The 266,295-nt window shown below is 42.7% G+C and overlaps 2 protein-coding genes and 1 long non-coding RNA gene across 4 annotated transcripts; 1 reads left to right on the top strand and 2 right to left on the bottom strand.

The window, feature by feature from the left end:
* Window positions 1-27,425: 27,425 nt before the first annotated feature.
* On the bottom strand, window positions 27,426-174,344 carry LOC127045541 (uncharacterized). The gene is made up of 4 exons (XR_007772761.1): window positions 174,224-174,344; window positions 164,416-164,707; window positions 158,862-158,920; window positions 27,426-27,597 (listed from the first exon to the last, which is right to left on the bottom strand). It is a non-coding gene; the product is annotated as an uncharacterized LOC127045541 (long non-coding RNA).
* On the top strand, window positions 78,886-126,745 carry ADTRP (androgen dependent TFPI regulating protein). Its single transcript, XM_050941663.1, has 6 exons — window positions 78,886-79,092; window positions 89,283-89,417; window positions 90,910-91,011; window positions 106,264-106,379; window positions 112,825-112,976; window positions 124,391-126,745. The coding sequence occupies exons 1-6, from the start codon at window positions 78,940-78,942 to the stop codon at window positions 124,432-124,434; spliced, it is 702 nt and encodes a 233-aa protein (XP_050797620.1). The 5' UTR covers window positions 78,886-78,939; the 3' UTR covers window positions 124,435-126,745.
* A 36,158-nt stretch (window positions 174,345-210,502) lies between the features above and the next one.
* On the bottom strand, window positions 210,503-236,533 carry TMEM170B (transmembrane protein 170B). Of its 2 annotated transcripts, XM_050941670.1 has the most exons (3): window positions 235,822-236,533; window positions 219,369-219,539; window positions 210,503-212,468 (listed from the first exon to the last, which is right to left on the bottom strand). In XM_050941670.1, exons 1-3 carry the CDS (start codon window positions 235,916-235,918, stop codon window positions 212,338-212,340), a joined length of 399 nt encoding a protein of 132 aa, XP_050797627.1. In that variant the 5' UTR covers window positions 235,919-236,533; the 3' UTR covers window positions 210,503-212,337. The 2 variants fall into 2 exon arrangements, 1 of the variants encoding a protein (XP_050797627.1); XR_007772759.1 differs by lacking the exon at window positions 219,369-219,539 and having other exon boundaries at window positions 212,371-212,468; window positions 235,822-235,920.
* Window positions 236,534-266,295: the final 29,762 nt, after the last annotated feature.

Genomic DNA, 266,295 nt, shown 5'->3' with positions numbered 1-266,295 from the left:
GGGACTGGTGGGTGGCTGAACACAATGCAATGGCCTGTGATCTATCCAGAGAGTTGTCTGATGAGCTGCTTCACAGGCTTAGTTTAGGAGCTCTGCATGGGAACTGGAAAAGCAGCTCAAATTTTTCAGTGAGTGCAAACCAAAGGGCCGGACAGATTTTATAACAGCAACAGCAAACAGGAGGCAGCAAACTGGAAATTCCTGCTGGAATGCAAGAAGGGAGAAAGCATATGAAGTCAAGACCCTGAAAAAATAAAGAGCCAGTTTTTCTCAGCTATGCAAGTCTAGGTCTGGAGTAACCCCAGTGAAGTCAATGGCGTTACTCCAGAACTACACTAGTGGAAGTGTGAACAGAATCCGTTCCAACAGGGGGTTTAGAAGGATCAAGGGAGAGAAATGTGTAGGCAGGAGTAAGAAGCATGCTCTACTTATCTCGCTTGCGTGGGAGCACAGGAATAAAAACAAACAAAATCCATTTTAAAACATAATAAAGCTTAGTTACCTTTTTACACATCTGGGGCTGAGGGTCACGCTGGGCTGTTTATAGCTACTGCAGACCTGGAAAATAGGTCATTAGATTACTACTCATAGGCAGAGTTCAGCAATGCCTTAAGGTGTGCGTATGCCTACAAGGTTCAAATATTTTATGTGGGGTTTGGGGGGAATTCTTGGTGCCCCATACATTTAATTTGCCTCAAGCACAGACCAGTAACATGCCTGATGTTCTTAACTCTCCTGGTAATGACTTTTACTAGATTAAATCATATCTACCTTGTGCTGCAGTAGGAGTCCCTGTGGAGATTAACCTTGGCCTTGACTGAGAGGCAGTGGTGAAGAGCAGCAAACTTCTTGCACTTTGAGGAGTAGGCCCTTAATGCTATGGTAATGCAGTAGTGCGTGTGGCTACCAAGATCCTGGAGAAGTTATCTGCTCTGTATTTCAATGGCAATTGCCAAGTGGAGAAGTTATATATGCCAGGGGTCCTCACCTCATCATTACCAGGTGTACTGTAGCAATGCCAAGAGGCCCTAACCAACTGGAGCTCTGTTGTGCACACACACATATCTCTGCCCCGACAAGCTTATAGACAAGACAGAATAAATCATGCAGAGGAGGGGGGGAAGAGGTGAAGTGATTTGCCCATGGTCACAAAGCAAGTCAGGGAAATAAAATCCAGGTCTCTTAAATTCCACTGAAGCCTCTGTGTGTGGGTTACATTAACTGGCATCCTTTTACACCTTCTGTTGGCTTCTTGCCAGGTGAATCACGCCTCCTCCAACTTCCTTCAATAGTAGTAGACTGGATCTAAGGGAGGGCAATGGAGCCTTGAGTGTCCAACTTGCACTGCCCTACATACTGAACCCAAACCTGCACAAGCATAAAATTGAAGTCAATAGAGTTGCTTCAGATTTACACCATTCTAAATGATATCAGAATCTGGTAGTCTAAGGAGGTCTAGAGGGAGTTTACCTTGACAGGACATTGAGGGACTGGAATAAACTACTATTTAACGTAGGGCACCACTCTAGACTCCTCTTAAACTTTCTTCAATTTGCTTAGGGCAGATCTACACTTCAGACTTCTGCCAGGACAGCCACAGGAGTCCGGGGTGTGAAGAGGCTTAGTTCCTGTTTGATGCATTTATTATGATGAGCAACATAGCACAAATAAAGCAGCTTCTTCTTCTAGTATAGAAGTTTCCTGTGTTGTTTTCCCTCAGCCCTTGTCATGGTGGGTGAGTTTTATCACTGTTTCATATTGGCAACAGTGAGACGAAAGACACATAAAACATGTCCTATCATTCAGTGTGTGTGATGCTCTGTCTGGAGGATGGGTTTTATGACTGGTTACATGTTGCTATATAGATTAGGGCCCTTATTAGATTCTGACTGGCTCATACAAAGGGGAAAGTTCCTTGTGTGCCCCTACCCTTTGAGCACTATCATAAAGGCCAGGAAGAACTGCAGTCCCTGTGCTACTTCTTTTCTACACTCCTGGGAGTATACGGCAACCCCACAGCGCACTGAGATGTTGGGGACATGTCTCCCCCCCAACCCACATACATATTCAGCTGACAGCTGAATAAACTGCACCTCATAATTGGGTGTAACCAGTGGGGAGGGAACACCCTTTGAACAACTAGAAGTACTGGGAAGCTGATTGCCTTGCACTGTTCTCTCGGGGCTGTGCTTACGAGGCACATGTGAAGAACACATTATTAATGTAATTGGGTGAGTAAACTTTAAAGAGGATTTCAAAAGTAGTAGATCTTCCATTAAAAGTGTGGATGATGCTTTTGTTTTTGTCTCTTTTCCTTGCCAAACAGGTTCCAGGGGTGTATTTCCTAGTATTTTTATATAAGGTTGCATATTGTGTTAAATAACTGATCAGATTTCTTTAAAGGGGAGCCCTGAAGGGCTTTTGTAATGCTAAGGAAAAAGGAAAGCAGAACCAATTTTTTTTCCAATTGGAGAAGGCCAATGCAAAACACCTGGGAAATGATATAATTTCAAGCTAGAAGGAGAATATTATAAACATTGGCAAGGGGAAGAGAAATAATTTAAAAAATGCAGCTGACAGTATCATTTTAACCTTCTGAATATTTAATTTTTTTTAATACCCTAGTGGTGTTAAAATTCTCATACTGTACTGGCAGATTTAAAATGATCAGCTTGGTCACATTCATTACTGGACTTCACCGACTTTGTCTGCCCAGAAGAAAGAGGTATGGTGAGCTGCTTGTATTTCTGAGAGAGAAAATCTGGCAAGAAGGATCATGATTCACCATTGTCCTGCACCTAGCGACACCATATCAGAATGGTAGGTTTTTATACTCACTTTGCACTGGAGTCAAAGGTGCCAGGCGATGGCAAATTTGGCCCATTATTTAGACCTTATGTAAAATTGTTGGTTTTTTATCATTGATCATTTTATCTTCCATCTGCTTTAGGACCCAATCCCATAAACAGTACTACATGTATCTATCACAAATATTCCTATTGACTTCAATAAGAATATTCATAGTAGTCCATGTAGATTCAGGAGGCTCACAAGCATTTCTGGCAAAGCTGGCAGAGTTTATAGGATCCGCCATATTCAGAAGCTCTGGCTGAAGGAGTTTATAATCTGTTCTGGTGAAACTCTCCAAGTCAGCTAGCACTCTATTATTTTTCTTTAATTTTCTTTTAACTCTGGGGGAAAGGAGGGAGGCTTTCTAAAAAACAAAACAAAACCCAAAACCCAGGCTTCCTCCCCAACATAAATTAAATAAACTGCACTGTTCCGCTCACAAAAAGTAGGAAATGCAAATATAGTATATAGAAATAGGGCGGTAGCCCTTTAAATAGTTTTTGCAATCTCTATCAGCACTCCCCATGTTCTGTGTTTTTGAAACTGTCAGCACCCATTCAAAAGTTAAGGTTTCATCTTCAGCTGGGCTGCACACATGTCCATTTATATCTCTGGTGTTTCACTGCACAGTATGTTTGATGTATTTTTCATTTAGGGCCAGATTTTCAAAAGATCTTAACATGCAACAGCTCCAATTTAGGAACCTAACTAAGTGGCTGGCCTTTCAAAAGCATTCAGCAGCCAGCAGCTTTGCTCCCTGGTCACTATATTTAAGTGTCCAAAGGAGAGCTGATCACTTTGCTCTCGTGAGGAGCATTTTTGATGATCTGCCCTTTTTTCTGCTCTAGTTATCAAATTAGTGGTACACTGAATTAGAATTATAATAAAACTTGGTTTACCCAAATCAGCAAATTTATTTACATCTGAAAGAGCCCCCAAATTTCAGATTAAAACCTAATGGTATGCACAGTACAAGTCATTATAACGAGGCATTTGGATAATCTTGGCACATATAAATCAGATCTTCACTGTATTAAAGAAAGTTAGCGATGTGTAACACAGTTTGTTTACAAATCCAGGGATAATTTCAGATTTTCTTACAATTAGTCAAAACACCAAAAAGTAATATGTATTTACTACCAGATTTTATTTTTTTTTAAGTATGTAATCTACTTAATTTGTGTATCGGACTAGGCATATTCATGTAACTTTCAAACGCAATACAGTGGAGTGTTTGCAGCATAGCAGCTGCAGTTCATCATATTATAGTAAGCAGCAAGAGTGATGCTGTTGCATAAACATTCATTAAATCTAGAAATACACATTGTGGATGTAATGTTGACTAAACTCCCAGGGAAGTATATCATTTATATTCAAAACCTAGCTCCATAATAAATACCCAGCTTCAAATCTTTGGAGACACTAGCTCTCAACAGATATTTAAAAATGTACATTTATGGAGTAAACAGAATAGCTAATGGATTCCAGCAGCATATCAGATTTGTTACAATTATGGAAGTTTTTGTAATCAGATATTTATGCTTATAGTTATTATGCAATACTGAACATTTTCTAACTTGTGAAAAAAACAAAAGTTCACTCAGAATTTATATGATAAGTGGACTGTTTGATCTGACAGGGGTGACCAAGTTTTCCACGGATTATTTGCTATGATAAGATGAAGAGATGCATTCCCAGACCAAGAGGAAAAATGCAAAGGCACATTCATTTCAGTTTTAAAAAATCAGATACATCTCTTGATCTGGCTGCATATTTTATATTCTTTCACTCTTGTAAATGGCCATAATTATTTCAGTGAGATTGGTTTGCAGGTGCTAGGGTTCAGTACTGCAAAATACTGACACACATTTCCACTACAGTAAGAGGGGTTTGAGTTACTTGATTACTCCTGGGGATGTTGGTAACACATATGAGGAGCAGTCCTGAACTTAGCATCAGAAGAAACTCCAGTTAAAAGTCAAATAATAGATTTACCTCAGAAAGGAGTGCAGGATCAGGTCCCTGGATTGTTTTCTTTGGGCCTGGCTTTTCAATGCTAGAACATTTATAATATTAGTCCAAGATCCTAACACACAATATGAATCTGTACAGAATATTTCAACACAAATGGCTACAGAAAAAAATCAGTGGTGTAACCATGTTAGAATTTCTGTTAGAGAAAGCATCATTTTGAACAAGTTAGGGTTACTGTGATGTGGCTGATGATAAACCTACAAAAGCAGGGAAATGAAAATTTAAGCCACCTAACAGCCCATAACCTCTTCTTATCCACTCACAAGCACACACCTGACCATTATTATAGCTGCCATCCACCACAGACCATGCATCACAACCTTATCTCTGTGGTTTTTTTTGGCCCTTTTGCATACACTCCTTTACCAAATTCTTGTTCCTAACAATAGTAGTTGTGGATATTTTGTATAGTAATTGTTTTGGAAAAGCGTATGTTGGGAAAGGGGTATGTGCAGAAGGATGGCTAAAAAGGGTTTGGAAGGCTGGCCTCTTGTGAGAAGATCTTACCAAAGGCCTCTCGGAAGCCTAAATAAAATACATAAGTTGGTTCTTCTTTAGTCATTTTATTGACACATTCAAAGCATTATATATATATAGTTATTCGTGAGTTATGATTTTCCTTTGCAGAAGCCCTGGTGATTAGGCCCTACCGTATCATGATCTTCTAGGTTTTATAATTCTATGTCAACTATAATTTCAACCAATTTACCAAGTACACAAGAAAGACTTCCTGGGCTGCAGTTCCCTGGCTCACTCATAGAACCTTTTTATAATATAGATCAGTGATCCCCAACCTTTTTCGTCTGGCAGGTGCCAGACGACGAGCCACTGAGGACAGTGGCTGGCAGACAAGCATCCGCCGAAATGCCGCCAAGAAGGAGCATAATCAAGAGGCATCGCCGCTGAAATGCCGCCGAGAAGCAGCAGCATCCAGAGGTGTCGCCGCCAAAAATCAGAGGCATTTCGGCGGCGACACCTCTGGATGACTTTGCTTCTCGGCAGCATTTCGCTGGATGCTCGTCTAGCGGCCAGTACGTGGGTGCATATAGATGCCCCAACGGGCGTCATGGCACTCGCGGGCACCATGTTGGACACCACTGATATAGATACAACATTTTATAACAAGATCTAATACCTAGAAATTGAAGCTAGACAAATTCAGACTGGAAATAAGGTTCAAACATTTAAACAATGAGGTAATTAACCATGGGAACAACTTACCAAAGGTTGGGATGGATTCTCCATCTGGCAATTTTTAAGTCAAGATTAGATGCTGTTCTAAAAGGTATGCTCTAATTCAAACAGGAATTAATTCAGGGAAGTCCTACAGCTTGTGTTATATAGGAGGTCAGATGAGATGATCAAAGTGGTCCCTTCTGGCCTTGGAATCTATGAATTTATTATCCTCCAGTCCTCTAGTATAATAGGTATTTTAATGTGAGACTCCATATTTTTGCAAGCAGCTCAGCCACTTACTTCATTCTTAAGTTCCTTCAGAACTCTTGGGCCTGGTGACCTGGTGCTTTTTAGTTTATCATCAGTTTGTTCCTCTTTTTTGGCACCACAGACAAGAGTCAAGTCTAGGATAGATATAACAGGAAAGTCCTTATTTTCCTTAATTGCTCCTTTTAACTCCTAGAGATCCAGAAGACTCATCAATTCTTTAGCAGGCTTCTTGCTTCTGATATACTGAAATAATTTGTTTTTTAAATATCTTTACTCATTTTCCCTCCAAATTCCATTTTAGCCCTCCTAATGTCCTTGTTACATATTGCCAGCTATAGTTTATGCTTCTTTTTATAGGCTTTACTAGAGTAGATTTTTGGTTTCTGCAGGATCTTTGGATAGAATAACTTCTTGACCCTTGCCATATAGCCATATTAGTTTATTTCTTGCTTTCCTGCTTCCTTTTGTATTCAGCGGTACACATGACTTTTGAGGCTCTGCATTGTTTCGTTAAGTACCATCCAGGTCACATCTAGGAATTTATCTTTTCTTTACTTTTGACTTCAGTACCATTTTGATTAACTTCCTCCTTTTTTATATAAATTTTCCTTTCTAAAAAGTAGTATCACTGGGCTAGTATTTGGCAAATTACCTCCTCCAAGGATGTTGAACTTAATTACATTGTGGACAAAGTAGTTTCAAATGCTGCCCTCAGTTATGCTGATAAAACCTAAGTGCATCAGTGTAAGTGGGAACAGAATTCATCCCCAACTCTCCCCGCCTCCTTTTTTTTTAAGATACCTGAGAATTTTAGATCAGATCCTCCTATTTTCCAAAGAGCCGGTTGATGCATTCAACTGAACTGTGGGCCTTCAGCTTTTACCTTCTATTGCAAAACCTACATAGAGAATGTTAAGCAGCTTCCAATCTAGTATTTGCAATGGAAATAAGTGTATGTTGAAAGTAACCCTGCTGTTTGAAACAGTCAGTCCGTCCATAGAGGGTAGTTTCCAACACAGCCACTTTATTTTTTCCAATTAGTTTCTTCTCCTTTTAGTGCCAAGTTAGGTGTTTAAATAATAACTTACACAAGAAAGTACTTGGCCACCCCAGAGCACTGATGAGCCAAAAGGCCAAGTATGGCAATGAAGCTGAATAACCCAACCTCAGAAGCTAGTTTCACTTTCACAAATGGAAGTTTTTCCAATAAAAGATATTACCTCATCCATCTTATCTCTTTAACAACCTTTTTCTATGTCCTGTAGAAGCTCCATGGTTATCTCTGTGACCAACTTCCTACTAGACGCTCCATTTTCGACTCCTTTCTTTAGCCTACCCAAGAAAAACACATCTTCTGGAAAATGCTTAGTCTCATGCAGATTTTTTCTTTTCCTGGAACGTCTATGCAAATTTGGCAAAGATACAGGGTAGTGAAAATCTATTAGCAACTTTGGCAGTCCTAGGTCTGATTCTTCTTCCACTTGCAACAGTGTAAATCAAGAGTTAGTCAACTGGAGACAGTGGAATTACACTTCTCTAAAACTAGTGTTAGTGAAAGAAGAAACAGATATAGGCTGTATGTAAGTGAATAAGGGCCTGATTTGCCTGTCACACTAGGGTTGCCAATCCCCCAGGATTGTCCTGGAGTCTCCAGCAAATAAAGATTAATCTTTAATTAAAGATTATGCCATGTAATGAAATCTCCAAGAATTCATCCAACCAAAGTTGGCAACCCTATGTCACACTGAGGCACATCAAGAGTAGCTCCATTTAAATCAATAGAATGGCACCAGAGTAAGCAGATGAAGAATTGAGCCCAACATTATAGATAGTCTTTAAAGGACTAGATTTTTAATCAGTAAATGTTGGTAAATTTCAATTTCAGTGCATATGTAGTCAGATGAGGCCCTGAAACATAAACCCTTGTATCAGAGGCCCGGTATGAGGCCTAGGGCCTGAATTAAAGTAACAGTCAAGACCTTGTTAACATAAAGCAAAGTTAAGCTGTGAGCAAGAGGCAGGCCTTGATCAGACTGTGGCAAGGAGAGGGCTGATGTTACAAAAACACACATACCTAAATGGTACTGGACACCAGAGATATAAACATATGCCAGGATGGTACCAGAACACTCCGATACTAGCACGTTCCAAACAGATAACAAAGAACATGAAGACCCATCCTAAAGACAGGGGCAAAAGGGTAAGATGATGGATTGGGTTGTTTTGATTGAACCAACATGTACAAGGTGATAAGTGGCACCTTACTGCGTAGAAGGGTTGTACCTCAATACATCAGGAGTGAGGTGTAACTTGTTTGTACCTGTGTATAAGAATGCACTGCCGAGGGGTTGTCTTTGTCTGGCCTAGTGGCGGGATTTACCACTGCCTCTTAACTGAGCCAGTCCATTGTCAGGAAGCACATATGTAGACTTCTGATCCAGGGAGCTAGAGACTGTGTTTCATTTGGCAATAAAGCTGGCCAGGTGCCTTCGTACCTTACTGGAGTCTGTGGCCCTTGGGGTTTCTCTCAGGGTCTGCTGTGCCAGTCATCTGGGCAGAGCCGGAGCAGCACGCAGAGGGAACATACGCACGCAGCCGACTGTTATCAACGTTGGATGGAGCAGAACACCACACTGGTGACACTTGGTGACATTCTGTGACACACAGACACACAGACTGACGGAACAATATTTCCATTGATAATAATCAGAATTAACAGGGAGGCAAAGTAAGAAAAATGCTGCTTGAGAATGAGTGTTTGATTTATGGATTTTTACTCTGTATATTTTGACGTGATGTTGAGCCCCCTCATAATCTTGTGCAACTGTGAAAATGTAAATCAATAAAAAATTTTTAAAAATGCTTAAAAATGAACTGATATAATCCATCAAAATTATAAAAATATAAAAATCAAATTCTGCCGAGCCTGATCCTTGTGTAATTATTTGCATCTGAACAGAGTGAATGCAAGATGTTACAAAACGTGCAAGGCAGTAGAGAATTAAGCACAATGAGGGGCTCTGGGTAGCCAAAATAAGGGTAACTGAGGTACATGGAAATACTTGATAAGATTTTTCTGGGAAGCTTTAATGGATAATAAGTTTGTCTTGCTATCTATTTTGATCAAATTTTGTGACTATTAAACTCAGTAGGTAGCCCAAATGCCCCATCTCTTGTAAGCATGTTTTTCAAGCAAGAGTCCTTGCACATTTTCTAAGTGGCTTTTAATGATTATGCTCCCTACAACTCCAAATTTTCTTCACTTTTAAATGCTATATTCCTATTTGTATATGAGTACTAAAATGTCATCTTTCCAATCACGTATGCTCTCCTGTCCCCAAAACACTTTTAATACTATTAAATTTATTTTCTAGATACTGCTGTAACAATTTTTCTTCCTGTTGGAACAGATTAATGGGGTATTATGGAATTTTTCAGTAGTCTGAAGGGTCTTTTAACATATTAACCTTTATTCTTGCTATTAGCTACTAGTAAATGTGTAGTTTATTGCAAATTCTTAAGACTAAATTACCCTCTACAACGTTCCCCAGTGTTATCTGGATCGGTGATCTGCTAGGTAACTCCAATCCTTGACTCTGGGAGCCAGCCTTTCCCTGCTCCATTGTGAGAAACCCCACTCCAGGGCTGTTCACGCACGGTCTCTGGCATGGTAGCTGCTCCCAGCTACTTACAACCAAATGACACTAGCCAATATCTCCGGTCCCAGACATAACCCTAGGAACCTCCGTCTTGTAGTGTCCAGTTATGCCCATTGGATGCTGCAAGCTTATATGAGTTTGTCAATTTAACAAAGAAATTGATGTGTACCAGGTTTATTATCCCAAGGGGAGTCTCTGACACGCCTCAAAGCAAACTCACTGCTTCAGGTAGAATAAACAAACGCATTTATTAACTATGAAAAATAGATTTAAGTGATTATAAGTCAAAGCATAACAAGTCAGATTTGGTCAAATGAAATAAAAGCAAAATGCATTCTAAGCTGATCTTAATACTTTCAATGCTCTTACAAACGTAGATATTTCTCACCACAGGCTGGCTGGTTGCCCTTCAGCCAGGCTCTCCCTTTTGATCAGAGCTTCAGTCCCTTGGCGGTGATGTCTGTAAGTGGAGGTGGAAGAGAGAGGAAAGTTGCACAAGAGAGAGCATGGAAAACATCTCTTCCTTTTATCATGTCCTTTCTTCCTTCTTGGCTTTGGCTTTGGCCCCCTTCCTTCAGAGTCAGGTGAGTATTACCTCATTGCAGTGTGATGAGGTGTTAACTGCCCCTCTGCTCTTGGAGCGTTTTTGCCTGGGCTTGCTTTAAGCCATGAGGACACGTTCTCAGCCTCATAACTACATACATGATATTACAACCTATAGCATTACTATAACAACGATTACTATAACATTACTATAACAACAATGCTCAGTTCATCACGAGCCTTCCAAAGACACTCGACATGACAGACTTTGCATTAGATACCATACAACCATATGATAAAGATGAACATGGGGGTGCTGGGTGTTCCCCCAAGGTACAGAATGCCACACTCTCCTTCCAGGTAGATCCTGCTTAGAGGAAAAGGAGCTCTGCACGTTTGGATTTGTGAACTTTTCAACTGATCATTTCATCAGTGGTGAAGGAACTTGCTGAGATCTATTAGGAGATAGGGCTAATTGTACATGTCCTGTGTCTCTGCACTGACTCCTGGTTCTACCCTTTCACCTGTTTGACAGTATATCACCAACAGGATCTGTGGTTCCATGCTGTCCCCAATTGCTGTTTCATCCTAAGCTCCTCATCTCGCTCTGGGAGTTTCAATGGAGTGGTGGGGGAAACCAATGTAAGCTAATTGTAGGAGTGGGAGCATTAACTCATGCCAGGAATTCACTCAATCTTGTCCTGATCTTGGGGCTAGTTCTCACAACTTAGAGCAGCCTCTATCTTGCACCAAACTACTTATGGCCTCATGGGACAGTTTTGCCAGACCCTTAATATGGACAGCCTGCAGTATTTGAGATCTGGCTTTATTTTGATGTTGCACATATATAGGAAGCAAGCGCAGCCAAACTAAAATAACAATTACACAATGATATGCTGCAATACTTGCCAATAAACAACCCCAGATGGATTAAAGGAAAATGAATGCAAATAAACCTGTCTAAGCACAATAATATACATACTGATTTTAACACACTGAGGATACACTAAAAATATTTAATTGTAAATAGGGAGAGGCAGCAATTTTTAAACCACAGCATGTAAAAGGAGGAATTGTATTGCATGCAGTGGCTTTTCTGCACCCACTCGTAAATTGCATGGACACCATTTCTCGCACCACATCTCCATTTCTAAATGTATTAGAACAACAAGGCTTCAACAAAGAGTGAATAAACCTATAATTAATATCCTATGAAAGAATTAAATTTACCTACAGCATTCTTGCTCTCAACATTATTTCTCAGCATAATTTTTCCTTCTGCTTACTTTTCTGTCTACATTTCTATCTTCAGTATACTTTATTGCTTTTCTGCTTCAACTCATTTTTGAACATGACATGAAATAAATACTCTTTCAATATGTGTGGGTAGTAATTATTTTACTTATCAGATCAAGAATACATAAGCTATTACAGCCAATGAATATCATCTCTGTGTGAAACATTACATTTGTATCTCAAAAGAATTGCCTATTTTTTCTCTTTTCTTTTTCAGAGTTTATTGTGGTACTTTATCTTCTTCGCATTGCTTATCTTTTTCTGCTATCATCTCTGGAAAATTTCAGAAGATAATTACAGGAAAACCTATACGGTAGGTACTGGTTTCCATCCCTCTCTCTCTCTCTCTCACACATACTCTCACACCATAGAAAACAAACATCATACCACCTATATAACTATCTATGTTTTAGAATGATATATAGTAATTTAAGAGAATGGAAGATATACTTTTAGGCTTTCACTTTCAAGCATTTCTTTTAGGGGGCATGGATTAGTATATGGAAGATAAATGACTAAAGTACACAAAGATAAAGCAAAATCAGCCACTGAAGTTGGTAATAATAGTTGATTTTTCTGTAGGGCTTGAATTTGCATGGTACTGAGCATTAGGGTCCTGATCCAGCAAAGCATTTAAACATGTGCTTAACTTTAAACTTGTGAGTAGTCCCACTGAAGTCACTGGGATTAAGTCGACCTCAATTATGCAACTCCAGCTATGTGAATAATGTAGCTGGAGCAGATGTCGCTTAGGTCCATTTATTGCAGTGTCTACACCACACTGGGTTGATGGGAGAAACTCTCCCGTTGACTTACCTTATGCTTCTCATTCTGGTGGAGTACTGGAGTGGATGGGAGAGCAATCTGCAGTCAATTTAGTGGGCCTTCACTAGACCTGCTAAATTGTTCCCCCCCCCCCCGTGGATCTATTGCTGCAGCATTGATCCCTGGTAATTGTAGACATACTCATTGACTCTAAGTATTGACACTTGCCTCAGTAAGGAAAACTACAGCTTCATGTGACCTCAGATCTAGTGAGTGACATACTCCATTGTTGTATCAAGCAGGCAAGGTACTAACAAGCTTCAACAGGACTTTATTTACAGTGGAAACCCCTTTACCAAGCTGCTGCTGCACACTCTGTAACTCTCACTCAGCCTCCTGAACTCTTCCCCCTTCCTTCCTGTTTCCTGTCCTTTCAGACTACCAACATTCAGTGCTCCCAGTTCTAATAATTACAAGCGCATCTAAACACCACATCTATATCCTCTATTCTTCCCAGAAGCACAGAGCAAATCTTCTTTCCAATAATGATATGGAATGTGGAAGCTGCCAAGTTTCTCAAGTACCTAATTTCTATATATGCTCCTCCCTGCTCCCCTGAAAATCAGTGACAACCTGTCATCCCAGCAAATCTATGAATGAGCAATGTACCTATAGTAATTCCATTTTGCATTGTGAATTAATTAAATCTCACTAGCTGAGTATAGGCTGAGTAAGGTTTATGTTCTGGAATGAAAAATTTACCTGAAAGAGTTTAATAATTTAAAAAACGAATAGCTACAATTTGCTGAAGAAAATGTGTATGGTTACATTTTTCAGTGTTGGAGTGCCACAGAAATTAAAGTGGATTTTCAATCTGATTAATTATTTCAGAATGATTCCAGTTGACTAATTATCTACAATGAAGTTCTGTCAATACAATTTCTAGCTATTGTCATTTCATATCAACTATAAATTATACAATATAATGGGTTCAGGTGCACACAAACTCAAAGTCATATGAAATACTCATATGATAATTTATATGAAACAATAGCATTGAGATGGTGAAAACAAAAGAACTACGTAAAGATAACAGCGAGGATCTTTTACGTTGCTGCACAGAAATAAAGGATGAATGATTTTGCATATTCATCTGAGAAGTACATCCTAGATGGGCACTATCTGTTTATGGCACGAGCAATGTCAGTGAAGCTATGACAATTTCCATCAGCTAAGAATTTTGTCCAGAAAATCTAAACTAAGCACAAATTTTCTTAGACTGTGTGTGGCAGGAGATTATCAAATGGGTTGCTGTTAAAAGAGCTCAAGCAAACCCTGCAGACTGAATTCATCAAAACCTTTTCTGAAACCGGGAAAGAATATTTTTTAAAAATTGTTGGATGAGCACCAAACTGGTACATGAAGAAGCGAATTTAAGTTCAGCAATGACCAGGTGAAAAGACATAGTACCAGCAATAAACCATAGATAAATAAACCATGGGTTGGGATTAGTAGAGAGAAAACCAAAGGAATCTTGAACCAGAAAATATGCCACAGTTTACATACATATCATAGGGCCCCCTTCTGGAAAGCAGACAGTTGACCGTAGTTGCATTTTTCAAGGGGATAATGACCTAAAACAGTCTACTAGACTGCTTATAGGAAATGTAAACAAAGAACAACAAAGAAAAGGGAGCTATCACTTTAATCCCATTGAACAACTATCAGATTGATTTAAATTGTGACAGAAAAGAAGCCCATGGGAGCTGCAGACACTCAGCACTTTTGAAAAATAACTACTTATTTAGGTGCCCAATATAAATGCCTAATTTTATGCACCCAGGTTTGAACATTTAGGGTTAAGTGATCTACTCAAATTCTCACAGGGAATGAATTCTGGGAATAAAACAGAGGTCCAATCCATTGCCCTGTCTGCTGGATCACACTGCCTTTCTTATACTTCAGAGAAAAGCAGTTATTGCTGTAAAAACGAGAAAAGAAAATGATGTCATACATTGACTGATAAGGGCCCCAGTTCAGCAAGACATATAAGGATGTGCATAACTTTCAGCTTGTAAATCACACTGATTTCATTGGGATGATGCATCTGCCCAAATTAGGCATGTGTTTAAGTGCACTGGCTGAAGAAGGGCCTATTTTGGGACAATATAAATATATGTCTGCTTATCAGTTGATTTAATTTCTGAGAGTTAAGTCTTTTATAACAATTTAATTTGGTGTTGTATTTAAGGAACTACAAACAAACACTGGAGGAGGGAAAAGAGTCTTGGGCTAATAAATTCATTCATTATTATTTTATTTTTTCCTATTCTTGCTTCCTCAACCTTCTTTCTTGTAAAGAGATCCAATCATGTTATTGAACATGACTTTGATAAACCATTTCTGTTATACAGTGGTACAGCTTCTAATCCAATACTAGCTGTAGTAAGACAGAACCAAGGATGGGGAGCTCTTAGGGTGCAGTCAGTGATGTTTGTGTCATCCCTTCTGGCATCAATTTTGCATTGGGGGTGTGACATTATTGACAAATATAGTACAAAGGTTGTCGTGTGAGCAGTCTATAAAGGAGGTTATAATTTGCTGGTTACAATTATGCTGTCTGTAACCTCGTTATAGACACCTCACACGACAACCTTTGTACAATATTTGCTGCAAATATATTACAGTGATTGCAACAATGATCTATACGGTTCCAGTTCATGTCAATAACGTCACACCACCAATGCAAAATTGATGCCGGAAGGGATGACACAAACACCAATAACGTCACAGCTGTATTTAAGAAACTATAAACAAACATTGGAGGAGGGGAAAGAGTCTTGGGCTAATAAATTCACTCATCATTATTTTATTTTTTCCTATTCTTGCTTCCTCAACCTTCTTTCTTGTCTAAGGGTATATCTATATTGCATAAAGGTGTGCTTTTAAACTCAGGATAGCTAACAGAGCTTAAAATAGCAGTGATGACATGGTCATTCTTCCTTTAACTCAAGTTAGCACCTTGAATTCAACCCCAGGCTATCCCACAGACTTTAACTTGAGCTGCTAATCTGAGTTAAAAGTACAGTTTCTGTTTCTTTACTGTTATTTAAATGCAGGTTAGCTAAGCAGTGAAGACACAACAACTATACTTTTAACTCAGGTTTGCAGCTCAAGCTAAAGCCTATAGGGTAGCCTGGGGTTGAACTCAAGGTGCCAGCCTGAATTTAAAAGCACAGTTACCATGTCATCACTACTATTTTAACCTGGGTTAGCTACCCTGAGTTAAAAAACACACTTTAAACAGAAATTAAAAGGTACAGTGACTAGAGTGAAATCCCTGCAAGCTGCATGGACACTTTTCAAAGAAACCATAATTGAGGCCCAATTTAAATGTATACCCCAAATTAAAAAACACAGTAAAAGAACTAAAAAAGAGCCACTGTGGCTTAACAACCATGTAAAAGAAGCAGTGAGAGATAAAAAGGCATATTTTAAAAAGTGGAAGTCAAATCTTAGTGAGGTAAATAGAAAGGAGCATAAATTAAGTGTAAAAATGTAATAAGAAAAGCCAAAAAGGAGTTTGAAGAACAGCTAGCCAAAACTCAAAAGGTAATAACAAAATGTTTTTTAAGAACATCAGAAGCAGGAAGGCTGCTAAACAATCAGTGGGGCCCCTGGATGATCGAGATACAAAAGGAGCACTTAAAGACAACAAAGTCATTGCAGAGAAACTAAATGAATTCTTTGCTTCAGTCTTCATTGCTGAAGATGTTAGGGAGATTCCAAAACCTGAGACATCCTTTGTAGGTGACAAATTTGAGGAACTGTCACAGATTGAAGTGACACTAAAGGAGGTTTTGGAATTAATTGATAAACTTAACAGTAACAAGTCACCAGGACCAGATGGCATTCACCCAAGAGTTCTGAAAGAACTCACATGTGAAATTGCGGAACTATTAACTATGATTTGTAACCTGTCCTTTAAATCAGCTTCTTTACCCAATGTCTGGAAGATAGCTAATGTAATGCCAATATTTAAAAAGGGCTGTAGAGGTGATCCTGGCAATTATAGACCGGTAAGGCTAACGTCAGTACCAGGCAAATTAGTTGAAACAATAATAAAGAATAAAATTGTCAGACACATAGAAGAACATCATTTTTTGGGCAAAAGTCAACATGGTTTCTGTAAAGGGAAATCATGTCTTACTAAACTATTAGAGTTCTTTGAAGGGGCCAACAAACATGTGGATAAGGGGGATCCAGTAGACATAGTGTACTTAGATTTCCAGAAAGCCTTTGACAAGTTCCCTCACCAAAGGCTCTTAAATTAAGTTGTCATGGGATAAGAGGGAAGATCCTGTCATGGATTGAGAACTGGTTAAAAGACAGGAACAAAGGGTAGAATAAATGGTAAATTTTCAGAATGGAGAGTAGTAACTAGTGGTGTTCCCCAAGGGTCAGTCCTAGGATGAATCCTATTCAACTTATTCATAAATGATCTGGAGAAAGGGGTAAAGAGTGAGGTGGCAAAATTTGCAGATACTAAACTGCTCAAAATAGTTAAGACCAAAGCAGACTGTGATGAACTTCAAAAAGATCTCACAAAACGAAGTGATTGGGCAACAAAATGGCAAACGAAATTTAATGTGGATAAATGTAAAGTAATGCACATTGGAAAAAATAACCCCAACTATACATACTATATGATGGGGGCTAATTTAGCTACAACTAATCAGGAAAGAGATATTGGAGTTATCATGGATAGTTCTCTGAAGACATCCACGCAGTGTGCAGCGACAGTCAAAAAAGCAAACAGGATGTTAGGAATCATTAAAAAAGGGAAGAGAATAAGACAGAGAATATCTTATTGCCCTTATATAAATCCCTGGTACACCCACATCTTGAATATTGCATACAGATGTGGTCTCCTCATCTCAAAAATGATATACTGGCATTAGAAACGGTTCAGAGAAGGGCAACTAAAATGATTAGGGGTTTGGAGAGGGTCCCATATGAGATTAAAGAGGCTAGGACTCTTCAGCTTGAAAAAGAAGAGACTAAGAGGGGATATGATAGAGGTATATAAAATCATGAGTGATGTGGAGAAAGTGAATAAGGAAAAGTTATTTACTTGTTCCTATAATATAAGAACTAGGGGCCAACAAATGAAATTAATGGGCAGCAGGTTTAAAACAAATAAAAGAAAGTTCTTCACACAACGCAGTCAACCTGTGGAACGCCTTGCCTGGGAAGGCTGCGAGGGCTAGGACTATAACAGGGTTTAAAAAAGAAAACTAGATAAATTCATGGAGGTTAAGTCCATTAATGGCTATTAAAGATCACAATCTAGTCTGAATTTTTTATAATATACAGTGAAAGTTACAAACCACTTCCCTTTGCTGATGCTAAGCAAAGGGGAGTGGTGGCAATTTAGGCCTGAAACAGAAGTGGACACTCAGCATCAGAGACTCCAGAATTGTTGTTGACCTGGAGAGAGTTGCATAGGTTCACCTGACTAGCTGTAGCCTGTTACAATTTGCTGACCCAAAGGACACCCCACCCTGCAATTTAGATTGCCAGCACCAGGCCTAGAACAAAGATTTGTGTATCTCCTTGATCCCTAGCCAATGGGGGAAGTGCTTTGCAAAATATTAAAAACTCTACTGTTGATCTACAATTAAGGCAGAAAAATAAATTTTGTTCACACTGATCCCCACAGCAGTTACTGTAGATAGGCCTTGCCACAACAGACTGCTGCTGGAGATGCGAGTCTCCCAGAGCCACTCTGGCTCACACATTTTGGGACTGTCCTAGAAGGATACAATTCTTTTGGCTAGAAATAGGTTGGAGGATTAATGTGATAATGGATATACCTCCTTAAAAATTACTTTCCAGAACTGTGTTTCGGGATATAGCCATCACCCTGGAGCTTGTCACCCAGAGGTACGTGTACCCCTGGGGGTACTCATCAGTCTTGCAGGGGGTACATCAACTCATCTAGATATTTCCCTAGTTTTACAATAGGCTACATGAAGAGCACTAGCAAAGTCAGTATGACTAAAATTTCATACAGACAATGACTGGTTTATACTGCTCTATATACTATACACTGAAATGTAAGTACAATTTTATATTCAAATTGATTCATAATTTTATGGTAAAAATAATAAAGGAAGCAATATTTCAGTAATAGGGTGCTGTGACACTTTTGTATTTTTATGTCTGACTTTGTAAGCAAGTAGTTTTTAAGTGAGGTGAAACTTGGGGGTACGTATAGGGTTGCCAACTTTCTATTTGCACAAAACTGAACACTCTTGCCCCGCCCCTCATCTGAGGCCCCACCCCCTGCTCACTCCATTCCCCCCCGCCCCCGTGTGGTGCTCTGCTCTGTTCAGTGTTGATACCAGTCGGCTGTGTGCTTGTGTTCCCTCTGTGTACTGTCCCAGCTCTGCAGATCGCTGGCACAGCAGACCCTGAGAGAACCCCCAGTGACCACAGACTCTAATGAAGTACAAAGGCACCCAGCCAGGTTTATTGTCAAATGAAGCACAGTAATAGTTTTCCGCAGACTCTACAGGACATTCTATGAATATGTGCGCCCTGACAATGGATCGACTCAGTCAGTGGCGGGACTCTCCACTGCCCCCTAGGCCAGACAAAGACGTCCATTCAGGGATGCATTCTTATATACAGGTACAAACAGGTTTCGCATCATTGAATGCACTGAGGTACAACCCCTTTATGCACGACGGTGTTGCCTTTCTCATGGTGCAGATTGGTTCGAACAAATAAGTCTATCCATCATACTGTCTATCCATTGTATTGTCCTTTCATATTTTCTATCCATTGCATTGTTCTTTCATATTGTCTTTAGACTGGGTCTGCCTGTTCCTTGTCATCTGTGCATACGTTCTTCTTATTAGTACTTACATGTGTATACGCTCTTGCCAACTTCTGTGAGCCGGACCTGCCTCTGGCTCAGCCTAACTTTGCTTTATGTTAGCAATGTCTTGACCATTACTTCAGTTCAGGCCTCAGACCGGGCATCTGATACCAAGGGTTTATGTTTCATGGACTCATCTTATTACACCCCCCTCCCTCCATTGCTTGCGATCCCCACCCTCACTCACTCACTTTCATCAGGCTGTCTCAGGGGGTTGGGGTGCAGTAGAGGTGAGGGCTGCGGCTGTGGGGTGGGTGCTGGGGTGGGGCCAGAAATGAGTTCAAGGTGCAACAGGGGGCTGTGGGAGGGGGTGAGGGGACCAGCTGGGGATGCGGGCTCTGTGGTGGGGCTGGGGGTGAGGGGTTTTGGGTTGTAGGAGGGGACTCTGGGTTAGGAGGTGGAGCTGAGGGGTGTGAAGTATGGGAGGGGGCTCCGGGCTGAGGCAGGGGGGTTGGAGTGTGGGAGGGGGTACGGGCTCTGGTCTGGGATGCAGGTTCTGGGGTGGGGCCAGAAATGAGGGGTTCAGGGTGTGGGCTGGGGCTCTGGGCTGGGGCAAGAGGTTGGGGTATGTGGGGAGGTGAGCGCTCTGGCTGGGGGCGCAGGCTCTGGTGTAGGGCTGGGGATGAGGGATCTGCGGTACAGGAGAGGGATCTGGGCTGGGTCTGAGAGGTTCAGAATGCAGGAGGGGGATCAGGACTCCAGCAGAGGGTTGGGGTGCGACAGGGGGTGAGGACTCTGGATGGGGGTGCAGGCTCAAGGATGGGGCTGGGGATGAGGGGTTGGAGTGCAAGAATATGCTCTGGGATCAAGGGATTTGGATGGTGGGAGGGGGATCAGGGCTGGGGCCAGGGGCTGGGGCATGGGAGTGCATCAGGGATGCAGGCTCTGGGTGGCACTTACCTCTGTGAGCTCCCCTGTCTGCAGGTGCTGCCCTTGCCCCTCCAATTGGCCGTGGTTCCCAGCCAATCGGAGCTCGTGCTTGGGGCAGGGGCAGTGTCTGGAGTCCCATGGCTGCCCCTACGCCTAGGAGCCAGAGTGGGGGACATACTGCTGCTTCCAGCAGACGTGTGGAGCCACAGCAGGCAGGGAGCCTGCCTTAGCTCCACTGTGCAGCCAACCGGATTTTTAACGACCTGGTAAGCGGTGCTGACTGGAATCACCAGAGCATTCCGGTCAAAAAATGGACACCTGACAACCTTAGGTACACAAGGCAAATTAGACTCCTGAAAGGGAGTACAATAATCTGGAAAGGCTAACAACTACCCTAACTCATGGCAAGCTTGGGTTTCTAGAGCAGTGCTGGTAGCCAAATGGCTCATATTGCTTAGATGGAAGAACAATGTGCCTCAACAATGTTGGCTCAACAACATGGCTGACCTGGCAGCTAAAGAGTGGGTAACATTTTGAAGATGGACCACAGACAAATGTGAAAAGATTTTGGTTAACTTTTTAGATATCTGATTGATTACTAGTAGACGGAAACCGAGATGACATTCTTCTTTCCCTTCCCTTTGCTGTTCTTTTACTTTTTTGGACACACACACATACACACACACACAGAGTAATGGATGGTCAAACATTTCTGATTTTTTTTTTAATGTCTGTTTTAAACTTTACTGAACATAGTTCTCATGAATGGCACTGGAACAGCAGCCCAGAATTTTCTTTATTTCTGCAGAGAATAAATGTAGCATATACAGTAGCACTGTAACTTTTTCACGCTGTCTTGCCCACAGGCAGTTCTTCAGGCACCAGCTTTGTAGGTAAAATGGTAGCTCATTCTCCAGTGTGATCAAGGGCTTGTCTACAAAGGAAAATTTACTGGCAGATCTATACTGGTATAATTATAATGCTATATTTATGGCATGCGGACGCTTTTATTCGGGAATAAGAGTGTCCACACTGAGTTATATCATTATAACTATAGCAGTATAATTGTACCACTATAGTTCTACCAGTACATTTGTCCATGCAGGTAAGACCTAAGACTGATATAGCATCCACCGAAATAATGGAAAGACTCCCATTGACTTATATAGGCATTGGATCCAGGGTGCCAAATGTGTGGATGGTTTCTGTGACATGGATACACATCCAGTAAGAACTAGACTGAGACCATTATAGTTATTTCATATAGATCATTAATCTGTAGTTAGATGGGAACTATTTAACAATAATGACTTGAGCTAGATTTAAACTGGCAACCAACCATTATTAGGGCTAATATGTTCCATTACATTCATATATATTTATTTTAAAAAAAATTTCCTTATACATGGGCTTGCAACTTAACCCAAGATCAAACCTCCCCTTAACTTTGAAGGGTTCAGAATCTGAATCCAGATCTGAACATCACACCTGATCCCTATTGCTATAATGGGCTGACCCATATATCTCAAACATCCCAAAAGTCTTGGGATAGTCAAGATCTGAAATCTGGGTCCCAGATGTATCTCTAAATGTCATAATTGTTCTAGTACTAACCATAATACATTTTAATACAAATTATTATATTACAGTGCACCCAATCCAGTTTAGCATCTCATTGTACCTAACACATTAAAAGGCTGTCCCCTGTCCCCACGAAATTTAGTACGACACTTGCAAGGGAATTTATATTGCCAACAAAGAAACCCTAGCTCAGGTGAGAATCTGCCTAAATATTAGTATTAGCATACTGAAGAGAGACAAATAATCAAGCATTTTGGAATGCAATTTGTGTAACTGATTCAGTACAAAAAAAGCATCTGACCCTGCAAGCTGCTGAGAACCCCCAGTTCCCATGCTGTCTATAGAGATAGAGGGCACTCAGTACCTTGCAGCATCAGGCCTGAAAGCTGGACTATATTTTGAGATTGTTGGTTTTAATGTCAACCAAACCTGTAAGAAAAATGCATGTGTTTTGTGCAAATAGGCATTGGCACATACAAGTCAGCTCCTAAATATTTTGCACTTGACATTAAGATTTAATTATGCTGCAATTTGCAATTATCTTTCTTTCTGGCTGCTCTAAATCCTTGTTCTGCCTTACAGTTCTCCTTGGCTTCAGTGTTCTATTATTAGGGGTGGACTTACCAGTGCTGTAAATCAGCTCAGACAGGACAGGCTGTGGTATTCTTGTTATGCTTGCCCTTTGCCTGACCAGGGACCAGGAGAAGTTATATACATATAGTACCTAGAAAAGCTGGTTACAAATGGTAGAAGATAAGATATCACCTGTAGAGCACTATTTATGGTGCATGCACCATGATAAAATGGATCCCTGTGGAGACAAAAGCAATCATATTTTGAGCTACTGTATCATTATCCATTGCAAGATATTGGAGTAAATACTTGTTAAATTCTATTTGCTTATCTACATTGCTAAATTTATTTGATTTTTACAGCAGGATAGTTATAATTGCTTTCCTTTTTCTCCCTTTAACTTTGTACCATATTGAGCATTGCTCATTAATTTTCTTATACAAACAGACAGAGCAATTGTGGAAGCCCCTTTTCCTTGAAAAGGTTATGTGACTGTCCATGTTTATAAATACCTAGATTTATTTATGTGTCTGTAGACTGCAATAGAAAGCAGTGATTTTAGCACCAGGGGGGATGGGGAACAGTGAAATTTCATTAACTTTCTGTTGGAGATAAAGGAAGTTACATTCCATGATTTATTTAATCAGCTTTTATAAAACAAAAAGCATTCTGCTACATTGGCAGTAAGTCGCATAGTGATTCAGGGGAAAGCAGCATGACTTTCATTTCCAGTATATCAGCACTGGGCTGGTCGAACCCTTGAAAAAAATTCGCTGAATAAATTATTCAGCAAAAACAGGAATATTTGCTGAATAATGTATGAACCAGAAAGCACATTTTACCTCCCCTCGACAATATTCATAGATATTTAGCAGACCAGAAACATCCTAGTGAACAGAATGAATTTTCAAAAGAAGAAGACTTAGAGTGGCGACAGCTAAACTGAGCACAAATGTTATCGAGTGGTAACTCTCTTGGGAATTTATTTAGCCATCACTGCTGTAAATTAAGGGGGGAAAGCATGTTTATACAAACCCTCATAATATTTGTATATCTACAACTGAAAGATAAAACAGTGGAATTCCAAATATTAGTAAATGGGAGGTTTGCTATTGATTTCAATGTGGACTGGCTCAGGCCCGTTCTGCTGCGTAGCTGTTCTAACTATGCACATATTACAGACTGATTTTTTCAGTATACATGCACATACATACATGCACACAGAATGGGTGTACCTAGCATTCTCTGTGACAATACTTATCCCATTATGAACACTGTCCAATGTCCCTTGCTCAATATGTGGTCTAAACAAAAGAAATGGAATAAGCGCCAAGTCATTCCAAATGTGTGCAGCAGGTGGCATTCCTTGAATAGTTTCAGTTGTGCTGTGCATGCGCCTCTAGATGAGCCCATCCCAGGGACTCTCATCTTTTTACTGTGATAACATATTCCTGCAGACGGCGTATGCGAGTTTAGGGACTGTGCTTAGACAAAGTTGGTTACTGTCATTCTTTAAATACATCTCATCCTTTACTGCCTGGTATTCTGGTGCTTTTACAGTTCTGAATAATATTAATAACTTATTATTTATATGTAGAGGATAATTTACTGCTGGTAGAAGCCAAATGTGTCTCACGTTTTCCTGGTTCTGCAATTGTGGGTACACAGGAAAAACCCCAACAGCTATTTCTTCATCTCAAGCCACGTTCAGTTTTCCATCTCCTCTCACCCCTACTGGAGTGGCTGAGCTGTTCTGTACATTTCTTTTGTCTGTCTTTTGAACTGCGCTCAACCTGTGCTCAGCTACTGCTACATCCTCCCCTCCTGAGCTGCAGTCCACCTCCAGCATGTGCTCCTCCATTTCTCCTATCAGGCTGGCTTCTGATTGGGGGAGAAATCAGTCACATGGAGTTTGAGTATTTTCTTGGTGTAACTGTTATGTACACCAGTTCTGCATCAGAGAGGGTCACAAATGACACCCAGTAAATTCCCTCTTGTGGAGATCTCAGCACAAACACTAATGTGTGGTTTCCAAGAAGCAACTCTGCTCCAAGAATTGACTATAATTAGGAATATAAGGAAGACAGCAAATTCCCTTCCTGGTTGCAACAGCACCCCTCCCCCCCGAAGAAACTGTATTACAAAACTAACAACACAGCATTTCTTCAAAGACTGAGCTGAGCCAGCACACTAAGGAAAAGCGTTTGTAAGACTATGCGTAGCAGCACTATCTGGTGATTCCTGCTTCTGTAGCAGATGATGGGAGGACAGCTAATGTGACACCAATTTTTAAATAAGGTTCCAGAGGCGATCACAGAAATTACAGACCAATAAGTCTAACTTCAATACCAGGCAAATTGGCTGAAACTATAGTAACAATCAGAATTATCAGACACAGAGACTAACAAAATATGCTGGGGAAGAGTCAACACAACTTTTGTAAAGGAAAACATACATCACCAATCTATTAGAATTCTTTGAGGGATGTCAATAAACATGTGGACAAGGGTGATCCAGTTGAGACAGTGTACTTGGACATTCAGAAAGCTTTTGACAAGGTCCTTCACCAAAGGCTCTTAAGCAAAGTATACAGCCATGGGATCAGAGGAAAGGTTCTCTCATGGAGCAGTAACTGGTTAAAAGACAGGAAACAAAGGGTAGAACTAAATGGTTAGTTTTCAGAATGGGGAGAGGTAAATAGTGGTGTCCCCAAGGGATCTGTACTGGCTCCAGTGCTATTCAACGTATTAATAAATTATCTGGATAAAGGGGGTAAACAGCGAGGTGGCAAAATTTTCAGATGATACAGAATCACTCAAGATAGATAATTCCAAAGCAGACTGTGATCCAAAGGGATCTCACAAAACTGGGTGATGGAGCAACAAAATGGCAGATGAAATTCAACTTTGATAATGCAAAGTAATGCACACTGGAAAACATAATCCCAACTACATATACACAAAATGATGGATTTAAATTAGCTGTTACCACTCAGGAAAGAAATCTTGGAGTCATTGTGGATATTTCTCTGAGAACATCTGCTCAATGTGCAGTAGCAGTCAAAAAAGCTAAGAAAGTTAGGAACCATTAAGAAAGGGATAGATAATAAGACAGAAAATATCATAATACCACTATATAAATCAACAGTTTGTCCACACCATTAATACTGGGTACAGTTCTGGTCACTCCATCTCAAAAAGATATATTAGAAATGGAAATGGTACAGAGGAGGGCAACAAAAATTAAGATGGAACAGCAGCAAAGAGTCCTGTGGCACCTTATAGACTAAGATGTATTGGAGCATGGGCTTTCGTGGGTGAATACCTACATCCGATGAAGTGGGTATTCACCCATGAAAGCTCATGCTCCAATATGTCTGTTAGTCTATAAGGTGCCACAGGATTCTTTGCTGCTTTTACAGATCCAGACTAACATGGCTACCCCTCCGATACTTGACACCAGGTAAGAGGGAATAGATTCAAAAGACTAGGACTTCTCAGCTTGGAAGAAAGCCAATATGGTAGTGAAAGGATATGATAGAGATCTATAAAATCATCATTGGTGTAGAGAGAGTGAATAAGGAAGTGTTATTTACTCCTTCATGTAACAAGAACCAGGGGTCACTCAATGAAATTAATAGGCAGTAGGTTTAAAACAAAAGGAAGTACTTCTTCACATATTGCAGAGTCAACCTGTGGAACTCATTACCAGTGGATGTTATGAAGGCCAAAACTATAATGGGGTTCAAAAAAGAATCAGATAAGTTCATGGAAGACAGGTCCATCAATGGCTATTAGCCAAGATGATCAGGGATGCAACCCAATGCTCTGGCATCCAGAGCCTCGGACTGTCAGAAACTGGGAATGGGCAACGGGGGGATGGATCACTTGATGATTGTCTCTTCTGTTCATTCCCTTTGAAGCCCCTAGTATTGGCTACTGTCAGAAGATTAGATACTCAGCTAGATAGATCATTGGTCTGACCCAGTATGGTCATTCTTATGTAATAATTATCTCTTGTCTTGCTTCAAGATAGTGGCATCTAACTTTTTCAGCCTGAGGGCTAAACTGGCTTTTTAAAAATAATATGTCTAAGGGCCACAATCAATACATTGGGGCAGATTCTCTGTCCTGTTCCACTCCCTTTCCACAATGTATATGGCATAAAAGGAATAGAAACCACCCACAACCCTCCCCCACCCTGCTGTGAGTTCCTAGCATGGGGAGAGCCCCTAAAGGGCATAGAGCAGGCATAGTCAGTGCCTATACCTCCTCTTTCCAGCCTCCAAGGAGGGGGAGTGGCTGGAGATCACTGTGCTCTTCTATCCCCAGCTAACAAATGGTTCCTTGGAGGCCACAGCTAACTGTTGCAAGTTAGAGAAGCCGTGAGGCTGCTATAACCTGCATCTAGGCTGGGACAGAAAATTAAGGAGTCATATATGGTGGTTGTTTCTCAACTTCTCTTTTTCACCTCTGCCCCTGGCTACCCTGTGAGTGTGCGTAGGGGCCTCCTTTTCTTTTTTAAATGTATATTTTATTTCCCTCCCTCCTCCAAAAAATAAGAGGAAAACAGAAAAAAAAGACAACACAAGCACTAGTGAACAAAGGAATGGGAAGGGAGGGAAAGGAAAGGAAGAAGGAGACAGGCAGGGGAAAGGAGAGTGACATATGGGTTTCCATTTACTAGAATTTCCTCCTGGCTCAGGAAAATCCAGCTAAAATCTTACCCTCCTCCCCTTTGGGCTTCCACTGATTGACTAGGAAACAGGCAACGTCAGATCAGTAAGCAGGGATGATTTACAAGGGAGGAGTTTTGGGGAACATGTCACATAACACGTTGAGTCTTTACCCATGTTGCTCTTCCTTTGGTGAGTTTCACCTTATTCCCTTGCATCCTCCTCCCACTGTTCATCTGGGAGCTTTCTGTCGCCTCTGAAATGAGCTTTCTCCGTTCTGTCTGTGGTTGCCTTTTTTCCCCTTCTTCTTTGTCTGAAATGTGGGCACAGCAACTAACTTTGTCATACTCCTGAGTTCCCTGGAGAAGACAGTAAAATTTCATCATGTATTAGTGATGACATACTACTAGTACATCCTACTTACTGAGAACCAAACTAGGCAAAAAGGCAGCTCACAGACATGTTAACCTGCTAACTTGCTTCAGAACAAATATTCAACAAATGCAACAGGCAGGCTTTTATGCCAGGTTTATGAGACATTTCCAGCACTCTGACCTAATCTCTGTCAGTATCTACTCTGGGATACTTGTTATCCAGCATGACCTCAGCACCTTTCCTGGCATCTCCCTAGAGTTAGCTCAACATCACAACACCCATCAGAAGACTCCAAACTGGTGCTGTTACCATGTGGTGCTTCCCCACCACTTCCCCAGTGTTTAACATTCTGCACGGTTGTGTGAGACAATCTAATGTGATTGCATTATATTGTGACAAGGCACCAAGTTAGACTGGAATAGATTTCCCAAAGGCCCTTGTATCATTCATCTGCAGAGCTGTTCTACAGTAATCAGTCACTCTATATCATTATGTGTCACACTACATCACAGAATGTTAAACACTGAGGCCATGTCTACATCTAAAATTTTGCAGCGCTGGTTGTTACAGCTGTATTAGTACAGCTGTATAGGGCCAGCGCTGCAGAGTGGCCACACTTACAGCAACCAGCGCTGCAAGTGGTGTTAGATGTGGCCACACTGCAGCGCTGTTGGGCGGCTTCAAGGGAGGTTCGGGGAACGCGAGAGCAAACCGCGGCGAAGCTGGTCTCCTTTCCCGGTTTGCACTCTCGTTCCCCGAACCCCCGAACAAGCAGGTCTCCTTCCCTGCGGTTTGCAGGGTGGTTCGGGGAACGCGAGAGCAAACCCGGGAAAGGAGACCAGCTTCGCCGCGGTTTGCTCTCGCGTTCCCCGAACAAGCAGGTCTCCTTCCCTGAGGTTTGCTGGGTGGTTCCGGGAACGCGAGAGCAAACCGGGAAAGGAGACCAGCTTCGCCGCGGTTTGCTCTCGCGTTCCCCGAACCCCGAGCAAGCAGGTCTCCTTCCCTGAGGTTTGCTGGGTGGTTCCGGGAACGCGAGAGCAAACCGCAGCGAAGCTGGTCTCCTTCCCCGGTTTGCTCTCGCGTTCCCCGAACCCCGAGCAAGCAGGTCTCCTTCCCTGAGGTTTGCTGGGTGGTTCCGGGAACGCGAGAGCAAACCCGGGAAAGGAGACCAGCTTCGCCGCGGTTTGCTCTCGCGTTCCCGGAACCACCCAGCAAACCTCAGGGAAGGAGACCTGCTTGCTCGGGGTTCGGGGAACGCGAGAGCAAACCGCGGCGAAGCTGGTCTCCTTTCCCGGTTTGCTCTCGCGTTCCCGGAACCACCCAGCAAACCTCAGGGAAGGAGACCTGCTTGCTCGGGGTTCGGGGAACGCGAGAGCAAGCCGGGGAAGGAGACCAGCTTGATTACCAGAGGCTTCCTCAGGTATGCTGGGATACCTGCTTATTCCACGGAGGTCAAGAAAAGCGCTGGTAAGCGTCTATACTTGATTACCAGCGCTGGATCACCAGCGCTGGATCCTCTACACCCGAGACAAAACGGGAGTACGGCCAGCGCTGCAAACAGGGAGTTGCAGCGCTGGTGGTGCCCTGCAGATGTGTACACCTCCTAAGTTGCAGCGCTGTAACTCCCTCACCAGCGCTGCAACTTTCTGATGTAGACAAGCCCTGAGACAGGGATGGGAAAGCATTTCAGTGTGGGTGTTTGTGTTTTGAGGACACTCCCATTGCTGCTCTCTGTTTAGAGAAGTAACCAATACACACATTCCCCTCAATTCACACTGAAGTTAATGGGAGTTGGGAGCACTCAGAACAACTTTTAAAAGCAGGGCCCAAAGAGGTAAATCCAAGTAGTTAATAGGAGATGATGTTATTCACTCAGGGCCACTTTCTGTGCTGCACCTCATGAGAGACATAGCACAAAAGATACAGCAAGGGGGCAAATGTGGCCATAAGCTTCCATGGTGCTGCCAAATGCTGGGCCACTCTGGGAGCCAGTGGAGCCCACAGCATAAATTAGAGCAGCTCTGGACTCTATTCTGAATTTGCTGCAACTTTCTTCCCGCACTGCTGGAATTGTTTAAGTGCAGAGTGGTCTGGCCCTTCCTCTGCCATCTCTGACACACACCTGTTCTGGGGTAACTACCCTGAGGCATATTCCATCTACATGCTGCGTGGACTAGCACAAGGGGCTGGAATCCAGCCCTCAATCTCCACAAGCTAGTTATCACAGAAGTTCATTAGCCTATTTGCTGGTTTTTCAGTATGGTTGAGGATATGTCTACACTACGGGATTATTCCGATTTTACAGAAACCGTTTTTTTTAAAACAGATTGTATAAAGTCGAGTGCACGGGGCCACACTAAGCACATTAATTCATCGGTGTGCTTCCATGTACCGAGGCTAGCGTCAATTTCTGGAGCGTTGCACTGTGGGTAGTTATCCTGTAGCTATCCAATAGTTCCCGCAGTCTCCCCCGCCCATTGGAATTCTGGGTTGAGATCCCAATGCATGATGGTGCAAAAACAGCGTCGCGGGTGATTCTGGGTAAATGTCGTCACTCAATCCTTCCTCTGTGAAAGCAACGGCAGACAATCATTTTGCGCCCTTTTTCCCTGGATTGCCCTGGCAGATGTCATAGCATGGCAACCATGGAGTCTGTTTTGCCTTTTGTCACTGTCACCGTATGTGTACTGGATGCTGCTGACAGAGACTGTACTGCAGTGCTACACAGCAGCATTCATTTGCCTTTGCAAGGTAGCAGAGATTGTTACCATCCCTATTGCACCGTCTGCCATTGTAAACTGGCAATGAGATGATGGTTATCAGTCATTTTGCACCGTTTGCAATTGGAAATTGGCGATGATAGTTATCAATCCTTTTGTACTGTCTGCTGCTGTCATGGGTGCTCCTGGCTGGCCTCGCTGAGGTCGGACAGGGGCGCATGGACAAAAATGGGAATGACTCCCCAGGTCATTTCCTTCTTTATGTTTTGTCTAAAAATAGAGTCAGTCCTGCCTAGAATATGGGGCAAGTGTACTAGAGAGCCAGAGAGCACAGCTGCTATGGGTCAGAACCCCAGAGATCCTGCAGAAATGATGAGCTGCATGCCGTTCTAGGGGGTGCCCCTGCAACAACCCCACCCATTGCTTCCCTCCTCCCCCAACCCTCCTGGGCTACAGTTGCAATGTCCCCCCATTTGTGTGATGAAGTAATAAAGAATGCAGGAATAAGAAACACTGACTTTTTAGTGAGATAAAATGAGGGAGAGGTAGCCTCCAGCTCCTATGATAGCCCAGGCAGGACATTAAACGGTCGGGGGGAGAGAAGCGCAGCCTCCCGCTGCTATGATAGTCCAGGGAGAACAGAATCTTTTCTTTAGACATGAAAGGGGTTGGGGGGCTGATGGAGCTCAGCCTCCAGCTGCTATGATGAGGATGGTTACCAAGCCTTTTGTACCATCTGCCGGGAATAACCAGGAGTCATTCCCATTTTTACCCAGGTGCCCCCGGCCGACCTCACCGAGGCCAGCCAGGAGCACTCACAGGATGATGAGGAAGGTTTTCCATCATTTTGCACCATCTGCCATCAGGAAAGGAAGGGGAGGGGATGCTGCTGTTCAATGCCGCAGCACTGCATCTACCAGCAGCATGCAGTAGACATACTGTGACATTGAAAAAAGGCGAGAAACTATTTTTTTCCCTCTCCTTTCATGGGGAGGGAAGAGGGGGTAAATTGACGAGATATACCCTGAACCAAACCGGACAATGTTTTTGGCCCTTCACGCATTGGGAGCTCAGCCAAGAATGCAAATGCTTTTCTGAGACTGTGGGGACTGTGGGATAGCTGGAGTCCTCAGTCCCCCCTCCCTCCCTCCATGAGCGTCCATTTGATTCTTTGGCTTTCCGTTACGCTTGTCACAGCACTGCGCTGAGTCCCTGCTGTGGCCTCTGTCTATCACAGCCTGGAGATTTTTTCAAATGCTTTGGCATTTCATCTTCTGTAACGGAGCTCTGATAGAACAGATTTCTCTCCCCATACAGCGATCAGATCCAGTATCTCCTGTATGGTCCATGCTGGAGCTCTTTTTGGATTTGGGACTGCATCGCAACCCGTGCTAATCAGAGCTCCATGCTGGGCAAACAAGAAATGAAATTCAAAAGTTCACGGGGCTTTTCCTGTCAACCTGGCCAGTGCATCTGAGTTCAGATTGCTTTCCAGAGCAGTCACAATGGTGCACTGTGGGATACTGCCCAGAGGCCAATATCGTTGAATTGTGGCCACACTAACCCTAATCCGACACGGCAATACCGATTTCAGCGCTACTCCCCTCGTCGGGGAGGAGTACAGAAATCGGTTTAAAGAGCCCTTTATATAAAGGGCTTTGTTGTGTGGACGGGTGCAGGGTTAATTTGGTTTAACGCTGCTAAATTTGGTTTAAACATGTAGTGTATACCAGGCCTGAGATACTAGGGTTTGTGTTGTGTCAACAGCATTTGTTAGACCTCTAAGGAAATTAAGGCTTTGCAACAATCACGAAATAGAAAGTCTTTTGCCTTTTAATTAGTATTCCTATCAAACTTTGAATTCAAAGCAAACTAATCACAGAGAGGCAAAAGCAAGGTATGTAAAGTGGATTTCTGCATGACTGGACAAGCCTTCTTAGGGTGCAATTGGCAAGGTCTGTATGCATTAATAAAACAGCAAATATTTGAAACATTTGGGAAAAGTTAATCAGCAAAAATACAGGATTTTAAAAAAATACCCAGCTCTCTAATTTGCTTATAGTTACTCATTTAAGGCCAACTTTGGTCCCACTGAACTCAGAGAGATTTTGCCACTAACTTTAGGAAGATTAGGATTTGGTCCTATATTCATATTTCTGCTCCCTCCACTGACTACTAAAAGTTTGATTCCTATATTCAGTGCTTTGAGGACCTTGAGGGGCAGTTAGAGTCACTCTCAATGGATATGAGCTGTGATTTTTTTCTGATCTACACACAGGCAAAAAATAATAATAGTTAAAAATGAACATTTCAAGAGATGCATTTCTGCAAAAGTAATTTTGCTATGGATACATCTTCCTGAGTAAATGCATCTCATCTTATTTCAGGTCACAGACTTCCTTATAGCCCTCTCATTTAAAAAAATGGTCTCTGCCAAACTCATACGTTATACACATCTGCATGCAGAAATCTGCACTCTTCTTCAATTCAGCACTTTCCTTTTCTTAGCAAGTCAATTCAGGAGTAAGCTCTCAGAGCGCTTTGCCTGATGTTGAAACCTCGTGTGTTTTAATTTGTATGTACTGAAGATTATTTTTATTTGTCTTTTCAGGCCCATTCATTGTTATTATTAAAAGAAAAATCTTAAGCATAAAAAAGTGTTTAGCAGTGGAGAAAGGGGTGGACAGCTATTGTTTTTAGTTCCTAAATGCCAACACTGGACTAGTTTCACAGACTTCACTGCTCAAGAGTATAAGCCTACTCTCCATGTGCATGGTTAGCTGTCAGTAAGACAGTAAGATACGGCATTAATACATATTACATCGTAGGGTGAGTACCCGGTATATTCCCCTTTGAGGCCTAGAGCCTACACTGTGGCTCAGGAGCACACAGCACAGCTCAGAAGGGGGCAGGTAAAGGCGATCTCTGCTTTTCTCCAATTCTGAGGTGGAAGCGTGCCAGAAGAGTCCCCCTGCATAACTTTGAACAGCAAAAAGGTTCTTTTTAAGAAATCTCCGGAAGACTTTGGGAGCATTCACTAAAGAAGACCTGCTGAATGCACAATGGGTACAAGAGAAGGCCTATAACAAGGGGGCCCGGCTGCAAGTATTCAAACCAGATAACCAGTCTCAGAGTCCAAATTATTGGCCTGATGGCAGGGATCCTTTGAGGAAGTCAGGAAGGTGGGCCCCAATCAGCTGCTATGAGATCAGGCATGGGGGGAAGAAAGAAAAAGATCCAGCTCTATCATCTCAATCTATTAAAGCATGGAAAGACCAGGAGGGGGCTCCTCATCACCCCAAATCCTTTTTTATGCTTAAGATTTTTTCTTTGGACTCAGAATTAGGACCCCAGGTGCCCATAGCAGAAATTGCTGGGCCCATGTAGATGGGATAAGGTCTGCAGACTGAACACAAGACCCAGGAACTTTTTGATTAATTTCCTATCATATTCTCACTCCTACCAGGGCAGACCTATCTAACATTCCACTATATTGAAACAGCCACAGGACCACATGTCAGGGAAACTCTGCGGCTGCTCCCTTGTAAAATGTGGGATACTGTATGGGATGAACCCTGAGTCCTGTTCGTCCTGGAGTGGTTGAAGAAATCACATAGTCGAGGGAGCCATTGTACTAGTGCCAAAGCAGGACAGCATGACTCACTTCTGCACTGATTTCCAAAAGATCAACGCAACATCAAAATCCAATGCCTACCTGATGCTGAGAGTGAACTATTAAAATGGTCGGGAGCTGCCAGATATATATCCACTTAAGACCTCACAAAAGGTTACTGGCAAATATTGTTGATGCCAGACTCCTAAGGGAGGACAATCTTTTCCATGCCCTTCAGTTGTATCAATTCAGGAGCATGCCTTCTGGTTTCCATGGGACAATGGAGACTTTCCAGAGGCTAATGGACTGGATACATCAACTGCGTGGGCAGTATTCAGCCACCTACCTGGATGACATCATTATCTACAGCTCCAGGCCCTCACAGATGCCTGCCTAACACTTAATCTGGAGAAATATAAAATAAGGAACTGCAAAGTCACGTATTTGGGCTACATCAGAGGCCACTAGTCAATAAGATACAAGCACTGACAGACTGTCCAGCTCCCATGACGAAGAAACAAGTCTGGCACTTCTTGGGTCTGGCAAGATATTATCAGTGCTTCATGCCAGGATTTGCCACCATCACAGCCCCAGCTCACCTCTCAGCCTCATAAATTGTGGACACCTAAGGAAGTTCCAGTGGTCAGAGGCTTGTGATAAAACCTTCAAGACATTGCAGGCGTCTTTATGTAGTCCTTTTGAATTTGGATTTGGCAAAAAAGATGCCTTAGATGTGGGAGTAGGGATGGTCCTTTCACAGGAGATTGACAGAGAAGAACACCCACTACACTTTGTATAAGCTGGAAGCCATTTCCTCAAGAAAAAATATACTCCATTATAGAGAAGGATGCACTGGCAGTAAAGTGAGCCATGGACGCACTACACTAGTATTGTTGGAAAAATCCCTTTTTTTTGGTCAGAGACCACAGTCCACTCAAGTGGCTGCATATGCTAAAAGGCACTAACCCATGGAAAATGTACTGGTACCTGTCATTGTAGTCTTATAGTTGCCAGGTGTTTCACTAGGCCTGCAGGGAACACCAGAACACTGGTTTATTTACATCAGAAACTGGCACTCCCAATCCTAATGGATACACCCCTGTGCCAGCCCTGAGGGAGATGGTAGGTGATGGGGTATATAAACCCCACAGTAGCATGGAAGGGGGCAAGAAGCTGCTTTGGGTTGGAGTGATTCCACCCCTCTGCACCTGCAAATCATGCCAGCACTGGAGGAGGAATTCAAAGGAGAGAACTCCACTCAGGTGGGGACAACCCTGGGGAGGAAATAGGCTGTTGAACTCATCACCAGATTCTCTGGCCTCACAGAAGGAGACTGTGGATCCCCTGATCTAAAAAGGGGGAAGAGACAGACTTGCGTTGGAGACCTAATGAACTCAGAAGTGGACTGTGATACTTCCAGAGCCCTCTGAGGTAAGAGAGGCCCATATCCTGACAGGAGCTGCCTACAGGGTCACCTCACCTTTTTTTTTCCCTTCATACCTCTATTTCATTTGCTGATTGTGGGCTGTTTTGATATTTTACCTGGGATCCCAAGAGGGCAAGAAACAGCCAAGAGGCCTTGGCTGGATGGATTGAGCGCCAACCCACGAGAAAGACACCCCTCCTCCCCACAGTGCCTGCTGGGATGAGGGTAATTGGATTCCCCTTAAACGGGCACCCTACCATGGTCAGATTTGTGATAATAATGAACTCCAGAAGATGTAAGATAATAAATGCTGGACATATTTGAAATAATAAATGTAAATCTGCTGCTGTAAACATGCTTCTCAAATATAGTATTGATCTTAGCTTTACATTATTTAACAGAGCCACCTTCATCTCTATGAATATCTTTGTTAAGTGTTGTTGGTACTACAGAAGGTCCAAATGTTATTGAGATAAGTATTCTCCCATCCTTGACAGCAGAGAACCTATTTGCACGGTGATGACTCAGCCAGCGACTCCAGCTGGCATTTCAGAAGTGCTCACTACTCTTATAATTGCTGAGCACCCTTCTTGATAAATGTAATCTTCAAATGTTAAACCATTAACTCTGCGTTAACTCATGTGTCAGACCTAAAACCTGTTGAATGGTTTTAGGTTAAACACAAGAAAATAATCTAGATTATTTGGGGGCTTTTCAAAAGTGAATGGCAGATGCTGGAAGAGTCTGAAAAACCAGAATGTTTCCAGAAAGCCATTTGGATTTGTTTTGCTTTGTTTTATTCCGACTCGTGTTTGCTGTAGTTTGGATGGAGTTTTTAGTGCATTGGGTTTCCTGTAAAAGGAATCCTTCTTTCTTCTCACACCTTGTTCATTTATCCTTACATTTTCAAACAAAATACTAACCCTTAGCTTTGGTAAGAGTATTGTTTGGTCTTTTCAAGTGCATAATTTCATCTTCCATAGTCAAAGAGTTTGTAGGCAAGATGTTACACAAGTCTTGGCCTTTTAGTTGCAACATTAATGCCCTCATACCTTTGATGGTATTTTATATACAGTAAATTGGTCTTCTGTGGACACAGCAAGGTGCATAGCAGAGCAAGACCTCTAAACCCTTTGAGGGAAGGGCCTTTCAACTTCTTTCCTCTAAAAATATGCAGCAGTAAAGCTATTGCTGTCATACCTCAAAGGTCGCTCTTCTTTTTTTTATGTCAATAGAAGAAGTCTAAACCCTGAAAAGTTTTTTCCAAATGGTTTCTTAGCCACCACTTCTTGGGATGCTGCACCATTATTATATTTGATGAAACATACCAAAATATTGCTATAGAAACATGAACATTCAGGTTTTCCCTTACACTACCTAATGTTTAGATTTTGTTTCTAGGTGGCAGTGTGTACCCATCTTGTTAAAAATGGTGTTTGCATTAAAAATAGAGCAGAAATATTCTTCATCTCCTGTTGTAACAACTCCTATTTCTAATCCAAGGACAGCACTTTAACTCCCATCAGGGCTCTATAGGGGCCACTAGGAGACTCACTATTATTATATGCATTGCAGTAAAGCCTAGAGGTCCAAACAGAGATTGAGGCCCTGCTATGTTAGGCACTGAGGCAGGGCCGGTGCAAAGATGTTTCGCACACTAGGCGAAACTTCCACCTTGCGCTCTCTCCCCACCCTCCACGGCAGCTCCCCCCCTTCACCCTGAGACCTCTCCTTGCGGCAGCTCCCCACCCTCCACCCTCCACCCTGAGCCCCCCCGCCCCATCTCACCCCTGCTCCGCGCACAAGCACAAGCACCCCGAGGATGCTGTGGCCGCTTCACTTCTCCCCGCCTCCCAGACTTGCGGCGCCAATCAGCTTAGGCGCCGCAAGCCCGGGAGGTGGGAGAAGTGAAGCGGCCACGGCGTGCTCGGGGAGGAGGCGGGGCATGGGTGAGCTGGGGCGGGGAGTTTCCCTGCGTGCTGCCCCCCCCTTACTTGCGGCAGGTGGCCGTCCCTGCCCCACCTCCCTCCACCTTAATGCTGGTGGCAACCGGGGCGGCCAAAGATCCAGCTGCCATGGTTGCTGACGAAGAAAATGGTGCCCCCCAAATGCTAGTGCCCATGGCCACTGCCTAGGTTGCCTAAATGGTTGCACTGGCCCTGCACTGAGGAAATATATAGTATGAGAGTCAGTCCCTGTCCCCGGGAGCTTAGGTCTGGAGTCACAAAAGGAGTTAGGCACCTAAGTTCCTTTTGTAGGCACCTAAGTCCCACTTTCAGGACCACCACAATGCACAAAACCACTGCTGAACCCTATAGGCACTTAAACTCACTTGGTGCCTAAGATTTGCAATCCAAGTTCCCTAGGCACCTATGTTTCTGCCTCTGAGCATGCATACTGCTGCCTCCCTCTAGGCACCTAGCTCCCATCTAACGCAACTCCTGAACCAGGGATGATAGACAGGCACTCAGCAGCCTGGGACTATGTCTATACTATAAGCTAGGGCTGAGAGTCCACAGCTTACACACACATTTGCGCTAGCTCAATCAGAGCTAGCTCGAGTAGAAATCCCAGTGTAGCCATGTAGCGGTGAGTAGAAATCCCAGTGTAGCATGGGCAGCAGCAACAGAGGCACAACTGAGCTGAGCTGAGTATGTACTTATCATTTGTAGGATGATTTGTACTGAGCACGGCTCTGCTATTTGTCTGCTGCTGCTACTTGTGCTACCACAGCTACACTGCTATTCATATTCACACTAGCTCTCACAGGGCTAGTGCAAATATATGGTTGTAAGCAGGGTCTGAATGAATGCTTCCCTGACAGCTAACTGGGAGGGGAAAGACTTTTATGAGTATGTTTATGTAAATACAGTTTGCTTCTGCTCTGTTTACATATTCATCATTTACAGCTGTGTCAAAGGAGCAACTTTGGCTGGTGTTGGATATAAATGACCTTAATACTGAATGCAGAGGTAGTAAAATATGATTACCAATGTTGTAATTGTTGTAGGAATACAGGAAAGCAGGACTGTGCTTAACCTGTCCCAAATGAGGGGGGACACCCTCAGTTGAAAGAATGTCGTTAAGCAGGGGCTTGAATGTCAGAGCCCTGTGAAAGTAAGCTGGGGGGGGGGGAAGAGATGGGAGTCAAACTGAGTCCTGTCCTGTCCTGTCCTGTCCTGTCCTGTCCTGTCGGCTGGGTCAGGTGGCTGCATACTGTGCCCTCCCCTATTCTCTGTAGACTGGCTTAACCTGTTCTTCTCCACTATTCAAAGAATAGAGCGAAATAAGCTTTATTAGGAGCCTTTTTTTGTTATTTTAATTGCTCAATCAGAACTGAAACCAGTTGTGGTAGGACTGTGTTTCTGCCCTGCCTGCAAAAGAGCTGAAAATCACAGAGACGCTGATGTGCAGAGATCACAGCAGAGAGGCAGAAAGTGACTGACAGCTAGCAGGGTGGCGGTGAAGGGGCATCAGGGTGGCAGTGAAGAGTCTTGATGAGTGGTCAGCAGGGTAACGGCAGAGAGGTGTGATGAGCCCAGCAGGGCGGCGGCAGAGAGGCATTATGAGAGACCAGCGGAGCGGTGGCTGTGGAGGGGCGCAGCAAGAGCAGTGAGCAGGTGGCCAGTGAGCGGCCAGTGGAGTGAGTAAGATGCCTCTTTACCCCCCACTCACCTGGGATGTAGGAGATGCAGGGTCCAAGTCTCCTTGCTCCAATATCTCTATTTATTCACAGTGGAACAGCTTCAGCAGGAAAGACTGTGGGAGCCCCACATCAGAACAGCCCATGGCCAAATGATTAGAGCATTCACCTGAGAGGTGGCAGAGCCCTGTTCTCCCCCTCAGGAAACTTTAAACCAGGGGTCTCCCCTATTCCAGGTGAATACCCTAATCACTGGGCTAAAGAGTTACGAGGGAGGTCCTTGTCCTTTTCCTCTCCTCAGCTTCTTACTAAAATGGCACAGGTGCCTAACTCCAGAAGAGGGTTCAAAGGTGATAACTGCTGGCAGAAATAGGTGTCTCCTTGCAGCCTGAACCTAGGTGCCTATCTCTGAGTGGGTGTGGGGCTTAGTACACACCCCTCTGGTCAGTATCTCCCATTAGCTACTTTAGGTGGCTTCCTGCCTAGCACTCTGGCTTCTGTGAATTGCAGTCTAAGGGTACCCCACAATTAGACATCTGCGGCTGGCCCATGCCAGCTGACTCGGGCTCGTGGGTCTCAGGCTAAGGGGCTGTTCAATTGCTGTGTAGGCATTTGGGCTTGGGCTGTAGCTCGAGCTCCGGGACCCTTCCACCTCACAGGGTCCTGCAGCCTGAGCCCAAACATCTACACCACAATTAAATAGCTCCTTAGCCCCGTGAGCCTGGGTCAGCTGGCACGGGCCAGCTGCGGGTTTTTAAATCACAGTGTAGACATACCCTCAAGGTGCCTGTCTCTCTCCATTCACAGTATAGGGAGCATAGGACCTAACTCAGGGCTTGTGAATTGCAGTAATTTTATAGGCATCTAACTCTGTTTGTGCAGTCAGGTCTCACAGTCTAAATGGATTCAGGGTGGGAGGGAAGGCAGAAGCTCAGGCTGGCAGAGATACTTGTTCAAGATTACCCAGCAGATCTGTGGCAGAACTGGGAAAAGAACCCCGGTTTTATTCCTCTCACATCAGTGCCCGATGTGCTAGACCTCACCCTGATACTAAAATGCTTCAAAGCCCAAGCTCCAGTCAGAGCCTCAACTTCAAGCTCTGTCTGTGCAGCTGTTTGGAGATTGCTAATGCGAGTCCTGCTAGCCAGAGTCCGTGGACCCCTTTGAGGCTCGCTGCTAGAGGCTGTATAGGCATACCCTAAGTGGGAAGCCACTGTGTGACAGGTAGGTTTCACCAACTGTGCAGGGATCTTTCAGTGCCACAGCACCAAGTCAGACAAAGGAACAGAATGATATATATCTGACATCCATGCATGTGACACAGCACAGTGCTAGCTTAGAGGAAGGGCTCCAAGACAGAACCAGGTAAACACTTAAAAAACAAACAGACAGACAAAACCTGAAAAACTTCATATTTTTAAACAAATTTGCTTTCCATGTTTATTCTAGAAAAGGAATGTACTAGCAGAACTGGTAGGTACCCTGTCCAGACAACCCAGGGAGTGCTCTATTGCCAGTGACTTGGCTCTAGAATGACTTGGCAATAGAGATTCAGGTCTACGGGCCAGATTTATTGTTGCCCGGCATTACAATGCTTGTTGAGAAATGGATCCAACCTTCTGCAATAGTTTATTCCCTTTTTTGTCTAAATTTTGAAATCTTTTGAACAGTTCCGTAGCGGGTCAAATATGGGATATAATCTTTGTCAAATATTTGGTTCATTCCCTGCCCCTCCCCAGCCTCATCAAAATTTGAAATTTGGACCCAAATAAAATCACTGAATTTTTGAATTTCAAAATATATTGACCAGTTCAACCCTGCACTTATGCAGCCATTTACAGCAGTGCAACATGATTGCAAAGTGGGTGACAAGATGATATGGAGAACCCTATTCCTCATATATCACATGGTACTCAGAAAGATTGATGGGCTTCATCTGAAAAGCTCAAAGACATCTGAGTTGCAGCAAGGGCTGGGAAGCAAACACAAACTAATTTTGCAACTGATCAGTGGCAAGTAGCTAAACTGCCTACATCATATTCCAGCCCATGAGCTACATGCCAAGCAAGGCCATCTCTCTGAATTAAGTGGCCTGATTGTTTATGTTGTCTGGATTTTTCACCCTCAAAGGGTTGTGAGCTGATAGCCTTCCCTGGATACTCGTGGTCCATCAATGTCTAGCATGGTGGTGTTAGAGAGTCCAATTCTCAATAATGTAGCCTGGCACCAATGCACACATAAAAGAGACTGGAAGATTATGATGAGGTATGCAGACCTAAATACTGTTTTGCAAGTCATTTACTGCTAATTCATTTAGGACCAAAGCCTCTGGCCAAATAGGGACAGAGGAAGACCCTGAACATAGTGGATCTGGTATTATTTTGCTGTGCATAATAAGAGAAGATACGGAGACATCTTGAAATTATATTCTACAAATGCTCTATGTGCCAGAGGGAGCATTTGGGAGCAGCCTGGGAGCACCAGAGCATTGCCAGTGGATTCATGGTTACGTAGATCCACCAGTTAATCTCCTCTCCCGTTCATAGCAGACATACAGCTGTGCAGCCATGCTGTGGGCTGGCTTCATTCCTTTTCTGTGTAGTATAGGTTCTCATTCACCTGCCCACCACGGAGCCTCTCTGCAAAAGCTTATTTACTTGGGCTGTGAGTCAAGGAGAAGATTTGGCCCTGATTGCGGGTTTTGAATTCTCCAAACAAGGCAGCTGCATCCTTCCCCATTCTCTACCAGTTCTGCCCGCTGCACGCCATCAGCGCTCAAAGCAGGGAGGAGGAGTGGAGTAGACATCTGAGAGCAAGGAGAAGGGAGGAATAGGAGGCACTTACATGTGTAGCAGCAACAGTTGAAAAGACTCTGGAGCGGAGATGTTGGATTGCTGCTGACTACTGTGGACTGCTCACACACATTGTAGGGACCCCAAACACCATGTGGATGGGATTTCTGCCCTGGTAGATGCCTTCTTATTTTGCCTAGATGAGGATTAAAATCCCCATTGTTTTAGATAGCACCCAGATATGCACAGTAGACCACCTGGCTCCATCGGCTCTGTAATCATCTACCACATAAATAAGATGTGCAGTGAGAGCCATATTATATTTAACCAAAAGACAATTATGGCTTCTAAAGGTTTATTGCTGTTTACTGTACACACTAACGTACATTTATAAAAGCTTAAATTCAGTGCATGTTTTCTGAGATCAACTATGTTTTAAACTGATAGACTGCATCTGCTCTAATGTGCTGTTACTGTTTATCTCACAAATGCTAATCTAATATACTGACATGAAAAGTTTTTAAAATCTCTCTCTTTTCCATGACTGTACCATAAAACAAGTTAATTTGCATTAAAAATAAATATAAAAACACTGCTGAAAAGGTAACTTGCCCTGCAAAAAGGAAAGACACTCTCAAGACTACTGCTCAGTGTACAACATGGCCAAGGTTTTCAAAAGGACTAATGATTTTGGGTGTTTCCAGTTTTTGGATGCTTAATTTAAGACACCTTAAAGGGTCCAGCAATTTCTGAAAATCTTTAAGCTTTCTCAAGTTGGACACCTAAAAGCGGAGGTACCCAAAAATCTCTCTTCTTCTTATGAGGCATCTCCACTACTGGAGGCTTGCCACCATGGTAGACCTTTCATTACAGTCTTCTATTAATCCAGGATACCACATTGTCCATCCAAGATCTTTTTCTGTCTCATGTTCTTCTGCTATCAACTTTCCCTTTCAGTGGCTGTAAACATGCATTGCCTGCTGAACCCTTTAAAACGTGCCCTGCAAATTGAATCTCTCTTTTCATCAGATCTCTGACTAGCATTTGCTGAATTCTAGTAATCTCCAAGACTTTTTTGTCGGTTACTCAGTTGAGTCATGAATTTTTCAGAATTCTTCAACATCACCATAATTCAAAGAATTGTAGTTTCTTTTCAGAGATTGTTTGAATGTCCATGTTTCTCTGCAATGAACTTACATTTGGTCTATGTTAAATTAAGAGTTGGAATTCAGTCTGCAGATTTATGTCCCTTTTCATCAGATGTTTATTCTTTCAGAATGTTTCTTTTGCTCTTGCTATTTTGGTGCTGGAATTCTGTATCCAATCATCATCTTCTGTAATGATACTTCTGAAGTAGCAATAATTGCTCATTTACTGTATTGCTGTATCATTCGCTGGAACCTTGCATGTTTTCCCAGGATCCTTGCATACCACCATAGTTTTGATCTGGGCCACATTCAAGTCTAGACCATATCCTTTGGCATATTCATATATAATCTCCATTAACTTCATTAGACCTTCTTTTGAATCAGTTAGCAGTACTGTGACATCTGCATGGTGAATATTGTTCACCCATTTTCCCATTCATCTTAATACTTTCTTCTGTTTCTTCAATTAATTTAATGAAAAACACTTGCTATAAATGTTGAAAAAAGTCAGTGACATTATACAATTTTGTCTCATTCGTCTCTTGATCTCTATTGATTTTCATTTTCATCTGCCATTACAAGAGCCTTCTGATTCCAGTATAATTGTTTTGTTACTTGGTGTTCATATCCATCAATCCCTACAGCTCTTAATATGTTGAGTAATTTGTACCTGCAGATTCCTTTAAATGCTTTTTGGAAATCAATAAAACACAAACACACTGTTTTCCTCAGTTCAACTGATCTTTCTAGTATGAACTTAAAGTTCATAATGGCATTTATCATGCCCTTTCCATATTTGAAGCTATATTGTTTGTTTATTTTCTTATCAAACACTTTATTTGTATTCAGTCTTGAACAACTTTCAAAAGTATCATAGAGGCATGCAATATTAGGCTGATTGTTCTGAAGTCTTTATGGATGATAGATTAGTTTGATATTCAGTTTAATCAATACCAAAGAAGTTATAGAAAGTCAAAAGCTATCTACAATGGAAACTTGAAGCTCTGAGGAATCATGAGATGCAAAATCACTATTAAGAAGATGTGTTGTGGATCATTAGTGAAAAGCAACATCTGAAAGCAGCTGTCAAAGAAACTGCAGATAAACATGTAGGGAAGAAGTTAACAGCTTTGAAATCATTGTTCTGATAGATGAAAGGAGAAAAGTTAAAGCCCAAAGATTGACAACAGAAAAAGAGGAATACAGAAGACTAAATACAATTATAAGAATAAATGCAGATTAGTAAAGTCTAAATGACTGAATGAGAAATGCAAAGAAATTGAACAACTGGATACACAGAACAAAGTGAGATATATCAAAAGATAAGACCCTTCAATTAAAAAAGAAGGTGACCAATATGACCCTTATGGACAATATTGAACACACCCTAAAGACAAGAATGAAAGATGGAGAGAATATATCAAGGAACTATATGGTGATGATAGGCCTGAAAAAATTCAACTAGAGATTAATCTAGTAAACCTGCCTGTGATGGGGTGGACTAGACCCACAGGCTACCTTCTGGAAACCTCAGGGTTCTGCCACACCCATCCCAGGAAAAGAGCAGTGGAGAGGCCCTCCAAATGACCTGGAATGGTTGTGAGGAAGCAACCAATCAGAGAGGCTGCTGAAATGGCCAATCAGGGGCCAGTAGGGTCATATAAAAGGAGCTGCAGAAAACAGAGCAGCAGTTAGTTGCTGCTTGGCCCTGGAGAAGAAAAGACTGTGTGCCTGGCTGGAAGAGCAGCAGGACCAAAAACAGTCTGCTGGCAATGACTGGCCTTCCAGGCCTCTATTTTTGTTTGTCTCATCTTACAGTTAAGTATCAGAGGGGTAGCCGTGTTAGTCTGGATCTGTAAAAGCAGCAAAGAGTCCTGTGGCACCTTGTAGACTAACAGACGTATTGGAGCATAAGCTTTCATGGGTGAATACCCCCTTTTGCCACCCATGAAAGCTTATGCTCCAATATGTCTGTTAGTTTATAAGGTGCCACAGGACTCTTTGTCACATCTTACAGTTGTATCTTGGCATATTGTAAGTTCTATAATGCAAGGACTAGGTTTTTTGCTTTAAAAGTGTGTTTAGTGCTGTGACCCAGGAACAGCTTGATCGAGCTGGAAGAGAGCACAGGAGGTGCATAGCATTTCACAGGAATCCCCTGGATCAGATGAATGCCTATTAAGTTGCCAAAAGGTGGCATGTGAGGTCTCTACCAAAAACCAAGAGCCCACTGGTCATAACCATTTCAAAATACATGTAGAGATAATGTTTAAGGAATTATGTGTCTGTACTGAAAATAATGCTCTTAAGGTATGTGAATTAAGACATATCACCAGAAGGTGATAAACATGCTCCTGTCAAATAGGAGGGAAGAGACACTTCTTTCTCTCTCCAGCTGGTTACATGTGTGTTCTGAATTGTCTGCTTCACAATGGAGGCCTGAGTTCAATGCTAATCAAAAGATTGTGACGTTGACAGGAAAGAGGCATATAAGGGGAAAAACAACCAACGGGAGGCATCCTGTTTATAGATAAAGATACTGGATTGGGAGGAGGAACTTGAGGCACAGAGAGAGACTCCCAAGATCTTTTCCATTGAGGAAGCAAGCTGACAGCATGACTCATCTCATGAACAGCAGATCACAGCCAAGTCTGGCTGTAAAATGCTTGGAGGACTTTAGGGGAGCATTGCTCTATAAGATATGAAAGTATTCTGGGGTGGCAGGTTTGTAGAAATTTTGGTGGTGCCCAAACTCGGTCCCCCCCAACTCTGCCCCCCACCTGCCCAGGGCTCTGGGAGGGAGTTTGGATGAGGGAGGGGTGCAGAGGGATGGGATGCAGGGATGAGGGCTGTGAGGTGTGGCTGCAGATGAGGGGTTTGGAGTGTGGGAGGGGCTCAGGGCAAAAGTAGGGGTGTAGGGTGTGAGGGCTCTGTCTGGGGCTGGCAATAGGGGGCCTGGGGTGTGGGAGGGGCTCAGGGTGAGAGTAGGAGTGTTGGGGGTGAGGGCTTTGGTTGGGACTGGGGATAAGGTGTTTGGGGTGCTGGAGGGGCTCAGGGTTTGGACAGATAGTTGAGGATGCGGTGAGGGGGTGAAAGCTCTGGCTAGGGTGTGGGCTCTGGGGTGGGGCAGGGCTGGGGATGAGTTTGGGGTGTAGGCAGGCTGCTCCGGGACGGGGGCCAGAGAGGAGGACTCCCCCCAGCTGTTCCCTGCCGGCAGCAGCAAGCTCTGGGGGAGGAGCCCCCCTTTCCTGTCCCCCCCAGCAGCACACTCACCCCCACCACTATCACTGCATATGCTTCTAGGGCCTCTCTCAGGTCCAGGAATCTCCCCCACCTTCCCCGTGGTGGGTGCTGGGGGGTGCAGCGTGCGCCTCCTCCCCTGCTGTTGCTCCTGACTGTAGCCTCACTGGGGCTGAGGGAGGCGCCTGCCTCCTTGCCCAGCATGGGGCAGGAGCAGTGACTGTGGGCTGGGGGGTGGAGGTGAAGGGGCTGTGCTGCTGGAGGGTCCTGCCGGAAAAGGGAAGGGTCTGAGGGGGAAGGGCCGGCTCAGAGTCAGTCTGCCCTGGCAGTGAGATGGGGGGGCGGGCACTAGAAGCCTGCGGGAGCAGTTGCTTCAGGGAGGCAACATGGAGCTGCCTTGAAGAGGCAGTGTGTCAGTGCCTCTCTGCTCTGGAGCCCGAGAAAGGAGAGCCGGGGGGTGGGGGCAGCAAGTCGGGGCCTGTGGACACTCGGGGAAGGCATGGGGGGGCTGCAGATGGGGCCGGGTCTACCCCCTGGCCCTAAATATTGGTGGAGCTGGGCCCCTAGACTCTGAATATTGCTGGTGCCCGAGCACCAGGTGGGTATGGAACTCGCCGCCTATGAAAGTATCTAGTTAAGTAAGTCTGTGTTCCAGAGTGCGAGTTATGATTTTATTTTATATGTCACCACATGTTCCCAATATTTCTACTTGCAATGCTATCATTTGAAACTCTACTCTTTGCTAAATCAACTTTTGCTCGCTTTTGCTATAAACAGATTTAAGTGCTATGTGTTAAGCAGAGCTGTGACTGGTGTAAGGTGTAACTGGTTTGCTGGGGGGGTACCATTCCTTTGGGACCAGCAAATCTGTCAATTCTGTGAATGTCCAGTAGATCAGGGGCTGGACACTCAAGGCAGACACTCCTAGGTTGGAGTGTGCCTATCATTAACCTACAGAGGGACAGTGGAGCCTGAGTAGGCTAAGAGAGGAATTCTTGTGGCTGGGGGGTGGGGGAGAGGGGGCAAACGGTTTAGGGAGCTGATCCATGGCAGGCACAGACAAGGCTCCCTCATTTTAAGAGAAGGAGGTAGCGAGGTGCCTCAGAACCCAGGGTGCCTCTGGCAAGTATCACAACTACTTCCAACAATGAGGCCCTGATCCCTCCTGCTGTACTGCTACAGATAAACTAGTGTGCAGATGCTTAGACAGTAAGGGCTTCTCCACACATGAAAATTGTTTTGGACTATTCATATCTGCATTAAGTGATCCAGAACAACTGTTGTGTGAGCAGTAGGTCCACACTACCTTGTTATCCTGGGCTAAGCTACTTCCCTTTGGGACCAATGTGTCTACACAGCACTGCACTGTTTAGAAATAAGCACTCAGCATTACGTGCAGATATTGCCATGGTGCAATGCTCCTCCACTAGGCTCTGCATTCTGGGATCTTTCTTGCTGCATATTGTGGGATAGCTGCCAGAAGGCACTGAAATTCTGAGACTGAGGAGACTCATGGTGGCAGAAATTCAAGGATGTCATTTTCCTAGAAATCTGTGCAGAGCTGGGCCCAGAGCTGCAACAGCAGCTGGACAACCCACATGAGGGCTCCCCTCGGCATGGAGAAGTGCATGGTCAATGCCACCTGGAAGCTCGCTGCCCCTGAGTGCTGCTGGTTAGTAGCTAATGGGTTTGGTTTTGGTAGATCAACCACTGAAGCTGTTGTCACGGAGGTGTGCGCTGCTATCAAGAAGGTGCTCTTCTCTTTCTGTCTGGGTTGTAAGGCATGGCAACGAACAGGAGGTTATTGATGGATTTACATGGTTGGGATTCCTGAATTGCGTTGGGGCCACTGCCTCATGTGCCTTTTTTTGGCCCTCCACACCTGGCATCAAAGTTCATCAATGGAGAGGTATTTCTCTAGGGTTCTTCAGTGCCTATTGATCACCCTGGAAGGCTCCCCATTACTAATGTGTATTGGTCTGGAGAGGTCCATCCATTGTTTCTCAACTTTACACATGCAGTCACTTGTCACTATCGTTTGTGTTGCAAATATTGGGGTAAGTTTAATGTACACAAAGTTCTCCAAAAATTACACACACAAAATGATTTCACAAACACAAATGGAGGCTACATAAAAGTAACTTTAAAAAAAAAAATCAGCCATCCAAACTCTTCCAAAATTCACAGGTGTTCTGAGCCTGTGTTTTGGTTCAGACTCATCTCTAGTTTAAACTGATTTTTCATGGTGCAGTTTAAAACTAGAAAAGTGTGGGGAAGGGGAACAAGTGCATATGCCAAACTTACTACTGAATTGCTGAACTAAGATCCCTGGCAATACTGAGACAAAAAAAAGACATTTTATTTCAAGCTGTAGCAGACATGATTCTCTATGCATCCAATAGGAGATTCAGAATTGCAGCTCTCCCTCTCCATTAGTCATTATACCACATCCCTCCCCATTGTCATGCATCATGCTCCTCTGTTGAGAAAATGAGGATGCCATTGGACTCCTATCTGCTCTTAACTGACAGCTTGGAGACATTTTTGTATGAGGTAATTGACTGTTATATTGAGCTACAGAAGAGTTTGGGGATTAAAAATATGTGCAGCTTTACATTTATATAACAATACTTTAAAAACCTGTGAGAACAAAGAACACTCTGCATTTAGCAGGGATCCAACTTTCATTCTGGCTTCAAAAGGCTCATTCAACTAGGCCTTGGAATACAGTGCAATTTCTCTCCTAAATAAAGTGCCTGCCCTGTACATGCTCCAGCAGGTCATCAGTATTATAACATCTCTCAGGTCTCCAGTAGTTCATTTTAGAAGCACAAATACAAAGAACAGCTGATACCAGCAAGTACTTACTAATCACCTACTTCAACCTCTGCTCATCGCAGACCTATGGGGACCGACATCACATCCTGCTTTTTAACCCAAAGAACAAAATGTGCAGTACAAGGGCCAGAAGAACATACTGACGCCCTGGACTGACACCTGTGTTTGAGACTAAGCTGATTCCCTATTCTCCTGGTACTTGTTTGGGAAGAGGGGGCAAGGGAGGAGACAACAATGTTTGAGGGAACGAGGCTAGTTCTATTTTATTTTTCTTTTGTGCTCCAGCTGGTGCTTCAGAAGGAAATGAAAGAGACTATGCTTCAGAAAACACTGCATTATTTCTTTCTGGACATTTCAATACAGTTTAGCCATGCTGCTTGATGTATAGTCAACCTTTCCCCGCTAATACTCTGATTATGTGAAATTCCAGCCATAGATAATGCGGCATTTCTGTCAGGGGAAAAAACGCTACTGTATTATGGTCCAAAACAGAAAGGTGGATCCACAACCCACCTTTTATTATCCTGGCACATTTAGTCATTAAGGGTCTGCCATCATTTCCTTTATAGATGCCCATTTTTCACAAGTATCTCTGGCCGCGCTATTAAATTGGTTTCTAGCAGGCATTCAAGACTTCACCATGGGAACAAATATTTTGTTCACAAGTTTTCTGTTAAACCAGTGGGGCTGATGTAAAGGTACTGGTGTAAATAATAAAGATTCCTGGTTAAATAATCTTTTAGTTTGGGCTCTCAAAACTCCAGAATCAACTTTGCTTTTTAAAACTGAATGGTGACCATTGCTCCATAATAAGGATCAGAGATTTTAGGAATGCTGGGGAAAACTTCTATGACCCTCATTATATAACTTATAAACATGTATGGCCCTTGTTACCACAGGATCTGAGCACCTCCCAGACTTTAATGGATTCATCTTCACAACACCCCCCTGCGAGGCTGTAATCAGGATGCTACAGATGGGAAGCTGGGGTACAGAGAGACTGACTTGCTCAAGGTCACAAAGGAAGTCCAGGGTGGAGAAACCCAGCTCTCCCAAGTCCTAAGCTGGTGCCCGAACCACTGGACCAGACTTCCTCTCCAGTATAAAGACAACTCCAGAGTTCACTTTAGAAGCATTGTTTTCCTGTGTAAGTGCAAGAAGGAGTTTCATTTACTTTAAGTGTGTGTCTACACTCAAGTCTGGATTAACCTTTTGTGGGCCCCGGTGCCCAGACTGTGACCCCAGCTCCTGGACCACAGCCCCGCCCCCTCTCTGCCCACACTCTGCCACAAGGCCGCACCCGCTGCTCACATGGGGGGGAGCAGAGAGGAGCAAACAGGGTGAGGGGGTGGAGAGGAGCAAATGGTGGGTGGGGCCTTGAAGGGAGGACCCACATATTGTTTGGGTGAGGCCTTCTCGAGGGGAGGAGGCCGAGTGGGGACGGTGCCTTGGGCTGGAGAATGGGGCCATGGTCCAGGCGCCAGGGCCCCTTCTGAGTGTGGGCACCATTGTAAACCCAGTACTATCCACACTTATGGTGGCATGTAGAATACAGACACTGCATGCCTGGCTAACACAGGTATCAAGAACAGTGTAGATGGGGAGGCATGGGTTAGGCAAATAGAATGGAGTGCTCTGCACAACTGATCCCTAGCATATGCACCCTGCACAGTTCTCTACACGCCTAAGCAGTGTCTCCCATGTCAACATTTCTATTCAGTGATTTCCCTACACCCTCCCTGAATTTCCCCAACATCCCCCCAAGTTTTGTGAGCTAATTACATACCAATTTAGTGACTGGAAATCTGAATTTAAACTGAAACATTAATACACACTTTAAAAGCTTATAGAGTGTATGATAAAACATGTGTATATGAAAAAGTATAATAGATTTGAAAAGTATGAACATAGACTAGCTTCCTTGCTTCCTTATACAGCTGTTGTTTTTTATGATGTCAGTGCATTCATTTCGGTGATGTTGGCTAACCTAATAATTTCAAATGATGATTTGTAAGCAAAGTCTAAATGAGCTCTCCCTGACAGCTAGTGATGAGCTGGGGGTGTGGGGAAAGGCTTCAGGGCCAGATTATATTTACATTCAAACCTAATCTACCTACGTATCCAGAAAACAGAGCTGTGTTGTCCAAGTGATAGATTTTGGCTGGGGTTGGGTTACAAACCACTTGAATGTGGGGGGAATGGGGGATGAAATGTTGTTCTTATTGTATGAGTAAGAGGCAGTAGAACTATACTTAGCCTGTGATGATTTGAAGGCATCAAGAGAGAGGGTGGGGACCTGTCCCTCTCCACTGTTTAAAGACAGGGCTGATTAGGCTCCATAGAAAGTCTTTTGTTCTGTTAAGTGACCACTGCAGCTGAAACCACTGACAATCAGGTCTAAGTGCTTAGTCCTGTTGTGGGGACAGTGTTCCTGTGGGTACAGTGTTTTTGTGTAAGAGACAGCCCAGACTGCACTAGCAGCGAGCGAGGTTCCCGCACTGAGAGCTCAGCTGAAATCACTGAGAGCTGGTGGAACCTCAAGAGACAAAGGGTATGTCTACATCTACAATTTTGCAGCGCTGGTTGTTACAGCTGTATTAGTACAGCTGTATAGGGCCAGCGCTGCAGAGTGGCCACACTTACAGCAACCAGCGCTGCAAGTGGTGTTAGATGTGGCCACACTGCAGCGCTGTTGGGCGGCTTCAAGGGGGGTTCGGGGAACGCGAGAGCAAACCGGGGAAGGAGACCAGCTTCCCCGCGGTTTGCTCTCGCGTTCCCCGAACCCCCCTGCAAACCGCAGGGAAGGAGACCTGCTTGCACGGGGGTTCGGGGAACGCGAGAGCAAACCGAGGAAGGAGACCAGCTTCCCCGCGGTTTGCTCTCGCGTTCCCTGAACCCCCCTGCAAACCGCAGGGAAGGAGACCTGCTTGCACGGGGGTTCGGGGAACACGAGAGCAAACCAGGGAAGGAGACCAGCTTCCCCGCGGTTTGCTCTCGCGTTCCCCGAACCCCCCTGCAAACCGCAGGGAAGGAGACCTGCTTGCTCGGGGGTTCGGGGAACGCGAGAGCAAACCGGGGAAGGAGACCTGCTTGATTACCAGAGAGGCTTCCTCAGGTATGCTGGGATACCTGCTTATTCCACGGAGGTCAAGAAAAGCGCTGGTAAGTGTCTACACTTGATTACCAGCGCTGGATCCTCTACACCCGAGACAAAACGGGAGTACGGCCAGCGCTGCAAACAGGGAGTTGCAGCGCTGGTGATGACCTGCAGATGTGTACACCTCCTAAGTTGCAGCGCTGTAACCCCCTCACCAGCGCTGCAACTTTGTGATGTAGACAAGCCCAAACTCACAGAGGTCGCAGTGGTAGGTGGCAGCAGAAGGTGACTGCGCAGGGCTATTGGCAACAGAGTGGTGGAGTGAATGGTGCCACAATGAACAGACGTGGCCAGAGCGAACAGTGAGCAGCTGGAGGAACAAGCAAGGTGCCTTCTTGTCCTCCACCTGGCAGGTGTACTCACATGAAAGCACCTCTGAACTCTGAGTCTCCACTGACCAAGGACAACACCGGTGAGTGGGGTGCGGTGGAGGGAAAAGTGAGGGGCTTGTTAAATAAACATTTGTTTGTTGGACTATATTTTAGTCACTTTGCTCCAGATTGCTAGATTTGTGACTGGGAATGGAAACTTAAATAAATGTTTCCTAGTAGGCCAAGATTTTTTTAAATGTATTATTTGCCAAGGTTGTTATCTCACATTGTTGTTATATTGGGAGGTCATTATGTTGGGGAGTTTCTGTACTAAACATTTTTATTATTATTAATTTTTACATAAGAATGGTCATACTGGGTCAGACCAATGGTCCATATAGCCCAGTACCCAGTTTTACAACAGTTGTCAAGGCGAAGTGCTTCAAAGGGAATGAACAGAACAGGTAATCATCAAGTGACCATCCCCTGTTGCCCATTCCCAGCTTCTGGCAAACAGGCTAGGGACACTCAGAGCATGGTATTGCATCCCTCCCATCCTGGCTAATAGCCACAGATGGACCTGTTCTCCAGGAATTTATCTAGTTCTTTTTATAATCCTGTTAAAGTTTTGGTCTTCACAGCATCCCCTGGCAAAGAGTTCCGTGGGTTGACTTTATATTGTGTGAAGAAGTACTTCCTTTTGTTTTTTTAAAACCTGCTGCCTATTAATTTCATTGGGTGACTGCTAGTTCTTGTGTTATGTGAAGGATTAAATAAAATTTCCTCATTCACTTTCTTTGCACCAGTCAAGATTTTGTAGACTTCTATCATATCCCCATTAGTCATCTCTTTTCTAAGCTGAAAATTCCCAGTCATTTTAATCTCTCCTCTTGTTTCATATCCCTGATCATTTTAGTTTCCCATCTCTGTACCTTTTCCAATTCCAATATATATATTTTTAGGATGGGGGACCAGATCTGCACACACTATTCAAGGTGTGCATGTACCATGGATTTATATAGAGGAAATATGATATTTTCTGTCTTATCGATCCCTTTCTTAATGATTCCCAACATTGTTTGCTTTTGTGACTGCTGCTGCACATTGAGCGGATGTTTTCAGAGAACTATCCACAATGACTCCAAGATCTTTCATGAGTGTTAACAGCTAATTCAGATGCCATCATTTTGTATGTATAGTTGAGATTGTTTTCAAATGTGCATTACTTTGCATTTATCAACATTAAATTTCATCTGCCATTTTTGTTGCTCAGTCATCCAGTTTTATGAGATCCCTTTGTAATTCTTCGCAGTCTGCCTGGGACTTAACTATCTTGAATAGTTTTGTATCATCTGCAAATTTTGCCACCTCACTCTTTACCCATTTTTCCAGATCATTTATGAATATGTTGAACAGTAATAGTCCCAGTACGACTCCTCAAGGATACCACTATTTCTGTTTCTCCATTCTGACAACTGATAATTTATTCCTACCCTTTGTTTCCCATCTTTTAACCAGTTACTGATCCATGAGAGGACTTTCCTCTTACTCCATGATGGCTTACTTTTCAAAAGTCAATTTAAATTAAATACTTTTTTAAAAAATGTATATTTTTTTAGAAATCTAGACCTGTTATGTGTTTGGTGTAACTTGCATTATTCTTATGTTAAATTTGCATTATCCTAACAAAATATTTACTTTATTCATATCTCTTTTATTTATCTCATTGGTCCTGACACCACCCCCCCCCCCCCCGTAAATGCGAATACCTCCCCTAATTTCAATTCCTGGGGAAACCACTGTTTCTATTTTTAGCAGTGTAGTGTGCCACTGACTGCCTGCTGCTGGAGCCTTTCCCCACCACACTGAAAGTCTCCAGCAGCAGGAAAAGGCTCTGGCATGTGCCAGAGTCTTTCACTGCCCCTTGTAGCTACACACTGCAGTGAGTGTGGATGCAGCCTGCCTTTCACTAGTCTGTGGCATGTAGTTACACATACGCTACATGCTGCCGCAAGTGTAGGCAAGGTTTAAATCAGTCTTCTTCAACTCTCACCTAAGTCACTAGAAAGAATCCCATTGACTTTTATGGGAGCTGGATAGGTCCCACGATGTGTAAAGAATGAACAACTCCTGTAATCCTTAACCTGGTAAAACTCATATTGATTTCTGTGGAGTTTTGCCCAAGAAAAGACTGCAAGATCCAAGTAACATGTGAGTGGAATGACATTAATGTTAGCAGGATCACAGAAATAATAGAAGAAAAAGACCTGTTAGACTCCTGGGCCCATCTCATGGTCTTTGTGGGATATAGCAAAGAAGAGATCAGATGTTTCACACTCTCAAGACAGCAATACCTCATGGTCAGCTCTATTAAAAAGAGCAGCAAATCCCTCTGTCACTGTCAGTACTGACAGTTATCACTTGGACAGGGTCTTCTTTTGCACATGCACCAGAGGCACTTGCCTGCTTTGTTGGGGCTTGAAATTGGATTGAACATTATGGGGCAGAGAGAATCCCTTTATTCTCAGATATTCCTGAATTGTTCAGCCACCTTCTTGATCACTTATCTGAAAAAAGGAGGATTACGAGTCTGAGTAATAGTTGGAGAAGTCATCATGGTCACTTCCAAAGCAGTGGTTAAAACTGAGCATTATTTTAAGCCAGGTTAGGACTCTACTCCATCAAGAGGAGAAATGACAATACATCACAACCAACAGCATAGTGCTTCACCATTCCTCTTCATAAACAATGAGGTAGGGTCCTGCCCACAGGTCATGGGCCTAAATCTTCACAAAATTCCATGTACATTATGGGGCATTGTGAAACCACTGTAGGCACCCTCTTGTTCTTACCCCGTGGCCTTGCTGCAAGGGTGACTGGCTCTAATTCAACAGAAGAACACAGAAATTGTCAAACTGGATCAGACACAATGTCCATCTAGTCCTATATCCTGTCTCTGACAGCAGACACAATGCTAGCGGGGGCTTGTGAGGGCTATAGCAACAACCTGAATTGAGGCAGTTAAGTCCTTGATCCAGCACCCATTCACTCACTGAAGAAAATGGAAAGACCCTCATTGACTTCAATGAGCTGGGGAGCAGGACCCTAGTTTGCAGCATCCGTAATGTACATACACGGGCTTTTTTAAAAAGCATACTGCAATGGGCTTCCTCTCCCTTTAGGCCCAGGTTGCAGGCAGGTATGGTGTAAGAGAGAGGCTGGGGGAATGGGAAATTGAAACCAAATGTTCTTGTTTTGGGTCGGAGCCGCCTGTCATCAGCTCTATTGGCACAGCTGTGTCAGGGCTTTGACAGCATTAAAGTGTGTGGAATTTTTAGATAATGTGGTCTTCCCTCATTCCTTGGGATACTCGTGATGTTACACTATGTATTATTTGATTAAAGGGACGATGTATATTTTAAATCATATGCTTTAAACAAGCTCATACTCATGTTAAAGATTGGAGGTTCTGTTAGTGCAAGTGAAAGAATTGTTTAATTCATTTGGCTTGTCCCATTCATGCTCTTTGTTTACTCTGTGCATCTCTTTCAGCTTGACAGTAAAGCCAATTCCACTTTTGTTTATAGTCAGTTTCAATGTAGGGCTCTACTCGCAACACCAGAGGGGAATGTGTTTTGAAGCACTTGTTTACATTTGAATTTAAAACAAGTTGTGGAAACAGTTTGTTTTCAGTTTTCATTTCATAATTTGTTACAACAATTCATAACAAAATACAAACTGTTAAGGAAGAAAATTAGAAAAACTTGTATCAGCAATCACAACAGTCTGGCCGTGAGGGACACTGCTGGGAGAAGTAGGTCCAAGCTTCTCTTTGTAGAAACATTTCTATGGGGTTTAGATTTTATGAAAGTTTGCTTTTAAACACAAATTTGGGGTCACGGTTAACTTGGTAGAGTCCCCTGAAATGCATGTTTTGGCACATGTACTGTGTATATTGTTATTGCTACACGATGTATTAGATTGTTGCATAAGGACATAGTATCTGCAAGATATGAATATCAGGCATTTTCACAAATGTGTGCCAAAATATGCATTTCTCATGTACCCATGCAGTTAATACAGCAAGTAATACAAGTCCATAGTAAGTATAATACACTAACATTTGTTTACTTAATCCTCTAATTAAGGTGCTTTTAAAAAGTTTTCAGATTAGTGACACAATCACATCAATATATGTCTTCAGGATCAAATTCCTCTAAGATGCCAAGATTCACATGAGGTTCATTTAGGAGCAGCAATTTGTATGAGGTCTTCAAAGATGAAGTCATATTTATTAACTAATATTTTCTACAAGGAAGATGACTATACTGAAAAAGTTAGCCTACCAGCCACTGCCTCTGGTGGCAGGATATAAAACCCTCCCTCATCCCCCAGACACCCGCCCCCAATCCAGCTCAGCACTGAATTGCACAGCTGGGCACTGGGGTCAGTAACTTTAGAGCATTCAGCCATATATGGACTTGTCTAAACTCTAGGTTCCTCTGTATGATTCGCCTTGATCATCTAACACATTAAAATACAACTTGTCCTGGCTGGTTTAACTCATGTTAACTAACACATTTTGGATATGCACTTTTTATCCTTAAGGTTGTCTAAATGAACACTTACTACCTAGCATACCAACTCTTTATATGGACTCTGCAGCTGTGCACTAACCTATTAATTAATTAGAGGCTGAAGACTACATTTCTGACTATCAAAACTAGAAGTGGGTGAATAATTAACAATTTATTCAATCATATTTGTCCCTTTCTCTGTTTGCAAAGTGTCCATCCACCGATCACAACCTTCTCAGAAGTGTTGTTTCAAATAATTCATCAAATAATTTCTGTGCATAATTCTTGGTCTTAGATTGAGCGCGAGCAGTTTGCTGCAAGTATTTAATAATCAAAATCCAAGATGTGCTGGTTAGTTTTGATTGAACACAAACATCACATGGTATCTTTCTGTTCCCTCATTGGATGAATAACTCAAGTTTCTGGTGAAAATACTTGTTTATTATGAATTCAAGTTTTGTTGTTTGTGATTATTCTCTAACATTTGCTTGATGTTTTCTGATTCCATGACTCATGTGCCAGTAGACTCATTGGCAGAAAGCAAACGCAAGAAGCAGGTGGAACAGTTCAACAAATTAATATCAAAATTGGAATTTACTTTCATCAAATATTATTTTGCATCATTTGCTTAGCTCTGATTTCTCTGCTGGCACAACCAATTAAAGCTGATCTGTAGTGGACAAGCTGCTGCAATTGGTGATGGAAATGTTTTGCCATTATTTTTTGCCTCTGGCTATGTCTTTGTTGCCTGGAATCCTATCACACTGGGCATATGAATCCATAGCTTGTGTTTTATTTTATTTGTAAGATGTCTTGGAAACTGCCTTGTTTTTTCTGGCTAATGCAAGTGCCTTTGGGCTGCACTGTGACATAAGTGCAGCCAATGTGGTGCACATAGGGGAAGGACTCAAGGAGAAGATTCTTTTGTGCTGGACAGCAAGGATGCTTGGATGACTTTTTGTGTGTTTGTTTGTTTCCTCTTAATTTTATATGGCCTTTTCAGCCTTGGGGCATCATTGTCTTCTAAATCCCCTAACATGTCTAATCTGTGTAAAAGAGTACTCTGGAAAAATCAGATACTAGATTGCAAACAATGCTGTAAATCTTCTATTACAATATGCTTTATGAGCACCTTTTGCCATAATAATATAATAAAGAGTTGATGTATAAGCACGTAGGGGGAAATGTCCCAAAAAGAAGACTAAAGATAACATGCAATAATTAAAGCTGATTAAAAATTAAAATAAAAGAGAACTATTTTCTGTCAGAATATACAGTTCTGTCAAAACTGAAACACGTTGTGAAATCATGTAGATTTTGCTGAAGTTTCGTGTAGGAAAAAACAAAAAAAATTGGAACAAATTTTGACTTCTCATTTTGAAACAACTTTTTCTTTCAAATTCTTTTGATTTTGTATCATAATAAAATATACAATTGTAAAAGATCAACATTGAAATGTTCAGATTGAGCCAAAAGATTCTCCCCATCCCCTGAGTTTTCTTTTGTGAAGAATTTCTAAATTTTGGGGTTTCACTCCAAATCTGAACAAAAACAATTCTGAAACTCTGAAATCTTTCACAAAACAGAATTTCCAATCTCTGCACAGCTGTTCAGGGTACTGTGGGATCAAAGCTCTCTCCTTTTGCCTGGCAGGTGAAACTCTGAGGCTCCCTTGTGTCACAAAGGGAGGGTGGAAGCCCAGGCTCACCTTTCTAGGCCATGTGGTCTCTCCATGAGCAATCTTAGACTAAAGGTTTTCAAGGTGTAAAACTCAGAGGCCTGGGGTGAGAAGAGGAACACTGAGACCGCAGTCAGAGGCAAAAGACAGCTGTTTCTGGGGACGGGGCAGAGGTGCCTTACCTGAGGTTTCTGCAAGGAGGGAGTTTCCTATTTGTTGTATGTTTCCGGAAACAGGAGTCATGTACATTTTGTAAATGAACAAATTACACTAAGGAAATATGTGACTCCACATCACCAATTTCTGCTCCACAAGGGGAAACTAACCTGGAAGGACCTGGATTGTGCTACTGCGCAGCAAAGGGGCAACAATAGTATATACACATAAATATCCTGCCACACACACAGGTAGTAGAGGCACAGGGCCAGAGGAAGCCTCCTATTACAAAGGAAAAGAACCATGTTTGTTTCAAGACGACAAGGAGCTAAACTTCAAGCTGGATATAAATTGGCACAGTTGTAGGCTCCTATACCAGAAATGAATTTGGCCAAGGTGTGTAGCTTTGGTGGAATCACAGCTTCAGCGAAAGCCCTCTATTCCAAATGGGAATAAAGTATACAAATGTAAGGAAAACAGTGTAGAAATGCACTCTCAGGAAAAAGGAACAACTGATATAGCTGGTGGGATCAATTCCATGCTCAGGCTTGCCAATGAATTTCTGTACACAATGCTGCTGCAATATGGGTCTGTAAGCATGCACCAAATGAAGTATTGTTTAAATACCACCTTGGGCAGCCCGGAGAGTACCTCGGGTATGATATGATGACTAAATAAATACTGCATTTTAGCAGAATGAGTCACCAAATCAGTGGATTTTTCTAAAGACAAGGCTGTGCTGATTGCGCTGGATTCTTCTCCCACGCTGATGTAACTCCATGGCTTCATTGGAGTTACTCATTATTTAGACCAGTGTGGGCAAGGCCAGGATCAAGTCTATATGATCTCCTGCAGTATGTATTTTCTAAATAACTGGGTGCACTCAGAGAAGTCTCTTGCATTTATGTAAAAAGCAGGGTGCTGGGTAAGGTATTAGTCTGTCTGCTTTTTGCATACACCAGAGAGTTGTGTGGCAATCGCCTTTCTGCACAGAAATCCTTTGTCTCTTGATAACGTGTAGAGGTTGAATCCTGTGGGTACCCAGCTAGCAGAGGGGAGTCTCATTTTTTCCCTCCTCCTCCTCTCTCTCTCCTCCCAGGACATCTCCCCTCCTCACATCTGTTTTTTCCCCATTCGGCTGCAGCAAGCCCCCTTCTGAAGCTGCATTCACAGGAACAGAGGAGACGATTGGAATGACAGTTACACATTGTTTGTGTTGGTAAAGAATTCTGTTTAATATCACTTAAGCACAAAGCATAATAGGCTGAATTCTGCTCAGTGATGCCAATGAAAACCTGGAGTATCTCCACCTGTGTAACTGCACAAGTATTATGGAGCAGGCTTTGGACCACCTAGCTGAAATCACTCTTGAATTGTGGGTGCAGTTACTGATCTGATTGTACCAAGTACACTCCTTCAGTGGACAGGCCCAAACATTTACCCTCTATTTCATACATATTTTCATTCATACTGCCCTCCTCATCCCTGACTAAATCTGCCTGTTCCGGTGTCACAGGGTTCGCTCACCACTCTGGCGCCTCCTGCTGGTTGTCTTGGGAATTATTACTGTTCTCCAGGGTGCCCTCCTCTGGTGGTGCCTCGCCGCCATCAATTTTTGTTCCAGGACCCATGCCACTGCCCTCTGACAGTGCCACACTCTGTGTTTTCCCCCCTTCTGGGGGACTGCAATTACTGTCCAGCCACTTCCCTCAGTGGCAACTGCAGTCCATTGTCCCAGGGTTGCTTCCCATGTGACTCCATCACCTTCTTCTGCTCTTACCCCAGGGCCTTAACCTGCAGGCCCTACCAGCCACCCAGGAACGATCTCTAGCTCCCTGGTCCCTGCTTGCAACACAATTGCATCTGGTGTTGGCGCTCCTTCCTCCTGCTAGGAGCCTGGTCTTCTCCCCTCGAGCTCCAGTCAGCTACTGAACTCTGCTTTGCCCTGCACCCCTTCTTATATGAGCCTGCCAGGCCATGACTGGCTGCTCCTCTCAGCCCCTTTCTAATTGGCTGCCTCTGACGCAGCCTCCCTAGGGCTGCTTTTAACTCCTTTTCTACCAATGAGGGGCAGCCACGCCATCACCGCCCCACCCCCAAGGGGAGCTAACACAGAGTCTTCATTGAAATCACCCATCACAATGACCCAACAACAGTAGGGGCAAACCCAAAGTATGAAGTTTTTACATGGTCCTCCACACCTCAAGGAGGCAGCACAGCCCTATGGACAAGGCACTGGATTGGGACACAGGAGACCTGGATTTCTTTACCAGATCTGCCACTGACTTGCTCAATAGCCCAGGGCAAGTTACGCCCTCTCTCTGTGCCTGTTTCCCCTCCCACCTTTTTGTCTATCTATTTAGACTGTAAGTCCTTTGGGGCAGGGTCCATCTTTGGGCAGTACCTAGTACAATGGGGCCCTGATCATACATGGGGCATCTAGGCACTACTGTAAGGCAAATAATAAATAAAGGTCATGAGTTTGTGAGCATGATGCTCGCTCCCCACTTGGGCTCTGCTCTGTTCTCGAAACCAGGCAGGATATTTAAATACGAGGCTCCTACTCCCATATATTACTTGACAAGGCAGCAGAGTCCTTGAATATTACCAACCCTGACTATTCACAAGGAACAAAGCAGGCAAGAAGAGCCAGAGGGCCCACATCACATGACCGTGCACACTCATTCACCAAAACACAGCTGGTAGGTTTAACTTTAGTCCAGCTTTGACAAGGTCCCTTTAAATTTTACTGGCTTTTGTCAGTTTGCATTACAGAGCTAACATTGTTTAAATGCAGCATATTATTTTTGGCCTGTGAATCACAGAACTCACTCCAAGTTCTCATCATGTAACCCACTATAAGGGCTACAGCACGTTACTGCATCTATTTTGATGGCAGGGGATTGTTGTTAGAGAACTATTCACCAAGAATGGGGATTTGCTTCACAGATTTGAAAATCAGGAGTATGCTATCAAATAGCCCCTCAGGGCTATAAACCACACAACTTCCATTGACTAATGGAGCTTGTGCTGCTAAATAATATCTTACACGCTTTTCATCAGGAGGATCACAAAGCTCTTTACTGACTTACAACCGTATACAAAATAAACAAACTTCAATTCATCCACTACAATATAATATAATTCAGCAGAGCCAGTGCTGAGGAACATGCAAACAGTGAGGTCACACTTGGGAACTTCCCTTCTCCCCTTTGTTGGGAGCAGCCCTTTGGGAGCCAACGCCCTGGGAGCTGTAGCAATCAAGCATTTATTTATTTTGATAGAAGTTGTTAGGGATGGGAGCAGGGGGAATGTAGTGAGGGAGGAATGAGCAGCAAGAGGCTCATAGGTGCATAGAAGGGACTGAAAACAAACCAGGGCCCCTCTAGGCAATTCCTGCATGTCCTTTGAAAGTATATTAAGACTAGTACTTAAATGCTACCATCTTTGAGGTTGGATGCAACAGCTGTTTTATACCACCCACAATAACACCACTCAACACAGTTTAGGAGAATTAGGGAGGAGGAACACCATATCCAACTGAATTTACTGTAGCTATGCAGAATGTAATAATTACCCAACTTGGAATTTAGCCAGAACATAGGGGTTAACACCCTTACTCTTGCAAAATGTATCATGGATATCTTTAACCACCAGAATTAGTCAGGTCTTGATTTTGCGTGTCAGCCAAAAGACCCCAGACTATGTAATCCTTTGAAAATGTATCTCTTAGTTTTGTTTCTAAGAGAACCACTGTTCAATCACATCATATCCAACAGATTTACAGCATGAGTTGCAGTTGTAATAACAGACTCATTGTCTTCTGCAGGCATCACCCACTTTAGATAGCTGGGAGGAGAAAAAGAAACTGAGAAGGATACAGCTGGGTGAAACTGAGTTCTAACATTTTAACAGCCACATTATCCCAGTTGTTGTTGGCTTTTTTCAAATTATGCACATTCAAGAATGTCTATTTTAGAGCCTTTGGAAACTCCAAATAATGACGTGTGTTAAAATGCAAAGAATGCAAATGTGGTTATTTATTATTTGGTCCGTGGCTTCTCCTCAACTCTAAAGAAAAATAAAATTGTGCGTAGCTTGTATTTCCCAGGTTGAAATAAAATGACACATTTGGTATTTTACACTGGGGGATTCCAATGTGGTTTTCCCCTCAATAAGGAGGACCAATGTTGTGATATGATAGTGTTTTAGGACCCAGCTGGGGCTTTGCATCAAACCCTGAGCAAAGGGCTGTGCATCATTGGGTTGTCCCAGAAGCAGGGAAGAACCAAATGCTGACCTCACCCTTGTGGGGTATGTGACATGCTAAGAAAGGGTGGATGCACATATCCCCCACACAGCAGGTGCAGATTTAACATTCACCAATTGCTTTACTTCAGTATTTCTCAATCAAAGTGGGTTGCAATGCTATTTCCATGACAGGGGGACCAGAAAAAGGGGAAAATGAGAATCAAGGTATGTCTGTACGTGGAACTGGTGGTATAATTTTCCACTCAAGGAGATATACCCATGCTAGCTCTGATCGAGAAAGCATGCTAAAAATAGAATGTAGTTATGGTGGTCCCAGCAGCAGGAGGGGCTAACTGACCCAAGTCCCTGTCTGATGAGATTCTAAGCATGTACTCAGGACAGCTAGCACCTCCCACCACTTGCACAGCCCTGGCTACATTAGTTTTACTAAGCTAGCTCCTTAAGAGACTCCTCCAGCTGGAAACCACACCCTCCAGCTCCAAGTGCTGACATAGCCAAAAAGGAATAGGAAACAAGAAGATTGGAGAAACAAGTAGTTGCATAAAAGCCACTCAAGGATTGATAGCTTGTTAAAAAAAAAATCAATCCCAAGTGAAAGAAAATTGGTTCATTTTTTAGAATCTAAGATTTCTTTTTTTTCCTAAGAAAAATGAAAAGTTGTTTCTACCCTCTTCTGGTTGCAAAGATCACTTTCCAAATGTAACAGCTACTGTAATTTGGTTTACTGAATATACAACATTGTGGAATGTGCAATTAATGAACTATTGCAACCGAATGTATAAATCCTACTTACTTTCAATGTCTTTTTAAATGTAAAATTGTCATTTGAGCCTACTGCATGCAAATGCTATCTTTGGCCATGTACAGTTCAATAATCTTTAAAAAATTAATAAAGTATATATTTGCAGTGCTCCTTTTGGTTTACATGCCACAAAAAAATTCTGGAATTTGAGTGTTACAAGAAAACTAGTGGTTTGGGGGATTAGGAATGAGAAAGTTTAAGCAATTTAACAGAAAGAAGAATGGTAATTGTGGTTAAGGCACTAACCTGATGCTCAAGATTTCTGGGTTCAAATCCCACCACTGTCACAAGCTACTTGTGGGACTTTTGGCAAGTTATTTAATTTCTCTTTTGCTGAATTCCCCATATAAAATGAAAATAGTACTGCCTTCTCTATAATGGTGTTGAGGAGAAAAACATTGGAGATGCTCATGTACTACACTAGCAGGATGCCTCCCAAGACAGTTGTATCCTCTTAGTGTACTTGGAACAGATAGCCAGAGTCGCTTTCATTTTATTCAGTTTCTGATGGTACTTTGCCCATTGCACATGTGCCCCTCTGCAACCTTTTGCAAAAATGTCATCAAAACATCCTTGGGGATTTGTGGATAAGTTGCTCCATTTTTTAAACAAAAGAAATGAATACTAAATAAACTAAATAAACTGGTCACTCATCTGAAAGGTGTCTTCCAGAGAAAAAATATTGGAATTGTGACCTTTTGACGATATATAAAGAAAGCCTACAAAAAAAATTGAGGAGGGAAAATATTTTCTGCTTGTTCCCCCCCAAGAAATTCAGGTCTTGCCTAGCCTAGAAGATTCTGTAGAAAGAGGAGAACAGCTAGATTATGGCATCAAGAGCCGCAAGGAAGTGAAACCTGATTTACTGAGAGGGGAAGTGATTTGTATGCAGACTGTTAACAACAAAGTGCTTCAAATGCCTACTTAACTTAAAATAACTGAAAAACAAGTAGAAAATAGACATTTTTGTTAGGATTCACTACCCTCCTACCACTTCAATTAAAGCTCACAATTCACATTTCTGAGGGACCCAACAAGTCTCCTAGATTAAAGTAAGGAAGAGCACACTTTACATACTTGATTTCAGAGAGCAAGCAGAAACCAACCTTTATTGAGGCAGGGGAAATCACAACTTTTTAGGCCATTACCATTCATAATAAAGCAGCAATAAAGGTACAAAATCCATTTTTCCCCTTTGAAGCTACAGCTGAATTACAAATATAACTGCATCGGGCATATTTTTTCCTCCCACAAACCACTGTCAGCTTCAGAGGCTGACGCTGCTTTTTGATCTTCCACAAAAGTTAGATGAAAACTCTGCATCTGAGATGGTCAGAAGGAAACGACCAGATGCCCCATTACAAAGAATGTACTATGCACTGACGGAAACTGATCTTGTGAAGTTAGTCTAGTTCCTTAGAGCACATAGTTCCTGTGCAAATTACAAACTACAAAAAGCAAATCTACAAAAGTAGCAATTAAGCTCCAAATAAATGACCGATATCAGGTTCCTGTTGATCAAATGCAAAGTTTAAAAAAACCCAAATGGATGTGTGTTCACTAAGCATATCTTTGAAAAAGATGTTAAAAAACCAGGACGGAGGGCGGGAAATGGAATCTTTTTCTTGAAAGAAAGCAAGGGCTGTGATCTGGACTCCACTACAGCTGCTTTATGACAGCTTAGCTGCAGTCATGTGGCTGCACAAAGCTGGCTTAACCGGCCCTGTGGAATAGCCACAGCATACTGCAATTGCAGGTGTGACATACAGCTGGCTAACTGGCAATACCTCACTCCCATCCAGTCCCTGAAACAAGGGTGTGCGAGGAGAGGGATGAGATATGGCAGGGGGAGGAGTGTGTGGCTAGAGCTCTCTGCATTCCAGTTATTCCGGGTCTGTGGCGCAGTCCATAGAGAGTTGTTCTACACTACTGCACATTAGATCAGCCCTTGGGTCTGCTCTAACACATGCCAGGAACAGGGCACCAAATTCCACAGGCGCAACAGAGGCTTAAAGCCACATTTGCTTCCCCAACATTACCCCAAAGCCACCATGGTTGCCTCTCCTGAGCTGCATAATTCTGAATTAGAACTGAAGTCTGTACAGAGAAGAACTTCTAGCATAAATAATCATTCTGTACCTACTGTGACTGGAGTTGTAGCTCAACAGAGGAATATAAAGGAACAGAGAAAAGAACTATAGCTGCTTCGGAGGACCAACTAGCAGAGAGCAATTTACAGGGAGCTCGGTGTTTTCCACCTGGAGAAAGAAGTCTGTATTTTTAATTATCACATTTAATTAATACCAAGATTAATACCTAGATGAGAAGAAACTTTTGGCTCACCAAGGTGATTTTCAGCTGCTTTTGTATGAATCAAACAGAAACCAAAACCAAAACTTCCAATAGCTGATCAGAGTGACTTTTTTGTTTTGTTTTTTTTTGACAGGGCTGGGGCATGGGGAGTGCCTATGGACACTGTAAGTATGTTTATGTGTCTACATAAACAGCTAAATAGTTGACCGTCCTGTGTGCTGGAAATGTACTGTAGCTAATTACGCGGTGTTTCTCCCACACCCGTTCCTACTCCTTCAGATAAATGCCTAGTCACAGAAGAAGCATCCTATGAGCCAAATGTGACTTCCTTCATTTTCCATACTGAGGCACAGTCCAGGGAGACCATAATTCTCAGCATAAAGTTGATCTGATCAAAATGAAGCATCACATGCCAGCACATTTAGACATATTTTAAAAAATGGAGAAAGGAAATTAAGAGTGATCTGGGTTCCCCAGATATGGACACAGAGACCCCTTGCAAAGAGTCCCCAGTTTTTGGAAACAACTCTTACCTCAGACCTGACAAACTCACTACACCAAACATGTCTTACAGGTTATTTATCCATAAAGAGTAACATGTAAGATATCTATAGAAAGTTTGTAACTTGTCAAGACTCAATCTTTGTGATTATATATGTACAGGTATATATAACGTATTATATATGTACAGGTATATATAACGTATTTCTATTTTATGTATGCTAAACCCCATCCTGTTTAGCCAGTGAAGCAATGAAAAGCTCAATTGTTTAACCTTGCTCAATCCCAAGACTTTCAATGGAAAACCATCAGAGGCAAATGCAAACAATGGGAACCACTTGAAGGTAAAAAAAAAGAAAGAAGAAAGAAAAAAAGAACTTTGCAACAAGACAGGGGCTATGAATAGAAACAAAAAGCTATTTCAGTATAACACAGAGGAAGGAGAGACCCTCTGGATCCTTTCACTGAGGAGACATCTGGAGGAGCCAGGTTTTCTTGTGAAAAATTGGATCCTGGTTCCTGTGAAGCCAGCCAGCTGTGCAACAGACTGAACTTTTGGGGTGGGCTGGACAAACATACCTTATTACATAGGAAAGGTAACCATTAAGAAGTATAGACACAAGTTTGCATTTTATGATTTTGCTTTGTATTGTAACCATTTGTTTCCACCACTCTCTCTTGTTCCTACTTAACTCTCCATTCTTTTGTAATAAAACTTCTCTTTCTTTTTTTAATTTAAAGTGCTGTGTGGTTTAAGGCAAAACTAGTAAACTGGGGCACACTAATCCTTTGGGGGCAGAGGATCTGGCATTTCTGTGAGTAGCCAGTGTCAAGGGCTGGATATCACAGGGGAACGATTCAAAGGGCCTCAGGGACTGGGGTACATCTCTTGTTAACCCATAAGGTAAAGACAGGGCTCGCATAACCCAGGGGAGCACATTTGAGTGGCTGACAGGCTGATGGAGTTAGGAAGCTGATACCCAGCCAGGCACAGGCAAGACACCTCATGCTGGAGGCAAGGGGTAACAAGATGACTAATAGTTCTGGGTGCCCCAAGAACCATCAGCCGCTCATCAGAAGAATGACTTGCCAGGGGTAAGTTGAACTCTATTTTTCAAAAAAGTGGTCTGTAACCCTAAGGCTCCAGACATAGTCATGTATTCCCCCACAGACATGTATGAAGACAGATATATAAAAATAGAAACCACAAATAAAACGATAACCACCAATGAAATCCGCGGTTCCTGTTGAAAGCAAACAAAACACTTTTTTACTCTAAATCAAAACCCCACAGACCCATCTTTAAAGTCATTTCTCTGCATAGCATCGTACCTTCAGAAAATTGTGCAGACTTATTTTTGAACTTCAGTAACTGGGAAACAGCTTTTCAAATAACAATAATGATACAAACTCGGTACGTATGTTGTCTTTGAAGAGGAACGCACATTTGTTAGGTTGGAAAAACAGTGACCAAAAGTAAAGTGATTCTATTTAAAAAGTGATGTTAAAAGATTATACAGTTCCACAGGAGCGATTCCTCATTCACTGTAGACAGTCATTGTGCTGTTAAGTTAGCCACACTTAAATGTACGTGAGCTTCCCTAGATGTGCACTTTACAAGCTGAGCTAAAAACACTCTGTGCAAGGTGTACTGAGTGTGTGCAGAGTCACATTTTCAACAGATCTCAACTTGGCCAAGTCAAAATGAATGTTCATAGTGACGCTCAAAAGCACTTGGCATCAGTGAGGACTATTTCCAACCAAAATTTTCTCTTTTTATCCCTATGTGGTTTGGTGTTATAGCTATTCAAATTAAGGCCACAAAATACTGTTATAAGGTGAAAAGTGTATTTTGTCTCCCTGCTTGTATTCATAAACAACAGAACTCTTTTTCCTGAAAGTTTTTTAAAAAGTTACTTTTGGGCAGGGACTGAGCCTGGAAATTTTCAGCCTTACAGGAGAAAATTTGGGGAAATTATAAGTGAGAATGGAAATGTTAATGCAACCTTAACTATAGCATTTGCTGCCACTTTTACTATAATAAGTGGTGCAAATGAAAATAGTATTGTGTACACATTAAATACACAGTTTTCCTTATCCAGGTGCATGTTTGGTGTGGTTACCCCAGTCACTCCAATTAAAATAAATATAGATGGGCCCAACTTTCCACTGTCTTGCACCTGGTGTCATCACAGTTACCTGTTTGAGAAGAGCATAAAATTCTACCCCCTTCTATAATGTTTTACGCCCATTTTGCAGAGGTGCTTATGACTCCACAAAGGTTGAGGCAATGAGGGATCAAGCCCATCTCATTTATTTCCAAGATCATACATTTAACGAGATGCAAGTGGGATTTTTAATTATGTTTATTGTCTGAAATTTAGCAGTGCATTACCTACAGTTACAGGGCTAATTCGATGCTTATGTACACCTGTGTAAGTCAAGGATCATTCCACCAAAGTCAATGGAGTTACATTACGGTAAAACTGGTGTAAGTGAGAGGAGTGTTGGGCCAAAGTGTAATTCCAATGTAGGATCATAGGATCAGCTACTTTATCTTTTCTTCTTGCATGTGTGCTAGGTTGAACTCACAGGATTAATTTACCACCCAGTGTGCAGCTTTGCAGAGAGAAGGGATCAAAGACTAACTCACCAAAATAAACTTGTCCCTAACTACCCAGAGCCCAACTTCCTTTCTGGAAAGCCCAGGGTGCTGGAACTCTTCCCTTTAAATCAGAACTGTTCTGCCAGAGGTGCTGCCATTACAGAGTCCATGGAACATTTTGTTATAGTGGGAGTGTCAGCACTGGCGTCCTAGCAAAATTTTAGTTTGGGTTATTAATTTCTCTTCACTCTACCAGCTTGGGAGCACTGTACCATTTCTACTGACCAGGCCTATATGCCAATGTATTTCTCTGACTGATTGCCAGTGCCAAAAGGAGTTACATGAGTGGTCAACTACTCCCTTGCAGCAGGGTGTCATTTGCTATGGGTAAGAGGGCAGTTGCTGCCCCCCTCAACCCACCCTCCCCACACACATAGGTTTGCCCTGACACTGAGACTTTTCATAGGTCTATATGCTCTATTTTGCCTTCCACTTTTTGCTCCTCTACTTCATACCATACTTTGCAGGATATAATACAATCACATATAATGCTCTATATGCTGGCACAACTTTGCCCCCCATCCCTCACATTTTTCTGAAATGATGCCCTGCTTTGCAGTCTATCATAGCAAAGGGACCAATACCCAACATATAGGTCAGCAATGCGTATGCTAAAGCCACTACCATGAACTACAAATAGAAACCTAAAAGATTTTGGCTTATTCACAAACCTGGTGGAGGCTGTTCCCTTCCAAAGCTCACCGAAGTCAATGGAAGTCTTTTGACTGACTTCAGAGGAATGGATCAGACCCTAGGCCTCCCATAACAAGCTGTCTGAATCTTGGTTTCTCCACCACAAAAACAGAGATAACAATACTCTCCTTCGTAAAGCATTTTGAGATCTTTCATGAAAAATCTTACTGTATAAGTGCTAAGTATTACTGTTAAATAAAAGAAATAAGATCTATGAAAACAAGTAAGCAATGCCATCCCAGAAGCTTGTGGTAATTTCAAGCTTGCTGCCAAGTACAGGCAGTAAACAGTGGGATAAGCTGATAGCAAGGAGCTTAAGTGGAAGTTTTGCTATGGCTGTTTTCATCAGAAATCAGGCATGCAGGAGAGAGTTCAACATGTTTGAAATAGCAGAATATTGACTGGATTGCAATGAACCTGCTTCCTCCTTTGATGATTAATTCAGGGAATAAAAATCTATATGAACAGTACATTTTCTGCTAAGAAGCTAAAGCATGTGACCAAAAAAGCTCAGAATCCTTGAATGCTGAACAGTATTTAGAGTGTGTGAAACATCACGTTTGTTAGAAAAGGAACAGAAACTCTTTGTGGTTATAGCCTAATTCCAACATTAAATATTTCACAAATATAGCTCATTATATGGCCAGCAATTATACAAAGTGTTGCAGATGCCTGAATGTGTTTTTTCTTAGACATTGAAATGGATTATAAAGAAGCAATCACTTCTTGAATGGAATCGTGCAGAACATTTTTCATATAGTAACACTAATTAAATTAACCCTCATGCCAGTTTTGTTAATAAATGGATGTAAAAATAATTATCTCTGTGTTTTTCCTCCCCAAACTTGTGGCATATTAGGATGACTTTACCTGTTAGCAAAAACGTAAGTTTCATTTCATAGTGACAGAATAACAAAAGCTAAAAGAATAAAATATGGGACTCTGAATTGAAGTGTGACTCATATCTGTTTAATTAGAAGAATTCAGAATTGGAAAGGGAAGTGTATAGACAGGGAAAGTCACATGAAGGGTATGTGTAGTGGGTTATCTTAAATTCTTGCATTTAAAATGTCTTTTCATGTTATGTCAAACACATGGGTAGGTGCCCTTCTTATATGTTTACCAATTTAAATAAAGATTGGGAGGAAAACACAAAGAGGTAATTTACTTTTCATTACTTCTTTTCTCCTGTTGTTTAAAGCCCACTGTTAGACCAACACAGGTCTGGACCACATCAGCTTTGTAAACGAAGCAAGTCGAGAATGGTCAGTATTTAAAGGGTAATCCTATGGTGCTGCAGAAAGTGGCAGTGATAATTCAATAGATGGGCCCTTCATTCTGAGTAAGCACTGAACCAGTACCTCAAACAAGGAGGAAGGATGGTGCAGTGGCTAGGGTGCTAGCCTAGGCATCAGGAGACTGAAGATGAGTTTCCTGTTCCATTGCAGATTTTCAGTGTGACCCTGGGCAAGTTGTTTAGTCTCTCCGGGCCTTTGTTTCCTATCTGTAAAATGGGGATAATAACACTTCTCTACTTCACAGGGGTGATGTGAGGATAAATCCATTAAAATTGCGAGATGCTCAGAATCTGTGGTAATGGAGGCCATATAAGATACATAGAACATGGGGCTTTGCTTCCGATCTCACTCACCCACTTGTAACTCCATCAACCTGTGAGGAGTCAATCCTGGTCTACATCAGTACAAGTGAAAGGAGAATCAGGCATTGTGCTGTTAGAGATACCAGGCCTGATTCTCTAATGCTTTGTACCCTGTGCAGTCATTTATATGCGCACAAAGTGGGTGAAAAATGCCACCAAATCAGAACTCACCACTCCCTTATACTGGCAGTAGCATATTACATTCACTTTGCACAGGTGTAAATGGCTACACAAGCTGAAAGGCAGTGGAGAATTAGGCCCAGGGTCTTTCTGAATAAGAGGAAAAAACCTGAGGTCTTGTCTTTTTGTACTCATTAAGCGATGACCTAGCTGGATTCCAGTTTGAGTGATCCAATTTTGTTACTTAAAATTCTCTCTGAGAGCAGAGGTTCTCAACCAGAGGTATATGTACTCCTGGGGGCACGCAGAGGACTTCCAGGGGGTACCTTGACTCATCTAGAGATTTGCCTAATTCTACAACAGGCTGTATAAAAAGCACTAGCGAAGTCAGTACAAACTAAAATTGCATACATCTTGTTTATACTGCTCTATATACTATGCACTGAAATGTAAGTAGAATATTTATATTCCAATTGATTTATTTTATAATTATATGGTAAAGATGAGAAAGTCAGCAATTTTTCAGTCATAGTGTGCTGTGACCCTTTTGTATTTTTATGTCTGATTTTGTAAGCAAGTAGTTTTTAAGGGAGGTGTAACTTGGGGTAGATAAGACAAATCCAACTCCTGAAAAGGGTACAGTGGTCTGGAAAGTTTGAGAGCCACTGCACTAGTTTAGTGGTTCTCAAACTTTTGTACTGGTGACGTCTTTCACACGGAAAGCCTCTGAGTGTGACCTCCCTAACATATTAAAAAACACTTTTTAAATATATTTAACATCATTATAAATGCTGGAGGCGAAGTGGGGTTTGGGGTGGAGGCTGACAGGTCATGACCCCCCATGTAATAACCTCACAGCCCCCTGAGAAGTCCTGACCCCCAGTTTGAGAACCCCTGGTTTAGTTGGATAGAGTGGCATTCTTCATTCCTGTCATAAACTTTTGTATAGTGTGGCTGTGAACCATTAAACAGTTGCTGTATTCCATCCTAGAGATGGCCGCGTTTCCAACAGCAGTATTGTAACTCTTGTATAGTTTGTAAAGCACTTTGAGATGAAAGGTGCTATCTAAATGCAAGATATTTATAGTATTTACTTTTTTAGTCTGTTTTTTATTTTAATGAACACCTGAACTGCAGTCACATATCATACAACAGTCTCCTCTCCTCCTGAAGGAGAGAGAGAGGCAGGGTCCTATAACACAGCTTTTAGTTCACCTAACAGGATCAGTGAGCAGAAACCAACCTAAAAGTGGCACCTTCTTGACTTGAGATATTTAGCATATCTTGGGGCTGTATTTCCTTAGATTCCACTTGCTTAGACTGTAAGCTCTCTAGGGAAGGGGCTCTCTTTTTGTTCTCTGTTTGTACAGAGCCTAACATAATGGAGTCCTAGTCCATGACTAGGGTTACTAGACACTATGGTAATACAAATAATAAATAATAAGCAAATAATAATAATGCCCAGTGGTCCATGGAATGCTTCACACTGAACACTGGATCTCACTTTCACTCTCTTCATAGAGTTCTGCAGAACCCACCAAATGGTCACATGTTGATTTTCCATCTCAGATAGAAAGAAAGATAAAACAAATTGACAGCAATAGACCATTTGGGCCTGACCCTGTAAGATGCCCAAGAACTACTTCACCTTCAGTTTCCATCAACTTCAACTGGATTTAAGGGCATTCAGCAATATATAGAAATACACCTTCTGTTTATAGGTATCACTGAGTTCTCTTTCCCCCATGAAGATTTCTGATGCCCTGGACCTGTACAAAGTGGATGGGAAATGCCACTATTCTCATTTATTAGTAGCCTTTTGCACCTACTTTGCACTCATGAAAATGACCCCACACAGTGTAGGGCACTGAATATGACAGCCTATGCTCTCTCTCCCCCCCAGCTCCCATCTGAACTAAAAGCCAACTAGACTGAAAGATACGTATTTTGCTCTTTGTATGTGGGAAAACAAAACAGATGGTCTATGGGACAGGTGTCCACACTACAAAACTGTCACAACTTACAACATCCTCTCTGGAAGTCTCAGCCATACTAGCCAAAAATCTTCTGAGAGGGAAAAATAAAAATAAAAGTACCTTGTATATTTGCATAGATTTACATTCATTTGCATAAATCCAGGTGCAAATAATTACAAGCAAATGCCATCCTACTTTAAAGTTATGCTGTAAGGAACCCCTACTTGGAAAGATGCATTTTACAGAACCTGGAGTGTCTGACAGATGTTATACGTTGTAGCCATCCAATGTATAAATAAAAAAGAAAAGACCTATCATGCCATATTTCCATTCTTGTTCCTACTCTCATTTGTCGTGACAAGTTCTAGGAAGACAGAGGAGGAGGAGATGTTCCTGCAAGCTTCATTACCAGTGAGCCTCCACAATGTCAAACGCAAATGCAAAAAGCCAGGCCATTTAAAACAATTTTCCATTGGAGTTCTTCGAAGAACATATAATGATGTCTTTAGGAGCCAAAGCAATGGATTATCTTTTTTTTCCTCCAACAAAAGATTTTTTATCTCTGACCTCAGGCAATCCCAAGGAGGTCTCCTAATACATTCCAAACTGAAATAAGAGGCAATGAGAAATCTGAGATGTGTGACCGCTACAGGTTGGGGACTGACTGGTAAGCAGCAGTTCTGCAGAAAAGGACCTGGGGATTACAGTGGACGAGAAGCTGGATATGAATCAGCAGTGTGCCCTTGTTGCCAAGAAGGCCAAAGGCATATCGGGCTGTATTAGCAGGATCACTGCCAGCGGACCAAGGGAAGTGATTAATCCCCTCTATTTGGCACTGGTGAGGCCATACCTGGAGTATTGTGTCCAGTTTTGGTCCCCTCACTACAGAACAGATGTGGACAAATTGAAGATAGTCCAGCGGAGAGCAACAAAAATTATTAGGAGGCTGGGGCACGTGACTTATGAGGAGAAGCTGAGGGAACTGGGTTTTTTTGGTCTGCAGAAGAGAGGAGTCAGGGGGGATTTGATAGCAGACTTCAACTACCTGAAGGGGGGTTCCAAAGAGGATAGAGCTCGGCTGTTCTCAGTGGTGGCAGATGACAGAACAAGAATCAATGGTCTCAAGTTGCAGTGGGGGAGGTCTAGGTTGGATATTAGGAAACACTATTTCATTAGGAGGGTGGTGAAGCACTGGAATGGGTTACCTACGGAGGTGGTGGCAACTCCATCTTTAGAGGTTTTTAAGGCCCAGCTTGACAAAGTGCTGACTGGGATGATTTAGTTGTTGGTGATCCTGCTTTGAGCAGGGGGTTGGACTAGATGACCTCCTAAGGTCTCTTCCAACCGTGATATTCTATGTTTCTATGATTTAAAAGAGAGAGAAATTCACTTTGAATTATGTCTGTGGAACTTGGATGTGGATAATCTAAATTAGGAGACAAGTCAAGGAAACAGAAAATGACTTTCAAGCGCTTCAGTGTTAGGGCTATTTCCTGACATGCATGTGAATTGCTTTCTGATTTTATATGAAATCATTCCACCCTGAGTCTTGAGCCCTGCATCAGACAGAAGAGCAGATTGCTCAAGTATCGATGTAGACCACTACAAATGCCAAAAAAGAAGAGTAGCCTTAACATAGTCTGCTCAGCAGAGAGTCAACCATGTCCTGGAGGGACTGTCTCTACAGGACAGACGGTAGTTCAGGCTTCTCTGTTATGACTGCCAGTTGTGATGGCGGTGGTGTAGATTAACGCAGATCACCAACTCAATACCTAGATTATCGTAAAGCATTCGTATGATTATTACTGCAGACTTGGAGCATCAGTGGTGCTGCCGCACCCCTGGGCTTGAAGTAGTAATAACAAACACCAAATACATGGTTTCTATTGCCAGCACCCCCACTATGAAAATTGTTCCAGCACCCCTGTGGAGCATGATCCAAAGCTTGTGTATATAGGTGTTACATTGGACTGTACCTTGATTTTCAAGGAACCTCACTGCAAATAAAGATCAGAAACAACCTGATCAGCAAATTAACTGTGTCTATCTGTGGAGCCAATGAACAGACACTAAGAAACTCTGGGCTTGGCCTGTGTTAATCTGTAGCAGAGTATTACTTACTGGCATGGCTCAGCTCTACAGCAGCAGACAGCTGTATGAAACTATGCATTTAATAACAGGAATCATGGCACCAACCTGCGTGGCCTGGCTGCTGATCCTATCCAACATTGTCTCTCCTGACATCAGGTGACAAGTCATCTTGCAGAATCTGCTCCTTAAAGGTGCAAGGCATGCCACATCTATTCTAGTTTAAAGATGTGTTTAATCCACCATGCCAGCACAAGGTGCCCTGTTTAGACAATTCCCCTAAGGAACCTCAATATCACCCCCAGGTGGAATATTAGATGGCAAGAACAAGCTTCAAACACAGCCAGTGCCTATCTCGTGGTGACAGATCCACCAGTCCAGCCCCTTGGTTTTGACCTTCCATGCCATCTCTGAGTAAAGCTCTCATGGAGTCCCTGGGCGATGCTCTGGAACTGCTCCCCACAAAGCCAGTCAGGACTTTGGGGAGCCTCCTCTCCCTCGGAGCAGACTTGTTCATGGCAAGAAGCTCACATGTCTTCACCTCCTGGGTTTCTCCTTGGAGCATTCAGCATCCTCTGCCCCTTTGTGCGCTTCCCACAGCGAGCCCGCCCCAGCTCAGACGTGACTCTCAGCCAGCCAGTAAAACAGAGGTTTATTCCATGACAGGAACAGGGTCTAAAACAGAGCTTGTAGGTACAGCAAACAGGACCCCTTGGCCGGGTCCATTCTGGGGGGCAGTGAGCCAGACCCCCACTTCTGCACTTCACTCCTCGTCCCCAGCCAGCTCCAGACTCACAACCCCCTCCAGCCCCTCCTCCTCTGCTCAGCTCCTTTCCCGGGCCAGGAGGTCACCTGATCCCTTTGTCTCCAACATCTTCAGTTGACACCTTTGCAGAGGAGGGGCCCAGGCCATCAGTTGCTAGGAGACAGAGTGTCAGGCATTGAGGTGCACTGGCCCTTTGCTCTGCAGCAATCACACACCCTTATTCCACCACCTAGATACTTAAGAACTGCAGAGGGGACACTGAGGCACAAACACAGTATTCAGAGAAAACATTAAGAACATTCCCAGTTTGTCACAAAAGCTCAATTGCTTCAAACATGGAGGGATAAGAGATGCTGCTAATGACTATAAGTGGGGTCTCTGTGATTCCTCTTTGCCGCTGTGGCCAGTTAGAAGATTCAGGCCACATACTTGCAGGCTGCACTTATCGGCAAGAGCTGCCTGGTTCCCTCATGGACTTGCATAACCTTCCCTAGGCTATTGAATGGTTAAGACACTTAGGCTGTCATGCTTGACTTGATTGGCTGTGTAGCTGCAGTCGCTATAAAATATTCTCTCTCTCTATATATATATAATACTGCAGTGTCATATCGGGGAAGAACCATTATCTGGAGGTTAATGTGATTAAGCAAACAAGCAGGTAAGTAGCAGCTCAATAAAGAAACTACGTAGCTTAAGAACATAAGAACATAAGAACGGCCGTAGCGTGTCAGACCAAAGGTCCATATAGCCCAGTATCTGTCTACCGACAGTGGCCAATACCAGGTGCCCCAGAGGGAGTGAACCTAACAGGTAATAATCAAGTGATCTCTCTCCTGCCATCTATCTCCATCCTCTGACGAACAGAGGCTAGGGACACCATTCTTTACCCATCCTGGCTAATAGCCATTTATGGACTTAGCCACCATGAATTTATCCAGTTCCCTTTTAAACGCTGTTATAGTCCTAGCCTTCACAACCTCCCCAGGTAAAGAGTTCCACAAGTTGACTGTGCGCTGCATGAAGAAGAAACTCCCTTTTATTTGTTTTAAACCTGCTGCCTATTAATTTAATTTGGTGACCCCTAGTTCTTGTATTATGGGAATAAGTAAATAACTTTTCCTTATCCACTTTCTCCACATCACTCATGATTTTATATACCTCTATCATATCCCCTCTTAGTCTCCTCTTTTCCAAGCTGAAGAGTCCTAGACTCTTTAATCTTTTTCCTCGTATGGGACCCTCTCCAAACCCCTAATCATTTTAGTTGCCCTTTTCTGAACCTTTTCTAGTGCTAGATATCTTTTTTGAGGTGAGGAGACCACATCTGTACACAGTATTCGAGATGTGGGAGTACCATGGATTTATATAAGGGCAATAATATATTCTCAGTCTTATTCTCTATCCCCTTTTAATGATTCCTAACATCCTGTTTGCTTTTTTGACCCCAGACTGTTGCCCCTTCTCTCTATCCCCTCCTAGACATTTAAAGTGACTTGAATTTTGTCAGACCAGCTGTGCACATTTGTAAATACTTAAGTAACATGGATTGACAGAATAACCTACTTCAGGCAAACTTTCTACAAAGAATGTCAAAGATGATTTTCAAAACTTATGAAACCAAAGAACCCTAACATTAGTGTATTAACCCCTTAGATACTCCCTCTTTTACAACACTAACAAATGTATTCAGTTCCCCTTGGAAAGCCCTTTATTCTTTCCATCTTTTTTCTTTGTTGAAACAAAAGTGACAAAAGTCTCCCCAAATTGATCCAGGCTCATGGCAACACCAATATCTCACCAGAAGGAAAAATAGGGTTTTTTTCTTACTTGTCCAAAAAGAATGTGAAACTCAGCTATGCAAAACCAGCGACAACCTCCTCCCCTGGTGCAAAAACACCAAAACTTATGTAACTCTGCAACTAATCTTCAGTAATCTTGAGTGAGGCATTTAAATCCAGGGAATAAGCCTATTTTTTTTCCAAGCTTATCAATAGAACAAAAAAGAGAAGAAAAAAGAAGCAAAGTCCAGCCAGTGTTGTAATATTTGTTTTATGTGAGCAGTGTCCTTTCTTCGGACAGCAAACTCTCCTGCAGTGCAATTTCCTACCCAGGGCTACTGAACATTAAAAGAAAAGCTGCTTTAGGGCTTGAATAGCACTCACAGCAGAACCATGGCAATTGCTACACTGGCTCTGTACCATTCCCTTGTTTTTGTCTGGTACATTTTTGTAACCTATTCAATCTCACTTGTAAGAGCAGAAGACCGGCCGTCTGAAGTGTTCCTTTATGGTAGGCAGTGGAAATATTTGACAGTTCTCAATCTGGTAAGCATGTAGTATACAGTGGTACCAATCTGTCTATTTGTCTGTCTACCATCTGTGCCTTAAAACATATGCAGCTGGTGTATTTGCTGCTGGTATACTGCTTTCTTTTATGGTTTATACCCCAAAGCAAACTAAATAGGTATCCACATTTGTGTTGTTTATGTATAAAGAATATTTGGCAGCAAATTGCAATACTTTCAAATTCTATATATACTGTAGCTAGTTGCCTCATTGTTAAGAGATGAGTTAATCTTGAGAAGGAAAGAAATGTAGAATGTGTACAGGAAGGATGTACAGCTTTAAAGCATGTTATCTAATCCTAGGAATAGAATAGTTACCAATTAGTATTAGTATATATATATTCAGCACTGAGTAGCATGAATGCAGTGAGAATTATAGTTCTTTGAATATGATTTTAGCTGTTACAAAATAGACAAACAGTAAAACAAAATATGGTGAGGTAATAGCCAATCATTGCATGTACTTAATTAAAAAAATTGTTGGGGGGAGGGACATTGTAAGTCACAATGGGCAAAAAGAAATGTAGAAATATGTGCAATATTATCTCATGCATTTCAAAAAGTGTGATCAGTGACTTGCTGTGTTTCTTAGAATTACGCTGTGATATACTGACAATAATATATTTCTGCATCACACACACATTAGTACTAATATCACACCATTACTAACCAAATGAAAACATGTAACACATGCTGTCCATGGGACAAAACTTGGTCTGAGTAACTAGCCCAAGTAGCTGGGCTGTGCAAAGGGGATTTCTATGGGTAGAGGTAGGGGCTTGTGGACAGAATTCCTACTGAGCTGTTGTTGTGGCAATGGAGCCCTTCAGAGACACTAGTTAGCCTTGAGGCTCCCTAGCCCTTGAATTCCCCTTGTGACCCAGTCAGCAGTGTATGGATTTATATAGCAGAGGAACCTCCAGCCCTGCCCGTGCCCGTCCTTATCCCTAGCGGGCCACTGGATGATGCCACACTGGGAGTTACCACACAATAGAGGGCACAGTGGCACTCATTACAGCACTTTGTGAGTCTAAGCCTTACAGGGTAGGGATTGGCTCTTCTGTGTCTGTGTAGCATATACCGTAGTAGTCAATATAAATATTTCCTGCTGTGGCTACTAACAACCAGCAATGCGAGCCACCCCATGGGCCCCCGACGACCTGTCTGAGCTTCCTCAAATCACAATTGTCCTGTCTTAGGCTGGGCCCTCCACACCCACAGAGTAAGGGGCAGGATTTGGGACTATACCTTTGGGCATTCTTATGCTGTATTTTTAAAAACCGTTAATGAAAACCAATGACAAAATGGGAAACACTAGGGAGTAATCTAAGTAGTATATAAATTCCTCTCCTTGGGAGATACCTGTCAACATCCTAACCACTGAGGGCCAAAACATGAGCCTGTTGTTGTGCTGCTGCAGAGCCCGCCAACATCGCTGGCCCTTGGAATGGATTTGTGCCACCCAAACAGTAAAGAAAACCTGAGGCAAAATGGTCCCCCTCAGGCAGATCCACAATCAGCCCTCCCCATGGCCCTGCTGCAAGGCCGCCCAGAAGGAGGGGTCAAGTCGGGCAATTTGCCCCAGGCCCTGGGCCCTGCAGGGGCCCCCACAAGAACATAATATTCTATAGTTTTGCAATTTTTTTTTTATGGAAGGGGCCTCTGAAATTGCTTTGCCCCAGGCCCCCTGAATCTTCTCTGCTCTGCTGTCCACAATTCTGGGTCACCAGGGGAGTGACGTTGGGTGAAGCTACTCTTTTCCCAGTGTCTCGCTATGAGCATGGGGTGACAGAACATAACTGTGCTGCTTTTCCTCCCCATCCTTTCAGAAGCAGAGTTGACTATTCCAAAATGGAGCAGTCAGCAACAGAGGTGCCCACTGGGCTGAAGACACCACCCTCCAGTCACAGAGGAAAGGTGGTGAGATTCAGACAGGGACAGGAAGTGGTGGAGGAAGCAGAAGTTCCTCTATGGTACAAAATCCCTCTTTCTCCAGAGACTTTTTCTGAGAAAGTGGGGAGGGTGTTACAGCAAGTACCTGATCCCCCATTCCTTCCCTCACCTGCACAAGCTGCTCTGTGGAGTCTGCTAATATGTCTGCGTAGTAGTAACTTCCAGGCTGCCTATGTGTGGCAGAAAAAGAGAGGGGAGAGGAAGGGGTTAGGATACCAGAGGCCTAGTGGAGGGGATGAGGAGCTAATGCTTGAGCTCGCTACCCCTTTTGAGGTAGAGCAGTTGCTTCATGACTCAGGCCACGTCTACATCTAAAATTTTGCAGCGCTGGTTGTTACAGCTGTATTAGTACAGCTGTACAGGGCCAGCGCTGCAGAGTGGCCACACTTACAGCAACCAGCGCTGCAAGTGGTGTTAGATGTGGCCACACTGCAGCGCTGTTGGGCGGCTTCAAGGGCTTTCGGGGAACGCGAGAGCAAACCGGGAAAGGAGACCAGCTTCGCCGCGGTTTGCTCTCACGTTCCCCGAACCACCCTGCAAACCGCAGGGAAGAAGACCTGCTTGCTCGGGGTTCGGGGAACGCGAGAGCAAACCGGGGAAGGAGACCAGCTTCGCCGCGGTTTGCTCTCGCGTTCCCCGAACCACCCTGCAAACCGCAGGGAAGAAGACCTGCTTGCTCGGGGTTCGGGGAACGCGAGAGCAAACCGGGGAAGGAGACAAGCTTCGCCGCGGTTTGCTCTCGCGTTCTCCGAACCACCCTGCAAACCGCAGGGAAGAAGACCTGCTTGCTCGGGGTTCGGGGAACGCGAGAGCAAGCCGGGGAAGGAGACCAGCTTCGCTGCGGTTTGCTCTCGCGTTCCCCGAACCACCCTGCAAACCGCAGGGAAGAAGACCTGCTTGCTCGGGGTTCGGGGAACGCGAGAGCAAGCCGGGGAAGGAGACCAGCTTGATTACCAGAGGCTTCCTCAGGTATGCTGGGATACATGCTTATTCCACGGAGGTCAAGAAAAGCGCTGGTAAGTGTCTATACTTGATTACCAGCGCTGGATCACCAGCGCTGGATCCTCTACACCCGAGACAAAACAGGAGTACGGCCAGCGCTGCAAACAGGGAGTTGCAGCGCTGGTGGTGCCCTGCAGATGTGTACACCTCCTAAGTTGCAGCGCTGTAACTCCCTCACCAGCGCTGCAACTTTCTGATGTAGACAAGCCCTCAGTTGCTTCATGTCCCATACTGAGGTGGCCTAACCTTACAATCAGAAAGACCACAACAGAGTTCCCCTTTAGGGAACAAAGGGCCTCCCTGTGTCCCTTAGGATGTAGCTCCAAATGTGTTGTGGAGATTTTTCCAAAATACACCACAAAGAGTCAACATGCATAGCCATGTATACATTACAGTTGTGTGGTTGAGCCCCTGAAAATGATGCACACATTGCAATTTCCTTTTGGCAGTCGAACCTGCCACTTGGTCTTTCTCTAATTCTGTTTGTTTTCATGTCAATACATAGATCACTCCTTGTTTTCACATCATTGTCAATTAGATCAAAGATAAGATCCCAGCTTCCTCTACTTGGCTACTTCCCCTAGTCTCTCCCTCGAGTCTATCTTTCACACTACCAAGTGCTCCTGTGTCATGCAGAGGAGAAGCCCACATATGCAACCACTTCACTGGGTGGAAACAGGCTGCAGCCAACACCGTGGGGCTGGCTGGGCCATGGTCAAAGGGCAGGAGAACATGGGGAGCAGAAAAACAGCACTTTAAAATTTCCTGCTCAGATGAGGCCTGCTTTGAGTATGTGCACCAGCAAATAATAACGAGGAGACTGTTCAAAATTGTGAAGCCTTTGGAAACAGAACTGTGATGCTTCAGGGGATACTGGATGTGTCTCTTAGAAGTAAAGCTAGCTGAAAAATTTTAGCTGAAAAATTTCAGACCAAACAGTTTTCTGTCAGAAAATGCTGATTTGATGGAACCAAAACATTGTGAGGGAACGTGTTGATTCCTCTGGAAGTTTAGACTGAACCCAAGCAGGCAGGCAGACAGGCCAGTGGGCCAACCTGGTTTCCTGCCTGTGTCCTACCTCCTCTTCCCACAGTCAGCCTGCCAGCAGGTTAGTTCACCAGGCTGCCTGGGATCACTAGTAGTCCATCTGGTGGGGTTTTGAGGCTCCAGGTTGCCCAGGTTCCTAGTTGCCAGCTTGGAAAGATATCACCTTTCCTTTCAGGCCTTCCAAAGTGGATTTTTTTTTTTGAAAATTTCCATTCCAATCTCTGACTTTTTGTTCTGATTTAGAATGAAAAAAATTTTAGAAATGCAAAGTTGCCCATGCCATAGAAATTCCAGGCCCTGCACAGCTCTGCTTGGAAGCACACACTTGCTTTCATGTATACTCCTCTTTTAGCAATTTCTCCACATTCGCACCTGCTGTGTGAGCCTCCCAAGAGCCAGACTCCAGCTCTCATATGCCACTTCAACTCCACCTACCCCACTTTCATTATTTGTTGCAATCAGAGCCTCCAAAATGAGATAATGTAGGGTGGTGTTGCACAAGAGAAAAATAAAAGTGCTAGGAGTGTTAAGTATCAAAGGTTTTCATTGGTCAGTTCCTGAAAAGACAGAAGGGACTATCGGACAGATAAGAACAGTTTTACATCTATTTTGCATAACATGAAACATGCTTATATTGTAAGATCTCTGGGGCAGAGATTGTTTTTTACTTCTGTGTTTGTACAGTGCCTAGCTAGCACAATGGATCCTGGTCCATGACTAGGGTTCTTTTGTTGCTACATCGATACAAATAATAATGCAGCATCCAGAATAAGTTATTACCCCAAATCTTTCCATCTATCACATAAAATGGTTTATTGTATATACACAAGTAGAATAGTGCATAAAGAACATCCTCGGACATCTGAAAACAGACATTTGCATCCACACTCCCTCTCCAAATTTTGTTCATTACACTTGAATCTCTCATTATTAAAATGGTTTTGATTGTACTAAAGGTACTGTTTCCTATTTGTTTTCAAATAGATCCAATATTTATTGCACATAATTTTCTATAATTTTATTGTGTGAATATATATGAATGTAGTAAAATTTGATTTCCACATCTAGCAGCCCACATGGAATATCAGATTTATACCCCATTAAACAAAATGCTGTGGGCTGTGTTTATGACTACCAATTTGGGAATTAGATACATTCACGTAACCGGATGCTGTCTTTGAAAATGAATCACGGGAATAAATAAATGGAAATACTTGCTTTGATCAAATTAGATGAGATTTGAGTTTTGCCACTGATGCCTCTTAGTTCAACTGATCTGTCTGGCCAAATTAAATAGGCACAGTTAATAAAACATGTCGTGTCTATCTGTAAGCATTTCTAAAGCTCTTATCACTGTGGCACTAAAAATGGTTTATAGGAAACAGAGAGGTTTGTCCTGAAGGGCCAGTCAATTCCCCATCCTTTTCTGCGGGTTAATCATTGGCTTCTCCCTTTCAGAATGTTTCTGTTCTTATTTCTCTTCCTGTTCTGGAGGGAAAACTTTGGGGAATCCTTTTGAACTACATCTGGCAGATTTATATACTGAGAGCAGCTGCAGTTGCAAGTGCCAACATTGCTGCTTGGAAAGTCATAGGGACACCTGAAATAATTTCATCCTTTTGTATATTTTCTATTATACTTACATAATTGCAAAATGTGGATTCATGTCCAAGTATGAATTTTCTTGAGTTTGTGAGAGTTCTGATCTGGTGTTCAAGTCCCTCTGTGTTCGATTGTGCTGTGATATATTATGGGAGCACTTGTCTTGACTCCATAATTACGGCTGTGTTCAGTTTTCCATTTTTAAAGTGGGGTTTAAATTCTCTTGTTACACCTGAAAACATAGGCTGAGTATAAGCCAAATGAAACCAATTAACAGCAGGAACCTATGGAGGCACACAGCAGCAGAGCGCCTTTCAGTGTTTACAGCAGGAGTAGGCAACCTATGGCACGTGTGCCGAAGGTGGCACGCAAGCTCATTTTCAGTGGCACTCACTGCCAAGGTCCTGGCCACCGGTCCGGGGGCTCTGCATTTTAATTTAATTTTAAATGAAGCTTCTTAAACATTTTTAAAACCTTGTTTACTTTACATACAACAATAGTTAAGTTATATATTATGGATTTATAGAAAGAGACCTTCTACAAATGTTAAAATGTATTACTGGCATGCAAAACCTTAAATTGGAGTGAATAAATGAAGACTCGGCACACTACTTCTGAAAGGTTGCCGACTCTTGGTTTACAGGATATCTGGGGATATGTCTACACTGCAACTAAAAACCCATGGCTTGCCCAGGCCAGCTGATGGGGGCTTACAGGGCTTGGGCTAAGGGGCTGTTTAACTGCAATGTAAACATTTGGGCTCAGGCTGAAGTTTGGGCTTTAGGATCCTGTGAGGTGGTAGGCTCCCAGAGTTCAGGTTGCAGCCTGAGCCCAAATGTCTACATTGCAGTTAAACAGCCCCTTAGCCCAAGCCCTATGAGCCCCCGTCAGCTGGCACAGGCCAGCCACCAGTGTTTAGTTGCAGTGTAGACATACCCTGTGGTACCAGGGCTTCACTCTTGCATTCTTCTAAAAGTATGTCTATGCTTCCAGCTGGAGGCATAATTTCCAGCTTGAGATATACCTGTGCTATCTATGATCAATCTAGAGCACTAAAAATAGAAGTGTAGCCACAGCAGCGTGAGTGGCGGCATAGGCTAGCCGTCCCAAGTACATACCTAATCTCTTGGCCTGGATCATAGACGGAGTGGCTAGCCCTTCCACTGCTCATTTCATTGAGGCTACACTTCTATTTTTAGTGTACTCGTTTGACCAGAGCTAGCACAGGTATCTCTCCTCGAGCCAGAAATTTTGCCCCAGGTTCAAAATGTAGATGTACCCTTAAGGGGTGAAATTCACCCTGTGCACTAATTAGTCCCACTTACACTCTCCAAGTAAGGCTTAAGAGGACTGAAGTGTTCATAAGCCTCAGGCAGGCCTTCTGCACAGAAGTGAGTTTCACCTAAAGTGAGTCGTAGTACCACAATTCCTTTCCTGACACAATAGTTAACTTTCCAAAGTCTATAGTCGCTCTTGCAACTTGTAATTTGAGTGTGCACACTAATTGTTAGCACTTCTCTATTTCTGTTAAACCATGTCTGATATGGAATGTTATTTCAGTTAGGTGGTTAATTTACTTAAACTGTTAATTTCCTAATTTTTTACCCTTTTTTTTTTCAAGTATAGTTATAGCAATGTTGGGCTAAGATGTCCTTTCAGTTATACCAATGGCAATCCACTGAATTCAGTGCAGTTACTTTGGATTTCTATTACTGTAGATGAGGGTAGAATATTGGGTTTCTTAAAGGTATGCTCCTGAGATTAAATTCCAGGATTTTTTTTTTTTAAATAGGGGCCTATGGATACAGGTGTGTGAGCGTGCAAGTGCTCACACACAGCTACCTAAGTAAAGAAAAATGAATGGAAAGTTTTCAGTCTGGAAGATACTATTGACCTATTCTGTAAGCTACAGAAAGAATGCTAGACTGAGAACTTAGATGCTTTGGGACCATCTGTTTCTTTTCCATCCAAATGTTTGTTTTAATTGATTTTAAGGGGGGAAATGAAGTTTATTTCTGGCTCATGATTAATGTAGGGCTCACCATAAAAGCAATAATCAGACCCTTGTACTCTGGGAACTATGCCTCTCTCAAATAGGGAAAGCCTATGAGATGCTTTATTAACGATTAGTTACCATGCATCACCAGATTTTCACTGTTATCATGTCACACAGGTCATTTCATTGCCATTTGTCATGCTGTTTAAAGCATAGGGAGAAAGTATTGAACTGAACATTGTAGCTTGCTCTACAGCCTGCAGTAATTATAGCCAATGGCATACAAGAAAAACAGCAATTCTTAAGCACCCATCTCCCATGAGTGTGCCTCAAGGAATGGGGCCCCAGGGACTGATCCGGCAAAGCACTTAAACATGTGCTTAACTTTAAGTATATGAGGAGTCCCGCTGAAGTTGAGCATGTGCTTAAGCGCTTTGCTGCTTTGGGTCCAGCACCTTGCAAGATCAAGCCCTTAGAGTCCAAAAGTCTACCCACAGTTAGAGAGGCCAGTCTTGGTAAGGAAGATCTCAAAGTCAATGGTGAAAGACACACACATATATTTAAAGGGCTGTTTTTGTGTCACAAACTGGAATGAGCTTGAACTGTAAGTATTTGTGGTTCTGGCAGGGTTATTTTTAATGACAGTTGCATTATTCAGTCCATAAGCCTCCTGTCCAATTTGGGAGGAAGAATGGCGTTGGGGGTGAGCCACAGCACTATTTTTCAAGTGACCTGCATTCAACTCCCACCTCTGCCTCATATTTCCTGTGAAACCCTGGGAAAGTCACTTAGCCTTTCTGGGCTTCAGTTTCCCTATCTTTTGTTTAAAGCTAATTACCTACCTCCTAGAGGTTTTGTGAGCCTTAAGTCATTAATATTTAAATATACCTTGTCGCCCTAAGGGGAACTACACTATGACAGCACAAAGTATTGTGTTTTGAAATTTATTTTTTTTTGGTGAGCAGAGGGAGCCCATCCTGCTTCCCATCCTCTATTCTGCATCTAAAACTTTCTGATCAAGTGCTGTGCCAGTGCTGTCCCCTCCCAAGCCCAACCTCTCCAGGATCCTGAAGAAGTAATCAGTCCAGCCTTAGATATCACACAAACTCAAAATAAAAATCTGAATCAGGGTGAGATCATGGCAAAAGAGACGTCATTCGGAATGCTTAATAGTATCTTTCCATCTCAGCAGTGCCAGCATTTGCAATAGACTGAGTTTCCCAGCATAAGAATGAGAGAATCTAGCTTTAAAAATACCACCAGTAATCAAGAAAATTGAGCTCAGGTTCAAAGTTGAGCATAGATTAGCAGTCAAAGAGCAGCAAGTTCTTAATAGGCTTTATCTTTACTTCTTCCCACATTTAGTGCATTACAGTCCATTGTGTAGCACTAGCAGAGGTGGTTGAAGAATGAGAAACATCGTTTTCAAATACAATTATTTGATGATCAGTGGAAGAGAATACAGATAATACATTATTTGCATAATATCATCAGACCATCTATGAAGTTAGCTAACTAAAAAAGAGCCAGAATTAATTGGTTACATTATTTCCAAAAAACATAATTCAACCAGCGCTCTCAATTCTAGTGCAATGACGTCTTATTTCCAGTTACCAAGGCCCAGGTCCTCAAAGGTATTGAGGTGGCTAACTCCTGCCTAAAGTATTTTTGAGGATCTGAATGTGAAATCCTGCTCTTGCATCAGGACCCAGTACAGGACAAATCTTTTTCTAGTGGCTTCTCTGTCTAACACAGCCCTTTTAGGGTGTTTTGTATTGGGTAATTGGTACAGTATGGGCATGAGCTCTAACGCATCACCACCAGCCAGAAGGCACCATCTTGGCAGGGCCAGCTCCAGGTTTTCTGCCGCCCCAACCACTGGGGAAAAAAAAAAAGCCAATCGGCGGCACTTGGCCGGCAGCTCAGTCGCGCCACTCCATTCGCGGTGGGTCCTTCACTCCCTCTCTTCCTCTTCGGCGGCAGTTTGGCAGCAGCTCAAAGAGGAAGAGAGGGAGTGGGGGACCCGCCCCCGAGTTCCCGCCAAAGACCTGGATGTGCTGCCCCAGTAGGGGACGGAGTGCCACCCCTTTGAATTCACTGCCCCAAGCACCTGCTTCCTTAGCTGGTGCCTGGAGCCAGCCCTGCATCTTGGCTAACCTGTGAGAACACTTATAGTGTTTGCTTTGTTGGAAACATTAGAACTCTGAATAGCCACAGATTTGTCCCCTCCCGTTACTATTTTGTTGCCTTGAGGTTAACAATTAACATATTAATTGCAAAAAGACCTATCTTACAACACATCCTGCCACTTCCAGTCTGAATAAAGCTCACTCTTCACACCACACTGTTCTGCTAGCTCCATTAAGAGAGGTACTGTTAAAGTAATCTCCTGAACTACTTTATTTAATCACTTTCAGTTAATAAGGAAAACTGAGCCAAAAGCTATTTCCCTGGTGCTGACTTGTAGTTCACCAACAAAACAGCTCCCTAAAGAGCAAGTATTGAGTTCATGCAGGAACATGCTAATCAAAGGTGGATGAAGATTCCCTCATTATCTGTAATTAATTTAGGTTTTGCAGGCTGTTTTCTATGGGATCTCCTTCCTGGCTGATGTGTTGAGACTAATTAAGAAACTACCAAGTGTTAAGTACATAATTTCCTGCAGAGACCTTCTCTTCAGTGTCCTGGCTTTCCCTGTGTCCACGGTAAGTAACCAATGTCCATAATAATAATCATATATACACATGTACCAAATAGATACAGCTATTACTAGGGAGCTTCATTTTGTCTTTTGAAAACAGAACAAATCCATTTATATGAGAAAACAGTGCTTAAATCTAGCCCCAGATATGAGGCTAGCTAGTGGTTTAATGTTGAACTTGTTGCTCTGACATGGTGGTCTACAAGCCCCCCTTCCCCTGCCCCCTACAACCCAGCCATAGGCAGACAGACATCCACCAAAATCAAAAGGGCAGAAAGAAGACATTCTGCTACCCTTATACATACAGAGCCACTGGAATTATCTACTGAAGTAGTTTCACCGGAAGGGCAACATGTGCCGTAAGAGTCTAGTAGGGTCCTTAAAAGGCGATAAATCCTCGTATTGTCTTCCCTGACTGCAAAATGAGTTTAAACAAACACAGAAGAGAAACAGAGTTAAATGATATTACTTAGAATAATCTACAACAGATTCATTTTGGACTGTCTGCTCACATGTAGACAATTATGTTCGCCACATGTTTCTGCATATAATGGGCCAGAGACTGAAATAACTTTGTCAGTACAACTCAGTATGAAAGGGGCTTGCAGAAGCTGGCCTCAGGAGAGCTGAAACTCATCTTTAACTGTGTCCACAAGCATTTCAGCCAGGTGAAACAAGAGAGGCAATTCTTGCAACTGAGACTAAGCCATCTCAGGTACTAGTGATTCTTTGCAAACCAGTTTCCTGTAACACTGCTGTCACATCTCCCATGCATGCTTCTGGGTATGTAACAGAAAAGGGTTGAACACCAGGATGTATTCGTCTGTAACCTGCATGCACTATATTTAGTATTGACAATCCTCCCCACCTCTCATGCCCTCAGTTTCCATAATACGGACAACTTGTGCTCAAACGTAAAACCAGGCCAAGAAAGTACAAATAAGCTTTTGGATATCAGTAGCTGATACTGGGATTCATTTCTTACACTTAAATCCTCCCACTGTAAATCCTCCCTTATTCGATCAGATGGACCTAAGATACAGCCTACTCCTGTACCTACAGCTTAGGAATGAAGCTTACAGACCTTATCGGCATGCCAAGATTTAGACAATCAGTCTTGCCACTATCTGCTTTTACTTTGTTATTGAGCAGAACAAATCCTTTGGCATGACAGCCAAGGCCTTGGAACCTTGGACCATCCAAGATCCCACTGGAAAAATAAGAAAGGTTCAAGGATAGTCATGTGTTCCCTGGAAATGTCAGTGTCAGCAGTTTATACAGTAGAGGAGGGGGTTTCTCATAGATATATGCCCCAGAATACTGAGAAGGCAAGGTGAGACTGACACGGCTTTAACAACAGCAGAGCACTGCATCTTGCACTAACTTCCCTTCTTTACTTTGTCATTTGTGTGATACATCGGTTGTTTTTATCTCGCAAGCTCACATTTTTCCTACAGACTGCTTTGCCTTTTACAACAAAAATTCTTTTGTTGCAGTTTGTGTTTATGTCCTTTTGGGTATTGTATACGTACAACCGAGAACTGGTTTACCCCAAGAGCCTGGATGGGATCATTCCAATGTGGTTAAATCATGCTATGGTGAGTAAAAAGCCGGACTAGCGCCTAGAACACACAGACTTTTGCAATGAATGTTCCACTGTTGCATTATTTATCTTTCCAAAAGGGTTTCACAACTCCCCCCCCCCCCGCTGTCTATTTAAAGCACACATTGAGCTGTATGTAATGAACGGATGTATGCACTATAATTGCCCAAAGAAGCCTTTTAGCATACAGGCAATGTTAGTGAATCATGGCACGTCAAGCCTCTTAAAATCGATGAAAAGATGTGTAATCATAAAAAGAAAACCTTCTATGTTACTGCAGTTCAAAAAAGAAATTGTCTCCGTAAACAGAATGTTATGAAATACAAAATGGTTAGGAATACAGCTGAGCACTGGGTAATTTTTAAAAGAGGTGAAAGAATCAAAGAAAATCTGACAGCTCAACAGCTCATAAGCTAATGTGTGCACAGCACTGAATAGCTGAATTGAAATGATTGTTTACAGATTTCTATAAATATCTTCCAGATCTCTCCTTCAATTGCCATAGCTGTTTTTATGATGTGTTGAATAATCACATACTTCTCATCAGTCAAGTGTAAGGATGCTGACAGTAACATGGAAACTGTGGGTGGTTATAAGGTCATGGCAGCCTCTTGGGGTTAAGGGAGGCAGGAAAGGGAGAGGTTCAGTGCTAGACTGAATCAGAGAAGCCAAAAAGTATGAAATAATCATGCAGACGTCCCAGCTTTGTTTCTCTCAAGATTCCAGTTTTTTAAGATTTTTCCAACTCAATAACTTTGCAACACACTGTAATTCCTGATGCCTTTCAAGCTAAATGGAACTTCCCAGATATTTCTGACTGAGAACGTTTGTTAGATTTTTTATAAACACCCACTTTATAAATGTATATTTACAAATACTTATGCTTGTGCAGCATGAACATATATATATATATATGTATACATACACACACACCACTTTCCCATTAGTGATATCCATGTGATAAACTGACTGATAAATGGCAGCCATGATGCACTTTTGACCCTATCACCTGCTCTTTGCCTACTAATCCAGCTTCACTGGGACTACTTCTACATTCCAAACCTCTGAACAGATGCAAACAACCACTATTTTTTAAAACCTGTTAGTCACAGAAAATTATTCCTTTTCTTCTCAAAATTACTTTGGTCTCAGGTTCAGGATTCTGGACCAGCAATAGGGCTAGTTTAGTATCTAGTTCAGTGCTAGATTTTAGATTTCTTTTTTTTTTTTTTTTTTTAATCTCAGTGCATCGCTGGGAATTTGCCCTTCCCAATATGGCAACTTTTTGTAATGGCCTAGGCAGATTGAGAGAGGCTGGAGCTTCCAAGTGTGACATTATTACAGATGGAAAAACTGTTTGCAGAAGTCTCTAAAATGTATTTGTTATAATTTCTCTCTCCTTCCCAGGCCTGTATAGATGGACAAACAGTACTAAGGGATCCTAACTTTACAATTGGAGGGGTACAAAAAAATAGTGAGTGAAATGTTTTCAAGCTCTCTGAGAAATCTATATTCCCCTCCTTTTGTAAATGTTCAGCATATACAGAATACTTGACAATTTGATGTGGTATCAATTTTTTATTGATATGATGTGGGGATGATCTGCATAACTCAGATCTGCATAACCAAATGAGATGACTTGCATCACCCTCTGCAAATAGCATGCTGGGAAACCTGTTTACAGCATCCCAGACTCAGTTTAAAAATGATCACATCCTGTAAGTGTAGATGGAATGGAACTGCAATTTAACTTGCATTCCCAAATCATGCCACATTCAGGGGCGTGTTTAGATTCCACCTACATTACAAGATAGAACCATGTTTTCACTTTGTCAAGGCAGAACTGCACTGACTCTGGTTGCTGAGTCTGCAATAAATGTCATCTTCTAATTCATCTATGACAAGCTTCCTCCTGCTCCTCATTTAAGGAGTTCCTGAAAACACATGTATTTTGGGAAGCACTCCAGCTACTGCACAATGATCAACCAATCTCTCGGTGACGGACTGCAAACCAGCTGCCTGTAATGAAATATAATAGGCCATGTTCACCTTACAGCACTATATAAATGACTAACACTACTAGCAGTTCTGCCAGCTTGTGGGAGGTGTACGAGGGAAGTTTCCTTCCAGTAATTGTAGAATCCAAGATGTCTGCCAGAAGTGAATTCAGAACTCTGAAAAGATCATTGGGACTGATGGGGCAGGGGGAGAGCCCATGTGAGCATTCTAAAAGCTACCATCATGTAAATAAGGCTTTTAATGCTTCAGAAATAGCCAAATGCATTTCTTCCTTTTGATTCAAGATGTCCACTGTAAATACCATGGGGATTTGAGGAGCTGCCAGATATTTAAAGGGACAGCATATTAAATGTCAATTGTCAGGGAAAAGATTTGCTGGGGGGTTCCCCCCCCACCCCATGAACTCTGCTATATTTCACTGCTCTGAGGTTAGCAAAAGTTCATATTGTGGCTATGGGGGGGAAAGCTGTTAGTTTTGTTAGGTGTCTGTGTGTTTTGAATATATCAGTTATATATAAGGGATATATCATTTACAGCCCTAGTGTTTTTAAATCTGTAGAAGAGTCTCAGAGGCCCAGATCCACAAAGGAATAGGGAAGAGATAGGTGCCTAGGCATGAGATCCACAAAAGACAGAACTCTAGGCAGGGAGCTGCTTAAACAAGGCAATCAATATTTCCTCTAATTTTTTCCATCCTTGTGCAGAATAAATTGTGAGGTGTACCAAGGTATACATGGATGTGCGCCACCAGTAAAAGCAAAAAACCTAGATATATATATATATATATATATATATATATATATATATATATATTTAAAGTCCAGATAGAAAACCAGTCAGGACAGGTGAGGCATTTTAGAACTCACTATTTGAGGAATTAAATTTAAGTGTAAGAGAAATAAAAATTATTAAATGCATATGAAATGACCAGTCAATAACACACTTTGAAAGAATTAAATTACAGAGAATATGTGTGCATTGCAGGAAGTACCAAGAAGTAACAACAACAACAACACAAGTATGTGCTGGGAGGTGAGTGTGACACAGAAACAGTGTGTGTGTGACACACTGTGTGTGTGATACAATGTATGTGCGTGCGTGACGCACTGTGACAGAGACAGTGTGTGTGTGACAGTGTGACATAGAGAATGTGTGTGACAGAGATTCTGTGTGTGTGTGTGAGAGAGTGTGTCACAAAGACTGTGTGTGTGAGTGACACACACACACACAGAGACAGCGTGTGTGCTGGCTGCTGAGAAAGTTTCTGAAAGACACCCTGCACCAGGGGCGGCTCCAGGCCCCAACACGCAAAGCGTGTGCTTGGGGCGGCAAGCCGCAGTGGGCACTCTGCCAGTCGCCGCTAGGGCAGCAGGCAGGGTGCCTTCGGCGGCTTGCCTGCGGGAGGTCAGCTGGTCCCACGGCTTCTGGACCTCCCGCAGGCACAGCTGCGAGAGGTCCGCCGAAGCTGTGTGACCAGTGGACCTCCTGCAAGCAAGCCACCGAATACAGGCTGCCTGCCGTGCTTGGGGCGGCGAAATGTCTAGAGCCGCCCTTGCCCTGAGCTGTCTCTTTAAGACACTCACTGGAAGCTCTCCTGCTCTGTCCTGAGCCCTGTTGTCTCCCCTCCCCTGCTCTGTGGAGATGGGGTATATGGGCAGGTGGAGAGAGGAGAGAGAGAGATACTGACTGAGTGAGCTGGCTGCTCAGGAAATCTCAGAAACAGTGCACTGTCTGGTTAAGAAAGGCACTCAGCCACCCACCCTACCCCTCAGCAGCTCCAAATCCTGAGCCAGGCTGTGTCCTCTCTGCCCTGTGGAAATCGGGTATAGGGCTGCAGGGGGAAGGGGATGCCCTGACATCAGCACCCTCTTCACTCCCCACCCCTCACTTCACAGCCAGCAGGATGGTCCCGAGAGCAGCTGCAGGATGGAGCAACGTCATGGGAGGGGTACCTGAATACATGCTGCCGGCTATGCATGCTCTCCTAATCAGCTGGGCAGTGCTTGAATCTCTCCTGCGCAGCTGCTCAAGCATGCAGCTTACAGAGACACAGATTAGGCAATGGAAGCTGACAACAAGAGAAATGTAAAGTAAGCCGTGCCCCTCTCTCCGAGTTAGACGCCTAAATCCAGGCTGCAGAGAGGCACTTAGTTCTGCTTGTGATCTACAACCAGGAACCTCTTTACTGGAGTCAGGTGGCCTAGGTGCCTAAGTCATTTCTTGTGAAAAATGCATTTGCTGCTTGCCTTCTTCCAGCCAATATGGTTGGAGAAGAAGGAGGTCGTGCTCATCTTATAACGTTTAGCCCAGTTATTACAGCACTCACCTGGGCTGTGGAAAATGCAGGTTCAATTCCCCCTCTGGCAGAGAGGGAGACAGGATTTGAAGAGGGAATCTCCCACCTCTCAGGAGAGGGTTGTAATCACTGAGCTGTGGGATATTCTGATGTGGGGCTCCCTCAGACTCTCCTGCTGAAGCTGTTCCATTGTGGATTACAATTTACTACAGAGTCATTGGAGCACAGAGAATTGCCTGGTATTTCAGGCACCAGAGATGGGAGACTGAGGGTCCATTCCTCTCTGCTCTAACAACTCTTTTAGGTATTTATAGCAGGGGACTAGACCCTCAGAATTTAGTCACGTAAAACTGGGATTTAGGGATCTAACTTACAGTGTGGATCTGGGCCAGAGATCTCCCTAACTATGTGAAGCATTATGTTATGTAACTAAACAGTTTGTCAAGGTCATACAAGAAACAGGCACAAATGCTCTGGGAACGCAAAACTTCTTGAGCTGGCAACCAAGCTTTCTCTCTTCCTTGTGACAATCAACCAACCAACCCTGTATCTTTTTCCTGATGCTGGTACATCAAGGGGTTTTCTCTTTGCATAACTAGTCTAAGTGGGGGCTTTTGCTGCTTGTCACATGAATTTAGTCTCTGGGTGGAACAAGCTCATGCTGAATAGTTACTAAATGAGAAAAGGAGCCTGTGGGAAGATGTCTCTCTCTCTCCTGTTTGTAGCAATATGAGCAATGCATACTGGGAATGTTGAGACTTTGCTCTGACATTCAAATGGCTGGTTACAACTAGCAATGTATCAAGAGTATTATGTTTTAGTCATGGTTTTGCAATGGCCCAAGTGGAAAATTTTCATTCTGAAAAAGGAAGAATGGTTGGAAATCAAATTCTGTTATGAGGATTTAGGGAGGCAGTGAGGTCCACTGGAGAAGGTGCTACATTACAAGCCAGGAGATCGGGGTTCTAGTCTTGACTCATGTTGAGTCTTATACAATTCATTTAACCTCTCTGCTTCCTCAGTTTTTCCATGTGTAAAATGGGGGTAATTATGCTTGCCCATCTTTATAAAGAACTTTGAGATCTATGGATGAAAAACCACTAAATACATCCTAAGTACTATTATTTTATCTGAACCAAAGATTTTAGGTGGAGAGTGACTCAGATAAAAGCCATTTTGGTCCATTCTCTCATTGTTCATTTCGTTCCCGATGTTCTGTTTTTAAGCTGTATCTGGCTGCTTCCCAAAAAGCCACTACCTGACACATACAGTTTGAATTGAATCATGTGAAAATATTATTCATTTTAATGGCAGTTGAGAAGAACACTGGATTTTTAATGGGTTGACAGGATTGACAGTAAAACAAAAAGGAGAATTGTGGGTCATTAGTTTGTAGCAGAAGAAAGAAAACATGCAACTGTTCATTCAGTTGCATTCTCAACAACCATAAGCATATGTTTTTCTTCATTTTAAAATAGTTTTTTTTCTTTTGGTCTGCAAAACATTATCCTTTTCCATTTGATTGCATGTGTTACTTTCTTAGACTATAGGCAAGTTTTGGGTTAATATTATACTTGCCTAAATTATTAGTATTTATTTGTATTATGGTAACTCTTACAAGCCTCGACAAAGATCAGGACCCCATCGTGCTAGGCATTTTACAGACACACAGTAAGAGACAGTCTATGCCCTGAAGGGCTTACAATCAGTTAAGACAAAGCAGTGGTGGGAGAGAGTAGAGGGCACAGTGGAGAAGTGACCTGCCCATGGTCACACAGCACATTAATGGTAGAACTAGCAATCGAACCATGTCTCTGAGTGTCCTGTCTATCAGATCAAACTGCCTCAATGCCTGACAGCTGAGGAGTATTTGGGCATACTGAGGGTAATGCAGAAAGCAAGGGGGAAGAACACGGGAGCACAAAAGGCCTCACTTAAGTGAGCCATTATTGCTTTGCCAGCATTACGAACATAGATAGCAAGAAGGATTCATAATGCCCGGGAGGCTTCCCATGTTTCTTCTCATCTAAGGGCTTGTTTTCAAACAAATGTTATACCTCTTGCTTTAACTATACGGGTATAGTGAAAGCAGTACCACCCCATCCTAGTGTGGGTGCAGTTATTCTAGCATAAGGGTGATTTATACGGTATAGATTATGCCTATATGGGAAGAAGAGCTCTGCAATTCTGGTATAAGGCACCTTTACACTCTGGATGTTGTACTGGTATAACTTTAAAAGTAAAATATCACACCCCTACCCAACAGTTACAAAACTGGTGCAAAGTCTGTGTGTAGTCAGGATCTTAGTTTGGTGCACTCCATTCAGGACTGCTATTTTTCAAAAGAATATATTTACTCATAGGATATGCACCTTGGCATTTTCAGCCACATCTCTGACCATCTCATCTGATTTCTCCTGCACTTGTATTAAACATTTAATAGCTCTTTTAAATAGGCAAAGAGATAAACATTTTGATTTGCTTGAATTTCCAGCTATCCTGGTTTTAAACCCTCCGGCAGCTATGGACGTTTATAGACTCCCCCTTATATTCATTTGTTAGCAGAAAAGAAGAATGTCAGTGTGAGGGTTATGGTGCATTAAACTAACTGCCACACACGCTTGGATGCTAAGATGCTTGTTTTTCCCCAGTGCTGTATGTAGTTTTCAGATGTTTCCGTTTTTATTGACATAACCCCATTTACTCAGAGACAAAGTCTTTATTTCATTGATGAATGTTAAGGCATTGAATCCTCCTTGACTTCTGTTATTCGAGAATGCACAAGTGTTAGCTTCCTAACCCATCCCCCTGGCTGGACAGCTGGAGACAAAATTCCACGTTGGAAGATTGTATCATTTCAGTCTCGTGTCAGCTTCAAACTGCAATATGAACTTTACCCACGTACTTGTGTATTTAGTTTCAGAGCAAAATATTATTACAATTTTGGCACCAGAACTCCCTCACACTGTATCATAATAAGCATTCAAATACTCAATAAGGTCCACATTTTCAAAGAAAGGCACATGTGTGCACTATTGCTATAAATTCACTCAAACATCTAACCTGACATTTGCATGCACAACTGCGAAGATGCATGCATTCATGTGCAAGTAAATTACACGCATGCGTTTCTGACAATGTGGGACTCACATAGCCCCCTCCACTTTTTCATAGTGAGCACCATTCGACCTGGAAAGGGAAGAAATAAATTTGTTTTCTGACATATTAAAAGTTTGATTAAATTTGACAACTGATAAGAGTAAACTTGAGCAATAGCTCCCCAATTGTATTCATTCCTGGCTATGATAGCAGAACTTTTTGTATCTCACAGAGTACAATATATATGAAAATGTAGAAAAACATCCAAAATATTTAATATATTTCAATTGGTATTCTATTGTTTAACAGTGCAATTAAAACTGTGATTAATCACAATTCTTTTTTTTGAGTTAATCGCATGAGTTAACTGCGATTAATCGACAGCCCTAATATTAATATTAATAATTCTGAGAGAAAATCTGTTTAACAAAACCTTTTAACCAAGGCATTTTACTATTTAAAAAATATAAAACAATAAAATGAACTATGCAGTTTCATACTAATAAAAGAAGAGATTGGAAAGTAAGGACAGATTACAGAGCAGAACAGCAACAGTGAAATTTGAGGGAAGACAAAACCATAGCAGAGTGAATCAAATGAGGAAGCTTGTGCCACCAAGGGGCCAAGAAGAGAGAAAGAGAGCAGTGATGGGCAAAAGCACTGGGAATAGTAAAACTACACAACAATGGTGGTGGTTAGGGGACTGTTTGGTGCCATCACACAAGGATATTAAGAGGTAAACCTCTTTCTGAAAGCCACACATACATTGGTAAAATCCTTCAGACCTTGGCACTTTGCCTGAATATGGATTGAGTAAAAACTAGGTAAATACCTCAGAATTTGGCCTATGAATATTAGCCTTTGGGCAACTATCTTGTGTCCCCCAATCCATCATTGAAATTGAGGTTCACCCTTTGTTTTCAGTAACATTACTGATGAAGGAGACACAAATGTAAGTATCTACAAGTGATACAGAGCTGTTAAGCAGACAATCTGTTCTTAGGATTTGATTGGAAAGAAGAGAAATCAGGGAAGGATTTTCAAAAAACACTTACCATTGGCCTAATTCTACTCCCATTGAAGTCAAGTTAGGCCAATGCTAAGTGCTTATGAAAATCCCACCTTAAGGCTTGGTCTACACTTCAAAGTTAGGTTTCCGTAGATACACTGGTCAGATGTATGAAAAATCACACCCCTAATTGATGTAGCTATGCTGACATAACCATCAGTGTAGACACAGCTATGTGAATGGAAGAATGCTTTTGTCAACATTTCTACTGTTCCTAGGAGAGGTGGTGTTCCTACCACAGTTGTCAACTTTCACGTGGTAAATAAGCACCTTGACTTTCACAATAAGCCAAAAATCAAACTAATCCTATTTCAAAACAAGGCCAAAACAAGCCCATCCCTAAGAACCCCAACACACCATGTGACTAGATCCCCCCAGCATGCAGTCTGGGACTGTGGTGGGCCCGCTGTGCACCCCTGACTCTCTCCCCCCATTACCCCTGCTTGCCTCCCACTCCTGCTTGCTGGGAGCCAATAAAAAAAAAACAACAGAGGCAACAAGCTACAACAAGCAACAAGCTACAAGCCAAACAAGCAACAAGCTACAAGACAAAAACTAGCCAACAAGCAACTCACAAGCCAATTAAGTCAAAAACTAGCTGAATTTCTGTGATTTTTTTGTGGGTTTGGCATGTCTGGTTCCTACACTGATGGAAAAACCCCTTCTGTCTGCAGAAACTATCTCCCCACTTTGAGGGGTAAGCTGGCATAGCTATAGCAACCTAGCTATGCTGATATAGTCTCCATAGTGCAGCCACACTCAGTTCTCCAATATTCATGGAAAGCAAACATACAGGATGAGTAAATATGATTAAATGGAAATTCACTTTGGAAAACAAATATCCATAGACAGCTATTCCACTCTTTGCTCTAATCTGGGGCACTGATCAAGCAGGATAACAAAACACATGCTTAACATTGAACATATGTGAAATCCCAGTGATTTCAATTGGGCTGCTCATGTGCTTGAGCACATGCTTAAGTAGTTTGTTGGACTGAGGCCTGAGTTCCCATCCACCAGTATTCAGTTTGCTCTATAAACCTGTATTTTCAAAAACAAAAAACTAATTAACTAATAATAATAATAAAAGAAGAAGGAAATATCAGATAAAAATATTTGAAATTACATAATATATTTAGAAAGTAGACTCACTGCAAGTTCTTAATTCTTTGTGCAAAATAGATGATTTGCCCTTGTTCAGTTCATGCATAATAAATACATCCCATGGAGTGACAAAGAATACAGAGGGGAAAAGACAAAATCATCATTTCTTGTTTTAACAGAATGTGAAAATGTCACATTATGTTCTGGAGACCAGTCAGTATGTCAATATTTCAGATGACGTTTGAGTCATACTCAAGAGAAAATTTCCTGGCATTATTAATTGAACAATAATAATAATAATAATAATTAATAACTGATAAAAGATTTTGGAGAACATAATATTTTATCATCTTTATAACCTGAGCTGTATTTCCAAACACCTGACCATCTGATAAAACAGCTGCGAGAGCTTCATGAATGCTAGAGCTTTCATTTTTCCATTTGCCATTCTGCAAAAAATGCAAAAGCGTTAGTTTTCCCACTTAAAATTTTGCCATCCTAGCTGAAGAGTTAACAAGCTTTTCTCAACACACAGAGGTATTAATTAAAATATACATTAAATTAAATTAAAACAAAACAAAACAAAAAAAGTTTCCTGGAAAGGGATGAATAAGCTCATTCATTCATTCAGTTCATTGACAGAGAGATTAGAACACATCACTATTGTTTTAGACTGTGATTTTTAACCCAGAATGAAATTTTCTCTCCCTCTGTGGTGATTATTTTTGTCAGTTTTCCTGTTTGCAAGTAAAACTGAGAAACTGTTAATTGAAACACAGAATGAGTCATTGCTTCAACCCATTTTTGCCAACATCCTGATTTGTGCCAACCCAAGCCTAATTATTACATTTCCTTTTAAATCAAGAAGCATAACAGTATATATTTTTAAGTTTGCTTCCAAACAAAGATTGCACTTATTTAAATAAATGTCAGATTAACAACACAGTTTGGTTAAAATTTGGTTTATAATTGTCTTTAATGAATCGTGGTGTTTGGTGACTAAAGACTAATATTAAAAATAGCTAGAATGAGAGCATACTTTTTCCCCATGAAAATGAAAAGCCTTTAAAGACCTTACAACTAGTATTAGCAACCATGGTATATGGGCCATCACTAATGTTCATCACTAAAGTCAGCTTTTTATCAACCATCCAAGGGAATTCATTTGGAAAGCTAATTGAATGTCATTGGCAAGGGCACATTTTGCAATAGGTGGCCAATCATGCATTCCTTTGGTATTTGCTGTATAAACATGAATCACAGTGAACCCATTTACTCTTGTGAATGTTCTCCATTATTCCATATGAATTCCATTGTAAATTACTACTAAAGGAGAAAACAAACTGTAGATAGGGTTCATAAAATGTGTGAAAACACCAGCATGCTTTATGATACCAGGATGGTGATGAAAGGCACTGTTTCCTTCTCTCTGTTTTTTTTTCATTTAGAATTAATTTGTTGCATTTCATGTGTATCATAGGGATGTGCACATGTGTTCACTATGGCAAGGACATGTGCAGTGTGCATTCAAGCTCTGGAATGAGAAAGACTAGAAAATGAAAATGTACACACACCCATCCACTCACTCAGAGTGAGAAGCCAATATAAAAGAAGCCATTTGTACACTAATAAGTTTCACCAGAGAACATTCCCATAACAAACACAAGGATCTCTCTTTATCTGCCTATGATTAAGGTGATCCTGTTTTCAAAATTAAAAAAACTGGAAGTCTTTTGTGGCAAAGTGTTTTTAGGGTCATGAATTATTCACACAGAACACAGAGTATGCTTTTTAATAAAAAGTGTTGGTGTCACTGCTGCCAGCTTCTGACTCAACATGTTTTTCAGAGTGAAGGATTATTTTCCCCTCCATAACTTGGGGCTCTGCATGAGTTTATCATGAGCCGTTCAACAACTGTTAACTTTCATTCTGAGCAAAATAACACCAAACAAACAAAATCAGCTTTGATAAGTATCTGCTGTAAATTCATTTGATTTTCTCTTGACTTCAAACATTGCTCTTCCCATAGAATGGCTAGGCCTAATAAATACGGAATACATTTTCCTCAGTGCAGCAATATGGCTTGAACAAATAATTTGATGTTATTGAAAAAAATAAATGTTTCCACTGATGAAATGGAAAGCTAGGACATTGTGTGGCCCCAAAGGAATTTCCTGGGACGCTGGGTGTTATGTGAAAAATTGGGACATATGGCCATGTTGCCTGCAAAGGGCAAGCATGAAGTGAAGACCTGAAACAAAGTAATAAGGAATAAATAATAGTTTACCATCATTGCCTTACTCTTTGGGCAATATTTTGTTTTGAGACAAACTATTGACCTGGTACCTTCCCATTGGTTAACACAGGGTTACATGACAGTGACAAATTCAAATAGGAGTTGTAACTCTAATTCTGTAACACAGCTAAGAATCTCTGTACCAGGTCACTGAGACATGTGAACTTATTCCACACTTAATGCAGCATTTGGGTGACAGTCCGCTGCTTTCTAGGCTAATTAGCCACATCAGGGAATATAAAAGTGGGGAAATAAAGTAGACAAAGACATCAAAATCAAATATGTAATAAACACGTTGGAGCACCCTAACATACCTAGCACATTTCTGAGTAAAAGACATAATTATAGGGACTGTGAGGAAATAAATTTGTACAAACTGAAGACCTTTTTCTACTTAAATGTATCCAAAAATCACTTGAACTTATACAGCTGGACCTCTGCTATTGACTGAGGGGGATTGTAGGACTCTAGAGTGTGAAACAAAACAGAGAAGTCTCAGCAGCACTGTCAGGGAGATGAACTAGAACAATCAAATAAACCTTTGTTATCTCTAGCTTGTAGAATACAATAACTGAAACTGAATGATATTTGGCAACAAGACACACGGGGCTGAATAATGGTTTCTGAGGCCTCGTGTGACGGGGTGTGTGAAAGGGATGCCAAGAACCACTTTTCTACTAAGTGCTCTCTTGCAGCATGCAGCCATAATGTGTCACACTCTTTTAGATGTAGAATGTATCTCTCTCTCCAAAACATCTGCGAATAAAACTTACATATCATACCACGCCATCATGTCCTCTGTATGGGTCTGATCCAAAATCCACTGATGTGAATGTAAAGATTCCCCATGACTTCAATTGACTTTGGTCAGACCTTAAATGCAACATACTATATGACAGAAAAATTCATGTATTGTGTTTGCTGCTGCAGTTTTTCACACAGTCTATCCATAAATCCTTAGTTATTAGGAGCCCAGTTGAGCAAGTCTTGCTGTGGTTGCCTGCTGTTGTGCATTGAACAACTGTTTTCACTGAGCTGTTGACAGTAACACTTAGGGCTTTTTCCTGAGCAGTTACAGTTAATTTAGAGCCGGAGCATCTCCTTTCATGTTGAAAACCAGAGAAGCAGACTTTCTATGCGGAAATCCCCACAAGAAATTCCTCCCTGAGACTGACCCAAGTTGACCCTGAATGAGGGAAGGGGAAAAAAATGCCTCAAAACTTGGAGGACCTCAAGACCCTTTGTGAGAGGCCAGTGACATTCAAGTGGAGACCCTCTACCCCAGCAGCAATTCTAGCCCACTGCACTCCCCAACTCCCTTGAGCATGCTCTGAAGAATTTGCAGTCTGCTTCCAGCAGCTCCTCATGGTAACTCACAAAACAGTTAATACAATCTGGGGTTGTATCAGCTTCTCTGGTTAATTTCTGAGGGACAGGATGAACTAAGATATGTCTCTTCCAAAACTCTGCCCTCAGCCCTACCACTCCTTCCCCAGTCTGCCCCAACTCCATCCTATACACAGGGCCTGGTTGTGGAGACAGTGCCACTCAGGTGCACAAACTCCCTTTCTGTACAGACAAATGGAGATCCACAGGTAGATCCGAAGGGGTATTTATGATCTGAAAGGGCTTTAGAACAAACACAGCAAGGTGCACAAGTGGTTCAAAGATCCCTTCCAATTTTCATGAATCTGCATTTGTCAATGCTGAATATCACCTGCTCTCATGCTGCCCATTCACTGAGCTTTGTTAGGTCTCTGAAAATCCTCAGTCTTTTCTAATAATTAGTAACCTAACTACACCTTGTGTACTCTGCAAATGTTGTCACCTCAACATCCATACCACTTTCCAGATCACTGATAAATATATTTAACCATCACCAGTCTGGGAATGCAACTTTGGGACACTGTTTGCAGTACTGGAAATTGATTCTTTACGTCTGTTCTTAACATTTTTTCTCTTTGTAGCTTTCTAATCATAACAATACTTCACCTTTCATCCCATAACATTTTCCCCAAATTGGTTTTTATTTAAAGGTGAGTTTAAGGTATTTGTTCCCACTCTCCAATGACTCAGAAATGACTAGAGAGATTTTCACCACATTTACATAAAGGAAAAAAAAATCACCTCTGGGATTAAATTAAGCATGGAAAGTCTTTCAGAAAATGCCAAGGGGTTTTTCCTTTCCATCGCTAGGGGTATGGCTACACTTGCAGCTGTACAGCGCTGGGAGTTAAAGCTGTCTTCGTACAGCTGTGTAGGGAAAGCGCTACAGTGTGGCCACACTGTCAGCTACCAGCGCCCTGTCGTGGCCACATTTGCAGCGGTGTTGGGAGTGGTGTATTATGGGCAGCTATCCCAGGGTCAAGTGGCTGCAACATGCTTTTCAAAAGAGGGGGGTGGGGTTGAGTGTGACAGGGAGCGTGGGGGAGACAGAGAGAGTGGATTTTTGGAGCTGACACTGTGTCAGCTCCCTGCCTTGTTCCCCCACCCCTCTCTCATTCACTAAAAGTAAATAGCTGCCTTTGTTTTTTTCCTCACAGACCAGATAAGCAGCTGCTCCAAAATGGACCCCCGCACGCCGCGCTGCTTCTCTCCTCAAGCAAACACTAGCTGTGGATATTCCAAAGGGATTCCCCTGCCTGCCTCATTCACAGCAAACAGGAGCTGTGTTTGTTTTTAGATGAGCAGCTCCGGGAGCCCCGAGTTCACAACAAAACAAACAGAGGCATCACAACAAAACAAAGAGTGTTATCTTTACTTAAAAGCATTATGGGAAGGTTCTGGAGATCAGTTACAGTGTAGTAAGATTAATCTCTGTTTACACTGGCACCCCAGTGCTGCAACAGCAGCGCTGTTCTCTTTATTCCTCTCATCAAAGTGGAGTACAACCAGCGCTGTAGCCAGAGAGATAAAGCGCTCCATGTGCCTTGCCAGTGTGGACGAGAAGTAAGTTACAGTGCTGTAAAGCCACCACCAGCGCTGTAACTCTCAAGTGTAGCCAAGGCCAAAGTAAACAATGATAGATTTCAAAATCTTTGTAATACTGTTTACATGGGGTTCACTCCAACTGTACTTGCACATCTGATAATGCAGTAAATCCCTGCACTATCCATTAGAGATTACAATGAACAGTGGTACAGCATTCTATAGTAGCACCTAATTTTCTTGTTACACAGTAAAAAGTACGATACTTTCCATGCTTGTTGTATCATGGGAATTTACTCACTGGTAAAGTGACATGCTTTTCTGTGGCATTCTATACTGTTAACTAATAATTGGTTTACACGTATGTACACATTGCCACAAGCATTTTGGTTAACACACTATTGCCACTCTCTGACATATCCCCTTTTCTTCCCAGCACACTATTGTATTGCCACTTGCTCTGCTGGAGATCTTTGCTACCCCTCACCGTTATCCACCAAAGAAGAAAGGACTGCTCTTATTAGGATTTGTTTCTGTTGCCTATCTCAGCTGGTAAGAATTATGTATTATAGCCCCCCTGGATTTGCTCAAATTGGCCTACTCTGGAAAAAGAGGCAAAACTCTGTATTTAGAGGATTCTTTTCCCCCATGAAGAAAATGTTTAAATAGGAATAATCACATTATGGTTGTTCTTATGGAAAAGCCATTGGGGGGACCTATTTTTTTGTTTTAAGAATCACATGATATTCCCTGAAAATAAGAGGCCAAGAGGACTGTTTCCAGCCACATGTTCAGCATGCCTCTTCAAAAACAATAATGCACCGGAAGCCATCCAGAACATGACCTGCTACTCCAGAGCCTCTCTTGAAAGACAAGTTATGTTGAATTGTTACAAACCATGGGGTGGCTTGGGATGTCTCCACTACAGCAGTCTTCTCAGTTTGTTTCCACCCACGCTTCCCTGCTGCAACCCAATAAATCCCAAAGGAGTGTGGTATGTGTGGTTGTGGGGGCGGGGGGGTGTTTGGTGCCAAGTTAGGAAACCTCTGGTGAGTTAGAGCCAGCATTATACCACCCTCTCCTTGGCTCCCTCCCCTCCCCCCAGCATAGGGGTATGCCCAGGGAAAAGGGGGCATGGCCAGAGAGAACCATGGCTGCTGAAACAGCTCCTTGGGACTATGGGCAGCTGCCAAAATTTAGAACAGCTTTGAAGCTGCTCTAACTTGAGCCTCAGTCTCGGACTGGCATGTGGTGACTTAAGGATTTACTGCTGGTGGGGTGATAAAAATAACTTCTTGAGATATGCTGGATGCAGAAGGGCCGGACCCAAGCATCTGGCCTCTGGAGTGAACGATTCAGAAGAGGGTAGGGTGACCAGACAGCAAGTGTAAAAAATCGGGACTGGGGTGGGGGGCAATAGGAGTCTATATAAGAAAAAGATCCAAAAATCAGGACTGTCCCTATGAAATTGGGACATCTGGTCACCCTAGAAGAGGTTGATGAGGACAAAGTGGAGAATAAGCTTGTTTCTTGTGCAGGTGAGGCATCCTTTGGAAAAGCAGGAAGCACTGGGGGAATTTTTTGTTTCTACTAGTTCTTACCTATGGCAGTGAACACATTAGTTTGAATGAACTTGCTTTTATCATTAAATTATTTGCCTCAATCCCACTAAAAGAAAACCCAGAATATAACGTAAATTGTACAGACAAAATGCACTTATGATTTGAGATCCCTCTATAGTGCTTGGAAATATTGGACTTTGCTACTACATTATATGACCATGTGTTAGGAATGGTTTATCCTAATCTAATCTTAATCTTAATGGGATTAAGATAATTGCATCCCAAATTCCTTTCCTATGTACCATTTTACTGCATTACTTAGTGCTGAGCCACATTTTGTTCTCTTCTGAGGCACTGTGACTTTTATTGTCTTTATGATCGAACTGTGCTTCTGTGAACTTGTCCCACCACCCTGGGACAGGAATAATGCCATGAGATGCATGCTTTTTGCATTTTCATTTCCTGCAGAGCCCTCTAGTCCACACAACTTCACCTCAACAGCAGCCACCCTTACTACAATGACCTGAATAAACCAGAGAATAAATTACTTTTTTGCTTTGTAACAACACAAGAATCTGACATGGAGCCTTCAGGCAAGGCCGGCTCCAGGCATCAGCTCAGCAAGCAGGTGCTTGGGACGGCCAAGGGAAAGGGATGGCACATCGGGCTCTTTGGCAGCAATTCGGCGGTGGGTCCTTCGGTCCCTCTCAGAGGGAAGGACTTGCCGCTGAAGAAGAAAGCGGCGTGGCGGAGCTGCCTCTGAAGTACCGCCAATCACAACTTTTTTTTTCTTCCTCTGCCGCTTGGGGTGGCAAAAAGCCTGGAGCCGGCCCTGCCTCCAGGTTTCAGCTAGAGGCAGGACAGAGATTTATCATCCCGTCCCAAACCCAATTGTTTTAAGCCAACACTATCCAGACTTCTTGGTGGGGGTATGCGTTGATCACAACAACTTCCACTTGCCAAACCCCACAGCAAGTATTGTCTGATGTGAGAACGTGGCCCTAAACCCATGTATGCCCCAGTGAGTGGAGGTCACAGTCTCAGATGTTGCACACTGAAAAGAAGGAGAGTGTTTTTCCATTTAGGGAGTGCCCACTGGAGGAAGACTCAGTATCCTAGATCATCAGCAATCACAATCAGGCCAAGCCGAGTTCTAGTCACATCCCTGCACTAGCAGTTTCTCCCAAAGTCTCCTTTGAGCTGATGTTGTCTTCAGCTTCTAGTACATCATAGTCAGTGCTTCATTTGTAATGAAAGAGGTGCCAGGGCTCAAGCAGTTTTTTTTTTCTACTTTCATAACTGATGCAACAAGCCCAGAGGTGCTGGGGCTATGAATTGCCAAGCCTAGAGGTGCCAGGGTTCAGCCCTGGCAAGCCCTAGCACAAATTAAGCACAGATCACAGTACTCGGTATCCTGGCTATTGGGCTCCCAAGCAGATGGCTATCTGTTACTTGTCCCTTGCGTCATCTTCTGTGGGGTCCTGCCCATTGTATTCCAGTTTCCTGCTGCTGCATGCACATTCATGCTAATCTCCATACTGGTGTTTTCTGTCTCTTGGAGATAGCACAGACCTTTTCATTTTACTCTCTTCACCTTGGTTCCCAGCAACAAAATGAGCTGAATGATCAACTGGAGTTAGGTTCCTAATTTCCATTGATTTCAATGGAAATTAGGGGTCTAAACAGAAGTTAGGAGCCTAATTGCTTTTGAGCATTCAGCCCCAAAGTCTTTATACTAAAACATCGCTTTACATTTTAAATCTCTGCATACAGCCTATAGGTGCCAACACTTCGCTGTTGCTGCCTTCACTGATGTGGCAGAACCATCAATAGTCCAGTCATGTGGCCTTATGCTCCATAAGCAGCATCTTTACTACTCCCCTTTCCTCCATATCTATGGATCCAGGTGGTCCATTTGCCATATGAGGTGCCAGATTAGCCAGGAAATCAAGGGAAGAGTCAAGCAGGGCAGCCAGAATGGCTTCCCACTGCGTGTGCCTTTATTCAAGGTCCTGCTTCCACATGGGGTTTTATTACAGAAATTTATTTTTGCTGTACTCAGAAGTGGGGGGTGGTTTCCAACCATGGGAAGCTGCCAGGTCTGGTGAGAAACCTGGCAGACATGTTAGTGAATTCCTTTAGTGACAGTTTTTGATACTCCTTCTCATGCTAAGTAAGATGTTACTCTACAAGTAGTCCTCCTGAAATCAATTAAAAGTCTCAAAAACCTGGCCTGTAATCTTCTTCCCTGTCTTGGAATGCCAAAGCTTGTATCTCTGAACTCTTTTGTTATCCAATTTTAGATCTTAAAAACAGCCTGCCCTTTTCCATTTCAATTGTAAAATCAATGTAACAGCAAAGGGGACAGTAATATAGGCACCAATCATCAGAAATGTACCTTGGGCCATAAAGCGGAGGAGATCATACCACCTTTCTAAGCTCAGGAAATATAAATAATTATATAGTGCACACTGCATCTTAAGCCATAACTAAATAAAATAAGTAAATAAATGGAGGGGCTCTACTCCATCACTTTCCAGTAATGTGTCCACTCCATCTTGATGATGAATTAAAACATTTCAATTATATTATGTGCTAGATACCTGTGCTCAGCTTCAATTCATGACCTTCTCATTTTGAGATAACACTATCTCAAATACCTAATTTGCATCAATACATTATTTGCCTTTCCTGATCTTACATATCTCTTTGAATACCACCTCAGGGATTAGTTTTCTTCCTTCAATGAGAGTATAGGTCCCGTTAAGATTAGTGGAAATGAGGCACATGTAATGAAAGGACAGGAGAAACCCTAGATCTTCTTCCTTCTAGGTTATTATGGTACATCAAGTCTTACTGATTTATACATGGTGCCTCCAAACCCTATAGTGTTTTGGTACACTTGCTACCCCTGTGCCATCATCTAAGTTGTACCCTTCCTATAATTCCTCAGAAATGCAAACATTACTTCAAGATTATCCTGAACTCTTTGTTGTCACTTGCTACTCTATTCTATTTCTTATCACAAAACTTTTTATTTCATTTCTAAATTGATACGTAAATTTTCAAAAACAAAAGGCATCTGACTGTTGTATGGGAGTTGAACTGATAATCACACATGCAAAATGTGCAATTGTACAATGGGTGCAAAGTTTGATAGTGCATTTTTAGATATCTGCTAAAAATTTGGTTCTCTCTGTCCATTGTTTCTGCTCACTGTAGCCCAAATTTTCAAACTTAAGTACCTAAAGACAGGCAACCAAATACGTATTTATGCACCAGAACAGCCTGCTAGATTACTCACAACTTCCATCAACTCAAGTGAGAGATGACGGTGCTTGGTGTCTCTGAAAATCAGGCTACTTATTTAAGTTCATTAAAAAATTGATTTAGGTGCCTGTCCTAAGGCACCCAAGTTTGAAAAATTTGATCCGCATAATCTAATCTCCTACTACCTAAGACTAGGATCGCTGCCTTTGTAATTGGCTGAGACATGTATCATATTGAAAAAAAAAACATATAGGCTCCACATAATAATAAAAAAGTCAACTCCATCATTTTCCCCACTGAGACTCCAATTAGTGTCTTGTAGCTAATATTTCCTGTTATCATTATTGAGGCCTTTTTATAGGCTTTTTTATTTCCTCAGTCATTTCACACCACAGTTGTTTCTTCTGATCAGAGGACCTATGATGGATCTATAAAACTAGTTTCTACTCTTAATGTTTCCAAGCTCAGCCCAATAAAACTCTATTACCAGCAACACCAGTTTCTCCCACCAACTTTCTTACTGAGGGCTAACAAATCTTTCTTCACACACCTCTTCTTTTATGTCCTACCAGTGCCTTCTCTAATTACGGTTGATCTGTTTTCCTGCTTTAAGGACAATTTTGCTGTTTTCTCTAGCATTTACCTGTTTCTCAGATTTGTGACATATCTTAACTCTGGTGGGGTGTCTACGTGACACACATATCCTGAGACATGACTCACACAGCCAAGTGGCAGGCTAGTGTTTTCTCACAGAGTGACACTCTCTCCTATGAAAACACTGGCGGTGGGGAGTAGGCGCGGAATCACCAGAATATCTCTCTACTGGCAGTGCTGGGAAAAGTCTAAGGGGCAGTTTTACGGAGACAACAGAGATGACTCAGCTTCCCAATAGAATTATAACAAATCCATGGCCACAAAAATGAATACCATGATTGCCAGTTAAATCCTACTGGACCTGGGGCTTGTTCAACTGTTTGAAACAGCACTAAATTAAGGTGCACTAGAAAACCTTTTGTGCACACCAGCAGGGTTTAAATGGACCAATTCACATGCTACACAGTAATCTGCTTTAGAAACCACATCCCCATGGGGCATGTTACCCTATTACATAGAAAAGCCCTTGGGGACAGAACTCAGGACTTTGTGATCCAAATGCATGGGTTTCTTCCATTGTCAGAATATATTACAAGGGTGAGTGCCCTCACTACCGCAAAGGAACTAAATGTAGCCTCAGCCCATCCTTCTGACCTCATATAATGCAAATCTCCTAATTTTATGTTATCTGTCTTTTCAGTGAACTACCTTTGAGATTGTAATCCAATTCGGATGAGTGAGGTGCCATTTGAATTACACTTATCCACAGATGTGTCGTATTAAAAAAAAAAGTTCAAAAGTTTATCAATCAAGAAATTAACTTTTAAGGCTCTTTTGACCAATAAGAGTCACAGTATGCAAATAACTCAAGTTAACTGGTAGCCACAGCAATCTGTAGATTGGATTTGAGGGGAGAGGAAGCACGACAGAATGAAGGGAATGAAGCCCTACAAACAGCCCAGGAAGGGGAAGGGGTGGACAATGCCACCACATTCTCTGCTACCTATCTACAATTGCTCTTCCTTCCCCTTCTCTGTGGGACAAAGGGAAACTTTACCTCCTCCAGCCACTCCCTGATGAACTGGTCACTGCTGAAGTGACAGAAAGATGAGCGATAGCATTTTCCTCTCCCCAGGTGTCTCTGATCTAGCGGGTGCTGAAAATCCAGGGCAACCAGTTGGAAAAAGATGTGTCTAAAAGTTCATTTGCTGTTATACAATATAGTTAAATACATTATAGTTAAATAGCCATATTTCTCGACTGAGGAGACTTACTTCAGTTACTTAAACACCATTATACTCACTGAAGTTGGGTCATGATAGGACCAAGCTGGTCATGGTAGAACACTGCGTGTGTTCTAATCCATGTTGAATGACGTGTGCTTCACAGAAAACAGTCCAGCTTTCTAACTGCCCAGTGGAGATGTTGCATATCAGTAGTTTAATGTAAGTTGATCTATTTATTCTTTACCATGATAGTTGTGATAACATATTTCTTCCTGGATGGGAAATCTTTAAATTCTTCTTCTAACTGAATAGTCCTAACCAAAAATCATTTCTCTCCTTGTTTAGGGTCCTGTGGATTTATTCTGTAACCGGAGAGTGGGTATATCCTCTCTTCACCTTTTTCAGCCCAGTGGGTCTAGTGGCCTTTTTCTGCAGTAGCATTGTCCTCATTGTCTGGATCTACAACACTGGAGAGTTTCTCAACCGTATGATTTGGGGTCAGTTCGCTTTTTGTTTTTCACCTGTAGTCAAATGAAAAATTGAAATGTGCTTTGAGAGTGGCAACGGAGCAAATAATGGAGCGGTGCTTTGTGTGCCTGTCTAAAGGGGAGTGAGGCACAAGGCAAGTGCTGGGTCTCTAAAGCGTCCCAGTTTTTTAAGTAATAACTCACCCCCTCCCAATGGGTGATAAATCAATTTTCCCTAATGTAACTGGAGAAGGGCCTTTTGCCAGCACAATAATTGGAATCTGATTCCTTCTCACACCATGATGCACAGAATCAAAATTCCCCTGGCCTAAACTTTTTGCACCCACATGTAGAATTTATTGAACTATGGACTGCTGCTCTTTAAGAAGGATTTACAGATGAAAGAAAACTGACATTGATGGACCTGAGTGCAGGTATCAGAGCTTCTGTCAAGGGAACATGATAAATGGCATGTTTGTGGTCTTTCACCAACCATTCAATGTCTCCTTTCTTCTTCTGCAGCCACGAGTTGGTGGCACGAGCCAAGATATTTATTTTAAAAAATAATACCCCATTTACAAACCCACCTAATAGAAAAAATGTTATGCAGTGAGGGGAAAAAAAGTTGGTTTTTTTTCCCCTCTGGTTTTGCATCTCCTTCTCCCACTCCCTCAAAATAGTTTCTGAGGTTAAAAGGTTTCTGTTGGGGGGAAAATGTATATATTTTACTCAGGACAAATGTGTGAAAACTTGTGATTTCTTCCAGGGTGGAATTTTGCAAGCTTTGAGAGGGAGGGGGGATCTTTTCACTGGAAATATTTTATCCTTGACCAAATTTGTGAAGACTTATGAAAATCTCAGGCCAAAAGTTTTAAATCAGAATGCCTAAAATTAGACTCTCAACATCCACCTAAATAGAAATGGACTGAATTTGACAGGTGATGAGTAACTCTGGATCCCACTGAGGAGCTGCAAGTGCTCCAAACCTTTGCAAATAGGATGACTGCTATAGGCACCCAGGTTTGAAAACTTTGGCCATAGCCTTTTCCTGCTTAAAGTCTCCCCAGGTGAGGACTGCTGCAGGTAGCCATAGAGAGGCCTAGAGACAAAAAAGATGAAGGGCCAGATCCTACATTCAAACACAACTGTGGATTTCCATTGATTTAAGAGGGACTGCAGAGTTGTAACTGAGCAAAGAATTTGGACCCAAATCTGTGATCAAAGACCAGAGTATCCCTGCTGCAAGGAATAAAAATTGTGCTGAACTGCATGGCAAACACTGCAAGGTACAGTAGCTAGAGATCTGTTTGTAAACAAGCATGCCTCTGTTCCTCGGAAAGACATACAAACAGTGAACTGTGCCACCCTGTACTACAGATGACCAGGTCTCCCCAGGGATTCTCTTCTGGAGTAGCATGCAGAACGGTTGCTCCTGCTCTCGCACTCTCTCAAAGACAGCCCTTTGCTTCATTTATCTATTGTAATTGTTTGCTGTTCAGATAAACAAGTGCAAGACAGGTTTATTTTTCATGTCATATGAATTAGTTTCACTACTTCATGGATGTTTCTCCATTATTTCTTAACCCAAACAGTCAGTTACAACAACTGCAGATTATTAATATAAGCAGCACAAGTGGAATACAAAAGATTTGATGCCCAAGATAACTGACTGAAGAAAAAGGAACATACCAGTCATCAAATTGAATTCAAATAAGTGTATTTGGAACTGATGACTAAATATAATCAGCCAAAAAGGAGAAATTAATTTCACTAAGATCTGTTGGTCGGAGATAAACCCAGTCCAGAACACCAGGTCCAATCCCTCACTATACCCTGAACTTTGGACAAGTTCAGTATATGCATATTTTGAAGGTGCTGGTGGGTGTTTCAGAGAGCATATATAAATGTACATTACACACACAGCATGATCCTCAGCTGATGTAAACTAATGAAGAACTATTAAAGTGACCAGAACTCCACTGAATTACACCAGCTGAGGATCTAACCCATACTGTATAGTTTATGTTACTCAAAGCACACATAAAACCATGGCCTCTTGTGATAATTAATGAGCCTAAGGCATTTTTCACACAACTACAGGGCGTTAGTCCTGGGTTAATATTCCTACTGTTTGTTAAATTACATTCTTCCCAGCTCTTGTGATTTTAAATGCATGTTCAGTTCTTCACATCCAAAGCCTACAATATTGTCTAGCCTTGCCATGCACTGTTAAAAGATTGTTGGTTCCACCCTATAGGTGGCTACATGATAGTGGCTGAGGGAAGCTATTCCTGTAGTAGAATAGAATACACAAGAGCGAAATCTTCCTCCATCCTTGCTCATTTTCTTCTGGGACAAAAATTCCACTAAAGTCTGAGGGAATTTTTCCCATGTGAAAAGACTGCTGGATTTGGCCCCAGATTAGTTTACTGAGCTTTCACAGTGTCTTAGGATCCTCCTAGAAAAAAGGTGCTGTATAAATGCCCAACTCATTCTCATTGCCAAGCACACCTAATGGTTTTAAATGAAGTTCTCAATGTCCGTGGACTAACGTTGTGGTGATTGCATACTTCTAGAGCAGGGGTGGCCAACCTGTGGCTCCAGAGCCACATGCGGCTCTTCAGAAGTTAATATGCAGCTTTTTGCATAGGCACCAACCCCGGGGCTGGAGTTACCAGGCACCAACTTTCCAATGTGCTGGAGGGTGGAGGGGGAGTGGTGTGTTCACTGTTCAACCCTGGACTTTGCCACAGGCCCTGCCCCTACTTCACCCCTTCTCCCAAGGCCCCTGCTCCTTCCTGCCCCCTTCCCTGAGCCTTCCATGCCCTTGCTCCTCCCCCTCTCCCTAGAGCCTCCTGCATTCCGCAGGAGGCATGGGGAAGGAGGAGGAGGCACTGATCAGTAGGACTGCTGGCAGGTGGCGGGGAGCTAAAGAGGGGGGCTGCTGAGGTATTACTGTGTTGGCAATATACATAGGTAAATTCTGGCTCCTTCTCAGGCGCAAGTTACCCCTCCAACCCCATTCTAGAGACTAGGGTCAGACTGGGGAAGGGTGGAGAGAATGCAAAGCCATGGCGCCACCCTTCTCTGGGCTGGCCAACAGAAATGGTGTGCCACAAAGAAGAGTGAATGCTGCACAGAACTTAAGGGTGAAGTGGTAGGTCAGTCTGAGGTGCCATGCCTCTCTGAACTCCCATCAGGGTGTTATTTTGTTCTGCTCCCTCAGCAGGACAGTGACTTTATGCCACTATTTAACCTTTACTGTTATGGAAAAATATAATGGTATGCCTAGAATCCTACTGGCAAATATAGAAATAGCTTTTCATTATAATTATTGTGCCCTTCAGTCACTTATGCCTGTCACTACTGAAATTCACTACGCTTCTCCCAAGCTCCTTACTGACTGTAGTTAGCATCTGCAGGGCACTCTGTAGGACTGGGCAGTCTTTTGCCCAATGCCTTGGACTGAGGGCTCCGGGACAGGTACTTTTTCCTCCCTCTTGCTTCTCGACAGCAATTAGACATTTGTTTCCTTGGCATCATGGTAAATGAAATAAGGCAAAGCTGATTAGAAGGTCAAGAAAACCAAAGTAATTCAAAGATAAGCAGAATAAAATACATTAGGTCAAAGATTATACCCACCCTTTAAGCCTTGTAGGTACTACTGAGTGAAAAGAGAATACTATATATGCTTATGTCCTTAGAGATTTGTGTCTGTCCTGCAGACTGCCAGGGTCTCTCAGTTAGCATGTCAATTCCTCAGAGTCCAGTTTCTCTTTCCCTCTCCTTCTTTAACAACCATATCCAGCCTTGGTGCCAATGACAACGGGTTTCTGTCCCTTCCCAATCAGGTTACCCCTCTCCCCCTTGGTTTGCTTTCTCCTTACTATCCCTCTCCATCACTGGCCATTAAACCTCATCTCTTTGTTTATCTCTCTTCTTTGAAACAGACTTTCTCAGCCATTATCTTAACAACTACTGGTTACACTGGGCTCATCTTTGGCCACGTCCAGACTAGGGTATTAAAATCGATTTTAGATACGCAACTTCAGCTACGTGAATAAAGTAGCTGAAGTCGAATGTCTAAAATCGAGGTACTCACCCATCCAGACGGCGCGGCATCGATGTCTGCGGCTCTCCGTGTCGATTCCGGAACTCCGTTCGGGTTGATGGAGTTCCAGAATCGATGTAAGCACGCTCGGGGATCGATACATCGCGTCCAGACTAGACGCGATATATCGATCCCCGAGCAATCGATTTTAACCCACCAATGCCGCGGGTTAGTCTGGAGGTGGGCTTTGGTTCCTGTCAGTAGCTCAGTATGTCAGTAATAACTCATCTGTGCAGAGACTGAGTTCAGCTGTTCACCTAGACAACATAAATATAAAATGTTACTTATAAGACTACTTAAAATTGCTTATAATTTCTCAATCAAATATAATTTATCTTGGATACTTATCTAATCCATTGAAATTATGTACACATATATACCACATATGTGGGCATGATTACACCTGGTTAGGAAATGACATTTTCTTTGTGGACATTTTTTATTTTTTGTTGATTAACCAAAAACATTTCACTCTATGATGGATTCAGTTTTAAAAAAAACAGAACACCACCACCTTCCATGAGAATTTTCGTTTTGTGAAAAACCTAGTTTGTGTCCAAAAACATTGCAATGTAAAATTTTGATGATTCCTAGTCCTGATGCCCACTGCATGTGATGAACTGCATCTCTTACAGACCTTTAATAGTCTCACCTGTACTCTGCCCACTTATCCATCTATCCCAGAACTACCTACAGTTCTAACTGGTTAGCAGCTTTAAGCAAACACAACTTTTCTTAAAATTAAAAGCATTGGCCACAAAAAAATTTCCTCTTTCCTCACACAACATGCATGTTTGCCCCAGAATTATTCCAAAGTCCAGCCCTGAACATATGATGTTTTTAAGGTTCAATATTTTGTGCACCACAGCAGAGAAATAGGCACTGTACCTTTTTGAGCCTGCATTCTGAGCTCTTTCTGATAATATAATATGCTTTTCTACAACTAGACAGCCAAGAGTTAGCAGACCTTAAATTTGTTTTATTTTTTCCAGACAAACTCTTCTATGTAGCATTTGAGGTCTTAAAAATATGTTATTTTCTGTTTTGCTTTGGCTTGGACTCAAGGTAGCTACTGCAATCCAAATGTACAGGCAGAGAGATACAAAAAATAGTACTAATAATTTTTTTTTAAATGCTAAAAGTTTCTAATATTGTTGGGCAATGTGGACATCCCAAACTGGGTAACCGTTCACACCACCTGAGAACTTGACCCATTTGTGCATCCAAAAGTGAAGCACGAGCCATTTCTGATAGGTAGAAAATATCAAAAGAACAACAGGTTTTACAATATTTCAACCATCAAACTGAAAGAGGAACCCCAAAATAGGATAAAATGCTCCTCTCCAGGGCTTTTTCTCAACAGAACACAAAACCACCCGGAGCGGTTCAGATCAAAGTCCTTGAATCCAAACCTCCCCAAAAAATAGTGAGGAGGGGGTTATGATTTGAGGTTCTGGTGTAGGCCCTGCTTTAGTGTCAATCTGAACATTTGGAGAAACAGTTGATTCTTTTCTTTTTCCTTCAGCAGACCTGCAAACCTTTTTCTAACTTCTTTACTTCTCTACTTTGAGCTGGATGTGAGTAGGATCTATCTGGGATGCCTGTTGCCTTACTGGCTATCACCAGATAGCTACTTTGCAAGAGATTTAAATGCATGTATTAGGGAGAAGCCATGCAAGACAGTTGGGGGCTTTAAATCCGCAAAGTGTCTGGTATGTTCATACAAGACAGACAAGTGGCTTATATCTACCCTGAAAGAAATGAGTAAAACTTAACCTAGAAAACACACACTAAGGAAAAAAGATCAAACACTCACTGGTTGCAGGAGAAGAAGCTACAGCCTCTGGTAGTCAGCAGTAGTTGCTTGTAAAATGGCCTCCATAGGCCTGCAGCTAACTGCGTCTCTAAAATTTAAAGGCCCAGATGCTAGATGGGGAACTTGCTCGGAAAGGAGGCAAACAACCAAAGGTGTGACGTTAGAACTAAAGTTGCTTCCTAAATGGTTTAATTATCCTGGCTTAGGGCATGAGACTAAATGATATAAAATAATTTGTATGTGAACACAGGGCAATTTCTGATAGAAAAAGGAACATTTGTCAACTCCTTATGTTTAACAATCTGTTCCACCTTTGTAATTTGCTGTGACACTCTGAGTAGCTTTCCAGACCTGGAAGAAGAGCTCTGCGTAGCTTGAGAGCTTGTCTCTCTCACCACCAGAAGTGGGTCCCGTAAAAGATATTCCCTCACCCACCTTGTCTCTAGAAAAAGGAAAGTTATACTGGTTCAACCTCCCCATGTAGACAAGGACTAAGAGAGTTAGCTGTGATTAGCTAGCCTGCAAGCACACAGGTGTGGTTTATTCTGGGGCAAAGGACTAAACAGCTAACTACATGAGGGTTGAAGACCTGGAATAAAGTACCTTGGGCATGGATTGGGTACAACAACTGTCTTTCTAACATACATAGGATATATATTTGCTTGTTCGTTGTCAACGTATGTTTATTTAGAGGGTGTGTTCAGTGCTATGTGAGTTCCTGCTACCCGCTAGTCTCTTCAGACTCCTCCTGTAGTGGGAATTAAGTTGTCTTCACAGATTTTGGTACCCATTTGATTCTCACCTACACCATGGCTTGCACCTCTGGAGCAAGGTGCACAGGCAGCTGACATACCAGCTCGTACTCTGAGATGGTCCTAGAGTTGGCAGACAGGTCTTTTTCGTGGCACTTCTCCTCCTGACCCACTGCACTCCTCTCCTTGGTTTAGTGCACCTTCTGCCCCTCAGCCTTCAGTTTCCCTTCTCTGCCACCTCCATCACTTCTAAATTAGAGTAGTGGCTCTCAACCTTTCCAGATGACTATACCCCTTTCAGGAGACTAGTTTGTCTTGCATACCCCCAAGTTTCACCTCACTTAAATAACTGCTTGCTTACAAAATCAGACATAAAAATACAAAAGGGTCACAGCACACTATTACTGAAAAATTGCTTCATCATTTTTACCATGTAATTATAAAATAAATCAATTGGAATATATGCATTGTACTTACCTTTTAGTGTATAGTAGATAGAGCAGTATAAACAAGTCATGGGCTGTATGAAATTTGAGTTTGTACTGACTTGGCTACTGCTTTTTATGTAGTTTGTTGTAAAACTAGCTAAATATCTAGATGAGTTAATGTCCCCCCTTGAAGACCTCTGCGTACCCCCAGAGGTATGCATACTCTTGGTTGAGAACTACTGCACTATAGTATAGCACAGCAATACCATAGTAAAACATACAGGTGATCCACCCTATAAGTAATTATACTGCACAAAGCTACTCAAAGGATCACCTCCTCACAATAAAGTGTGTCACAGTATAAATGTATTGTTTTATTTCAAACTCCAGCCTGTGAATCCTAACAACTTGGCTTCTCCCCTCACAAGATTTCACCATGGGTAAGAACTGATGTAAAGAGCTGCACAAAGAAAGACATTTTCTGGCCTTTGTATGGATGTGTGGATTCAGATTCCACTCTCACACCATGTTAAGAACTTGTGAAGCACCTTGCATCAGGGAAGCCATTTGCAAAGCAGACCAACAAGTAATTTTATTGGTCCATCAAATCCCAAGAAGTAGGCCACATAAACTTGCATGTCATCTACTGGCATCTTATGTATTAACTGACTATTGACAGATGTACCGACAAAGAACACTCCTGTAACACCTACTTATGGTTTGAGCAAGTTCTCACACAGTCACAGGAAATGCCCTGTCCAGTTCACAATGAAACACAAACAACGTGTGGCCTGTGATTGTGAAAGCTCTGGAACTCCTAAGAAAGTCCATCAAGCCTTGATCATTGTGAATCAGATTCAGGAGTTTTTGCACGTCTCCAGTAGTCAGATGTCAAACTTTGAGATGTAGGCCAGTCACCAAATCTCAAGAAGGATATCCCTTCCCCACAATGTACAACAGAATAATTGGCTCAGGTACATAAAGCAATTTTTTAAATTTTCTTCTGCAGTAGCTGGTGTTATTCAGTGCCAAAGGCAGAATATTGACTTATAGGACCAACAGTCCAGTCTGACAGAGAAAATACAAGCTGTAGGATGTGGGAGGGCCTCTGGGCTGTACAGAGCCCCACTGATGGGGGCTCTGCACAGGGGCAGGCATCTACCTACACAGAACAATTTGCAGGATCAGGGCTACTATGTACAGATTATTTGTGTGACCCCACCTGAGTTCCTGTAAACTAGTTATACTATACCAAACCTTCATGCAGTCTTTATTACAGGCAGAACATACAGTAATGCCTATAGTTAAGCATGCTAATGAATTGTTGTTCTAAACCATCACTTTCAGATACCTATAATTTTGTCAAATATCATTTTGGCTGATCTGTGGCAGAGTTATTGTCAGCTGGGCAGAAAAAGAGAGGTTTGTTTGTTTGTTTGATTTGGGAAATACTTGTGGGAGATAAAAATGCCCTCATGTTGCTAGAAAAAGATTTTTGTAACTTTTGTTTGTTTGTTTTAAAGAGCTCTGAAGCATCAGTAACTAGTGTTTGAAACTTAAAATTTAGCAGGGTCATAGTCCCTTGCTTGCAGCTGTGCCTTCCATTGGTCAAGTGAAAATCAGATTTGAGTTGGAGAAAATTATGAGTGCTTAAAAATCCCTTCGTTCTGCATATGCAGGAGTTTCTGTGAAGCTACAGAATCAAAGGCCTTCCAGCATGTCATTGGTACTGCACATTTATACCTGTAGAAACTGAGTGGAATTTTTAACTGAAACATGATTTGTGCAAGAAAAAAGAAAGAAAGTTCAATAAATTTTAAGATGCCGGAGCTTATGGAACATGATCGTAATCTTAATTGTCTTTTGGTATAGTAGTGTTTGTATGGTATGCATGCTATTTCATAGACAGGTATAAAAAGTTTAGGGACTGCACATTTTATGGGTGCTATGTTTGCATTCTTCAGCTTGTAAAGCCAGACTTCCTTAGTACAATGTGGTGAACTATTAGGAAGCACAGCCACTGTGGCAAGGCATATCTCAGTGCAGTTAAAAAGTGGTATTTTAACCTAGGGGTGCAAGCTTGAAGCTTTCCAGTGGCTGCATTTTCCCTTGAACTGCTGCTGAATTGAGAATGCAGTACCTACAATGATAAGCTGTAAGGATGTGAACCTCCCTAGAGGGAGGGAAGTGGCAAATTTTAGCATTATACAGGGGTGGGCCTCACCAGAAAGTAACATTTTACATAAACTATAAAATGGCTGTGTTCTCTGAGAAACTAACATGCTAGATCCAAGTTCCACTTCTCTTTATTACAGTTGAGATTTTCTACATAAGTCCGCTTTTAGTTTTCCGACAAAAAAAAAAAAAAAGACCCTTCTTTCTAGAAAATACCTTCATTTCTGCTCCCTGTACATTTGAAGAGTAAATGAGCAAGGTATCCTCATTACATTAGTAAAATAATTATTTATTTCCACAAGCTCTATACATCTGCAGTAGAGCAAAGGACTCAAGTTTCAGGAATTAAAAGGGTGTTATTAATGTCTCAGCACTCATGAGCCAAAAGCCTAGTCTGTCTTTGTCTCCTCTGTCAGCCATAGTTGTGTAACTAGTCTGTGGCTCTCTCTCTATAGACGCTTCAGATTTGTCATTCAAACCACAAATGACCACTGGGGTTCAAGAATCTGGATCTTCTATTCTTGAAAGACAGACCTGTATCTCTAGAGGATTTTCATCACCTGTCAGTGTTAAGAAGGCTTATCACGTCTTTATTTACCATCCACTAGAGGGTGATATAATCGCAAACACTTGAGTGAGCAAGCAAGATGATTCCATCAGGAGAGGCCAACCATATAAATACAAACACCAGCCAGCATGTAGAATCATAGAAACACAGAGGTGGAACATACCTCAAGAAGTCATCAACTCCAGCACCTTGCGCTGAGGTGGGGCCAAGTAAACCCATACCATCCCTGATAGGTGACTACCCATGAGAAGAGTACATGACCACTGTAGTAAAAGTACCTCCTGTTTTTCCTATGCATGAGATACCTGTTCGCACTGGCCAGTCTAACATGGTTCTTCTGCTAGGATATTGTGCAAGGAATGTTGCTGTATGTCAGGATGCTTCCTGCATGCTCTGCAATCTGGCATCATTCTACCAGGGAAGCTGAAAAGGGGCAGCAGTGGAACCCAGTTTTGTTGCTGGAGGAAGAGCTTCAGAGCCTCCCCGCAAAGGATGCTCTTGGAGGTTAGGGCAGTGGGCCACTAAGCGTCCTCTAAAATGTTCTCGGTAAGCAGGAGGACGATTGTTAACAGTAAAGGATAAGGGGCAGGAAAAATGGGAAGATGAGTGGAGAGGCTTCTAACGGTTTGGCCAGTTCAGACTACCATCTTAAGTGTCAAATGCCTTTGTGGTTCACCAATCATTCCAATGTCGCTCTTTTCACTAAAGGGAAAAAAACCAACCCGTTGCCACATTCATGGTGTTCCCAGGAGAGTTATATTTTATTGGTCTTTGTTTCTGTCCATTTTGCAATACGTGTTTAGTGGAACACAATTAATTCTTTCAGGGGCAATAAGTATAAATCTGTCATTAATCTTCCACATGGCATCAGATAGTTTGATTTAGTGACATGCCAGGTGAAATAGCCCTGGGAAGGTGTATAGATTTTCTCCTCTTTTCTCACTATAATGTGACCCATTCACTTCATCTCCATCTGTAAAGCTGGAGAGCCTTTTGCCATACTGTAAGTAGGCTGCAAAAGTTTGCCAAGACCTATGTTAATCATTGCCAGGTACTGGACATCCAGCGCAACTAGAAGGCCAACAGAGTGATTTGCCAACTGGCTAACAGCAAGTGTCAGGCTGGGATATAGAAAATGGAGGGGAGAGAAGATAATGTCTGGTCTCCAAAGTCCTTGCAGGAATTTTATTTTAAAATATTATTTTATCCAGTTAATATAGGGACAGATCCTTTCCCCACTGAAGTCCATAGTAGAACACCCATTATTTTCCTGTTTTTAAACTTTTTTTTTTATAACACTCATTATTTTCAGTGGCACCAGGACTTGGCCCATGGTGCATTTCAAATTCTTCTTCAGTGGCTAATAATCTAACTTGTGCCAGGCAGTTTGTCTTCCCTCCTACCTTGAAAATAAAGATTGGTCCAAACTACACAATTCAACTCTTACCCCTGTGCCAACCCCACTCAACTTCAGGAGTGCTGAGACTCCAGGGGCTGATTCTGGTCTATCACTATGCTAACATGCTTCACATATACATTAACTTTTCGATTTGTGCCTCTGATTAGCAATTTGTTCCCCTCTGCCTCTGAACAGGAGATACAGTAGTAATACTGGAATACAAGAGGAAGGGCAAATGAAGCTTTCTTTTCAAAGGAGTGCTCCCTCCATGAATTCTGAAGCCATGAAGTAGAGGGAAAGAAATGCCACTGTGCTACACTCCTTCTCCAACGTACTGTGTCTTCTGATGAATCCATTTTATCATCATAACCATGGAAACTGGTGGAAAATATTAAATGATAGCATTTTACAGGATGGTTATGAAACAAAGCAACTGCTACGAATAAGGAAATGCATATATCTGTGTACAAGATTTCTTATCCCTTACACAATATACATTAGGATATGTCTGTGGTAAACTTGTAACTGGCAAATAAATTACCTCATGATCTTGCAGTGGGACTGGCATCACATCTTTAAATGCCCCGTGAAAGCAAGCACCTGTTACTCAGTACTTGTTTGGCTCACCCAATGTTTTTCTAGAAGTCTAGATGGAAAAATAAAAAAAGAGTAATAATTTTAACACTGCCATGACTTCCAAAACTAGAAAGATAATAAAAGATAATAAAACCCACCATTTTTGCAACAGGCAAGATTCTGGAATATTTATATATATAACTTTTTCTTCTTAATTTCTAACAAGAACTCAACACTTTTTCTTTTTTGGTTTCAGGTAATCTTGAAGCAAAAGTAAGCTAAGTAATTTTACTGACTGCAGGATTGTTTTGACAGAAAGTATGTTAATTGAAAGTATTTAACATAAAGCTGCCTGCCATAAAATTATATTACATTCACATGTTTACTAACCTTGCTTGATATACTTGATTTCTATTATTAGCCTCAACATTTTGTTAATACCAAGAGCACTGGAAAGATGCTTTGCAAATCCAAATAAACAAACAAAAACAGTCCTGGAGTGAAAGTGTAGTTGAATAGTCAGTGTAAAAGAATATCTCTGTATTGTTAGTGATGCATTTAGATGACAATTTAAAATTAGTTGGCAGTACTTCTGTGGATAACTATTACTTCATTGCAATGCCGATAGCTCAGCACTATAACACAGTCAATGCACGAGAGTATTGTTTGCATCATTGAGTGCTGCTACTGCTTACCAAAACATAAAAGAGAAACATGTATGGATTAGCTGTCCGGGAATAATACACAAAAGCAAAGTGGACATACAAACTTTGTTCTTCTCACATGTTGTGCACCTGCTAACACTCTGGATTGGGAATTTAACATACCAGTACTAAATTGCATACCATGGAGATCCATGCATCCATAGCTATTTTAGGTTACTGCACAATTCACTTCAAAGTTTAGTGAGGGGACTATAGCACCTCCTCTGGTTGAATTAGAGGGAGAGAGTGGAGGAGCACAACAGGGAGATTTAGCTAGAAGGGGAAAAGATGATCAGTGGAAAAAGTGAAGGGAGAAGCAGGCAGAAGAAAAAAGGGCAGTGAATTAAGGGAGAAAGAAAAGGAGAAAATTGAGACTTACTGTAGAAAGTAACAAAATAATATATTGAAAGTTCAGTATCAAAATATTAAAATGAAATAGATACTAATGTGCAATAGAAATATCAGGGGGTCGGCTCAACAAAACACAGGATCCCAGTGTTCCTAAAGAGAAGATAATTTGATCTGGTTTCATATGGTGGGGCCCACTGGTTTTGGTGCACACTTACTGATGTTTAATAGATTCCAGTACAGTTAATACTAAATCAGTTTACTTTCTCAAACTTTCTCTTCCTAAAGTGAAGTTCTCCCTGAAAAGAGACTCTGTAAAAAAGGCATCAGGAGGCTGTATGTTCATTGTGTCCCAATGATTTCCATGTCATATGGGCTCTGTATTCAAGGAGATGTATTTTCCTAACTGCCAGTCCCTCAAATTCCCTCTGGGCCCCGAGAGCCCAGACTGGTTCTTTCACTCTCATGCATCACCACCAGTCAGAGGTTCTTCATGGCAAATCATACCCTAAACTACACATGTGCAGTCAGACTGTCTTCAGAGTATTACTTCCATAACCTTGGTGCAAAGCTACAGAAGGTGGAGGAGAATTCTATAGGTTGCTTTAAAAATCCTATAGAAAGGGTAGCACTACTCAGTTCTCTAAGAGGGAAATATGGGACCTGCACTGTGAGATTAAATTCAGGATGAAAAATAGTTTGTCCCCATAGTTCCGAGCGATCAGCCCCTGGGCTTGAGTTTGGGTCTCTCTCTGATGCAAACACAGCCAAAGAGGAGAAAAATTACATGATGCATCAGAGTCAATGAGTATAAACTGACATTGCTCCCTTGATTGCAATAGAGCTATGCTGATTTACACCAAAAGAGGAGCTGGCCTTACATTTCTTTTGCACAACATTTTAAAACAGCAAAGCCAAGATGATGTTTCTCTCTCTACTTTGAGTAGGCTTGCAAAGCCAGTCAGAACTGTTTATTTATAGCAGTAGATATTCATAGCTGTATAAATTAGAAGTTATTACTGAATGAGATGCCCGCCCACTCACACAGCACAGCTGTACATGAATTCTTTCACATTGCTTGGCTGAATACAGTATAGAATGGGAGGGAAAATGGCATCCTCCCAGTCAAATGATGGGATCGCTGCTTAACCTGCAGGCAAGAAGCCCAGCAATTAATTGTCTCCCCCAATGCACAATGTGCAGTATATGACAGGTACAATTATCTAATATTGTTTAGCCCTGCCAGTTTGTGTGGTACAGAGACAAAATACAGGTGTAAATGCATTAGAGGAAAAAATAACTATCATTCCACTTCTTTTTCCAAAGATTAAGCTGTGTTTTGTAAAGTAGAACTGGTGCTCATTAAAGGAAGGGAAGAAGACCCACTCCACAAAAACCTGAGCACGCTGCCACACGCACCCACCCACACCAGAATAAACAGCTAAAGACAAGTATTAGAAATTGGTAGGTCTGCAAATCGTTGGTCTTATCTCACAGTTTGACAATAGTTTAGCCAGGAAAATCTCAGGACTTGTAAGCAAGTGCTTTTTCCATGTGAACCTCTTCATTTAGCTGCATCATCAGTTAGCCCCTCTACACAGTTACAGGACCTGATTCTGACCTGAGTTACACCAGTGTAAATCCAAGGTAACTCCACTGCTTTTGGTGAAGTTATTCCAGATTTACATGGGTGTACAAGAGACCAGAATTTGGTCCCCAGAGAAGATGTACAGTATAAGTAAGAATTCCACCAACCAAAGCCTCGACAAAAATAGTCTGGGGAGGCTGAGGTTCAATTTGAGGCTATGAGCTTGTGTGCAATGCTTCCTCCTTTGGGTTTCCTTATCACTCAACGCGTTTTTTCCATAGACTGGCATGTCACGGTACTGACCTAAAACTGAATTAGAATACAAGGATGACTCTTATTCTCTGTGCAGGACTAAATTTGTTGGAACGTTGAGGGTTGCACTGATAATACGAAGGCTTGATATGTAGGTGCTGAGCCTGTAAATTGTTCCATGTGGGTTGACACTGCACTTGTACAGTACATGTCGAAGAAAAACATAATTCTTACTCTCTGGTTGGGTGCAGCAAAGTCAGATACTTTATTCTCAAGCAATTGCATAGAGGGAGAGAGTGCACTAGGACACAGGGTTTCCTTCTCCGAGGCAGGTCTCTCTACAGATAAACAATTACAGCAAGCATTTATACCTTTTCTTACATACAATAATAAGCAGCAGCTGCATTTTGTTTATACATAGGTCATCTTGCTATCTTATTTTCCTCACTTATTTAGACTCTTGTCTACATTCCATATTTATCTACACAAGGTCGCAACAACTTCTCACATAGTTCTTTCCCACTCGCCTCACACACTTCTACAAATCTCGCGTTATTAGGGTTACAGTTAGCTGGACTCTTGCTCACAGAGGAGACTGCTTGCATTAAAATCCCTTTCAACTCCCTGTCAGTTCTTGCTCTACTTCCACATACCTGACTGAAGTCAATAGGTTTCCATGTTGGCGCTGGTGTCCAATCATGTGGAATAACTTGCGGAACAAGGCCTTAATTGCTATGGGATCAGTTATTCAAATATCAGATTTGTATTATGCATGGGAAGTTCTTCATTCATAACAATGTACACTTACAAATGATCATAGCTGTACAAATTTGCATGCCCAGGTAAATCAAATGCCATGAGTGCTTATTCTATCATCTGCGTTCCCAGAAGTACTGTGCACACATAACAGCTGGTGCGAATGACTGGATACACAGAACTGCATGCAAAAAGTGGAAACTGAACAGAGGTGGCTTTGAAAGTTTGGTGCATTATTTCTTTTTGCACAGATCAAATCACTGTAACATTAAGAATAAAATAATTTTCATGAGGTACCATCATGGACTGGCATTAGAAGAAGAAAGTTAAAAATAAAAAAAATTCTTTAGGGGACCCGGCAGCCTCTAAGCTGTCCTATTGCTCCCTGTACCTCTCTGGATTGCAACCAGTCCCACTGAATCATGCAGCCTTGGTGCCTGCTCAGGTATGACTTGACAAGTGTGACTACAACATCCATCATTCACAAGGGCAGGTGTCTCTCTAGCGATTTTTATTTGCACCAAACCTTTTCTGACCACTGTTTCATAAAGTTTGAGATGGAATAAGTACAGAAAAACTAGGAGAGAGAATAACAACAAATCAACAAAGATCAATAAGAACAGAAACGTTTTAAAAAGAGCATTTCTTAACAACAGGCTTTGAAGGATTGGATTTTTATTGGTAAATCTTGGTAAACATCCATTTCACTGTACTCACAAACCAATGAAAATATTTCCAGCAATAATAACTGAAATGTACATAGAGGGAAAGTAGAAAAAATGCAACTTGAGAACTTATTAGTGTTTGATTTAGGAATATTTATTTTGTATATTTTGACGTGATGTTGATTATTTGAGTTTTAACAGATGTAAAGCTTTAACTTTTTGAATCTCAATATCTAGTCTTTAAATAGTTATTGTCTGACCCCACAAATAATTTCCAGCCACGGTGAAAATTTAAATAAAGAAAAATTTTAAAAATCAATGTTGAAATTATAAAAAAAAATAAAAACCAAACTCTGCCAAGCCTACTAATTACCATGCTGTCAGTTCCAAGTGGCCAGGCACCCCGGAAGTGAAATGTGATGTCACATGTTCCAAATGAGCAGCAACAAGTAGTGAAGTATGTACTTTAAAACACTCTGTATCACGAAGAAGCCAGATAGATATTCTCAGGAGCATGCCTGGAATTAACCATGAGAGCTGAGCAAATACAATTTGTCAGATGAATTATTCAATGAGTAATGGTAAAATTCATTGAATAATTTATTCATATCCTTTTTTTATTAGTATTCATCCAGATCTACTACTCACAGTTGCTTCACAGAAAGACATTACTGTCCATGTATATTGGCATTCATATCAATAATCTCCCTCCATAATAAGTTCAATTCTTGAACTGAAGCCACGGCTTTATGTTAGGAATCATTCTTCTGCTGCTCTTTGTTTCTTGCAGTCAAGCAGTTGATTAAAATAATAATAAGCCAAATCCAGTAGTGTGTATTCAATTATTCGTCAAAACTCCCAGAGTGAAATCCTGTCCACACTGACTTCATTGGAACCAGGATATTGCCATCCAGGGAAATGAACAATTCTAAAATCTTGTCACATATTTAGATGCCTTAGTATGGATTGTCTGTACGTTCCTCAGTCCTACGCACTCAGTTTTGACAATATTGGTGCGAGTAAAAAAAACTTCAGGATGTGGCCCAATAACAATCAATAACAACAATAATAAATAATACTGGGTGTTTCTGCAGCAGCTTTTGTCCAAGGATTTCAGTGCATTTTACAAACACTGCACCTTACTTTCTTTTGGAGTGACACTTTACTACACTACCCTGACATCATTTAAAGGGCAAAGCAATCTCTCATGGTGAGAAAAATAATGTACCATTATGTAAGCGGGGGAATGGTCCCGCTATTGTGGGGAACTTTCCTGGCTTCTGCCCTACCCCGGTGAAGTGGGCTGGCGAAAGGATCTGAGTCCTCGCTCCCACTTCCTTTACCCAGAGGCCTCCCTGCCCTTGAGGACTCCCCTTCCACCCTCCTGTCTGGCAGAGTCCTCGTAACCCCAACAAGGCTGGGCCCAGGATTCCTGGGGGGCTCAACCCCCAACCCTGCTGTGGTCACCCAGGACAGGGGCTAGGGTGTCCCCACTCCGGGGTACTCTCTTTGCACTGTGCACCTCCCTGACTCACTGATCACATCATACAATTAAAAGCAAATACAAGTTATTTAATTAACAATTAATTTAAAAAAAGAAAAGGAAAAATGGAAAAGGTTAAAGGAAAACACATCACCCCGCTCTGTGGCAGAGAACATTACAAACAGACTCTCTGGAATGTCAGGGCAGTTCAGTCTGTTCCTTGTAGGTCCCAGGCCTCCTTCTCAGGCCCTGGCTGTGCTGCAGGGACGCTGCGGGTTGGACACTTGCTCTGGTGGTGGCCACATGCTCTCTCAGGCTCTGGGTGGCAGGACCCTTCTCCCCAGTGTCACCCCCGCTCTGCCAGGGTTATGATCCCCCTCCAAGTCTGGCCTGCAGGGCCTCTTGGCTGAGGCATCTCCCTGTGCTGGGCCCACTGCCCAGGGTCCCCCTCACTCTCCCCAGCTGCTCACTGCACCCAGCTCCACACTGCCTCAGCACAGCTGCTGCTGCTGCTCTGCCTTCAGCTCCCTGGGCTGCTTCTCTGGCCTCTCTGGCTCCAGTTGCTACAGCTCTGCTCCCAGGGCAGGTCTGCTCTGCAGGCTGCTTCTGTGACTCTCTCTCCGCTCTCACCTGCTTCCTGGGCTGCTTGTCTGGCCCTCTGGCTCTGGTGGCTGCAGCTCCTCTCCCAGGGCAGGTCTCTCTCTCTGGGCTGTGCTCTGGCTTTTTGGGTTGCAGATCTGCTCCTAGCAGTTCAGCTTGGGCCCCTGCTCTCTCCTTAGCTCAGCCCCACTCTGTCTGACCCAGGCAAATCCAGCTCACACACAGAGGACGGGACCCACCCTGGCCTTCTGTCTCTCTGATTAGCCTGGCCATCCTGTCAATCAGGCTGACCTGGAGCACTGGCCTCTCGCCATTGTTCCTGGGGACTGTCAGTCTCAGGGTCCTGATTTGCCATTGATCCCTCCGCTTTTAGCGCTGGGAGCTAGCAATTAAACACCTCCACTGAATGTTAGTAAGGGGATAACAGTCCCCTTACATTTATGCACCCAAACAGAATTAGCTATTCTGGACAAATCTGTTTTTACTGTCAACTAAAGACTAGGTTCCAAAAGGAAAAAAGGTTGCAGCATTTGAGGGCATTTTGTTTGCACATTAGTGAAGTAAGCCACCTGCTTTTCGCTGCTAATTCAGTTAAGCACTGTTGGATGACAGTTTGTGGTCTGGCATCACCCAGTGAATATGCAATAGCCAAAAAGCAGGTGTGTGACATGCCTGTCACTTCATTAATTTTGCAGTTCACATGCCACAAAATGCCACAGCCCCCTCCTCTCACATTCTGAACCAACAATTTATGCTCTGCAGTCATCAAAAACTACTACCAGAAGCCCACCTCCCACCCCACTCTGCCTCCAAAGGGGCATTGTGAGGATCAATTTGTTATGTCTATGAGTTGCCCAGACACTACAGTTATGAGGGCTAACCACCACTGAGTGTGTTTCTACATGTTTCTCAACATGTCCTCAGCCCATGAGTTGAACCAATCAAAGATCAAGGGGTGCCCCCCTACCTCTTCAAACTTTTAGGAAGACAATTTTTAGGGTGGCAAAATATTCTAAGAAAGGACAAAAATACATTTTTAAAAAAAATATGCTGGTGTCACTTCTGCCTCAACAGCACTATAACCATATTTTGCAGAGTGGAAGAGATTTTCTAGTAACTTAGACCTGTATTCAGCAAAGCATTTAAGTGAAAGAGAACTCTTGTCCTCTTACTAAAACTCAGTGGGGGTGTTTTGGTTGCCTAGCTCCCAGTACCAGGGAAAGGGGAAGGGTCGATGGAAAATCAGGACCCTGAGACTGACAGTAGCCAGAGGCAATGGGGAGAGGCCAATGCTCCAGGTGAGCCTGATTGACAGGATGGCCAGGCTACTCAAGGAGTCAGGAGATCAACAGCCTCCGCTCTCTAGCCACCTAGCTCTGAAGGCAGCAGTGCAGAAGTAAAGGGTGGCATGGTATGGTATTGCCACCTTTACTTCCACTCTGCTGACTGCAGAGCTGAGTGCCTGGCCAACAGCCTCCGCTCTTTAGCCACCCAGCTCTGAAGGCAACACAGAAGTAAAGATGGCAATACCACAACCCCTAAAATAACCTTGTGAGCCCTCTGCAACTCCCTTTTGGGTTAGGTACCCCAATTTGAGAAACACTGGTCTCCCCCATGAAATCTGTATAGTATAGGCAGGGCAAAAGCACACAAAAGACCAAATTTCATGGGGGAGACGAGATTTCACGGTCCGTGACGCGTTTTTCAAGGCTGTGAATTTGATACGGCTCTATTCATTGATGTCTATGGAACTTAAGCATGTGCTTAAGTGTTTTCCTGAATCAGGGACTTATAAATTCTTGCAGAGCAGCAATATTAACAATATGATATTAACACTCCCTTTGAGCAAAAGAACAGCTGTCATAGCATCCACACTCATTTGAGTTTCCACTGTGTGTGGTGTTTGTCACACTAAACAATTGTTCCCACGGGATTGTTTATTCTTAGTGAACACACAATAAATCCTACTAAGGACAGCAACGCATTTTAAATGATCATCTTATAATTCTTTTAAAAAATCCGAATGTTTTGGTTAATGACATAAAAAAATGGGACTAATCAAAATCAGGAAATGCAGAGCAGCACCAAAAGCTAAACAAACCTCTTCAACCTTCCAAAAAGGCTCAGTCTGAAAATTTAGGAATTAATATTCCCAAAAGGATCAAAACTAACTGCTGCCAGCTACATACATTTAAATGGGTAAAAGAATCTTTATAATATTTAGGAATAAATATTGTGGAGAAATTTTTTAAGGCAAATGTGAAATTATATAAACAAAGACTTGGAGGAATGGAAGAAACATGAAATTTCCTGGCTAGGTAGCAAAGCCTCAGTAAAGATTAATGTCCTCCCAAAGTTATTATTTTTGTTTCACTTCACTTCTCTTGATATCCTTGACATTCCATTAAAAACATGGCAGGATATGCTAGTGAAATTCATATGGAAACCTAAAATACAAAGGGTGAGATCTAAAGTTCTGTATAAGCCTGCAAAGTGGCGTGGACTATCTTTCCATAATTTGGCTTACTATTAACTATGCATCACAATTAAAATATGTGATCACCTGAATTAACATTAGACCATCTAGACTGGGTAAAACTCAAAACAGACTGGAGCAAATATAGCTATCTATAGTAACTGTTGCATTAAGAAGAACTTTGGGTCATCAGAAATAATAAAAAAAAATCACACATTTATCCATCTTAGCAGCTTTAAACAAACTTTTTAGAAGTCCTGTTGCTAAGATCCTTTTCCTTAGCTACTTTCATTAATAAGCAGGAATTTATCCCTAGGCGATATCAACATGACAATTCATTATGGTTAAGAGCGGCGCTTACTCAATTCAGACAGCTGTCCCCAGGTCCTGATCTGAAATCAAACCTAGAAATGTGTAATAATGTAAATAATACAAAGAGCTGATGTTTCCAATATTTACAAATCAAACATTTTATTGTGAAATCTTGATAAAAGGTGGCTCTCTATCTAGATCTTTAATCACATTCGAGGAGCTCATTCAGAAGGAGGCTGGAACAAAAGGTTTAATTGCTAAAATATATACAATTTTGACTGAAACAGATGTTGATAAGTATGGCTCTGAGGCTTCTTGGCCAATGGTCCCCACTCTTTGCAAACAACTCTCACCTCAGACCAAACTTGCCTTAGACGACATCTATCCATAGAGAGTAATATGTAAAGTGTCTATGGAAGACTCATAATTTTTCAAGATTCATAATGAAGGTGAGATATATGTATGGGTAATATTTCAGGAACAATGCATTTATATTGAAAGTATGTTTTATGAACTTGGAGTAGAAATTAGTCACCAGGAGATGTGTCTCCCGGATGGCCATTCAAGCAAGAGGGAGTTGTCACTCCTCCCTCGTCAGCTGACAAGGTAATGCAAGGTTCTATTGTCTACCCTTGCCACATCCCAGAACGGTCAATGGACAATGACTGAAACCACTTGGAGGTGGAAGGGAACATTTTTGCAGGCAGGAGATTGCTCTGGCTATGAATAAAGACAAAGGACTGTTTCAGTATAACAGAGAGTAGGGAAAGGCGCTTTGGACCCATTCACTGAGAAAACCCCTTAAGGAACAGGGGGCTTTCATGAATATTTGGATCCTGGTTCTTGTGAGACCAGCTCTGCAAGAAGCTAAACTTTGTGGGGAAGCCTACTTCATTGAATAGGAAAGATAACTATTGGTAAGCATAGATCCAGGTTTGTGTTTTACAGTTGTTTTGTGTTTGTAACCAGTTGTTTTCATCCCTTTCTCTCACTTTTAGTTAATTTTTTATTCTTTCTCAAATAAACCTACTTTTGTTCACAAGTGCTGTGTGGTTTACAGGAGTGGTGGTTTAAAGTAAAACTGGCAAACTAGGGTCACTATACCTCTGGATGCCAAGAATTTTGAATTTCTGTGAGTAGTCAGTGTCAGGGGCTGGATGTCACAAGGGAAGGATTCAAAGGGATTCGGGGATTGAGGTGCACCTATCATTAATCTGCAAGACAAAGACAGGGCTGGCATAGCCCAGAAGAGAGTGCTTGAGTGGCTGAACTGCTGGGAACTGACACCCAGCTACCATAAGAAAGACTTCCTCTGGCCGGGGAAAAAGAGAAACAAGATGATTCACAGCTCTAGGTACTCCAAGAACTATCACAACAAGAAAATGACTCAGAGAGGCAGAGGGATTTGGACAAACATTTATCTGGATGAGCAGGTCTTTATATGGGAAGGAGGACAGACATCTTCAATTTGTATAGCTCATAAAGCAAATTTCTATAAATTACTGTACAGATGGCATTTCACTCTCTCAAGGTCCATCATATTTTTGCTATTAGGAAGGTGCTCTGTTAGAGGAGCGGCAGGGAAAGGGGAACATACTTGCACATGTAACCAGGAATTAGACAGTTTTGGGAAGAAATTACTGGAGATGAAATGCCAGCATCCTAGAGATTCCCTGACCTGCTTCTTAATGCTCCAGTAAAGGATCTACATTTTAAACAGAATGACAAAATAATTTATTTTTTTATTGTAAGCAGCCAGACATTGCATTGTCCATTACTGGAAAATCTAACTCCTCTGGAATTGTGGTATAGTAAAATATGGACTGTCCTTCTAATGGAAATGCTTTCACACAAAGTACGTACACAAGAGAAGCACAATAAAAGGATAAGCATTTAGAAATTTGGTCACTCTTTTCAGCCTACTCAGAGGAGGAGGGCTCCCCAGATAGCAAGCACGAATTTTTAGGCAGGTTCTTCGAATATTAACCTGATCCTGAATAAATAATAAGTAACGTACATGTAGTGTGGTAGCATTTTATGGTAACTTTGCTTTAATAAAAATGTTGGGTTTTTTTGTTTGTTTGTTTGTTTGTTTTAAGGCTCAGTCTCAGTTCGATTCAAGCCAGTTTTTATGCAAACAACATTCTGTTTCTTACTTTTCAACAGCAGACAGCAGTAGTACTTACATGGACTACACAGAATCCTAGAGACTAAATTCTAATCTTATTGATGCTGGTGTAACTGACGGCAGAATTCAATTCTGAGTAAGAACACGATTAAATACTTCTACTTGCTTTCTTTACCATACCTGTTACTGACCAAACTATTCTATAGAAACATTTCAGGGCAAACCATCTTCCAACAACTTCAAGCAGACCTTTGTCTCTTCCCATTTGGAATCTAGATTTTTATCCCCCAAATTATTTGCTCTCATATGCAAAATCGACTGTGTGGGGCTCTTAGGGGGTTAACTACATTGAGATATCTGCCTTAAAAAATGATCTATAAACTGAAATAAATATAGAAGATAAAGAAAGATGCTTGTGCTTAAGAGAAGAAAATGCCCTACAGCAAATTAACCACTTAGTCAGTAACGTTATTAGTCACCTATCATTTGGTTTCAGTAGCTTTGTCATTTTGAGACCCACACTTCTCTGCAAACGGTGACGGCAGCAGCAGTTGAGAAGCCACCTACCCAGACCTCAGGCTTTCATTTAGTTGGTTCACCCCGAGCTATCCCCACACACTTTTTCTTCTTGACAGCACAGAGAGACTTACTCCTGCTCACCCACAGCGCCTGCAAAAAGGAGACTCACTAAAATAGCTGTTGGAATGTGACCAAGACATAGCAAAAGTCTGTTGGAAACAAAACAACAAAAACTTTACATGGGCTTAAAAATAAGTGATGCCCTTCTCAACGCCTCTTCCCCATGTCACACATTGCACAGCTGCCGTCAGCAGGGGCACTTGAGCTGCATCCTCCCTCCTTACAAGAGATGCAGTGTGCCTTGGAAGAGCTCCAGAATTTGCTCCTCTCCCTGGTCTGAAATAGCCCAGATTTGATGACCTTACAGACTGGCTGCAAAAGACACCTGTGTGACAGGTTTTTGGAGAGGGCTGAGGTTGCGTTTCCCATAATGATGAAGGGAAGGTGGGGGACACAGAAGTATCTGTAGGTGCCTGTCTGACTGAGTTCCTGTTGAAATGATTTCTTTAATACTTCTGGGATTTCACTGTATTTTTGTATTGTTAATGATTGGTTAGGGTGCCTAGAGCCTTCAGTAAGTCTCTTTTGTCTTATTTTTATAGCTATATAAACAAATAATACACAAGTGAACAAACCTGTTTGGGGCCATCAGGGGTTGCTTTCAGGCTAGATTCTGCTTCGCTTTAGTATCTTACTCCCTAGGCCTGGCTCAGGCCTTCCCTACAGATACTTGCACACAACCATGCTTTCCATACGCATACTCTTGGAAGGGAGGGACCATCTCATTTTCCCTCTCCTCACTGCCCAGGAGACCAGAACCCATGATTTCCAATTCCCAAGGCAAAGTTGTTGTTTTAATTCTCTTCCAATCTCCTCCGTTTTCCTTCCCATGGGAGGGTGGCAGGCGCTCAGGGGGGCTGATATAGGTAGAGATTACTTCCAAGAGGTGGAGTGGGGAAAAGTCGAATTTTAGTCTTTCCTGAGAGGAAGGTGTTGAATTTTGTCCCCAGACATTGTGGGGAGGGGTGGGGAAGAAGGCTGAATTTTGCCCCTGGTGTATGCATATGATTTTGTCTTTTCACCCTGGGAGAAGAAGGATGGGGCTAGCTGGCCAGGTGCAGATGCAGAGTACATAAGCCAGCTAGCAGGGAGGATGGGGCAGTAGCTAGTCTTGCAGGCAGGAAGGAAGGGAAGAAGAGAGCCAGCCCAGTGCAGCCAAAGAGGAGCTCAGCTGACCAGGGAGCCAGGCCTTGACCAAGGGGCACAGCAGTCCCTGAGTGCTACAGCCATTTGTTACATTAGCTGGTTTACTAACTCTTACAATTTTGTAGCAAGTCTCGCAACATATGGTGAAGTTCTTACAGCCCAGTGACTGCAGTCATTTGGCTCCATGAGAATCTCAGCTTCATTTAGCCCTCATAGCTATGGAGAGAGGCTGGAAAGCATAACCCCTTAAAGGCTCAAAACCAAGAAGGCAAATAAAGAGAGCCCAACACTTATTTAAAATCTCATGATTGTTAAGCCAAATCTCATGATTTTGGAGTATTTGGGGTTGGCTGTACTGCATTAGGTGGGGAATGGTGCCAAATCTGATGACACAAAAGCCAGTTCAACCCACCCTTGGAATGAAGTGTAACAGAATCAAGCCTAGAGTTAACTAATAATTACAGATCAATTGGTTAATGTTTGCACACCACTTTGAACATGTAAAAAGGTACATAAGTATTATTATTAGTACCCTCCCTTGGATAATAAGCTGCTAAGAGAGAAAATTTCTTTCCAGTATCTAGTGATTTACACAGAGAATATATTCTGAACCCGAAAGCAGGATTCATAGCTTCCAAGGCCAGGAGGGACCACTGTGATCATCTAGTCTCACCACCTGTGTAAAATAGACCAAAGAACTTCCCCAAAATAATTCCTAGAGCAGATCTTTTAGAAAAACATCTAGTCTTGATTTTTAAAATGCCAGTGATGTGGAATCCACTGTGACCCTTGGTAAATTGCTTCACTGTTAATTAGGCTCACTGTTAAAAATGTACATCTTATTTCCAGTGTGAATTTGTCTAGCCTTAATCTCCAGCCATTGGATTGTGTTACACCTTTCTCTGCTAGTTCAAAAGAACCCATTATTAAATATTTGTTCCCTATGTAGGCACTTATAGACTAATCAAGTCAATCCTTAGCCTTCTCTTTGTCAAGCTAAATAGATTGAGGTCTTTGATTCTGTCACTATAAAGCATGTTTTCTAATCCTTTAGATTATAAAGGATTCTTCTCCTGGTTCTTCTTTGTACCCTATCCAATTATTAATGTCCTTCTTGAACTGTGGACAACAGAACTGGACAGAGTACTCTAGCAGCAGTTCCACCAGTACCAAATGCAGCGGGTAAAATGCTCTATCTGTTCCCTGTTCATTACCCTTTTGTCCACAGAATCACGGTGGGTGCTCATGTTCAGCTGATTATCCACCACAACATACAAATCTTTTTCAGAGTCACTGCTTCTCAGGATAGAATCCCCCATCCTGTAAGTTGGCCTACATTCTTTGCCCCTAGAAATACTTTTAACTATATTAAAAATCACATTTGCTTACACCTAGCTTACCAAATCATCTAGTTCACTCTATATTAGTGACCTGTTCTTTTCATTATTTACCACTCTCCCAATTTGTATGTCATCTATTAAAAAAAAAATCACCGATAAAGTTATTTTCTTTCAGGTAATTAATAAAAATGTTTAATAGTGTAGGGCCAAGAACCAGTCGTGCAGGACCCCACTAGAAACACAGCCATTCCTGGTTTACACTTACATTGAGACCTCAGTTAGCCAGTTTTTAATCCATTTAATGTATGCTGTGTTACTTTTATATTGTTGTAGGTTTTTTTTTTAATGAAAAAGTCAAATGCCTTACAGAAGTCTAAGTACATTATGTCAACACTGTTACCTTTATCAACCAAATTGTATCGTCAACAAAAGACATCAAGTTAGTTTGACAGGGTCTATTTCCCATAAACCCATGTTGATTGGCATTAATTATAGTACCCTGCTTTAGGTCTTGATTAATCAAGTCCCATATCAGGCACTCTATTATCTTGCCCAGGATCGATGTCAGACTGACAAGCCTATACTTAACCTAGATTATCCCCTTTATCCTTTTTAAATATTGGCACATTAGCATTCTTCCACTCTTGTGGAACATTACTGGTGTTCCAAGACTGGTGGAAAATCAGCATTAACAGACCAGGTTGCTCCTCGGCCAACTCTTGTGAAACTCTTGGATGTAAGTTATCTGGACCTGCTGATTTTAAAATGTCCAACTCTCCTTGCTGCTGTTTAACAGCCTCCTGAGAAGCTAGTGAAATGGAAACAATTTTATCATATAATATGACTGCATGATTTTTTTCTCCAAATATAGATCAGAAATATTTATTGAACACTTCTGCCTTTTCTGCATTATGATGATAATTCTACCATTTCCATCTAGTACTGGACCAATATCATTGTCAAGATTCTATTTATTCCTAATATACTTTCAAAAAAATCCTCCCTCTTGTTCTTAACTCTGCTAAGCATAGATTTCTCACTGTGTGCCTTTGTTTTCCTTATCAATTTTTACAATCCCTAGCTTCTGATTTATATTCATTACTCTCAACTACCTCTTTCTTTCTCTTGTAAACAGGAACTAAGGCCATGTCTACATTATGGGGACTATACTATCTTAGCTACCTCACCACAGGTAAATTGGCATAATCCCATAATATAGATACAGTCCATACCAGATTGAAGGGCTTTTTTCCCCTTGTTGATGTAGGAGCACCACCTCTCCTAGTGATGGTACATAGGTCAATGGAAGCATTGACTTAGCTGTATCTACACTGATAGTTAGGTTGGCATAGCTATGTTGGTTAGGGATATGAAGCAATGTAGTTTTGTAGACTTAAAATTTAAGTATAAACCAGGCCTAGCAGACTCTTCTAAGACAGCAATCACAACATCATGATCATGAGTTAAGGACGTGGGTGAATGGCTTGCTCATTACAAGACAAGAAGTATTTTACCCTTAGCTGTAAATTTCCACCTTGATATCTTTTGATCATTTATATCATACTGCTCATTTTTTGTAGTATAAAGATTGGTCGGTCTCTTTCCCGTCGTTATTATTATCAGTAAACCTTGGCATCAGGGCCACTGTTCATCATGAACATCCTTTTACACCATGAAATCTGGATACAGAAACAGGTGAAATTTTTTTTTTGGTGGGTGGGGGGGTTGCCCTAACCAAGTAGCTTTGCTGTAATACAACCTGTTACCATGCAGGAGATCCCATTTCAAATCTTGTGAGGAAGGGGCAGAAAGGACATATCTAGTGTTACTTTGCAGTAACCCCTTCTTACTTTCTCTTCTTCAGAAAGAACAGCATTTGTGTCTGGGCATCCTTTTAACTGCAGGGACAGACACTGGAGGGGCTGTGAGAGGGAAATAAAGAGCAAAACTAGGAAACTACCTGGTGCTGGGGAGGATTCTATGAACACCTTCCCTACTGAGGACAGTTTTAATCCAAGGTTATGATCAGGTCTCACATGGTGTCTAGAGGATCAAGATTAACTTTGATGAGCACAACTGCTTATACGTAATTGTTTTCCACTTGGGGGATTCCTAGAGCTGAGTGAAAAATGCGGGGGTTGAACAAAAACAACATTGTTTCTATTCAAAATGAAACCAGTTATTTTCAAACACTTGTGTTAAATTGAAAAACTAGAAAAAAATATTGTTTTGAATTAACCAAAATGTTTTGGGCAGAGTCAAAATTAAATGTTTCACTTTTCTGATTCATTTCACATGGACCAAAATGCTTTGCAATGCTGAGCAGTGCAATACCTAGTACAGTGGTTCTCAAACTTTTGTACTGGTGACCCCTTCACACAGCAAGCCTCTGAGTGCAACCTCTCTTATAAATTAAAAACACTTTTAAATATATTTAACACTATTATAAATGCTGGAGGCAAAGCAGGTCTTGGGGTGCAGGCTGACAGCTTGTGATCCCCCATATAATAACCTCACTACCCCCTGAGGGGCCCTGACCCCTGGCTTGAGAACCCCTGACCTTTCAGAACCTGGACCCTATTGTTATTGTTATATGAAATGCAATTTGAAGGGAATCATTTGCTACCTCAGTTCTACTGTTTGAAAGAAGAATGTTCACTCTAAGGGTTAAATAAACGTAAGAGACATCTTAAGCATATTCAGTTGTGTAGCAACATGGGTAATATAAAACATACTTAAATGAAATGGCCCAAGAGAAACCTTTCAGTGCCATCTGCTGGTGACACTCGCACATTGCCTCTCCACAGATGGTCTGTCTCCACAGCTTTATGAAGCAGCCACAGGAATCGTGACGTATACACGATGGTACAATCACACCAGCTAACATAAATATGGAGTTGTGTCGTGGTTTGACTGGTGAAGATTTTTTTTTGATATACACCTTTAAGTTAAAAAAGAATAGTTTAGAAATCACAGAAGCTTTAATTTTTGGTGTGGGTAGTTTGAGAATTAACACACTATATTAAATACAGCATTAGGAGCCAATCATGCAAAGTGCTAAATGCTGTATGTGAGGTTCTGAGTGTCTTCAATCCCCATTCAAGTGACTTTGGGTGGAGGCTGCAGAGAAGCTCACCACAGACACCTATCACCTCCCAGGATAGGGCACTCAGCAATTTGTATTTAATTCTCTTGACTGCAGTTCCAACAAAGGCACAGCCCAAAGGGGAACAAAATCAGTCCCATTGTGCCAGCCTGGAGTTCAGTGATGTTGCACTATTATATCCAAGTAATATATAGACTAGATAAAAAGTTTGTCACATTTGTTGTTTTATTAGTACATGTAACAAAATAAATGTGCAGGGCAAAAGACACAAAGTTAACAGCACAGTATTTTTATCCCTGTTCTGAGACTTTTTAAAGAGATGCTGCCAATTAGATTAGGCTCCAAATCAGATTTACCTTAAGCCTCGTAGCCTTTTGAAGAACATCCTCCAGATCTGAGGCAGCTACATATCTAAAACAAATGTCTTTGTGCCAAAAAGCAAACAATAGCCATTGTTCATGTGATATCTAGCCAACAACAGTATTTTGTGTTACTGAGCTCCCACTAATGGGTCTGCAACAGTTTCTAGAGCTCTGTGCTCTTTCTTGATGTTGCTAATATGCAAGGTGTGTAAGTAAACCCAAAAAGAGACAAGGGCAATTTTAAACTGGAGTTAGAAACATTGAGGGTGGTTGGGGGATGATTGAGATGGAATGGGGGAAGGGAGGTTAAAGGAAGAAAGATGATAGGGATAAAATCCCTAGTAAAGGAATAAAATCTGTAGGAAATGAAAAATTTATATTAAAAAAAGCAAAACAAACAAATCATATGATGAGTTCTGTTTTGTTTAAAGACGACAATGGAATCCATTCCCCAATGTTCGAGGCCACCCCCACAGCAATGCATTCACAGCTCTAGTATATACATATTATTATTAAATATACCTGTTGCCATTTTAAAATTAAAACAATTGCATGTCTGCTTTAAAATTTTTTTATCATTTTATGGGGAAAAAAAGAGCAGCAAAGGGAAACACACGGAGAGACAAGTTTGCTTGTATTTTTAGTTGTGCATTTAATTTCCTTTTCACCTTAATTATGATTTTAATGTGTTCATATTTGAGACGTAAAATGCAGTTTGAATGACTTCTGAGAGATTTACAGAACAAAATTAGTTTTCGCTGTGGGGGAAAAAGTGTAGTCTTAACTCAAAGTAGCTAACTTGAGTTGACAAATTCAAGGTAAAACTTTAGAGAAGGCAAGGCAGTCTGTAGCTTTTGCATGTTAGCAGGTCCCTTTTTTCCAAGCGAAACGACAACCCAAGAGAGAGCACATTGTGTTTCCTCTGATCATGAGCACAGAACTGAATATAAAATGGCTACCTTACTCTCTAGACAGTTCTTAACTGTTTAAAGGTGCACTGTATAAAAAACAGAGGCAACACAGTTAATCGGGACATCACAAAGTACACTTTGAGAAATCCCCACTGCCATGGCTTGTGGCTCACCAGAGAACGAAGCTCCAGCTAAAACTTCACAGTGCTACATCATGAAGCCTGAGAGCACAAGAGCAAAAGGGATGCTTTAGATGCTTAATCAGTAACAGAACTTGTTGCACATCTATTTCTCAATCATTTCCATTGACTAATGAGTGCAGACTTGCTGCTGTTGGTGGTCCCTCCAGATCAGGATTGAAGCACACTGGAAGAGTGAAGGAAACTTGTACTGTTGTTGTCTGTACTATACCTGTTTTCTTATTAAACAGAGAGCTCAATTTTCAGGTCTCTCAATTCAGCATCTGCCAGCAGAAATAAAATTATGCCCACAGAATGAAGTCACTGAAAACGGTGACACAAGACACATAGGCTGTAATGGGGTTTAAACTCTGAGTTCTAAACTCTCCCCTTCCCATCATTTCTACTTGCCATCAATCTGCTTATTCATCTCTTTCAGAGATGAGCCCAAATTCAGAGCTAGCTTTAATCTGACTTGTCCTCCAGCACCGGAGGGTTCATATTTGGGGTTTTAGTTCTAACTAATGTAGAGATAAGCCAGAGCTAGGAAATTTGCTCAGGGGGTAATTTTTTTTCAAAAACATCAGAGCCTGAAACCCTTTTTCAAAAGCAATTCAGGCAGTTTGCCAATGTTGTAAAGATTTCCCATCTCATTGGTGGAAGATGGGCATCTAACCTGCTTAGCTTCATTTAAACATCCCACCAGGCACCTATCTGCATTTTTAGGCACCCAAATAGCTTTGTAAATCTGGCCTTTAGGAGCCTAAATCCCATTGACTTTCCTAAATTACATAAGTGCTCTTGAAAATTTTACCCCAGGGATCTTGATCTGAACTTTACTAAAATTCAGGAGTGAGAGGAGATTGGATGCAGGAGTCTGGTTCACAGCCATTTTTTCCCCACCCACCTAGTTATGTAGGGACCTATAAGGAAGCAGATGTACATACAGTACTTTCACAGGTTGTTCACACGTAGACTCATGTATACTGCTCACAATTCATAATTCCCCATTTCACCACAACGTTATTCTCCCACAAAGATGTATACATTCAGAATTTTACTGGCAACTTTGAAATAGGAGAATACTGTATACTTAAAATGACAAAAACTAGGCAAACCTCCAATGTTCATGAGTCTGATTTGCTCCCAATCGTATCTGGATTTTTGGACTGCAAACCTTGCAATGCAACAGACTTTTTTATAGCATTTTGGTACTTCCAGTGCTGGCCACAGAAGTACATGAAAATGAAAAACAACAGGGCAGGGGGAAGAGATGTAACCCAAGCTATTTTAGGTTGGGGTGGGAGGAGGTTAGTTAGATTCAATGTGAGTTCTTGGCAAAGGCTCAAGTTGGTTCTCTTTTAATGAAAACTAGTTTATTTCTCCCTAATAACAAAAGCACCAGGAATGTCCAACAGAAGTACTGTTGGCTAAACAGTATCAAGTACCTTATAAATGTCTTACTGATTTTGACAGTACGTAACAATACAAGTGGGAGATCAGCAACATAGTGACGAATAGTTGGAGAATGAGAAACACAGGGGACAAGCAAACCCTTACAGTAAGACTGGGTGATGTTTTCTCTTTAAATGGGATCATACCTTACAAGGAAGGCAATACTGTAACATTTAAAGGAAAGCAAAAGCCCTGAGTCATTCAAATATAACTCCAAAGCTCTGTTTCCACTGGAATGTGTCTGTTCATCACAAAAATATGTCACACACAATATGCAAATACAACTGCTTCCTGTTTGGAGCAGTCAGTCTGAAGAAACACACATTCAGATTCAGTTCCAAACCACCTGAATTCACACAGGACAAGCTCCTTCCAGACCTAAAGGAAAGGAAGTGACCTTGAGGAAATGTACTGTACGTCATTCCTCGAATGCACAACCACCAGCTGTGAAAACTGACTGGAATGAGGCTGCCGCAGGGTTATGTCCATGAGCAGGGAAGTGGAGCATTTCCCTGAAGCCTTTTTTGGTGATGGTGTCTGTATTTTTGTTTTGTTTGGAGTTTTTTATTTATTGTCAGAGTATTTACAGAATACTGCCATATTCATTGATTTGTCTGCACAGGTGGATTCTGCCAATTATTTACATTTCAGAAAGGGTTGATAACCTGATAGCAACTGTATGGGGGAAATTCCATGTTATCATGGAGCACAAGAGAGCACATATCCTAGTGTTGCATTACTTATTCACAAAGAAATGTGTTTATATTGTTTTTTATTTGTCTAAGCCTTTGAAATCCTCCTCCTCCTCATCTCAGGGTCAGGAGGAGACAGGGAAACCTCAGCCAAACTGCAGTGTGTTCACAGCTGCATTCATTACAGTAGATGTTACTGGTACTTCTTGAGTGAAGTATGATCCTTTTCTACACCTGTCTTAACTGATGACAGATTTCAACGGAGCATACAATACTGAAGTCCAAAAAGTGAAAGCAAACTCTCAGATCGAATTATAGTAACAAGTCCACCAACGTTGTGTAGTGTGTTTTTCTTGTGTCTCCTCTATATGTCAGTCAAAGGGCAAATCACTGCAGGATAGGTAGCACAAACAGGGGGCTGGAGTATGAGAAGACCACGGTGATTTAAAACATTTCAGACCCAGCAGTGTGATACCTCTATTTACCAGGACACCTATTTCATTCCTGGGAGTTTGTTTCAAGTAGGTGAGGGGATTTTACCAAATGCCCACTCACATTCCATGAAGTGAGGAAATCTACCTGATCCCTTAGGTCTAACGAAAAAATTGGTGGCCTGAACAAATAGTACACAGGGATATAATAATTTCATAATAAACGGAGGGGTTCCAGTAATTTTGCTCTGTTTGTCTTGAGCTGCAGATCCTCCATTGTGTTTGGAACAATCACAGCATTCCAAACAGAAAGAAATAGAAAGCAGCAGACGGCAGGCCAGATCTTTCAACAATCTATTACTAAAGACTTGCAGGCAACAGCCAACACACGGACCCCAGTTTCCTGCCATTGTTATCACAGCAAGGCTGGAATTCCATCCAAATGGATTTGACCCTTTTACTAAGCAGCTAGTGCATATTTCCCTGATTAGTATATTCCTGTGTGTGGAGAGGACAAGGTCGAGGGGAGGAGGGAGGAAAGCGACCTCACTGCATTCCAGCCAAAGTGATAATAGTATGCAAGACTCTGTGTCCAGGCAATTATGGGTTCTCTCTTTCTCAGAAGAACAACAGCTCAGCCATCTGGTCTAGAAGTGAGCTGTCTGCCAGTGTATTTCATCGACACTTAGTGCAGAAGACCACTGCTACATTTTGTGATGCAAAGGAAATAATGGGCCTGATTCTGAGCTATTGCTGCCAATGGAGCTGCAATGATTTATAATACCCGAGGATCTGGCCCAGTATGTGTCTCTGTCTTTGACAATCCCTTCCCCTGGAATTCAGGTAGACCTTTTGCAGGAGATCATCTTTCCAGGTATTTTTCTGACCCTGGATGTCTTTGAAGGTATGTTTACATGGCAACATAAGCCCATGCTTGAGCCTGGGATTAAGTCTAATTCCCTTTGCGTCTACATTGCAATTACGCTGACCCAGGGTTTGGACCCAGGGTCCCAGGAACCTGCAGGGTTGGAGGGCCTGAGCTCAAGTTAAGTCAGGACCCAGTGTCTGAGCCCTATTGCTTTTGCAGCGTAAATGCAGCCCCACCTGACTTGGATCCTGGGAGTCAGTCAGGAAGTATCCCACAATGATGTGGGACAACTTCCTTAGTCCTCTGTATCTCAACAATCTGCAATCCACTGTATTGAAAATGAAAGCCACTCCCCCTTTGCAAATGGCAGCATTTCAGATCTGCATTCACTCATTCTCTTCTGATTGCCAATCTTCAAGCATACTGTAAGAGAGCCTCCTGGGTTTGCAATGGATAGCAAACTGATCAAGCCTTTTGCAAGGTGAGCTGCTTCCTGGTAATGTGCAGGGTGGGCAGTAAATGTTTTCCACAATGCACCACAGTCCTAGGACTCGAGCAGCTGCGTTTGGCGCTAGGGACTCGGATATGGTTACTTTGAGTCGGGCCTGCGCACTGATGTGTGGAAGCCTGAGCCCTAGGCTTGACCATGGGTTAGAAAAGTCTTAACACAGGGTTAAAATACAATGTAGACACTCAAGCCCAGGGTTCCCTAACACGGGTCAACTGACTCAAGTCTCACTAATCCTGGTCTTACATTGCCATGTAGACATGTCCTTGGATTAGTTACCTTTTCACTGCTGCTAGGCCTCTGAGCAGCTAAGGCTGCCAGAAGTTGTTCCAGTATGGGAAACAGTCCGTTTCTCCTCCACCTGAGTTTATTAATCCATGTATTCTGCTTTGTCTTGGCAACCATCCTTCTCTGGCTGCACTTACTGCTGCTTTGCCTCTTCCTTCCATACTATCCTTCTGCTGCTCATGCTCTCAAAAATCTTGATCCTGTCCAAATATCTGTTCTCTCAATCATCTCCCTTCTCTTTTCCCTCACCCTTGTCCCAGATTATGTTCCCCTACAATTCTCTCTTCCCTTCGGCTCTGAATTAGGCCTCAATATTGACCATCACTTCCTGTGACACTGAATGGCTACCCTTAATGTTGCAACAAGCTCCTTGATGCATCTCTTTTTTCCACTTTCTCTCTCTCTCCCACTATTTCCGCTAGGGAGAAATGGCATAATTCCTTCCATGAAAAGATGGCTTAAATCTAAAGAAATGTCACCTGGGCCAACTCCACTTCTGTCGGTCTCGTCATCTGCCCCTTCAAGTACCTCCCTCCTCTTTATTTGAAACTAGAGATTGTCCCAAACTGAAAGCACACACACAAATTGGATCCAAAGTCTGACTTGGTGGTTGACCTCAGTCTCTGTGTTGGCCAAACCAAAACCTGAGGGAAGCTAGAAAGCTTAGGACTGCCTCTATTCCCCTCCCATCCATGTCCCTCTTCTACTTCTTCCTTTCCACCAATAAAAAGGCCTCATTCCTCTTACCTGTTTCTGTTCACTTTCTCTCCCTCTGCATCCTGAACATTGCTCCCTATATCAAAGCAGTTATCAGCCACTTGCTGTCCAGTGTTCTCATGCTCTCTTCTCAACATCCCCAATCAAGAGTCTGACTAGTCCGCAGTTCTATCCCATTCCTACCCTGCTGATTTGAGTTAACTACTTTACTTTATAAAAAGCTATGTATAAAAGTAACTTGCAAGCTGGCTGGGGTAAGGACTGTGGATTATTACATGTTTGTTGAATTCCTAGCGCAAAGGTGCCCTGACCTGCTTATGGCCTTAGGTGCTTCAGTAATATAAATATTGAATAATAACATTAACAAACTGTGCAAAAAAAATGTGTATTAAACAATACTATGAGTGAGAAGATCTCCCAGTACTGTGGGCCAGAGTTTCAGCTCATGTAAATCATTATAGAGTCATGCCATCTTATACCCTTGGAAATCTGACCTGGAGTATACCATGCTTTATAATGCAGCTCCTTCATCCAGACCTCAAAGTGGTTTACAAGTGTAAATTAAGTGTGTAATGTGAAAAAGGATCATGATACCAATTTTGTAGGTAGCTAAACTGAGTTACAGAGAGACCCAAACGTTTAGAAGTATCCCTTAATTGTGGATGCCCATCTTGAGATGACTACGGCCTGATTTTCACTGGGGCCAAGCACGACAGAGCTGCGGGTGTGCCAAAGCTCTGATAATCAGGCTCTAGACATCTCAGATTGAGTACATCCAAAATCAGCATCCACTTCTGAAAACAGCTAACCTAAACGACTGGCCCAGAATCACACTGGAAGTTCGTGGCAGAGCCAGGCCTGGATTCCAGATCTCCTGGCTCCCAACACTGTATCTTAAGCACAAACACACCATTTGAATCCTATTGTCTTCACCAGGCTTTGGATCAGGCCCAAAGTGCACAGAATGCTTCCTCTGCACTGTGCTTTAACTTTGGCCATAGACTCAACTGTGCATACCCATAGAGTCACGTGCTGTTATTTTTTTTTGTAATTAGCAAAGCTTGTACAACTAAATCTATTGTTTTATTAAAGTTTTGACCACAAGGTTCACCAGATCAAGCTAAACACCCTGGTAGCTATTAAGTCTCTGTTTTTATTTTAGTCACATACACATGCTGCCAGCCTGTCAGCCTGGTCCATTTATTGTTACTTTTCTTGAAACAGTAAGTCTGTGCTATATGGACAGCTGAATAAAGTCCTATTTCTGTAACAATCTAATCTGACATTTTGACAAGGGGTTTATGGGTGTGCCTTGGCAGAAATAAGGCGGTAAATGATGTTACAGAACAGACAACACATACACTGACAAAGTATATTGTTTGTGGCTGCACTGCATTGTGTTCAGCTTCAATCCAAAAACTGCTCTTTGGCCAGAGAACTCAAATACCGTAGCTGATTGAGAATTCATGCTGTGCCAGAATAATAATCAGAGATTAAGAAAAAGAACTAGGACCTCTTCCCCTTTCACCCTGGTCAAGGTTCCAAACATTATGCAATCAGAAGGGTTTTTTATATAGATACAGACACAAAAAATTTGATATTTGAAACAAAGGGACATAAGGTTAAAATTGTGGGGCAAATTTCTGCTCTTAGTTATGGCATTGGCCTCAGCAACATGTGCATACAACTTAAAGCAGACTTTGGAACCATACAATTTTTAAAAATTGTTATCTCTGTTACTACTAACCTGTATGTTTATTAAACAAGAGCAAGTGCTTATAGCTTAGGTTACTCTTCACTCCATGTGACCATTTGTTTACACTTAGCATTTCAAAGAATTTGGGCACAAACTAATTTAGTCAGTTTTACTTTTGTTTCTAGTCAGTATCATTTTCCAGCTCTCATGGACTATAATGCGGCTGTTGTGTTTGGGTTTAGGGGGAGTGTTTCATTAAATAAGCCTGTCCACTTCTTTTTAAACTTTGGCCTTGTCTACTGAAATTGCAATGGTTTAACTAAAATATTTTTTAAATTGATTTAGTTAAACTTATGCAAACTCTCACATGGATTCTCTTATGTCAGGTTAAGTGACTTTATTTCACTTTAGCTTATATCAATTCCTAACCAATTTAAGCTAATCCGAAAAAAGCCTGGTTCAAACTGAAATAAGAGTGTTCACACAGGAGTTTGCACCACTTTAAAATCACACTTTAAACTGGCACAATTTCTCATGTAGACAAGCCGTTTTGTTTAACTAAGGATATTATTAATTAAGATGTGGGAATAAACTTACAATTCCAAAAAATTGAAAACAAAATTTTTAGCAAACTGGAAAGTTAAAAAAATTAATTTCCAGTCAAACTAAATGTTTTGACAAAATAGAAATATTTCATTTAGATTTTGACTATTTTTAAACTTATTTTAAAAAAATTAAAGGAAATTTTGAAATACAAAGTTGTTTCAAACTGAAACATTGAAATATTTAATTCTGAAAACGTCAAAATGCCATGTTTGCAGTGTTGTAGCCATGATGGACCCAGGATATGAAAGGGGCAAGATAGATGAGGTAACATCTTTTGTTGGACTAACTTCTGTTGGTGGAAAGTATAAACTTTCAAGCTATACAACTCTTATTCAGGTGTAGCTCAAAAGCTTGTAGTACCTTCCACCACTAGAAGTTGACCCCCCCCCCAAAAAAAAGTTATCTCACCCACCTTGTCTCGCTCAAAATGAAATATTTCATGTTTTTCAAAATTTCTTTATTTTTAAAGCTTTTTTTTTTTTAAATCAAGACAATTTGGCATAACTGACATGAATTTGAAAAACATTTTGGTGCTGCTGAATGTACATTTTCCACCAAAAATATTTTGGATGAAATTATTTTTCTGGTTCTAATGACTCTGCTTTTGTTGCTGAAACAAATGTTGGAAAATAATTGAAAGGGGGCAAATCATGCAGAAGGGATTCTATGCAGATTCACTGGTTAAAATCCCTGTGGAGGAAGAACACCACAGGGGCTGACAATTCTCCTGCAGTATCATCAAACCCAAGCACTAATAATTCATGAATCAATTTCCCCCAGGCACCCTTGCCAAAAATTCATAAATAAAATAATCATGAAATTGGCTTAAAATCATGAGATTTTAAATATATAAAACATTGGGTTCTTTTTATTTGTTTTCTTGGTTTGAGCCCTTACGACTTTTCTCTGCAACCATGAATGACAGAATCTTTCATTTATTTATTTTTTAAATGAAAGCTGAGATTCTCATGTAATCAATTGACCCTAGAAGCTGGAGCTTTGAGAAAAAACTCCAAGTATCATGAGATTCACAATATAAGAGTGAGTTAGCAACACTGCTATTGTAACCCTGAGGCTGCAGCAGTGGCTACTAAATAACTTATTTTGTGCTTCCTAACTGAGGGAAGAGGATTATATCCCTCTAGAGTTCATGCAGAGATCCCTTGTGCGAAGCCTGTTTACTCAAGCTTTTTTAAGGGGCCACACTTTGGCCCGTCGTTAGCCGTATTATCATGACTGTAACAGAATGTCCAACCTCTTTCTTTGTTGAGCATGGTGTGATGTACCTTCCCAGTAGAAAAGCTCACTGAAATCTGCAGGGACAGCCTTTAACTAAAGTTTCAGATCTATCCTTTTCTCAGAATTTCAGGGGATGCAGAATATGATTCCAGGCCCAGATGTTGTACATGGATCCTTTTCTTGTAACAGATCAAAGCAAAACTCTAGAGACAACTATTTTGGCTTCATAATATACCACTTAGGAAGTGAATTAAGATAAACTGAATTAAGGCCACTTTAATTCTGAATGAGGGTATTCACATAGGAGTTTAACTAATCCACTTCAAATACATGCAGTTAGTTAATTCAAATTAGATTAATTTTCCTGGATGTCCCCATGCTGAATAAACCCTAATACAATGGCTCTATTGCTGCTTCGAGTTTATATTGAAATGACAAATGAATGACAGGAATCAGATTTTGGGCTAGAGACCTGTCACTTGGTGTTTCATTGCTGCATTCTAAGAATTCTTGTGGTTAATGCTGACTGGCATATCCCTCAACTGGTCAGTTTGACAGAGAGCTCTAGATCGCAGGAAGGTCAGAATACTTTATTTAACATGTGGCACTTCTGTTTCAACCTTCTTTTGTCCCCAGTAAATAGTGGTTGAAGTACATTACTATATGAGTTTATTTACCAGCAAAAAATCTAGATGATAATTCATCATGTTCTTAAAATGATTACTTTGATTATAACAAGGCTCTGCAATCTGGCTATACCATTTCCTAAGAAGGCAGCTGGGTAAAAGATAGAGGAGAATACTCTAGCTTGAACCAAGTATTACCCTGGACCAAGGGGCAGGGTAGCATTTAGGAGGCCAAAGACCACTTTTGTCTCCTATCCTCTCCAGGTTTTATGCTGAGGACAGCTGGGCTGGAAGAGAAAACTTGGAATCATATTGAGACTGTTTTTCTCCCACTGGTTTCATTGGGAGCCAGGTCAGGCACTTTATAGCTGATTCAAAAGAGGGTAAGGAAAGCCAGTTCTACCTCCTTAAATAGCTTCCATTACTGATCTTTGAGGATTTTAAGATGGGACACAAAGCAATGTACTTTATCTCTACAATCCACTATTTTGTCAGTTCCTTTACATTTTTGGAGGCACTGGGAAGTGAGTGAGTAAGACATAGAAGAAACAACATTTGAGAGACTTTAAGGACTGAACTGTAGAATTTGAGGTTGGGTTGATAAAGTGTAGGACTGATGGAGTTTCAGTAACTATCTAGTCAGCCATGCACATGGCTTTTGGGTTATATAGCTCTTGAGTGACTTAGGAACCTAAGTCCCATTTACAAAGTGACTCAGGGCTGTATTTTTGAAAGTATTTAGGTACCTAAAGATGCAGATAGGTATTTAGTGGGATTTTCAAAAGTTCCTAACTAGGTTAGATGCCAAGCTCCCATTGAAATCAGTGGGGTCAGAATTTCACACAACAGAATGATGTAGAACCAGAATGAGTGAGTACAGAATCAGACGCTTGCATTTTAAGCCCAACCAGTAAAAAGTCAGAGAGCTAGATGTGTGCCCAAATATGTGATTTCAAGTGTGTTATGAGCAAAAACCAGAGAAGAACTACAACGGTGAGGAAAGGACATGCTATCTCCATCCAACACATCTGACTTTAAACACAGATAACCTCAGGGGAGAAGATTTGCACAATAGGATACAAAACCTGAAGTGGCAACATAACATTCTGAATTCTGAAATGAGTTAAGAGAGCTATGCCTTGCTTGACATTTGCCCAGGGAATGAGCTAATTCACAAACAGGAAGTTGCTGATGAGACACAACCTCAAGATTGGCTTATTCGTGGGATATATCCTAAAGTAAAAATTAAATTGAGCAAAGGAAAATGTAGGTAGACTATCTATCTGGAAACATTTCCTAACAGTGAAGTCTGTTAGACTGAGGAATGATTTCTCCAGGGAGGAAGAGGTCACTTCATCTCACTTGAGACACTTCAAAATGGACTGATGAAAACTCCGGAAAATACCCATCCCACCTCCCACCCCGAAAAACAAACAAACCTGCACTGGCAGGGGAATAGTCAAAATGATCTAAAAGATCTTTTTTATCTCCAATTACTATGACCTCAGCTAGGCTTGCCCGAAACATTTTAGAGAGAGTGAGTGTTAACACTTGCATGAGGACATGGGTAATGGAGAACTGAATGAGCAATTGTTCAAGCAAGAGACCATTGTAACTGGCCAGGAATGAATATTGTACACTAAGCCAGAACTAGCTAGGTTAGACAATTTCCTCGCACCCCCAACTTTTCAAAGGCCAGCTTCTTCAACCTCAGAGTTTTATCCAGGCAACTGAATTCAGCCAGAGTTTCAGTAATATTTAACCAAGAATCTCACAAAAGTCACAAACTTCAAATTTCTTTAAACTCAGATAGTTTAGTTTAACAATATTTAAAAGTAAAGTGTAGGAATACTGCTATCTAAAAGCAGCTGAGTCTGAAAGTTAATTTGTTAAAGCAATCACTGTGTGTTTCAAATAATATTCTTCTTTTCCTGAATATATGAGTCATTAATAACAGTGATTATACAAACTAGAGGTGGCTGAAATTTTCTTATCAATATGTTTTTCAGTAAAAAGTGGTTTTTCATACTAAATTAAAATTTTTACATAAAATATTCAGTTTCATCAGCATTTTCCAGTTTCTTCATTTAAAAACAGAAACCAACAATTTTTCAGAAACAAATAGTTCAGTTTTTGGTTGTTTTTTTCTTTAAAACATTTCAGCTTTTGGTTTTAAAAAATGGAAAACTTTTATTAAACACCACAGATGTACACTAAAACTAATTTTCACTAAACATCCCAGTTTTTTGTTCTCAGTTTTTCTTACAAAAAATGAAAAAAATTACAGGAAATTTTAAGAAAAGCAAATAAACATTTCCTGTGAAAAGTGAGTGACATTTTTGACCAGTTCTACTAAGAACCTACTTTTAAGTAACAAGCACTTTGCTTAAAAGATAAATCTGTATATAACATATCAGGGCAAACATTATTTGTTAGTAAAATGATGATGTGCTCAAGCACTGTAGTGGATGGTCATGCCTCTGAAGAACTCACTATCTGAGCAACAAAAAGCAACAATCCATATTGTTAAATCAAATGCTAAACAAAAGCCAGTACATAAACACATAGCAGCATTGGTCTTCAGGCACAATGGTCATTGGCCGTCACTCCCCAAAGGTGTCCCAGGAATAAAATGACTGTGATGTTGGAAATTAAGACTGAGGTGCACTGACAAAAATGTGGCTGGCAATCTCAGACTGTGGCCACTGGCATCAGTTTCTCTGTTTCATTAACACTGGCAATACCTCAAATATCTAAAGAAATATAAGTTCAGTTTCATTGAAATGATGAAGCTAGAAAACTTCCTACTGATAACAACTGTGACATGGGCAGTTTTTTAGTCACTTGTAATGTTTCATGTTGCATTAAAAACTCTGGTGGGGAAAGGCTGACATTTCGAAAGAATCAGGATGTGAACTTCTACACACTTCTGGAGTTTATATTTTTTCATTTTGTTTTTGTCTTTAGATTAGCCTTAACAACCAGAGCTATTTTTGAAACTGAAATATGCATGAAAAAACACTTGGGTATTAAGCCAGAATTTCCTATGGAACTTTTCCCTAGCTGACTCCTTGAATTCTAGAAAACACAGTGGAATTTTGTATTACACAAAGTCCAACATTAATAGTACCATCGTTATGACCGTTGATTTTAAACACTAAATATTACCTCTGATAAGGGGACAAAATACAAAAGTGTTCCGATTGTCTCAGCTTTTCAAAGCTACACTCAAATATGATGTGTTTACATGTTAATATAGATATTGATAATTGTACATAGAAGTATAACGTGTTAACAGATATATCATACTGAAAGTGCAACCTTACATATACAAATATTGCAGGTATGAATGAAATACACTATGAGCTACAAACAAAGACACAGCTGCACATGTAGGTTAATCTTAAACATATTGGGTCAAATCTTTGTCACCCATCTCATGCCAAGTCTGACTAAGGGTGCATGTACACTGCACACTCCTTACAGCAGCATGTAGAGCATATACACTGCATGTCCCCGCAGAACAGGTATATTATACAGCAGTATAGATGGTGAAGCACTGCTTAGGCAAATAAAGACACTCTTGAACCCTGAGGGTATGTACCCTGCCTAGCTATCTACATGCCCAAATAGTGTCTCCCTCATCTACACTATTATTTTTAGCAGTGTGGTGTCCTGCTACCTCCCTCTGCCAGAACTTTTCACTGACGTGTGTACCCTATACGCCACTGCCAGTGGCGTGTAATGTAGACATACCTTAAATGAACTTTGTATAGGTGACCTATATGGTGGGGTGGAATCCTCTCACAAGCCACAGGGCACCTCAGCAGCTACTCCAGTCCTTTTCTGGGCGGTGGTTATATGTACTATGTTCTTCCGACTCTGGGCCGGCATACATGGCAGACTCCACTGCCTTTCATCCTCACAAATTGCCATGGAAAAGACAACAGACCACTCATAGCCCCTCTCCAAACCCCACTAGAATCAAGATAAATCTGACAAGTTTCAGGCCTTGCAGTCACAATTTATGTCTCTTTGGGGGCTGAGCCGTGACAAGGAGGGGAAGTGGTGTACTGCATTTTGCCTTGGGAAGCACCAGCTGGAGAGCACAGTGACAGCCTCCCCTAGAAAAGATGTGGCCATCCTTAAATGCAAAGGGGTAAGAATGCAATGTGCTATCACCCCATCTTGATATGCTATTTGGCTAGGATCACTAGCATACTTGGCAGTGTTAGCCAGCCTGTCTTCATCCATTCGTCCAGATCTGCAGCCAAATGATGGGTGTTCCCTGTGTGGGTACAGCAGAGGAAGGAAAAACCTCCTGAGCCCCTTCTCCCCACAAAGAGCACTCTGCTAGCTACATGGCTATACTTTGGTCTGCAGTATATGTTAACTTTCTTCTGAAAGAATAATTTAAAGAAAGCCACTATAGACTATTTGTACCTGCTTCCCAGAGACCTCTCATATCTTTCACACATATTGAATGTGTATTTCATACATGATGTATCATATACCTAGAATACAATTTTGACAAAAATCACACAGAAAGCAATATTTGCACAATATGATCCCAGTTCAGTGAGATACTTAAGCATTCACCTAACTTTAACTTTCACCCACTGAAGTCAAGTTTAAGTATCTTGCTGAATCAGGGATGATAAGATTTGCAAGTCCCAGGTACACAAGCTAGCAGGAAGTACTGTATTAATTCAGTTCCCTTCCCTCTAAATGTGTCTGAGTGGGACGGGAAAGGTTGGAGGGACAATCAGAAAGAAATGTAGTTTTATTCACATTATTAAGAATTAGGACAAGGGACAAAATGTTTGATTTATATTGTGTGAAATTACTAAGAAATCAAGAACCCTCCACAAGCATGGACTGCAATGTGTGACTTTTGAGGGTCAATTCTGCCACATACGTTCTTGATAACTCATGCATGACTCCATAATGTAGCAGACAACTTTATGTTCTCCAATGAAGATTTTAAGTGCACGCTAGAATAAAAATATTTATATATAGGAACCCTGCCAATTTTACAAATGTCAAGTCAATTTCTACTGTTCAGGAATGCTAAGGGAATCTAATAGCTTTGGACCATATTCCCAATAAGAAAACTTATAGGGTTTTTATTTTTCCTCTCAAAACTGGAGTTTGTTTTGGATTTTTTTCCCCTTCCCCCAATACACAAGCTTGGCTTCTGCCCAAAATTCTGGGGAAACAAAGCCCAAAGTTTACATTTGGCAATAACTGCAGCTGGTGTTTTGAAAGCTGGGTTTGTGTGTTGCCTATTATGTACAGCTGTGCTCTTTTACACCTGTTTCATATTGTATATATCTGGAATTTTTCTGTATTCTTAATTATTTCAAAGACAGGAACACAAATGTCTCCGCTTTTCCTTAGATGGTTTGGAGGTCTGTGTGTGTATATATATGTGTGTGTGTGTATATATATATATTATATATCTCACTGAAACTTCCTAGAAACCAGAGCTGTTTTCTCTTGCCAGGCGCCAGAGAGAGCCTTCCTGATCAGCAGGCATTTTTCAATAGAGACTTGGAATTAATAAGGAAGAACAGAAGGCCATTCTCTAAGACAGGATGCCAAGAGGACAAGAACTGAATTGGCCGGCCAGCACCAGAGACGCCATGCAAATCAAGAATGAGGCATAGTCTCTGGGGAAATTATTGCTGAGCCTGGAGCATATGATAAACCTGCAACCAAAGCCTTCCTTAAGCAACTGCAAAAACAATGTGTCACATTCCAGAACAGCCCGAAACAAAGACAGCAAAAGCACTTGCAACTTAGTGCTTCTTTAGACATCTGTGCTTTCAAGAAAAATAAAAGCTTTCATAAGGTTCATCATTTCTGAACGTTTGCTGAAAACAAACCAAAAAGGGTTCAAAGGCAGCCAAAGTTAATTCATGTAAAAATTTAAGCTAATAATGGCAGAAAATATTTGCAGTACTCACTCAGCTTTGATTTCTAGCAGGCAAATGGCATCACTTCCCAGAACAGGTAACCCAGCAGTCTGAAAATAATGCAATGTAAACATGAAAATAACATAATGTAAGTATTAGGGAGACAAGATGGGTGAGATATCATCTTTTATTAGACCAATGAAAACTTAAAAGATAACACTTCACCCACCTTGTCTCACTAATAGCCTGGGACCAACATGTCTACAACAATACTGCAAACAATAATATAATTATGTACTCTAATGTAAATAACTATGTAAATATGCTAAAATAAACAGATGTTAAACGAATACAAGACATTACAAATAACTACATTTCTTAATCCAACAATTTCCATCTTCTAGGACTAGAAGAGACATAATGAATGCATCAAGATTCATTGTGTGCTCTCTTTGGTCACCAACTACAATGTGTTTCACAAATATAGAGCTCTTTCTTTTTTATTTGTGAACTAACCGTGAACAGGCTGTGGCGGATTCAGAGATTATAAAGCCAGAAGGGATCACTGTGATCGTATTTCTAGTCTAACCTCCAATATAAAATAGGCCACAGAACTTCCCTGAGTTAATTCCTATTTAAACTAGAGCAAATCTTTTAGAAAAAATCCAATCTTGATTTTAAAATTTGTCAATGATGAAACATCAATTAACTAATTTCTTCATTATGGGTAATTGTTCACTGAATAGTTTGTAAGCAAATGTTAATCTCAGAATTTGTCATGAAATGGTTGGAATGAGTATTTGCTATTCAGTGTTTGCTGTTTGTGCCATGTGATTGGTCAGTCACCGTCAAGCATAAAAACTCACTAGGATCACTACAGAAATGAAATTGCTGCTAGCTGTGGGATCCTGTACAAAGGACATTGTCTAATGATGTCACACAGCATAAGGTGTGAAATGCTAAGCAAAACCCACTGAGCCCACCTGGGGAGGGAGAAAGGTAAAATTAAAGATAGTAGCCTTAAAGTCACAAGCGACTCATTTTAGCCCTTCTGTTCGATACATCAGTTCAAGCACACCATGTCAACCCTTATCGTGCATTGACAAAGAGATTAGTGGAAATGTCAGTACAAACAGCAAAGATCTTGATTTTTAAAAAGGCTCTGGCATATTTAAAGGTCTCCACTTCACTTGACTAGAATATCTCAGTGCACCTTACTAGGCTTTATTAGCATCACCAGTTCAGAAACCGATGGGCAGAAGATTTAAAACTTTAATGCCAAGATCTAAAGTCGAAGACAATTAGCTCTTAAATTGTTATAAAATAATTATCTATCAGGAAACTAGAACAGAAGAAATACTACCAAAAGAATGCTGAACCGTTACCCCCATTCCAGAAAGTGGCTGGCAAACTGTACCATGTGCGTCAATATTGTATGTTATAGCCACTCTGGGAGTTAGTTCCACAAGACAACCAGATGACATGTAAACAAAGCCAAAGATGACACTGGCTCTCTGTTTCTTGAGGGTATCCAGAAATGCCACCAACAGTATTCCTGCATTGACACAAGACATGCACACACTCTTGCTCACAAATAAAATCAAATACAGACTCCAGTTGGTGGATCCACTCAGCAGGCAAACAGGCCACCAGAGAAGGAACAGTTGTGAGCAGGTTAAGAATAAAGCTGTGGGATCAATAATTCCTTGAGGTTCAGCAACTCTAGATACTAACAAATGTCCAATATACTGACATCCCTCCTTGACCTCTCTTCATGTGACTTTTATTATTTGGCTGTAATGTTTGTGGGTATTGTTTTTCCATTCGTATGTTTTATTTTGTTCTATTTTCTTATCAAAACAAGTTAGATGTAACAGTAGCCATTGGAGTCCATGTGAGAGGGTATCATGTTTTCTAACCCAGAACAGTCTCATGTGATTGGGGCAGAAAATAGAATGAAGATCAGTGTTCCTGTGTTTTCCTGATCCTTATGGCAGCTGGAACTGAAAGTTTTCAGCCGACTGCTTTGCTCAGTGGCAGACACTAAATGACTTGGTGGTCTTGCTCTTAATGGACAAGTGGTTGTATCACAAAAATGACCATGATTGGTTCTCTGTAAGGGCCTTAGTTTTTAATTTTTTACAAAATTCCCCTTCCCCCCAAAAAAAAATTGGGTTTGGAAAAGCCACTATTCAGTTTTTACTGATTTTCACCTGAGTTTTGGAAGTGCTGGAGCTCCCTAGACCTGGCCATTTGCTTCGTAAAGAGAGATAGCTGTTACTTGGACTCTGAGGAGGTCCCACCTTGCAGAGTCCTCATTGACTGGCACAGCACACCTGAACAGAGGAAGGGTCACTGCCAGTTGGTAGCTGCTACTCCACAGTAGGGAAGCGGGATAAGCAGGGATCCAGGGCCAGGCAGCCGAGACCCCCCAGCTGCTGCATGACAGGTCTGCAGGGAGCAGCAGGTACCAGGCATGGCCATGTCTGCATTTAGCATCAGCCTGGGCTTCCACAGCTGATACATTGTGGTGGTGCAGAGCAGTGGCATTGAGACCATCACTAATGAGTACAGCAACCACTGCCCCCATGAGTACCAGGCACCCTTCAGCCCTACTCCCACTGCCTACCCATGAGTAGCAGGCACCCCTCTCCCCATCCCCTGTGAGTACCGGGCTCCCAGCAGGAACTGCCTACTCTACCCCATGAGTATCAGGCACCCCCCACACTCAACAGCTCCCACACCACATGGTCTGCTGCACCCTGTGAGTACTGAGCCCTGTAATAGCCTCAGTGAGTAGCTGGGCCCTTCAGCCTGGCTTTGGGGAAGGACATGACACCTATCCAAAGAGGAACTCTAGGGAACAGAGCCCAATCCACTTCCTCTGATGGACAGAACCCCCGCCTGATCTTGGCTCTTCTGCCTTCGGGCCAGGAAGAGGTTGCTCTAATTCCCCCTGCAGCCCTGGGGAGAGGAGCTGAGGAACACACTGCATGGGGAAGGCAGCAGTTGTGTCCCAGTGGGATCTGCAGGGATGGCAGGATGATTTCCTGTTCATTCATCCTCCTGCTCTCCATAGCTCCCACCCTTCTGCTCTTCCTCTGCCCTACTTTCCCCAGTCTCTCCTGACTCCTAGCCCATGAGTCCCACTTCTGTGACAGGGTAGATGTTGCTTTTTTCCTGTCCTCCCATCCTCCAATATTAATGTGATATTTACCCAGAAAACTGTTACGTTCATTTTTGCACCAAATTTTTTTTTCCAAAAAGCACTGATGGATTCCTGGGAAATTATAAACAAAATAAAATGAAGGGCCTCAGTTCTCTGTCAGAAGTGTCAGCAGACACACCAAGGACCGAATGGGTTGTGAGACTGCACAGGGATGACCCCTTTCTGGAGCTAGACTGAGGTAGCAAGGAGAAATTTGCTCTGTCACTGCCCATGATGTTCCACCTCCTCTGGATAAAGAATGAGCTCCACTCTGGAGGACTGTCAGTTCATCTGGTGGTTTTTGAGTCCTAAATTTCCATTAAAAATAATTGTACTGAGAAAGTGTTTCCTCTGCAAACGGAGCAGTAATGCAGAGCTTCCTGTCAGTACCTATACCTACTGAAGCTAATATCATACATAGGACTGTGTCTTTTAAAGGAGAGGTAAACACACACTGAAAATCAAGAATAATGCAAGCAATGGCCTTCTGGGGATGAAACTTTCTCTAGAAATGATCTGAAGCAATAGTCAGAAAATACTGTATTCCTGCACCAGTGTCTCGTGAAGAAAGGCAAAATGTTGCCATTAACTTTGTTTTTGTTCCCTATTTTAAGCGCATACTTATGATTTGTTCCACTTATAGGCCACCTGCTGACAAAGCATCCTTCCTCTATTTAAACTGCCTGTCTATTTATCTCTGCAGGAATGCAGATCCACAGAAGTAAAAGAAAATTATAACATTTGTGTTGTTTACATCTGTAGAAAATGTTCCCTTCCCTCCCTCCTGAAACAAAACAAAACAAATTTGTTCTTTCTAACATGCTTCCTAAGAAAAATATCTATCCAATTATTAGCTAATAACACTGGGACAAGCCGGGAACTTAGGACATTTTATTTTTTCCATTGTTCAAGAACAAATGGTCCTCACAAATGCCTGAACTGTACTGAAACAACAAAGCAAGCCTGCTAGCAGTACATCTCCCTGTTCTTTACAATACTGAAACAGTCAGAAGAGATTAGAGATTTGATTTTTATTTCCTACAGATATTCAAAGCTCCAAATGACCCTCTCTCCCTCAGTTTCACATATGTTGGAGAAGAGCTTGAGCCCAAATTGAGGCTTGGATCTGAACTCAATTTCTCCAATGCTCGGAATGGTCCAGATCTGATGTTCCAGGTCAGACCCATCTCTGATTCTTAACATAGGAGTGAAAAACAAGAATTTAACATAAAAGGAGTGATAAAAGCCATGCAAACAAGAATTAACCTGCTATATCAGATATAGTTTGCTGCGCAGCACATATATTCATCTCCAGCCCTGACTCTCAGTTACCGCTCCACCACTACATTAAGAAACCTCCCACACAACTAGTTCTTATAGAACTCTTCTCCCCACACCCTCTACTGGACATGTGCCAATTGTTTCTAAAACCCCAGGGAAAAATTAGCTAACCCAGGAACTTAAATTACCACATGACAACTGACACTTGACAATGTTCAGCATAAAATGCTTCATTAAAAAGACAGAGAGAGAGAGAGACAGAGACACACTGGTGCAGCGGTTCTCAAACTGTGGCCTGTGGACCACTGGGGCTACACAGAGAGCTGGCTGGCTCATCCTGGTTCCAGCTGCTTCACTGTAAAAACTTGGAAGGCATGTAAATACTGCACACTTGTCACATTAAAAACAGCTACAGATACACACTTTCCTATTATTGCTTTTCCATGGAAGTAATTGCAGTAGTTGCTAGGGGAGATATGTGATGGTGAACAGAAAGAGAGATGGTCCAGTCCACTATGAATGGGAATGAAGGTGACCCGAGTAATCTCTCTATTAAGACATTTTTGGAGAAATTTAAGGTTTAGTGGTTTGATCACGTTGCTAGATCCACGGGGCAGATTATCAGCTTGTGTAAATTGTCACAGGTCCCTTGATTGAAGATAATGGAGCTACAACAATTTATACCAGCTGAGGATCAGCCCTCAAGGGTGTATAACTAATACTGCAAATTTTCAACATTTCACACTCCCCTCTCCAGCGCGCAAAATCAATAGCCATGAGACAAACAGCTGGCATGTAGAACTGAAAGTGCTTTAGTCCAAATTTTTTTTCCCAACTTGTTTGATTTTTATGCAGTGATATCAATGTTTGTAATCAGAAGATGACAGACAGTGATTGTATCTATGAGGTCTGGTTCTGCTGCTTAGATTTAATTAACTGATTATTAAACTTCCCATTTCTTTAGTGCAGATACTTAATTCTGTTACTAAAGTGATGTGCATTCAAACATGTTTTCCAAGGAAAGCAGAAAACATTTGTATTCATTCTGATTTTCCAGGAAGTAAACACAGACCCAGTGGTTTACAGTTAATTAGTTTGAAATAGCTAAGTGCTCACCACCAGAGCTGACCTGTAACATCTCTGTTTAAACTACCAGCCTTGTCTTTTCTTCCTTTCACAGTCATACATCACCGGGCTGCCTTATCCAAAGGACATTTCCCCTTACCCATTGTTTATTTGCCTGTAACAAAGAATATCCTGGTGGACACCTTGCAGGAGTGCATTCTGCAAACATCTGAGCCCCATGCCATTGCTGACTGCTGGTCAGTGCTGCAGGATACAAGGGTTTTGTTCTGTGTGGCTGGAGGCACTGAAATCTCTTGTGCTACAGACCCTCATGGTGAAAAACCTGCAGCAAAAAGTAAATAAATAGAAAATTAAATGGACAATAATTCTGTATAAGGGATTTAGTTTTAAGGGGAAGGATTAGCCTGCAGGAGAGCATACCAACAGTGAATTTTAGGGCTTTTTGTTTAAGTTTCTCATCAATAGCCTGGTCAGCAATGCATGTAGTTATACATTTCTTTGTATGCTTTGTAGGCCTGTAGATCATATCAGTCATCACCATATTGGCCCCATCAATGAATTCTGACATGTATTTATCTATCTTACTTATTTCTAAGATACCAATCACCTAAGGACTTGTCTACATGAGTTATTCTATGTATAGACACTTTTATTCCAGAATAAGACTGCCTGTTTCTGAACTAGCTTAATCGACTTGGGAAACCGAATAAACTAAAGGCACTCATTTTGGAATAAGACTGTTCACACGTGGAGTTAGTTGGGAATAGCTATTGTGCTTTAAATGGCACCAGAGGAGGAAGGAGAACAGGCTGCTCTATGGGGTGGAGATTGGCTCCTTGCCACCTTGGGCAGTAAGTGCTACACTCCCCCCCACCCTCAGGTCCCCTGTTTATTGAGGTGAAGATCCAGTATGCCGTATAGGCAACAGAAGGTGAGGCACAGACCCCAGAGGCCGAGAAAGAAACGGAGCCTACAGCAGCTGCCAAGGCTGGGATGCTGTGACACAGAGGCCTTTTGTGGTTCACTACTCTGTGTCAGCAACTCTTCTCAGGCCTGACATATTCACTACACCCAATACATTGTTTCCATGATATATACCCCAAAGGCGGCGTGTAATATATCTCTGGAAAACTAATAACCCACTGATCATTAATATTCTTGCACACACAAAGAGCTATGGTATGTGCTAGAATTATGTTCTTAAAATGTGTTTACAAGCAATGTATAAGCCCAGTCTCTCCTAAACAAAGGAATATGTATTTGCTTGTCATCAGGCGGAGACAATGAATAGAACATTTACATAAAAGGTACACAAAGTCATCAACCTAGTGCCTGGGGGAAATAGCCTCTTGCAGGGATCTGAACCTCAAATGATAATTAACTGACTCAACCAATTGTATACAATATTACTGTATTATGAACATGTACAAATAAAAGTAAGGGTTTTAGGAATGCTAATCACGCACTGGTGATGAATATCATTGTAAAATGGATGTATTAACACTATATGAGAAATTACGAATACCCACTGATATTATGCTTTAAAATAATGTGACCCGACAAAGGGGGGAACAGGTTCTCTCCCAGATAGGAGGGAAAGGCAGGTATGTCACCAGTGAAATTAAGCAAGGTGTGACCACAAACAATGGAAGCCCTATTTACATCTGAATCAGCAGGGGGGTGGGACATCAACAATGAGGGAAGAACAGCACCATGTCATCCTGAGTCTTGGGACAAAACAGTGAGTTTGGGAAGATGGAAGGAGAGGAAGAAGCCATCTTGGCATCCATCACTGGGCAGACACAAGGGACAAAAAGTTGGGTCCTTCAACCAAGGGGATACAACTCTCTGAACTGAATATAAGTGAAAAACCTGTTTAGGAAAAGATCTTTCTCCTAGGAAGACCAGGGAAACCAGCACCTTGTACTTCTGCATAAGGTTCTGACTGAGAGAAAGTCAGCCATGCCTGGAAAGACAAGGATTGGTAAGAAATCCACCTGGAGCCAAGGCTGTAGCTTCTTGAGTTGAGTCTTAGCCACTTTAAAGCATATTTTACTTTTTTTGCTTGTAACCATTTGATCTTTTCCCTTGTACCTGAACTCACTTAAAACCTGTCTTATTCCTTAAATAAACTTGTTTTACATTTAATCTAAACTAACCCAATGCTCTGTTTGACTTGAAGTGATTATTACTCCAGTTAATGCAACAAGCTGCTATGCTTTTGTCTCTCTACAGGAGCAATGGACTTTATTATTCCTCTGAACGTTCCCGGAGAGGACTGGACATTTCAGGGCAGCACTGAGAACTGGGGGCTTGCGTGGGATCACTTGGCTAGTAGTAACCAAGTCTGGTAGAGCCCAACGTGTGGCTGTAACAAGCAAGCTGCTGGAATCAGGGCTGCTCAACAGACACACATTCAGGGCATACTGGTATGTTGGCTGGGACTGTCCAAACAGGAAGCTACAGCATTTTAAGGCCTCAGGTCAGGGTCACAGAAAAAGAAATGACACAAGCTTTCACTGGTCTGGATTGAACTCCAATGTGTGGGAAAGGCTCATGGCCAACACCACACTCAAGAGGAGGAGACATGGGGTGCTCTGGTCGAGGACTCCCTTCTGAGGGGGACAGAGACATCCTTCTGCCAGCCTAACCTGATGTCCTGGGAAGTGTGCTGCCTGCCTGGAGCCCACATTCAGGATGTTACAGAAAGATGGCCAAGGCTCATCCATCCTTCTGACCACTATCCCATGCTGCCCATCCATGTGGGCACTAATGATACATCCAGGTATGACCCTGAGTAGATTAGCAGTGACTACAGGGCTCTCAGAGTTGAAAATGAAGGGCTTGAGGTTGTGTTCTTGGCCATCCTCCCAGTTGAGAGCAAGGGCCCAGGCAGGGAGACATACATTCTGGAGATGAAGACATGGCTGTACAAATAAGGCCAATAGGAGGGCTTCAGTTTCCTTGTCCATGGGATGCTGTTTTGGGAAGGAGGACTGCTGGGAAGAGATTGGATTCACTTCACCAAGAAGGGGAAGAGCATTTTGGCACACTGACTTGTCAACCTACCGAGGAGGGCTATAAACTAGATTCAAAATGGGCAGGCAACAAAAGCTAACAGATAAGCATAAAAAGGTGACCTTAACTGCAGGCTAGATGTTGGGGGGGGGCATGGAAAATTACACCAGGGTCATAGGAGCAACAAGAGGGAAATCAGTGAGTGAATCTGCTCAATATCTTAGATGTCTATACCCAAAAGCAAGAGTATGGAGAATAAACAGGAAGAACGGGAAGATTAGTCCATAAACTAAATTATTACTTAATTGGCATCACAGAGGTTGGACAAAGTTCATGACTGGAATATTCATATAGAGAGGTATAGCTTGTTTAAAAAAATGAGGAAGGGAAAAAGGAAGGTGGTACAGCATTATACATCAAGACTATATACACTTGTTTTGAACTCTAGAAGGAGGTGAGAGGCAGACCAGTTGAAAAATCTATGGGTAAACATAAAAATGGAAAAAATCTGGGTGATGTCATGGTATGATGAACGACCAAATCAAGAAGAGAAGGTGGATGAAGAATTTTTAGAACACAACAGAAATATCCAAAACACAAGATCTGGATGTAACTACTGAGACATCTGTTGGAAAAGTAGTAAGGCAAAACACAAAAATTCCGATAAGTTCTTGGATTGTAATGGGGACAACTTTTTGTTTCAGAAGACAGAGGAAGGAACCAGGGGTACAGCCATTTTAGATAGCCGGGTTTTTTTCTGATCAAGAGGGAGGAATTGGCAGAGAATCTAAAGCAGGAGTTGGCAAACTCTGGCACGAGGCTCGCCAGGGTAAGGATGCTGGAGGGGTGGGACAGTTTGTTTACCTGCCGTGTCCACAGGTTCAGCTGATCGTGGCTCCCATTGGCCGCAGATCGCCGCTCCAGGCCAATGAGGGCTGCGGAAAGGGCAGCCAGCACATTCCTCGGCCCACACCACTTCCTGCAGCCCCCATTGGCCTGGAGTGGCGAACTGTGGCCAGTGGGAGCCGCAGTTGGCCAAACCTGTGGATATGGCAGGTAAACAAACTGGCCTAGCCCGCCAGGGGGTTTACCCTGGTGAGTCGCATGCTACAGGTTGCCGACTCCTGATCTAAAGGTAGAAAGCAATTTAGGTAAAAGTGATCATCAAATGATAGATATCATGATTCTAAGGAAAGAAAGGAGTGAGGATAACACTATAGACATCAAAAAAACAGATTTTAACAGACTCAGAGAACTTGTAGATAAGGTCCTCCCTAGGAACAAAATAAATATAAAGGGATAAAAGAGTTTGAGAGAGCTGGCAGTTTCTTAAGGAAACAATATTGAAAGCATGACTGCAAACTATCTTGATGCAAAGGAAAGATAGGAAGAATAATAAGGGGCCAGTATGGATCTATCAGGAATTCTTTAATGCCCTGAAAATCCCAATGGAATCCTACAAGAAATAGAAACATGGATGAACTGCTAATAAGAAATGCAAAAGAAGCATGTAGGGACAAAATTAGAAAGGCTAAGGCACAAAATGATTTACACCTAGCAAGGGATATAAAAGGCAGTAACAGGAAGATCTTAATACACTTTAGGGGCAAGAGAAAGACAAAGGAAATTGTAGGTCCTGTACTTAGCAGCAGAGGAGCGTTAATAACCAATTATATTAACCAGACTGAGGTGTTTAATGCCTATTTTGCTTCAGTCTTCACTGAAAAGGTTAATGGTGACCAGGTATACAACAGAATTAATATTAAGATGTAAGTTAGATTTATTCAAGTCATCAGAGCCTGATGAAATTCATCCTAGGGTACTTAAGGAACTATCTGAAGCAGTGTCCAAACTGTAGGCAATTGTCTTCAAGAACTCATGAAGGATTGCAGTCAGGAAAGATTCCAGGTCAAAGTTTCATTGAATAACAAAGCAGCAACTTGTGCATGTTCAGAATAACAGAGCTCCTCCTGAGATTAAAAATATGATTTAGAATTCTAAATCTACTGGCAAACTGAGAATGCAACCCTGGTTTCCTGCTCGTTACTATAAAAGTAATCAAACCCTGAGAAAAAGCAATAGTCTAAACAGAAATGAAAAGCAGACTGCTAAAGGCAAGATGCAGTTCAGGAATTAAATTTTACAGTATACGTTACTTTCATTTGCTATATATTAATATTTTGAAGACTTGGAATATCAATGATGGCTTCAAATACAAGCTCTACAATTATTTGTACTGTTTAATTTGTTTTCCACATAATAGACAAAACTTTCTCAGAGCATGCAACATTTTAAGTAAAATCAGGTATTGAATTTACATTCTTGGAGAAAGAAGCTCTCTGTTTGCCCATAGAACAAGTATGGACCCAACTTCCTCACACTCCCTCTCAAATGTGTCACCAGCCTGACTATGGAGTGGCCATCTCTAGAGGGAGAGGAAAATTCAGTCTCTATGCCCATTCAATTCTGGGCTCCTCTCCAGAAAATGCTGGTTGTAGTGGTGAATATGATATGGAAAAAATCACCTGCAAGGAACAGAATCATCAATTTATTTCAGACATAGGCCATTGATAAGCCTTCAAATGGCATAAATGACAGTTTCCATTGACCTGGGTGGGATTAGAAAAAGGGATCTAGAGACTGCAGGCTCTATAGCTCATCGCCAATGCAGTGAACCAGAGAAGAAAACTTTAAACGTCCCTTACCTGAAACTATTCTCATCTGGTTCCATATTATTGGCAGTTAATGATACTCTGAAGTGGTGCTGCTGTCTAAACTTGCACTAAATCTCAGAATAAGAGATCAGACTAAATCAAGATACATCTTTTGCCCTGTCTCCACACTAGTTCCAACAAAGATTTCTTTCTGCAGGAAACCATATAAATATATAATATATTGTAATGTAGATATCCTGGGCAAAATCTCACCAGCCTTCCCCGCTCGAGTATTTCATTTTTGCTTCCCAAGATATTTAAATATTCTATATTTAAAGGAAAACATAGATGGGAGGGGAGCTTTTATCATTTTATCCTTTCAATAATTTATGTTTTTCCCCACAAGATCCGCATTCTATGTACTGATGGTACATGCTTGGCATAAGAAAGTCAATCCACTGCCTATCCCTAGAGAGAGTCAAAGAGCCTTTCCCACAAATGAGCAATCCTTCCCTTCCTTCCACCCACTGGATTCTTTCCCAGCATCCAAAGGTTAATTTTCTTACCCAGAACATGCAAACCCATAATAAAAGTCCGATTTTACTTTTCATTTTTCTTGTTTATACTTTTTATAACATTTCTAAAAAGCACCACTTTGGGGTACTGTAAATGTCTGTCTAATAGAAGATATAAGGGAAGAATACCTATGCACAGCCAGCATAAAGAACCCAGTCAACAACAAAATGCACAGAAGGCAAGAACATTTGCTTCACTTCATGTGTTCGAGATGTATTTGCAATGCAAATTTGCAACTGGCTTAAAGAGCAAAAATTTTAGATATCTTGGGGTATGGGGAGGGAGGTAAAGCAATAGCTGCAATGTGATGTCAGTCGGACTATAAATCAAACAAATATTATTTTAAAATGATGTATCTCACAGATACTAAACTATAGCTCAGCAGATTGGAAGCTTCAGCAGGAAGTAGCAGCAATACAAGAGAAAAGTATCATCTCCGAAAGTAGAGGCATGTTTCCATATAAATGGCAAGTGTGCTGGATATAGGTACTTTTCAAACAAAGAGCATAAATAAATGCAGCCTAAGAGCTTATTTTAACATCTTTTAAAAATTGTTACGAAAAAGAACTTGCATTTTATTTGTTGCAGATGATCTATGATTTCACATCCATTTCACCCTGATAATAATATCCTTTTTGGGCATTAATATGAGGCTATGAAAACCTAGGGCTAAATTGATAAAATAGATCAAACTTATTTATGATCTAGTTATTTTGAAACTGTGTAAATCTTATTTTCAATTTTTTTTAATTTTCATATTCACTGTGAACAAGAATTGAAAAGAATATTTATCATTAGATTTAGGGCTCATTACTGAATTGCAGCTACTGTACAGTAAGTTATTGTTAGAGATGGGCTCAAACCTAACACCTGGATTAGAACAATGGTATGATTTGGGCCCACATGTCCAGTGATTGTGATTTTTGTACAACCATGAACACGCATGATAGGAAATTTCACAAAATACTCAGTGCAATGTGAAGGAACGTGTGAGATTAGAACCAAGTCTTTCAAGCCCATTCTATGCAAGGATATTTTCAAAGCTGTCTGGTAGTCAACTTTAAGACTGTCCTAAACTGTGTGCACTGTAACATTTTTGGGAGAAGGTGGGTCTAGTAACATCTTTTATTAGATCAACTTCTGTTGGTGAGAGAGACAAGCTTTTGAATTTATACAGAACTCTTCTGCAGATCTGGGAAAACATACTCATCTCAAATGGTCCCTTGAAATATATGTTAATTACTTATGCTAACAGTCTGTTCTACCCTGTATTTAGCTGTGACACTATGGATACTTTTCCCAGACATGAAGAAAAGCTTTGCGCGAGCTCAAAAGCTTGTTTCTCACCAATGGAAGTTGGTCCAAAAAAAGATATGACATCACCCACATTCTCTCTCTAATATCCTGGGACCAACATGGTTACAACACTGCCTACAACATTCTTGAGACATGAGAGTTTCTAGGCCATCATTTGCATGTGACAGTACAAATTGAGAAATCCAACTGTGTCCCAATTAAATGACATGTATGCAAGATTCAGGCTGGAAAGGAAATTTTCAGCTCCTATTCTATAATTGTCAGGAAAAGATCAATTGATTTAACCTGGTCATGACCCAGCTATTATTTAAAGGAAGTAATTGGTCAGATAGTGTTACAACCACAAATACTTTCACAGAGGTGCAGTGCCATCTGCTTCTGCTCACCCTCTCTGGTATGCGGCTATTAGATGAACAATTTAAATCCTTAGTTCCCGAGTTTAGGATTTTTTTTGTAATAAGTAACAATAGCTGGTTGGGATTTTATAATCCACAAAGGATAGCATCAAAAGCCTTGGATAAAATAGTAGTGAAAAAGAAGGGTAAAAAGGCTTGCAGGGGATTGTACTTTCATGATGAACAATTAGATTCAGGATTTTTTTTTAAATAATCGATTAATCAATCCATGGTGGTGGTTGCATTTTTAATATTCCAAATATTCATTTTTCAGAGACAACAAGATATGATTAATGTCTTAATAAGTTTTAACTAACTCAGTGGACTTCCCAGCTTGAAATTACCAACTAGATAAGCCCACCCAATCTTGGGGCCAAAACTGCATATTTGTTGCAGAGCTGTTGGGGGCTGGGTTCATGAATGTAGAGGCTGCTTTTGAATATTTGGCCCTGTAATGGTCCCTCGCTCTCCTGCTTGGAGAGAGGACGCTCCGGCTGGTCATCTCTGCCAAGGACTAGAGTCTGCAGAACAGCCAAGAGCCCACAATAGGGCTGGGCGATCAATAGTCGCTGTCAGGCTTTAGCCTGGGTTTGGGTGGCTCAAGATGTCAGCCCTTAAACACAGTCTATCAGAGCAGGCTGTAGCTTGGGAGGGGCTCAGGTGGCCCGCAAACAACACAGTTTATCCAAGCTGGCTTTGGTCTGGGCAGAGCTCAGATGGCCAGTGAGCAGAACAGTCTTTCAGGGCTGGCTTTGGCCTGGGCGGAGCTCAGGCAGCCAGCAAACAAACAGTCTCTCATGGCTACTGGTAAGAGAAGCGCCTCTTCAGAGCTAAAGCCTCCTTGCACAGTGTAGGGGGATCAGCCACCCCAGAGTGGGTTGGCAGGGGGATGCGGACCCACCCTACTCTACCGCATCCCAGCCCAGGGCCCTGGCAGGGGCAGGATTGGCTGCCTTTGCATTGGCAGGGATCCGGCCACAACACGCTGACTGAGCTACTCCTGGTTCTGCAGCTGGCTGCTCCAGGGCTGACCCTGGGCCACTTCCTGCCTCCCCGGGGTTTGGTACCTGTGGCCTACTCCGGCTCCTCGGGATATACGGCAGCAGGTACTCTGGGCCAGCCCTTGTCAGCATCTGGGAATTGGGAACAGCCAGGCACAGTTTCCTCTCAGGGACGTGGGAGAACAGGTAGATTGTCCTTCTCCTTCGCAGGCTCTCCCCCAACTGTGCTGCAGGGCCGGCCTCTTATACTTCTGACCACACCCCGGGACTTCCGGCAAGGGGGGAAGGGCGATTTAGGCTCCGCCCTCCAAAGGGCGTGTAATGGTCCCTCGCTCTTCTGCTTGGAGGGAGGCCACTCAGGCTCACTACAGGTCCATAAAACAAGATGGTTATTAACTAACTTTTCTTCAGCACTTCCAAGGTACAGCATGACTGTTGGGCGAGGAGGAACTTGAGTTAAATGCGATGCAGTTGGTCAGAATTTTTTATGAAGGCAATTTTGCTCTGAAATCCACAGTATTACAATAAGCTCCAGATTCAAAACTGAGTGCATGTGAGCCTGCACATTAAATTCACACACTCCTAAGTTAATTTTTTTACAACAGGAACAACTACTCATCCAAACTACATATACTTTGTCACTTAATAAATGTCTACTTTATTCTTGCCTTGTTTAATCACTGCAGTAATGTATCTTTCACTCTCAATTGATCTGAAGTACCTTTAAGATGTCCAATGCACTTATTGAGGCCTCACTCAACAAAAACTAGTACATCCAGCTCCTACATTACTGAATTACTAGAACATTTGCTTCTAAGTTCCATGCCAAAGGCCAGATTTTTCTGTTTTTTGCTCAAAATTTACAACAGGGACTCACCATAGACATTTGTTTCCGCAGAAAATCTTAACAATGTTTCCAGCTTGTATGCAACAGCTTTTTCTGTTCAAATAATTAGTCAGGTGACTTTGGCTAGCAGACGTGCTCACAAGTCAGAGAAGTTCAGTGTTGGGCCTGGCAAAACATTTTTTTTCTTATAACCATCCAAATCCTGAAAAAGACCGATTCATACACATAAAGCTATTGTAAAGCTGAATTTGAATTCTTTTCTTACCAGGCCAAAACAAGAAGAGGAGAAAGAGACTATTTTACTGATCCAAAAAAACAAGTGAAATTAAATTGGAAAGGGACTAATTCTGATCTTTTGTCATGTACATTTTTATCCTGCTCCTTCTTCCCTTATCCCTCAGTGGGATGTCAGGTTCACCTTTCCCCTGCTAATCTGCTGCTATACCAGTGAGTAAAATGCCTGTCTTAAGATCACCATAAGAAGAAAGTAATGTATATGTGGTTAATAAACAAACAAGTTAACAACTATTGACAGCCATTTTCCCCATGATGAATAGCAGCTGTCACACTGCATATTTAGCATCCATGCAAAAGAGACTATGGTTTTACAAAATGAAGGCATTTTGATTAAAGGCTGATTCGATTTGAATATCTGTCTGTTGTAGTCCTGTTGCAGAATGATGCATGATTACTAGTATAAAGGATGAAGATCCTGAATAAATCAGAGACAAGAGGGACCTAAATTCTCCTTTTATCACAATAGTGCCTGAAGGTCCCAACCAAGTCAAGGACCCTATAGCAGCAGTTTTTAAACTACAGCAACCCGAGGACCCCCATTTTGATTTAAAATTTTCCCTGGATCTGCTCAGCCCCAGGCCTCACCCCCCCACCCCTTCTCCCAAGGCCCCATCCCACCCCTTCTCTTCTCAACCTCTTTCCACCCCCCCCCGAGCATGCCCCAGCCCCTGCTCCCCCCATGCCTCCTGCATACTGGGGAACCGAGGGTGCTCCAGGGGGTCCTCCGGTCTCACTGATCAACTCCTCCTCCTCTCTCCCTCCACCCCTCCCTCCCAGTGTCTCCTGCACACTGGGAAAAAACTGTTCTGCACCATGCTGGAGGCACTGGAAGGGAGGGCAGGAGTTGATCAGCAGGGCTGGCGGACCCCCTGGAGTACATCCGCAGACCTTAATTTGAGAAACACTGCCCTATAATGCAAGGTAACACACAGACACATTATGAGAAACAGTCCCGTCCTGAAAGAAATTACAATCTACCTAGAAAAGAACAAAAAAAGCACAGAGAGAAACTGCCTTGCCAAAGCCCACACAACAGGGTCAGTGGCAAAGCCAGGAATAACATCCAGATCTTCAGACTCTCAGTCTAGGGCCAAATCTGCTAGACCACTTCACCATTCTCACTGGAGCAGCTCCTTGGGTTCCAGGTGAGTCTGATACAGAAAATAGAAATTGTTGAACACCTTACATTAAAAAGAAAGTTTGTAATAATGAATGATACAATCAGCACAGCAGCCCTTTTCTTATTATGTCCAGACCTAACACTCATCCACAACGATGGACTGAAAGTCCCCCATCAGCACTGTTAATACATACTATGTTGGAGTCCCAGGAGAGAGAGGGCACTCAAATGAGGGGAAAACTTGGAGACAGGCCCTTAGGGAATCTTGTCCGCTGAAGAGTGTGTGTGTGAGGAACGCACGGCCATAGATAGGAGAGTGATGCGCAGATATTGTTGCTAGACGGACCCTTATTGGAACTAATAAAGCCCAAATTGTTTCAGGCTACGAAATAGTCCAATATTGTTGAAATGGGTATGGTCAAGGGAGACAGCAGGTGTTGCAAGGCCCAAATAGAAAACCTTTTCCATCTAGCTTTATAAGTCAGTCTAGCTGAGACTCTCCTCATTTGGAGAAGAACATTCTGAACCTCAGCTGAACAGTTTCTTTCAGTGAATGTCCTGCAGCCAGCATTCAGGCTGTCTGATGAAACAATGGTGGTTCCAGGTGTAGGATCTGACTGTTATTCTGTGACACAACGTTGGGCAGAGCAGGTAAGGGGATCTGAGGCTGCATAAAGCCATTCACCAGATCTGAACACCACAACTGCCTGGCTCATGCTGGAGCTACCATAGTCGATGATACTACATCTTGCTTCCACAACCTCAGGACACTTAGAATCAGTGGAAAGGCATACATCAGTTCAAGCACCATTGGGATGAGAAAGGCATATGACAGAGAGCCTGAAGTGGAGCTCCCTCAAGAGCAGAGCACTTGGCATTTCTTGTTCTGGCCTGTGGCAAATAGGTCTATTTTTGGGAACCCCACTTACAAAAGATGTTCTGCAACACTAGCTCTTTGATCATCCATTCATGGTTGTCTGAGAACAATCTGCAGAGGCGATCTGCTAGCAAGTTCTAAATGCCTGAGAGAAGGAACTATGCTGATTTGAAAATGGTTTGATTTGAGCTACTGTGGTAGAATAAATTTTATGTTATGGGACAAAGACCGAAAAGAACACACACCAATAGGTGCACGGAGACACAGAGGCTTGAACTCCTGGATGGAAACTCCATCCAGACTACTCATTGAGAACTTTGGGGGGTTGAATTTCAAATACTGACAGTTGACTCCTGGAGAGAAGGTTCATCAGTTGGCTCCTGTGAGGAGAGGGAGCACTGCTGGGCTCTTATAAGCTTAGGATATCTCTGTTAGAGAAAGAAGTTGGAAAGTTACTAAACACTATTATATTTACTTGTGTTAAGTAAAAGTTGTTTGTTATGTCAAACTGAGGATTTGGAGAGGTTTTTGAAGACATCTGCAGTCCTTTGAAATAGAGTTAAGAAAAGCAGCCAAAATCACCCAATATTTACAGGTCCTGTGAAGAAGATTAGAGGGGTAAAAAGGCTATACTGATGACCCAGAGACACTGGTGTTGAATATGTGTGCCCAGGAAGGAGTAGGTTATAACAGCATGGAAGATGTAGGGTCAGTGGTGTGATCTAGTAACAAATACATCAACTGCTGAGCTGAATGGCCTCCTGACAGAGCAGAGAGACAACCTGGTTTTCATAAAGCATAGCTGGTGTGTGTTCTGTCAGCACCTGGACTGTGGATCCCTGGAGTAGGAACACTTTGTGTACCAGGCAGACGGCTTTGAGTTCCAAAACATTTATATGCAGCTGAGTTTCTTGAGGGAACCATAGGTCTTGTGTTTTAAAGTGATCTAGGTTATCCCCCATCTCCCATCCTTGAGTGAAAACATCTTTCACAGAAGTCTTGGCTGGTAGAGCTGCAGAGAAGGGTGCTCGATTACACACCTGAAAAACTTTTCACCAGTTTAACAAGGGAAGAACTTCTTGTGGGACAGTAACCATGATGTCCATTTGAAGTCTATTGGGTAGGTATGTTGATTTCATCCACCCTTGTATGAAGCAGAGAAGTCTGGAAAACTGCATCACACAGTGGCATGAGATTATATGTCCCAGATGCCTGGAGCATGCTCTTATTGATGTCTTTGGGTGAGCTTCAAGTGGATTGTTGAGGTCCATTATAGTTTGGAATTGTTCTTATGGAAAGTAAGCTCCCACTGTTTTGACATCTAACGAGGCTCCCACAAACTCTGTACTTAGACAAAAATGCACACTTAGTCTGACTGAGTTGACTTTGAGGCCCAATTTGGCAAAGAGCGTTAAGGTTACTTCAATTGAGTTGGTTGCCTACTGGGGTGACCCTTCCCTCATTGAGATACAGGTAGACCTGGATCCCCATCTCCTCAATGGAAAAACTATGATTGCCGTGCACTTGGTAAACACTGTTGGTGTTGTGGAAAGATCAAAGGGCAGGACCCTGAACTGGTTAAAATAATCTGATCTCATGTGCATGGGGTGCATGAGCCAAGATTGTTTGACCCACATGAACAAATACTTGAAAAAGACTCTCTGCATTTGGAGAAAAGAATAATTAGTTTGGCCAAGTGTAGCCATTCTATTTTCTTCCCATTTTCTATTTACACTGTTCCCTTGTTTTAGTCCCAAAGAAACACCTAAAAGGTACATGTACACAAATGAAGAACCAGACTTACAGTGAGATGACATGGTTTGCTCTCCTTTAAATGCCTCAAATCTCTATAGGGAATTACATGCCAGAAATCTGTCTCTGAATTTAAATGTGGTGGATTCTGAACAACTAACTAATGTGCCAAGCAATAGCACCATTTAACACACACATAAAAAACCTTTGTTAATATGGAGTTCAGTTTCATAGGCTCAGCAGCTCCTTCTGCTCCTTGCTCTCTAAGAGTTTGAATTCCCAAAACAAAAGGATTGAAAATCAGAGAATGCAGAGTTAAGGTGCCCTTATATCCATCATATAAAAACAACAAAAAAATCTAAACACAAATGTTAGAAAAACCAGAAACTGAGGAGTTAAGATGGTACTTCACAGATACCCTCCTCCCTTAATCTTGACTCTGCCCATTCCAGGCCCTGTCCTGGATGAATGGTGCTTCACAGTGAGATGCCTGCAAGGCTGTATAAGTCCAAGTCCTTATTTGCAGTTACAGAGGGCATAGAGAAAACAGATTTTTTTTTTTTATTACATACAGGTAAGGGACTAGAAAGTTCCCAGTTCTTCTGGGCATCTCTGCAAGGGAAGAGTTAAGGTTGTGCTGTGCAGGAAGTAAGGTGGTGGAGAAAGAGGCTATGAAGTATGGCAGAAAGAGCAGAATAAAGGAGAAACCAGTGGTGAAAGGCTACACAAAAGTCTCTACTTTTGCGTAGAGATCTACTCTTCATGTGCCAAATTTTTTCTCTTACTCTCAAATCCATGACTTCTCCTCTACTGCCCCTTGCGAGTGAAAAGCCCTTGCCTGTTCTAGTTTCCAAAGCCACCATACTTATGTCAAAACAATCTCCTGGTAAAAACCCATTTCTGCTGCAACACTCCCAATGAGTTTTTAATTTAATATTTAAACAAAAAATAAGCACTTCTGTTGCCCTGTGTTGTGTCTTTTTGTTTATACAGGCATTCACAGTGTACTGCCAACCACATTATTGGCACTAAACCAGTAATAAATAATTCCTAGGATACTGGAGAGTGTAAACAAAGGCACAAAATTGACTGGGAGAATGACAAAGGACACTAGGGAGATGAGATATCTCAACGCTAATACTGTTTATTTCTGTTTAAATGAGCAGTGCTAAAATAGTGTCATTAAAACAAAGCTGAAGGCTGGGATTGCATTTAGCAGCTGTTCTGTCTGGCAGAAAAAAAGGACTGTATAGACCAAGAGCACCATCTAGTGACAGAACTCCTGCTTTGCATAAGAACCATTCGAATCATTTCACAGGTTTCAGAGTAGCAGCCATGTTAGTCTGTATCCGCAAAAAGAACAGGAGTGCTTGTGGCACCTTAAAGAGTAACACATTTATTTGAGCATAAGCTTTCATGGGCTACAGGCCACTTCATCCGATGCATGCAGTGGAAAATACAGTAGGAAGATACACACACACACATACACACACAAAGAACATGAAACGAGTGTTACTATACACACACTAACGAGAGTGATCAGTTAAGGTGAGCTATTACCAGAAGGAGAGAAAAAAAAAAACCTTTTGTAGTGATAATCAAAATGGTCCATTTGCAGCAGTTGACAAGAAGGTGTGAGGAACAGTAGGGGGGAAATAAACATGGGGAAATAGTTTTACTTTATTCAAGCCTAATTTAATGGTGTCCATTTTGCAAATTAATTCCAATTCAGCAGTCTTTTGTTGGAGTCTCTTTCTGAAATTTTTTTTGTTGTAATACTGCGACTTTTAGGTCTGTAATCGAGTGACCAGGGCCAATTTGGCCAATCATCATACTAGAGCAACAAATCATTCAGGCATTTTATTCCATAAATTGTTAATTACGCGAGGTTTGTGCTTTCCTCTGAATTTCATAAAGGGTAATTCCTATTTTTTGTGGTTTTTAATGTTATTTGCTTGATTATACAATTGATGAAGGATTTCTCCTTTGTAGATGGTAGATTGATTTCATAACTATTGGGCCAGTGGAAATCTGGAGGAAGATGGGCCAACTTCTTCAGAATCTGAGAAATATAAGCACATTTTATTGAGGTGCTATGTGAATCTTCACAGTTAAGGTTGAGTTTTGCATGTAGATATTTAGAAAAATCCATAGTATTCTTAAATTCTTTGAACAAATTAGTAAGACAGGAAGTTGCACATGATTTTATATGAACGGTTTAAAACTGAATTAGCTTTAGCCTATCACAATGGGACAGAACAACATTCTCCAGTGAAGTGAAGGCTGAAGTTGTGGAACACTAGAAAAACACGGTAGGAGCCCTATTGCATGGGACCCATCCCTCATTCTAAAATAGAACGTGCATGTGGACCCTGCTACAATGACTTTATATTTATATTGCTTTTGAGATGCTTCTCTCTTAGCACTGAACTTTTACTGAAGTCATCATACATTTTCCATGGACTTTGGCAGAATGGTGGCAGGAGCTACTGGATCACACTGCAGCATCGTTCTGTGAAGTGCCAGTAGGCACAATAAAGTGGTTCATCTACATGTCCCCAGCAGCTAGCTCTCAAGGTTAAGAGGGTGTGAAAGACCCCTAACCCTAGAGATCCTGCCAGTTAGGGTGACCAGATGTCCCGATTTTATATGGACAGTCCCGATATTTGGGGCTCTCTCTTAAATAGGCTCCTATTACCCTCCACCCCCTGTCCCAATTTTTCACACTTGCTGACTGGTCACCCTACTGCCAGTCCTCTTTCTACCAGCAGAGCCAATAACTCTTCCCTGAATGTGATTTGTTTTACTCCTTAAAATGGTTTCCTAATGTGATTAATTTGAGCAAAAAAGTGTGGTCAAGCTTAAAATAAACAACAAAATTGCCAATGTTAGGTCTAAAACTTCCGGAAGCTTTATAAAACAAGCTTTGCAAATTTTAGCTGCAACTTGTGGTCAAAAGACACCTACAACCAGACAACATTTTATTTTAACTCTTATATGGTATAATAGGTCATGCCTCTGGGTATGGCTTATTGAAACCACCTTTGGAACTTGTGGTTAAGAAACACTGCAACCAAAAAACTAATTCCTATGTGGGTTTAATGGACTAGGCCTTTAGGCATAGGTCATCAAGATAACTTTATCCACAATCAAGCCAATAGGCCATTTAAAGGTAAGTTACACAGAAAACTAAAAAAAAAACCACAGTCAAAACAGTGGGCTGTATAAAAATAAGCTATCTCCTTAAGCATAACTTATAAAACTAAAACAATAATTGGCTACAAAAAAAAAGTAAGCATAAATTATATAGCCAAAGCGACAACACCAAAATTTGCCTAACCTAATTGGTTGACCTTGAAGGATATGGTTGTGTTTATTTTAAATAAAATGTGGTTTACAGGGTGCTTATGCATAGGGAAGCATGCTGTGGCTCACCGGCCTAGCAACATTCTGGAGAAGGCCATGGGGAGGGGTTTGAGCTCGGCATGTGGACTGGAGCACTATGAGCATGTGATAAACAAACCCATATATGGGTTTGTTTAACTCTGATTGGTTAAAGGTTCATGTTATGTAAGTTGTTATATAACTTGTTATATAAGCACCATGTGCTATAAAGTAGCGAGGGGAGGGGCTCCTCGCTGGAGGGACTCTGCCTGATTCTTTGTACCAGGGGTCTCTTTGTGCACAGGTTGAATAAAGCTTTATTGAATTGAATCGCATTGGATCGAAGTCCCATGATTTCTACCCAGCATCAGACTCACTGGGAACCACCAAATCCCAACAGTTTCTTGGCGCAGCGAGCAGGGTTTGAAATATCCTTCAGGATCACGACCTACAATCAAATTAGAGGGTGAGATTGTTCATTTTTTATTTGGTTGTGTGTCTCTGACCTGACTGGTGACTCTCATACCTTTTGTAGTAAGCAAGTCTAGGTGCTGGGGAATTCAGGGGGTTTGTTGCAGTCTTAAGGCATTGTACTTAGTGTGGGGGCTGGCTAAGCTGTAAGTTCCTCTGACTAAGTGCTGTTGAAGTGGGAAATCATAGAGGCTGTAAGGACCAACAGTTAGGGTAGGGGCGGGTGTAGCCATTAGTACCTCTAGCTGATTTGTTGGCAGGCCCAGATCTCCTAATTGAAATTTGTTGCAGTCTTAAGGCATTGTACTTAGTGTGGGGGCTGGCCAAGCTGTAAGTTCCTCTGACTAAGTGCTGTTGAAGTGGGAAATCAAAGATGCTGTAAGGACCAACAGTTAGTGTAGGGGCAGGTATAGCCATAAGTACCTCTAGCTGATGTGTTGGCAGGCCCAGATCTCCTAATTGGACATTGTAATTGTGCAGATCAAATAAATTGGAGAAAGGATTAATCTGCTGATTGAGCATTTCAGTCTGGTGTGTTTTATTGGAATAAATTGTTGTTAGTCTGTAAACAGAATTGTAGTTATAAATTTGAAAAGATGAAGGGATATAATGATCCACAATATGAAGAGTATATGGTTAGTGCTTTTATAACTATTGTAGTTGTAAGTTTATTAGCTTTCTTGTGGAGATATTTTGGCTGTATGATTAAAATAAAGGATGACCACCCCCCATTACAGGCGGGCAACATTGATTTTGTGCATAAACCACAATATTTATCTGAGGAAGATGATGTCCTCAGTGTAGATGTAAGGTTGCTGGCTGTGAAATCTGTCCTGTCTCAGTATGACAAGGCATTGAAACAAGGATATCCAACACATGATGATTATCCAACTAAACATCCCTATTATATTGCTTGTTGGTGTACAAGGTTAAAAAACAGCAAAGAGAAGGATGAAATGGCTGGTATGTGTTTAATTGTTGATTATGAACAGCTGGTTAGAAAGAGTAATATGATAAAAGGAAGGGTAGAAGAGTTAGAAGCAGAGGTAGAAAAACTGCAAGGAGAAACAAAAAAGTATAAAGAAGCAGACTTGCAGGGAAAGAGATCTTGTCCCTCAGCACCTTTGGACCCTACATATGGAACATGGGGCTATCAGTCTAGTGTCATGGCTCCAGTGAGAGTGCATACTGTCCCTAATCCTAACCAAGGGGAAGGGAACCCTGCTATTGTTAGTCGTCTAGAGCATACTCCTATAAGCCCATCTGATTTGCGGAGCATGTTAAAAGAATTGCCATCTTTGCAGCTTAATAACCCAAACCTACCCTTCTGGGGGAAGGTACAGGAGTGGATGGTAGTGGGAGGCTTATATGCTTTTGATGATCACATAATGTTTTCAGCCTTGGACATTAGCAGTGGCTTTTGGTCTGTTCCTGTGCACCCTGACAGTCAATTTTGGTTTGCATTCACTGTTAAAAGGAAGCAATATACCTTTACTCGCCTAAACCAGGGTTTTCATAACTCACCTAATTTGTTTCATAGAGTGTTAGCTGATGTGCTGGCAAAGCTGCCAGACATGACTTTTTGTGTTGTACAGTATGTTGATGATCTTCTTGTTTCCTCACCAGATGGCCAAACGCACATGAAAGACTTAGAAGTGATCCTGCAGCACTTGGCGGACAGTGGGGTAAAATGTAATGCTAAAAAGGTTCAGATCGCAAAGGAGGAAGTACCATACCTGGGGTATCTAATATCCAAGGGGTACAAGTGTTTAACTGTTGACCTCATTGAGGCTATTAATGCATGCCCACAACCAGTTACGGTCAGGGGAGTTAGGAAAGAGTTGAGGCTATTCAATTTCTGCCAAACTCAAATCCCAAGTTATTCAAGGATTGTCCAGCCCCTTAATAATCTCCTAAAGGGTGCTGGTGGACCACATAATGCAATTAAGTGGATATTTGAATGTGAACAGGCATTTACCACATTGAAACAGAGGCTAAGTACTGCCCCAGGGTTGGGACTTCCTAATCCATTAATGCCTTTTACATTGTACACGCATGTCAGTGAGGGACATATGGCAGCAGTGTTAACGCAAAAACACGGGGATAAACAGCGCCCAGTAGCATACTATTCTTCTAAACTAGATGCTATCGCTCAAGCAATGCCACCGTGCCGCCAGGCAGTGGAAGGAGCTTCTATGGCCCTAAATCAGGCTTTACCACTTATTGGTGCACAGGATGTAAATATTGTTGTGCCTCACGCTGTCCTTGCTATTTTATCAGGGAAAAAATCTTCGGCAGTCCATGTGGCAAGATGGACTCGATGGGAAATGAGTTTGCTAATGCCTTCAGTACATCTGCAATGAGCATCATCGCTAAACCCTGCCACCCTCATTCCTAGCCCAGATGAGGGACACCTGCATCATGGTTGCCTTAAGGTAGAGCCCATGGACCTTCCATTGGTAAAAGAAACTAAAATACCTGATGCCCCTTGCCTATACGTGGATGGTTCTTCCTTCTATGTCAACGGCAAGCGACACACAGGATGGGCTGTTTGTACTCAAGATGGGCAGCTGGTGGCGCATGGCAGTTTACCTGGAGCATCGGCCCAAGTAGCAGAACTACAAGCATTAATTGCAGCATGTGAAGCTGCGGAAGGTCATGCTATAAACATTTATACTGATTCTAGATACGCGTTTGGGGTTGTACATGATTACCTTAACTTGTGGATAAATCGAGGATTCCTGACAAGTACAGGATCCCCAATACAAAATGGGGGGATAGTGCAGAAACTTCATGCAGCCATGCAGAAACCTACTGAAGTAGCAGTAATAAAAGTAAAGGCCCATACAAAAGGGACAGATCCTCATAGCAAGGGGAACCGAAGGGCAGAAGAACTAGCTAAACAAGCAGCAGTGGAAAGTAAAGAGACCCAATTAATAGCTGCAACACAGCCTCTCATAAAAACCCCAAACTTTTTTGAATTACAAGACATTCATCACGCTGCACCGAGGGCAGAGAAGTGGTTATGGATGGATAATGGGGGCAAGCTGTGTGATGATAACATTTGGAGAGGTCCAGGGAACACATTAGTGTTACCAAATGTGCTAATGGGAACTATGATACAAGTGTATCACATGTTGGGACATGATGGAGCACGGAGGGTGATTCACCATATGTCAAACACCTGGTGGCACTCTAAGCTTAATGCAAACGTGCATGATTATGTGAGAGGGTGTGTAACGTGTGCTCAATGTAATTCTGCTCCCACAGTGAAAGTGAGAATGCAACATTAGCCAAGACCAACACAGCCCTTCGAGCAGTTACCAATAGATTTCATTGGTCCCCTGCCAAGGTGCAGAGGGAAAAAATATGTTCTGGTGATCATGGATCACTTTACTAAATGGGTAGAAGCTTTCCCAGTGGCCAAGGCCACTGCTGCTGATGTAGCTAAAATATTAATGTAATTACCTGGGGAGGAGTCACTGGATCAGTTGTAAATGCCATCACTCAAATCTAATACTAGGGACTGGGTTAAAATTTGTTAGTAGCAGGAATGACAGTTTACTGTGGTAAAAGTGGAGTTCATGTCTAATCAAGTTAGATACTACCTTAACTCAGCAACAGTTGGTCAGGTCCTCACTGCTGTACTCAGCCATCTATTAAAAACTTCTAAAATGTATGAGCAAGCATTGGTCTAGGAATGTGGAAAAATTGTGTTATCATCCTGGCATGGTAACATCCTGGTGTTCAACATGAAAGTTGCAGCCCTGCTAGGAGACTCACTCATGCAACATGTGCCATGTTGGGTAAGACCTGTGGTTCTCGAGAACTGAATGTCTTCTCCCTGGATGGTGGCAGGGGAGTGGTACCTATCGATAACAGGGGTATGTTGAGATGGTCATTGCATCCTTGAAGGGATGTTAATTCCTGAACTGGAGGCTCAGCCAGGGCACCCACTTCCTTTCGCATGTCACAGACACCTGTGTAACATAAGGGCCGGAGATAACTACACGGCTTTCCCACGGGACCAATGTTCCATCCTAGGAGGATGGGTTTTGTGTATGGGAAACCTGAAGTCAGGACAAGCCTTATCTCAAATGTTGGGACCTGACTTAATGATGCATGTAATGTAAGTTAATGGATGATACAGCAGTGAGGAAGGACTCCACTATTTGGTGTGAATGTAAGTGGTTAACTTTGGCAGGCAAGCCTTGCTTAAATATTGAGTTCTTCCTATTGTATTAAGCCTTTTAAAACAAATATTGAAAGAAGTGGTAGAGCAGTTACACTGATTCAGTGAATAAAAGGGTTTGCCATTGTAAAAACAAAAACAAATGAAAATGGATTTGGGTTGTGTTCTCGCAATGGCATAAGGACTTATTATTTTATTGTAAATATTACGTATTAGTTTATTTGTTCCTAAAATTATAGTTAAGTGTTAATAAAGCTAATTATTGCTCCTAATAAATACAAGGAAGTGGTGTTAGTGGGGTCTAAGAATTGTTCTTAGCCCCAAAACCAAATGGGGGACCTGAAGGGTATGGTTGTGTTTATTTTAAATAAAATGTGGTTTACAGGGTGCTTATGCATAGGGAAGCATGCTGTGGCTCACCGGCCTAGCAACATTCTGGAGAAGGCCATGGGGAGGGGTTTGAGCTCGGCATGTGGACTGGAGCACTATGAGCATGTGATAAACAAACCCATATATGGGTTTGTTTAACTCTGATTGGTTAAAGGTTCATGTTATGTAAGTTGTTATATAACTTGTTATATAAGCACCATGTGCTATAAAGTAGCGAGGGGAGGGGCTCCTGGCTGGAGGGACTCTGCCTGATTCTTTGTACCAGGGGTCTCTTTGTGCACATGTTGAATAAAGCTTTATTGAATTGAATCGCATTGGATCGAAGTCCCATGATTTCTACCCAGCATCAGACTCACTGGGAACCACCAAATCCCAACAACCTGCTTCAAAACATGGCGGACAAATAAGATTAAATGTGTAAAACCTCAGGTGTGTGTGCGCGTCTCGGTCTAAGAAGTTATTCTCTTTGATCGGCCTGACCCGCACCCCCTAAACCAAGGAAATCTAAACTGCACTGACTATCTGCATCTGGCCAATGCAAAAAGCAGTCAACTAAAGGGTAACGTATTCTTGGCAGGGTAAAGTTTAAAAGTAAAATAGTCTGGTTGCATGCAAAATAAGGTAAAGTAAAAAAGTCTGGGTTGCTCAAACTGTTTTAATCTCAAATTGTACTAACACTATAGTATTAAAAATGGTAGTATTGGAATAATTTAATCTCAAATTATATTAATGCTGTAGTATTAAAAATAGTAGTAAAAGTTTACTTGTACTTGTGCTTGTCTTGTGTTGCATTTACAGCTGTAAGTCATTAAAAGCGTTTCTTAAGAAATAATCAGTAGTTTTCATTTCTTTATACGGACATCACTTAACCTCATTACATCTGTTTTGGGTGGTGATAAGTAGTGATCACCCAGAGCCCCATTTGGGCCCTGATGTGTGTCCCCTTCTTCCTATATCTCCACACCTAGTTAGTGTTAAAAATTAGTTTACCTAGGAAATTTGAGTTAATGATACAATTTTGTCCATCTAGGGTCTCCGAAAACATGACTTACAGATCTACCTTTCTACTTCAAACCTGTCTCTTATCCAAACTGAAGTCTCAGCCTGTCTCTCTGGCATCTCCCTGTGCATATCTAGCTATCAGCTCGTGCTCAATATGGCTAAAACAGAAATCTTAATTTTTCAACAGTCCTCCCCTCTTGCTCCTCTCTCAATTGCTGTAGACACCACTTCATTCTGCCTGTCACTCAGACCCATAACTGGCACATTTTCAACTCAGACCTCTTCCTTGGACCTCACCTCCTGGCGATGCACTCTCTATGTATTGACAATTCTTTACAGAGCACTAGCACTAACTGGCCATGCACTAACTGACCATGTGGACCCTGCTACAGAACACTATTGTACGCTTTGATGCTTCAAACATGAGTATGTCAATGTGTGCTATGTACACATGGCCAGTTAGTGTTCAGCAAGCTTGTGTGCTATAAATTCACATTGTGGCCATAGGTGGTGAGTTGTATTCCCACATGGTGCCCGGGCACCAGCAATATTCAGAGCCCAGGAGTTCAGCTTGCGCCCTAGTTGAGTGTGCCCTCACAATTGACAGCAGAGGGATTCCCAGCAGGTGATCCAGTTGGAGAGCTGCTGAGTGGAGTTCGGCCGACCCCTCATGCGTTCGGCTGAGGCGATGAACAGCTGTGAGGACTTCCTGGATGGCTTAGTCCACTCCAGGTAAAAGGCCAGAGCCCATCTCACATCCAGCGTGTGGAGGCGGCGCTCCTCACTGGACACATGGGGCTTGGGGCAGAGGACTGGCAGGAAAATGTCCTGACCCATGCGGTAGGCAGGGACTACCTTTGGGAGGAATGATGTGGGCCAAGTTGGACCTTATTCTTATGTAACACCGTAAATGGGGGCTCGGAGGTCAGGCCCTGAGTTTCAAGACCCACCTAGCTGATGTGATCGCTACCAGAAAGGTCACCTTCCACAAGAGGTGCGACCAGGAGCACGTAGCTAGAGGCTCAAACAGGGGGGAGGGAAGGGGGACTGTCAGCTGGGCCAGCACCAATTTCTGGGGCACAGTGGGCCTAATGTATGGGAAGAGACGATTCAGTCCCTTAAGGCATCGGCCAGTCATGGTATGGGAGAATACCGTGTGCCCCTGCACTGGCAGATGGAAAGTCAATGAAGCCGCCAAGTGCCACTTGATGGACGAGGGCACCAGGCCTTGGGCTCTAAAGTGAAGGAGGTAGTCCAAAATGAGCTGGATAGGGGCAGTTACGGGGGAAACGCCCCGCTCAGCTGCCCATCAGGAAAAACAAGACCACTTTGCCAAGTAGGCTTGGTGTGTGGAGGCTTGCTTTCCAAGAGGACACGCGGAACCCCTTCTGAGCACATCCCTTCCTCCCAGCCTAACCATTGATCAGCCACGCCTTGAGGTGGAGTGCGACTAGGTTGGGGTGGAGAAGGTCCTGGTCCTGGGAGAGCAGATCCAGGTGGGACGGCAACGGCCATGGCGGGTTGACTGCCAGGCTTGTGAGGGTCTTGTACCAATGCTGCCTGCACCATGCCAGGGCAATCAGGAGGACCTGGGCTCTGTCCGTCTTTATCTTTTCCAGGACCTTGCCAATCAGCGGGAACGGGGGGAAGGCATAGAGAAACTGGCCTGACCAGAACAGGAGAAAGGCATCGGAGATAGCAGCCTGTCCCATCCCCCCCGCCATGGAGCAGAACTGGGGACAGCAATACTTCTGCTGAGTTGCGAACAGGTCCACCTGGGGAGTTCCCCACGCTTGGAAAAATCTGTGCACGACCTCTGGGTGAAGAGACCACACGTGCTGAGATGAAAAGTCTCTGCTCAAGTGATCTTCCCGCGAGTTCCGGGCGCCCAGTAGGCAAATGTCATGGGCTATACAGAAGTCCCACAGGTTGAGGGCTTTCAGGCAGAGGACAGAGGATTGGGCCCAACCTTGCCTGTTGATGTAGAACATCGAGGCTATGTTGTCTGTGAGAACCCTGACGATTCTGCCCTCCAGGTGCAAGTGAAAGTCCATGCATGCCAGTTGGACCGCCCTGAGCTCTTTGAAGTTTATGTGGAGGGCCAGGTCCTGTGCAGATCACAGACCTTGGGTCTGAACATCTCCCACATGGGCTCCCCAGCCCAGGTCCAATGCATCAGACACCAGTTCCAGTGACTGGGACCTGCCTCTGAACGGGACTCTGCGGAGCATGTTCACGGGGAGGACCACCGTCGAATGGAGACCATTACCGGTTCGGGCACAGTGAGGACCTTGTGCATCCTGTCTCTGGCCTGGGAGAACACCGAGGCTAACCAGAGCTGGAGGGGCCTCATCCTGAGTCTGGTGTGACGAACCATATATGTGCCCACCGACATGTCACCCAAAAGCTGGAGACACACACTGGCTTTTTTCACTGGAAACCTTGTGACTGTGTCTGTGAGCCCTTTCAGGGTCTCGAACCTGTCCGGTGGAAGGGAGGCTCTGGCCGATGTGGTGTCCAGGACTGCCTCGATAAACTCTATGCATCAGGACTAATATGGACTTGGTGTTGTTTACCAACAGGCCCAGAGTGGCACATGTGGACAGAAGGAGTGCCACGTGGTCCTGCACTTGCAACCAGGAGCTACCCTTGACTAGCCAGTCATCTAGATATGGGAAGATCTGAATCCCACAGCGCCTAGGGTAGGCCGCCACCACAGATATACACTTTGTAAATACCCTGGGGGCAGAGGACAGGCCAAACGGGAGGACCATAAACTGGTAGTGTTCCTGTTCAACCGTGAAACAGAGGAAGCATCTGTGCCCCTTGAATATATGGATGTGGAAGTACTTGTCCTGCAGATCGAGGGTGGCGAACCAATCCCCAGGATCCAGGGAGGGAATGATGGAGGCCAGGGAGACCACGTGGAACTTGAGCTTCACCATGTACTGGTTCAGGCCTCGCAGGTCCAGGATAGACCTGAGCCCCCCTCTGGCCTTCGGGATAAGTACCCTTTGTGTTTGAACTCCACTGGCAGCACTTCCACTGCTCCTAAGCCAAGGAGCTGCCTCACCTTCTGCTTGAACAGAGCCTCGTGAGAGGGGTCCCGCAGGAGGGACGGGGCAAAGGGTGGTTGGGTGGAGTCGAGGTAAACTGGAGGGTGTAGCTCTGGGAGATGGTGCTTAGGACCCATCTGTCCTAGGTCAGCCGCGACCACTCAGCTGGTTGGAGAAGGGAAGCTTTATTGAGGGTGGATCTCTGATGAGGACTGGTAGGTCGCCCCCAGGCGTCCTGTCAAAATTGCCGTTTCCCTGCCTGTTCGCCCTTGGAGGACCCAGGCTGGGGGAGCAGGCTGAGACTGTCTTTGCAGGCGTTTCTTATAGTCCTGTGACTTTTTATAAGGGGGCTCCTATTTAGAGTGGGCGGCCTGGGTGGGAGCCTGCTGCGGCTTAAACTTAGGTCTAGCCAGAGCCAGAACATAGAAGCTAAGAGTCTTAAGCATAGTGCAGGAGTCTTTCAGGACATGCAGTTTTATGTCCATCTGTTTCGCAAACAAAGCCTTACCATCAAACGGGAGGTCCCTCACTGGACTGTCCAGACAGCAGAAGCCATGATGCCCTTCTCATGGACACCGCAGAGGCCATGGACAGCACGGCCATGTCCGCCACATCTGACGCTGCCTGCAGGGTTGCCCTGGCAGCCGCTATACCCTCCTCCACCAGAGGTTGGAACTCCTTCCTGTCACACTCCTGGAGAGAGTCCTCGAACTTGGGCAGAGAGCCCCAATTATTGAACCGAGAGCCTGATGGTTTGCCACCTGTAACTGGAAGCTCAAGGATGAATAAATTTTTCTCCCAAATGAATCCAGCCGCTTTGAATTTTTATTTTTCAGAGAAGGGGCTGGTTGGCCCTGCCATTCCCTGTGGTTGACTGACTTAACCACCAGGGAGTTAGCAGCAGCGTGGATGTATAGGTATTCAGGTACTTTGGCAGGCACAAAATACTTGAGTACCACTCTCTTAGAGAAAGGGGCCAATGAGGCCGGGGTTTGCCACAAGGCATTTGAAATTTTCGCCACCTCTTTGTGGAGTGGCAAGGCCACCTTGCCCAGTACCGAGATGGACAGGACATTAAAAAGGGAGTCGGAGGGCTCCTCCACATCCTCTGTCTGAATGTTGAGGTTTGATGCCATCCTTTTCAATAGCTCCTGGTGGGCTTTAGAGTCCTACTGTGGAACAGAGGGAGGAGGGGCTGTAATCGCCTCATCAGAGGAGGGTGAGGAGGCAGACGCAGTACTTTGCGTGTCCACTGGCAGCAGAGGATCCACCATCTGGTTTTGATGGATTTTGCTGGGTCCACATAGAGAAACATTTTCATTTGGCTAGATAACATTTTCTGATGGAATCCTCTCTGTTATTATTAAGAATGACTTGCACAGTTTCAGAGCAGAAGTATTCCAAGCTTGACACCCATCCAAATACCAAGCCATGAAATAAACAGCCTTTGGGGTTGGGATGCCTGAATCTGCCGTCAATGAGATCTAGAAAGGTCCGAATGCTGATAGCTGGATGGGATGACATTTGAAGGAAGTTTGGAAACCAGAATTGTCTGAGCCATGTGACTTGGCCAATCAAATTGTGTGTATAACCCAAGGTAATAGCGGGATGGGAAGCAAGGCATAGCTGAAGTGATCTGTCCAATGACTCTTTTGTCTTCTAATTGAAAAGATTTGACAAGAAAGGTAAATCCTCATCAGTGTTCCTCCCACGGAAACCATGAAGTGTAGCCTGATTTTTGTCACCTCTTGATGATCTTGATGTTATAACAGCTGCATTGATGGAGCTTGCAAAGAGGTTCTAGTTTGCCCTCATCCATAAGTCCTGAAATTGAGCCCTGTCTTCCTGAAACAACTTGTTCCTAAAGTCCAGGAACTCAAGAGTAATTCAGGAAAGCTTATTGGGCTTGAAAGGCTTGATAGTTTAAGACTCAAAACTAGGCCAGTAAATGTAAGTACACTTTTTTCTCCATAAGATTGAGATGTTTGACCTCCTTATCTGCAAGAGTGGCCTTCTGGTGTTGTCTGGATCTTTCTATGGCTGCCTGGAACACCAAGGAGTTTGGGTGGGTGAACAAGAACTTAGCTCCTTCAGCCAGGACAAAGTACTGCTCCTCTGCCTGCTTTCCAACCAAGGTCCACAGGTTTCACAGGAGCAGCCATGATTCAACCCTCCACTTGCCACCTGCTGACCCAAGATGTATGAAGCCCAGCACCTGTTTGATGCTGAGTCCCAGAGCAGTTGATTTGCTGGCTTAAGTAGCACCAGCAAACCACAGAAACAGGAAGCTGTCCTAACAACTGGGATCCACTGTGCTCTGGACTGTGTGCCTCCTGCTCCCCTGACGCGAGTCCCTGACATCCTGACCTGGCTTGGCTCCTGACCTCTGATGTGTGGTTGATCTCCAGTTGTCTCCTGCCTCTGTCCCCTTGGTATCCTGACCCAGCCTGACACTCAGCTCCTGATTGTGGATGCTGGCTCTGACCATTACGTCTGGATGCCCACAACCAGGCCTTGACACCAGTTCTAGTATGGCTTCATTTACCAGTACAACTGAATTGGAACCAATAGGCTGCAGGATATCTAGGAGCTTATGCTAAGAATCCTGGACCTACTCTAAGGAGACTAAGAGCTCTCTTGCCACTTTCTGTAGCAGCTCTTGAAACTGTCTATGATCATTACGGGGAGACAGAGATGCTGAAGCGACTACATAATTGGGTGATGTCATAAACAGATAGTTAAGGGTTAATAGAACAGGAGTACTTCATGTCTCTTTTGACCGTAAAGGGTTAACAAGTTCAGTGAGCCTGGCTGTCACCTGACCAGAGGACCAGTCAGGGGACAGGACACTTTCAAATCTTCAGGGAGGGAAGTTTTTGTGTGTGCTGTTAGTGTTTGGTTGTTGTTCACTCTGGGGGCTCAGAGGGACCAGACGTGCAACCAGGTTTCTCTCCAATCTCTCTGATACAGTCTCTTATATGTCCAGAATAGTGAGTACTAAGTAGATCAGGCGAGTTAGGCTTATGTTTGTTTTCTTTATTTGCAAATGTGTATTTGGCTGGAAGGAGTTCAAATTTGTATTTTGCTGAAAGAATTTTACTTTGTACTTGTATACTTAGGCTGGGAGGGTAGTCCCAGTGTCTATAGCTGAAAGACCCTGTATCATATTCCATCTTAAATTTACAAAAATAATTTTTACTGGTTTTTTTCTTTCTTTAATTAAAAGCTTTTCTTGTTTAAGAACCCAATTGTTTTTTTATTCTGGTGAGACCCCAGGGGACTGGGTCTGGATCCAGCAGGGAATTGGTGGGGAGAAAGGAGGGAAGGGGGAGAGAAAGGTTAATTTTCTCTCTGTGTTAGGATTACTCTCTCTCTCAGGGAGAGTCTGGGAGGGGGAGAGAGAAGGAAGGGGGAAGGTGGATTTTCCTCTCTGTTTTAAGATTCAAGGAGTTTGAATCACAGTGACCTTCCAGGGTAACCCAGGGAGGGGAAGCCTGGGAGATGCAACAGTGAGGGAAAGGGTTTACTTTCCTTGTGCTAAGATCCAGAGGGACTGGGTCTTGGGGGTCCCCGAGCAAGGTTTTGTGGGGGACCGGAGTGTACCAGGCACTGGAATTCCTGATTGGTGGCAGCGCTACAAGTACTAAGCTGGTAATTGAGCTTAGAGAAATTCATGCTGGTACCCCACCTTTTGGACGATAAGGTTCAGAGTGGGGAATTATACCATGACACGTGACAAGGACAAAACCTGTTGGAACCAGTAGCACCGGGGGATCTGACTTGTCTTCCCCCTCTTGCATTGTGTCAGGGTGTTTAGACTGCAGAGAGGGGAGGTAAGACTCCCTGCTGGAATGGATGGACTTTGGGTAATGTGCATAAGGGTCCTCATGCCAGTATATAAGTAAATAAGGCCAGTAGGAGGGGTCAAAGGCAAGTTCTAGTGGTCTCAAAGACACCGCGTACCACTGGTTCCCAAGGCACTGGGTACTACTGGTCCCAAGGTGAAAGCTCCTGTCTGTGTAGGTGAGACTAGTTCCTGGAGATTCTATCTGGGCTGAATTCCCTAAATGGAGAAGCTGGTTCCACTGGTACATCTGACTCTCTCAAAGATGAAAAGAGGTCAGATATAGCTCCAGCAGTAGTGCCATTGGTTCCATTAAGAGGAAATTGTGGCTAATGGGTGGGACAGGGGATATACTTCTTCCAGAGTCCTGGATTCCAGCAACCATTTGTTATCTCTCTGGTAAGGATCAGTCTCCCATAAACAAGGGAGTGTGTAGGTTCAGGAGGACAACAATATTCTCCAGAATGGTATAGGTCAGTAGCACCTTCAAAGATTGCATCGTCACAATGTGCCACCAGAGAAGGCTCTGGTCCAGAAAAAAGGTGTAGACAGTGGTTCCTTATGGACCATGATGGTACTGCCAGTGAATGAATGTGTCTCTGACCTCATGGTTTTCGACGGTACTTGAAGTGCCTGACACCTCATGTCCTGGTGTTCTAGATGACACCACAGTAGATGCTGAAGTTGATGTGGAGGCTGGTACCAAAGAAGCCTTGCTCCTATGATTCTTCTGAATGTGCCTATGTGGCTTAGGAGAGACTAAGTCCTTATGGCTTGGGCGTGAAGGCTCACCTAACTTGGAAGTGGGTCAGGACAGGATCTCTCCTTTTAACAGCTCTAGGAGGGATCTGCTTTTATGTCTGAGAGTGTGTCCCTTATTCTCAAGAGGGGGGCCAGCCAAAGGGTCCTTTCCTCTGCCCTGGAGTTGGACATAGTAGTAGGGGGCATGCTCCTTGCAAACTCTGTCCAATGTGCAACAGGGGTCTCCCTGGCCTGGATCTGACTGGGATCTCATTGCACACTCCAAAAAGTGCTTCTGAAGTTGAAGTTCTTGCACCTGTCACATTCCACTGGGAAAAGAGCAACAGATACTTTACTTAGCAGAGATCTGAGCTTCAAGGAGGCAGGAAGAGGCAGTGCTGGTGGCTTTTGCTGACTGAAAACAAGTGGGGGCAGGAGTTGCAGTTTTTGAAGACCAGTGTCCTGGGCATAATCTAAGTCCTGAACTGGGAGACAGGGTAGGTTCCCTGGTGAGGGGATTCCAACACTTACTAGGAAATTAAACACACACTAACATATAATCTAATATTTACAGAAGAGAAGGATCCACTCTGGAAAACACTGGAGAATTCTACAGCCATGCAATGGGTAAGGAGGGCCTGAGAGGTGGGTGATCCACCCCACCCTTATACTCTGTGTGGCATGAAGAGAGTGGGCGTGCAGGTGTGGACCAATGGACACTACTTGCAAGAATTTGCTGGTCACCCGATAAGGCCTGTGTACCCACAGTGGATTTCAAATAGGGACCAGCACTTGAAGAATAACCCAGTTTTCATATTGTGCAGTGATACTCAGAATGCGGCTCATGAGCCACAAGTGGCTTTTTAATACATTTCCTTCAGCTCTTTGCAGCACATGATATTTAAAAACTATGAGATTTAATTTTTAACCAAAGTTATTAATCAGTCAGGATGCTTTTACTATGTTATTAACCAAATTAAGTGATCAACTTGCACTATTATTATTTGCTGTGAGAATAGTAATGTGTGGGTGAGTGTGTGGGTGTGCACGCACACCCACACACAAAATATTTCCCTTGTCATATTGTTTATGTGCATGCAACCATCTATGGGTCCAGCTAGTCATTGGCATACAATACCCAATTACTTGTATTTGGATATGAAAAGCTGATCAGTAATTTTAGAGTTTAGAAACTGACAATTCCATGAGAATTCCATGTACAGAAAGCATGGATTCGGGAACATTTGATTAGAGAAGTTGAATCAGAACATAACTTGCACTCAGTCACTATAACATTTAAATTTTGTGATGATATAATTCATGTGGAGGTTACTCCGCAGCTACAGAGCAGAAATCAGATACATGAAGTAGCAGAACATCAAGTGTCTGGAAGAATATGCACCACAAATTGATATGAAACTTAAGTGATTATTTTGGCTTTGATCTTTATATTGTTGATTATTGTCAAACGTACAGGCATGTTATTACACAAAGAAATGGCAATACATACAGTTTTATGTTCAATTTATTTTTAAGTGCATGAAACAGGTTACAGAACATTATTAAAATACTGATTTGGGGGGCTGTATTTTTTACCAACTTTTCATCAAATACAATGAGTATTATCTACATATTGGGTTCATTTGTAAGTTACTGTATATAGGTTATTACCAAAGATTTCCTCCAGTATGTTACAAAAATGAAAACTGCATAAAGACCCCGATATCTTATGACTAGACAGAGCAATGTTAATTCTGCATCACTGCTATATAGCTGAAGCAATGGAGTGGAAATATGTGCAGAAAATTTTGCTTTGATCTAAGGTAATATGCCAACTTTTATTGCTACCCTTTGAAGAAAATGAGAGGTGAATGTGCTGTGAGAAACAGAGAAAAAACATTTGTATGGCTATACTAAGATCACTAATGCAATTAAAATACAGAAGGTTAACTGCAAAACTTTTATTGTCCAAGAAATTATTGTAGGTACATAGTAAGGTTTATACACAAATAGTGAAATAAAAAAGTTGCTTTTATAAAAATTTTAAAAGTATACAATATTTACAGCTTATTAGGTATCATCCATGAAAGTATTTTAATCTTAATTTAGAGCTAAACTATTATATAACATGCAGTACATACAGATATAACTATAACTTTAAAAATACTGTTTTCACACAATGTAATATGAATACTTTCTAAATTAAATTATCTCTCAACTCTCACTATTCTTGCTATCTTTAAGCTTTACAATAAATATCAGGCCAAATTTTCAGTTAGTGTAAGTTTGTGTCAGTTGAGAATCTGGCCCTTATTTCTAAAAGAGGAACATACTATACGCTAGGAATCACATGATAACACTTTCTCCACCTCCATTTTTCTAATGTCAGGAGAAGCTGCATCTGCAAGGCTTCCTATAACTGAACAGTTTTATTTAAATCATGTTTGACCAAAAACCAAAATAAATTCAATCCAATCAATCTTTATCAGCTTGCTACTGCAATGCCTATTAAGACTAGATTTTTAATGTTATTAATCTTCTCTGAAAATGTATTCTCCCTTTTATCTGATTACATAAGGGCCAAGTGATAAATGTGTTTTTTTTCAGCTGATTCAAGATGTTCACATATGGTAGGGACTGCTTAGTCCTAATGGTTATTTTGAAGAGTCTCTAGTGGATTCTGAAGATTTTTTAAAAAAATATTTAGAAGTTCCAGCCTTCATAGACTGTCTGTATTGTTGCAACTAAAACTCTAAGGCAAGGTAGTCAATTATTTTTTGTTAAAAGTTCATATTTCTTAGTCAAGGTTCACACTCCAGAGAAAATAATAAAAACAACAATCATAATAAGTAAATAAAAATATTTTGAGGTCCATTCAAAAGCACCTGGCAGACTGGATTTGGCCCACAGTCCACCTATTGACTGCTCTAAAGATTACCAGAAATGTACAGAATCAATGTACTTTCATAGGTTAAGAGAAGTGTTAAGCATTTTTTAACTTGTAGTTCGATTTTTACTATATCAGTATATACAACTTATACAGTTTGTACCGTTTTTAAATGAGAAGAATAAACACTTATCAACCCAACCATTCTAACCAAAGAGTTTAACAAGTTTCTTTTAGATACCAGCTCTGAAGTTTTTACCAACATTCCTCTGAAAAGGGGCAACACATTATTTGAGACGATAACTAATTACCAGTATCAAGCCAAGGGGCTAGCTTTAAGACGAAACGACTTTATTTAGATCAGTCAATAATTATTCAGTTAATCTTCAGCGTTTATTGAAAAAAAACTGTTAATTATTTAGTTTGGCTTATAGATTAGTTTCCCAAACTCATAATAGAAGTTGGAAGAACAAATACTAAGGATTCATTCTGATTACTTATAAAGAGAATAGTTAACATTCATGCAGTTTTAGTGATTTAATCTCAAATATAAACAAATTTTCCTACTTCTGATAATAGATTTTTCCCCATGGAATAGATCAAGGAATTGAAAGATGAACATTTGAGGTGAAAAACTTCTTGTAAGAGGAATATTTCTGTAGATATCCTCATATACTTCTACTCTAGAATCAATTACTTTTAGATCTGCTGTAGTTGGAGATTACTCTGAAGTAAAATGGCACTGTGGGGTCTGATGTTACAACTCTGTAATTACACTACATATTAAACTTTCATGTAAACTAAGCATAAGGATGGCTTTAACTGCTTCAACTTTCATAAAATCTGGACTCAAGCCATGGACTTTCTGGCACATGAACCACCATAAATAGATAATAAGGATTCTGCAGGCCAAGGTCTGCAGTTACAATGCACAGAACCAAGTGGAATTTAGCTTAAAAAATTTGTTAACAGGCAAGACTGAATAGACACTAGCTTGTTTTCACACAGCTGTATGGGGTCTCTACCTCTACCAAGAGTGAAAAGGTAACAAGAGCTTTCTCACTCAAGTAAACGAAACAATTTTAAATACATGGGGTAAAAGTCACATGTCAACAGAGGCCAGCAGAAGGCCTATGTATCACGGAAGACCCACTTAAGCTGTACTTTGAGGGCATAAAGGGGGATTTCAGCAGTGCATTGACCTTGTGCTGGCCACTATATTAGAATGAATTTTAGTCAGCAGATCGGCTCATTGTAGATGATGAGTTGATGCATTTTTTAAAATGATCACTTTTGGGATTTAAATTCACAATTCCCATCCACAATATTATTTATTTTTGGAATGTCAGTGAAATGTGTACAGCTCCATTTAACAGAATACTCAAGCAGCTCATGGACACTTGTCTTACCTTCCGTATTTATTTTAAACTAGAATCTACAAGTTCAAAGTCAGACGACTGATCAAAGCTCAAACATATGATGGATCAGATGATTTAGCTACAGATATTATAGTAGGTGTAATTACAACTATAGGTTCAAGTTTCACGTATACGTACAACAAAACTAACTCCTACAGTAGAAAGAAAAGGTTGTCATGTGAAGAGGGGATTATAAAACTGATTCCTTTCGATTGCAACACAGAATATTTCCTTGGCAAGTCAGTATTTGAAATGTCCCTGCTAAACTAATGAAAAAATGTGTTAAATTAGGCTATGTGAGGAAATCCAAAAAGTTAATTTTTGGTGGTGAATTTGAAAGCTAGAAATAGACCTACTGTCCAAGTGTGTCAACAGCTAATTTTTAGTTCCTTCAGTGTAGTCCATACAAAGAGAAGAGACTACACAAAAAATGGTCCAGAGGGAAGGGGGTGCCCAGGAGAAACACTACCAATGTATCAGCGACATGGAAGAACTGAGAGCAAGTCTTAATCTTATTGTATCAGGATCTAATATTCCTTCCAAATGTATGTGGAAGGGAATAGGATTTGTGTCAGGTTTTTCAACTGTTGATATAATGAAGATTGTTAAGTATATCAGTAGCAGAAAGAAACAAATGATCCCAGTTTTAAAGTAAGGTAACTTGAAAACAAAGTTAGTCTGAAAATTCGGTGCCTGTTACAGTTACATATAAGATTACTGTAACTTAAAGTTTGTGAAAAATATTTATTTTACTCACTTTGTTTATTTGACAGCACTGCGTATAATCAGTTTCACCTTTAACAGACCTTTATAAACAGCTGAAAAGAAAAGCTCTTACATAAAAGAAATTTTAAATATTCAGGACATGTTAATCAAGTTGTTCTACAGAAACTAGAATTAAAAAAAAGAATCAATTTTTGAAACGATTCAAGTTAAGAGTCCCTTTAAATAGTTCAAAGTTATTCCTCTTCCCTCCAATTTGGAATTTTCTGAGGGTGCTCTCTCCTTCCCCCTCTATTTTCCATCTGACAAGTTACTGAGGACTTGAGTGGGGTGAAGTGAAGTTCCTGCTCATCAGGCATCTCCTCCCCAATACTCTGCAGTCAAAGATTGAGAAAGAAGATAGGTCTGAAACCTGTCCCAGAATTACAGGCTGAGCAGCTGCAGAACTGAAGCTTCTGTTCTGCATGTTGAGCACTAGGGATATGTCTACACAGCAATGTAAGCCCATGTAAGTAATGTAAGCCTTCTTGCATCCACACCCCAAACACATAGGGCTTGAACCAAGGGCCCAAGCACCCTGCAGGGTTGGAGGGTCTGAGCCCGAATTAAGCTGGGACTGTGTCCATTGCTTTCCCGTGTGCATGCAGCCCATCTTGACTCAGGTTCCGTAAGTCCTCCAGATGTATTCCAGAGTTCCTTGAAGCAACATCCTTAGCCCTCTTAATATCTGCTCAACTCTTTGGCCCCCTCTGGGACTGCATGTACAAGGGCACCTGGGCAGCAAGCACTGTCAGAGTGGCAAGTGGGAGCCAGCCCCAAAAATTTCCCTGCAGTGGTGGCTTGAGCTTCAGCTCCTCCTCCCTGCTGTGCAGAGCTTGCCTGAAGCAGGGAGCAGAGCTGACAGGGAGCTCCTGGCTGCCAGGATGAGAAAGTTACTCACCTTGTGCAGTAATGTAGGTTCTTTGAGATGTGGGTGCTCCGCTTTAGATGTTCATGCACCCCTGTGCTCGTAATCAGAGATTTGTGGTAGCAGTGGCTGGTCGGGTTGCACATGCGCAGTCCCTGTGTTGCACTACCTCAGGCAGTTAACTGGCACTGTGTGACCAACACCCCTTCTGTTCCTTCTCTACTGCAGAGATTAAGTGATAAACTCCTAAATAGAGGGGAGGAGGAGGGTAGTGGAGTACCCACAGGGACACACATCTCGAAGAATCTATGTTACTGCACAAGGTAAGTAACTTTCTCTTCTTCTTTGAGTCCTGTCTCTATGGGTGCTCCACTTTAGATGGCTTCAGAGCAGTACCCTACGGTGGAAGGTGGCGGCTTTGGAGTTAAGGTCAAGACAGAAGACAGTACAGCGAGTCTGAAAGAGGAATCAAATGTTGCCTGTTGCTCTAATGCATAATGCTGTGTAAACATATGGGCTGAGGCCCAGGTTGCAGCTCTACAGATGTCCGTGATGAGTACGTTGTTAAGGAAAGCAACGGAGGTCGATAGGGCTCTGGTGGAACGTGTGCAAATCCCTGTAGGAGATTGTTGGTCACACTGACGGTAGCATAGTTTTATGCAATTGGAGATCCACTTGGAGAGCCTCTATTTGGATATGGCAATCCCTTTGTATTGTTCAATCATGGAGACAGTTCAGATGATTTATGAAATGGCCTTGTTCTGTCAGTGTAAAAGGCAATTGCCCTCCATGCATCAAGAGTATGACTTATGGACTGCCTTCTATCCTCATAAGGCTTGGGATAGAATATCGGTAGGTGAATGGGTTGGTTGAGATGGAAGGCTAAGATGACCCTAGGTGAAAACTTAGGGCGCAGTCTCAGGGATACACTATGTTTTTTAAAGATAAAGTATGGGGGGGGGGGGTCTGCCATGAGAGCACCCAACTCTCCTACATGTCTGGCAGATGTAATAGCCACTAGAAACACCACCTTCATGGAAAGGAAGTAGTGAGCATGTAGCCATGGTTCAAATGGGTAACTGGTGAGGGCCCAAAGGACTAGGCTGAGATCCCATGGTATAGTAGGATCATGTAGTTCTGGGTAGATGCTAATAAGGCTTCTGAGTAAACATTTGTGAGCAGGTGAGAGGCTTGACGTTTTAACTTCTAAGAGTAAGAAGGCTAAAATGGATGCCATCTGTTTTTGTTGGCCCCAGGCATCGAATTGCCACCACTTGTGTAGGTACATGCAGCAGGTAGTTGCTCTACGATTATTTAATAATATGTTTTGTACATCTTCCAAGCAGGTCATCTCAGGATCCCTTGGACCATGGAGGAGCCACACTCTGATATGGAGTCTTTGCAGATTTGGATGGAGGATGTAACCTGTATCCTGGGACAGCAGACAAGGCAGAAGCTTGAGTGTGTGTGGTGGACACACCGCCATCTTGAAAACGTAAGGATACCAGATTTGTCGGGACCATGCAGGGGCTATTGGGATTACGATGGCTCTGTCCTGTGTGATCTTGTGGATCACTCAAGCCAGAGCAGGGGTGGGAGGGAAGGCATATAGGAGAGGAGCGTTTCACTCGATGAGAAAGGCATCGCCTAGAGAATGTGTGCCAAGACCTGCCCTGGAGCAAAACCAGAGGCATTTGGTATTTCATGCGGTTGCAAAGAGGTCAGTTGTTGGGAACCCCCACTGTTGACAACTGCGTGCTCCTACACATATGCCAAGTTCCCACTTGTGGTTCTGAGAAAAGTGCCTGCTTAGAGTATCTGCCATGATGTTCTGGCATCCAAGTAGGTATGATGCTGTGATGTAAATATTGTGCCTGATGCACCATTGCCAGAGTCTCATGGTTTCCATGCATAGGGAGTGTGATCGTGCTCCGCCTTGTCTGCTTATGTAAAACATACAAGCTATGTTGACCGTAAGGATCAAATGGCTGTGTCTTTGGTGATCAACAAGAAGTGGGAACAGGCATTGCGAACAGCTTGCAGTTCCAACAGATTTATGTGGAGAAGGAATTCTGCAGGGGATCAGCAGTCCTGGATGGAATGCAGGTGTGCCCCTCAGCTCAAGAGTGAAGCATGTGTTGTGATGATCAGTGTTGGTGTCTTCTGAACCAACATTGTCTGGTTTTGTCCACCAGAGTAAGGAGTCTTATTTTGTCTGGCATCGTGAAACGTTTGTTTATGCTGTGTCTATGTGGGAGAGTTTATACAGAGTCACGCTTGCAGGCAACATGAGTAATCTTGCACATCTGACGACGAAGGTCATGGCAGCCATGTGGCCAAGAAGTTGCAGGCAAGTCCTGCCAGATATCTGTGGACTGTTTCGTGTCGTGGATATGAGGTTGATTAGAGTGAGAAAGCATTGCCTTGATAGAGAGGCTATGGTCTTGGGAGAATTGAGATGGGCCCCAATGAACTCCAACTCTTGTACTGGTGTTAGAGTGGACTTTTGTGCATTTATTTGGAGACCTAATCTCGTGAAGAGGGTCACTGTCTATTTTGTGGCTCGTAATGCTGCTTGCCATGTTGGTGTTTTCAGTACAAACTCGTCCGAGAATATCATGATTCCGTTTCTGCGGAGGTGTTAAAACATTCGAAAAAACTCGAGGGGCAGTGGGTAGGCCAAAAAGAAGAACCTTGTATTGGAAATGTTCCTGTCCAATATTAAAATCGTAGAAACCTCCAATGTGAGGGATGGATTGTTATATGAAAATACCCATCCTGGAGGTCGAGGGCCAAGAGCCAATCCTCACTTTCTAGTGCTGGAATTATGGTACCTAGGGTGACCATTTTGAAGCACTGTCTCTTCACGAACTTGTTGAGTTACCGTAGATTGAATATGGGTCTCCACTTGCCCAACTTTTTCTTTGTGAGAAAATAGTGGGAATAAAAATCCCCTCCCTCCATCTCTTGCTGGAACGGGTTCTACTACTCCTAGATGTACGAGATGGATTACCTCCTGACACAGTAGATACTCATGAGAGGGGTCCCTGAAGAGGGATGGGAGGAAGGATGGGTAGAGGTTTTGAAAAAAAGGGGATGAAGTAAGCATTTCGTATGATTTCTAGCACCCATCTGTCAGATGTGATGGTTTTCCAGATTGGATAAAACGGAACTAGGCAATCTCTGAAAAGTCAGGAGAGAGTAGACATCTTCAGCACATAAAGACGTGGAATTCTCGGGCCCTCAACCAAAGCTTCAAATTTGTTGCCTGGATGTCGATGGCTGCAACACGGCTGCTGGAAGAATAGGCTGTCATCTCCTCAATGGCCTCTGTGACTCGTACTGCCAATGTTGTTGTGAATATGGAGTGTGGCTGTAATGCTGAGAGGCATAGTAACTCCTCTGTCTTTTCGTGGGTCTAGATGTATAAATCCCCAGAGATTGGAGTGTTGCCTGTGAATCTTTGAGCATATGGAGAGTCATTCATCTTTGCGGTAAAGACTTTGGACACCTTGAATGGCAAGTCTTCAACCGTGGATGGCACTCCCTAGGGAAGCGAAGAGATGGAGTCATGAGGCTCTTCTCATTGCCACTGTGGTCGCCAACCACTGATCTTGCAGCTGTGTCTGCAGAGTCCCGTGCAGCTTGGAGGGCTGTTCTAGAGATGAGTTGTCCCTCTGATACAACTGCTGTAAACTGTTCTTTTTTTCTTCAGAAATAAAGTCAATAAATTCAGAAAACTTTGTGTAGTAGCTGTAATCATACTTTGCCAGCAAGGCCTCATAATTGGCTATCTGGAGATGTAGTGTAGCCAAAGAGTAAGCCTTGCAGCTGAAAAGATCAAGCCTTTTCCAGTCCTTATCATAAAGTGTGCTCATCAGCTGCTGTTGTCTGTCATGTTCACGAAACGCACCAACAACCAGTGAATTGAGTTCTGGATGGGAGAAGAGCAAGTCTGTGCCCTTCACTGGCACATAATATTTTTTGTCAGACTTCTTGCAGGTTGGAGGAGCAGTTGCAGGGGTCTGACAAATGGTCTTAGACAGGTTGCATTATCGCATCGTTCATAGGTAAAGCAATTAAGGAAGAAGAGGATGTATTCAAGATGTCCACTAGTTTGTGCTGTGTCACCTGGACCTCTTCCAGAGAGATGTCCAGTGAACTCGCTATCCTTTTAAATAGGTCCTGGGATTGTTTGAAATCATCCCCCATATTATGGGGAAGAGGCATGACGGTGGAGGCACAACTCTTTCTGGTGGCCACTCTCATTTTTTCCTAAAATATTTAATTAACTTTAGGAAAAACAAATAAATACACACATATACAAGTCCAAATCATTGTAATTTATTTATTGCTAGCTAGTATGTCTGTTGTGAAAAGTGATCATTAATGATCTGGAGGATGGCGTGGACTGCATCCTCAGCAAGTTTGCAGATGACACTAAACTGGGAGGAATGGTAGATATGCTGGAGGGTAGGGATAGCATACAGAGGGACCTAGATAAATTAAGAGGATTGGGCCAAAAGAAATCTGATGAGGTTTAACAAGGACAAGTGCAGAGTCCTGCACTTAGGACAGAAGAATCCCATGCACGGCTGCAGACTAGGAACCGAATGGCTAGGCAGCAGTTCTGCGGAAAATGACCTAGGGGTTACAGTGGAAGAGAAGCTGGATATGAGTCAGCAGTGTGCCCTTATTGCCAAGAAGGCTAGCAGCATTTTGGGCTGTATAAGTAGGGGCATTGCCAGCAAATCGAGGGATGTGATCATTCCCTTCTATTCAACATTGGTGAGGCCTCATTTGGAGTACTGTCCCCAGTTTTGGGCCCCATGCTACACGAAGGATATGAAAAAACTGGAAAGAGTTCAACAGAGGGCAACAAAAATGATTAGGGGGTTGGAGACCATGACTTATGAGGAGAGGCTGAGGGAACTGGAATTGTTTAATCTGCAGAAGAATGGGGGGAGGGGGATAGAGGATTTGATAGCTGCTTTCAACTACCTGAAAGGGGGTTCCAAAGAGGATGGATCAGACTGTTCTCAGTGGTACCAGATGACAGAACAAGGAGTAATGGTCTCAAGTTTCAGTGGGGGAGGTTTAGGTTGGATATTAGGAAAAACTTTTTCACTAGGAGGGTGGTGAAGCACTGAATGAGTTACCTAGGGAGGTGGTGGAATCTCCTTTCTTAGAGGTTTTTACGGTCAGGCCTGACAGCCTTGGCTGGGATGATTTAGTTGGGGATTGGTCCTGCTTTGAGCAGGGAGTTGGACTAGATGACCTCCTGAGGTCCCTTCCAACCCTGATATTCTATGATTCTATGATATTAACAAACATACAAGTATCATTTTTCAAAGCAGACTTACTCAGCCCTGGGGACGAAATTAAGCCCTGGAGGACGGTCGGGGGGGGAGCAAGTTGGGGCCAGGTGAGATGGGGGATGGATGGCTTAGGGAGGCAGTGTGGGGCTGGAGCCAGAAGCCCTGCAACCAGAGCTGAATGTCCTGGGGCCTGAGGACAGGGCCCAGGGAAAGAGCCTGAAACCATGTGGCTGGAGCAGGCCTGTCGCCACGCAGCCAGAGCCCAGAACTGAATTCCAAAATCCTGTGGACAGAGCCTCCTGCCCCACCACCCCAGCACTGAAGCTCAAAGCCTGAGCCCTACCGCTCCTGGGAAGGTGGGGACCTCACCAGCTGCCTTCTCTTACAGCATTGTGCCTCAGCTGACTCCAGATGGTGGCCCCAGCAACTAAACACCAAGGTAGTGAATCTAAGAGAAACCGGGAAGGGAAGGTGGAGGGCATGCTACTTTGCACTCCCCCCCCAATCACAGCCCAGGAGGCTGTAGCCACAAGAGAAGCCCCTAGCGATTGCATGCAGCCATGGTGGCTGCATTTGAGAAACACTGCCATAGGAGGCCAGGGGAAGACTATATGAAAGTGGTCCCCTGCCTAATCTGCCATTGACCATCAAATAGCTAAAAAAAAAAAAATTAATTAAAGGTTGTCCTCTCAGAGAAAGAAAAAAAAAAAATCAGAGAAGGGAGAATTGCAGAAGCCTTTTAAATGTTCCAAAAATCACTGCAACTCAGCAAATGAATTTAAGGCTCTTAAAATACAGGTCACATATTCACTAAAAAAGAACTGATTGCCGAACACAGTAATGCGTTTCATGGATAAGAGATATTATATACAGAAAGGGGGGGGGCGCGCAACGGACACAAAAGCAACTACTCTAAAGATGCAGCAGTTTAAAAACATATTTAAGTGTATTTAACAGCTACAATAAAGGCCGAAGAGATTAGCTGGGGCTTAATGGCTGGTTAGATATTAATCCCTAGAAACCACCCAGTGCCTCACAATCCTTACTAGTTATCACGCACACACACCACCATTGTAGTCTGGATAAGCATACTGAGATTTCTGCTTATCTCAAGTACTTTGGTCTGAAAAATTAGGGTTGCAAGCCTCATTTTAACAAGTGACTTCCTAATTTTGGCCATGACAAAAATACCATATCAGGTTCTTTCTATTTCCACTTCCAAAGTGAGCGCAGCAATTGAACAAAACCAGAGAGACAGAGAGAGAGAGACAGAGAGAGAGAGAGTATATATATATACAAAAATAATTTTTTTCTGAGTTTTGGTACAATTTGGTCAATTTGTTTTACCTAAGGTGAGATTCACCCATCCTTAATTACAACCCAGAATGCTACCACATCTCAAGAGCAATACTTCAAGTCTTTTTCCTGATCATAGACTTTAAGGTCAGAAGGGACCATTATGATCATCTAATCTGACCTCCTCCACAATGCAGACCACAGAATCACCTGCCATGTTCATGTCCCATGAAGATTCCAGCGGGTGGGATTATACATGAACTACTTCGGATGACCATGTACAAAGCTATAAAGCTAATATATTAATGATGCAATAGTAAGTTTTAATGTATTAAAAGTATATTAAAATATGCTCAGTGAATGAAATGTCAAAATACACATGCAAGTGAAAAAGAACAGTTTACAAACAAGGACAGATTTTCTAAGCAGGTATGATAACAGAAAAAGCTATTTACTAAATGGTACTATATACAATAAAAATACACAAATGTAATTCAAACAAAAATCAACTGATCATACTAAAACAAAAAAAATAGCAACGTGCAAAACTAACAAAGAATCACTATTTCCCTTAGATTAAAACAATCACAATTCAATGAACATTAGAAATATATTTATACTGCTATGTAACATTACAGATAAAGACATGAGTATAAATCACTCTTTGGTCCCTGTGTTTGTACATTAAAACTGGTTTAACTACTGTCATCTGTTGCTGTAAACAACTGAGGAGTATGCCCAAAATTACATTGCTAACTATGGTATATAGAGATCAGTTCAACAAACATAAGAAGATTATCACCAAAAATTTAAAAGATTTCAAATATTTTCTTCATATAATACATCTGTTCTAGCTATCCGAAAACAGAATAATTCTTCCTTTTTTTTTTTAAATAGTGATGCATAGCTAATAATCAAATATAGCTGGTATTTAAATCTTGAAAAACCAACAGAGCTTCTATCTTAAAGTTACAAGAAAGTGGTTGAAGTTTCTTCACATCAATCATCATATTCAGTCATTTTTTTCCAAAGACCAGAATTGTGTAGATATGTTGCACTTCTACGCTACAGTGAAAATAGTGAACAACAACATCAAGCGTATTCATTTAGTGTCATTCATATAAAAGATGCCTTTGTCTTGAAATACTGCACAGTACTATTACAATAAAATAACACTGTCCCAAGAAATTTACTCAGAGGTTGGGTGAATTACTAGCGTGCGTAAATTCTAGAATACATTTTTCACAAGATGGATTATAAAAAGACAATTACCAATTATTACATGTATACGTTTCATTTTGACTACAGCCATTTTTGATAATAAGGGTCAAAGAGTGCAACAGCCATCCAACTCCCAAAAGCAGTCATTGGAATAAAACTTCAGAGCTGAAACAGATCTATTTCTTTCAAGTAGCCTTATGCCTTTAAGACGTTTTCCCTGCTGGTAACTGCTTGTTCATTGAAATGTTGTATTTTAATATGGAAAGGTAATAAGTTAATACTGTACTTTGTGACAAGCTATTCATCCTCATGTTCCCTCCCCCCCCCCACACACACAGAGGAAAGCAGTTAACAAGAATTCTCTCTCAGAGCAGATAATTTTGTCCTGTTGACGTCTGGTGAGCCACTTCAACATTATATTGAATGGTCTGACTGCCTACTGTTGCTAAGCATTAATACCATATAGACATATAGTACGTATAGACAACTGAGCAACTCAGACCATATTTTAGAGAGTGACAATTCTGTATGCAACGTATTTATTTTTTAAACTTAATACACGCTTGAGCTAAAGATCATTCAACAGCTGGTCCTAATATTGCAGAGGTTTCCTTCATATGAAAAATACTGACCTATATCATAAGGAGTCACACATTAGCAAACACTTCACTAGCATCTCAATTGAGGTGAGAAGCACAGTTCATCACCAGTGAAATCTGAATTTTCATTCAAACTTCTGAACTTAGTAATGGCTTCTTTTGTAGTCACTAGCTTAATACAGTGAGACTGAAGATGTTAAATTGTCATCAGACGACAATGTTATGAATAGAACAGCAAGTTAGTTAGATGTGCAAAAAAAATCTGAAGTCTAAGATGCAGCTTTCTAGTGAAAGCTAAAAAGTCTTGAAATTATTCAAGTTACTGAAGTCTATGCTTTAAGAAAGGAATTTTTAGATCCAGATAAAATGTGGTTCCAGATTTTGTCATGTAATAAGAATTCATTACTCCTCCCAATACTTCTGTTGATTAAACCACTGCATCAGATAACCAAATCTGTTAGTAAAAAAACCCATGAGAACAAGTAGTAAGAGGACAGTAACATTATTTAAATTCCTTCTTCTAAAATCTCTCTCTTCAAGGCACATTAAATTAAAAGGAATATAACATATTTTATTAATACTAAGGGTTTTTTTAAGTCAGTGACTTGACTACCTGCAATCAATAATTTTTTCATACATTAAGTTAATGAGAAAAATGTAAATCATTATCTACAGATATGGAGAAGTAATTTAATGTTGTCCTGGAAAATAATCTCTATCTACTAAACTGCATCATCTTTTTATGACAAAGTATCAGGTGGGAAGAAAAAAATTAACTGAAAAATAAATTAGTATTTGACATGTGTGTTTGTAAAAAAAAGCAGATTCAAAGCCAAATTACTTAAACCTGTATTTTGACTTGTGTTCTCTCCTATGTTTGTAAAGTCCATGTAGCTCTGCATATTTTCCACAAACAAAAGTAAGTGTTTTTAAAGAACAAAGTTATTAATATCAGCAGCCTACCAATTATGAATAATAATTGATAAACCAATGTATATGGACAAAATAATGATAAAATCAGATTTTAATTTACTGTATTTTGAAATAGTGAGCAAAGTAATTTTTAAGTAACCATTGTGACAGTGTCCTTTTGATAGTGGTGCAAGTACTATTGTTTCAGCAGGCCTGGAATAATCTTGGACATCATGATAGCAACACCTTTGGTGCATAAGCTGTCCCTCTCTATGCACACATTTATTCAACTGTTGTAAAGTACTCCATTGAAGCAGGACATGAATGATTCCCTCTTTCCTCACACAGACCTTCTTGGCTCTTCTGAATTCTGCACTCCTGTAATGTTTTAAAATTTCTATTCACTTTGAAACATTTTGTATGTGCCTTTTACATGCACTTCACCATTTTTCCTTTTGAAGTAGAAAGAACACAAGTGTACTGAAAGCTAAAATATCTGAGAACTCCACATATCTAATTACCCCAAGGATAAAATGTGTTCAGAAATGAGGAAGTACATGCATTACACTATTGTTCGAGTTTTGATACTGATGGGCTGGATCTTAACTTTAAACTTACCATTTTTGTTCAGCAGAATACCAGCACAATCATGTACCACACACAAAAATATTTCTCAAAATCCTTTTCAATTTTCTTTGTTGTTTCTTTACTTGTTTTTTTTTTTATTCTTTTTCAGAGCCTAGATTAGGCCATGTTTTAAACATTAGATGTTTCAGAATTAAAGACTGGTTCTGGTTTTTAAATATCATTAGAAAGAAGATTTAATTGCAACAAGTAACTTCTCTGACATCACACTGGAAACAACTTCTTTCCTTGAAGATGAACAGCAAGCACTTTTTTCAGAAGGGTTAATGAATACCTACATTTCAAACAAAATAATTTATGAATAATGGAATAATTTAAATGTCATTTCTCAATACACATAATAGATCGTACTTAGTTTGCCTTACTCTCAGTCTGCTTGATGATTTTGGGACTGATAAAATACCAAGTATGTAGAAATAAAATCATTAAATCTCTTTTCTATAGGTGGTGAACCTCACAGAATTTCTTCACTTAAGATCTCCTACATATAGTGCTAACCACATTAATTTTATGAAGAGAGCTGCTGCAGTCCTAAATCCCAGTAATACTCATGTACAGTTCAAAAACCAAGTGGTTACTTCATATGCTGAATGGGGTAACACTCAGTACCGAGTAGGATTCAGTTAAACAAATGCAAGTACCTTACTAGTTTACCTGAATTAATGTGGAATATATTCACAGCACTTATCTTCAAATGTTCACACTATCAAAAGTTAAAAAATTAAACTTCAATTTTGGCACATGTACCAATTCTTCAGAAATGTCCCTGTATTTCAACGTTGTTAAGAACAATGATCTCATCATCAAGCGTTAACCTGATTGGCAGCTCTTCAAGGTGCTCTATCTCACAGTTTCACATATATTAATTGCACCGTCCCTGTGACTGAGGCACATAAGGTGCAAAGCAGTAGTACAACAGTGTGGACACTAGAGGGCAGTCCTTTCCCTTTTAACTGAACTAGATTTGAAGTAAAGGTTCCATTTGCTTCCTGTTGCACTAATCCATGTCCTCCAGCCACTGAAGCCACTTTCAGGGAGCTTCTCTGCAGACAAAAGGTTTCCTTATATCAACTGACTTTTTTCACAGAAGTCTCAAAGTGTAGCAAGAATCCTTGAAAATGAGATAATCAATGTCAGTACTGTCTGTCCAACTCCAAATACCAGTGCTTCCAAAGGAGCCATATTCTTCCCTGCTACTCTGTAAATTCCAGCTACTGCTGCACCTAGAATCACAAGAAAAAACATGTGAAACTGTATTACACGAAGAAAAGGTCAAAGTGGAGGGTTAAGATGATTAATATCAGGTCTCAAAGTATTCTATTACCAAACCTGTTACCAAACTATTACTACAGAATTATTAACACCAATTTGCTTTACTTCTCTCACTGTTATGATCGGCATTAAGTATAGTTTCCCAGCTGAACTGCATTTTTTAAAAACCTAGGAAATTACATATACACAAATGTTCCTAACTTTCAAACAAATATACTTATACATCTATTTTATGTTTTTATTTTTGTAATGTTATGTTTTGCAGTTTCCACAGACATTTTCACAGTATTTATCTCTGTTTCTCTGTTCTTTACTAGTGTAAAGAAACCTTGCAAAATTGCCAAGAAAATTTAGCAGCTGATACATTCTACTTGCATCCCCTTACAACAATGCTTATAATGAACAAAATAATAATTTTATTCACTCCATCAAAAACATTTGAATTCTGCAAAGCAAATGTACAGTAAAATATTTATATCACCCAACAATGTTCTACATTTCAACTGGGCTCCCCATAAACTATTTTCTAGTAAGACTAAACTCAATTTCATTACAGCAAGTCAGTATCATTCTGACTTACCAGTGTTAAAATCTTTAAGAGTTGTATTAGAGGTACATAAAAAAGCATACTAGTAAACATTGCAATATCACCCTGCAGAATATATGAAAAAAATGTAAATTTAATGTTCCATGCAATGTTGAATAGTGAGGAAAGAGAGTTTCTCTTGCACTGCTGTGTGTGGGCTTTCATCAAAAGTCTGTTTAGTGCCAAGAGGCCAGGATGGGTTCTGGGTAAACTAAAAAATAGAATACTGTACTGGAAATTAAGACGACTTCTGATAGTAACTCCTTCCCACCAGCTTCCTCATGCTAAATATCATATTACACACACAGTATGTGATGTTTCACAAATCAAAGTCAAAGAATAAAATCATGCTGTCTCATTCACGAGTGATGTAATTTGAGAAAAAGTGACATTATTAACAGTGAACAACGGTTGGGAATAACATCCACTGCTATACCAGTGATGAAGCTATGAAGTCCTGCTTACCGTACCTTTGCAGTCTATCAGCAGAAGAATATAAGAGCCTACAATAGTTTTGTTAAGAGCAAATAATTTTTTTTTATCTGATATCCCAAGTGCTAGTGTGATTTGGATCACAGTAATCCATTTTCATTGCACTTTATTTTCCATGCCTATAGAAAACATATGGAGGGCATCACATCATATTTCAGCATGAGAAGAAGTTTCTTAGAGGAATAAAAGGTTGCTGGAATGGTACACATTTAGTATGGAAAATTTACATGCACTTTATTACAGTTAAGTACTTAAAGATCACAAAGAAAAGATAAACAACCTATTCAGGCTCCAGAATGTAGGGAGAACATATGAACACTATTTGACGTTAATGAAGATAGGTTTAGTTTAAACATGAAAAGAGCACTTTGTAGTGTCAATGTATGATGGGATGGTCTGCCAAAGTAAATAGAAGCAAGGAATATTAACTTTAAGGAAAAACATTACTTTGAACTAATTCTCAGCAAGTTCATCAGGCTCAACGGATCTATGTATCTAATTTGGTGCCTTCCAAAAACAGAAAATCTTGTTTTCATACCAACCATAATTCATGCTGTTATTCCAAATGACAAAGTATTATGGCCAAAACAATACACTCCATAGGTATTGCTGGAGTTGGTTAAGTAAAAAGGGATTTTTTAATTCTCAGAAAAACTATTCTGTGCTGCCATCTACAGTTTCTCACCAGAAATACCACGCTAATATTATTTCAACCACCTGGCACAAACTCTTTCCTAAATGTTTCTTGCCTATTCACTGTCAAAATCAAACAGATTCTTTAGACAGAGCCCTTTTTCCTGCATTGGAGAAAATTTATTTTGGTGAATGCAGCCCAAACTGAAATCCAACTGCTTGGTTTTAACAAACAGCATTCCTAAAAAATGGACTCAAATTCTAGTCTCTTAATAGTTGGGACAGAGATTGAGCTCTGGAAAGGCTTGCAATATTTAGGTGAAAAAAGGTCATTGCTGTAAAGCTCTCAAACTTTAGTAGTTTGAGAGACTTTTAATCTATTCTTGTCAAATTGCAAATTAGGGTGTGTCAAGCAATTTGCATTTTATAAACACAGCACAATTGGAATGGAGCCAAAAAGCACACTGGTTGAATTTTGCCAACCTAATAAATAGAAAAGTGGCAGCAAATAAGTAGGGGGAAAAGAGAAAACAACATCTGAGGAAAATATGTATCCAAAATTCCTGCATCTAGAACACTGTGGCAAGAAGAAAACAGATATGTATAACATTGTCCAATGCTGTTTAAATCAATATTTTACAGCTTCTTGTCTACAAACATTAAATTCCATCAGACAACTTGCAAGCTTTGTCAACATTTAAGTGTAGTGCATTTAACAAAATGTTCCTTCTCCTGGCACAGAGATTCCGGACTTCCAGCCAAATAGTGGGACAGAATTTCCCATTTGTCAAATTACAATTTCTTTATTTAAATAAGCTACTCTGCATTTCCCAAAAACAAACAGATGCAGGAGATGTGAAATGTAAAATGGAGACTCAGGTTGATCTTGTCACCTGGAAATACTGACTTTTAAATTTAACCTACCTGAAATACAATACTAAACAGGAAAAGGATGGAATACCTCAATTCACATCACAATCTGAAATGCAGTAAACTATTAAGAAGGAAAAAAAAGATCATTTCATGGCCATAGCTGATCTTAACAAGTTTACTACAGCCTGCTGTGCTGGTTAAGCAGTGTTCTCTGCCACTTGCCAAAACATACAATACCTGCTAATAAAATTATTTTGCTCCTCTCGTACCTTGATTAGCAGCTAGTGATGCAGAGTTCTAAGCCACCCCTTGGAAATGATGCACTGAAAGATTGAGGAGTACAGCACGTTCAGAAAATAGGGATTATGCATTTTTACACAAAACCAAATTTTGCCTACTTGTTATAATTTTTTTCCACAAGACAGAGCTGCCAGACAATCAACTGAGTTGCTCCTCCTTTTATACATAAAGGAAGTGAATCAGTTCCAATAATAAAACAGAATGTCTAAGTTCCAACCCCAGTACCACATCTCTCCAGCTTCAACTATTGCAGTACGTTAAAAAAACACCTTAGGTAAGTATGAAGCACAGTAAGGGCTAGCTAGAATATTCTTTTTTTTTTTTTTTTTTTTTTAAAAGGCAATTCTGGATTGGGATGTAAACTGCAATGAAAATACCCTTTAAGGCATGGGAGTCTAAATGCTTGCAATAATTATGGTAACTAGTAACTTCCTGAATGGGGTGGCAGACCTCTATCAGGAATCACTGCCAGTGTATGGACAGAGCGTGTACAGTTTGTGAGACTTTATTCTTTCGCTTTTACTGGACAGCAAAGTTAGACGGAGGGTCATTCTGAAACATCCCATTCTTGCCTGAGACAGGGAGTATGTTGAAGAAAGAGAATGTTTTAAAAGTAGGGCTGACAAACGATTAAAAAATTAATTGCTATTAATCCCAAATTTAATTGCACTGTTAAACAGTAATAGAATACCAATTTAAATTTTTTATAAATATTTAGGATGTTTTTCTACATTTTAAAATATATTGATTTCAATTACAATGCAGAATACTAAGTGTAGACTGCTCACTTTAATATTATTTGTATTACAACTATCTGCACTGTAAAAAAGATAAACAACAGATAGTGCCACATAAAAGTCGAAACATGATGGAGCATGCAAATATTTCGCATATCTGGCACATAAATTCCTTGCAATGCCAGCTGCAAAAGTGCCATGTGAATGACTTTTATCACTTTCAGGTGACACTGTAAATAAGAAGTGGGCAGCATTATCTGCTGTAAATGTAAACAAACTTTAGCAATTGGCTAAACAAGTAGGACTTGGTGGACTTGTTTTACACTGTTTTGTTTTTGAGTGCAGTTCTGTAAAAACAATAATTCTACATTTGTAAATTGCACTTTCACAATAAAGAGTTTGCACTACAGTACTTGAATGAGGTAAACTAAAAAATACAGTTTATCTTTTTTACAGTGCAAATATTTGTAGTTAAAAATATGAAGTGAGCACTGTACACTTTGTATTCTGTTGTAATTTAAATCAATATTTGAACATGTAGAAAAACATCCTAAATATTTATAAGCAATTTACAGTGCTATTATTAACAGTGAAATTAAAACGGGATTGTGATAAAAATGTTAAGTAAGTTAATTTGTTTTGAGTTAATCACTTGAGTTAACTGCGATTGACAGTCCTATTTAAAAGGCTTGTACTTTTATAGTTGTTTGAATATTGACTGTCAAGAACAAAATTGTGTTCCTGATGCTGTAACAGAGCACCAGGGAATGTGATAAAGCCAGAAACATCACTCATGTTCTTTTGTTACCTGATTTCCTGACCAATCCTTGGAGGGAGTGAAATGGGAAAAAAGGAATAGAGATGACATTTTGCCTATAGCTGAGGTAGGGAGTCAATGGCCTTGGTTTGGTGGTCCCTACACCTTAACAAGAGCCTTTTGATTTCAGTTTATCCAGTTTGCAAAGAGATCTAGATCCTAGCTCATCCCATTGAGATTACTACAGCAGTCTATTGTGGTTCTGTTCAACCAATTCACTTTCAGGGTATGGCTACACTTGAAATTTCAAAGCACTGCCGCGGCAGCACTTTGAAGTGTGAGTGTGGTTGGAGCACCAGCGTTGGGAGAGAGCTCTCCCAGCGCTGCACGTAAACCACATCCCTTATGGGTGTAGCTTGCAGCACTGGGAGCCGCGCTCCCAGTGCTGCGGCACTGATTACACTGAGGCTTTACAGCTTTATATCTTGCAGCGCTCAGGGGGGTGTTTTTTCACACCCCTGAGCGCGAAAGTTGCAGCGCTGTAAAGTGCCAGTGTAGCCAAGCCCTCAGTATTAGAAAATTCCTTATATGGGCATTGTTTTAAGGAATGAAACAAGTTTCTGCCCCTTTGTTTTTCTGGGCTTTACTCCCAACTCTTAGGCTTTGGCTACACTGGCACTTTACAGCGCTACAACTTTCACGCTCAGGGGCGTGAAAAAACACCCCCCTGAGCGCTGCAAGATACAACGCTGTAAAGCCTCAGGGTAACCAGTGCCGCAGCGCTGGGAGCGCGGCTCCCAGCGCTGCAAGTTACACCCGTAGAGGATGTGGTTTATATGCAGCGCTGGGAGAGCTCTCTCCCAGCGCTGGTGCTCCGACCACACTCACACTTCAAAGCGCTGACGCGGCAGCGCTCCTGCAACACTGCCACGGCAGCGCTTTGAAATTTCAAGTGTAGCCATACCCTTAGGTTTTGTCTGCATGATAAGTCATACCAGTATAACTAAATCAGTTTAGAAACAGATTTAGTCAAATTGGTGCAACCTCCTTGTTTAGACTCTTATTTTGCTTAAAGAGTAGCTTTTTGTTTTAGCTTAAGTTGGTAAGTAATTGACTTAAGCTAAATGAATAATGCAGTCAAACCAAAATAGGAGGTTCACATAAAGGGGTTGCACCAATTTAACTAAATCATTTCTGAACTGCTTTAGTTATATCCATCCAATTCTCACATAGACAAGGCCTTAGTTCCTCATTTGGGTCCAATGATTGAGTGATGAGTGAGTGGAGAGGTTTTTTCTTTAGAAGAGAGGATTTCCCACGTTGTCAGAAAAATGCTTGTCTGTTTAGTCTGCTTCTGATTGCTCAGAGGTCTAGCTCCTTCAGGGCAATTGTTTCCTGTCAGAGCATAAATTGGTTCAAAGCAGGCATCCAAGACATTGAGGTTATTGATGGCCTAACTACCAGGGGAGTAGAAAGTAGGACAAGACCAGCAGAACCACTGTGGAAAGCCAAATGCAGAGCAAATCATTGTGAGACTAAGGGCTGGTCTACACTACAGGGAGAAATCGATCTTAGATACGCAACTTCAGCTACGTGAATAACGTAGCTGAAGTCGAATATCTAAGATCGGATTACTCACCCGTCCTCACCGCGCGGGATCGATGTCCGCAGCTCCCCCTGTCGATTCCGCAACTCCATTGGGGTTGGAGGAGTTCCGGAATCGATGTAAGCGCACTCGGGGATCGCTATATCGCGTCTAGATGAGACGCGATATAGCAATCCCCGAGCAATCGATTTTAACCCGCCGATACGGCAGGTAGTCTAGACATAGCCTGAGGCTTTGTCTACACTACACAGCTTTTAGTGACACGGCCCTGAGGCTAAAAGTCTGGCAGTGTAAATGCTGTTTGTCAGCACTTTTGCTGACAAAATACTTCCACTCTCTATGAGTGGAGTTCGCGTTGTCGACAGGAGAGCACTCCTGCCAATGAGCTGTTTACACTGCTACTTGCTGGGACAAAACTTTTATCTTTCGGAGGGAGAGGGGGGCTTTTTTAAGCACCTGTGAATGACAAAAGTTCTGACGTTAATTGGCAGTGTAGACAAAGCCTAAGAATACATGATTTCCTCACAATAACTAGAAATACTCATCACAGAACCCCAGGAGACTGGAGAGCTGTCACTTCCAGCCTCAGTAAAGAAGAATGGAATGACACCCTTCCCAGAAAAGAGGTCTCCCCATGGTTTCCAAATATGAGGACACAGAGATTTGAGGAATCCTCTGCTCCTCTGACAGTTCTGTACTGCCTTTATCTTCGCACAGTAGAAGGAGCAACCAAGTTGACTTTCTCATAGGAAAAACTACATGATTACGGTAACAAATTTGTATGAACAGTTACCAGAATAGCTAACAAATAATGCTCTTTTGAAAATAAGATGTAAAACTATATGCAAAAAACAAAAATAGACTTACTGGTTATCATTGCTCCAGATACAGAACCCAGAAATCCAATGCTGACCACAATGACAGAGATTAGTCTCCCCTGCCTATGCCTCTGCAGCATCACAAACATTAACACTCCCACAGCACCATGGACAAAGAGAGAGGAGAAGAGAGCCCATAGGAAAACCCAGTACCACATCTCTGAAAAGAAAGCAGTCAAAGAAAAGTTAATATTCTGATGTGTTAATTATAAAGCAAGATGTTTAGAAATACTGTATTTTTTAAGAAAAACACTGATATCTTCTGAAGACAGAAATCAATCTGAAGATAGCGGTATGTGCTCAAGACACTATACCTATTTGGCAGACCATCTTAAAGAAACAACCCCAAGTATATCCAAAAATTGCAAATAAAATTTGGGTCCACCTTCATCAAGAGTGTATCTCTGAAGCAACCTGTTTCCTTTGAGTTGTTTTTAAAATCAAATTTCATTGTACTTTCACACTAATATACAGTATCTACTATAGAACTATTCAACTGTCACATGCAAACAAGCTTATTAAAAATATTTAACAAGGAAGCTTAAAAAGGTTCAAAGATTAGTGATTTAAAGGGAGAAAATAAGATGAAGGCTAGCACTCTAGCTACCCATAAACTTAAATGGAGAGTTCTGACGAACAAATTAATCCCAAAGGAGCTGAATTTTAACTACAGTAGAACCTTGGAACCCCGGGAATGGAGGTTGGCTGGAACTCTGAAATGTTCCGTAGCTCTGAAGAAAAGATTACGGACTTCAGCCAGGGCGAGGAGGGAGGTTGGTTGGGTCTGCAACCACAAAGGGGCGGGGGATGGTGTCAAGGCTCTGGATGGGCAGGGCAGGTTCTGCTCTGGGGGAGAAGCAGGGCTCAGCATTTTAGATCTGTGGGGGAGCGGGTGCTGGGGCTCTGGGCTCCCTACAGTTCTGCTCTCAGCTTCAGCAGGAGCTGGGGGTGTCAGGGCTCGGGGCTTAAGTTACAGGGGTAGCGCTGGGGCTGAAACTGGCGCCCCCCTCATAGCTAAAGCCCTGAGCCATGGTGCCCCCTATGGCGCTGAAGCCCCAAGCCCCAACACCCTCCGTGAGGCTGAACTGGGATCGGAGCCATGGAGCTAAGCCCTGAGCCCCGGTGCTCCCAAGAGTCAGAAGCCCCTCCCACCCGGACTCCTCACACACACACACCCCACCCACGGCTGAAGGCGTGAGCCTGGGGGCTAGAGCCCTGAGGCAGTACAGTATTTGCTTTTTTGTTTTGGTCTGCGCTACTGCCTGATTGAGAACTTCTAGTTCTACAGGGTGTCTGGTTGACCGGTAAGTCCATAACTCTGGTGTTCATATCTTTGAAGTTCTATTGTACCTAAGTAAAAAACCTAATGTTTACAAAGGGCCAAGTTACAAATGATTTTTATATTTCTAGTTGCTTATTTACAATTAGTCAACAATGTCAGTCTAGTAATTCTACCACTTCTTCAAAATATGCCTGCATTATGTTGTCACAGCTAGGCAACCAATAAAACTGAAGTTCTTAATGATGTAATATGTGTGCTTGAATACAAACAGGTCTCCCTCTTAAATGTCAGACAAATGTTACTATTACTTTGAAAATAAAGGAGTAGTAAGGATCATTGAAAGTACATGGGAATGAAAGAACTACTAACAAATCAGAAAGACCACTTAAGAATGCTCCCGTTCACTCCAGTGCTACATGCCTCAAACCCACAAATCTCCTCCTAACTCTTTATGGGTGCTTATCCATCCCTTATTTGCATGCCAAAATCTCTAGCTTTCCCCTCAACTTCTAAAATGTAGTTATGCATTAAAAACAAAGAGTGAAAAGTTAGGGGTAGCATAAAGTATTTTTTAAAAGACTGTCAAAAGATTGACAAAGAACTAGATAACACTTATTGTAGTTGTGAAAAAAAATTAAAATTGAATTGATTGTTCTAATCATGAAAATAAATTTTATATTAATTAATTTCAATAAAAGTCTGAAGTGAATGTTTAACGTATAACACAGAACAGTACATATGGCAAGAATCAGAAAACCTTCCAAAGTATGAATCCAGTGTTCCATGAAATACACAGGCCCTGCTTATGACCCGCTGTAAAATGTGCTGTGTCTTTAACTGAATCCATTCAAGGTTGCCTTTTTAAAGCCTTCTCTACATTATAAAATCTACCCATTGCTGATGGTGTGTCCAGCTGAATCAGTGCTGAACACAGTTTAACTGCAAGCATAGCCAAAAATGTTAAGTCTACAGCTGTTTCAGAAAATGATTAAATCAATCCCCATTTCTATGACACATTAAAAGTGCTGATGCAGTCTTAGCCTGATATTACTACATTAGTTTACATTCAAAAAGTTATTGTCACAGTCATAAGGGCTGCCAACTTTTCTTTATTCCAATTCCATAGTCAAAGAACTACAAAAGAAACGGGACTGGACAGTGAGAAGATTTATAATTAAGAGCCTAAGCACTAGATATTCAAGAAACATTCCCAGGTTTTTCCCTTGAATTTTCAGTGTGAAGAGACAAGCTATTTGAATGGTATCCGCGCTGCAATCTCAGCCAGGATTGTGTACCATCATGATAGTGTATTAATATAATACTGATATCAATGACACCACAGAATAAGGTGCAAGAGTCGATAGTATCACTGTTTTGGAAGAAGAAACTGTTCTGCTCTTGGTATGCATGCACCCCACGTGCTCAGGTTTGGATTCTTTTGGCCAACAGTGTCTGCTGAGTATGGACATGCACTCCATGTGTCCTCATACCTCCCATCCAAGAGCATACAGATCCAGGCAATCCCAACCACCTCTCAGTTTCTTTGCCAATACAGACTCCATGGGTTAAAGGACTCTGTAGTAGCCGGGAAGAAGAGCTGGTCATAAAATATATACGGACAACATCTTGAAGAACCACAGTTACCATAAGGTCTGAGTGTGGAGATGGTCAAGGTGAATTCCCTCATACTAGACTGGAAATGTCTGTCAACTGTGCATTGGATGGCAATAGTGGAAATAAGGGTAAACCCTACATACTTCTGGAAGATCTGTCCACCATTTAATCCAATTTAAACATGACGGGACTTGGGGGTTAGGGGGATCTGCACTCTCATGTCTAGATGTTTGTTGGGTGGATATATAGACATCAGCCACTCTTGCAAGCATTGAAGGTTAAGTCTGGTACACACAGTTATGAAACTGTGAGAGGCCACGTGCCTTAGGTCTAGGAGACTGAGGCAAACTACGGATGTCCAAGGTTGGGCTTGTAACTGATTGACAGACTTACTATGCAGTTGAATCTGAGCTGAGGCAGATAAGTCATTGCTGTGGTGTAGTCCAGTAATGCCTCTATAAACTCTATTGTTTGGGTAGGAATTAAAACCAATTTCTCCTTGTTGACTGACTCAGAGGAAAGCAAAACGTTGGAGTATCCGATAATGGACAAAGTCACATGCTAAGGAGATCTCTCCCAAAAGAACCAGGCTGTCTAGGTAATGAAAACCTTGGTTAGCTTTTCTTCTCAGATATGCTGCCACTACAACCAGGCATTTGATAAGTGACCTTAGGGCAAGACCTGAATACCAGTTCTGTGAATCCGCAGAGGGAATTACAGAGAACACTGTGATCATTCTTAAGATGAACATGTGGATGAAGATGTTCAGCTGTTGCAATTGAGTGTCAAACCCCTTTCTTCTTAGGTATTCAAAAGTAATGTTAATAGAACCTGTTTCCCCTATAATCTTGAGGTACTTCAACTGCTCCAACACTTAGGGCAAGTCTACACTACAAAATGAAGTTGACTTAAGTTATGTGGCTGTACAGCCATCACAGTAATTAAATTGATTTGTCATGTCCACACTAGCTCTTTCTGTCAGTGGTACGCGTCCTCACCAGGAGTGTACGTTTGCACCAATTTAACATAAAGTGTGGGGCACTGTGGGGTACTGACAGCCTGAACAGTCAACACAGTGTCTACACTTACATGATGTAGTTAGGTCAACGCAGACCTAAGTGCTATGTTGCTTGTGGAGACAGAGTTATTAAGTTGGTGTGGTGGGCGATTTACAGCAGTGGGAGCAATATTGTAGTATAGACACTTATGCTGACCTAACCATAGTGTAGATCAGCTTTAGAAATTATTCCACTTCTTGATGTAGTGTGCTCTAGTGAGAAAGGTTCCTGAATATGGATGGGGAAGGGATATGTGGGGTGGGAGAGTCTGGAATTGAATGGAGTACCCCACCTCTGCAATCTCCTGTACCCATCAGTCCATAGTCATGAGATGAAAAACTGTTCTCAAATTGAAGGGGGTGGAGGAAGGGAAGAGAGAGAATTCCTTAGGGAGTTGTGTGGCTCCTAACAGAAGCGTCAAATCTGCTGTTTTGAAAATGATGCTGCATAAGCAGCTGAAGAAGAGGAGGCCGATGGTCTTCTCTTCTGCAATCTGTCTCTTTTCAGATGCTTCAGACAGTCTCTGATGCAAGAAGCCTGGCTGTTTGATAGACAGATTAGGCCTCTGCACTTCGCCCGAGTGCTGATATATACACATTTACAAAGACCTCAATTTTGCCCTAACATGTTTCAAGGAGCATATGGCCTTGCCAGTCTTGGGACTAAACAATACAACATCACTCAAAGGGTAGGTCCTCAATTGCCTCCTGGACTTCTTTATATATTCCAGAAGATTATAACAAAGATCTCGCTATGGCTATCAAGACAGCTATGAACTTTGCTGCTATGTCTTATCCAGTGCAGCTTGAAAAAAATGTGTGTATCACCAGCAAACCTTCAGACACAGGAGATTAGAATTCTCCCTAACTCTCCAGGGGAAGTTTATGTAAAAATGTATCAGCGCTATCCCAATGTAAGTAATAGTATTTCACTAATAAAACATGGTAATTAGCAATCCTCATTTGTAAACTGGCTGAGTAGTTTTTTAGTCCCAACAAGTCCAGCTGTTTTGGTTCCTTGACACAGGGCATGGTCTTAGGTGGTCACTGTTGTTTTGCCTGTTCATGTGCCATTATCACTACATAGCGAATCTGGCACAGGTTGAGTGTAAAATTGTTCAAACCCTCCCGATAGGAACAGATCTTTCTTTTATGGGCACTCAGGTGCAGGTGCCAGAGATGCGGTTGTCTGACATAGTAAGTTGGCTATTGTGACGCTGCCAGGTCTAGTGCCAACTCCTGCCAACGTTGCAGGCATTAACTAAGAACCGACAAACTGATAGCTGGAGACCAGACCAGTTCACTTATGTGTTAGTATTGCTCAAAATAGGTATTGGTCCTATAACAAAATATACTCTATCGAATGTTTGTAGGTTGCTGCGTGTGTTAATCTTATTTATAATGTCTGTATTACATGCTATGAGAAAATATGAACGTTTTGCTTTGTAACTTTGCAAATGTTCACTCTAAACTTGTGAACACAGATGGGATGAGTGTTCCCTCACCCATCCACAAGGGCAATCAAAATCAGATAGGCCATCAAGAACATCGCAATATAAAGGATTGGTGAATGGCCATATCACACCTTGGAAATGCTACATGTAAGGAAGCTCATCTTATGGACTTGGAGGCTGAATGAAACAAATAAAACAGACAGGAAAATTTTCCATCTCTTTGCTGTTTGAACTCTCCCAGGGCCAAGACTAATGGAAGCTGGAGACACCAAGGGTTACTCCTGGGTCTGCCCTGAAAGACATTTTGAATTGATAGATCACTACAACTCTGTCACTCTTAGGATTTAGATTGAAACTTATTTGTTTCAATCTAAATGTTTGCTTGCTTTAAGCCGTAAACAAAATTTATTTTTCTTAGGCTACATCTACACTGCATCTGAGATCGATCCACTGGCAGCTGATTTAGCAGGTCTAGTGGAGACCCACCAAATCGACAGCAGATCGCTCTCCAGTCGACCCCTGTACTCCCCTGACAAGAGTAAGTTAAGTTGACAGGAGAGTTTTTCCCGTCGACTCCCTGCGGTAACTCGACCTAAGGTATATCGACTCCAGCTACATTATTCACGTAGTTGGAGTTGTGTGGCATATGTCAACTTAAACATAGCCCTAATTAATACATCTTTGAAGTCACTTTATTAGAGGATTCGCTATAGGCAGTCTCTAAAAGTGTCAAGTTTCAAAAAGTTTAATGAATAGAAGATTGTTGGGGGCAGAATAGATTTGGACAAGGAGAAGAAGTCTGGAGATAAATGTGAGAAGGGAGGGACAGGTAGTAGAAACAAAACTGAAACTGTTTAAGCAACATATCCCAGAAGTCTTGAGGTCTTTCTGAGTGTAGTCTTCATTGATTTGAGATCTACCATACCATTCTCTTACTAGAAGGGAAAACCTATAATGGCAGCAGGCCATAAAAGAGACCCAGTTTGGGAATATTTTAATGAAGTTCCTCTACCTGTGAGTAAGTGAGGAATGTGTGCAAAATGCAAACAGTGCAACAAAGAAATGCCGGGCCTAGTTGCCCAAATGAAACATCATCAGAGCGTTCCTTCTCAGGAGGAATCTGCACTAAAGATGATGAAAGGAACATGTCTGAACATGCAGGATCTTCAGGTTGGTAAACTTTTTTTATTTCATACTTCTTTCTTAAGGACTGCCTGTCTTCCTTCTGGACTATTCTTGAATTCTCATGTCTGAGCAAAAAATATATAGTTGTTACTCTATGGTATTATCATTTTAGATGCAGTTGTGATAAAAAATAAATAGCTGAAATAGGCAGATCTTGCTTCTACAATTTCACCTTTAAAGTAGTACTTGGTGTCAGTGAATGCAATGAGTAATACTAAATGAGTAGTATGGTAATAATAAATAACTGCATTGACTTATTTTGTTTAGGAGAATCCATCCTCAACATACAAGATTCTGAAGACTATCCACCTTCAAGATCAATCATTTTCAATAGTTTCAGTTATCTCCCAATGATAGTATTTCAGTCACATCATGTATGTCACATAGCAAAAAAAACTAATCTAAAGTTTTCAAAATAAATCACTTTAAAAATGTAGTGTCTACGTTCTAACAATGAAATCTACATCTCTCTCTGAGTTGTGAAGAATATATAAAGGTTATAACAACCAACAAGAACACCCTTTTATATAAAAAACCACAATTAAATCTTCCTGACTAGTGATTAAAATGAAATCCACCCTGCCCAGGGAACTGTCGGTGACTCACCGGCAGGAGTGTTACAGGATCCAGGAGTTCACATTTGTCATTGGCTTGGTGAAGTCTAATGATAGAACATACCACCAGTTTGGGGTGACTGCCTTCTTTTTGACTGCCTGAGGTAGGCACTTACAGCCATGAGTCACTCCTGACAGTGTGACAGCTGGCTCAAGCATGTTCTCATTTATTGGCATCACAAGATGTCCTAGAGAAGTAATTTGCAACATGTCAAGGAATTTATGATATTTCCCCTGGAAAGCTTCCACTGGACTCTTGTGTCTGCCATGCAACAGATCAGCTCTTGAAAAGTCTGCATCAAGCTGCAAGTTAGTGAAAGTGGGAACCAAAGTCTCATCACATGACAAGGAAGAGATGGGAACAAAAATGTTGTGCTCCTCAGCCTATGGATCCTCTTCTTCAGAGTCTTGCTTCTGTGACCATTTAGTTGGAAAAACTACTGGTTGGGCCACCAGCAATGTTCCCCATGCTTTAATGGACAGACACACCTCATTCTTGCTGAAACTGTAGATGCTGACTTCCTGGATGGCTGCATGACCCATGGCACCCAGTAGGGCCAATGGTGCTGATATAGGTATGCCCTAGGACAGGGGTTCTCAAACTGGGGGTTGGGACCCCTCAGGGGGTTGCAAGGTTATTACATGAGGGGGGGGATCGCAAGCTGTCAACCTCCATCCCAAATCCTGCTTTGTCTCCAGTATTTATAGTGCTGTTAAATATATATAAAAGTGTTTTTAATTGATAAGGGGGGGTGTCACACTCATAGGCTTGCTATGCAAAAGGGGTCACCAGTAAAAAAGTTTGAGAGCCACTGCCTTAGGAGGCTAGGGGATGGGTACCGTGGGGTCATGTCCCTTTTAAGCTTCGAGGCCTAAGGTATGTGCTCTAGTCTCCCTTCTCTAAAAGACAGGGATTAAATGGCCTAGGACTTTGGGGAATATGTTGATGACATCTCCCTGCTGCTGTCTGAGCCAGAGGAAGAGAAAGAGTACATTCTTCTCCCTCTAAAGGTGAAGCTGCGTTAGCTGGAGTGCCAGGTAAGAGCTTATTCTGAACCCTAACAGTAGCACTGATGGGCTGAGCACTGATCTGGGGCAGTGGTCAGTACTACAAGCGGAATTTTTACCATGAACTATGAGTCCAAGACTCATCTGAAATGTCACCATAGGTTTTTATCTTGGGTCACTTCTCAACCAGAGAGACAGGAACCTGTCTGCTGGGAGGCAGGCTCTTGATGATCAGGAATCAATCAGCTCCAATGAACCCTATCATCTTTTGTAGTTCACCAGGAGACCTAGTTCAGAGAACAGAGAAAGGACATATACTAACACTGTTCACGTCTCCTTTTGGGATCTGCCTCAGATCAGCCAATCATCCAAGTATGGGTAGCCTTGGATGCCGTGCCTCCTTAGATGCGCTGCCACCATAGATAGCCATTTAGTAAATACTCTGTGTTGTGAAGAATCCAAAGGGCAGCTCTCTATATTAGTAATGGTAGGGCCCCACTGTGAATCTTAGATATTTTCTGTGGACTAGATAGATAGCTATATGGAAATATACATCCTGCAAGTCAAGAGCCACAAACTAGTCTTGAGGTTGAAAAGACAGAAAGATGGGTACAAGTGCTACCATCCTGACATGGCATATGCATTTGCTGAGTCTCCTCAGATCTAGGACAGGACAAAAAACTTCTCTTCTTGAGAATGATGAAACACCTTGAGTAGATGACTTTTCCCTTCAATTCCGGAGGAACCTCTGTTATGGCTTCTAGATGAAGTAACAAGGCTACTTCTCTATGCAACAAGCTCTCATGGGAAGGGTTCTTGAAAACGGTTGGAGAAAGAGCGTGGGTAGTAAGTAAAAAATGGAATGGGGTACAATGGGCAATGATCTCCAGTCCATACGTGAAATGTCATGGTAGATGACATGCAGTGGAACAAGGTGAGGAAACTTCCAGAGGCAATGCTCTCTAGACTGCTTCCAAAGTGGTTGCCAATGGTACCATCAAATTGCTGACATGTTGTGGGAGGGGTGCATTGCTGAAGAAGGCTGGCATCCTCTGCTGTATCTTCCTGGCATGTTCACTTCTTGGTATGATATTCAGGATGCCTAGGAAGGTAAGATAGTGTCTTCTGTCTTGAATAGGGCAGAGGGCAATATGGCTTGCAGTATGATGGTGGGGTGTAAATCCACAAAGAGCAGAGGTTGAACTGAGTCCTTGAATGAGCGGACAGACAGTGCTCTGCACTCATTGAACAGGCCTAAGCCCTCAAAGGGCAAATCCTCAATCGTGGCCTGGGCTTCTCTAAAGATGCCTGAAGCCAAGAGACTCGGTACATTGTAACCATAGTGGCCATAGACCTGGCCACAGTGTCTGAGGCATCCATTGCTGCCTGTAGGGTTGTCTTGGCCAGTAATTTGACTACCTTAACTATGTCTGTCATGGTATAATCCCCACTCTGAACCTTAGCGTCCAAAAAGATGGGGTACCAGCATAAATTCCTCTAAGCTTAATTACCAGCTTAGAACCTGTAGCGCTGCCACCAACCAGGAATTCCAGTGCCTGGTACACTCTGGTCCCCCCAAAACCTGGCCCGGGAACCCCCAAGACCAAGACCCTCTGGATCTTAACACAAGGAAAGTAAACCCTTTCCTTCACCGTTGCCTCTCCCAGACTTCCCCTCCCTGGGTTACCCTGGAAGACCACTGTGATTCAAACCCCTTGAATCTTGAAACAGAGAGGAAAATGCACCTTCCCCCCTCCTTCTCTCTTCCCCTCCCAGATTCTTCCTGAGAGAACCAGTAATCCTGGCACAGAGAGAAATCAGCCTCTCTCTCCCTCTTCCCTCCTTTCTCCCCACCAATTCCCTGGTGAATCCAGACCCAGTCCCCTGGGGTCTCACCAGAATAAAAAAAAATTAGGTTCTTAAACAAGAAAAGCTTTTAATTAAAGAAAGAAAAAACAGCAAAAATTATCTTTGTAAATTTAAAATGGAATAGGTACAGGGTCTTTCAGCTGTAGACACTGGGAACACCCTCCCAGCCTAAGTATACAAGTACAAATTAAAATCTTTTCAGCAAAATACCAATTTGAACTCCTTTCAGACAAATGCACATTTGAACTCCTTCCAACCAAATACACATTTGCAAAATAAGAAAACAACCATAAGCCTAACTCGCTTTATCTACCTAGTACTCACTAGCCTGAACTTATAAGAGCCTGTATTGGAGAGAAACCTGGTTGCACGTCTGATCCCTCTGAGCCCCCAGAGTGAACAACAACCAAAACTAACAGCACAGCACAAAAACGTCCCTCCCTCAAGATTTGAAAGTATCCTGTCCTCTGATTGGTCCTCTGGTCAGGTGACAGCCAGGCTCACTGTTCTTGTTAACCCTTTCCAGGCAAAGAGATATAAAGTACTTCTGTGCTATTAACTTTTCTTATCTGTTTATGACAATGTCTTTAAAGTTTCCTCTCTGCTGTCATGCTGGAGCTCTGTGACAAAGGAAGTCACCCTGTCCCGTGTTAGAAAGTCATAACTGAACAATAAGGCCTTAACAGTTAGCCACACACAACTATAAGAAAGCAGACTGTATGACTTTTTATCCCCAAAAGGTCAAAGCCTTCTGCGGTTCTTGGCCCCGGGGACACTCTTACTCAATTCTGACTTTTCTTGTACTGCAGACAATTAAGGAGCATAGATTGGGGTGACCAAAGAAGTACTCAAATCCCATGAGAGGTACCTGTTACTTCACCTCAGTCTGTTTTGCAGCGGGCATTCTGGGCAGTTGATATCTGTCATAGGGCCTTGGCCAGGCCGAGCTGTCCCTCACTAACATAGAAGGCATCCTGCTTGGACTCAAAATTAACAAGATTTAAAACGAGCTTGAAGAATATGCAGTTTTGAAAGGCTTTGAAAACAGACTCCGGGCAAAACTTTGAGCATCTAAAGTTACACATCTAAGTAATTGGTCTGATTTTCCACAGGTGCCGAGTGCTCACAGCAAGTTCAGTACATAGGGAGGGATGTGAGGGAGTGGAAAACTTATTTAGCTGCCTATGGGTTAGGTATCTAAGTTCAGAAATTTTGATTTGGCTGGTTTGCCTGTAGTTGATTGATTGGTCATATTCGTTCAAGATCAAGTATAGTAATGGAATATTAAGAAGAAACAAAGATGCTGCCAAGTGAAATCCAGTCAAGTTTTTTTTTGTTTTTTGTTTAAATAGACAGGCTGCCGGGTGGAGGTGGGAGAAAAAACAGGGAAAGGTCTATAATCACTAGAAAGAACACTTCTCTCCGAGACGTAGAATTGAAACCAGGAGTCCCAAAACTCAATATTCTTCTGTTGTCAGCAAATATTTGTGAAACCCACTGGCAAAATGAATCTCATCCCTCTCTAGTGCTTGATCCACCTATTCAGCCTACTACTGCTACCCGTTCGTTAGCTCAAGTGGTGTGTGCTGGGGATGAAAAGATCCAAAAGATCCTACTGATGACTCAAGTTGGGTTCAATACAGCTCCATGTGATTTAAAAAAACTCTTTAAAATTAAAATGTTACATAAAAAAGAACTACATTGAAAAAATGCGAAGATTACAAAGTCCAACACCCAAAAGTTAGGAAATACCAGGAGGTTGCTAATGAATTCCCCTTGTTCTTATGAATTGTGACAGTCTTTTATTATACAATCACATACAATTTTTTCCACAAGACCACTGTCTCATTCAGTGCACAGCATAGATGGGGCTCCGGAAATAGCTTAGGGTTGGGTAATGAATGAGGCTGTCATGTGTAGAATCCCCACCTCATTTGTTGCAGAAGTCAGATGGTGTGTAATAAATAAAGCAGGGGGTTGCAGGAAGAGGAAAGCAAAGTCTCATGCTTAAGGAAGCTGAAAGCCACCCTAGAGAATTAGATTCTCTCTTTGCCACTGCCACAGAGAGTGGCAATATTAGTGAAGTCACTTAAACCAAATGTCCTCAGTTGGCCTCTAGCTGTGTTTCTTTTTCTGAGTGCCCATGAGACACCTGGGACCAGATTTGCAGAAGTGTGAGCACTCACAACTTTAACTGAGGTCAACTTGAACGGGGCTTTGAACAAATAATATGCCGTAAAAATGGCTATAACATGCTAAGTTTTCTGGAAAAAAACAAACCCATGTTCTAGGTGTCTCAAACTGGGCACCCAAAATTTGTGGAGACTTGACAATTTTGGCCTTCATCTTTCTAGGCCCTCAGTAAAATTGATTTAACACCAACTAGTCTCACAGCTGTCTTGTGTAGAGAAATTCATTAATGTTTGTGAAGCACTCAGATACTACAGCAGCTAATTAGAAAATACCCAGGATAAAATTCATAATTTTGTATTCAGTCCAGGGTTTGGATACGGTGCGGTAAATAAACCTGAGGCCATACATTAGATGAGTATAGAAGAAATATTAAAGACTACTCACTCATTGAATGAGGCAAGGCTTCTGCAGAAAAACTAGTATTTAATCATGTAATTACAGACTATCATAATACATATGCTCATGAGGGCCGAATATTGGTTGTACAGGCAAACTGAATCCTGGCATTTCGTAGAAGTGCTTCACTTTGCAATTTTAATGTAGTGGCTTTTTCTTTTTTATGTAATTGTATAATAGGTTATTGCCAGAAGAATAACGCTGTTACTCCACAATGTTGTAGTAAGGCAGATAAAAATTCCTCACAAGACGACAATATAATGTCTGCAAAAGAGGAGTCTGGAACATAAGCCATATTAGATTAAAAAAAAAACAAAAACACAATCAAACAGAAAACCCACACACATTGACGGATGCTAGCAAACAGGAGTCTGTTAGGCAGAAAGAGATGTGGTCATGACATGCAGCAATAAATATATCCATGCTCTGCAAGACAACATTTTTGCTCACTTAGCAGGGCTCTTCAAAGTGCCCAACTGGTTTTGAAGTGAAGGTGGTTTTCTATTTTCTGCACAATGCTAATAAACTTTAGGCCTGATTTTCAGCGATAACAAGTAACAGAGATGGGAAAAACAAAACTAACTCAGGTGCATGAAGCTTAGATCCTTGGAATATGCAACAACAGGAAAACATGCAGAAAAGGTACATAATGGTTACATGCGGAGGTAGTGGAAACAAATGCTGCAGAGTTTCCTTGAGTAAAGAGGTAATCTTTAAACATAATACATTTTAATATAGCCTAAAAATTCAATCTAACTGTTCAGCAAACCTTCACTTTGCTATATAAACTTTACAGTTTTATATATTACAAGGTCAATTTGTTCATCTAACTATGATAGGCCTCTTGATGACGAAAAACAGTTTGATTCCTGAAGTCAACACTTAAGGATCTTCTTGAATGCATTCCTGGGGCTACATTTCTTTGTAGATATCTTTAAAAATTTCTTCCCTACTCCAGCCAAGAAATCTCTTCTTACACATGTACATGTCAAAGGTAGAATGAAATGCTTTACACTCAGTTGAGTTAAAAAAATTCCCATAAATGTAGCAGGAGAACAAATGAAGTAATAGTCAGTAAGATGACCACTCATTTGTTCATCCATCTTTCTCTCTGTATGGAGTGTCACTGTACCCAACTCTCTGTAAAGCAATTTATTCTACTTCTGTCAAATATTTTGAGGGAAGGTTTGTTTTTTTTATATATGAAGTTTATTTCTTTTATTTTACAAAAAAATCAGTTATAAGTCTCACTAACATTAGCTGTTGAGTACTATTTAAAATAAAATGAAAATATTGTTTAAGCTTATAAATACATATTCACGTAAGTCATGGTTTTTATAAAGAGCGAACACACAACTCCTCAAAACTATGCAATATTATGCTATGAACGTCACTCATTGTCAGCAATAGGTGTCGGCAACAGATAAAGCAGAACGTGTTTTAATTGCAGTTGTAATTAAGGATAAAGTATATTCCACACACCTTTAGACACTATCAGACCCATTACTGACACCAATTTTTAGAATATACAAGTTTTAATTTTTTACTATTCATTAAAGTGAAGAGAGCTCTAGTTCTAAAAATAAATTACACAGCCCTTCACTAAATTCCATACAAGCATAAATGATCACCCTCGTTACTCACTACTCAGAAATCAGCTCAGATTCGCGGAGACTAAGCGAATGGAGTGGATACAGTAAAACAGAACACAAACTTCTGGAAGACTATCAACTTTCTCCTGCATCACTTACATTTGATAATACACTCCGAGGTTTTCAGCATCCAGACTTCAAAGGTTAGAAACATACATGCTGTGATCGTGCTGTATAACTATTTAGCTTTCTTCCAAATCTCCTCCAGACTTGATGCACTTTGGGCATCAAGTGGACACTGGGCCCCACAGCAACAAACTGAGAGAAAGCACAGTTTCAAGGAGAATTGGAGGGAAAACACACCACGATAAACAGCAACCCCTCTACAACCTTTGTACGCTGAATGATTAATACACGAATCTATTTTGTTGTATGATGCCCATGTAAGAAAAACTCCTTAGCACTAATGATGAAACTTTAAGAGGAAATCTGCCATAGAAGTTTCTATCACACTCTGGCATCCTTTTCCCTTAAAGGCAGCTAGGAATCTAGGATTTAAATTTTAATAAAATATAGTTAACTTTCCAATAGTTATGTTTGCATATATTCAGTGTATTTGTATTACTATTAACACAACATGTATTCAGGCTTCCCAGGTTTGAAAAATTTACTTTATGCCCAGTACTCCAAGTAAAAAAAACCTACTAGTCAAGTTGAAAGTCCTGTTACCCTTTCCTCCAAAGTCATGCCCCCTATGATTTCGAGAGATAAGAGAAATATATTATATACTGTGTTTTGTCAACTTCTCAATTTGCTGCATTTAGAAATGTTAAATGTCTCTTCCTTCTATTATGACTTATTTCTACTTCCTCGCTTTATTCAACTTCCTTATTTTCCTATGATAGATTATGTTGTATTGCCAAAAACAAATGGATTTTTCAAGACTTGAATGCTTATTGTGATGATAAAACCTTAACATTTAAAAGAAAAGCACATATCTAGCAACTCAAGGAACAACTACATCAACGGAAAACACAGGGTGACAGGGGAGAAGAGCAGACAATTTATTTCAAAACCAGATTACTAATACACCTCTACCCCGATACAATGCTGTCCTCAGGAGCCAAAATATCTTACCACGTTATATTGAACTTGCTTTGATCTGCCAGAGCGCAGCCCTGCCCAGCCTACTTTATCACGTTATATCCAAAATCATGTTATATCAGGTAGCGTTATATTGGAGTAGAGGTGTATTAATCTCTCAATGCCAGATAATACGTTGTACAGCAGAAATCCGGACCCCTTTTAGTTCAGCACCCCCAATCATACCTGTATAGGAAGAACTTGCCCAATAAGAGCTCCACTACTACAAAACTTCTGCCTATCAACACAACCAACAATCAACTGACATGCCCTACATCCCATGCAATCCATCTGACAATGTGCTCTTCAGCTCAAAGAAAAACTAGCAGGCAGAGTCTAGTAGGATGCAGAAGTCCAGACTTTATTGAGGGAGCTCCCTCCCCGACACACACACATGAATTCCTTGCAACAGTTTTATTAGCATAGACAGCCCAGTAGTCTTCCTTGTAGTAAAGCAAAGAAAGAGTCCCAGCAAAAAACTACATAGTACTGGGCCAGGCTCACTTCCCTCCAGATGACTCTGGCAGTCAGCAGTCTCTGCACAGGCCCTTTCCTTGAGGAGCAGAGATAAGAGGTATCTTCTCCCTAGTCTGCCAGCTATTAAGCTGTTCTCTTCCCTTCTCAACTGCCCCTTCATCCCCTGGCATCAAGCCCAGGTGTAGCGTGGAGGGGCTTAATGGGCCCACCACAACTCATCAACCTTTTCTGGCTCAGTGTGGGGTTGCCAACCTCCATCATCATCCCTTTTTGTCACCAGCCCCCCAAAGAGGAAAGAAACACGTCACTGTCAGCCCTCACTTACCACAAGTGGAGGCAAAGATGGGAGCCCCCTGCCTTGCTCAGCTAGTGATGTGGGACCCCCACCGACACTTACGGGGGCTCCGCCTTGAACAGAATCCCCGTTCTTATCCCATTTCGGAGTCACGCCCTTTGCCCTGAATCCCCCCCGCCCCACGGGTCTGGTTCAGGGTAGAGCAGTGTGCACAGGCACCCGGCATCCCCCCGCCCCCAGGCCGGGTATGGGGGGCTCGTTACCGGTGAGGCTCCGCAGCACGGTGCCGTGCGCCCACAGACTCAGCACTTGCTGCACCGACAGGTTGATCATGGAGTTGTCTCCTGCTTCCCCCTTCATCTTCCCCGGGGGTCTCTCCGCCTTCTCCGCTGCTCCTCGGCCGCCGGGGGCTGGCGGCGGCCGGGTGGCGGTGACAGGCGGGAGGCCGGGCTCCTTCCGCGCGCAGGCGGCTGCTGCTGCGGGCCGAAGGGAACCGCGGCGAGGGGGCGGCTACGGAGAGGGGGCCGGGGCGGCTGGACACCAAGGCGGCGGCAGCCTCCCCGCGGCGGGGGAGACATTGAGGACGGAGATGGGGCGTGGAGGGGGCCGCTGGCTCGCTGCCTCCGGCTCGACCCGGGGCCTCCTCAGGGGCAGGGGACGAGCCGGCGGGGCTCCGAACCGGAGCCGGTGGGCGAGAGGCGGGGGGGCCCCGCCTCCCTTCTCAGCCTCTTCCTCAGCATCGCCCCAGCCGCCAGCATCGCCTGAGACAGGGGCGGGGCGGGGGCCCGCGAGGCACAGCGGAGCAACCGCCTCCCCGGCTCCGAACCTCTCTGTGCGCGCCTGCGCCGGCCGCTCTCGTGCCACCCACCCCCTGCAGTGCACGAGCCGGCGTCAGTGAGGGACGCAGCGGTGAGCGCGCGTGCTCCCCACGCAAGGGGGCGGAGAGGGGGCGTCTGACTGCGCAGGCTCGACTCTCTCGCTCCTGGGAGAGGGGAGATGCGCTCTGCCCGGTACATACTTGGCTGCAGCCTGCGTGTTTGTAGCGCAATTGGGTTTCATTGCAGTGGGGGGTGTGGCGTCTGCATTTGCCCATCCCTGGAGGCATCGCACCCCCGTACCCGTCCTGTGCCTACCCCCCTCCATTTCTCCAGCAAGTAGGTCTTTCGCCTTTGCTCCCATCATACGCTGCTGCACCCCCTGTACTGAAGTGGTGTCTGTCATAAACAGGGTTTACAGTTTGGTTCAAAGGCTCTCAGCACCCTAAAGAATTTTCCAGCACCCCCTGCTACCACTCTTATACCTGGGGAGCTGGCCTCAATGCTGCCCCAGGTGACAAGTGCCTACACTTTTAGCGGCCACTGTGGTGCCCATGCACCTGTCCCCTCACTGGGGTTATGGTATGGTAGTGCAAGCACCCTGCTGCCCCCAGTGAACAGTGCCCACATTATGGCACCCACAACCACCTTCACATTGAAGGCAGTAGCAAGTTCCTATTGACTTAAATAAGATCAAGTCCCTCAGCTCCAGAGCTCAGATTTGCACAACACTAAGCATTCCAGTAGGATACATAAATTTTTATTTTAAAATGAATTAAATGCAATCTAATGCTCGTACAAGGGCAGCAACTTGGTTAGCAACAGAAGAGTCAAGGTGTACACACCCTCCTTTGTATAAAGCATGACTATTAATGTAGCACAAGTTTTTGCTATTATTTCATTTGATAGCTTTGAGTCTATCTTTATCCTATAGAGCATTTACCATCATTAAACTATGCAATACATGAATACACTTCACAAAAGAATGAGAACCAGACTACTAGAAAAAGTATTCTGCACTTGTCTGCAGTAGTAACAATTAATGCTCAAAATAACACCATCTATGATGTCTCTGTGGCACTAACACTACCCACATGTAGTCTCAAACTCACCCACTCACTCTTGTAATAGACCCCTAACTTCTGGCTGAGCTACTAAAGTCTTCAAAGCACAATTTAGAGTCTCCAAGTTACAGAGAATCCACCATTTACAGTAGTTTAAATCTACAAGTGACCCATGCCCCATGCTGCAGAGGAAGGCAAAACCAAAAAAAAAAAAAATCCACCAGGATTTTTGCTGATCTGATTTACCAATATGACCCCAAATATGGCAAACAAGTCCCAGCAACCAGACTACTAGGAAAAGTATTCTTTGTAGTAACTCAGAGTCCTTCCCTTCTAGTGTCCCATCAGCAGCTGTTGGAGATATTTGCTACTTGCAGTTGCAGATTGATTACATGCCACTGTAAGTAGTCCCATAACACCATTCCCCCTTAACCTATCAACCTCAGTCTTGAAGCCAGTTAGATTTTTTGTCCCTAGTATGCCCCTTGAAAGGCTGTTCCCAGGGCCGGTGCAGCCATTTAGGTGACCTAGGCGGTTGCCTAGGTGCTAGGATTTGGGGGGCGGCATTTTCTTTGGCAGAGACCGCGGCAGCCGGATCTTCGGCTGCCCCTGTCGCCACCGGCATTTAGGCAGAGGGAGCTGGGCAGGGGAGTGCAGGGAGGGCCGTCTGCAGCAAGTAAGGGCGGGGGGGGTGGCATACAGGGGAACTCCCCGCCTCAGCTCACTCCTGCCCCACCTCCTCCCCAAGCACACCGTGGCTGCTTCACGCCTCCCAGGCTTGCGGTGCCTAAGCTGATTGGCGCCGCAAGCCTGGGAGGCGGGAGAAGTGAAGCAGCGATGGTGTGCTCGGCGAGGAAGTGGAGTAAGGGTGAGTTGCTTCACTTCTCCTGCCTCCCAGGCTTGTGGCGCCAGTCAGCTTAGGTTTCGCAAGCCTGGGAGGCAGGAGAAGTGAAACAGCGACGGCGTGCTCAGGGTGGAGGCAGAGCAGGAGTGAGCTGGGGCGGGGGGGCTGCCTCAGGGCGGAGGGTGGGGAGCTGCCGTGGGGGGGGGGCTCAGGGAAAGGGTTTGGGGATGGGGGAGGGCGCAAGGTGGAAGTTTCACCTAGGGCGCGAAACATCCTTGCATCGGCCCTGGCTGTTCCACTCCTCTGATGGCTTGAAACCTTTGTTTAATTTCAAGCCTAAACTTGTTGATGGCCAGTTTATATCCATTTGTTCTTGTATCAACATTGGCATTTACCAGGGAGGGGGAAGAGTTATTTAATTATTTCTCTCTCCGATATATGTATAGAAAGCAATCATATCTTCCCTCAGACTTCTTTTAGTTAGGCTAAACAAGCCAAGCTCTTGGAGTCTCCTCTCATAAGGTAGGTTTTCCATTCCTCTGATCATCCTAGCAATCCTTCTCTGCACCTGTTCCAGTTTGAATTAATCAAACAAGGGAGCATGGGCAGCCGGTGACCTGACCACCCAGGGAGGCTAACCCCCGGTCCCTCCCCTTGTGCCCGAGGCCCCACCCTTTCCACCTCCCCCTCCCCCGCAGAAGACCAAAGCACCCCCACTGTGGCCCCGGAATGGCACGGTCGCCACGACCCCATCTCCAAGGCGGTGCCCAATCCTGGTGCTTGGGTGGCCAGCACCGGGCAGGTAGCATGGCCCAGAACCAGCTGCCCCAGCGGCCCCCAGTCACTGCAGAAGGCAACAGGCATGCTGGCCTGGGCACGGGGCCATGGTGGGCTGTTTGGGGAGGCAAAGCCTCCCGTTGCCTACAATACCTCCTGCCCATGCATGGGAGACCAGGATTTCACACCGTATTCCACAAGAGGTTTCACAAGTGCATTGTATAATGGTACTAATACTTTCCTGTCTCTACTGGAGATACCTCACCTGATACAGCCTAGGACTGCATTAGCCTTTTTCACGTTTGCATCACATTAGCGGCTCATAGTTATCTTGTGACCAACCAATACATCCAAATCTTTTGCCTTTTATGTCACTTCCAACTGCTTTGTCCCTAGCTTATAGCAAAAATTCTTGTGGTTAGTCCCTAAATGCATGCCCTTGTACTTTGTACTATTAAGTTTCATCTCATTTCTATTACTCCAGTTTTCAAAGTCCTCCAGATCTTCTTGTATGATATTCCAGTCCTTCGCCCTATTGGTAATACCTCCCAACTTTTGTCATCTGAAAAATTTTTGTGCCAAGGTCATTAATAAAAATGTTAAATACAAAAGGTTCCAAGACCGATCCCTGAGGAACTCCAATAGTAACCTCCCTCCAGCCTGACAGATCACCTTTCACTAGGAAGGGTTATAGCACTCACCAAAGATGTGGGAGACCCAGGTTTAAATCCTCCCACTGCCTGAGCTGGAGCAGGGATTTGAATCCACACTTCCTGAGAATGCCCTAACCATTGGACTATGAAATATTCTTGGATGTCTCTCTCAATCTTTCCTGTTGAAGCTGTTCCACTTTTTATAGGGCAAGAAAGCATATTAGAATGACTATATCTCAGTGGTTAGGGTACTTACCTGTGATGAAGGAAACCCGAATTCACATCCCTGGTCCAATGACTATAAACCCTTTTTTTTTCTTTCTCCTTTTTTTGAGAAAAGGATTAGGTGTTTAGCTCCATGAGAGGGCTCATGACTGTGGATCCCAAGCAGAGATAGGTACCTCCTTCTGGCCCAGATTAGGCCACACCTCTTTCCTTAGCATTTCCTTTTGTCTAGTTTGGGTGACTCCATGTTCAGTTTGCTGGCTTCTGGGGTTCCCATTCTCAGGCATCTGATTCTCTCCATGCATTCGACAGGCAGCCAGGATGCCTAACTTGGGGCTGTGGATTCCATTAGGCTGCAGAATGTCTAAAGCTAGGTATTGCAACACTGAGCCTCAGTCCCTTTTGTGGACCTATCACCTTGTGTCCAGGACTTGTGTAAAGACCTTCATACCACTTATGTTCCACAGTGGCGTTGTGGAGCAAGGGCAGCATTGAGACAAATCTGTACCCCTGTGTGCTATAGAAGGTAGCAGAGGACTTAAGCTCATTAACTAGGGAATCTATAATTAGATGGCTCCAGTGGTCCTACACCTCCTACAAGCCATGGGAACACTATTCTAGCCCACAGGCTGCAGTAGTAGCTGCTCGATGCTGTGCTTCAGTTCCATAGCCTGCCTCTGGACTTGAGGGTGGATTTTGCTCTCGAGGCCCCATGCTTATCACCTGCATAGAAGCCTCTGGCTTTGTGGGTGTGAAATAGAGTTGTGCAGGAACTGAAATTTCCATCCTGAAGAAAAATTTGCATTTAAAAAATTCCGAATCAGAACAAAAGAGAGTCAGAAATGTGAAGCTTTCTGTGGAATAGACATCTTAAAAAATTCCATTTTAGACAAATCAAAATGGAATTTTTCAAAAATTTCTGGGCCAACAAGCTGGTTCCCTCGCCACCTTGCTTGCTTGGGAGCGGGAAGCCTGGCAGCTGGGGAGCCCAAGAGACTGCCAGGTGGGCACCCCCAGGGAGCTGGCCACCCAGGAAGCTGGGGAGCCCACCAGGCAACCAGCCTGTCTGATTTCCATCTGAAGTTTAGGCAGAATAGATATGTTCCTGCAAAATACTTTAATTATGTTGAATTGGAATTTTTGCCATGGGAAAATTGTTCTTTCAGAAAATTTTCAACTAGCTTTAGTGTGAAATGAATGTCAGCTACTGAGAGCCAAACACGTCAATGAGGCTGTCCAGGTCTTCAAGCTGTGATCCAGGGGAGAGTTTTCAGTGCTGTCTATTTCAGAAGTGAAACAGCAGAGATGCCCAGTCACTGTGCCAAAGTAGCTCCCAAGGTTGAGCAACAACCCACAAGAGAAGGCCTTGAACACACACAAGGGAGCTATATTAACTTCCCTGCTCCTCCTCCTCCCTGTGATGGCCATGTCAGGGAATTATCACAAGGCTCCACTCTGTTCCAGTACCTGGCACTGGAGGGATCAGGTTGCATTAGACATGAAAGGATGGAGAGTCATATGCCACCCGGGAGGGCTCATCTGTGCAGCCTTGCTTGTCAACACAGCTCTCTCCTCCACCTCATTGTTCCCCCCTCATCACTTGACTATTATGGCATCTACCATGGTTTTCACCCTTCCTCCCATGAATGCTAGTGATGCCCATCTTGCTTTTCTGCACTGGGATCAAGCAGCTGAAGAAGAGCTCTGTGTAGCTCAAAAGCTTGTCTAATTCACCAGCAGCATTTTGTTCAGTAAAAGGTATTCCCCCTCACTCCAGCCTTGTTGTGGAGGTCATTAACTACAGCTGTTGAGAAAGTTTCAAGCTTCTTGGGTTGTGGTTTGAACAAGCAGAAAGTGTCAAAATTTAGCTTCAAAAATCCGTATAGAAAGTAAACTCTCAGGTGAAGGAACACAGAAAAGAAAACACTTAAATCATCATGTATTTCAAGGATCGGCAACCTTTGACACGCGGCCCGCTAGGGTAAGCCCCCTGGCAGGCCGGGCTGATATGTTTACCTGCCGTGTCCGCAGGTTCAGGTGATTGTGGCTCCCACTGGCCGCGGTTCGCCGCTCCAGACCAATGGGGGCTGTGAGAAGCGGTGGCCAGCACATCCCTTGGCCCTGCGCTGCTTCTTGCAGCCCCAGCCCGGAGCGGTGAACCGCGGCCAGTGGGAGCTATGATTGGCCGAACCTGAGAACGTGGCAGGTAAACAAACTGGCCCAGCCCACCAGTGGCTTTCCCTGGCGAGCCACGTGCCAAAGGTTTGACGTGTTCCCTGATCCCTGATGTATTTTGTAATTTAACAGACAGGGGACTTGCTTACTGTTTGAGTTTACAGCACCAGTAACAAGCTTTTTCCAAGGAAGCGATACTAAAAATAACTGTACAGTTAAGTCCATCTCTTACACATTGTCACTTAAACCAACAGTACAAACCCAAGGTAACATCTTCAGCTCTAACGGAGATGAGCAGAAGAATGTTTGTATAGTGCCCTCTGGTGGCTGATACTAGGAATTGTCCAGGGAACTTATTCTAGCAAAGCAAGGTTTCATTTGAGACAATGTGAAAAAGAAAAACAGGACCCTAAGCAAAGACAGACACTTTGACCAGCTAATTGAGGCATATTAACAAAGAACTACCAAACCAGAGTATTAAGATGAATTGTGCCCATTATTAGGATTGCAAAAATACTGCAAAACATTATTTACATTTTTTAAACAAATTCACTTTTACTGTGTTTGCCTTGCATTTATGTTCACGTTCCACAAATATTCTAGAAAATAACTTTACTGGAAAGAATATTTGCCCAACAAGCAAATGTTGCAGAATATTCACTGAAAGCAATCTTTAGATTGGTAATTGCAAGTATTTGCACTGCATTCTAAGAGTTACGCTCATCAAGCCGGGGAGCAGAAAAAGAAAATCGCGACCTTTGTGTCATCAGATTAACTCGGGGTGGCCAACTTGTGGCTCTGGAGCTGCATGCATCTCTTCAGAAGTTAATACGCGGCTCCTTGTACTAGCACCGACTCTGGGGCTGGAGCTACAGGTGCTAACTTTCCAGTGTGCTGGGGGGTGCTCACTGCTCAACCCCTGGCTCTGCCACAGGCCCTGCCCCCACTCAACCCCTTCCCACCCCCTCCCCTCAGCCTGCAGTGCCCTTGCTCCTCCCCCGAGCCTCCTGCATGCCATGAAACAGCTGATTGGGAGGTGCAGGGAAGGATGGGGAGATGCTGATCGGCGGGCTGCCAGTGGGTGGGAGGCGCTGGGAGCAGGGTAGGGGAGCTGATGAGGGGCTACTGTCATATTACTGTGGCTCTTCAGCAATGTACATTGGTACATTCTGGCTCCTTCTCAGGCTGGCCACCCCTGGATTAACTCATACTTCAAATGCTCACTACCTGAAGGGTTATTCTGGCAGACTGGATCATGAGCAATCCATAGTGTAGCGAGGCACCCTGGCTCCCCACCGCACGTGAAATGGATGAGTCAGAACAGACGCTGAGGTGGGCGGAGCCACCGCTGCCAGTCTCCGCCCCCCAGAAGTTAAGGGGCGGGACAGGAAGTATAAAGGCCCAGCTCCAGCACTCAGTTAGGCGCAGGCTGCCAGAGGGGACAGATGCTGGTGCTTGAGCTCCCACCGGGCCCAGCCTGCCCCGTGCTCGGTATCCAGAAGAGTGCTGGCCTGAGCTTTTCCGTACTCGGTATCCAGAGGAGCTACCTGAGTTTCCCTATGCCCGGTATCCAGAGGAGTCACCTGAGCTCCCCTATGGCCGGTATCCTGAGGAGCCCATGGTCTGGGACCCACCGGATGAAGCTGGCGAGAGACAGGTACCTAGAGAGGGGCAGATTGGAAGTGGCCCGGGGGTAGCTGACCGCAGTCTGGCTCCAGGGGACCCTGAACCAATGTCAGTGTGTTGCGGCCAGGATCCCCACTGACTGCAGTGAATCTTTGCCGCTGCCAGGGCCCTGGGCCAGGACACAGTGGTGTGGGAGGGCCTGCGTCCCCCCTGCCACCCTTCTGAGGGAGGCAGACTCCTGCCCCTCCTGGCCTGAGGAGGCCTTCTGTACTGTTTAACTCGCTGTATTTGCTCAGCCCTGCTGAAAGGCCTGAGCTTGAACTGTTTGTTGCCCCGCCCTGCTCCAGGGCCCGGCTTATAGACTTGGTATTTGCTCAGGCCTGCTGCAAGGCCTGAGCCTGAACTGTTTGCTGCCCAGCCCTGCTCCAGGGCCGGGCTTATGGACTCTGTGTCTGCCCAGCCACTGTTGAAGGGCCGGGACTCTGACTTGCTTAGAGACTGTTTGTTTGCTCAGCCCCGTTAAAGGATCTGAGCCCTGGACAGATTGCTGCTGTGTAGCGAGGCGCCCTGGCTCCCCGCCGCGCCTGAAAGGGACGAGCCCCAGCACCGGACCCTGACACATGGTGCCTTCTCTGAGGAGTTCCGCCCAGGATGTGGGTGTAATCTCTTGACTCCGGTGAGAGAGGGGCTGGAGGGGAGAGACCTCCCTCCCAAGAGATGGATCTGTCGCAGCTCTTCGCCCTCCTGACAGAGAATCAAGAGCGGCAGCAGGCGACTCAGTCATGGCAGCAACAAGAGCAGCAGACCGCCCAGCTTCAGCAGCAACAACAGCTCATCGAGCAGCTGGAGACTCAACAACACCCGCTGATTCAAGACCTGGTCAAGCAGCATCAGGAGTTCCAGCAGCAATGCATCTGGCAGCTTGTGGTGGCGCAGGCCCCACGGGGGGAGGCCCAGCCGGGAGGTACTGATGAGGGCCCGCGCCCCAACTCCCCGATCCAACTGACAAAGATGGGCCCCGGCGACGACCCCGAGGCCTTTATCGTCACCTTCGAGCAGGTGGCGGTCGTCGCAGGGTGGGCCCCTGACCAATGGGCCTCTATACTGGCCCCGTACCTGACAGGGACGGCTCAGGTGGTCTATCGAGGCCTGTCTGCCGAAGCCGCCCAGGATTATAGTCAGGTGAAGTCTGCTATCCTGGACGCCCTAGATGTGAGTCCGGAGACTTTCCGTCAATGGTTTAGAAGCCTGACCTACCCCACTGGGGCCCGGCCTCGTATGGTGGCCCAGGAGCTCCGGGAGGCCTGCCGGTGGTGGTTGCACTCCGAACGTCGAATGTCAGAGGAGTTAGCGGAACAGGTGATCCTGGAGCAGTTCACCCACATCCTCCCGTCACGGGGAAGGGCCTGGGTCCTCCGCCATCAGCCTGCAACACTGACCGCCGCCGTCACCTTGATGGAGGACTTGCTCGCTGTGGAAGCACCAGTGGGCCCAGCTGGTCGAGCAGCCCCACCAGGGACGGGACGCCCAAACCCCGAGGAGAAAGCGACACTCACCCGGGCTGCAGCACCACCCAGGCGACCGGCTCGAGCCCCGACTCTGGCCCCGAGGAAGATGTACCAGAGCCCTCCTAGGGACACCCTCGGGACCCAGCTCCGATTGGGACGAGCCGACCTGGGGCCCTGTTTTTCCTGCAGTGAGAAAGGCCATCTCCAGCAGGACTGCCCTAGAGGGGAATGCACCTTTGGCCAGGTCTGCTCTGGGGAAGCTCGTGCCCGCTGCCCACAGACCGCCAAAATTACTGTGCCCGTGGTTGTTGAGGGGTACCCGACGGTGGCCCTCCTCGACTCAGGCTGCAGGCAGACATTGATCCGCGAACACTTAAGTCCCCAGGCCGATGCACGCCTGGGTGAAATCCGCCTGCAGTGCATCCACAGCAACGTACAGCCTTACCCCAGCGCCCGGGCCCAACTGACGATAGACGGAGTTACGCAACAGATGGTAGTGGGTCTCGCCCCAAGGCTGGCATAGTCGGTGATCCTGGGCTGGGACTGGCCCGAGTTCCTGGCTGTCCTACGCCAACATGCCGGAGGCGGCCTGGGCCCCGTACCAGCCTTGGAGGGGGAGACCCCGAAGACTGAGGAAGACGAGTGAGAGGCCCCGGAAACTGAGGAGGACAAGCAGGAAGCACCCGACCCCACCATCAAGATAAGGGAACGGGAGGATGTTTCCCCGGGAGGGGTGGGAGATCCCTCGACCCCCACAGACTTCTGCCGGGACCAAAGGGCCGACCCCACTCTCAGCCAGGCATATGAGCAGTTGGCCGCGATGGATGGGACCATCCTCGATCTAGGTCAGGCGTCTCAATGGCCGCACTTCGAATTGCAGCAGGAGCGCCTGTATCGCATTGAGAGAGACCCTGTCATAAACAGTGTTAACGGTAAATGTCTCTTATATCTGTAAAGAGTTACAAGCAGGAAACTGGACACCTGACCAGAAGACCAATCAGAAGACAAGATACTTTTAAATTCGGGTGGAGGGAAGTTTGGGTGTGAGTTCTTTGTTCTTCTCCCGGGGGGTCTGAGAGAGACCAGACATTACTACAGGCTCTCTAAGTTTCTTTTCAAATAGAAGGTAAAAACCAGGCGGTTTAGGCTTTTTTAATTGTTTTACTCTATTTGCAATTGTGGATCTGGCTGGTTAACTTTTATATGTGTAGTTGCTGGGAATATTTTGATTTGTATTGGTACTGGGGGGAAGGTCTCTTTTTTGGTGTCTGTAAGCTATAAGACCCTGTAATATTTACATCTTGAAGTTACAGAGATAATTCTTTACTTTTTCCTTTCTTTTATTAAAAGATTTCTTTTTAGAGAACCTGATTGATTATTTTTTCTCTGTTTCCCTTGTTTTATCCCAGGGGATTGGGATAACTAACCAGGATGGGAGGGGGAGAGATAAAATCTCTCTGTTTTCCTTGAATCTGTTTGCCTCTTTGTGGAAGGGAAGGGAGATGCTCCTCTGTATGGTGATTTAAGAGGTTAGATCAGTATCTCAGAATAGCCCAGGGAGGGAAGTTCTGAGAGGGGGAAGGTGGGGGAATGGTTTATTTCTCTTTGTTTTAAGAACCCAAGGGATCTGGGTTCTTGGGGTCCCCAGGGAAGGTTGGGGAGGTCAGAGTGCCCCAAAACACTATATTTTTGGGTGGTGGCAGCCTATCAGATCTAAGCTGGTAATTAAGCTTAGGGAAATTCATGCTTGTATCTCATTCCTGGACTCTAAGGTTCAGATTTGAGAAAGAATGCTATGACAGACCCGCACACCAGGGAGCCCCAGACTCAACTCCTAGTGCCCCGATGTCACCAACGGGTGGTCATGAAGCTGGCCCACGATGTCCCGGCCACCGGACACCTGGGTCCCGAGAAGACCCTAGCCAGGATACTGGGACGCTTCTTTTGGCCAGGTATACACCAGGAGGTAGAAGACTATTGCAACTCCTGCCCAGATTGCCAGTTGGCTGCCCCAGCAAGAACTTCCAAGGTGCCGCTGGTCCTGATGCCGCTAATCGAGACCCCTATCAAGCGCGTGGGTTTTGGCCTATTTGACACTTTTTGGCCTTAACAGTTAGTCCTGCCTGCCTGATGCGCTCAAAGACCTTTTCCAGGTGTAGTAGGTGTTCGGGCCAGGAGTCTGAAAAAATGGCCACATCATCGAGGTAGGCAACTGCAAATTCTCCCAGTCCAGCTAGTAGACCATCTACCAGCCTCTGGAAGGTGGCGGGTGCATTTCGAAGGCCGAAAGGAAGGACATTGAATTCATACACCCCCGCATGGGTGACGAATGCTGACCTCTCCTTGGCAGGTTCATCTAGTGGTACTTGCCAGTACCCCTTGGTTAAGTCTATTGTAGAGATGAACTGGGCACGTCCCAACTTCTCCAATAGCTCATCGGTACGTGGCATTGGATAGTTGTCCGGACGAGTTACAGCATTTAGCTTACGGTAGTCCACGCAAAAGCGTATTTCCCCATCTGGTTTGGGTACCAGAACCACTGGAGATGCCCATGCACTGGTAGATGGGCGGATTATACCCATCTGTAGCATGTTCTGGATCTCCCGTTCTATAGCAGCTTGGGCATGAGGAGACACTCGGTAGGGTGGGGTTCTGATTGGGTGAGCATTACCTGTATCAATGGAGTGGTATGCCCGTTCAGTCCGTCCTGGGGTGGCTGAGAACAATGGGGCGAAGCTAGTGCACAGCTCCTTGATTTGTTGCCGCTGCAGACGTTCCAGGGTGGTTGAGAGGTTCACCTCTTCCACGCCACCGTCTTTTTTCCCGTCGTAGTAGACACCGTTTGGCCACTCAGCATCCTTTCCCTGGACTGTAAACTGACAAACCTGTAAGTCTCTGGAATAGAAAGGCTTGAGAGAATTAACATGGTACACTTTAGGCTTTAGTGAGGAATTGGGAAATGCTATGAGGTAGTTTACAGCTCCCAGGCGCTCTTGGACCGTGAATGGCCCTTCCCATGATGCTTCCATCTTATGGGCCTGTTGTGCCTTCAAGACCATAACCTGGTCTCCTACCTTGAAGGACCGATTTCTGGCATGTCTGTCATACCAGGCCTTTTGCTCTTCTTGAGCATTCTTTAGGTTCTCTTTAGCAAGGGCTAAAGAGTGTCGGAGGGTGCTTTGTAGGTTGCTTACAAAGTCCAGAATGTTAGTTCCTGGAGAAGGCGTAAACCCCTCCCATTGCTGCTTCACCAACTGTAATGGCCCCTTAAACTCGTGACCATACACAAGTTCAAATGGTGAAAACCCTAAACTGGGATGTGGTACAGCCCTGTAGGCAAACAGCAACTGCTGCAACACTAGGTCCCAATTATTGGAGAATTCGTTGATGAATTTTCGTATCATGGCCCCCAAAGTTCCATTGAACCTTTCCACCAGGCCATTGGTTTGATGGTGGTACGGGGTGGCAACCAAGTGATTCACCCCATGAGTTTCCCACAGTTTTTCCATGGTCCCTGCCAGGAAATTAGACCCTGAATCTGTAAGGATGTCAGAGGGCCAACCTACCCTGGCAAAGATGTCTGTTAGGGCCAGGCACACAGTGTTAGCCCTGGTGTTGCCTAGAGCGACTGCTTCTGGCCATCGGGTAGCAAAGTCCACTAAAGTCAGTACGTACTGCTTTCCTCTGGGCGTCTTTTTTGGGAAAGGGCCCAGAATATCCACAGCTACTCGCTGAAATGGGACCTCAATTATGGGGAGTGGCTGGAGAGGGGCCTTGACCTGGTTTTGAGGCTTTCCCACTCTTTGGCATACCTCACAAGACCGGACATACTTGGCAACATCCTTGCCCATCCCCTCCCAGTGGAAGGACTTCCCCAACCGGTCCTTGGTTCTGTTCACCCCAGCATGGCCACTGGGATGATCATGGGCTAAGCTTAAGAGCTTCCCCCGGTACTTAGTTGGAACCACCAACTGTTTTTGCGGCTGCCATTTTTCCCGGTGTCCACCAGAAAGAATTTCCTTGTATAAAAGTCCTTGGTCTATAACAAACCGGGATCGATTAGAAGAGCTGAGAGGCGGTGGGGTGCTCCGTGCCGCCGCCCAAGCTTTCTGAAGGCTGTCATCTGCTTCCTGCTCAGTCTGGAACTGTTCCCTTGAGGCTGGGGTCACCAGTTCTTCCTCAGACTGTGGACTTGGGCTTGGTCCCTCTGGAAGCGATGTAGGTGATGGGGTTGTTTCCGTTGCTGGTGAACCGCTCTCCGCTGGTGCACCTGAGGGTATTTCAGGCTCTGGCTGAGCCTTTTGGGTATGGCTGTCTTTTGCTTCTGCCAGTTTTGGCTCGCTGGCGCCCTCTGGCGTTGAGTTTGAAGATGGGGTTGCACTTGCTGGTGCTGGTTGCTGTTCCAGTTCCGGGCCTGGGACTGGAGATGCTGTGGCTGTTTCAGTGGTAGGCATGGAATCCGGGTCCACTACCTCTGTCTGGGTCTCTGGTAACACAGACGGGGCCTCTGTGGACGGTTCAGGAACAGGAATGGGTCTGGAAGCTTGCCTGGTTTGGCTACGTGTAACCATTCCCACTCTCTTGGCCCGCCTCACCTGGTTGGCCAAGTCTTCCCCAGTAGCATGGGGATAGGATAATTGTCATAGACTGCAAAAGTCCACATTCCTGACCAGCCTTTGTACTGGACAGGCAGTTGAGCTGTAGGCAAGTCTACAGCTTGTGACATGAAGGGGTAAATTGTAACTTTGGCCTTTGGGTTGATGAATTTGGGGTCAACGAAGGATTGGTGGATAGCTGACACTTGTGCCCCCGTGTCTCTCCACGCAGTAACCTTCTTTCCGCCCACTCTCAAATTTTCCCTTCGCTCCAAGGGTATTTGAGAGGCATCCGGGCCTGGGGATCTTTGGTGTGATGGTGGTGTAATGAATTGCACTCGCATGGTGTTCTTTGGACAGTTGGCTTTGATATGTCCCAGTTCATTACACTTAAAGCATCTTCCATCTGATGGGTCACTGGGCCGAGGTGAGTTACTGGAGACTGGTGAGGTTGAAGGGTAGGGTATCTGTGGCTTTACTTGGGTGGTATGTGGGGTCTTTGGCTGTCCTCGGTTGTAGGGTTTATGGTCTGTGTGCCCCCTGGGGTAATCGTTCCCCTTGACAGTAGCTTTCTTGCTTTCTGCCAGTTCCATCCATTTGGCTCCAATCTCCCCCGCCTCAGCGATATCTTTGGGATTTCCATCTTGTATGTACCGTGTGATGTCTTCAGGAACACCATCCAAGAACTGCTCCATTTGTATGAGGAGGTGCAGTTCTTCCAAGGTTTGAATGTTGTTTCCTGTTATCCAGGCCTCATAGTTTTTTGCAATGTAGTAGGCATGTTTGGGAAATGACACCTCTGGTTTCCACTTTTGGGTTCTGAAGCGCCGACGGGCATGATCTGGGGTTATCCCCATTCTGTATCTGGCCTTGGTTTGAAAAAGTTTATAGTCATTCATTTGCTGCTTAGGCATTTCAGCTGCCACCTCTGCTAAAGGTCCACTGAGCTGTGACCTCAATTCTACCATGTACTGGTCTTTGGGAAAGCTGTACCCAAGACAGGCTCTTTCAAAATTTTCCAAGAAGGCCTCGGTGTCATCACCTGCCTTGTAGGTGGGAAATTTCCTGTGCTGTGGAGCAATATTTGGCGCCGGGTTGTTAGGGTTGGCTGGCACAGGCAGCCCAGCTTTTGCCAACTCCAGTTCATGTTTTCTCTGTTTTTCCTTCTCTTCATTTTCTTTTTGTTGTTTTTCCATTTCTCGGCGGTGGGCCAACTCTTCTTCTTCTTGTTTCCTTCTGTGTGCTGCCTGTTTGATTTGTTCTTCTCTTTCTTTCATCTCCATCTCTTTTTGTTTTATTTCCAGTTCCTGTTTGTGTTTTTCCATCTCTCGCCGGTGTTCAGCTTCTTTGATTTGTTCTTCGGCCTCAATTTTTGCCTTAGAAGTCATGGTTCCTGTTTTCTTGTGTTGGGGTGCCCTCCGGTGTTTATCTTCTGAACTGCAGGTTCTCTGTTGCCTCCTGAAGTCTGCCTAGCAACAGTGCTTTTTTCCTTTTCTCTCTCTAGCTAATGTTCAATGAAGGGAAACCAGAAAAACCACTTTATTTACATGCATATAAGTGCTGGTACTTGCCTCCTAATGGGAGGGCTATTGCATGACAAAAGACCCTTAACAGTTTGGTAATGGCTTCTTGCTTAACATGCAAGCCACAAACTGCCAGAGAGAGCAGAGAAAAAAAAAATTCTCTCTGGTTCCCTTTTAAAACCAACTGTTTCTCTCTGCTAAAAAGCCCTTAGCAGAGAAAAGAAAAATATAATATTCCTACTGGCTTCTGGATTCTGTCTATATCCCACCTGCTGCCACCATGTTATAACCTTAGTCCCAGATTTGGACCTTAGCGTCCAAAATATGGGGGTTAGCATGAAATCCTCCAAGCTTAGTTATCTGCTTGGACCTGGTACCTGCTGCCACCACCCAAAAAATTAGAGTGTTTTGGGGCACTCTGGTCCCCCTGAAAAACCTTCCCTGGGGACCCCAAGACCCAAATCCCTTGAGTCTCACAACAAAGGGAAATAATCCTTTTTCCCTTCCCCCCTCCAGGTGCTCCTGGAGAGATACACAGACACAAGCTCTGTGAATCCAAACAGAGTGAATCTCCCTCTCTGTTCCCAATCCTGGAAACAAAAAGTACTTTCCTATTCCCCCAGAGGGAATGCAAAATCAGGCTAGCAATCCAACACACAGATCTCCCCTTGATTTCTTCCTCCCACCAATTCCCTGGTGAGTACAGACTCAATTTCCCTGAAGTAAAGAAAAACTCCAACAGGTCTTAAAAGAAAGCTTTATATAAAAAGAAAGAAAAATACATCCAAATGTCTCTCTGTATTAAGATGATACAATACAGGGTCAATTGCTTAAAAGAATATTGAATAAACAGCCTTATTCAAAAAGAATACAAATCAAAGCACTCCAGCACTTATATTCATGCAAATACCAAAGAAAAACCATAGAACTTACTATCTGATCTCTTTGTCCTTACACTTAGAAACAGAAGACTAGAAAGTAGAAAGTACTTCTCCAAAGCTCAGAGAAAGCAGGCAGACTCACAAAAGACTTAGACACTCAATTCCCTCCACCCAAAGTTGAAAAAATCCGGTTTCCTGATTGGTCCTCTGGTCAGGTGCTTCAGGTGAAAGAGACATTAACCCTTAGCTATCTGTGTATGACATGGCCATGGATCTGGTGGGACCCCTCCTCAAGAGCGTTGTGGGGTTCCAGTTCATCCTAGTGATGCTGGACTATGCCACCCGGTTCCCCGAAGCGATTCCTCTCCGTAACGTCAGAGCCCGCACCATCGCAGGCGAGCTGGGATAGGTCTTTGCCCGCGTCGGCTTGCCCCGGGAGATCCTCACAGACCAGGGGACCAACTTTACCTCGCGGCTGTTACAACAGGTGTGTGGACTCTTGGGGATCAAACAGCTGTGGACATCAGTGTATCATTCCCAGACCAATGGGTTGGTTGAAAGTTTCAATCGAACCCTGAAGGACATGTTGCGGAAATTCCCCCCGGAGGACCTCCGCCGGTGGGACCAGCTACTCCCGCCCTTGCTCCTGGCGGTACGAAAGGTCCCCCAGTTGTTGACCAAGTTCTCACCTTTAGAACTACTGTACGGCCGCCGACCCTGGGGCCTCTTGGACCTGATGAGGGAAACCTGGGAGCAAACCCCATCACCCGCCCAGGGTCTCCTAAAATATGTGCTCCAGCTACAGGAGCGTCTTAAACAGGCTAGGACCCTGGTGTGAGCAAACTTGAAAGCCGCCCAAGAAACGCAGGCCCAGACTTACAACGGGGATGCACGAACCCGCGACTTTCAACCCAGAGATTGGGTCCTACTCCTCCTTCCCTCCAGTGAGTCCAAGATCCTGGCTTAGTGGCAAGGGCCGTATGAGGTGGTTCAAAAGGTGGGCCCGGTTACTTATGAGATCCATCAGCCTGACCGGCGAAAACAGCGGTACCACGTCAACCTTCTCAAACCCTGGCGGGAACAAGAAGGTCTGTTGATCAATCCCTACCCACTGGAACCTGAGCTCGGACCCCAGGTGAACCCTGCTGAAGACCCCGAGGGACCCCAGCTTGGGAAGACACTGATGGAGGAACAGCTCAAACAAACCCGGTGCCTCCTTCAAGCATTCTCCCGGACTTTTACGGCCCAACCGGGGTATACCTCCCTGATATATCATCAAATTCAGACTGAGCTGGGGGTGGTGATCCGGGGCGCGATCAGGCCCCTGCTGTATCACTGGAAGCGGATCCTTGACGAGGAAGTATGGGCTATGCTAGACCTGGGGGTGATCGAACCCTCGCAAAGCGAGTGGCGTAGCCCAGTCGTCCTGGTGCCAAAGCCCAATGGCTCCCAACGTTTTTGCATTGACTTTAGACGCATTAACGCTGTCTCCAAGTTCGACGCCTATTCCATGCCTCGAATAGATGAGCTGTTGGCCCGATTAGGAGAGGCCCGCTGTATCACAACCCTGGACCTAAGCAAGGGATATTGGCAGATCCCACTGGAATCAGCCTCCAGGGAAAAGACCACGTTTGCCACTCCTACGGACCTAAAGCAATTCACACGGATGCCTTTCGGCCTTCACGGGGCACCTGCTACATTTCAGCGTTTGATGGACCACCTCCTCCAACCACATCAGGACTACGCGGCGGCTTACCTGGATGATGTAGTCATCTATAGTCACCAGTGGGAAACTCACCTAGAGAGAGTCGCCGCCGTCCTGGGGTCCTTGCGGGCAGCCGGACTCATGGCCAACCCTAAGAAGTGCTGCATCAGCTGGCGAGAGACCACCTATTTGGGGTACACCATCGGAAATGGGCATGTGAAACCCCTCATGAACAAGGTTCAGGCCATCGCAGCCTGTTCCCTGCCAACCACGAAACACCAAGTCCGCCAGTTTTTGGGGCTGGTGGGATACTATCGATGGTTCATCCCCCCCAATTCGTGGCGATGGCTGCCTTCTTGACGGGGCTCCTCACCAAGGACAGCCCGTGACAGGTGCGCTGGACCCCCGAATGTGATGAGGCTTTCCAGTCGCTCAAGGCAAGCCTCTGCAGTAAGCCGGTCTTATTTAGCCCCGACTTCACTTGGCCGTTCATCCTGCAGACAGATGTTTCAGAGGTGGGGCTCGGGGCTGTCCTCTCACAGGAGGTGGATGGGGAGGAACATCCGGTCCTCTACATCAGCCGGAAGCTGTTCCCCCGTGAGAAAAACTATGCTGTGGTTGAAAAGGAAGCCCTCACAGCAAAGTGGGCGTGTGATGCCCTGCGATACTACCTCCTTGGGGCCCTGTTCACCTTGGTCACTGACCACGCGGCCCTTCAGTGGTTGGCCCGTATGAAGGAACACAATTTGCGGCTCCAGCGGTGGTACTTGGCCCTGCAGCCCTACGCCCTCACCGTCTGCCATAGGGCTGGGAAGGACCACGCAAACACGGACTTCCTTTCCCGCCTAAGGGGTATGGATGGGCTTGGCACCGTTGCACTGGAGCCAGCCTTGGGGGGGGGGTGTGTGTGTGTGCAGTGAGGCGCCCTGGCTCCCCACCGCGCCTGAAAGGGACGTTAGCCAGAACAGACGCTGAGGTGGGCGGAGCCACCGCTGCCAGTCCCCGCCCCCCAGAAGTTAAGGGGCGGGACAGGAAGTATAAAGGCTCGGCCCCAGCGCTCAGTTAGGCGCAGGCTGCCAGAGGGGACAGATGCTGGTGCTTGAGCTCCCGCCGGGCCCAGCCTGCCCTGTGCTCGGTATCCAGAAGAGTGCTGGCCTGAGCTTCCCCGTACCCGGTATCCAGAGGAGCTACCTGAGCTTCCCCACGCTCGCTATCCAGAGGAGTCACCTGAGCTCCCCTATGGCCGGTATCCTGAGGAGCCCATGGTCTGGGACCCACCGGACGATGCCGGCGAAGGACAGGTACCTAGGGAGGGGGAGATTGGAAGTGGCCTGGGGATAGCCGACCGCAGTCTGGCTCCAGGGGACCCCGAACCAATGTCAGTGTGTTGCGGCCAGGATCCCCACTGACTGCAGCGAAACTTTGCTGCTGCCAGGGCCCTGGGCCAGGACACAGTGGTGTGGGAGGGCCTGAGTCCCCCCTGCCACCCTTCCGAGGGTAGCAGACTCCCCCTCCCCCTGGCCTGAGGAGGCCTTCTGTACTGTCTAACTCGCTGTATTTGCTCAGCCCTGCTGAAAGGTCTGAGCTTGAACTGTTTGCTGCCCCACCCTGCTCCAGGGCCGGGCTTACAGACTCTGTGTTCGCCCAGCCCCTGTTGAAGGGCCGGGACTCTGACTTGCTTAGAGACTGTTTGTTTGCTCAGCCCTGCTGACGGGTCTGAGCCCTGGACAGATTGCTGCTGTGTAGCAAGGCACCCTGGCTCCCCGCCACGCCTGAAAGGGACGAGCCCCAGCACTGGACCCTTACACATAGGCTGAAATATAAAACATTTATCAAATTTCAAATAACTAATGGGAGGGAATGATGATCTTTTTGGAGACAGTTCAGGCATAGAAAAAAGGGCTACATAAAATGACTAAATTGTTCACTCCAAATAATTCACACAGTTTACTAATTATGCATACACTTAGAACTCAGTTCTGTCATCAGATGCACATGCGTACCGATGATGACTTCAAACAATTTCTGCACTGACAAGATATCAGACTTTTACTCCAAGAGATCAGGCTCCCCTCTTATTGTCTGTGCCTCAGTTCCCCTACTTGTAGATGGGATTAATGATAATGTCATTTGAAGGGTGCAAGTAAAAGAGTTACATTGGTCCCAGGCTATAAAAGAGAGAAGATGAGTGAAATAGTATATTTTATTCGATCAACTTGATGTTGAAAGAAAACAAGCTTTCAATCTGAAGACCTCTGTGTAGTTCAAAAGCTTGTCTCTTTCACCAACAGGAGTTGGTCCAATAAAAGATACCTTACCCATCTTGTCCCTATGAAAGAGCTAGTTATTAATAATTATTTTATTTATAGAGTGAAATTCACTTTAAAATAGGAGAAATGACTCAATCTGCCTTTTCTGCAACATTCTCAAACTATTAAAAATGACCTTCTGTCCAGTAAACAATTGGGAAAAGTCAGGCTAAGCTGTTTAGAGCCTCCAATAATTCTTCAATTTACAATAAAAACTGTTTAACAGAGTTAACTGGAAAATCTTTAGTGGAATCATTTTCTATTGCAAAATATAATTCCATGGCAATCAAAATGTTTCTCAAAATTCTGCTGATTTTGGCAATTTTTTATTTTGGAGAAAAGCCCTCCAAAATTTCTGACAATGCTGAAACATTCCATTTTGACATTTATTGAACAAAACATTCTGATTTTTTGTTTTGAAACTACCTTTGGTTTTAATTTTTTTTAATTTTGTATTATATACTATCATATAAAATACAAACATTGCAATAAAAAATATTTTGATTTTGCCTAAACAAAATGTTTCAACTGATCCAAAGTGATTTTTCTCCCCAGAATTTTCCTTCACTAAGGATTTCAAAATTTTCAGGTTTCATTTTGATTTAAAAGAAGCCAGATTTCAAAATCTTGAAATCCTTCACAAAACAGAGTTCTTCTCCTCCTCCAGGTCTACTGCTGAGCTTTCCTACTACAGCCAAGGTTTCCATGATAGCTGTGTGGATTGAGGTTCAAAACAGATGGATGATCTATTGGAGACAGCCCATAGCTTTGTTTGAACTGGAGGACTTTAGGGCAATCTGAGCATCTAGATAGAATTTTGTCATCCTCTGGCCTCATTTTCAACATGCTGATAAGACAAGCTAATGTAAATATAGTTAACAAGTGACTGTCCTATAAATGTCTGTAAGAAAATAGACTATCAATAATAGATTTACATCCCTTTTGTGTGGCTGGCCCAGTGTAAGATTATCACTATATACAATGTAGTAACCTTATGCACTCAAAGGATTTGTGGTTACTGTCAGCTGTGATTTGAGATTCAGGTAATTTTAAGATATTTTCCTCTTTAATATCAGTTCTCCAAAAGCTGAAAAGGTGAATTCAGTCCCTTGGTCCCGATGATGAAGAGGTCTTGACAGTGATTCAGGAGAGGAAGAAAGTGAAGCAATATAATGGGCTATATAGGGGAATTTTTCCTAGCATGATAACAACCTCACATGTTGCACCAAAACACCAAAAGAACACTCAGAAAAAGCTTAGAAAACTGCATTAGCAGGTGGAACATGGTGTACGTTGATTAGAGGACTGTTTCTTACATGCCAGTAGATGGAGCTCTATTAATTGTCTCCATACACACACATGCACAGATACTGTTTTAAATAGGGCCCCTATAACTATAGACAGCCTCCTGGAACTCATTATTTAAGTGGGAAAAAGGTTCTCTTATTTTTAATGTCATTCTCTCATCTTTACAGAGAGTGAAGTATTTCTAATATTTGTGAATATGTGCTTCCCTTAGAATTTTACAGCTTTTAATACATTTTAAAAAAATATCTACACGACAGTGTCAAAGTATCCATCTGTACATCATAAGGCCCATTGACTTCAGCAGAATGGTTGAGTGCATAAAAGAATGAAGGTTCAGGCCCTATGAGTGCATTAAACTACCTTTAGCATTCTGATCTGCTTGAATGTGTGACTAGTCATTTGGAACCTTATTCAGGAAAACACAAGCACATGCTTAACTTTTTCAGCACGTGCTTCAGCAGGATTTAATCATGTGCTTCAGTGCTGTCATGAATGGAAATAGTTTCCTGAATTGGGGACTAAAGCTGTAAATTTTAGCCTGGATAACTGTGCAATCCAAAAAGGTCAGCTCAAAAATATGATTTTAAACTCAGACCACCACTCAGGAGAGCACCAGGGATGCTCATTTTGATCAGTCATTGCATGGTGCATAAATAAGAGAAGGTGCCTTGAATTGTTCTCACCGGTTGTGTGCTCAGATCCTAATTTAGCCCTTGTGTTGTTATTATCCATGCCACTTTAACTGTATTTATTTGATCCTTGTTGATACAACTGAGCAGTCTTTTTTCCATCCATTCTATAATATTTCTATTAGTATTTTTATGGTCACTAATTTTATCTGCACTAATCCCTAGTTTATTCTAACTGGACACAAAAGTTCACCTAAATATTCCCCATAAAATATATAATGGACTTGAGGGACAACTGTAAATTTATTTAGTTTCTTGATCCATAATCTGCTGAATTATGGATGATCCATAATCCTTTGTTCCCCCATCATCTATACATTGTGTATTAACTGGGGACAAATCCCTGTACCTTTGGTCTTCCATTCAGTACACCCACAGATGGTCATCTTTCTACCATTTTTAATACTTAAAAGGTACCAGACTGATTTTCTTACAATACATCTCTGTTGACACAATGATAGCCAAGTGGGATTTCTCATATGTTTAGGACATTAGCTAACAAGGTCGCTGTCAATCTATTGTTCAATTTCTAAATGTCCTTTTTAAAAAAAAATCCCTGCCTGTAAATAGCCCTTGGAAGTTTAGAAGTGAAATCTGTTTCTTCCATCAATTATTTTCTCTTTATCTTTTACATACATATTCTGGTCTAGAGTATATATAGACTTCTTTCTGTATCATAAGGGCAAGACAATGGAACACTTGTTTTTGTAAATATATATTACAGCAACAACTAGGGCTGCCATTCAGGAAAGCACTTCTGTTCAGGAAAACAATTAATTATATGCTTAACTTCAGGCGCATATTTAAGTCCAACTGAAGTCATTAGAATTTAAGCATGTACTTAAAGTTAAGCACATGCTTACATGTTTTCTAGAACAGGATGTTTAAGTGCTTTCTTGAATAGAGGCCTTAGTTATTGATTCCTTTTATTATGCTTAGTTCCATTGCCCTGGGCTCTCTCACAAACACCTTGTGGTAGCTTGACTGTCATCAAAGCTCAATGACTGCTATTCTTGAGCATACAGCAAATGACACTTAAGCATCATAAAGTTGATAAATTGAGCATGTAGCTTCCGCAATGCTTCTACCACAGCCTGCTTGAGAAATGACCACACACTACAGATTGCTGTACTTCCGACACTGTTGATTTTAGTCTGCTCTTCCTTCAGTTTGTTCTGTTTCTCCTTCATTTCTTGACCATTTTTTCCCATGCTGCTGCCAGCCTACTACAGCCTAAAAGCCAGATCCAAAGCACACTGAAGTCAGTAGAAGACTTAATAGATTTCAGTGGGCTTTGCATCCAGCCCTAAATGGCAGAACAGTAGATTTGCAATCTGATGTCATCACAGTTTCATTTTATTTGACATGTAACTGTGTTACGTTTATGGATTTAAAATGTACTTTGTAGGACATATCTTTTTGATAGTTCCATCTTTAATCTTCAGATTGTCTTCCAGAGACTCGCTTGTACTAGCAAGCTCTTTGTAACACACTCTTAACTTGGGGAAGATTTTTTCCCTCTGGGTCATAGTCTGATTTCATCTATTCTTGGGCAGATGCTTTTAATTTCCCAAATATGTTTGCAATGCTGATATAAATAACTTGTAGTCATCCAGCTTACCACTACAATCAGTTTCGGATGAAATGTTTTTACGTTGTTTACTCCACCAGATTTAGAAGATATTAAGTCTAATTGTGTTATCTTCTCTTCATCTTTATTGATTTCATTTTTCCCCTCTAAATCCCATGATATTCTAAAATCTCTGTGACTCATGTCTTGATTTTAATTTACTGATAAGCTAAAACCTTTTGGAGTCATATTTCACATATTTTCCTGAGCTCAGGCTGTGGTAAGTTTCCATTTGAATTCCTGACATTTTTTAAAATCTGTTTTAACATGCCTCTAAATTCCTGTCATTCCTTATTTCCTTTCTTCCTGCAGGTATGATCTAATCTTTTCCATTTTGTTCCTCTTAATCGATTTAGGTAGACATTGTGGAGGTAGATACTTCTGGAAGGCATAGTTATCCAGTGTGTTTACATTACTGATTTGAACTATAGATGAAATGGGACCTACTTTTGACTGTAGATGGTGATGTGTGAGTGGTGGTTGGGGAATATACTGATTCTCATAAGTACTGTAACTTGATAGGCTAATTACCCTTAATGAAAGAGGATCCAAAATTTTTATCAGGCTCTTTATACTGACTAATGTGACAAAGAATGGGGTTTTCAAAAGCACCTGTGTGATGTAGGAGCATAGTCACTTAAGGGCTTGTCAACACAGTATTTGTACTGCTTTGCTATGGGCTTGTTTATATGAGCATGTTGCAGCAGTTTAATTTAAATCCATCTCTAAATCAATATAGTTAAATATGAGCAAAAGGATATGCAAACACTCTTATTTCAGTATAAAAAAAAGAGGCTTATTTTGGTTTAGATAAAACTGTTCCTAATCAGCTTCAAATAAACCAAGATAATCCATTCTTGCATCAAAATAAGAGCATCAAGACATCTTGCATCAAAATAAGAGCATCTTTCGCACCATTTTAACCATATCAGTTTAAAGTCACATCTTAATTTACACCAGTTCAACTTTTTTGTGTAGACAAGGCCTAAATTAGGGTACATCTACACTGGTAAAGTTACAGCACTGGCAGTTACTGCACTGCTCAGAGAGCACAGAAGGAAAATCACTATTGTGTGTTTACACTGACATCTGCCTGTGCAATAGCATTTTTCACACATGCGGCACTTGCAGTGGTACTTCGAGCAGTGCATTCTGGGCAGCTATCCCACAAAGCATCTCTTTCTCCTTTGCCACTAAAACTTGTGGGAAGGCAAAGGGGGTTGTGCGGCATCCTGGGTCCAGTTCCAATGCCCCGTGATGCATTGCTTTGCATCCAAGTAATCCCTGTGTTTCCATCCACATTTGGCACCATCTTTCAACGGTTTGTGTACTACACACCCTGCCTCTTTCGGGCTGCAGAAATGGATCCCGAACTGCTGACCAGTATGCTGCTCGCTCTGACCAACACGTCATGAATGGCAGTGGAGTTACTCCTTAAACTGCAAAGGCAAGAGGAGTGTGACAGTGATCTCGCCATCTGAAGTAGCTATGACATGAGATTTCTTGTGGCATTCACAGAGGTGCTGACCAAAGTGGAATGCCACTTTGGGGCTTGGGATACAAGCACTGAGTGGTGGGATCACATCGTCATGCACGTCTGCAGCTGAGAAGTGGCAGCAGAACTTTCACACAAGGAAAGCCATATTTATGATGAGCTCACCCCATCCCTGAGGCACAGGGACACGAGAATGAGAGCCTGCCCTGTCGCTGGAGAAGCGCTTGGCGATTGCTCTGTGGAAGCTGCCTACTTCAGACTACCACTGATTGGTCGCTAACCAGTTCGGAGTTGGAAAGTCGACCGTTGGAGTCGTGTTGATGGAAGTGTGCAGGGCCATTAATCGCATCCTGCTCCGAAAGACCGTGACACTGGGCAACATGCGTGACATTGTGAATGGCTTTGCACAAATGGGCTTCCCTAACTGCGGAGGGGTGCTAGATGGGACGTACATTTCAATTCTGGCACCAGACCACCTAGCAATCGAGTACATTAATCGCCAGGGGTATTTCTCAATGGCTCTCCAGGCGCTTGTGGTTCACCGTGGATGTTTCACAGACATTAATGCAGGCTGGTCCGGAAATGTGCATGACACACACATCTTTCAGAACACCTGCCTGTTCAAGAAGCTGCAAGCAGGGACTTTCTTCCCCGACCAGAAGATCACCGTAGGGGAAGTCGAAATGCCCATTGTGATCCTGGAAGACCCCACCTACCCCTTAATGCTGTGGCTTATGAAGCCATACACGGGGCAACTTGACAGCAGCAAGGAGCGGTTCAACAACAGGCTAAGCAAGTGCAGAATGACTGTTTATCTGGCCGTTTAAAAGCCCACTGGCAATGCCTGCATGGGAAGCTGGACATGGCCAATGACAATATTCCTATGCTTATAGCCAGGTTTTATATGCTCCATAATATTTGTGAAGGGAAGGGTGAAAGCTTCACTCAGGGCTGGTCCTCAGAGGCTCAGCGCCTGGAGGCTGTTTGAACAGCCAGAGACCAGGGCTTTTAGAGAGGCACAGCATGGGGCCATAAGGATCAGGGATGCCTTGAGGCAGCAATTTGAAGCTGAAAGCCCCTAATATTTGTTGCTATGCCCGGGATTGCAGTTCTTGTGATGCTAGGAGGTGACTGGTTCACATGATGCAAGAAGGGACCATAACATAATTCTATATTGCAGTGCTCTTTTTGCTTTCACTTAATAGAATCAAGATTGCTTTCAAACAAACACAATTCTTTTATTAAAAGACAACAATCGAAGGAGAGAGTCAAACGAAAAAATTCATCAGCAGGGAGGGAGATGGAGGAAGGGAAGGTCTCCAGAGGAGAAGGGGTCCCGGGACAGCTACAGATCTGTGTATGTCCAGGGATCATACCCAATCTTCTCCTTTGGAGTACAATGCAGTGGGTGCTGTACTTCAGCAGGGCTAAACTGCAGAAGGATGGGCGTTGAGTGCAGTGGGTAGTGGGAGTCCACACTGCTGGACTGTGAGGAGGGAGGAGTGGAATGCTGTGGGTAGAGAGTGGAGCCAGGAGGTGGATAACAATGTGTTGGCAGTGTGGGGGGGGGGGGGGCACATGGGAAAGAGTTTTGTGACAGCAGCTGCAGGGGTGGGTAGGCACAGAGCTGCTCAGTGTGAAGAGCTAATATCACCTGGACTCTGTCCCCTTAGTGCTCCATAATGTTTAAAAGCCACTCTGTGGCTTCCTTCTGGTGTGCTGTGTTCTCCTTTCAGTCTCTCTCCTTGCTGTCCTGCCACTCCTTCAATTCCTGTTTCTTGGTGGCGGAGTGCATCATAGCCTCACAGAGAAAGTCCTCCTTAGTTCTTGGCCGGTTTCTAATTCTGCGCAGCCATTCTGCCACTGATAATAAAGAGGGAGGCTGGGCTCCCAGGGTCATCTCTGTGAAATTTAAATGCAACGTTTTACAGAAGCAGTATTGTTTACAACACTGATTCAATGCTTTAAAACACAGCCAGTACTCACACACCTGTCACTAATTGGCTGACCCCAGGCAAGCACACATGAGCAACAAGACACCCAAAATGGTGAGTAGCCGCAGGGACTGGGTAAATCACTTTTCCCAGACCCTGCTGTACACTGGGCATGCGGCTTTTGGGGAGAGCCAGCACTGTAGGGGGGGACTGATAATCATTCCTGTCCCCACACTTTCCACAGGCTGCGTTCACTATGGAAGATATCTCACTGACAGTGAATAGGGAATCAAGGGAGGGTCTTCTCCAAGCTTGCGGCTTCCATTCTGGCCCCTATGTGGGTGGCTTGCCTGTGTGTAGTAATGGTCCCACACACACACTCCGTGACGGCACAGTGGTGTGGGAAAATTACTGTTAATGCAGCAAGAAACAAAGCAGCTCTGCCGAGGAACCTGTGGCAGCGGATTGCCCAGTATCTCCATGAGAGTTTCCTGGAGAGCTGTGAGGAAGGAATAGCTTAGTGGTTTGAGCATTGGCCAGTTAAACCCATGGTTGTAAATTCAATCCTTTAGGGATCTGGGGCAAAAATTAGTCTGGGGATTGGTCATGCTTTGAGCAGGGGGTTGGACTAGATGACCTGCTGAGGTCCCTTCCAACCCTGATATTCTGTGAAGTGAGGGAGTCTATCAACAGCCTGTTCCACCGCTCAGACTAGGCAGGCAGTGGGAGACAAGCCTGCTTTCTGCAACCCTCCCCGCCCCCCACCACAACTTGTTTCAGCAATTCCCAGAATCAGATCCACTTACCATGGGTCTCCTCGCCTGTTTGCACTTCGCCAAGATCTGACAGCTGTGACTGGCTAGGCTCCTCCGGGGTAGAAAAGAGATCCTAGCTGCATGCATCTCTGGCCTCCAAGTCATCCTCTACTCTGGTCCCCCTCCACATCCTCATCCAAGATTTCCTCCTCCTGGCTCAGTCCACTCTTGACTGGCACACAAGCCAACGAAGTATCCACAGGGGCCTTCGCAGTGGAAGTGGAGTCACCACCAAGTATCACGTCCAGGTCTTTGTAGAACTGGAAGCTTGTGGACGCAGCACTGGAGCAGCGGTTTGCCTCCCGCACCTTGTGGTAGGCGTTCTGAGGCTCCTTCACTTTTACCCTACACTGCAATATGTCCCAGTCATGGACCTTTTCTGTCATGCATCATGAAATCTGTCCATAGGTATCATAATTCCTACAGCTGGAGTGCAGTTGGGACTGGATAGCCTCCTCACCTCAAATGCTCATGAGGTCCAGCAGCTCGGCATTGCTCCAAGCAGGGAATTGCCTTCAGGGACAGCTCCAGGCACCAGCAGAGCAAGCAGGTGCTTGAGGTTGCCAAGGGGAAGGGGCGGCACATCGGGCTCTTCAGCAGCAATTAGGCGGTAGGTCCCTCGGTCCTTCTCAGAGAGAAGGACCTGCTGCCAAAGAAGAAAACGGTGTGGTGGAGCTGCCACCGAAGTGCCGCCGATCGCGGCTTTTTTTTTTTTTTTTTTTTTCCCGCTTGGGGTGGCAAAAACCCTGGAGCCAGCCCTGATCGCCTGGTGCATGGAGCAGGCGTGGCCACCTGGAAAGATGTGCTGAGACCACTGCATGCATCACCGAGCAAACAGGAAGGGCACTTTCAAATTTGCAAAGGAATGTACAGGCTGGGGTTGGTCACCTGAGGGCAGGGCAATAGAGTTCAAACCGATGACCAGAGAGGAGAGAACAGGCATTGTGAGACACCTCCTGGAGGCCAGTCGCAGCGCTGTAATCACCACGGCGTCTACACTGGCACCACAGCGCTGTAGCCCCAGCACAGAAAGCTGTAAGCCTCTTGTTAGGGTGGGTTTTTCCAGAGTCCTACAACAGCACAGTTTCTGCTCACTAAGTAGCTTGGCAGTGTACACCTCGGGAGTTAGAGCACAGAAAGCTGCTTTTCTATTCAGGAAACTTGTCAGTGTAGACAAGGTCTAAATTGTCCTCTGCTCTATTTATGTAATCATCTGCAATGTGATTGGTGGAGACTAGATATTTGCAGTCTTACCCTCAAATAATCTGTGAGAGGTGAGATAACAGGAATGCATGTGTACGTGCACTGCAGATCTGAAAAAGATTAACTAAAGAAGGGAATAAGCCATTTGCTGGTGAAGGTCTAAGCCCTGGGTAACACAAGAGAAGAATGGAAGCAGATATTTTCCAAGGAATATATACAACTGGACTCTCCCAGGATTTTACTACTTCATCTTAAAACTACAAACTGGCCAAGAACAGATTAAATTTCATTTACATAAACAGATTACAAAGAGAAAACATCTCATCACTTATCCCTTGTCAGACTGAGTCCAGAGCCGAGAATTACATAATGGATTGGTCTTTCAGTCTGTTTACATGGTCCTCAGTTCACCTCAAGTTTTTTTAAAAAAGAACTTGATGGATCTGCAACAAAAAAAAAGAGAAGGATGCAGTGGTCACAGTTTTTTCATAATGGTTACCTTTCAGTAGGTGCGCTGTGCTATCCTGGAACACTGGGGGAAGAGGTCTTTTCATTATTATTGCACTCTAATATCACTCCATAATCTAAAATACCCTCCCCCCCAAATTATAATATAGTGGAAAGCCAATGAAGCTCCCATTAAAAAAATAGATACTTTACTAGATTATGGAAGTAGCACATTGGTAAGGGATACTGGTACCAATGTGTTACTAACAGAGTTTACTGAGTAGGCCCTGAATTCAGTTTGGGTTGTGCCAACATACACTCAAGCAAAGAGCATGCTAGGCAGAATACCTGTCTGAGAAGAAAGTTACAAAGACAGGAAATGGCTCCCACCATCCATCTACCAAGTGAAGTCAATGCTGTTCAAAAATTAGTTGGAAGGGGGTATGATTGAGCCCTATTTTAATAGCCCTCTCTGCCAGGCTGTGACACACTGGCCATAATTTAAAGCCAGTCACT

Source organism: Gopherus flavomarginatus, chromosome 2, assembly GCF_025201925.1.
Source record: "Gopherus flavomarginatus isolate rGopFla2 chromosome 2, rGopFla2.mat.asm, whole genome shotgun sequence".
In the NCBI taxonomy this organism is placed as follows: Eukaryota; Metazoa; Chordata; order Testudines; family Testudinidae; genus Gopherus; species Gopherus flavomarginatus.
This window is presented reverse-complemented; position numbering and strand designations above follow the sequence as displayed.

Coding starts and splice junctions, on each gene's coding strand:
- ADTRP (XM_050941663.1), top strand. CDS start 78,940: ATGGCAATTGCTACACTGGCTCTGTACCATTCCCTTGTTTTTGTCTGG. Junction 89,418..90,909: donor TGGCTTTCCCTGTGTCCACG/GTAAGTAACCAA, acceptor CTTTTGTTGCAG/TTTGTGTTTATGTCCTTTTG. Junction 106,380..112,824: donor TCTGTTGCCTATCTCAGCTG/GTAAGAATTATG, acceptor CTCCTTGTTTAG/GGTCCTGTGGATTTATTCTG.
- TMEM170B (XM_050941670.1), bottom strand. CDS start 235,918: ATGAAGGGGGAAGCAGGAGACAACTCCATGATCAACCTGTCGGTGCAG. Junction 219,540..235,821: donor CGTGCTGCGGAGCCTCACCG/GTAACGAGCCCC, acceptor CTTTCTTTTCAG/AGATGTGGTACTGGGTTTTC. Junction 212,469..219,368: donor ATCTGGAGCAATGATAACCA/GTAAGTCTATTT, acceptor TTGTGATTCTAG/GTGCAGCAGTAGCTGGAATT.